The sequence below is a fragment of the Canis aureus genome, chromosome 38, assembly GCF_053574225.1.
Source record: "Canis aureus isolate CA01 chromosome 38, VMU_Caureus_v.1.0, whole genome shotgun sequence".
NCBI lineage: Eukaryota > Metazoa > Chordata > Mammalia > Carnivora > Canidae > Canis > Canis aureus.
The window spans coordinates 22,178,236-22,405,342 of NC_135648.1; the positions used below are offsets into that span (position 1 = coordinate 22,178,236).

The 227,107-nt window shown below is 48.0% G+C and overlaps 5 protein-coding genes, 1 long non-coding RNA gene and 1 other non-coding gene across 17 annotated transcripts; 3 read left to right on the forward strand and 4 right to left on the reverse strand.

The window, feature by feature from the left end:
• Positions 1-21,193: 21,193 nt before the first annotated feature.
• On the reverse strand, positions 21,194-62,557 carry TMCC2 (transmembrane and coiled-coil domain family 2). Of its 4 annotated transcripts, none has more exons than XM_077887094.1 (5): positions 61,890-62,557; positions 47,830-48,375; positions 24,810-25,750; positions 23,274-23,409; positions 21,194-22,760 (listed from the first exon to the last, which is right to left on the reverse strand). In XM_077887094.1, exons 1-5 carry the CDS (start codon positions 62,109-62,111, stop codon positions 22,449-22,451), a joined length of 2,157 nt encoding a protein of 718 aa, XP_077743220.1. In that variant the 5' UTR covers positions 62,112-62,557; the 3' UTR covers positions 21,194-22,448. The 4 variants fall into 4 exon arrangements, with proteins under 4 accessions (XP_077743220.1, XP_077743221.1, XP_077743223.1 ...); XM_077887095.1 differs by lacking the exon at positions 61,890-62,557 and adding an exon at positions 60,841-61,823; XM_077887097.1 differs by lacking the exons at positions 47,830-48,375; positions 61,890-62,557 and adding an exon at positions 34,851-35,052.
• A 6,811-nt stretch (positions 62,558-69,368) lies between these two features.
• On the reverse strand, positions 69,369-69,471 carry LOC144307469 (U6 spliceosomal RNA). The gene has a single exon (XR_013374348.1). It is a non-coding gene; the product is annotated as a U6 spliceosomal RNA (small nuclear RNA).
• Positions 69,472-79,775: 10,304 nt separating this feature from the next.
• Positions 79,776-130,062, forward strand: DSTYK (dual serine/threonine and tyrosine protein kinase). Of its 2 annotated transcripts, none has more exons than XM_077887098.1 (13): positions 79,776-80,082; positions 98,217-98,605; positions 110,516-111,185; positions 115,472-115,704; positions 116,107-116,190; positions 116,811-116,987; positions 117,786-117,915; positions 118,636-118,792; positions 119,211-119,343; positions 121,338-121,451; positions 122,812-122,926; positions 125,108-125,242; positions 125,672-130,062. In XM_077887098.1, exons 1-13 carry the CDS (start codon positions 79,791-79,793, stop codon positions 125,857-125,859), a joined length of 2,817 nt encoding a protein of 938 aa, XP_077743224.1. In that variant the 5' UTR covers positions 79,776-79,790; the 3' UTR covers positions 125,860-130,062. The 2 variants fall into 2 exon arrangements, with proteins under 2 accessions (XP_077743224.1, XP_077743225.1); XM_077887099.1 differs by lacking the exon at positions 79,776-80,082 and adding an exon at positions 87,209-87,332.
• LOC144307362 (uncharacterized) lies at positions 93,082-149,595 on the reverse strand. Of its 4 annotated transcripts, none has more exons than XR_013374254.1 (5): positions 149,312-149,582; positions 132,329-132,992; positions 131,089-131,234; positions 129,844-130,031; positions 93,082-93,415 (listed from the first exon to the last, which is right to left on the reverse strand). It is a non-coding gene; the product is annotated as an uncharacterized LOC144307362 (long non-coding RNA). The 4 variants fall into 4 exon arrangements; XR_013374253.1 differs by lacking the exon at positions 93,082-93,415 and adding an exon at positions 110,707-122,521; XR_013374252.1 differs by lacking the exon at positions 93,082-93,415 and adding an exon at positions 122,528-124,032.
• Positions 149,596-149,934: 339 nt separating this feature from the next.
• On the forward strand, positions 149,935-189,494 carry RBBP5 (RB binding protein 5, histone lysine methyltransferase complex subunit). 4 transcript variants are annotated; one of them, XM_077886582.1, is made up of 14 exons: positions 149,935-150,108; positions 161,832-161,857; positions 162,700-162,872; positions 172,087-172,227; positions 173,345-173,507; positions 175,901-176,010; positions 177,062-177,181; positions 177,270-177,423; positions 177,517-177,588; positions 178,195-178,312; positions 179,871-179,940; positions 180,341-180,570; positions 181,628-181,819; positions 187,442-189,494. In XM_077886582.1, the coding sequence occupies exons 1-14, from the start codon at positions 150,090-150,092 to the stop codon at positions 187,468-187,470; spliced, it is 1,617 nt and encodes a 538-aa protein (XP_077742708.1). In that variant the 5' UTR covers positions 149,935-150,089; the 3' UTR covers positions 187,471-189,494. The 4 variants fall into 4 exon arrangements, with proteins under 4 accessions (XP_077742708.1, XP_077742709.1, XP_077742710.1 ...); XM_077886583.1 differs by having other exon boundaries at positions 181,628-181,705; XM_077886584.1 differs by lacking the exons at positions 161,832-161,857; positions 162,700-162,872 and having other exon boundaries at positions 149,951-150,108.
• Positions 189,495-189,645: 151 nt separating this feature from the next.
• On the forward strand, positions 189,646-197,823 carry TMEM81 (transmembrane protein 81). Its single transcript, XM_077886586.1, has one exon. The coding sequence runs from the start codon at positions 190,974-190,976 to the stop codon at positions 191,820-191,822; it is 849 nt and encodes a 282-aa protein (XP_077742712.1). The 5' UTR covers positions 189,646-190,973; the 3' UTR covers positions 191,823-197,823.
• Positions 195,716-225,566, reverse strand: CNTN2 (contactin 2). Its single transcript, XM_077886581.1, is given in 24 exon segments — positions 195,716-199,858; positions 200,287-200,455; positions 200,866-200,978; positions 201,311-201,497; positions 202,438-202,550; positions 203,014-203,248; positions 204,309-204,340; positions 204,343-204,378; positions 206,440-206,589; positions 206,997-207,155; positions 207,652-207,772; positions 208,295-208,470; positions 208,998-209,125; positions 209,252-209,402; positions 210,789-210,918; positions 211,372-211,508; positions 211,930-212,105; positions 213,528-213,627; positions 213,915-214,124; positions 214,472-214,567; positions 214,733-214,908; positions 215,042-215,186; positions 219,349-219,504; positions 225,544-225,566. Coding segments are annotated over 23 exon segments (3,120 nt in total). The 5' UTR covers positions 219,419-219,504; positions 225,544-225,566; the 3' UTR covers positions 195,716-199,748.
• Between the last annotated feature and the right edge of the window lie 1,541 nt (positions 225,567-227,107).

Genomic DNA, 227,107 nt, shown 5'->3' on the forward strand with positions numbered 1-227,107 from the left:
ACTCAACGGAGTTCGGAGGAAGAATATCTGTGACTGGAACTACGAATACTTACTGAGCATCTATTGTGCACCAGGCTTTTTCCCAGGTGCAAGGAATCTAGCAATTCCCTTGGCCTGAAATGCCTTCCCCTGGTCTCCACAAGCCCCAAAAGGAACCAGAAAAAGAATGGGTGGGAGTGGGGAGGAGCTGAAGTTGGGGGGACAGGATGGAGGAGAGAGGGGGAGGCCACAGTGGAGGGAAACTGGCAATGTAGGGGCGGGAGAGGCCACAGCCCCTGCAGCCCCTGCAGCCCTGTCCTATCAGCAGATCTGGGAAGGGGGTGGGGTGCTTGGAATTTCTGGGAAGGAGAGGGAACAGAGGTGTTTGGTCCTGAGGTCTTTGTTCTTCATGGGGTCTGTTCACTTAGCATCTTCTAAGTCTGGGGAGGGAGCAGTAGGCAGGAGTAGGGGTGGGGTATGGGGGAAGCTTGCGGGGGAAGAACTAGGTGGGAAGAGAATGTCTGTTAGCCCAGCTCCAAAGAGACCCAGACTCGGGACTGCAGATTCCATGCAGCAGGGCCCTACTCCTCACCTGCCAGGGAGCTTCATACCAGAAACATTCCAGAAAGCAGGCTCAGAGAGATGATGCTGGGCCCCCGGGGCAGAAGGCTGGAACCCTAGGAATATTTAGTGCCACATCAGCGCTTCCGGAATGTGAATAACCCGGACGACAGACTGGGGGGGGAGGGGGCAGGGGGAGGGACGGAGCCTCGGGGGAAGGGGGGACCTTGGGTGGGGACAGGAAGGGCCTTCTGAAACCAAGGCAGGAACCATCTCCATCTCCGTCAGAATCCCGTTCCATTCTTCGCCCTTTCCTGGGGCAAGTCCATCCAGGCTGTCCTGTCTGGGAGTAGAAATCCCCTTGCTGGGGAGTACTGGGACTTCTCTGTGTGGAGGGAGGGGAACCCCCTTGGCACAGTGGCCTGTCCCCAGCATCAGGACAACCCCTTGGCTTCTCCTTCGGCCTATCCATCCAGTGGGACTGGCTTGAACCCTCCTGGGGGCTCACATGAAGGGGAAATGGCAACCAGGGTGGACTCAGGACAAAAGATTAGCTGAGAAACCTGGACATTTTTAGGCAAAAGAGGGCATTTCAAAAAAAAAAAAAAAGAGGGCATTTCTAGGCATTATGGGAAACCACATAATAGATGACAGTGGTGGTCCTCTGGAAATGTGAATTCACTTGTAGGCATAGCTCAGAAAGCAGGACCAAGACCAGTGCGTAGGGCCTACTGAGGCACAGGGTTCAGTTAGATCAGGCAATCACCTGCAGAATACGTTCATTCATTCCTTCAAGTATCTGCTTACAGAGTGCCTGTAGCGTGCACAGTTTCAGACTCTGGGAGATATGTCTGGAACAAAAGTGACAAAAATCTCTACTCTTGGGGGTGCCTGGGTGACTCAGTTGGTTAAGCATCTGCCCTCGGCTCAGGTCCAGGTCGTGATTCCAGGGTCCTGGAATGGAGCCCCCACACTGGGCCTCCTGCTCAGCAGGGTGTCGGCTTCCCCCCTCCCTCTGCCTCTGTCCCCTGCTCCTACTTGCTCTCTCTAGTGCTTTCTCACTCTTTCTCGCAAATAAACAAATAAAATCTTAAAAAAAAAAATCTCTACTCTTAAGGGACTTCCATTCTAGTGGAGAAAGACAAGGCAATAGGTATGATAAGTCAATCATACAATATGTTCACAAGTTCTATGTATTAGGAGAATAGAGATGGAGTGCAGGGATGGAGGGAACAGGAAATCAAATTTTAAATGATCAGAGAAAGCTTCACTGACAAGGTAGTCGTCGTTCAAAGACCTGAGGATGAGAAGGAGCTAACCATGTGGGTATCTGGGGGGACAGTGCTCCAGGTGTAGGGAACAGCCAGTACAAACACCTTCAAGTGAGAACAGATCAGGTAAATTCTAGAACTACCAGTGAAACTGGAGCAGAGTGAGCAAAGGAGAGAGTGGCAGAGACAGGTAAGGAGGAGTGAGGGCGTAGATCACAGAGGGCCTTGTGAGCCATGAGTCCAACTATGGCTTTTATCCTCAGTGAGATGGTAGGTTCTGAGCAAAGGGAGTGGCATGATCTGACATTTTTATTTTATTTTTTTATTTTTATTTTTTTAAAGATTTTATTTATTTTTCATAGACACACCCAGAGAGAGAGAGAGAGACAGAGACACAGGTAGAGGGAGAAGCAGGCTCCATGCAGGGAGCCTGATGTGGGACTCGATCCCGGGTCTCCAGGATCACACCCCAGGCTGCAGGCAGCGCCAAACCGCTGCACCACCAGGGCTGCCCATTTATTTTTATTTTTTAAAAGATTTTATTATTATTGATTTGAATGAGGCAGAGAGAACATGGGGAGGAGCAGAGGGAGAGGGAGAAGCAGGCTCCCTGCTGAGCAGGGAACCCTATGTGGGGCTCTGTGCAGGGCTCCATCCCAGAACCCCATGAACATGACCCGAGGCAAAGGCAGATGCTTAACCAACAAGCCGTCTGGGTGGCCCTCTGACATTTTTTTTTTAAAGTTCCTCTAGCTCCCTGTTGAGAATAGCTGGGGATGGGGTCAGGTTCAACATATTGATTTTTGGCCTAAAGGACTGAAAGGGTGACATATCCATTAGCTGAGACAGAGAAAGGTTACAAGTGGAGAGCTGTGGGGGAAGCCAGGGAGCACTTGGGCCTCAATGCAGGTAAGAGATATAAGGAGTCTGGAATTTGGGGAAGAGTTGTGAGTCGGGTGAGAGAGATTTAGGAGTTGGGTCAGCCCGGGTGGGTTGGTGGTTTAGCACCACCTTCGGCTCAGGGCCTGATCCTGGAGACCTGGGATCGAGTCCCATGTTGGGCTCCCTGCATGGAGCCTGCTTCTCCCTCTGCCTGTGTCTCTGCCTCTCTCTCTGTGTCTCTCATGAATAAATAAATAAAATCTTTAAAGAAAAGAGAGAGAGAAATTTAGGAGTTGTTCCTAGAAGAAATTTCAGCTTTGGGTGCAAATGAGACAATTTGTGGAGTCCCTGTGTTGTAAAGATGCTAGGATTTTATTGAATCGGAAGACAGGTGTTTCCATAGCTGACCAGTTGCTGGCAAGCTTGAAAGTGGGGGAAGTGGATGGTGCTGAGCTGGGGGGGTTAAAGTCTGGTTGGGATCGGCTTTCTTCTCCCAAAGAGGACCAAGGGCTTTCTCTCAGGGATGGGGGTGAAGGTTGGAGGGAAATGGTCCTTCATATAATTGAACCTTCCTGAGACTCGGTTTCCCCACCTGCACAATGAGAGGGCTGCACCTAAGACTTCTCAAGCCCCTCCAGCTCTGATACCTTGGGACTGCACGGCTTTCATGAGTTTTATGAGAACGTTGGAAATGTTGCTCTTGGGCTCTGCCTCTGACATTGGGAAAGGGGATGGAAGTCACCTTGTGCCATCAAGGCCAGGAGAAAGAATCTGCTCCCCAACTGCCAGCCCTCTTCCTGTGTTTTGGAATTTCCTGCTTCAGATCACGAGGTGGGGGGATGGGGGAGCTTGAGCACTACCCACTGAGGGCCAGAGAATCCGCATTTTAACAAGCCTGGCACATGCCTCCAATCACACCAAAGGCTGAGAACTTACTCCAGGTGAGGACCTTTAAGCTATGACTTATTGGTGTGATTGGAGCCTGGGACTCGATCCCAGGACCTTGGATCACAACCTGAGCCAAAGGCAGATGCTCCACCACTGAGCCACCCAGGTGCCCCCTTTAGAAGGATTTCACAACGCGGGGCATGCAGCTTCTTTATGGAATACAAACCTTTCTGTGTCATTCTGCCTCCTTCTGGCTGTAAAATTCTCCCCTCCCTGGAAACCCCCATCCTTTTCAGTTATCTCTTCCCAGGTCTCTCCAGCCTCCAGTCCTCTCCCTGAGCTAATCCACCTTGCATTGTCACCGCTTCCCCCTGTTGGGGGCATTTAGGTCAAGCTGGGGGAAATGAGTCATCCAAGGGCGGGGGAGGGGGGGCTTCAAGTCCATAAATGGGCAAAAGCTCTGATTTCAGCTTTCAGCCTCCAGGAAAGGGCCGGTCTCTCCCCTCTGTCCTCCTCCCTCCAGAAGAATTCCCCAAAGAAAAGGAAGGCGTGGGGTTGGGAGGCCGGCTTTGACCAGTGGAATTCAAGAAAGAGGGGAGCCTTTTAAGAGATAGGTTCCAGTCTGACTCAGCGACCCTGATAAACAGACACTGCCGGCCAGGATTTTCCCAGCCCTGGAGGCCAAAGCCCCATTTCCGGATGGAAGTGGTCAGCCCTGCCTTTTTGGGTTGAGGGCCCAGCCAGCACCCACCCCCTCCCTGACACATCACTGCTGTCTCCTCTTGACCAGAACCATTTCCTGGCTGCACCAGTGGGGGCTCTCACTGTGAGGCCTCTGGACTCAGCTTCTGCAGCAGGACTGGCCACATTCCTCACCTGGAAGCTTGCGGGAGAGGGTGCAGTGACCTCTCACAGCTCCCCTGCCAGACTCTGAATCACCCTCCTAGCTTGGCCAGCAGTGTCTCTCAGGCTTCCCCATCCCCAGCTGGGATTACTGCTGTGTCCACCGAGCAGGTGGGTGGATGGTTGGTAGCAGCTTCATATTGGAAGCAGGCCAGCCACTGGCATGGATCTTCCCTCTGGTAAGGGACACTGCTTGCTCTGCCTCCCAGCCCAGAGCCCAGTTCCCTGTGAATGGAAAAGCCATGAGAGGGGCCAGGTGGTGCCTCAGGGGAGCTGGCTGGCCCACCCACCGCCACAGGTGCTGGTCGAGTTTCTTGAGACCTTTTCAACCATTCAGGGTCTGGGTCACCTTTGCGGCAGAAATCTTGCTTGCAACAGGCTGCGGGGGCTCAGGGGAAGCCTCACAGAGCCCCGGGAGGGGAGGCGAACACACAGAACCAGAAGGCCAGTTCATTGATTTATAATGAAAAAGGTAACTGCGTTAAACCAACCAGATGCGGGATCCCTGGGTGGCGCAGCGGTTTGGCGCCTGCCTTTGGCCCAGGGCGCGATCCTGGAGACCCGGGATCGAATCCCACGTCGGGCTCCCGGTGCATGGAGCCTGCTTCTCCCTCTGCCTGTGTCTCTGCCTCATTCTCTCTCTCTCTCTCTGTGACTATCACAAATAAATAAAAATTAAAAAAAAAAAAAACAGAAAAAAAACAAAACCAACCAGATGCTTGGGAGGTGGGCCAGGAATGCTGACCGAATGGCCTTCAAGGACTGCCTGACAGTCCTGTGCAGGACGCCCTTCCCAGCGTAACTCTGGAGAGAACCCCGCACCCGTCTTTGGTGCCACAGAGACAATCTTGCCACTTAGCGCATCCTTCCTTGAGGCAGAGCGCACTGAAACTCTGCGGACAGTCACTGTGCTAGTTAGTTCCCCACAGTCATGTTGCTGCAGAGGCTGAATGAAACAACTCATCCGTCCGCCCTGTAGCCCTATAAGCGACACCTCATCAAACAAAACCGAAGGAGTGAGAGGAGGTGCTCAATAAATGTTTAATAAAAAAGGGTCTCCACCTGCTTTGCTGGCCCCAGCCCCTTATAAAGGGGAATTGGGTAGTTAAATCAGTGAAAACCCATCCCCTCATAAACCCATCAACACAGATTGAGAACTTACTATTGTTCTAGGTGTCATGGAAAATACAGAAGCAATAAAGGAATGGTCCCCTCCCTCAAGGAATTCCTGTATAACAAAGTTGAAGCTATAAACTAACACCCACGGGGTGACCATGAACAGCACAAAGTGGGCATGCTAGGGTGTGTGTCTGGTTACAGAAAATTTGTAAGATGCTCAAGTCCCACGGGACTTGGTGGTGATGGGACCGCTAGTGTGGACGAGGGATAGGTCACTGGCTGTTTGGGATCCTCACTCTTTGGTCACCAGATTCATCAGTAGAGGGGATAAGCCCTGCTGAGCCGGGGCTCCAGGCACCCAGGTCCTGAGGCAGGCTCTCACTTGAAGTCACCCAGCCTCAATGTGAGAAAGCTGCGGCCACTGTAAGACTCACTCCCACCCCAACTAGCTGTCACGGGAAAGAACAGGGCGGGTCAGAAGGTGCAGACACACAGCAGGTAGAGACAGGGGATAAAGTTGGTCACCTCCCTCCCTGGTTGGGGGGTAGGGTGGGGCAGCAAGCAGCAGACTCATCAACCCCGTTCCCAAGGAGCCACAGCTACCATCAGGCTCATCCATTCTTTTCTCCCTGCCTGGAGGGGTTTATCTTCTTTATTATTTATTTACTTATTTATTTAAAAGACCTATTTATTTTATTTTATTTATTTATTTTTAAAGATTTTACTTATTTATTCATGAGAGACAGAGAGAGGCAGAGACACAGGCAGAGGGAAAAGCAGGCTCCAGGCAGGGAGCCCCATGTGGGACTCCATCCTGGATCCCAGATCACCCCCTGAGCCAAAGGCAGACGCTCAACTGCTGAGCCTTCTCGGCTTCCCTATTTATTTATTTTAGAGAGAGTGTGAGCAGGGAGGAGGGGCAGAGGGAGTGGGAGCGAGAGATTCTCCAGCAGATTCCCCGCTATGTGCAGACCCGACACAGGGCTCAATTCCACAACCTTGACATCACAGCCTGAGCCAAAATCAAGAGTCAGATAACCAACCCACTGAGCCACCCAGGTGCCCCCAGTTTACTTTCTAGATGCCTCTCAGAACCTCAAGATGAGGCAGTTACATCTCTCACTCTCTCTCTCTCACCAGAGTCAGCTTGGTCCACTTGTGCCCTGTGCCCAAGCCCCTTGGGTCAGCATCTCATTAGACCTACTTTCCTTCCATTCCTACTGGGGTAGATCCAGCCTCAGCTTTCTCCCACCCCCACTACTTAGCTCAGAAAGCAGATCCAAACAAACAAACAAAAAAAGAAAGAAAGGGGATCCCTGGGTGGCGCAGCGGTTTGGCGCCTGCCTTTGGCCCAGGGCACGATCCTGGAGACCCAGGATCGAATCCCACGTCAGGCTCCCGGTGCATGGAGCCTGCTTCTCCCTCTGCCTGTGTCTCTGCCTCTCTCTCTCTGTGTGACTATCATAAATAAATAAAAATTTATTAAAAAAAAAAAAAAAAAAAAAGAAAGAAAACAGATCCAGCTTGGAATCACATTAAATGATGTATGCGGTGTCACCCCATTCCCACCCCAAATTAATTTCAGAGGCCAGAGAGGTGGTACTCTGGTACCTGGTACTCAATACACTGGTACTCAGTGATCATCACTAAAGTCTCTGGTGTTGTTCTAGAACCCTAGTTCCCAAAGCGTGGTCCAAGGAACCCCTAGGAGTATTCCCCAAATCCTTCCAGAGGATATGAGGATAGGTAAGGTCAAAACTGTTTTGCTAATAATATGACAATATCATTGACCTCTTCACTCTCATTCGCTAATAAGTGTACAGTGGAGTTTTCCAGAGACTTCATGATGTGTGGTGTTACAACAGACTGAATGCTGAAAGTGATGCAAAAATCCAATTCTGCACGACAATGTGAATGCACTTAACACTGTGAACTGTACACTTAAAAATTATTAAGATGGCAATTAAAAAAAAAAGATTTTATTTGGGGATGCCTGGGTGGCTCAGTGGTTGTCTGCCTTCAGCTCAGGGTGTGATCCGGGGTCTTGAGATGGAGTCCTGCATCAGGCTCCCTGCCTGGAGCCTATGTCTCTGCCTCTCTCTCTATGTCTCTCATGAATAAAAAAATAAAATCTTTAAAAAGAGAGAGACATCTACTGTCTTAAAAAAAAAAAAAAAAAAAAAGGGCAGCCCCGGTGGCTCAGCGGTTTCGGGTTGCCTTCAGCCCAGGATGTGATCCTGGAGACCCTGCATCGAGTCCCACGTTGGGCTCCCTGCATGGAGCCTGCTTCTCCCTCTGCCTGTATCTCTGCCTCTCTCTCTCTCTCTGTCTCTCTGAATAAATAAATAGAATCTTTAAAAAAAATTTTATTTGAAAGAATACAAGTGGAGGGTGGGGAGGGGCAGAAGGAGAGAGAAGCAGACTCCCTGCTGAGCAGACAGGGACTCTGGGCTCCATCCCAGGACCCTGAGATCATGACCTGTGCCCAAGGCAGTCGCTTAACCAACTGAGCCACCCAGGTACCCCTAACATGGTAAATTTTTTGTTATGTGTTTTTTATCACAATTTAATTTTTTTTAATTTTCAAAAAAATAATCTAGCTTTCTTTCATTAAGCCAGATATTAAAAACATTTGCAAAAATATACAATGCCTCTCTTCTTCTCACTATTTTTGCTGTTTTGAAAGAGTTTATTTTAGTAGAAATGTTTTGTTTATATGACATGTAATGAGTTATTACTATTTTTAACTCTTATTTGAAAATAAATTAATAAATATTATTAAAATATGTTTTGATTTCTAATCTGGCAAACATCAATTCACCCACATAAAGGCTCTTTGAGTGTCCTCAATAATTTTGAAAAGCGTAAAGTGATTCTGAGTCCGAAACCTCTGAAAACCACTGCTCTAGTGAGAAGGAATTCAGCCCGCAGTGTTGCCCTAAGAACTACAGGATGCCCAGGTGAATTTAAATTTCAGATAAACAAGTAATTTGTTAGTATAATATTGCCTGGAATGTGCTGAACTAAAACTTGTTGTTTTCCTGAAATTCAATTTATTTATTTATTTATTTATTTATTTATTTATTTAATGCAGGCTCCAGAGGCAGCGAGGAGCCCAATGCGGGGCTTGAACTCACAACCCTGAGATCAAGACCTGAGCTGAGATCAAGAGTCAGAAGCTCAACCAACAACCCCTCCAGGCATCCCTGAAATTCAATTTTTTTTTTTTTTGAAATTCAAATTTAAATGGGCGCTCTGTATTTTTATTTGTGAAATCTGGCAACCCTTGTGGCAGAAAAGGTTTAGGTTAGATTGAGAAGAATTTAAGTCAGACATTGCAATTTTGACCCAGGAAGCAGTGGAGATTTGCCTGCTCTGGGCTGCTTTATGAAAAAGTGAATGTGCCACTGGCTTCTAGGTGCGTGGGACTAAGGGTCACAGTCTGGGGGAACAAAGGACCTTCCATGAGCTGGGCCCCAAGACTGCCTCACCCACCCTCCTAGAAACATAGGAGGCAGGAGAGCCAAAGCTATAGAAAGTGAAACACCTCTGGGTTGCTGTTGTTTAAAGAGGGAAGTGACAGTGGGGGGTGGGAGTGACCAGTGGGTGGGGACTGGAGAGGATGTCAAAAACAGGAGGCGGCGGCCAGGTCATTCACCTCTTCTCCTGGAGAGCTCTGCTAAAAATAGCTGTGGTTGAGGTCGAGTCAAGGGCGGTCAGGAGGCTGGGGGGCGGGGGTGCCTGGGTGGGGCTGCGCGGAGGTACCGCTGGGTGGCTGGGCCCGGGCCAGGCGGCAGGAAAGCCTGAGAAGCACGTTTGGGTCTAGAATCCGAGACAAACAACTGGCCTCAGGAGCAGCCCAGAGAAAGGCCCTTGCCTCCCGCTGAGACAATGGAGGGAGGATGGGCCAGTGACCTTCCCTCTTCCCATCAGCCTGGGGGAGCTCTCCGAAGCCCTTTCATTTAAGAGAGGCAGGTGCAAAAAAAATTAAAAAATTAAAAAAAAAATAAGAGAGGCAGGTGCGCCTCAGAAAGAAGACTGGCAGGGAGGTGACGGTACTTTTATTTATTTTTTTAAAAGATTTTATTTATTTATTCATGAGAGACAGAGAGGCACAGACACAGGCAGAAGGAGAAGCAGGCCCCACTCAAGGAGCCCGATGTGGGACTCAATCCCTGGTCTCCAGAATCACACCCTGGACCGAAGGCGGCGCTCAGCCGCTGGGCCACCCGGGCTGCCCATGATGGTGCTTTTAAGTGTTCTTTACCATGTATTAGACATCTACGGCGTCCTTGACAAGATACCAGCCCTGGGGATCCAGGATTGAAGAAAATGTGGTTCCTGCCCTCCAGAGCCTGCCAGGCCAGTGGAGGAGACGGAAGCATAAAACCCATAGGAATCCATGAATTCATTGTGACAAGAGTTCATAATCCCAGGCCCAAGTGAACCAGAGCCCGACCCTGCAGAGCAACACTGCAAGCTTCAGACCCCTTCTCTCCCCAGACATCTTTGCCACCTGGAGCCAAGGGAAATCACCTGGTTTGGGAAAGAACATGAAAAGGACAGTTTTTCTCTCTGGAACCTTCTCCCTCATCTATCACAGCCTAGGAAAGGTAGTTAGGTGCTTCTTCAGTGGGTTGTAAGCATCATTACTGACTTTCAATTAGAGGGAAGTGGGCGGGGCGGGGGGGTGCGCAGGTACCTGGGTGGCTCAGTGGTTGAGGGTCTGCCTTTGGCTCAGGGTGGCTCAGGTCATGATCCTGGGGTCCTGGGATTGAGTCCCACATCAGGCTCCCCGTGAGGAGTCTCCTTCTTCCTCTGCCTAGGTCTCTGCCTCTCTCTCTGTGTCTCATGAATAAATAAATTTAAAATGTCAAAAAAAAAAAAAAAAAAAGAAGAAGAAGAAGAAGAAGGAAGCGGGTGGGAGGGGGCTAACCTACTTCGACTTTGGAGGTTTGGGACTCAGCCTGAAGTCATAGAACAAATGGAGGCAGAAGACCGTTCATCACAGCTTATTGAACCAACATGGACTGAGCCCCTCTTGCCAGAGCTCCAGCCTGCTGAGGGCACAGTGCTTAGAGGGCACAGACAGTGATCAGGCAGTGCCTGCATGGTTTGTTATTTTTAAACATTTTATCCATTTATTCATGAGAGACACACACAGAGAGAGGCAGAGACACAGGCAGAGGGAGAAGCAGGTTCCCTGAGGGAGCCTGATGCAGGACTCGATCCCAGGACCCCAGGATCACACCCTGAACCAAAGGCAGATGCTCAACCACTGAGCCACCCGGGTGCCCTTAGGGAAGAGTTTCCTGAAGGGAATAAGTTGGGCTTTGCCAGCTGAGGAGTTATCTGGGTCAAGTAAGGGGGTTTGGGGAGGCAAGAAATTCTTGGCAATTTAACACTGACCTCAAATAGTCAAGTCTGGTGTCTGTATGTAAACCCCTTCCACTCAGATACACTCTATCCTGAATCCTGCTTCCTCCCCCACCACACTTTATTCTCATGGGTGTTCACTCCTGCCAAGCCAGATGTCTGCACTTACCTGGAGGGAGAGGACGGGGCCGGGGCTTCTTTCTCTGTCCCTTGGGTTCCTGGGGTTCAGATTCCAGGCCTGGTTTTTTCTGCCCCTTGTCCCTCTCCTCCTACAAGTCACAGCCTGGCAGCCAGGCCCTTCTCTGCCTTTGCCAGGAGGGAGGCTTCTAGAACTACAGCTCACCGGGGCAGCAGGGCTGGGTGTGCATCTGCAGAGCAGCAGCAGGAGCCCGCTGGGCAAGGTCTGGACCTGTCTCCCAAGTGCAGCCCTTTCTCCTTTGTGTCTCCCCCACTGGCAGGCTGACTGTGTTGGGCTTCTCTGAGGCCTCATGGGGGGGGTCTCGTATGACTCTGTCCAGACTGGCTCTGTGACCTTGAGCAAGTCACTGGATCTCTATGGGCCTTGACCTCCTTACGTTATGTTCCATCATAATCCTTACTCCAGGTCTGTCCAAGGCAGCGTACATGAACATGCTCCGTGAGCGGTGAAGCGCAGCTCTTGGATGTGCCCTAGGCCCCACAGTGTGGACAGGGACAGGGACACTATCTCAGGGTTTTAATTTCTGAAAATTAAATCAGCTTCCAGATGGAGATTCCCGACCTGGAGTCCAGGGATGGTCTGTAGGAAGCCCTCGTGCCAATTTGCAGAATTTTTTAGTGGGTACGTTTTTCTGGGAAGAGAATGCAGAGTTTTCCATCAAGCCCTCAGGGGGAACCAGAACCACTGTCTGGGTGACGCCTGGGTGGCTCAGTGGTTGTGCATCTGCCTTTGGCTCAGGGCGTGATCCTGAGGTCCTGGAATCAAGTCCCGCATCAGGCTCCCTGTGAGGAGCCTGCTTCTCCCTCTGCCTGTGTCTCTACCTTTCTCTCCGTGGGTCTCTCATGAATAAATAAATATAATATTTTTAAAGAAGAACTACTGACTGAGCCTTGGGTTCCCTCCATAGGGCTCATCTGCCAAGACAGCCCCTCACAACCAGGCAGACAGAGAGGCCTGCAAGCCCCCGGGGACAGTGGTCATGCTGGCCGGTGTGACCGGTGCATGACCAGTGACCCATCCAACATCAACATGGCTATGCAGCCACATGGTTCCAAAAACCGCCAAGGAGGACTCTCAGGTTCAGAGCCAGCCAGCCAGACAGCAGAGCTCGTGAGAGTTTCCTGGTGCATCTGGAAGATGGTGTTTAGTACTGCTCTGTGCTGCCCTGGCTTTGGCTGCAGCGCCAGGCCCCTTTCTAGACACCATGTTCCAAGAAGAACTCAGATAAATGAAATGTTTCCAGAGGACACGGGCCTAACTGTCAAAAGGTTTTAAAACCAACCTGAGGAGGAATAACCGAGAAGTGAGAGTATTTGGCTCAGAGCGAAGAATTGGAGAATAGATGGGGATTGGGAGTGGACATTACATTCTTGAAGTGCTGCCTAGTGGATTCCACAGGAAGGCAGGTAGTAATTCAGCAAAAGAAAATACTTTCTAATAGTGAGCTCTGCCTCGCATGAAGCAGATGGACTGGGACTCCTCACCGCCCCACCTCTTTGGTCTGCTGGAAGAGAATAGACGGCAGGTAGGGTCTAAGCTCTCTCCCAGAAGAAGATGGAGAAATAACAATGGCCATGCAGGGACTCAGGGACAGTGGGTTATGCCCTGGGAAGGGGCAGGGCAGCAGAGGAGATGAGAACAGGCCCCTGTGACCTCTGCTGGCTCTCACAAATGTGTCTGCTCTAACTGCCTGGCGCTGCTGCGGTCAAAGCACCCCCTCCGTGGCCCCTGATGCGGGACATCACGCAGGGCGGGCAGCAGGCTGAGTAAGGAGAGAGGAAGGCTGGTCTCCAGCCCCCTGAGGACAACTTAGGCTGTCATAGGCTGGGCCAAGGGGGTGGGGATGGAAAGATGGCTCATTGGTGAGTCACCCATGGCCATTGTCTGCTCCTGCTCCCTCTGGGGGAGAGGGCTGGGGAGACCAAGCCTTTGGCCATCTGGGCCTGTGAGGACAGGTTCCCTGGTCCTGTCCTCACAGCTCTGGGGGCCATTGGAGCTTGGCCCCCTGGTCTTCCTTGCCCACCACCCAGGAAGGCAGGGCTGGTGAGCTGGCGTTGGATGCATATTGATGGGGGAGGATGTGCTCAGGGCTTGGGGTGGTCACGCAGGGGAGCCCAGAGGTGCGGCCTGTGGGAGAAGCCGCCCTGCCCTGTCTGGCGCAGCAGAGGAAGCTGGCAGGTGTGCCCCTGTCTAGCGATCACACCTGAGCCTGAAAGGCACACCCTCCCTGCCACACCTTTCCTAAAATCCTTCCAAACCTGCTCTCACCTAGCAGGCCTGTCGAGCACCCCACCCTACCTCGGGGCCCCTGGGGAGCCTGCGGAGAGTGAACGAGGGTAACTCAGGGTCGGTGCCTGCAGCCAGCACCCCTGCCCCTCTCCGGTGCCTGCTCAGGTCGGAGGTGCAGGGCTGGCCTTCAGCCCCCCATCAAGCCCAAGTCTGGGTGCCTGATGTCTTGTGGGGGCTGGAGGTCATGGAAGCGCAAATGACAGGGTTGTTATCTCTATGGGGAAACTGAGGTCTGCAGAGGCTGTGGGAAGGTGGCAGAGGGAGGAGCCTTTGGGGAGGTCTGTTGCCCTCCCAAGCCCTGGTGGGCCTCCAACTTGGGAAAAGTTGGAGGTTCCTGCTGCTGCCTCCCTGGCCTCTCGACCTGTCTGTGGGCCCGAACGAAGGTGCTCTGGGGCTTAGGGACAGGGTCAGACAGGGGCTGCCCTGTGGGGGCAGGAGCAACAGGGTGGGGAGGGAGGCTGTGGAGCCACCAGCCAGGGCTCAGAAGCCAGGTTCCCGCCACCTCCTGCCAACAGGAGCTGGAGAGGTGCCTAGACCTCACGGAGCCTCAGCTGCGAGACGACGATGCCATCCACCAGGCAATGCAAAGTGTTTACATCTGTCCTCTCACTCAGCTCTCGGAGCAACCCCAGGAAGGTGCTATCACATCTGTCCCGCAGAGGAGAAAAATGAGAATGCAGAGGGAGGGAGCTTGCCACCCCTTGCCCACCACCCCCAGGGAAGGGTCCTGGGATCCTGGCAGGCAGAAAGCCGGTAACTGGGCCCAGGGCCATGCCCTTGACCACTCTGCTACACTGCTGTCTCCAAGGATGGCTGGGAGAAATGAAGTAGGGCCGCGAGCTGCAAGGGTAGAGTATCTGGAGCAGGGAGCGGGACCACATTCCTGGGAGGCAGAAGGTGGCTGGGGGGCTTCCTGGGCAGAGCGTGCCAAGAGGGTCCAAAGCAGAGGCAACCAAGGGGGCAGCTCTGTGGGCAGGGAGCCTCTGTGAGGACCTTCAGCTGGGCCTGTGGCTTTGGGTTAGTGGAAGGGGAAGGACTGGAAGTCTTGAAGCAGAGGATGGCAGGAGACCGCGAACTGGGGATGGTGTGATTAAGCGGCCCCTTGGTGTCCATAAGGCAGTGGGGCTGAGGAACATATGCCGAGCTGCTGACAGCGCTGGAGCGAGGATCTTGAGGGATGTTTCTACTCTCTTCACCCCTATATTATTTGCAGTTTTCCAATGACTGTGCATGATTTGGATTTTCTTTTAAAAGAAGAGTAAGACTGGGATGCCATATGTCAAATGCTAATAGTGGGGAGACTGCTTGTGGTTTGAGTTACCTTGTTAAATTTTTTTTTCAAGATTGTATTTATTTATATATGAGAGACACAGAGAGAGGCAGAGACACAGGCAGAGGGAGAAGCAGGCTCCGTGCAGGGACCCCGATGCGGGACTCGATACCAGGACCCCGGGATCGCACCCTAAGCCGAAGGCAGATGCTCAACCACTGAGCCACCCAGGTGCCCCTAAATTTTTTTTAAGATTTTATTTATTTATTTGAGAGAGGGAGAGAGAGACAGAGAGAGACAGAGAGAGAACCAGGTGGGGGAGATGCAGAGGAAGAGGAAGAAGCCCACTGAGCAGGGATCCCGATGCAGGGCTAAATCCCAGGACCCTGGGGATCATGACCTGAGCCAAAGGCAGATGCAACCAACTGAGCCACCCAGGCATCCCAGAAAAATATTTTTAAATGAGATTATATCTGTAACATGTCTGGAGTCGCGCTGTCCCAGCTCATACTTCTGCCGCGATGGAAATGCTCCCCACTGTGTGTCCACTATGGCAGGTGCTGGCCACACGTGGCTACTGAGCACTGGAATTGTGGCTGGTGCAGCCGAGGAAATGCATTTCTAATTTTGTTTAATATTGACTCATTTAAATTTAAACAGCCCTGGCTGGTGAGGGCCCTGTAAAACTGAACAGCAGACGGTGTTGGGTCTTCGGAGTAAGCTTCCTGCCCTGCTACCATCTGAGCCCCTGCTAATGGGAGCTTTCTCCCCTCTGCTCCTCCCAGGCTTCAGAACTTCCTCTATTCGGGGTGGAGTCAGGGCCCTCCCGCCTCCCCTGCTCCACCTGCCTTCGCATCTTTGACCCTGTAGAGAGGACTGGGGTGCCCCCTGACCTACATGTGAGCCTCAGCGCAGCACCACCTCACTGTGGTGACCTTGGGCAGTGACCTGCTGTTTCTGGGTCTTGCTTCCCTAGGCTGTATAATGGAAGTGTTGCCAGAGATTCCATCAGGACCCCACAGCCCTTCACCTGGCTGATGAGGGTGGGATCCCGGGCATGGCCGGCGGTGCTGGCAAGAGGGACCTAAGGAAGGCAATGAAGAGACTTGCCAGCCAGAAGGCTTATGAGGCCCGGGGTTGGGTGAAAGCATGTGACAAAGGATGTGTCATTGAGCGAAGAGAATTTGCCAATCCAGCTCCCCTCTGGCAGTTACCTGCTCTTCCTTAGATCATAATTCCGTATTAGCAGTTAACAAGCTGTATTGGCATTGGTCTATTTTTACCTTTATTTTGGGGTAGATTTCAAGATGCTCGAAGAGGAAACGTTTGTGCAGCTCACCTCTGCATCCTCCATCTGTTACACGCAGCAGATATTCATATGGGTTTGATGAACAGGAAACGAATGTCTCCTTTGGACACCCCCAGCCTTTCCCCTCTGGGGCTGAGCATGACACTCTGGACTTGCAGGATGCTGCCTTGGGAAAATACAGAAAGTCAATGGAATTTGTCTGTCTTGTCTTCCATTTTTGGCTCTTTGAAAGTGTTTTGTTTTGGTGTTCTCAACTTCCCCCAACCCCCAGTTCTTTTTTTTTTTTTTTAAGATTTATTTATTCATTCAGAAAGAGAGAGAGAGAGAGAGAGAGGCAGAGACACAGGCAGAGGGAGAAGCAGACTCCTAGCAGGGAGCCCGACGTGGGACTCGATCCTGGGTCTCCAGGATCACACCCTGGGCTGCAGGCGGTGCTAAACCGCTGCGCCACCGGGGCTGCCCCCAACCCCCAATCCTAATCTTATCTTTCCCTGGCAGAGTGGAGGAGGCATTTAATGGGATAAACTAATTCATACTAAGAGGTGACTGGCTCAAGGTTTTACCCCTCCTCAGGCCATGTGCCTGGCACATGGAGAAGCAACACACACCCTAACTGCGGGCGTCAGGCTTCAGTTGCGAGCAGGGACGTTGTCAGCATGCCCAGGTCTGTCCCTGGCCTGGCATTGAGCAGCTGTGCTCACGAGTAAGTTTCCCTCACCTCTCTGAGACTCAGTTGGCTCATCTGTAGGGTTTGCCACACTCCAGGGTTGTGGTGAAGATATAATGAATCTGTGCACACAAAACGCATTTGTTAGGTATAAAGGTCCTCAATACAGAAAAAGGGATTGAAATTGCCCCGACTTTGGGCCAGGCTGGGGCTTTCCCACACCCTCAAATCATACCTGAATAGACCATGACTGTGTGCGGAAGCCACCTTCTTTTTAATCTCACAGCTGCCAAGCAGAGAAGAGAACCCTGGTAACTCTTTCATCTGTAGCCCCAGCCCTGGGGGAGGGAGAGAGGGAGGCCAGGATGCCCCCATGGAGCCTACCTGGCTCCTCTCACTCCACTGAGACATCTGGGCTCCCCCTCACCCCTCAGCCTGAGCATCCAGCAGTGAGGACCCCTGTGGTGCTTAGAACATGGGCTTCATGGTCATGAGTTCAAGCCCCACACTGGGTGTGGAGCCTACTTAAAAAAAAGAAGAAGAAGGAGAAGAAGAAGGAGAAGGAGAAGAAAAAAGAATATGGGTCCCAGACTTCTTGTTGCTCCCTCTGACTCCTCTGTCTGTATGTGTTCCTAAGGACAGATCTCGCCCAAGCCCAGCCTCCCCTCCACAATGTAGGGAGCCTGCCCTTGAGTTAGGTTCATGCGGGGACACCTTCTTTGGACTTCTCAGAGGCTCATTAGCCACATCAACCTCTATCCTAAGTTCTCCATTTGTGTAGCCTTGGGGACACTGAGGCCCCAGAGAGGGTACATGACCTGCTCAGTATCACATAGCATACCTGAGTGTTTGCAGGCCGGATAGAAGGCATCATTCCATGATGTGAAGGGATATGTGGTGCAGGCAGCAGGGCTGCAAACCCAGGACCTGACCCAAAGCACGTGTTGTACGACACTTACCCTTCTTGCCTCTTACCCATCCTGAGATGCTCTGAGAAACCTCCAAAGCTCTCCATCAGACTGACGCCCTCTCTACCGGGGCCTCCCACCACAGCCCCAGCTCCAGCATTTATCTCTGCCTGCCGTGTTTCAGAGGGGTGTGTGTGAGCGTGCATGCTGGTGTGTGCGCGTGCCTATGTGTGCATCCCTGTGTGTGTCCCCACTAGGCTGTAAGCTCCATGAGGGCATGAACCACGTCTTGCTTTACTTATTGCTCTCAATCGTGTTTCTTGAATTTAACTGAACCTAAAATGGGGTGGTTTGGAGGCCACCCGCCTGGACCCTCGGCCACCAAACTATGACGAGAGCTCCAAGACGAGTTGAGGAGGAAGAGGAAGGAGAGGAAGGAATGGGATTCCCCTTTCTCCTAAGCGACCATGTTGCATTTCTCAGATCTTCCCGTTCTCAGCCCAACCTGGCCCCACCTGGCTGAGAAGATGAGGAGGAATTTCCAGTTGGAGACACATAACAGGTCTGTGTTGGTGACTCTCTTGCATGAGTTCATTTAATGCCCAGTTTCATGGGAAACCCTCTCCTCCTCACCTCCACCCCATGTCTGGGCACTTGGGGCTGACCTCAACTAGAAAATGGGTGAGAGGATCCAACCCCAGGTCAAGTGGGTGGTTTTTTACACAGAGCTGGGGACCCAGGAGGTGGTACCAGCCAACTCAGCCTTCCTGCAAGAGACCAGAGAACAAAGCTCCCAGACCAGCCAAAGAGACCCAGATCTTTCTAAAGCATTTACTTCAGGCTCGTTGCCCATGAGCTGAAATTGCTACAAGAACAACCAAAGAAAGGCAACCAAAGAGTCTCTAGCTGGAAGGTGGTTGGGCAGCAGGGGCCAAGCACTTTGTGGAGGCTCCTCTGGGTGTTGTTTTTTTTTTTTTAAGATTTTATTTATTCGTGAGAGACATGCAGAGAGAGAGAGAGAGAGAGATACAGGCAGAGGGAGAAGCAGGCTCCATGCAGGGAGCCCAATGTGGGACTCGATCCTGGGACTCCAGGATCACACCCTGAGCTGAAGGCAGACACCCAACCACTGAGCCACCCAGGGATCCCTCCTCTGGGTGCTTTTGGAAGCAGAGCCGACTTGGTGAGTGGCTGCCTAGAGGCCAAGGCTCAGTGGAGGTGGCCTGTCCAGCACCCCCGTGGTCCAGGATGCCTCATCTGGACAGTTGGCCTCAGGAGAGCAGAATCAAAGGCAGGGATGGGTTGCCGGGGAGGGAGAGTCACTCCTGGGAGGAGCTGAGTGTGGGAGGCAATGCTGCCGTCACCAACCTGGACTGCCCTTCTGGCTGACTCAGGTCTTGCCTGCAGGTCTGGATGTGCTGGGGCAAGTCCCAGCCTCCCCTCCCTCCCCAAGTGCCATCCCAGCACAGTGGGCCAGGTGAGCTTCCTCCTGCCATTTGCATTTGGAGGGTGGCTATAACTCAGGCTAAGGGGTCATGGCCAGCCACTTTTTCAAGCCCTGCCCAGTGCTGCCTACAAGGAGGTCAGAGCCCTCCCCTGAGTCTCTTGCAGAGCCCAATGGCCCAGCAGCAGCCTTACAAGTATCTCCCCTGGGAGAGATCTGGGGGTGGCCTGGGGCAGACACTCACATCCGACATCTCTTCTGAGCCTCAGGAAAGTCCTACCACTTTGTAGCACAAACATCATCACATTTCAGATGAGGAAACTGAGGCCCACAATCTTATATCCAGGGAGGGTGAGTCTCCTCTCAAACCTGGGTGTCTTGATGCTGGTTCCCGAGCCCACACCTGGCCCCGTGGGGAGAGCCCCATGTACTCATACACTTAGTGGCCCGGGGTGTTGGCGGCAGCTGGCCTTGGCCAAGCAGGCCTCATCCCGTCCTCTCTCAAGCTGGGGCCTGACCCTTTGGGACTAGGGCTGGCTTCGGCCTTAAGACTTGGGGGAAAGGCCTCCAGAATAAGAAGGCCCTGGGACACAGCCTGCCCCTGGGGTCCTGCAGTCTGGAGGAGGCCGGTCCCCTGCAGAGTAGGCCACCCTGGGAGCCCGAGGTGGGACGAGCCAGGGCTGGAGTGGGAGCAATGGTCCCCTTCCCTTTTTACAGAGGGAGGAGAGGCTCAGACACAAACAAGGAAGTGTTGGTGGCCATCAGAGGAACGAAACCCAACGCCCAGTCAGGGTAGAGCAGGGCTTCACTGGATGCCTCCCTCGTCAAAACGAGGCCTGGACAGTTCCATCCTTTCTGCAGATGACTCTGTGGCTGGGGCTGATCTGTCATTTCTTGGACTTGTCACTCGCAGCTTTAGTTATCAGCTGAGAATGACCCCTGCCCTCCCTCGTTCCTCCCTCCTCCCTTTCAGTGTGGACTGGGACTGGCAGTGACATTTAAGAGCCAAGCAGGGAAGGCACCTGACCTTGGGGAGGAATGTGGGAAATGTCTGAAGCCTGGAGCAGCTACCCCCCACCTGGGGCCCAGGAATGCGGCCCCCAAGGGAGGTGTGTGTGTGTGTGTGTGTGTGTGTGTGTGTGTGTGGTTGAAGAGAAGGGGGGTGCGGGGGCCCAGCATTGCTCAAGTGTTGGGTGGCCCTGTAAGGTCACCTGCTGAAACTCCTATAGGGTTCCAGAGGGGGAGGATGAATTAAGTGCTCCTCTCCTGGAGGCGCCAGCATGGCACTCTCTCTGATCCAGGTGCAGAGTGGTCCCTGACTCCCAGGGCCCCCTGGAGCCCAAGGCCACAAATACAGCTGCAATTTGTGACTTCTCAGACCCACAGAACCACAGAATGTCAGAGCCCTTTGAAATGAGCAGCTGCCGCATCCATCTCCCATTACAGATGTGGGAACTGAGGCCAGAGAGGGAATAGGAAATTGGCCACAGGTGTGATTATGGGCCAGGACTCAGGAGTGAGTCCCTCCTCCTCTCACTAGGAACAGTCAGGAGGCACCCCCCCCCCAAGGTCCTACAGGGCTCCTGCTGGGAAGCCAGGGCCTTCTGTGAGTGCCTGTAATTGCCAGGGTGGGGAGTTGCAGCCACAGGGGGTAGATCGAGGGCCTCACTGAGGCTCCTGGCTCCTGGTGAGCTAGTGATCTGTGCTGGGGCTGATAAGGTCCAGGTAACTCCAGCAGACGCTCCTCTTGGGACTGAACCCTGAGAACTGGGGGAGTATGGACTCTGCTGCCCTCTCGTGGCCACACCGGGCCTGCCTGCTGCTGTCCTGGCTTCCAGCTGCTGGTCTTGAAGCTTCTGGCATCTCTCTCCCAATCCCCTCCCCCTGGAAAGTGCTCTGGTGGCTGGACAGGGTGGCATCATCTCACTTCCCTATCACAGAGGCCACAGCTTTGTCTGCACAAAGCAGGACGGGAAGAGTGCATGATGGTTTGTTTAGTGTGGGATCCTGGAAGAAGGTGGCCTCAGGCCAACAGGGGAGGCCCAGTCTGTTACCCAGAATCCCTGGATGCAAGGAGAGACCCGGTGGTTTCCACGGAGATGACCCCATCAACCAACACTAGACAGGATGCTTTGAAAATTTAGAGGATATTTATTTTTCAGGAAGGTCCACCATGGCTGACAGGCACGACCATTCACCGCTCTAGGGGATTTCTCTTTCATTCTGCGAGAAATGCCCTCTGTTCTTGGAAGTGCCCGTGGGAAGAAGGCTGGGATGTGAAGAGAAACCATACACAACACTCCAGAGCCTTAAAAAAATAAAGCAACAAACAACTTCCTCCACACAAATACACACATACAAAATAAATAGATGTATAAAAGAGAGGCTACGCTCCTCCCATCCTGGTTGAGGGGCTGCTTTGGGAGTGTGGGGCTGGGTGGCTTTGCCCCGTTTCCCCCAGCCAGGATTATCCAGAGGCGAAATGGTATGGAAGTGCCGGACAGCCAAGAATAAGCCCTGGCTTCCGGGAGAGGATGGGGGCAGGCCCTCTCCCTGGAGCTCAGTGGGGATCAGGTACAAAGGAACAAATAAATAAATAAATAGAATCCAACATGCTCCCAGAGGCCTAAGGGCTTAGGCTGAGGCTCAGGGGCCCCTGGGGCCTGTTTCCCTGAAAAGAGCAGATCCAGTGACAGGCAGAAAGAATCACAGGGAAAACACAAGTCCAAAAAGCCACACCCCACCTGGCCTCCAGAGCCCGCATCCTTCGTATCCTGGGAAAGGCCCAGCCCAGAAGTGAACCTCAAACCAGCTCTGGAAGGAGGGATGGACTGAGCAGGTGCCCGGAGGCTGGTGGGGGGGCCTACCCTCTGCCCCTGGCATTCTCTGAGGCCAGCAGAGCCTTGCCCCCACCGCTGCCCTCTGACTTCACCCTGACCCTCTCCGCAGGAGGGAACTGTAGAGCTTCCAGGTTGGGCTCTTCCCTAGAAGGGTCGAGGGCTGGGGCAGGGCCCTCTCCTGCGCCTATTCCTACTGGCTTTCCTGACTTGCCGCATCCTGAGTCAGCTGGGAGAAGTCCTTGTGTGACTGGAAGTAATCAGAACAGCTCATCCCAGTGTCCTTCTCTGCTCCGTTTGGCCACAGATGTCCCCACGGTCTCCGGGCAGGGCTGCACTCGAAGCTCCCCTCAGGCCAGCAGGGAGAAGGCGTCAGACAGAAGCAACAGAGAAGGGGGCAGGAGCCGCTGGAATGGACAGTTTGGGCAAGAGGCCAAACCAGACACATGAAGAAGTCCAAGGGACTTGGGAATCCCAGGGTCCCTCCTGGAGAAGCATAGCCACCTCAGGGCCAGGGAGAACACGGGGCAGGGGTGGGCTGGCCGCTCAGCTGGGCAGCAGCACGTGCTCCAGGAGGTAGGTGAGGGAGTCCCAGTGCTTCCAGAGGAGGAAGAGGACGAGGACCAGGAGGGCGGTGCTGGTGATGCGCAGGCGCGTCTTCATGAGGGGCGTGATGAAGTTGGCGATGGTGGACACGAACACCAGCAGCACGGCCATGAGCGCCAGGATCACGTTGATGAACTTGCCCAGCAGGGCCCGCGCATTGGCATTCTCCACACCTTCTAGCTGTACCACCTGCTGCTGCTGTTGCTGCAGCTCCAGCTTGGTGACCCGGGTCAGGCAGGACTCCACAGCCTCCTGCAGGGGTGGGCAAGCAGGAGCTCAGGGTGGGCCGGCTCCCCCAGGCCGTCCCTACCTGCCCCCCAGAGAAGGTGACAGTGCACAGGGGGCCCCTGACAAAGGTCAGGCAGGGACAGGCGGATCAGCCGTGGCTGGGGCCAGTCCTCTAATTACAACTATTTGGGGGATGGCAGGAAATCAGAGTGGCGAGGGGTGTGTGTGGTGTGCACAAGGAGATGGGGCGCAACTGGCTCAATCCCGGGAGCTTCCTTTCTGGGCAGTCTAGGCCCTGGAAATCCCAACGATTCGCTGGCAAGGCTGCCGTCAAAGAGCTTTGTGCAAAGGCTCGCACAAAGCCAGCCTGGGCCCACCTTGCTCCACTCTCCGCCCTGCCCCGCGCGTCCTCTCCATCCGCAGCCCATCCACCCAGCCTGTGTCCATCGGCCCCACTGGGTAAAGCCCTTGGTCTCCGGCTGCAGCCAGCTCTCTCAGCATGTCTGGGCACCCCCCAGGGTTGGTCTCTGGTCATACCTGGATGTCCCGTGCCCTCTCGTAGGACTGATAGGCCACCTTCTCCTCCATGCTGGCCAGCTCCTGCTTCAGGTTGGTCATCTCATTCTGGTGAAGCTCGGTCAGGTCATTGAGCTGCTCCTCTAGCCTCTCATACCTGGCAGGGGGCAATGAGTGGCACCAGTCTTGGCCCCCTCACCTCCCTTCTCTCCCCAGAATCAACTTCATTTCTCAACCCGCCCAACACACGTGTTCTGCCCCATGCCAGTTTTAACAGCAAGGACAACAAAAGTTACTATATACACAGCCCTGCCTCTGTGCTGGCACTGTGCCAAGACTCCACCCACATCATCTCGGAGATCTTTACCACCCTCAACTCCACGAGGTAAATCCTAGTGTCATCCCAGAGAAGACTGAGACAGCGAGAGGTTAAGGAACCTGCCTAAGATCACACAGCTCATGAATGGAGGAGTCAGGGATTCAGGGACTTCAACGTGAGCCTCTGAGCCCTGGACTGAGATGCTCTCCTGGGCACCAGGGATATGGTGATACAGAGACACGATTCCTATTGTGCAGGCACAACATCTCTTACACGGGGTAGTTAGTTTACAGGCAGGGTGTCCCCTTAAGTTCCCAAACCTTCTTCATGTATATAAGGAAGAAAAAGGAAAAGTGCTAATTAGGGAAAAGATCGCCAAGAATCCCGGAGAGCAAATGCCAAATCCCACGTGAGAGGCATCCAGCAAAAGGGCGGAGGGGGCAGAGGGGAAGGAGGGACCAGAGACTCCAGCTTCAGTCCAATGTGTGAACGGACTGTGCCAGCAGTTTATATACTTTGATGTTACAGATTTGGACTCATTTAGCCCTCATTAACCCTAGGAGGAAGGATTCGTGTTATTTCCAGTGTATAGACAAGGAGACCAAGTGTGGGGAGCATTAACTACTTTGCTCAACATAAATAGTAGAGCTAGGAGTGGGTGGGTGGGTGGTGGAGAGACACAACTGGTGTGGCTTAGCCAGTTAAGCACTTGCATTTGGTCAGGTCATGATCCCAGGGTTCTGGGTTTGAGCCCAGGACCTCTCTCTGCCTCTGCCCCTCCCCCTGCTCATGTGCTCTCTCTCTCTCTCTCTCTCTCTCTCTTCTCTCTCTCAAATAAATAAACAAAATCTTAAAGGAAAAAAATAGAGTCAGGGTTTGAACCCAGGTACTTGGCTCCAGAGTCTGTGCTCTTTAGTCTTTCCAGATGAGAGGCCACATAGCTGGTTCCTGCCTCAGTTTCCCCTGCTGTACACGGAGCCCATAACCATCAAGGAGGGATGCTGGAAGCTCCTGAGACAGGCCGCACCTTCTCTGCATAAGCAGGTCCCACAACCCTATCTTCCAGTTGCTCCTACCAGCCTGGAGGCAGGCGTCCTGGGGCCTCCCCTGGCTCTGTCCAGCAGCCTCAGGCCCTTCTGCGTGCACGTCCCTGTGCTTCCGCAGCCCAGAGTCTGACCAGGGTGCCGTGGCCTCAGGCCGGGCTGGCGGGGCAGCAGCGTGGCTGAGGGTGGGCCTACCTGTAGCGTTCCTCCTGCAGGCACTGGGTCATGTAGGTGTAGTCCCGCTGCAGCTGAGCCTTCAGGTCCTCCATCGAGTCCTCCAGGTGGGACTGCCCCTCCTTGATCTCGCGCAGCTCCTCTAGCAGAGCGTCCAGGTTTCCGGGGGCCCCGTACAGCGCGCTGGACTTGGGGCTTCCGAGCGCCCCAGCTGGTCCAGCGCCGGAGTTGCTGCCCGCCCCGGCCGAGCTGGCGCTGGCGCTGGAGCACTCGTCGTCGCTGCCGTACTTGGGGCTGGACACGAGGGTGGCGCTGCCACTCAGCGCCCGTGCCGCCTCCTCAGGGGGCCCGTCTTCCAGAGGGTCCTTCAAGTGGGCGATGTTGTCGGCGCTGCCAAACTTGTTGCGGATGAGGCTGGCAAACTCCCGGGGCTTGGACACCACGGCGGTGTGGGTGGCCTGCGAGAGGCCCGAGAGGCTGCCCTTGACACCCTCCACCACGCCACCCCCAAAGCCACTGATGCCCGCACGCACGTTGGCACCCACGTCCTTCAGCCCCTGCTGCATGTCCCGCAGCACGTCCTTGGGCTGCCGCGAGGGCCCATTCTGCTCAATCTCCTTCAGCCGCCGGCGGTAGTGCTCCAGCTTCTTATGCAGCTGCGCAATGGTCTGGGCTGACTTCTGGTTCTTCTTCTCGAACACTTGCTTGATGCGTGACACCTGCTGCTTGTCCGCATTGTTGGCCAGCTTCAGGTACTCGGCCACGTTGTCGTCCCTCGCCTCCTGCTCGATCTTGATCTGCTCGGTGATCTTCAGGATCTTCTGGTGCAGGTGGTCAATGGCAGCCTTGGTCCGCTGGGGGTCTGGGGCCCCATCTGGCACATCCAGGCTGATGGGACCATCAGTGTCACCGTGGCTAGGGCCTCCGGGGAGGCTCAGGGCTCCGAGGTCTCCCTTGTCGACCTGGGGAAGAAGGCAGGCATGGTTCAAACATGAAACCACGGGAGGGAACACAGCAGGATTCTCTCATGTGTCCGTGGACACCCCTGGACTTGGTTTCTCTGCCTGGAAGACAGTGCAGGATGAATAGGAAGCTTCAAGGCAAGAGTCCAAAATAACAACCACCACCACCATAGGATTCCTTTTACGAGTACCTTTTTTTAAAAAGCAAGATTTTATTTCTAAGTAATCTCTACACCCAACGTGGGGTTCGAACGCACAGTTCTGAGATCAAGAGTTCCATGCTCCAACAACGGAGCCGGCCGGGTGCCCCTACAGGTGCCATCTCGAAGGGCCCTCACGTCTGTGATCTACCTAAATCCTCACAACACCCCTGAAATGCAGTCAAGGTAGATCTATCCCTCCTTCGGCCCAGAGAGTTCAAATAGTTGCTCAGGGACATACAGCTATGAAAAATGGAACCTCTGGCCCAGAACTCTTGATGCTCCATCACACGGACCGAGCCGATCCGAGGCTTCAATGGAGTCATGAGATTGATTTCTTAGGGATGAGACAAGTTGTCCCTCTGGACTCAACCTCTCCAAAAGCCTCCTGCCTTGAGCAGGCCTCTCCCTCTGAAGCCCATACTTTAGCCCCATGCAGGCGCAGGAAGCCTCGCCACCCTCCCCACCCCGGCTTCCCTAATGCAGTTCAGCAGGTCACCTGCCTCTGCTGACACCCCACCCAGCCCGTCCATCACCTTCCAGCTGTCTCCAGTTGTTGGCAATCTCTTCCGCTTCATGATGGTGGGGGCACCCGGCCCTGCTTGGTCTCCCAGATGCAGGAGAAGAGCACGCCCCCACCAGCCCTGCTGACCAGGGCCCGAGGAAGCAGGGACTAGTCTGGGGGGCCTGAGGGTACCAGGGCCCAGCTCAGAGGGGGCAAGTGTGCAGGAAGGAGAGGATAGTCCCTTTGCACACCAGTAAGCAGGCGTCCCAAGTACATCAGGGTGGTACAGAGAAGAGAGGCTGAGAAAGGATGGGGCTGGTGGGGAGAAAGGAAAGAGAGGTCGCAGGAGATAGGAAAGATGGGAAACGGGGGTCAGATGAAAGCGGGTGGGCCCGAGTCCAGCTGTCCCACAGCCGGCTCCCCCTGAGCTGCTGAGGAGCTCTCTGTCCGCAGCTGGGTCCCCAGTGTCTTATCGCCATGCAAGAACGGAAGCAGCAGGAAATGGCTCAACCCCATGTATTTTTACACACAGCACACCCCAGTACGGCCGGTCGGATCATTCGCTCTCGGTGTGTGGGGGGCGGGATGAGGTATGTGTGGGGGAAGGGGTTCAACACAAAGAAAGAGCCCGATCACACACACCGGAACCGGAAGCAGCCTGTGCCAATTACAGGCAGAAGTCACTGGACTCCGCTTCTGCCGAGGTGCAGTTATTGGAAAACACTACTGAGAACAGAAGCCCTGCCAAAGCCAGGAGCCAGGGGACGGTGCTCCTCTGTGGGCTTCCTCTGGGGCCTTTTCAAGTCACAGCTCCTCTGGGGATACTGGGGACAACGCCAATCCCTTCTCCAATCTCTCCCCGCACGTCTGCCCTGGGTCTCCCTTGGTGTCCCCTGGCCCTCCCTCTAGGCGCTCATACCTTCAGGATCTGGCTCCTCCAATTTTCTGACGTTGTATACCAGAGGAGCCAATTCCACAGTCTACTTTAGATGGTCTGTCCTGGGACGTCTGGGTTGCTCAGCGGCTGAGCATCTGCCTTCAGCTCAGGGCATGATCCTGGGGTCCTGGGATTGAGTCCCCCATTGTGCTCCCTGCATGGAGCCTGCTACTCCTTCTGCCTGTGTCTCTGCCTCTTTCTGTGTGTCTCTCATGAATGAATGAATGAATAAATAAATGAATGAATGAATGAATAAATAAACTGTCCCGAAGTCTGTCACACTAGTTTGACTTATTTAAACCCCTTTCTTTTTTTTTTTTTTTTTTTTAAGATTTTATTTATTTATTCATGAGAGATGCAGAGAGAGAGGCAGAGACACAACATAGGTTGAGGGAGAAGCAGGCTCCATGCAGGGAGCTTGACATGGGACTCGATCCCGGGTCTCCAGGATCATGCACTGGGCTAAAGGCGGCACTAAACCGCTGGCCACCCAGGCTGCCCTAAACCCCTTTATCCTGTGCTATTCCTGTAGTGATGACAAGACAGCCTATCTCTCCATTGCCCTGACTCTCAGTATCCCCACCTGAGAAATGGGGAGATACTCTCAGGTCTTTGTGAGGATTACACATGATGTCTAGCAAGCACTTAGCCCAGGGACAGAGGGACATACAGAACGCACTCACAAATGCTGTCTGGATCTAGGCAGCACAATTTGGGGTGGGGAGGGTGGGAAATGAATTTTAATTAAGAGATTATACCAACCAATTCACTCAATATTGATACCACAGCATAGATATTGAACAAAAAATTAAATTCTCTAGGAACACGTGACTTTTTTTGAGAGGAGAGCACTTGTAAGCGAGCAGTGGGGGGTGGGGGGAGAGGGAGGGGCAGAGAGAATCTTAAGCAGGCTCCGTGCTCAGCACAGAGCCCAACACAGGGCTTGATCCCACGACCCTATGATCATGACCTGAGCTGAAATTAAGAGTCAGACACTCAACTGACTGAGCCCCCCAGGTGCCCAGACTTTTAAGATTAAATAATCTGGTCCTCTTTTAAGGCCACTGTGCTTCTAAAGAGGCTCAATTCTCTTTTGCCTTCTTTGTGGGAGACAAAACGTCCAAAAAGTGAATTTTTGGGTCTGGCTGAAAGCTGGCTTGATGCTTGGAGCTAGGCAGTTTGCTGTCTCTGTACAGAGACATCTGTTGCAAGGACTGGGAGGGGTGTGGGAGGAGCTAATGAGACAAGGGATGCCATGAAAAGTAGAAGTGCTTTAGGACTCCGAGGGTGTATAAAATAGCAACTCTCCCCCTATCTTGGCTTTCCTCTGGCAGCTTGGTGTGTCTCCTCCCGTGATTTAGAGTGTGTCTAGCTTACAAATGGGAAGGCAGAGTGGAAGCCAGCTATGAAATACCCATGAATGGGAGGACAACAGACATTCCTGGGAAAATGCACTGGGGCCTGATGAGCGGCTGGAGTGGCCCGCGACTGGGGTCCTGGCCCCCTCATCTGCCCTTTTTCCCTGTCCTGGGACCCAGACTCGAGCCTGAGGGTCCCATAGCAGGACACCAGCTCCTTCCTGCCACTCCACTGGCATCGATCACACCTAGATCCTGTTGGGCACCCCCAGTCACAGAACACCTCCACTCTCCCTCCTCCTCCACGGAGGAAGGCACATGTTGGAGGTGGAGGAAGGTGGAGAGTTCTCCATGCTCCCCATCCCCCCGACAGTAGGAGGGCCCTTTCAGGACTGGACAGAGACCGTTATTAAGGGACAGAAAATAAAGGAGGTGACTGACAGCAGGCAGAAGTATATAAAGAGGAAGAATACTTTGAGAAAGGAAGAAAAGTCAAGCATAAGATGAAAAAGTATGATGGATGGAAAAAGCAGAAGAGGAGAAACAGATTTGGGGGGGAAAAAAAGCACACACACACAAAACACAAAGCACAAAGAAAAGCAATAAGATTGCAGGATTATTTACAATAGCCAAGGATGAAAGCAGCCCCAGTGTCCACGGACCAACGGATGGATGAAGAAGCAGCGGTTTATGTACACAATGGAATATTGCTCAGCCATAAAGAAGAATGAAACCTTTGGCGTCTGGGTGGCTCAGTGGTTGAGTGTCTGCCTTTGGCTCAGGGCGTGATCCTGGGGTCCTGGGATCGAGTCCCACATTGGCCTTTTGTAGGGAGCCTGCTTCTCCCTCTGCCTCTGTCTCTGCCTCTGTCTCTGTGTCTCTCATGAATAAATAAATAAATAAAATCTTTAAAAAAAAAAAAAAGAAGAAGAGTGAAACCTTGCCATTTGCAATGCCACGGATGGATCTAGAGAGTATAATGCCAGGAGAAGTCAGTCAGTCAGAGAAAGACAGGTACTGTATGGGGCAGCCTTGGTGGCTCAGCGGTTTGGCGCCGTCTTCGGCCCAGGGCATGATCCTGGAGACCTGGGATCAAGTCCCACGTCGGGCTTCCTGCATGGAGCCTGCTTCTCCCTCTGCTTGTGTCTCTGCCTCTCTCTCTTTCTCTCTGTCTCTCATGAATAAATAAATAAAATCTTAAAAAAAAAAAAAAGACAGGTACTATATGATTTCACTCACACGTGGAATTTAAGAAACAAAACAAATAAAGCAAAAAAGAGACAAACAAAAACACAGACTCCTAAATACAGAGAACAGACTTGTGGTTGCCAGAGGGGGAGGGTGGAAGGGAATGGGGGACACAGGTGAAGGGGACAAAGAGTACACATATCATGATGAGCACTGAATCATGTATAGAGTTGAATCATTACTTTATACACCTGAAACTAATACAACACTGTGCGATCATCACACTTCAACCAAAAATAAAAAGAACAGCACAGAGACAGGGCAGAGGGCCTATGCAGGGTGATGGAAAGAGCACCAAATTTGGAGTCAGACATGGATTTAGACCCTAGCTCCATCCCTCCCAAGCTATGTGCCCTTGGGTAGGTCACTAAGTTTTCTGGGACTCCCTCTTCTCATCTGAAAAAGGGAGGTAACCCCACCTCCCTCCAAGGGTTGTCAGGAGGATAAAATCAGACTCTGAGAGTCTACTGGAGACTCTCTCTCTCCCTCTGCCTCTGTCCCTGCCCCCTACTCACACACTCTCTCTCTAAAATAAATAAATCTCAAAAAACATAAACACGTAAAAATTTTTTTTAAATGAGTGTGCCAGGGCAGCCTGGATGGCTCAGCGGTTTAGCGCCGCCTTCAGCCCAGGGCCTGATCCTGGAGACCCGGGATCGAGTCCCACGTCGGGCTCCCTGCATGGAGCCTGCTTCTCCCTCTGCCTGTGTCTCTCTCTCTCTCTCTCTCATGAATAAATAAAAATCTCAAAAAAAAAAAATGAGTGTTCCAACAAGTGCTTATATACAGATGCTCGTAGTAGCACTTCTCACAATAGCTGAAGGGTGGACACAACTCAGATGTCTATTAGCCAATGAACAGGCCAACAACACTGGTATATCCATACAGTGGAGTATCATTTGATCATGAAAGGAACGAAGTACAACGGTTACATACTACAGTGTGGATGAACTCTGAGAGTATCACACTAAGCAAAAGAAGCCAGGTACAAATGGTCACTTTCTGAAAGACTCCATTGATATGAAATGTCCAGAATGGTTATATCCATAGAGACAGAAGGCAGATTAGTGGTGGCCAGGGGCTGGGGGTGGGGGAGGAGTGGGGAGTGGCTGATAAACGGATCTGGGTTTCCTTTGGGGGTGATGACGATCTTCTGGAACTAGACAGAGGGGGTAGATTGTAAAACCTGGATGTGGAAGGTGAGGGGTCCTCCAACTGCCAGCTCTGGCCACAGCTCCAACTAAGGTGCTGTCGCAGGGTGGGTCTGTGAAAGGGTGTCTGGGTCCTCCATCTTACCCTCTCATTTTCTTTTTTTTTTCCTTTTTTTTTTTAAATTTACGATAGTCACAGAGAGAGAGAGAGAGGCAGAGACACAGGCAGAGGGAGAAGCAGGCTCCATGCAGAGAGCCCGACGTGGGATTCGATCCCGGGTCTCCAGGATCGCGCCCTGAGCCAAAGGCAGGCGCTAAACCGCTGCGCCACCCAGGGATCCCTCATTTCCAACAGAGTAAACGCTCTTTCTCACTCCCAACCTCCTGTCCTGGGACAGGGACGGATCACTCAACCCCTGGTCCCTAGTAGGCGGGAACTCCCTGGGTTCAGCTAGAGCACAGCAGCAAGTAGGCTGCAAAGGCACCACTGCTCCTCTCTCAGAACCATCACAGAGCTTCACTCGGCCCAGGCCACCCAGCCCTCTGCCCATGCCCAGCATCCAGCAACACACCTGGAGTTTGTGGCTTCTCCAGCCCCCTCTCCTGAAGTGCCTGCCCCAAGATTAACCTCTGTGCATGGACCAGGCAAGTTCTTACAAGAGGAGAACGCTGGAGGGAGAGCTGTGCTTCCTTCCATGATGCCATTCCCTCCCAGGGAAGGCATGTCATGCTCCCCGCTCACAGTCCCTACCAGCCAGGGCTGAGGTCACAGACCTCGTTCTAAACAGTGACTGAGGTCCAAGAAGTCCTGGTGAATGTTCTAGAAGAGCCAGAGATGGGATGTTGTCTAAAGTGTCCAGGGTCCAACTTTCTCTCTTCCTCTCCCTTGCTGCCTGAACCTGAGAGCTCCCCCTCCGCGTGGCCTCACGGAGCCTCAGACTCTCCTCCCTGCCCCCTTCTGGCAGTTATGAATGAAGCCGGATTAGGCACGTTGCCAGATTACAGGAGCTCCCGGCCCCCGGCTCCTGCGGGCCTCCCAGGCCTGAGCTCATGTCCTCTGTTAACCTGGGTCTGGACATGGGACAACGGCTCTCTCTTGCACACCAAGCAGCGTGGGGTCCGCGTGACTCAGTAGAGATGCTTCCATCTGCTGACTTCTGACCCCAGTGACTCTGATTTGAGCACCCCTCTCGGGATGGAGAACACTCAGGATCACTTCGCTACGAGTCCCCAGAGGGAAAGGGAGGCAAGCCAGGGCCAGGGTGGAAAGGAACATTGATGGCCGGCCTCCAATCCTTCTGCCTACAGAGGAAGTTTGACCTTATGGGGAAGCTGAGAGGGAGGGAACCTGACATTTCCCACACCAGCCTGATATTCCAGCCAGAGCTGGAGAGATGATCCCAACCGCTGGTCCTGGAGTCAGGGGCTACCCCAATTCTCCCAAACCAGCAGGCACAGCCTGTGGGGCTGCTGGCTCTTTCTCTTCCTGGTGGGGAAGTGAGGGCAAGTCTGAGTCTTGCTCAGTCTCAGCTCTGGACACACCATCACGGCTGACCCATGCACCCCCTGCCCCCATGCGGGAAAGGCTGGGGGGGCCAGAGGGGGGAGGTACTGGCCCACCCAGCGGTCCCACTGGTGCCTGGGAGCCTAAGCGGCTTTTCTCCAGAGGCAGGGAGGCAAATGCCGAGGCACTTACTGGAGTACACGTGGGGCGGTGTATACCCAGGTCTGTTCACTGGGGTACAGTGGGGTAAAAGACTCCTCCAGCAAGGCCCCAGCTACCACAAGGGGAACTCAAGGGGCAGGAGCCCGAGGGCCCCCGGCTCTTCTCACAGTGCCCCTTCCCCCCTGGCATGGCCTCAGAGGCTTTACAAGGAATTGCATGCTGCAACAAGGGATTCGAGGTGTGGAGCACAGACAGGGAAATGCACTCCTCATCCTTTCAGGCAGCACATGCAATCTCGAGGCAGCTGAGCCCTGGGGTGGAGGTTCCTCTAGGCCTCTGCCTGCAGCAGGCAGGTCCTCCCTCCCACCTGGCCCTCAGGCTTACCCTCTTCCCTCTATCGTCCCCTAGCCCTCCACTTTTCATCCCTTCTGACAGGCCCAGCCAATGGTTCTGGCCAAATCCATCCATTCCCCTCAGCTATTCATCCCCTGCCCTGCTGACAAAAATACCCTTTCCCACACAAATGTCCTGCACACTCCTATGCCTCCTCACATCCATGGGTTCCTGGGTGGGCCCAGAGCTACCCTCCAGCCTTGGAGCCTCCTCCGTTCTCCATCCTGCAAATTCTCCAAAAGCTCCAGGCACCCAGCACCTTGTTCCTTCTGAACTCTCTACTGTCCACCTGGGGTCAGTGCTCACCTGACCTTCATGCCCCTTCTGCCTGTCAATGTTTCTATGTAGACAGAAGCTCCTCTGGCTCCAAGAGAAGTGACACATGGCCACTGGTTTCCAGAGGCATCTGTGCCAGGGTTCACCCACGTTCCTGCACCGGACTTCCTGACCTAATCCCAGGGGCCCTCCTGCGACACTCCTCAGCCTAAGCCTGGAGGCCTGGTGTTTCCCTCCCTGCTCCCTGCTCCTGTCCACAGAGACTTCTCCGGAACAGAGACAGGGGGCCACACCTTGGGAAACCAGAGGGCAAGCCCAAGCCGCCTGGCTTTCTCCCAGCCCTGCCCAGTGAACTTCTCTCCTCCCGCCCACCAGTGGCCTCACCTGTGTGGATACCGTTTCCCAAAGCCGTGCTGGTGACAGGGTGCCAGGACCTCTGAGGCTCCAGCTTTCCACGGGCTGGGCCAGGCCGCCAGGGTCACAGTCCCTGGGCAGCACTGGGCTTGCCAAGGGAAGCCGGGGTCTGCGAGCAGGTGTGCCCAAGCTCCCAGGCTCTGCAGCCGCCATCTCCAGCCTGAGACCAGCCTGGGGATTAGGGGCGGATTGCTCTGGGAGATTTCCCCTCCCTGGGGCTCACGGGCTGCTCCTTCCCATCTGGGAGGAGACAGGCAGGATCACTGAGTAGACCCAGCTCAGATGAGTTGCCCCTCCCCCACCCTGCTCTGTCTCTCCCCATGTCCAGCTGTTGCCCCTGTGAGTTCAGTGTCTGTGAGGACACCCAGGTGTGATGGGCAGCAACTCCAGCCCCGGTGTGTATGGGGGTGCAGCACATGGGGACACATGTACCTGCACCACTCACCCAGCTGGCTGGGTACTCAGCTCATCCCCTCCCACCAGCAGAAGCCCTTCTCACAGAGCCACAGTCCCATGGACTCCCCTTCTTCACCTCCTAATGGAAGTAGGGCTCCCAGCCAGGCTTCCAGGATGGAGAGGTCTTGAAAGCCAAAACGGTTGGAGTCTGGAGGGTACTTCTTACCAGATCCTAACAGCCAGCTCAGCCTGAAGCCCATACCTCTCTCCCTGCTGCCCTGCTCACCGACTTACGGCACCATCACCCAAGGCACCCTCCCTATCCAAGCACTCCCTGGGGAGTCAGAACTCAGCTAGCCTAACCCGGCGGGTGGCGGGGGACCCTCCTCTGCCCTCAGATATTCTTCCACAAATCTACTTTCTGCTCGGACACCACCACAACTACTTCTCCACGGGCTTCTGCTCCCCATTCCCTGCTCTCCTCCCTGCCCCACGCCCATCCCCCTCAGCATGGCCCAGGCAAAAACACCCAAGATCAAACAGATGGCAAACTCACAGCAGTTCTGTCCTCCTTGGACTTCATCTGGACAATCCCAGCAGGAAATCCTGTGAGTGGCCAGTAGAGGGGGCCAGAGGGCCACAGTTGAGGAGAGCAAGCCGGGTGCAGGGGAATGGGATGCCCAGCAGGGTTCAGGGCCAGGCTGGGTCTCTCTGGGAGGCTTCCGAAGCAGAATCACCAGAGACCCGATCTTGCACCTACTTGAGCCAGGCAAGGGACTCAGGGCTTAAATACTGAGGGTTCACACGTGGTTAGGGTGGTCCCAAGAAGGTGCAAAGAGATAAGAAGGGCCCAGGGCTATCTCTGGGGCCCAACGCCAGGGCATGCAGCCCAAAATACCAAAAGCAGGAGTCCCCACACCCTGTGCTCATGGAAACCTTACAAACACTAATGGTGGCCGATGACTTGGAGTTTGTGACCAAAGGAACCTAGCAAAAGCACTTCAACAGGTCCCAATTGTGGGGGCCAGCTCAGCCACATGCAGTCAGGGATATGAGGGTCAGAGAATACTTCCAGCAGCTCCAACACCTGCAAATGATCTCCCTCCTAATGTACTTGATTTTTACTTTATGCTTTGGCATAAAGCATAACTCTTTATGCTTTGGCATAAAGCATAACTCATAAAGCATTTACTTTATGTTTTGGCATAAAGCATAACTTTGGCATAAACACTGACCCTCCCTCAATATTTAGAATGACCAAATGGCCTATCTCATTGAGCTGCCACAGAAACAGTCTATCAGGGATGCCTGGGTGACTCAGTGGTTGAGCATCTGCCTTTGACTCAGGTCGTGATCCCGGAATCCAGGATCGAGTCCCACATCGGGCTCCTCCCATGGAGTCTGCTTCTCCCTCTGCCAATGTCTCTGCCTGTCTGTGTGTGTGTGTCTCTCAGGAATAAATAAATAAAACCTTAAAAAGAAAGAAAGAAAGAAAAAGAAGAAAGAAAAGAAAGAAAAGAAAGAAAAGAAAGAAAAGAAAGAAAGAAAGAAAGAAAGAAAGAAAGAAAGAAAGAAAGAAAGAGAGAGAAAAGAAAGAGTCCATCTATTGCAGCTCCGTCCACAGACACAGCCGGATCTTTTCATACTAAGACATGCTTCCCCTCCCAGAACTAATGACAATCCTACAAAATAATATCTAAAGCATAAAAAGGTAAAGCATATCGGGACCAAAATGTTTTTGCACTCAGTCTCAATGCAGGTTAGATAATAACATTTCGGCTACTTCTAAATTATTGTCAAAAGACTTTACCTTAAAAAAAAAAAAAAGACTTTACCTTTTTCTAAATCCATAGCAGCTCTTACTGATTTTTTTTTTCAGTATTTTGACTGTAAAGGTTTTGTTTTTTTAGGATTTTATTTATTTGTTCATGAGAGACATGGAGAGAGAGGCAGAGACACAAGCAGAGGGAGAAGCAGGCTCCACGCAGAGAGCCCAACGTGGGGCTCGATCCTGGGATGCCAGGATCGTGCCCTGGGCCGAAGGCAGGTGCTAAACCGCTGAGCCACCCAGGCGTCCCAAGATTTTATTTTTAAGTCCTCTCTATACCCAACAAGGGGCTCAGAGTCATAACCCCAAGATCAAGAGTTGCACGCTCCACCAAGCCAGCCAGGTGCCCCTGCAATAGTGTTCTAGCTACTTCAGAAATTTTGGTTGGAAAACATCTACGATAGTGTTCTAGCTACTTCAGAAATTTTGGTTGGAAAACATCTACAAAAAATTTAAAAAGCCGTAATTTTAAAGGCCTCATTTTTTTTTTTTTTTTATGATAGTCACCGAGAGAGAGAGAGAGAGAGAGAGAGAGAGAGAGAGGCAGAGACATAGGCAGAGGGAGAAGCAGGCTCCATGCACTGGGAGCCCGACGTGGGATTCGATCCTGGGTCTCCAGGATAGCACCCTGGGCCAAAGGCAGGCGCTAAACCGCTGCGCCACCCAGGGATCCCCTCATTTTTTTATATTATAGGTCAAGTCAAATTCAGCATAATGCCTAAAATACTTCAAAAAATGTTCATTGAATAAATGAAACAATTAAAAAAAAATCTCTCCTTTGCCTCCCTCCTTTCCAGGCTCCACCAAGCTAAGCTCTTCCACCTTTCCTTACAAGCAGAACAAAAGGAGGCTGTGGCAGCAGGAGACAGAGGTGGGGAAGAGGCTGAGTCAGCTAAGCTCTGGGTCCTTCTCAGTGGGTCTCACTCCCTGGACTGCCCAGGATCACAAAGGCTCTAAAGCACCAGAAAGAGGTTGAAAAGCCACATTGCACCACCAAAATGACCCAGAGGTCACCATACACAGGCTTCCGGTGTCTCCCCAATGGGAGGGTTCAGCTCCTCTGCTCCACGGACAACCCACCCATTAGCACAAACTGACCAGCAGGAAAAAGGGGTAGAGCTCAGGGGTGAACCAAGAGAAGAAACAAATAGAAACCAGGGGTAGGTCTGCCAGGAAAGCCAGAGGAGGAGAGATCCCTTTTCCTCTGGAGTCTCATCTTGTCTTTACATATGAAATGCTCCCTGACCTGCCAAGGACACAGGACTTCCTGCCCTGGGGGTGGGGAGGCCAGAGCCCAGGGAGTCGTGCTGTGGTAGGAAAGGTGATGGGAGCCCTGGATTTGTGTCTGAGTTCCGTACCTGCCATGGGACCTTGGTCAAGTCTCCATGGGCCCTGAGGCTCTGTGTCCCCAAATGCAGTGGGAGGCACATGTGAAGAGCAGGGAAGCCTGGGAAGGCCTGGATGAAGGGGAATGCATCACAGGAACACTCACCAAGGCTGGGCTCCGTAAGGGATGGCCAAGCTTTTCCGGGGCACAGCAGAGGGCCTGGAGCCCGAGGCCTGCCATAAACCCTCACCCTTCTGCCCACTAACTCTGGCCTCCACGGGCCCTTCCTCATGGCAGTCTGGCAGAGGAGGCCCTCGGGAACAAGAGTGGTACCATCAGGAGGCAGGAGCACCCAGCCCTGGACACTCTCCATAGCCAAGCCTCAGTTTTCCTGGCTGCAGAATGGTACATATGATCATGAGCTCCCCGGGCTATAGTGAGGATATGATGGGAACACGTCTGACACGTAGGTGTTACCGAACAAGATGACTCGCACTGAGGCTCCCTTGCCACATGTGTATGTCCATGCACACGCATACACACACCACAGTCGCTCCACACGGTGCTCGGGAGACCAGGCCTGGGACAGAGAGCCAGGACAGCAGCTGCCATCTGAAGCCAAGTGGATAGCGGCAGGTGGATGTGGAAGGGCTACAGTGGACACTCAAGTACTGCACGTGGAAAGGACACAAGCCACACAGCAGCCTCCTTCTGCAGAGAGAAGGTGGCTGCTGAGTGAATGCCACCACGCGTACTTGCTGCTAAGTCCTGGTGGCCTGCTGCCCTGCTCCCCCACGGCCGCCGCTGCTTCCCGCTTCCCTGGCTGGCAGAGACACAGGTCCCAAGTCAGCTCAGGCAGGGTAGCCCTGTGGCTCCCACTCACTCATGGGTGCAGGCAGCTGGGCTGGGGCAGGTGTCTCTGGTGGTACTTGCTCTACTTTCCCAGGTAGCCTGAGTCTGGGGTGACAGATGGGCTGCCACTGTCCTAGGAGGGGACACTGGATGGAAGCCCCACTCCTGCATAGGGCCAGCAGGGCCCCAGCTTCTCCGTAGCTACACTCCCCTGGATTTACACTCACCTCAGAATTCTTAAGCCAGGCCCCTTCTTTCTCTAGGAACCATATTTTTCTTGTTTCTTTCTTTGTCCTTGTTATGGTTCCTTTGCCCCCTCCCCTTTTGTCTTCCTAGTTACTCTTCTTTCTCTTGGGGAAAAAAAAAAAAGCACAAACCACATATTTTGAAGGACAGGAAACCTGAGAAGCCATCGCTTTAGGAACTCAGGACAGCTAAATTTAGTAGCTCAGAATAGAAGGTGAGGCCTTCAAAATCTCAGGTTCCAGGTGCACTGTGAAAATCTCCCAGTTAGGATCCCTCTGTGGGCGGCTGCCCCTTCTCTACTGCTCACCTCTGAGAAATGGGGCTTGGGGAAGGGGTCAGCATTCAGAGTCCCTCCACTAACACTGGCTTGTTGACCCCACTAGAAGGTGAATTTACTTAGAAATCATGTTGCCAAAGAGCCCTGCTTCCCTCCCCCCTCCCCCACTGAAAGGCAGGAGGGCAGGAAGATTCCTAGCCTTCAGGATGAACTACAGCAACCAAGGTGGGGAGGTTTCCTAGGAGCGGGTGAACAGGCTTGTCCCCAAGAGCATGAAAAGCAGGAAGCAAAGGCCAGAGTGAGGAAGACTGGAGGGTGAACAGCATGCACACACCAGGCCACGTTTCAGCTGCTTCCAAGGAGGGAGGAGGCCATCTCTGCCACTTCCTGCTCCTTTGCCCAGCTGATGCTGTGGACACCTCCTACAGGAAGCCTTCCATAGGCACAGTCATGAGCCAGGTGCCAAGCAGTGGAGAGAACCATTCATTCTGGTCATTTTTAGAAAAATCAAAATTGGGGACACCTGCCTGGGTGGCTCAGCAGTTGAGCATCTGCCTTTGGCTCAGGACATGATCACAGGGTCCTGGGATCAAGTCCCACTTGCATGGGGTTCCCCAAGGGGAGCCTGCTTCTCCCTCTGCCTATGTCTCTGCCTCTCTCTCTGTGTCTCTCATGAATAAATAAAATCTTAAAAGAAAAAAGGGAAAAATCAAAATTGGTGTCAGGTGGGTAGAAAAAGATGACCATTTCATAGCCACCCTATTGCCTTGGTGGTAGGGATACTGCGGACAGTTCCAGGAGAAAGTGACCCAGAGAAGAAGTAACATTTCCTTTTTGGACAGTTTTTAGGAAGCAGAGCACCCCCAACCCCACACTATTTGCCAAGAAAAATCTAGAATGATTCCTTTCTAAAAGCACAGGATGAAAAGGGAGAACGTTTGGGCTATCCTGCTGACTCCAGGGCTCCTCCTCACTTTCCGTGAGCTGCCCTGATTAAATGAGAAATGGATGTGATAGCACTCTGCAAGCTGCGGCATGCTGTTCAACTGAGTGCCTGAGCCAGCAAGGCTCAAAGGGACACGACCGGCAAGTCCTAGGGGTGTGCCCACCGTGCCATCGAGCCCCTGAGAAGTCAGTACACGGGCATGGGGCCCAGATCATATTTGGGTCTGAAGCTGCCTACTCAGGCAGTAAAGAAACCTTATATAATGAAGTTAATATTACAGAGCACTTGTCTTTCCAGGGCAGGGTTCACCTTTCCAGCCACCCAAAGGAGGTCATGGTATCACTTTGGATCTAACTGAGCTTCTGCTGAATTATTCACTAGTTATGGATACTAGCCCAGCTCTGGGGTCCCAGCAGTGGGCTCTCTGGAGAGGTGGGAAAGGATGCAGTGAGAACTTCCCAAATGCAGACTGGGGTGAACGTCCAAGAGGACAAAAGAAGCAGAGGCATGAGAGTCAGACTCTGGAGGATGCAGCAAACGGGCTGGGGGGTGCCAAGAACAGTCGGACATCCCAATATCCATCAGAGAGACAGAGGAAGGTTGGACAAGGCTACTGTTCCCCAAAACTTCACTCATTGCCTCCAGCCCCCACACGGCAGGGCAGGGGAGCCCTTGGTTCCTGGAGCCTAGACGGAATGCAGTAGGGTGTGTTTATTCACTTCTTCTGTTTCGGAGCCCTCTGCCCTGCGGGGTAGAAACAGAGAAAGCCCAGACAGGCCAGGAGAAGACAAAAGAGGCAGAGGAGGTGATCAGGTTGACGATACTACATTTCCATTGCCTCATCTGGCACCAGAGGGGACAGGGGTCGCGTTTCACATCTCAGGGATGTGGTGGATCCAGGGAGGAAGGTGCAGCAGTGGTTGGGGAGACCTGTGCCAGCTCCCATGACCCAAGCCCACATCACCAGGGCTGGCTCCTCGCCGTCTGGAACAGGATGACAGAGAGCTCCTGTTGCTGCTGTTAGGGGCTCTGGCGTAGGGCTGACACCCAAATCTTGAGCACACCTTCCACTGGGGTGCATCTCAGGGGGCTAAGGATCCCAAGGGAGGAAGGTGGGGACCTGAATGGAGTTTCCCACCTGTGTCTGGGCTGGCATCCACTCAGTCCCTAGGGGCTGCAGATACAAGGTCTCCCACAAGTGTTTCACCCGAGCTAAGACACAAGAGGGTTGAAAGTGCAAGACACTGGGTCTTGTTAGGTAACTTGGACGTGATCTCCCTTCACCACCCACCCCTGGAATTCACTACTTCCAGAAGCCAGGGCTGATCTGGAAAACAGTGGGAACTTTCCATCTGGAAATTAATGAGGCTCCTGGGTGGCTCAATCGGTTAATCGTCTGCCTTCAGCTCAGGTCATAATCCCAGGGTTCTGGGATCAAGTCCTGCATCAACTGCCTGCTCATCAGGGAGTCTGCTTCTCCCTCTACACCTCCCTCCTGCTTGTTCTCTCTCTTTCATATTCTGTCTCTCAAATAAATAAATAAAATGTTTTAAAAAGAAAGAAAGAAAGAAAGAAAGAAAGAAAGAAAGAAAGAAAGAAAGAAAGAAAGAAAGAGAAAGAAAGAAAGAAAGAAAGAAAGAAAGAAAGAAAGAAAGAAAGAAAGAAAGAAAGAGAAAGGAAGGAAGAAAGAAAGAAAGGAAGGAAGGAAGGAAGGAAGAAAGAAAGGAAGGAAGGAAGGAAGGAAGGAAGGAAGGAAGGAAGGAAGGAAGGAAGGAAGAAAAGAAAGAAAGAAAGAAAGGAAGGAAGGAAGGAAGGAAGGAAGGAAGGAAGGAAGGAAGGAAGGAAGAAAGAAAGAAAGAAAGAAAGAAAGAAAGAAAGAAAGAAAGAAAGAAAGAAAGAAAGAAAGAAAGAAAGAAAGAAAGAAAGTCAGTCGTGGGAAAAAAGATGAATAAAGGCTAATTCTAGAAGTCAGTGCCTCCTGGGACAACTAAGCAAGCCCACAATCCTATTCTAAAAGAGAAGGCTGTTGCTCATGAGCTCTGGGGTCAGAGCTTTAGGTAAGGAGCAGAGTTCCCACCTTTTAGCCCCTCTCCTGATTGGAGAAGACCTTAAAAGGCAAGAGGTTTCACCTGAACAGGAGGAACACACACTAAAAGAAGAATTTCTTGATTCGCCAGGTACCACAACATATACTGCTATGAGGGTCCCGAAGGACCCTGGCAAATAGGGTCTTTTAATCACCAAGACAAGGAACAAAGGTTCATGGCAAATCCCAGAGGTGCCCTGCATTGGCCTGGCAAACAGCTGGCGGCATGGGCAGCCTCAGGAGTCTTTTCTGAGGTTGTTAGGGCTGGTTGCCTCTGGTTCTCCCTCCACCTGAGGAGCCTTTCCATGCAGAGAGGAAGAAAAGGGAAGAGGGGAGGATGGGATCGGGTGGTTGTCCTCTCCCGCAAACGGGTGTGAGTTCAGGCTGGCACAGACCTGAGTGTGGACCTGAATGACTGAGCATGCAGAGTGGCACATGGCTCTGAAGATGGATGCATTTGTGTGGAAGGGCCGAGCGACCCCACTGGACCCTGGAGCACGGCCCTCTGGCCTCCTGGGTGCCCTGGCCTACAAGCTCAGACATATGAGGAGGCCCCACAGATGAATGATCTGGCCTCCCCTAGCTGTGCAGGGGCCATGGTTTGCAAACATCTCTCAGCAGAGCAGCCCCGCCCCCCTCTGACCCAGCAGACTCTCAGGCAAGAGCCTAGGGCTGAGGGTGACCCCTCACTTGCCATCCCTTGGAGTAAACAGGGGTGCTTACTCATGCCAGGGCAGAGGAGAAATCTTGTTGTCGACTAAGACTGGTGGAGGAGTACACTGAGGAACAGGATGCCCAGAGGCTGCTCTGGTTTAGGTAATGAGCAGATGAACGGATGAACGGGTTTCCCCGTCTGGAGCCTGGAGATAAGACCTCCCTAAGGCCACAGGAAATATCCAGTCATGACGTGATATCTCCACCCTCTGCACCTGGCGGTGTGCACCTGGCCCTCTCCCACCCTGACTGCCCTGGTTCAGCAGAAGTCCTGCCACTGAGCACCTCCATACTGGTCTCCTACAGCTCCTTGACCTCTCCTGGGAGCTCCAGGCTCCCACGGCATAGCTCCCTGTGTCCTCAGAGGGCACCACCCATACCACACAGAAGGGGAAGGGCAACCAGAGCAAGGTCAGGCGCCATCCTGGCAGAGCTGGCCACAAACCCCGCCTTCCTGCACTATTCCTCTGCCAAGACCCTCCAGCCGGGTGTACCTTGCACAAGCCCAGAAGAGGTGTGGGAGCTGCGGCAACAGCTGGGGACAAGTTTTGAATAAGGCCAAGAGGGAAGTATTGACCAAATCAGATGTGGAAGAAATGAGGAAAAGGAAATAAAAGTCTCTGACCCTTGCAGGGGCTAATCCACTCCCTGAAAGGCTGGCAGCAGGAAATGAAGGCAGGACAGGAAGAGTTATTAGGTTTCTCTTAGAGTACACATTTTCTAGGAACTGCTGCTCAGCAAAAAGAGACAGAGAGAGAGGGAGAGAAGGAGAAGAGGAGGGGGAAGGGAGAGAGAGAGAAAGATGAGTGGGAGAGGGTGACAGGGGGAGAAGTCATATACTGGGGATCCAGGTGGCCCAACTGCATTGCACCTGCACTCAGTGGTTCTTGCCGCAGCCCCCGGGACCCAGGATTCCCAGAAGTTAAGGCTGCCTGACGCACAGATGAAACCTAGATGTCACCTGTGTTCTCTATGCACCTGCCACTGCTCCAGTGCACCGACAATTCGTGACCATTTTTTTCCGCTTTATAGCTGTCAGGCAGAGAGAGTAGCTACCTTTCCCCGTGCTCTACAAATAGTAGAAAGCAGGAGGTGGGGCAGACATTGGCACTTGTTTTTGCTTTTATGGGGAAATCATTTAAGGCACGATGTCTCAAACAGTCACTGGATCTGGAGGAAACAAGTGACAGCCAAAGGATGTCAGCAAGGCTGAGCTGCTTCCTAGGACTCAGTCCCAACTGTCCCTCTCCTGCACCCCTGCGTCCTCAGGGCGCCAGGTCCCCTGCTCTCTTCGGGTGGGGGCTGGGTGAGCCTCTCCATGACAGCTGAGGAACTAGAGCTGCCTCCAGGCTGTTCCAGTAACTCAACCCCCGCCAGGGCCGCTCTGGTCCGAAAGCCAGCTGGTGAGTTCCAAACAATGGCAAGGGGTGTGGGTAGTGGGGGAGGCTTATGAATTAAAAATAGATGCTAGTAATCACCAGGGAGCTTGCAGAGAGCATGTGGAGCTGTGTTTACTAGAGAGAAGAATACCTCCTATTCATGCCCAGAGACTGAGGTGGAACCACCAGAGCATCTCACAGCAACCAATGGCCTCTGGGTCTGGGGGAGTCAGCTGACAGAACAGGCTTTCCTGATGGCTAGAAGACCCCTTTTCTCCTCAGGAGCCCTGCAGGGCCTCGCCTATCCCTGGCGGGACAGTTACAGGACAGGAGAGCTGGGTAACCGAAGGGGAATGGCACCCAAGTGATAACATCACCCTCTGGGGCCGAGACAAACCCGCACCCTGTGGCTACTGCATAAAAGGGTCCCTAGTGCTTTTAGTGACTCCGCGTCCATTTGGCCTGGGGAGCACGCTAGAATGTAGGGTCTGGTCTCCTCTCGGTGGGATTTAGTCTTCTCTCTGTGGGAAGTGGCTGGGTGTCCTCAGGCAAGCAGTCTCCTGATTTCTCGAGGCCTGTCTCTTCAGCTGGAAAATAGAGATAGTGCCTGCTCTGGCAGCTTCAAGGGGATTTTTTTTTTTAAGATTTTATTTATTTATTCATGAGAGACACAGAGAGAGAGAGGCAGAGACACAGGCAGGGGGAGAAGCAGCCTCCATGCAGGGAGCCCGACGTGGGACTCAATCCCATGTCTCCAGGATCACGCCCTGGGCTGAGCCACCCGGACTGCCCCACAGGGTTGTTGTTAACCAGGCAATAACACGGCAGAGTTGGGGAAAGCTGAAAGTTCTGATACGGATATAAGACGACCAAAGGAGCCACCCCTGTCCCCTGATCACCCTGAACCCAGGGCACTGTCCTCCCCGGCAGCTGGCCCAAGAGCGTCCAGCCCTGGCCTCCCACCAGCAGCAAGAGAACCCCGACCATCCCGGGGGCAGTGTGAAAACCAAGCACCAGCCACAGGCAAAAGCCTGAGGGAAGTTCCCCAGCTGACGTGCCTGTCCCCATGCCCTGGGCCCCCTGCATTCCCCGTCAGCAAACATCAACAAGTTTCACCAGTTTCTAACGGTGCCCGCCGCCCACCCGCTCCGTCTGCTCAGCCGCCAGAGAATACAAGGTTCACATTCCCTCCTCATAAAGCAGCTGTGCTTCCAGGGACCCATGGTTGACAGAACTGTTCTAATTTGATTTCTAAAGTGTTTTCACTGACTCAGCATGGAAAGGTGGGCCTGGCTGCAGTTGTATACCAAGCACTTGCTCACTACAGGCTGATAACTCAGCTCATTCTGCTGGGCCCCTCTGGGTCTCCACTCCACAAGGCCTTTCAGCCGACATATGCAGATCTCACTCTTGGAAAACACTCCCCACAGCTGAAACTATGCTTGCAAATGGTCCAGTGCCATCATTTTAAATCCTATTATACACTGAAAATCCCCAAATATATGTCTCCAGCTTGGATCTCTCCCCAGGACTCCACACACACATCTGATTGCTTCTTTGGCATTTCCACAAGCATGTGACATAGCCATCTCAAACATAACCCGTCCAAAACCTAGCTCTGATTTCTACCCCCCATGACCCCTGCCGGGTATCTGTTCCATTTGCCTGTTTTCCCAACTCAGTTAATGGCAATTTCTTCTTTCCAGCTGCCAGGCCAAAAGCCTGTGTGCCATCTTTGCCTGCTTCCTTTCTGTTATGCTCCACATCCATCAGAGATGGATGTAGCTCAAGCTCTGAAGTGAATCCAGGATCCAGCCCCTTCTCCCTACCTCTTGCTGCTCCCACCCAGCTGCAAGCCACCACCACCTCATGCCTGGAGGATTTCAACAGCTTCTTAGCTGGACTCCAGGTTCACACCCTGGCTCATAGCCTGTTCTCCACACAGCAGCCACAGTCATCTTAAAAGGTGTCACGCATCTGTACAAAAGCCTTCAAATGACTTCCTGTCTCAGTTGGGAAAAAAGTCAGAAGTCTTATTCCTGGCTGGTGAGGCCCTATGTGGTCCGCAGCTCTCCTCACCCACCCTTAAAAAACTGACAAAACCCAAAATCCCTCAGGCCAGTATGTGCTGTCCTTTCTCCCCAGATGAGCAACACATGCTGCTCCCACTGCCATCTCCTTGATCCACTGAAACCGGTTTCTTGCTGGTTACCAATGATCCCCACTGTTTGACACCACCTGCGTACATTTCTGATCCCTGATGGGACTGTCACTCCTGCTACACTTCACTCTGTTGATTACTTCCCTCCTCCTGAAAACTCCTTCCTCCTTTTGCTTCAGCGTCATCTCTCTCCAGGACAACTCCTACATGTCTGGCTCCTCTGTCCCTTATATGTTGGATCTGTCCTTGGCCTCCTGTTCACTCCATGTACGCCCTTCAAGGGTCTCTTCCATACCCTTGAGTTCAAGCTCAGTACTGATTCTCAGAGTGCCAGCCCAATCCAGATCTCTCCCCTGTGAACCTGACTGCCAGCTGGGGGTCTTCAGTCGGACAGCTCCCAAGGCACGTGGAACTCAATGTGTCCAAAAGTGAACTCATCACTTGTCTTCCAAAACCTGCTCCCACTCCTGTATTTCCTCAACTAGAGGATGTCCCGTCCCTCAAATTGGTGAGCCAGAAACCCTGGAATCATCCTCTACTCTTTCCCTCCCTTTAGCTTCCTCTTCGCTTTCTCGCTGGTCTATTGATTCCAACTTCTGAAAGCCTTCTGAATTTGTCTCCTTTCCATCCTCACTACAGCCTAGATGACTCCAGGAGCTCCAAAAACAGTTTCCTTGACTTCACTCTTGCTCCCTTTCCTAGTCTATCTTCCCAGTCCTACAGTGAGATCCAGAGGGACTGCCTCCCTCTGCTTCCTACCTAACACCCATGGCTTCACACTACCCTTGTGATCTGGGCTCTGCCTACCTGTCCATCAGTTCCCCACAGAGCTGTCACAGTGAAGCCCAGCAGCCCCTTGCACCAGCTCACCAGCTTCTGTACCTGCTACACCTTCTCTCCTCTCTCCCCTAGTTCTTCCCTGGCTAAATCAGACTCCAAGATTCAACTCCATGGCTTCCTCTACAAGGTCTTTGCCAATTCTTTCTCCTCTCCCTGTCCCCCAAAGCCTCTATCACAACCTTATCACCCTATTCTATCCATCTGCCCATCCCCCTCCCTCCTACTCAGTAAGCTGTGTGAACACTGCACCTCCAGCCTATTTACTGTTACAAATGTTCAGTAAGTACCTGTTACGTGAACAAAGGAATGAAGACAGAAATTCAGGAAGTACCACACTAGATTTTCTCCTTACCAAACAACCCTTAACAGATTCCTCTCCTATCTTCTTTGGTTGGTAATAACAATAAAAACAATACTGTGCCATGCTCCATGCCAAGTATTTTATACAAATATGAACCCATCCAATCCCACAGCAACTCTACTGTTATTATCTTCGTTTTTCAATCAGGGAAACTGAGGTACACGGAGGTTAAGTGACCGGTGCAGCTAGCAAGTGGCAGAGCCAGGGTTGGTGCTAGCCTGTGCTCTTAACCAACCGCATTTATTGCTTCTCGATAGCACGTTTAAGGTGAACGAGCTAGGATTGACATTGGCCTGAGCAAAATATTATTTTGAAAAACCCAGAGACACACAGAAATGAACCATTTGGGGACCATCTCTTGCTTGGGGCTCGGGCCTACCTCTGACTCCTGCAACAGGGCAGAGAGCTCTGTGGGCAGCAGGTCTGGGGAAGCGCCAGGCAGGGCCCCCAGCTCAGCCCCCACCTCACCCCGCCTCCAGGGTCCAGAGGCCCCACCGAGCCCCCCTGAGCCCCCTCACCTTGTCACCGCTGCCCTCGGCCTCCTCGGCCAGGAGATACACGTTGCCCCCGTCGGCCAGCAGCAGGGCCGTGTCAGTGGTGGAGGAGGAGCGGGGGCGGCACTGGTGCTGGTGCAGGATGGCGGCCAGGCTGCTGTCCTGGGGGGCCTTGCGCAGCAGGTGGGGGCTGCCGCGCTGGGGCTCCAGGGAGCTACTCTTGCTGCGCCTGCTGCCGCCCCCGCCGCCCCCGCCGCTGTGCAGGCTGGCGCCCCGCTTGATGGAGGGCCGGGAGCGGATCTGCTGCAGCACGCGGTTGAAGGCCGTGGGCCGCGCGGGCAGGTCGTGCAGGGACACGGCGTAGGAGACGCGGTGCATCTCCGGGGAGCGCTCCTTCTCGTCCGGGGAGTCATGGTCCGACATGCCCTGCTGCTGCTGCTGCTGCTGCTGCTGCTGCTGCTGGGAATCCTGAGACGTCTGGTGCTCCCTCTCCCGGGACCGGCGCCGGCTGTGGAACAGGTGCTTCAGGCCGTGGCCAAACATGGAGCCCTCTGAGAGCTGCTGGATTTTCTTAAGGAGGAAAGATGAAGAACCCTGGTGAGTGGAAAGCTCTGAAATGCCCAGGTGGTGGGGATAGAGCTGGGGGCGGGGTGGTGGGGCGGTGGTGGGGGTGAGTCTGTTCTTGGGAGACTGGTGGAGCTAAACTCTAAGTGTCTGAATCCCTAAGATCCTCGTAAATGGCCCATCATGCCTAAAAGGGTACCTTGCACCCCACCCCACCCCACCCAATGGCCCCCCAGTTAACACATGGTTCAGGGTTGCCAGTCATGGTATCTCATGGCTAGTCCAGGGCTCAGTGGCACACGCCAATAGCACTCGGCTCCCAGGGTTGTATCCCTCTGGGTTGACCCAGCCTACCCTCTGGTCTCTCCCTCCTTCTACGTAAGCTCCTCTTTCAAGCTGCACTGGCTCTTTCAGACCACCAGGCAGCCATTTCCAGAGATGCCTCACTGCAACGCTCTCCGAGAAAATCGGGGTCATACTGCTGCAGTAGACACCACTAAGTGCCTAGTGCATATATATTCCTTTCTTACGAACCAAACTGCCTGGCCTTGGGATCCCTGGGTGGCGCAGTGGTTTAGCGCCTGCCTTTGGCCCAGGGCGTGATCCTGGAGACCCGGGATCGAATCCCACGTCAGGCTCCCGGTGCATGGAGCCTGCTTCTCCCTCTGCCTATGTCTCTGCCTCTCTCTCTCTCTCTCTGTGTGACTATCATAAATAAATAAAAATTAAAAAAAAAAAAAAAAAAAAAACAAACTGCCTGGCCTTCATGCACCTGGCTGAAAATTCTTCCTCCATCACACTCCCTTACAGCGAGGAGTAGCTACATGATAGCTTAACCCAATGAAAAGCAAGGTTGAGAGTTTCTAGCAACACTTGCTTTCCTAATAAAGATCCTCACCCTTCCTACTTCTTCCCATCTGGAATGTAGACGTAATGTCTGGCCATGCAGCAGCCATCCTGCAATTATAAGATGACTGGCTTGATGATGGAGGGCGTCACACACATGGTAGAGCTGCAAGCAACAGGCTTGGAAACTTGATGGTCCTATGCTGCCACCAAAGCAGTTGTGAATGCCTATCTTGGGATTCTGGCTGCATGAAATAAACAAACCTATCTTTGTCTACAGAACTCTAGTATGATTTTCTTTTTTTCTTTAATTTTTATTTATTTATGATAGTCACAGAGAGAGAGAGAGAGAGAGAGAGAGAGAGAGAGGCAGAGACATAGGCAGAGGGAGAAGCAGGCTCCATGCACTGGGAGCCCGATGTGGGATTCAATCCCGGGTCGACAGGATCGCGCCCTGGGCCAAAGGCAGGCACCAAACCGCTGAGCCACCCAGGGATCCCTGATTTTCTGTTATTTATAGCAAATCTGATTCCTTTTTTTAAATTTTATTATTTTCAAATAATCTCTATACCCAATGTGGGGCTCAAACTCACAACCCTGAGACTGAGTCACATGCTCCACCAACAGAGTCTCGTTCCTGATATGGTTGGCAATAAAATAAACTTTACTTGACCTTCCAGGTTGCTGAACACATCCATGTGCCAGGAGGGTGGCACACCCTAATTCCATCAGGACAGAAGCTCCTGTACTCAGGACCTTTCCAGACTGACCTCATCCCATGTATTTCTCCATCCTACTAGTCATCTGTATCCTTTATAATACCTTTATAATAAACTGGTAAACATAAAAAATGAATAATAAAGGTCACGTCTTACCGTGTAGTCAATAATGTGACCACTTCTTTAGAATGAGGTATCTAAACAAGTGTCTTTCCCCTGAGATTGGAACAAACCACATAGGCCCCACAGCCCAGCACTGCCCTGGTCCCAGTCTTTCCTCTCAGCTCTCCTGTTCCCCAGGCAGGACTGCTCAGGCCAGGGCCAGACAGCCTGTGGTCAGGGCGCTGGCTTATTTGGCCAGGCCGAGCCTCAGGCAGAGAGCTTTGGAGCCAAAGCGAGGCTTGGGATGTGCAGGACCAGGTAAGAACCCACACTCTGTGACTCCTAAGAGGGAAACTCAGAACCAGGCCATTTGGGGCTCAGTGAGGCACTGCATGTCTCCATCTGTGAGGAGCAACCCATAATCTCATGAGACAGACTCATTTTTAAAAAACAGTCCAAAGGAAAAAAAAAAAAAAAGTCCAAAGAGTCACATGGCCTGAATTTTCTTTTTTTCTAGAAACAAACTCACAGAGCAGAAAGCCTTAGACACAGAAACCAAGAAAAAAAAATCATGTTTAGATCTGAATTAACTGACCCACCTCTTATTGTTTCTTTACACCTCTGGATGGTTTGTGGAGACAGCTGCATGGACCTCTGGATGTCAGTAACTATACTACTGTGTATTTGTGTAAACATTTAGGATTTTCATTTTTGGCCTCATTTGAGTCTCTCTACAATCCTCAAAGTAGGCAGGGCCCTTCCATTACCCATTTTACAGACCCAATATGTGACATCAGTACAATCCACCAGAGACACCAGGGACACATGGTTTACAGTGAGGTTTTTTTGTTTATTTTTTTTAAGATTTTATTTATTCATGAGAGACACACAGAGAGAGGCAGAGACATAGGCAGAGGGAGAAGCAGGCTCCATGCAGGAAGCCCAATGTGGGATTCAATCCAGGGACTCCAGGATCACACTCCAAGCCAAAGGCAGATGCTCAACTGCTGAACCACCCAGGTGTCTCTTGTTTTTTCTTTTAAAGATTTTTTAGGGACGCCTGGGTGGCTGGCTTAGTGGTTGAGCACCTGCCTTTGGCTCAGGGCATGATCCCCGGGTCCTGGGATTGAGTCCCACATCGGGCTCCCTGCACAGAGCCTGCTTCTCCCTCTGCCTATGTCTCTGCCTCTCTCTGTAGGTCTCTGTGAATAAATAATTAAAATCTTAAAAAAAAAAAGATTAAAAAAAATTTATTTGACAGAGAGAGAGAATGAGCACAGCAGGGGGAGCAGCAAGCAGAGGGAGAAGGAGAAGGAGGCTCCTCGCTGAGCAGAGAGCCTGATGTGGGGCTCGATCCCAGGACCCTGGGATCATGACCTGACCCAATGGCAGGTGCTTAACTGACTAAGCCACACAATTGCCCCACAGTTTACAGTTTTCAAGATGTTTTTCCTTTTACATTATCTTACTTAATTTTCCCAGACACTAATAAAAGCAATAGTAATAACATTTCCACTTTTCAATGAGGAAATGAAGGCTACCACCATTCCTTCTCAAGAATTTAATTTTGGGGCAGCCCTGGCAACATTAGGTTGCTCAGTCCCATGGGAGTTACCATCCCTACAGGGCCAGCCTGAGGCAGGGCCAACATGTCCAGGGCAGACAGACCAGGGAGCACACTCTGCCATCAATTTGGAAATGGCCAGATCCGTGGCCTCCAGACCAGGAACAGCCAGGATACTCCTTCTTCCTCAGGCCCAAGCTGATACCAGACCCCCCTCCAGGCATCACGGATGGGGCCAGCTGGCTCTGGCATTTGCCCAGCTGCTTCTGCCAAACAGTCACATTACATATTACAAATTGTCCTTCAAGCATTCCTTCCAGGTCTTTGTGTCCTTTCCCTACCATTTCTGACCCAGCTTCTCCAACTCCAAGGTCCATCTTCTATATCTGCTCAGGTCCCCTCAAAAGTCTTCACCAGAGGTCCCAGAGCTCTGAGCCATTTCCTCCCCCTAAGCCCTGGGAAACGGATGGAGGAAACGGAGGTGCTGTGGCCAACAGCCACCACTGTCTGCTCTGTTGCCTCAAATCCTAAAGTCCTTCGCCAATTTATTTTAAAATCATATGGCATTTTTCAAAAGTGCTTCCCAATTTATGCTATCATTCCTTTTTTTTTTTTTTTTTAAGATTTTATTTACTTCTTCATGAGAGAGACAGAGAGAGGCAGAGACACAGGCAGAGGGAGAAGCAGGCTCCATGCAGGGAGCCCAACGTGGGACTCGATCCCGGGTCTCCAAGATCATACCCTGGGCTGAAGGTGGCGCTAAACCGCTGAGCCACCCAGACTGCCCTATGCTATCATTCTAAGCTGATGCTAGCTTAGCCTCAGGAGGGAGGATGGGACTGGTATCAGCATCTCCGTTTTGCAGATTAAAAAAACTGAGGTACAGCACAGTGCAGTGGCTCATCCAAGTTACACAGACAAGCCTCCAACCTCCAGTCTGATTTATCTTTGATGGCTCATACACTGACTGCAAGACTAAAGCAGATGCAGTATTTACAGACATCTCAGAACAGTCTCACGGGCAGGATTAAAACAAACCAAAAATGCCTGGGCCAGGGGAAGATGGGTCCCCTGAACTGTGGTGGTCAATCTGCCTGTGCTACATTGTGGGATGAGGGTAAGGGCTTCAACCACTGTGGGCCTTCAGTTCACACCTTCCTCATCTGTTCTGCAGGTAAAGGAAAGCCAAAGATAGTGGCTAGATAACTGTAGGACATTTGCCCCAGCAGCACCAAGGAGCCTGCTAAAGTCTGCAGGAAGCACGAGGGGAAAGAACAATGGGAAGGGGGGTGTTGCTTCAAATGAAGGGCTTGTCCCCCACTTACAAAGTGCAAGGCCAGAAAGCTGGGGGTGCTTCTGCATGCAAGTGTCAGAGAGGAAATGGTTGAGGAGTTTTGACATAATGTGGTAAGTGTTAAAAAAAAAAAAAAAAAAAAAAAAACCCAAACACACAAAATCAACAACTCAGCAGATAACCAGCCACAAGTTTTGGAAATGAGGAAAACCATGGTGACTAGCTTCAGGGAACTTGGCCACCAACGCAGCAGAAAGCACCACCTGCTCTGACTAACAGGTTCCAGCTACTAAATGTCACTTGCTTTTCCACACTGACTTTTGCTTTTCCCCAGCTGCCAGAAACCATTTTGGTGGCCAAACGAAGCCATGTATTAGAAGAGAGCTGAGATGTTTCAGAGTTAGGGGTGAGATGTAAACAGAGCTCTCCCGATTGATTAGACCGCGAGAGAACTGTCCCGGAGCTGGAGGCTGGGAGCTAGCCAGAAAGGACGGCTTCCCAGGACAGGTGCTGAAGCCCGGGGGAGGTGAAGGCTGAGGCATCTGCTCTCCCCTCCTCTGGAACTGATTTTCAGGGCAGAAAGGACCCCCGTCCTTGGGCTGCCACTGGATGATTTCTGAAAGATCCTTCCTGAGTAGGCTGTGGTCTCTAAACAGGCTTTATCCGTTTTCCTCTCTGGGTGTGGGTCCCCCCAAAGAGGAAGTTTGCTCCAAAATCTGCAAACGCAGCTGCACGAGACCAAAAAGTAAAATGCTTTGGGGTACAGTGTCGTTGGCACCATCTGGTTAAAAATAGCCAAAAGTGGCTTCTGATTCCTACAGGTCCCCATGTTCTTAACTCCCAGAAAAGCTAGGAGGATCCTAACAAGTCACGCTAACCTATAGCTAATTACCCCAACCTGACAGCTCACCTGTCAGCTACCTGACAGTAGCCCTTCCTCCTACCTGGGTTTGGAACTCCCTCTGCCCCACCATCGCGTCGGCTGGGAGGGTTCAATGGGGTGACTGGGTCACCGTGAGCCTTAGCAAGCCTAGGTCGCCAACGTTCCTCTATTTATAGGGTCTCTATGGAAACAGGGCCAGCATTAGAGAGCTAATCGCTGTAAAAACCCACAGAGTCCTACTCTTGGGATACAAAGTGGGTTGCGGAAGTCTCCAATGGCCCTTAAGAAGCTTTGGGTGGGGAGCCTGGGGCTGGAGCTGGCGAGGAACCCTGGCCCCAGGTCTGCCACCCACCAGGATGATGATGGAGAGGAGGGAGTAGCAGTGTTCAGGCCTGTGTGGGGTTTCTGTGAGAAACATAGTGATGGGGGATGCCTGGGTGGCTCAATCGGTTAAGCAGCTACCTTTGACTCAAGTCATGATCTCAGGGTCCTGGGGTCGAGCCCCACATTGGACTCCCTGCTCAGCGGGGAGTCTGCTTTTCCCTCTTTATCTGCCCCCCCCACCCACTGCTGGTGTGTTCTCTCTCTGTCTTGTGTGTGCTCTTTCTCAAATAAATAAAATCCTTAAAAACAACAATGACAAAAAGAAACACAGTGATGAAAGATTTTTCTAATCATTTTTTCTTCCCCAGAATCCCAGCTGACACTTAAACGTCTCAACACGGGAAAACGACATCCCCCTTCTCAATTGTACTTTCATGCTTCCTTCCTTCATCACTTAGAGAATTCTGCCAGGCCCCAAGGAAGGCTGGGAAGGTGGCTGCATCCCCCCCACAGAAGCGGCTCAACATATACCAGCACCAGAGATTTAAAAGGTGACCTGTGGGCAGCCCCTGTGGCGCAGCGGTTTAGAGCTGCCTGCAGCCTGGGGTGTGATCCTGGGGACCGCGGATCGAGTCCCACGTCAGGCTCCCTGCATGGAGCCTGCTTCTCCCTCTGCCTGTGTCTCTGCCTCTCTCTCTCTCTCTCTCTCTGTGTCTCTATGAATAAATAAATAAAATATTTAGAAAAAATAAAAAGTGACCTGTGTGCTGTGTCCTCTCTGCCCCTCATCATCCTCCCCACCCTTCACCGGCTGCCCCTCCATGCAGCCAGGTCAGGTCTCATCACCCTGCTCTGAACTCCAGAGAGCTCATTATCTGCACCACTCACCTTGCAATGAATCATGTGCCTTGTCACAGGGCTTTTAGAGCTCTCTCAAACTGTTGTCCAACTTTTCACCTGCTTATGGACAGACTCCTCAACGAGAATATGAGCAAATGGAGGGCAGGAGTGAGTTATATCATCTCTATCTTTGTGTCCCTAATATTACCTGGCAGTTGCTGCATAATTATTTATTTGCTGAGCAGAAACTATCCAAGCCTACAAAACCCTCTTAGAAAGGATTTAATCCTTAGACAACGACCTTTTCCAAAGACATAAAATGCTCAGTCAGGCAGCTTTTTTCTTGTGTCTAACCCAGATCCCTCCTGCTACAGTTCAAAACCTTATCTTAAGTCTATGTCATCCCAGTAACTGCCAAAACTGAGCTGGCTTGGAAGGAGATGAACAGAGGCCCAGGAGCCTGAGTGTGTACGCTGTCTTTTCACGCACGGCTTGGGTCAGGACTCATGTGCTCACAGCCGGCTTCGTTCTCCAGCGTGGACATGACTCAGTTAACTTGGCTGGAAAAAAGAAGCCTTTATAGCCACTTGATTTGAAAAGTCAAATATTGCTTTTCTCGCACAACCACAAAACATACCTGCCATTTCTCAATAACTATGCTCTAACTTCTTAACGTGGAGAGAGGCTTAGGTGTTTGGGTGATAGAGGGAGACTGTGTCCAGTCTTGGCCTCATTCTAAGAACATACCTTCCTGGTCTGTGAGGATTTCAAAGGGAGATGCCATTCCTTAGAGAAGAGATGAAAACAGAGAAGAATTTTGGGTTGGCTTCCCAAACTACCACTGAGAAGCCACCTGAGCCTTTTTCCCCCCAGCTCCTAACATTTATGCTTTAAAAAAAGCTTCCACCCAGGACACTGGGTGGCTCAGTCAGTTAAGTGTCTGCCTTCAGCTCAGGTCATGATCCCAGGGTGCTGGGATCGAGCCCTACATGGGGCTCCCTTCTCAGCAGAGAGCCTGCTTCTCCCTCTGCCTCTGCCTGCAGCTCTGCCTGCTTGTGCTCTCTTTCTGTCAAATAAATGAATAAAATCTTAAAAAAAATAATAAATAAAACTTCCACCCAAAATTCAGATCTTATCCGATGTTTTAATTCCTTTTTGAGGGAGAGGGAGATGATGTTGCTAATGGGATTGGCAGCTAAGGACAATCAGATACATAAAAAGAAGCACATTCTGTAAAAACTGAGCCTGCAAGACAGTTCCCACTAGCACTATGAGGGCAGCTGTGAATTCATCTAGAACCCGATATGTGGCAGGAGAACAGAGAGCTTCCTTTGCCACATGCTTTTCCATCGGTCAATTCCTCCAGAGCCCATATGCAAGGCTGCTCCGAATATTATCAAAGGCAGAGGGGGTGGGACTAGAGCAATCTTGGGTCTCAGGACCCCTGCCCTCTGCGCATCAGGTGCTGGTGGGGTAAAAACCAGGCAACTCAGCATTCTTCCCACCCCTATACTATCCCTATTTACAAGGCTGAAAGCACAACTGCATTCTAATCAAAAAGGACCCTTGGCTCCACAAAGCCCCTGGCACTTGCTATTCGACTTCCCCATTTAGAAAGTCCCTCTTCTCTTATTTAGTCCTTAAATTCTACTCTCTCTTTAATAGCTCCCTGTAGGGGCACCTGGGTGGCTCAGTCAGTTAAGTCTCCAGCTCTTGATTTCATTTCAGGTCATGATCTCAGGGTTGTGGGGCCCAGAGCCCCACATCTGGCTCCACAATCGGCACAGAGTCTACTCGTCCTTCTCCATCTCTCTTTCTCCCCCCACACGAGTGTTCTCTTTTAAATAAATAAATAAAATCTTTTAAAAAAATATCTTGCTCTCAGCCCATCTCTTCTGATCAACCCCCATGTGTTTCTGACTCCGTCGAATGATGATCAAAGTACCCTTAAATATATGTGTCCTCTGATGGATGATTTTCAAAAACTTTCTTTTTTTTTTTAAGATTTTATTTGTTTATTTAATTAAGAGATAGAGAGAGAATGGCTGGGACATAGGCAGAGGGAGAAGCAGGCTCCATGCAGGGAACCTGACGTAGAACTTGATCCCGGATCTCCAGGATCACACTCCAGGCTGCAGGCGGCACTAAACCGCTAGGCCACCGGGGCTGCCCTGATGGATGATTTTCTTGCAAGCATTTCACCCTGTTTGACTGGGAGCTTATCTGGAAGGCCAAGGTAGTGCTGTTGCCAAAGAATGAATTTCCCCTTCCCCTGATCCTAGGTCTACAGCAATCCTACCTCACTGATGAAATCTATCCTGGCCTATCAGCAAACCTGAACACATTACCTCCACAGCTGAACTAGAACTCTACCACCAGAAGCCTCCACTAGAGTCCCTGAGCACATGCACTCCTTCATCCCACCCACATTCTTCTCCTTCACTGAGGAAGTGGGGAAACTGAAACCCATAAATGTGATCAAGAGCTATGGCCTTAAAATAAATAAAATAAAAAAACAAAAATAAAAAACAAATAAGGGGTGCCTGGCTGGCTCAGTCAGTAGAGCATGCAACTCTTGATCTTGGGGTCATGAGTTCAAGCCCCATGTCAATTGTAGAGCTTACTTAAAAAAAGAAATAGTCAGGGATCCCTGGGTGGCGCAGCGGTTTGGCGCCTGCCTTTGGCCCAGGGCGCAATCCTGGAGACCCGGGATCGAATCCCACATCAGGCTCCCGGTGCATGGAGCCTGCTTCTCCCTCTGCCTGTGTCTCTGCCTCTCTCTCTCTCTGTGACTATCATAAATAAATAAAAATTTAAAAAAAAAGAAAAAAGAAAAAGTCAGACAAAAGAACAGAGAAACAAGCAGGGGCTTTTGGGAAGGTCAATGTTCTCCATCTTGACTAGGGTGGGAGGTAGATGGGGTGTCTGTTTTGCTGTTGTAAACTGTACATATATGTTTTCAGACACTTTTCTGTACAGGTGCTATTTCACAATTTAGCACAGTGCCTTTCCACTAAAGTTGTTCAGTGTCTGTTGACTCACCATCCCTTCCCCAGAGGACTCTCTACAGGAGTATTGAAGGAACACAGGCCATTCTAGAGGTGCTCACGCACCCATGTAGGCCAGGAAAGGTGGTGAACCAGCAAGGAGAACCACACAGTCCCAGCCTGGGGCTTTCCTCCAGCTCTTTGGCTTCTACTTGCTTTTTCTCATCTTCACGTGAATAGGCAGGAAGGCCAGTGCATGGTGTAAATGGAAGGACAGGAGCTGGAACTCACATGAGTCTTCAGTTAAAAGCACTTCAAACCAGGACTGTAATAACGGACCTCAGCGTACCCCCCACTTTTTCCTTCTGGGTAAAATATTAATAGTGCCCAGAAATCCCTGGGGAAAGTACTCACAGGGGCTTTTGGGAAAGAAAAAGAGTATCAGGGGAAAGCCTCTGGCCAGCACACCCAGAGTCTTCCTTCCTCATGGCTGAAGGGATGAAAGAGTTGGTGATTTCCTCCTTGCCTTGAAGCTTCTAGGACTCAGGACAGAACCAGCTGACTCTTGGGCTTAGCCACTCATCCCAGGCCTCAGCAACAGCTACCACATGCTGTATTTTGAATAGGAATGTGTGCTCCATGTTCCTTTCCCGTGAGTTCCTCCCCACTCTCATTCTTACTGGAGCTGGGTTTTCTTGCTAGAGAATTCCACTGTACTTTTGGTCAGTCTACTCTCTCTGTTACCAGCTGTCCGGGCCTGTCCTCCCAACCAGCAGGGAATCTGGTAGCCACAAAGGACTGGATGATGATGATGACAAATGAATTAATACATGAACTAGGACCTAGCCAGGCCACAAGCAGCTGGGCAGTGGGACTCTGGATTGTGGGCTCCTGTTGCAGGGGTGTCACTCACATCAAGTGTGTGGAGCAGCTAAGAAGGCCCCCAAAGTAACTGCATGAGCCTCCTATGGGGCAATGTCCCTTTTCAGGTGATTTTTTTTTTTTAAGATTTTATTTACTTATTCATGAGAGACACATAGAGAGAGGCAGAGACATAGGCAGAGGGAGAAGCAGACTCCCTGTGGGGAGCCTGATGCAGGACTCAATCCCAGGACCCCGTGATCACGACCTGAGCCGAAGGCAGACACTCACTACTGAGCCACCCAGGTGCCCCTTCAGGTGATTTTTCAGTAACAATGATATCATTGCTCCTTTAAGATTGCTCTGTAACTATGTTTCCTTCTTTTCACTGGCCCTCTTGCGCCATAATCACAAATCCCAGACCACTGTAGCAGAAATTTACAGCGCAGGGTAATATGCTCCATGACACCAAAGGAGAGGGGAGGGAGACGAAAGGAGTGCCCGAAACTTGTGGTTGCCACTAGTTTGGGCGCTCAGATCCCATTGGCAAAGACTAAACTCCCTCCTGCCCCCCCCGTTGCCATGGAGGTACTTCTGACAAAGCCTCTTATTTGTTTGCCCCTTTCACAAGATGACTCCCTCCAATGTGCTCAATCTATCCCAATGCTGGAGCTGTCACAAGAAAACAGAAGTGGGACTAAGAGACCAAAAGTCCCTATCTCCAAAGTTTAAAATGAAAACAAAACCAGAGCTGCTGATGGTCTTAGGCCAAACACAGGTGTGGGGCAGGAGGGGTTTTACACAAAAATTAAACTTGCCCCTTTCTGGTACCACCACCATCTCCAAAACAAGTCTGCCTCCACCCAGTGCTAGAGCCAGTTGTGGAACTTCTCTGTCACTGGAAAACTGCCACCACTGGTAAACAACTTTTCCAGCACTGGAAACCAAGTCTGGACACATTTCAATATTCCTATTTTTTTTTCCCCAGAAAAAAAGGTTCAGAAAAGTTGAGTGATTTGCCTGAGTTCACCCAGCAAATCAAATTCCAATGGCTCCCAAGTTCAGATCTGGTTCCAAATCCCTACCCTGTAAACATGTTTTGATAAAGCAGACAGAGATAAACAGGAAAAGGCCCTTGCGTGTCTCCCCACACTCCCACCAAGCTGGCAGTGGCTACAATCTCTCCTCCTTGTTGCCAGCCTGGGTCCACATGGCTGTGTTCTACCCTGGTGATGTATTTGGGTAGGGGGTGGGAGGGTGAGGCTCTTTTTCTCACATGGAATCTTAATTCTGCTTCGGAGAAGTTCAGCAGTTAATATCAGGTGTAGGGTTGCTGCTGTGTCTGCCCTGACCCCAAAATGGTGTCACCAAAAAAAAAAAAAGAAAGAAAGAAAGATGAAGAAGAGAGAGAGATGATATAGGAGGGTAGAGATGAACGAGCTTCTTAAGGCAGCAATATCTAGAGACAAAGACACCGCAGCCCCCACACCACAACCAGCCCACCTTCGCTCATGTAGGCAACCGAGGGAAATGAGTGGAGCTGGCGGTTTCCACTGCTGGCCCAGGCTGGAAAGTGGGGGAGTTTCCACAGGCAGCTTCTCAGAAACTCAGGGCCAGGGTCCCAGCTGGCCATAGATTCGGGGTTTGCTGGCTCGGAATCAGGCTGAAGTCTGCAGCAGAAGGCTCACCTCCTTCCAACATCAACATGAAGGGCACCCGTTTCTCTTCAACATCTCACTTAAGATAGGAACCACACCTCCTGACCACACAGGGTGGGCTCAGAGGTGACAGCTAGGACAGACACCAAGGATTTCTTGGGCCTGATGGAAGCAAGACTCTCCTGTGCAGAGCCTAACCAGCAGAGCTCATCTTTCGATATAAGGCTTGCCCTCAACCTCTGAAAAGGGCAGCAGTGGAACCAGGGGTCACATTCACATAACTACCACAGTTCCACAGCTTTCTGAAGTACACACAAGGAGCTAGCTGTCTCCCTTCCTATCCCTCCCCAAGGCACACAGACAGGTAACACACACAGGTAAGAGCACACTCACCTGCGCTCTGACTTCCTGACTCTGAGCCGCTCAGGCCAAACGAGGAATGTCATTGGCTTATTCTGGTAAGCTCCTTAGTGGCTGCTGCCATAGGATACAGGCTTTATTTAACATAATGGAGTCCTTTTGCTCCCCTAGCCCAGACCTTGCACCCCCTCTGGAGAGTATCTCCCCCGAGGCATCAATCTCCAAGGCATCTAAGTTCCTTCCTTGGGCTGACATCTCTTTCAGCCCGGTGGTGAGCCGGCTTGCAAATCCTGAGCCTGCAGTCCCTGTGGCAGCTCCTGCAAAGGTGCATTATTTATTCCCGCTGCTGTCTTAATTAATATAGAGACATATTCGACATGGCTCGATAATTGTCTCGGCAACCGCAGGCGGAAAATAAAAGACTCCCAGCTGCACGTGATCGGCTCTTTCCGATTCTGGTTCTAACTGCCGGCTCAGCATGTGTGCCCCAAACCAGCCCAAGCACCGCTTGGCCACCTGTCAGTTCTCCACCCTGGGGGTTGGTTCAGCAGGCAGGCGGGGATCTCCAAGCACTAGCTTAACCTCTGGCTCCACCTAACGGCAAGAAATCCACACTCCCCTTTCACAGATGGACAAACTGAGCTTCATCCAGGAAGGTCCCAAAAGGAGGAAAACTAATTCAGCAAAGGAAATGAATGGTCCTCTGCTTGGCCTCCCACGCGGCAATTTTCTTCCCCTGCCATCCTACCGGAGGGAAAGTGATGTCAACTTTTTAGTTAGCATCTTGGATTTCTCCAGCCCTTTGTCTGCGAACAGCACTTCACACACATAATTCAAACAATCTCGGGTGGGTGAGTCACTAGAGCGTCTGCGGAAAAATGAGGAACAGACACAGAGGCCTGAAATGGAGCTGCAAGACGGAGGCACAAATGGTACCTGACGTCCAGCCCAGGCTTCTGGCCGAACATCCTCTCTGACCTTTGCCTGGCTTCCCCATCACTTTCATCCCGCGAAAGCGCTTCCGCTGGGGCGGGGAAAGCTAAGTCGCGGGCTGGGCTCGCCGGGGCAAGGTCTGCGCTCACCTTTAGGTCAGGAGGCTTGCTTCGGGGCCCCGGGTTGGGCGCCGCGGCAGCGCCCATGTCCGAGGTTGGCCCGCCAGCGGAGTTGGCACCCGCGGCCTCCCCGGGCCGGAGGTCCGCGCCCGGCAGGTGGCCCGCGGCATCCTCCAGCCCAGCTCCATCCTCCTCGCCCTGCTGCTGCTGCTGCTGCTGCTGCTGCAGCTCATCCGATTTGCACCTCTTCATGGTGTATGTGGGTCGGCAAGGGGAATCTGTCCTTCCGCGCGCGGTCTTGGGGAGACCGCACCCCCTCTTACACTCGGAAGACCAGGCCCTGCGGCCCAGGAGTCGGCGGGTCACGATCTCTTGAATTAAGAAACAGATCTTTCAAAAGGAGGGTGAGGGAGGGGCGAGGACAGGGAGCCTTGGCTGCAGCCTGGAATGGTTCATCACGACCCGGGGAGCGGAGGCAGGTCACAGTCGAGGCCGGGCGGCAGGAGTCCTTGGGCAGTCACTGGAGCGGGAGGAGGAAGACGGCCCCGGCCCCGGCCCCCGCCCCCGCCCCCCCCAAACTTTCTGCTCCGGGGCGCGGGCAGGGCGGAGGGATGCTGGGCGGCACAGCGCATCCCCCCCGGCTGGCCGCGCTGCTGGGCGAGGGCGAGGGCGAGGGCGAGGGCGAGGGCGAGGGCGAGGCAGGGCACCGGGCAGCCGGCCGGGCAGGTCTTCGGCGGCCGCCCTCGGCGCGGGCTGCGGCCCCCCGGCCCCGCCGCCGGCCCCCGCCCCGCCCGCGCGCCCCGCTCCCGGCTCCCAGCCCGCCGCGCCGCCTGCTGCAAAGCCGCGGCCGCGGCCCCAGCCCGCGGCGAGCGCGCAACCTACCCCGCCCGCGAGGGGAAAGGCGGGAGTGACAGCGGCAACGAGCCAATGGGAAGCGCGGAGGGCCGAGGGGGGCGTCGCGCGGCCGCGTCTCTAGGGTTGGTTGCACCGCGCGGCCCCCGGGAGCGGTCCGGAGGGCTCTGCCGCGCGTTCCCGCGGTGCGGAGAGCGGGCTGCGGAGCCGAGGGGAGGGGAGGGGAGGGGAGGCGGGGCGGGGCGGGGCGGCGCGGGGCGGGCGCGGTCTGAGCGGAAAGGCTCAGACCAGAAAAGGCTCTCTCGGGATCACCTCCACCCACTCGTGTTATGTGGCAGGGAGGGGGCGACATAGGGATGTTGACCATCAGTGCATCTTGCTCTAACTTGGCACGTTACGTGGATGCATCCCTTCAGGGAGGGAGATACTGATCCCCCCTGGGATACAGGGTCTGAAACACAAACCTGTGCCTGCATTCAGAGCAGCAAATGCAGAGGGCCGGGGGTGAGTGACCTTTTGTGCCATCACCCCTTCTCCCACTTTAAAGCAACTATCTTAGATGAGGTTTAGACTCCTGCTCAGAAATTAGAAAGTATTGGATTATTTAACACAATAATCCAAACTGTGAAAAGGCTTTTAAATAAGAAGGCGTGTTAATGGCAGGAGGTTGATACATATGGAAGAGAAGAAAAGGAATACAATCTCTCTCTCTCTCTCTTTTTTTTTTTTTTTTAACATAAATCTCAGCCAAACTGTGCTAGTAATCTGGAGGCAGACAACTGTAAATAATGGGGCCACCAAGATATGGAGCAGAGTAAACTCCATCTGAGTGTCTACTGTATGCTTACTACGGACAGGATGCTTTTTGCCCATCCAGCAGCCTAGACCATTGGTTCGCAAAGAATGGTCCTGGAACCCAGCAGCATCAGTATCACCTGGAAACTTAACAGAAATACAAATTCTTGGACCCCAGTAAGACCTACAGAATCAGAAATAGAGAGCCCAGAAGTCTGGGGGTTTTAGTTTTTTTTAAAAGATTGATTGATTGATTGATTGATTTGAGAGAGCAGGGAGGAGGGGCAGAGGGAGAGAGAGAACCCCCTAGGCAGGGCTGAATCTCAGGACTCTGAGGTCACAATCTGACTGGAAATGGAGAGGCCAAAGCTTAACCACCTGAGCCACCCAGGTGACCCCAGAAGCCTGTTTTAATAAGCCCTCCAGGTAATTCTGATGCAAGCCATCATCTGAGTCACATTCATTGGCTCAGGCTCTAGTGAAGGGGCCACTCAGTCTGTGAGTCACAGTGATGATCCCTAAAGTGTTTTACAGTTTACCAATCGCTTTTACGCCTATCATGCCATGCTACCTAGCCTCGCTTCGGTCCTAACCAGGCTATGCGTTTCCTGACTCTGTTCTGTCCTTTTTCCCATTCCAACCACTCATTTTAATGTGTATCCTAGAAGAGCCTAAATTGTTAAGAATTTACTTCAGTCAGGCAGCTACTTTCTAAACTAGGCAGCTCCATTTTTAGAAGATAGGAATTTAGGATGGGCTGGGAACGCGGAACCACCCCCTACATCCACTACACAGTATCAGGCACAACGCGGAAACACAAAGCTCCCCTGGCGCTCCCTGTTAGTATTTTCAATGATGAGGGAAAGACAGAATGCCAGTGGAGACCGTGGTAGGACTAGGCAGAACCAGTGGGAGCAGATTCCCGTGTGCGGAATGTCAGGCAGGATAGTCTGCTGCCCCCTACTTGACTCCTGACTCACCCTAGAGAAGCATAGGGACCCCTACGGATCCTCAGCAAGTCTTAGGCTGGGAGGTAAGTGGTAGCCTTGCACACATGGTGAGCACAAGTTCATGACCTGACTGGAAGCAAGAAAAAAAAAGTGGAGGGAATCATTGTAAGGTTTTAAGAAAGCAGAGACCATTATCATTTGAATTATGCCCCATTTCTATGTGAAGTTGGCCTTAAATTTAATTTTTATATTATCATATATACATAGCATGAGTGTCAAATTTCCTATTTTAGCCATATTTAGCAAGATATAATGCAGGTCAACAAAAAAAGCCTGTGGTACATTTCATGAAATCAGCTAATGCTATATATTACGATTTGGAGAGGCCGTGTAGCATAGCAGTTTTAAGAGCTCAGACTCTGGGCAGCCCAGGTGGCTCAGCAGTTTAGCGCCGCCTTCAGCCCAGCACCTGATCTTGGAGACCAGGGTCGATTCCCACGTCGGGCTCCTTGCATGGAGCCTGCTTCTCCCTGCCTGTGTCTCTGCCTCTCTGTATGTGTGTGTGTCTCTCATGAATGAATAAATAAAATCTTTAAAAAAATAAATTAAAAAAAAAGAGCTCAGACTCTATGGCCAGACTGCTTGAGGACAAATCCTGGCTCAGCTCTCCACTCACCATGTGACTGGGGCCAAGTTATCTAGCCTCTTTATGCCCCAGTTTCCTAATTTGGAAGTGAGGATAATGACAGTACCTATTTTATACAGGGTTGGGTAGTAAATGTAAAGCATTTAGACATTGTCTGGCACAGACTGAGGGCCATAGCTATTATCAGAGATGTCATCCAGTTTCAAAAGTGCTACACACACACACACACAAAAGAAGTGCTACACATTACACTTCAAGGATTCTAACCTTGAGAATTCAAATGTTTCTCATCCATCTCATCTTTCTCTGAGGTCATATTATAGAATGAATACACTACTGCCAAAGAAGTTTGGGTGGGAAGTCTAAAAAGAGACCTGTGTGACTTACAGCTGCCAGTTTGAAGTTGATGGCAAATTTTCCTTACCCATAGGGCAGCCCTGGTGGCTCAGTGGTTTAGCACCCTCTTCAGCCTGGGGTATGATCCTGGAGACCCAGCATCAAGTCCCACGTCGGGCTCCCTGCAGGGAGCCTGCCTCTCCCACTACCTGTGTCTCTGCCTCTCTCTGTGTGTCTCTCATGAATAAATAAACGAAAAATCTTAAAAAAAATTTTTTTTTCCTTAACCACAGTAAATTCTTGAGTACCTAAGATAAATAGAACCTGAAAGGACTTTGATTAAATCCTGTTTAAAAGGTGGATCATTTTATCGTTCTAGGCTTCTTTGGAAAAACACAGGCACATAGTATGTTCTGATGCTCAAGATAAGACAAAAATGTACAGATTTGCAATGCAAGAGATTATATTTGGTATGTAAGAGTAGCATTTTCCATTCTGCTTTGACACCGCCAGTTAATTACAAATAAATGACATGGTATTGTCAGAAGAAGAAGGGTGTTAGACCATCCATGTGAGAATTTCATTTCAATTACTCCCTGTATGTTCTCAGGCAACCAAATCACTTAACTTCCCTCATCCTTGGTTTTCTCATCTATGAACAGGCACTAATAATATCTAAGTTATCCTAAGGATAAAAGTATATAATGTGTGTGAAAATATTTGACACATACATGTGCTCAGTAAACCTGAATGAAACAAAAATAATTAATGAACATATTTAAGCCCCTAGTCTGCCACATGAAAAAAGTAGAATTGTGCCACTAAGCTTATTGCTTTTTTGTGAAAGGAAATCCCAGTTAGGATAATGAAAGGGGGGCATTCCTGGTAGTATCAAATTTACTAAACCAGTAAGTGTACAAGCAAGAATGATAAAGATCAGGGTTATGGAATCCTGTTCCCCGTCAACAGCCAGTTCAATTAGCTTGATAAACTGAAGAGGCTTTGATTATAGAGGATAAAGTGCCAAGATCAACAGGTAAGCATAGGGTTTTTTTCTTTTTTTCAAAAGGCTTCTCTTTATGCCATTAGCAAGAAATTTGCAGATTATCCAAGAAAATTGTTTCCTACTCTGTAGAAATTCCTTAAAAACCATTTTAAACATCAAATGGGTAATAGTGGTCAGCTATTGTAAAATTTAACATACTAAGAAAGGTGATTTGCTTAGAAGGTAAAAGAACTCTCTACTGAGATCAGATGTAATAATTTCCATCCCTGTATTTTGATACCAACATCATTATAAATATTCCTATGTTAATGTGATTTTCCTCCCTTTCTTTTAGAGATTTCCACTTCCACTCAATGCTCTCCTTAAAAATAAAAAAAAAATAAAATAAAAATTGAGTTCTGTTGGATTAGGAGAAGTAAACTATGCAAATAATCATCAGGGAGATTGGCCGGATTGTCGATGACATCACCATCCCACCACCTAAATACCGGCTTCTTATTGGCTCTCCTAAGAGGCAGACAGGACTGGGAAGGCTCTGTCTGCATCACTTGTCAGTTGGAGAAAGCTCTGAGTCTATACTAAATTTTATTGTTTCTTACTTAAAATGTATTCAGAATCATTATCCATATATTATTAATTACATCTTCCATGTTATTCCATATGGAAATATGTCTAAGTAAATATTTTAAGTGACTACTTACCATTCTATCAAGTGAATATATCATGGTTTATTTACCCACTATCTACCTTATTCTTAGAGATTTAGTTGTTTCAATTTTTTGCCTTTATGAATAAAATGGTAATTACTATTTTTATTCAAAATTGTGTGTGTTAGTTCCTCCATAGCACAGAATCTGATACCTAAATGGCAATGTTTAAAAAGAGTAAAACCAAAGAGATGGCCATTCTTGTGTCCCTTTTTCTCACAGTATCCCTGAGACCTGCATAGGAGAGCCCAATGTCTGGCTCCTTCCTGGGTCTGGTAAATCTCCTCTCTGTAGCAGAAAAAGCTGGAAGTTTCTGCATTTCATTTCAGGTAGGATGCATATTCTTCCTTCTGGGTACTTGTTGTTCCTTAGTATGGGAGAAAAGTTGCAATAATCATGGCTTATGAACAGAGGAGGTTTGTGGAGTGTAAACTTAAACCCTGATTGTACTGCTCTGTGTGAAAGCCTAGGACTGGTAAAATGGCTGCTTTGTGTCCTTTTCCATCTCTATAGGGAATCCATAGAAAACCTCTGGACAGTCTGTTACTTAAAGCTGAAAAGGCTAGACCTTAAAAAAAAAAAATAAATGAAAGAAGAGAAAAAAGAAAATATCAGCTCAGCTCAGAGAGAATCAGTTGTTTATTATTTTACATCTGAAGTCAGATATATATGGCATTTGTATCTATTATTCTGTGATATGATAATAAGAGCAAGCAGTTACCATTGAAGGAGAACGCAGGTGTTGTGCATTTTTCTGGGAACCTTGTGAACACTCTCTTAATCCCCACAACAGCTCTGCAAGGTAAATGTTATTCCCACTGTACAAATGAGAAAACAGGCTCAGAGGGATTCTAGCACTTTCTTTCATAGGCCTAAGATCTGCTCTGACTCTAAACATGAAAATAGCCTAATAGTTTACCCTTCACAAGAACTATTATTCTGCACCACTCCTGTGGTAGAGAACTTATCAATGAGTACTTGTCTATGGTTAAGTATATCTGCGTTCATTCAAACATACTTATGAAACACATATCATGTACAAAGGCTTTACAAGATGCCTATGGGAGATAGAGAACCAGAAAAGACATTGGTCCCTACCTTTGGACTTAAGGCCCAGGTGGGGAAATAAAAGGCACAAACGGGTATCTGGGTGGCTCAGTGGGTTAAGTATCTGCCTTCCGCTTGGGTCATGATCCCGGGGTTCTGAGATTGAGTCCCAAATTGAGCCTTGAATCAAGACCTGAATTGGGTTCCCTGCTCGTTGAGGAGCCTGCTTCTCAGCCTGCTTCTCCGCTTGCCTCTGTTCCCATCCCCACCCCCACTCCCTGCTCATGCTCTCTTTCTCCCTCAAATAAATAAATAAAATATTTAAAAATAAATAAATAAATAAATAAATAAATAAATAGCGCAAACAAAATATAAAATAACAAAAGATTGAAATGGTAATGTGTGTCAACATTCCAAGGGGGAGATGATTAAGTCCCCCAGTACAGAGGGGAGAGAGGTATCTACAAGGGACTGAAATGACTCTGAGAAGGAAGTGTTTACACACATTCATCTATATCATGAGTGTTAAAAGAATAAAATGTTGCTTTAGGATGATTCAGAAGCCTTTAAGTAGGCAAGAACTATATGTCATCTTTTTTTTCTAAGATTTTTTTATTTATTTGGGAGAAAACACATACAAGTGGGGGGAGAGAAGGGGGTCAGAGAGAGAAGGAGAAACTGATTCTCCACTGAGCAGGGAGCCTGTCACAGAGGCTCCATCCCAGGATCCTGAGATAGGGACCTGAGCCACCCATTCTTGAAAATAGAATCAAAAAAAAAAGAAAATAGAATCAGTCAGTATTCTGATCTCTTTAATTTCACATCTGCATATTATAGAGTTTTAATGGTGTATTCATGATGGGAAAAAAAATTTTCTTTTTATTCTCTGAGACCATAGGACAGTGTTTCTCAAAAAGTATGATTCATGGATCACCCACAACATAAATCACCTTGGAATTTAGTTATAGATTCAGATCCCCAGCTATACCAAAGGGATGGAAACAGAATTTCTGGGGGGAGCCTGAAAACCTGCATTTAAAACAAGGATCCTAGGTGATTCTTATACACATCGAAGTTTGAGAACCACCCTCAATGTAGGGGAAGACTTAATTGATCACTTTTATTATTTGTTTTTAAATTTACTAAACATGTAGATTTATTTTAAATCAGAGAAATATAGGACGCTTCATAAATTTGCATGTCACTCTTGGGTGGAGGCCGTGCTGATCCTCTCTGTATCGTTCCAGTATTAATTAGTATATGTGCTGCAGAAATGAGTACTGTTGATCACATTTATTGATAGATTTGTGAATTAATAATATAATATCTCCAGGGCTCCTGGGAGGCTCAGTTGGTTAAGCATCCAACTCTCCCATCTCAGCTCAGGTTTTGATCTCAGGATCATGAGTTCAAGTCCTACATTGGACTCCACCCTGGGTGTGGAATCTACTTAAAAAACAAACAAAAAAACTGTAACAGGGTTAAACAAAATAATATCTCCTGTTTATTGAGCACTTACTATTTGCCTGCCACAAACTCCCATCTGGGCTATAAGACAAACTTTGTAGGTAAGTTCATAACCTCCTTTTCACAGAGGGGAAACTGAGCCTCAAAGAGGATTAAAACTTGCCTGAGGTCACCTGAACTAGGAAGAGCTAGCCCAACCAGTTCTGCTTGTCTTCAGTGCCTTCTCCCACAATGCCAACTGCACTGTTGCTCAGGCTAGGCTAGGCTGTGGCTACATGCCTACTACTACTACTAATAACAACAGCTGTCATCTGAGTACCTTTTATGTGCCATATAATTTCAGCTTAAACCTTTCAATAAGTTCAAATGGTACTTTGCCACAGAAGATAAGTAAGATGCAGAGATATTGGTATATCTCTCAAAATTACCTTCTACCAGTTGAAAAAGGGCTTTCTTTTTCTGGTAGGACTTTCCTGATTTTACTTCCTCTTGACTGCCTTCTAAAGCCTTTTTCGGCTCCATCAGGACTTCCTTTCCTGGTGGAATATATTCTGACCCTTTTGCACCTAGTTTGGAACAGTAAACCCAAGAGGTGGAGTGTAGGCTTTTCTCACAGCTGCTACACCTTTTCCCAACACAGGAATGGAGAGCTACAGTCTAAAACAAGAAGGAAGTGTCAGTTGCTTGAAAAACCTGCTGATCTTGTGACTGCAAAAAGAAAAAGATAATTAATTAAGGGAGCCTTTCCTGGGAAGGAGGGGATCACACTATCCCATGTGAAATCTTGTTCTGGATTATGTCATAAATCATTTTCAGGGAGTCTCATATGGCCCCAGGACATCCCCAAGCAGATAGAGGCACAAAGGGCTGTTTTCACTGGTGAATCCACCCAGGCTTGCCTTATGCCTCTCACAGGGTACTGGTGAAAGTACAAAATATTCTCTTTCAAGATGCAATGACTTAGTACAATTCAGTAATATAAATAGCTAGAAATATATAAATGTCTATACCCTTTTACCCAGTGATACCCTCCTGAGAAATAATTCAAAAGAAGAAAACAAAGCAGCAACACAACAAAAAATATATAAAGCAGCATTGTTCACAGCAGTGGAAAACCTGAAACGACCTACATGCCCAAGAATAGGAAGTGGGTGAGTAACAATGGTTTAAGAATGCAATGGAATGTTAGCTGCTATTGAAGAGATCCGTATGATAAGTATATGGAAACAAAAAAAGCCCTCTTTAAGTAACAAAATGAAAGCAATGGAATGCAAAATTGTCTTGAGCTAGAATAAGGAGTCAGACAAACATGTGTTATTAGCTGCAATCACTTAACCTGAGTCTTGATTTCCACATTTATAAAACAAAGATGAAATACCCATCTTTCCAGGGTCATTTCGAGAACTACGGATGATATAAACCATGGATAAAGATGGGAAGGGAGAACTAAGCAATAATTGTAGGTTTTATGCTGGGATATAGGCCCACTGAAAATTTTATTTGGAAAATACTTATTTTTATGATGTTTTATTTTTTTAATTAATTATTTATTCATTCATGTGCAACACAGAGAGAGACAGAGAGAGGCAGAGACACAGGCAGAGGGAGAAGCAGGCTCCATGCAGGTAGCCTGACATGGGACTCGATCCCGGGACTCCAGGATCTCGCCCTGGGCTGCAGGCGGCGCCAAACCACTGCACCACCGGGGCTGCCCTGATGTTTTAAATGTAATACTATTTTCCTCCTTTCTTCCTCCACGCCGTTAAAAAATTGCATCCTTCCTATGTAGGAAGTGCGTGCACATGTCATCAGGAAACTTGCTTACATGGATCACTAAGCCAAGCCCTATTCAGAGAAGGGTCTTATATCCATGCATGTGGAATCAGCTCTAGGAAAGTGATAGGAACCCCAAACACTGACATACAGAAAGTTGGCTCAGCTAAGTTCCAGGGCTTGCTTTCCAAGCATTTGGATGTTTATGTGATGCTTATTAGAGAGAGGTCTCTCTCTCTACAATTTGGGGGTGGGGAAAGTTCTCATGACCAGGATGCCTTCCATCCACCTTTGCTTCAGAATGCTACCCCTTGCTCCATTAATTCCCTGCAGAGCTAAATTCATGAACAAGGGGTTAGCAACAGGGTAGTATGAAAGAAATATTTTCTTTTGGCTAATATATAGCACGCGCCCTCTTCGTATCAGACATTGTGTATGGCACATATTGATACATACTAAGGTGGAATATGTTTAGAACACAACCTTCAAAATCTTCTAGGAAACCTCTACCAGGATAATGTTGACATAGAAAAGGGTATTTTTGGTAGATTTTCATCTATCCATCTTCAACCAAGATCAGCAGAGAGATACGAGAATATAACTTGGAAGGTTTTATTCTGGGCAAGTAAGGAAATGGATTCTTCTGAAGTGTCAGGCAACATGGTGTGGAAAGGATGGAAACCACTTAGACTTGAAAAAGCAGGAGCAATCCTCTCTTACTAATGATAAATGAATTGTGGCCCAAAAGTATGTTTAGGACTTCTTCTGGAAAGCTTTGGGTCAGTTAGTTTAGTTACCCTGAAAAATTTCTGGAAACTTTGTTCTACTTGGCAGTAAAACAAAGATGATCTCTATTTAGGGTTATACCAAATTCTTTTTAATTGATTGTTTTCCCTCCCAAATGCTCTGCCTTCCAACAGCAGGGATGCTACTGATGAAATATTCAGCATTGGAATGGTATTTGATGTATAATTAAATAGAATACATTTAGAAGTTCAGTTTTATAGACCTTTAATCTTCAGGTTAATAAATCTTCATGGAAGAATCTCACAAACAAAACCAAAATATTTTTGGAAATACTATCCTCTTTGGAAAAATACATAATCTTGAACATAATTACTATACATGGAATAGGAAACATTTATCAAGTACTTTTATATACCAGGCAAGGTACTAAATGCTCTCCACAGTATTTCATTTAATCCTCATGACCCTGTGAGGCGTATTATTAGCCCCACTATACAGATAAAATAACTGAGGCTCCAAGTAGTTTAGTCATTTGCTTAAGATCACAAAGTAACATATTTGCACATCCAGGGCTGGAACTCAGGGAAGATTCTGACCCTCATGCTTTTCCTTAAATTTCTACAAGAGTTCATTTCCAAAACACTCTCATTTACTATAATTCATTCCACCCTCCCACCAACACAGTGATATTGAACAGAATCTTAGGATTCTCTCTTTTATCAGAAGTCACAGAGCCGGGGCAGAACCAAGGCTTATAGCAATTGTAACTTCAGTGGCTTTCTATTGAGTGGTATGCTTCTATGTGGTACGCTCTGTGCTAAGTTGTTTTTTTTTTTTTTTTTTACTTTTTTTCCATTTTAATCTTCACAATAACATTTTGAGGTGGGCACTATTATTATCCCATTTGATGGATGAGAAAACCAAGACACAGAAGGGCCAACCTCTTGCCTTACTTTATACAGTAGCAAGTAAGAACTAGAATTCAAGTTTGTAATAATGATAACATAATTGATAAAAGCAGTTGCCACTCATTGAGCTTTTGTCATGTGTTAGATATTGCTTCAATTTTTTTCCCCAATATCCTTTGAGGTTTACAACTGGCATCACTCTTCTCTTAAATATTTTATTTATGTATTTATGTATTTATTTATGTATTTACTTATTTAAAAAATTTTATTTATTCATTTGACAGAAAGAGAGAGAGCAAGAGAGCAAGCACAAGCAGGGAGAGTGGCAGAGCAAGAGGGAGAAGCAGGGTCCCCACCCAGCAGGGAGCCCCATGCAGGACTCAATCCCAGGACCCCTGGATCATGACCTGAGCTGAAGGCAGACACTTAACCAACTGAGCCACCCAGGCACCCCATTAGAGATTTTATTTTTAAGTAATCTCTACACCCAATGTGGGGCTCGAACTTACAATCCTGAGAGCAAGAATTGCATGCTGTATCGACTAAGCCAGCCAGGCCTCTGGCATTGCTCTTTTAATGCTCCCAACTTTTCAGATAAGAGGTAAGATTTATAGAAAATAGATTAATGTCTCCAAGGCATACAAATGGGAAAGGGTAGAGTTAGGATTTGAATGCAGGTCTCCCAGGAGCCTGGTTGGCTCAGTCAGTGAGCATGCAATGCTTGCTCTTGATCTTGGGGTTGTGAGTTTGAGCTCTATGTCAGGTGTAGAGATTACTTAAAAATAAAATCTTAAAAAAAAAACAATAAAATAAAATAAAATAAAATCTTAAAAAATGAGTGCAGGTCTCTGATTCTAAGACCTATGTCCTTAACCATGAGGCTTTGCTCATTCCTGTTCTGTCTCTGTACCCTCTTGCTACCCAAAGCGTGGTCCCATCACATGGGAACTTGTTAAACATGTAGAACTCCAAGCCATGCCCCATACCTACTGAATCCGAAGTGTATTTTGACAATTCCTGCATGATTCTTGTGTCCATTAAATTTTGAGAAGCACTGCTCTGCAGTACCACCAGCAATACACAAAATAAACAGAGAAGAGAAGCCAGATTGTCAGATATGGAGATTCTTAAGCATATCCCCTTGGAAATCAGTTTTGAGCTGGAGGAAGCTATGTTCTGCTGCTAAACCTGATAACGGTAAACTTTTCCAAATTCGTAGATCAAATTAAATCAATGAATCATATTTTCTTGTCTTTTATTCCATCATTTTCTCTCCTTTGGAGCTGAATATCATTTGCCTGTTAGTAACTTCAGAAGATGACAACAAGGGCAGCCCCGGGGCGCAGCGGTTTGGCGCTGCCTGCGGCCGGGGTGTGATCCTGGGGACCCGGGATCGAGTTCCATATCGGGTTCCCTGCATGGAGCCTGCTTCTCCCTCTGCCTGTGTCTCTGCCTCTCTCTCTCTCTCTCTCTCTCTCTCTGTGTCTCTATGAATAAATACATAAAATCTTAAAAAAAAAAGGAAATCTTAAAAAAAAAAGATGACAACAATTGAACAGTACTAAAGAAATACCTATGGAAAACTAGAAATGTTGTTCGTTGTATTTTTTCCTTTAAGGTGTAGGTTTTTAAATTCTCAGATTTTTTTTCTTTAAAGATTTGATTTTTAAGAAAGCTCTATACCCAATGTGGAGCTCATACTCACAACCCCAAGATCAAGAGTCACTTGCCCTACCAAGTAAACCAGACAGGCCCCCCCCCCAAATTCTTGGATTTGTGATTGTGATTTTATGTTGCATAACAGAGAACAGTTATTCTTTGTCTTAGTAAACTAGTTCCTAATTCACACTACAGAAACAAATGTTCCTGTCTTTTGGGATTCCACAAAAAGCACCTGATTTCCACCTATAGGAACATGAGGCTCAAAATTCCAGAATTCTGGGGAACCTGGCTGGCTCAGTTGCTGGAGCTGATCTCTTGGTCTCAGAGTCATAATTTCAAGCCCTGCATTGGATTTGGAGCCTACTTAAGAAAAATGAAAAGTAGGGCACCGGAGTGACTCAAGTGGTTGAGCGTCTGCCCTTGGCTCAGGGTGTGACCCGGGGTCCTGGGATAGCGTCTCAAATCAGGCTCCCCACAGGGAGCCTGCTTCACCCTCTGCCTATGTCTTTGCTTCTCTCTCTGTGTCTCTCATGAATAAATAGCTACAATATTAAACAAAAAAGAAAGAAAAATTAAAACTATAAAAATAAATAAACTTAAAAGACCAGAATTTCTCTAGAAATCAAATCATCTAACTAAGAGGAACTTGTCATAGTTCCAAGAGGAACTTGTTCTTACTGGATAGTAAAAATATGAGTAGTTTTTATGTTCTCCTTTGTGCTTTCCTGAATATTTAAAAATATCTACAGTAAAAAAAAAATATCTACAGTGAACATTCATTCATTCAACAAGTATCTAAGGAACACCTACTGACAGGCACTGTTCTAGGTGCTGAAGAGAGAACAGTGAACAAGCCAGAAAAAAAATCCAGGCACCCCTAACCTGGAGATTTTAAACAGCTTTCAAAATTCTTATTTTAGGGATCCCTGGGTGGCGCAGCGGTTTGGCGCCTGCCTTTGGCCCAGGGCGCGATCCTGGAGACCCGGGATCGAATCCCACATCGGGCTCCCGGTGCATGGAGCCTGCTTCTCCCTCTGCCTATGTCTCTGCCTCTCTCTCTCTCTCTGTGACTATCATAAATAAATAAAAATTAAAAAAAAATTCTTATTTTAATCCTTGCCCAGGATGCAACCTGTATGTGGTAGCCCTGTTGTCCTATATCTCCATGGTGGGCAGCAGGGAGGGAATTACTGCCACCAACTCTGGAGACTTGAGGTATTCAGCAGGTATAAATCAGGTTGGGGACTGCCTCAGTGGCTCAGTCGGTTAAGCGTCTGCCTTCTACTCAGGTCATGATCCCAGAGTCCTGGGATTGGGCCCCACATCGAGCCCCACATAGGGCTCCCTGCTCAGTGGGGAATCTGCTTCTCCCTCTCTCTCTGCCCCTACCCCCAGACTTGTCCCTCTCTTTTTCTTAAATAAAATCAATCAATCAATCAATCCAGGTTGGGCCTCAGCTTTTTCCACTTTTTTAGGGTTCAGTTTTCTCCAGATTAACTTAGTTAACACTTGTCTGTTTGCTTTCCGGCTTCTACTTTTTTACTTTTTTTTTTTTTTTTTTTTTCCGGGGATTTTTTACTTTTGTTTTTCCTACTGGCTTCTCTCATTATTGTGGGTTTGTGCTTAAAAAAAATCCCATTACAGTCATATTCGTAGTGTCATAGGAGGGAACAAACGTAGATCTGTGTATTTATCCTCATTAACTGCTTAACTCTCATCATTTTTGAGGAACATTTTCCTACCCTAGTTTATTTTTTATTTTTTTTAAGATTTTATTTATTTATTAGAGACAGAGAGGCAGAGACACAAGCAGAGGGAGAAGCAGGCTCCGTGCAGGGAGCCTGACATGGGACTCGATCCTAGATCTCCAGGATCACGCCCTGGGCTGAAGGCGGCTCTAAACCACTAAGCCACCGGGGCTGCCCCTACCCTAGTTTAAATTCTCTCTTGATGCTATTCAAATCCTTATTCTCCTCCATTTGTCCTTAGGTACTTGAAAAAATATTTATTCTTATGTGTAGGGGATTGTGATTTAGGAAGAATTCACTGTCATTTACATATTTAAGATTTTAAGTAGCAGTAATTATCTGCTAAGATACGTAATTATCTGATAAGAGGAAATTATCTCTTTCCTCAGCAAAGCATTAATAGAGATGAGACATACACATATTCAATTTTTTTTTCAAATTTTTAAATTATGTGTGTAGAGGGATCCTTATGGCAGCATTGTTTGTAACGGCAAAGGACTGCAAAAAACCTACAGGCCCATCAGTAGAGGACTTGTTAAATAAAACATACCAATCCACGTGGTAGCATATTATACAGTTAAAAAGAATGAGGCGGATCTTTATGCTCTGGTATGAAAGAGTCTGTAAGGCAGAATTGAGTAACTAAGGTATGCGCTATCATCTCCATTGAAAGATACGTATCTATTTCTGCAACAGGGTTACCTCCTGGGAGGGGTACTAGGTGACTGGGAGACAGGAAGTAGAAGACTTAGTTTTTCCCTTGTATAACCTTTGTAGCACGTGCATTTTATACTACAGTTTTATATTACTTCTTTTATTATTTTTTAAAAAGATTTAATATACTTATTCATGAGAGACACAGAGAGAGGCGAGACATAGGCAGAGGGAGAAGCGGGTTCCTCGCAGGGAGCCTGATCCGGGACACAATCCCCAGACCCGGGATCATGCCCTGAGCCGAAAGCAGAGCTTAACTTCTGAGCCATCCAGGTGTCCCTATATCACTTTTTTTTTTTTTAAGATTTTATTTATTTATTCATGAGAGACAGAGAGAGAGAGAGAGAGAGAGACAGAGAGAGAGGCAGAGACACAAAGGGAGAAGCAGGCTCCATGCAGGGAGCTCCACATGGGACTCGATCCCTGGTCTCCAGGATCAGGACCTGGACTAAAGTTGGCGCTAAACCGCTGAGCCACCCAGGCTGCCCCCCTATATCACTTTTTAAGAAAATAAAGTACTAGCAAATAGTTTTTTAAAGAGTGAGCAGGAGCGCCTGGTTGGCTCAGTGAGTTGAGTGTCTGACTCTTTCTCAGCTCAGGTCTGAATCTCCTGAGTTCTGGCCCCACGTGGGGCTCTGTGCTGGGCATGGAGCCTACTTAAAAAATAATAATAAATAAAAGAATGAGCTCCGTGGCCTTTATCTGACATAATGCTCTCTCTTGATGACATCCACCTTTCCAAATGTGTTACTTCTTCAAGATGGATGTTAATTCCCAAATCCCTTTCTGGACAGCTCCAGCTCAAGTACTCCCTCACCTGATCTCCTTTGTTAGAAATGATTGTGTGTGGTAAAATTGCCACACACTAATTTGCTACCATACTGCTGCTGCTTTTCTTTGTCTTTTGTAAGATTTGAGAGAGAGAGAGAGAGAACACAAGTGGGAAGGGCAGAGGGGCAGGGAGAGAGAGAATCTCAAGCAGGCTCTGTAGAGTGCGGAGCCAGATGTGGGGCTAAATTCCAGGACCCTAAGATCATGACCGGAGTCGAAACCAAGAGTTGGATGCTCAACCGACTATGCCACCTAGGTGCCCCTGCTGCTTGCTGCTTCTTTTAAATACAACCATCTTGTATTAAACTTTCCATCTTATATTTTTGTTTGTGTTTTACTGAGCCTTTAAGGGGTTGCATGGGGGTCTTGCAAAATGAGGAGTGGCCAGTGGAGAATATGTGAGCCAGTAAAAGGGAGAGAGTAGATGAGAAAGAGTTTGAGGCTCCCCTCCTGACATATAGTCTTTCACAGGCACACACTGAGCGGAGATTCTTGTGAATCAGGGACCCCTTTTATAAACTCCTGCAAGTCCTTGTAAACATAAAGCCTTCACGTTTTACATTGAATCCACCCAATTATCGTGACATCACTTTGCTAAAAGCACTTGCGTTCAAGGGGTGAGAGGCTGGGAAACAGAAGCAAACATTTTGAAGCAAGACTCACAACATTTTAGATCCAAAAGGGCTTGAAGGTCAACTAGTCCAGACCCTTACTTCCTATGTCCAAGACAAGACATTGGAGGAATTCAGGCTCAAACTCAATGTCTCTTCTTGAATTCGGTTGCAGGACACAATGCAGCCTGTTGGAGCAGAGGTCTGGCCCGGGTGAAAGATGGGGTCTTTCCATAGCTAGAAAGACAGGAGGGAAGAGGAGCAAGCAGGAGGCGGGAAAGAGGTGGTTATTTTGTCTCCTCCATAATTGTGTCCAGGCTCCGTGGCAGTCTGTGTCCATAAGATTCTCTATTAGCAGAAGCCAAGTCAAGATAATCAGAACTGGTTTGGAAAGCTGAAAACCTCAACTTCCCCTAACCCAGCCCAGTCTGTTGACTTCCAGAAACCAATGACCTTCAGGTTCCAGCTCTTTAACGACCCTTTCACATCCCCCCCCTTTTCCACACCTGGAGAAGGAATGTCAAGGAAAAAAAAAAAAAGAAAGAAAAAAGAGGACGCAATACAAACGGGGGCGGCTTCCCTATGTCTGGGGCATTTTCAGCAGATTCCCCAGTATCTCCTGTATCCGGAAAGTGAGACCCATTTAGCCATAGAGATGCTACTGGCCTCGGACTTTGTTTCCTTCCTTTTCTTGGCTATTGAAATCTTTGCTCTGATTTCAGGAAGACAGCTCACTCTCTTTCTCTCTCGTCTCTCTGCAGGGCGCGGGAGCGCGTTTTAAAACAGAGAGAGCGCGAGCACCCGAGCCGGTGAGGTTCATACGGGGAAACGGCCCCAGCCCTCGGTCTCCCCGGGTCGGAGCCGGCCCCGCGCAGACTACAAGTCCCAGGAGACCCCGCAAGGGACGGCGCGCTCTAGTGATCCTTCCGTCACTCTCCGGGGGACGGAGACAAAGGTTCCGTTGGCGGCGCGCTGCGGGTTGGTTTGCTTTCAGCGGCGGTGACGGAGGCTGCCGCCCGGCGGACTGAGGCGGGGGCGTCGGGAGCGTCGGGAGCGTCGGGGGGCGGGGGCGGGCGGGCGGCGGGGCCGGCGGCCCGGGGACCCAGCCGCGCGCACGGAGGCGGCCGCGAGATGGAGGGCGACGCGCCGCAGCGGGGGAGCGAGCGCGTGTCGGGTCCCGGCCCCGGCGGCGGCGGCGGAATGATCCGCGAGCTGTGCCGGGGCTTCGGCCGCCACCGCCGCTACCTGGGCCGCCTGCGACAGAACCTGCGCGAGACCCAGAAGTTCTTCCGCGACATCAAGTGCTCGCACGGCCACGGTTGTCCCTCCCCCCCCACGGGCGGCGGCGGCGGCGGCGGCGGGGACGGGGACGGGGACGGGCGCGGCCCTGCCGGCGACGTCGCCGAGACCGGGCTGCAGGCGGGTAAGGAGGGCGGCGGCGGCGGGGACGGGCCGGAGGGTCGGCGGGGGCCAGGCCGCGCCGCTGTCCCTGCAGAGCGAGCGGCGAAGGGACACGGAGCGGGGCGGGCATCCCTCGGGCCGGGCGAGGGGCGGGCGAGGGGCGCCCCGGGTCAGAGGGCGGTGCCCAGGCCCCCCCCCCCCCCGGGGAGCAGCGGGAGTCCCTGGGGGGAGGGGGGCGCTGGGGTCGGCCGAGAGCGGCAGGCGGGGGCGCCCGCGTGGGTCGTGCGTGCGGCGCGCGTGGGGGCCGGTGCGATGCGGTTGGGGCGGCCTCCGGGTGGGGCTGGGGTCGCCCAGGCACGTCTCTGGATGCCGGGGAGTCGCCTGAGCGGTTGCTTGTGCTTATGCTGAAACAGGGAACATACAGTAGGGGAGACTCTGGGGCTGTTTTTATTTATTTTATTTTATTTTTTTTTTTGGTGCTGACACTTCTTGCCTTGAATCTCTCTGGGATGTGCTGGAGTCTCTAAAGCACTTAAAGTTCTTTTAAAATTTTTTTTAATTTTTTATTTATTTATGATAGTTAGAGAGAGAGGCAGAGACACAGGCCGAGGGAGAAGCAGGCTCCATGCACCGGGAGCCCGACGTGGGATTCGACCCCGGGTCCCTCCAGGATCGCGCCCTGGGCCAAAGGCAGGCCCCAAACCGCTGCGCCACCCTGGGATCCCTCTAAAGCACTTAAAGTCGCGCGGGGGCTTCGATCTTCCCTAATTTCTTGCTGCTTCTTCAACTGCTATTGGCGGGGAACGCGAGGGTTTGTTAAGTACTGCGTCTAATTAGGAAATAACTTAGATTGGAAGGGGGAGGGGACCGGCATCCCGTGTAGACAGGTGCCCTGGGGCCAACATAGCAAACAGGTCGGTGGGTTTAATTTAGTGACTCTCAAACGCAAGTGTGCACTAGAATGAAATTAGCATTAAAAGTGTCTTTTAGCTCTACAGATAGAGTAGGTTTTGTGGGTGGATCCTGAGAATCTACACATAAAACGCTGCTGCTGGGGATTCTCTCGCAAGTGGTCTGCAGACACGCTCCGGGAAACAAATTTAGATGCTAATAGCACATTTGAACGTGAAGCTCAGAACAGAATGAATGGTTGGACTGTTCCACGTTTTATGTTGGGTCCCCGTGTTTCCAAAGTTGCATGTCTGATATCCTAAATTTGTCCGAGACACCAGAAACGGTGATAAACATAAGATAGTAAGATTCTGATATTATCTTAAATTACATTATCCCAGTTAGTTGGGTTGGGTGTAATAAACATGGGAAGAAAGGCCTGATAGCTTTTGTGGAGCTGTGGTTTTGACATCATATGCGCAGAGATTTGCTGCTCTGAAAATGGAACTATGGAGGCTGTCAGAGAACTGGCAAGAAGGGCTAATGTTTTCAGAGATGATCCTCAGAATGTGTACTTTCACCCTCCCCCTTAGCAAAGCTTTCCAGCAGCTTCCCTGCTCCCAAGTTTTTCTTATAACTTACCTGAAAGAGTCTTTTTATTGCTGTTACTCTATAACAACTCTTTATTTTAGAATCACTACTGAAAAAAAAAGCAAAAACAAAAACAAGAGATGGAGGTTATCAAGGCACCTGGACACGCTCTTGTTTTTTATTCCTTAAAAGCCAAGTTAAGAAAGACAAAGGTACCCTTTGTATTTTGCCTCATTGGCTTTTCTAGTTGACTGCATCATGAACTAATCTTTGCATATTGTATTTAACTCTTTTCACCCTCTGGAGCCTGTCCATCTGAAATAAAAACTAGGGTAGAGTGCAGATGACTGAACTAGGAACAATTTGATTTTTTCCCATAAAATGCTTCCATTCCTTTCAGTATGGAGAGTTTTGTCTTTGGAGGTGAAAATGAGCATTAGGGAAAATTAGTGAGGTTCGCTTACTGTGTATATTTTGGGAATGCCATGTTTCCAGTTGTTTAGGTAACTGTTAGAAAGTGGAAGCCACTCCTTAACTGACAACTAGCTCTTGTTTTACCATTTTACAGGCTGTATGTGCAAAGTCAAGTTCACTCAGAGCCTGTCTCAACTTTCTTTTGTGAATGTTTTTTTCTGAATAAGAACTCTAAGAGAACACTCAAAAAGTTTTTTAATTCCCTTTATCTAAAAAAAAAAAAAAATAATAATAATAATAATTCCCTTTATCTATTTCACCCCAACCCCCCCACCTGCCTCCTCTCTGGCAAACACTAGTTCTGTTTTGTCTCTTTTTTTCTTTTGTTTCTTCAGTTCCACATGAGTAAAAGGAACAGTCAATTCCTAACCTAACAAACCTCTAGAAAGTTCTGTGTTTTTTTAAAAAAGATTTTATTTTTTTTAAGAGAGAGAGACAGAGATAGTGAAAGACAACATGAGCAGAGAGGAGAGGGAGAAACAGGCTCCTGGCTGAGCAGGGAGCCAGAAGATAAGACACAAATGAACATACGGGGCTTGGGATCCCAGAACCCTGGGATCATGACCTGAGCCAAAAGCAGATGCTTAACTAACGGAACCACCGAAGTGTCTCAAGAAAGTTTTAATCGTCATTTCAGAGTGGAAGTGTGCTTCTAGTTTGGATGTAGTGTATTTGAGCAACTGAAAATCATTAACTCCAGATTTTTATTATTTTACTTTTAACCACAAAGGAGATGGGAAGGGCCCCCAAATAATGTTTTCTTCTTAATTTTGACAGTTTCGTGTTGGAGGCAGTTTAGAGAGTATATAATGTATATGATGTTTTAGGAGCTAAAAAGTAGATTTGTAATCAAACTCTTAAAATAAGAGCAGCCTGGCCTGTACAAAGCAGAATGAATTACAAATGAAATTTCTTTAATTCCATTTCTCCTCTGCTGCCCAAATCATTGGCCTTTTCACTAGTTTAACTACAGGGTATGAGAGCCCCTTTATCTGTTAATTTTCCTCTCAGAAGCTTCAGAAGTAATGAGATAAAGGCTTTGAAAACTATTTTGAAAAAACGCAGAATGGAGTGCTACAAAGTAGCAAAGGGAAAAGTATTTTTCTTGTTTTGTGATCCAACAGATCCTTATTTGTTGCAAGGCATCATAAACATTTGAAATGAAGACATTGGAATGATCAAATGCGTCTAGTTGGAATGCTCTCTGCTGTGCTGCATTCCTTCCATCCTGTTTCCACTCCTTAGTAACTAGATGACCTTGGGCACAACTGTGCTGTGCCAGTTTCCTCATCTGGAACCCGGGATTATAACAGTAGTCTTGCCCCTAGGGTTGTTGGGAGTTGATATACTTTAACGTGTGTGCTTTAGTGTAATGCCTGCTACCGCGCTGTGTAGGTATTACAGGTAGGTCGTGTAATTCCATAGTTATTCAGTAAACATTTAAGTATCTGGTGTAGGGAACAGAGAGTCAAAAAAGACATTGGCCTTTGGTTAGTGGGAATCGGTCTTTCCCTTCTATACTTTTCTCCTAGGAAAGCAAAAAGAATTACAATTATCATCATTCCGAATGATGCACGAATGAGTGCACGAATGAGTTGTTTCTGTTGGAGAAGGGATCCAAAGACTAGGAAGACCTGAAGTCAGTCCTCTAGAAAGGTCCAGTCTAACTGCAGCCCTATATGTAGGCAGCACCTAAAGCAGAAAAATGGCAGAGAGCTAAGTAAGGTATGGTAGGTTATAGGCATTTCATGGGAGTTACAGTTCTTAGGTTTTTATAGCCCTTTGCCTTTGGTTAGTGAACAGATTTGTGTCTCTAACATTCTTTACCCTTTTTCACACCCTTATATACTGGCTGCCAGAATTTAAAAGAAGAGGAAAAGCACTAGTGCAGCTATTGGAAGTAGACACTTTTCTTGGACTCCTTAGATGGAAATCGGAATAGGGAGTTAAGTGGCAGAGTGACATCTGGGGAAGAGACAGAAAATTGGGAGAGCGGAGATTATTTACAGCCCTGTTCCATGTGGCTGCCTTCTTTGGGGGCTCTGTGGTGGGAAGTCGGTGTGCAGGGCGAAACAGCAGGAGCCTGCAACCAGCGTGCTCTCCAGTAGTTCATCCTGGTCTGTTCTTGCCCTTCAATATAATCTCTGCAGGGATGGTGCTATAACTGGTTCTTATTATTATCTCAAGCATATTGAAAACTTTTGCTTTCTCTCTCATTTTCTTCATATATGGAAGCAACAACAGTGGTCGAAAAGCGAGCACAAGCTTTGGAATCAAACCTGGGTTTCCTGTTGTAGTTTAGCCTCTTATTCACCGTGTGACTTGGGCAAGTTGCTCAATCTAGTTGAGCCTTGGGTTTCTCCTATGTGAAATGGTAGTGATATGACATGCTGTATATTGTATGATTCCATCTGTGTGAAATACCCAGAATAGGCAAGTTCATAAAGATAGAAGGCATGTTAGTGATTGCCAGCAGATGAGGAGAGAGGAAAATGCGGAGTGACTGCTAATGGGTGTGGGATTTCTTTTCGGAGAATAAAAATGTTCCAGAACTAGTTGTGATGGGTGCACCACTTTGTGAATATTCTAAAAAAGACTGAATTACACACTTAAAAAGGGTGAATTGTATCTAAATACATACATACATACATAAAATGAGAGTGCTAATGTCTATCTCCCAAAGTTGTTGTGACATTTAGGGATGATCTACTTTAAAGCACTTAACGCAGCCATGTAGTGAGTGCTCAGTATATGCAGCTGTTACTGTGTATGTATGTAGTTGGTGAGCACTAGATTAGGAGGTTGGAGCATGTTGGGTTGGTGGAAGAATAAGGGGATCAGAAAGAGGGAATGTGGGACAGAACAGTTTTGAGCTGGAGCCAGATTCAGTCCCACGTCTCTAAACTCCCCATCTAGTCCTGCTTTTGTGACTCCTTCCTTGTTCATTTCTGACCTGGCCATGAGAATATAAAATGCACCCTGGCAGTGAAGAGATTTTGTTACGAATGAGTTGTAGCCCAGGCTCCATAGCTTGCCATGGAGCCGTAATTGACTTAAGTGGGAGACGTTATCTGATTGAATTGAGTATAATGTGACACTACCTACCCTAGCCTCCTATTCCAATTTCCAGTCCCTGACATTTAAGGTACCCGGCCCCTCTTTGCAGATTTTGCTACCTCCCCTTCCCTGCTAAGAGCCTGGGAGGAAGTAGCCTCCCCCAAACACCGTGGCTCTTTGCACCTTTCCCCTTTATAGCCTCTCCCTTCCTAATCATCCCTTCTAGGGATAATCTGTTTCCGTGGCCCAGGGCAGCCCACTATGAAAAGGCTTGGATAATTCTGCATGCCTTTAAAAGAAAAGACATACAGAAGCCTGGGTGGCTCAGCACCTGCCTTCGCCCCCGGGCGTGAGAAAAAAAATAGGAAAGAAAAGACATAATTACCTTTAAGATTTGCCATATATGAAAAAAAAAACAGATTTGCCATATATGGGTGGCCCCGGGTGGCTCAGCAGTTGTGCCACCTTCAGCCCAGGGCCTGATCCTGGAGTCCCAGGATCGAGTCCCACGTCGGGCTCCATGCATGGAGCCTGCTTCTCCCTCTGCCTGTGTCTCTGCCTCTCTCTGTATGTATCTCCTTAATAAATAAATAAAATCTAAAAAAAAAAAAAAGATTTGCCATATGTGTAGTTTAGTCTGAAATGTCATCACTGATTTCAATACTTAGTTTTTCAGCCTTCAAGTGGTTTTAAGGAAAGCATGGATTTTTTTTTTAAAAGATTTTATTTATTTATTCATGAGAGGCAGAGAGAGAGAGAGAGAGAGAAAAAGGCAGAGACACAGGCAGAGGGAGAAGCAGGCTCCATGCTGGAAACCTGACGTGGGACCAGATCCTGGGTCTCCAGGATCACACCCTGGGCTGAAGGCAGCGCTAAACTGCTGAGCCACCCGGGCTGCCCAAAAGCATGGATTTAAACAAAAAACCACTCTGGTATGTATGTATGTATGTATGTATGTATTTATTTATTTTTTAAGACTTTTATTTATGCATGAGAGCCATAGCGAGAGAGAGAGAGAGAGAGAGAGAGAGAGAGAGAGGCAGAGACACAAGCAGAGGGAGAAGCAGGCTCCATGCAGGGAAGCCCGATGTGGGACTCGATCCCAGGTCTCCAGGATCAGGCCCTGGGCTGAAGGTGGCGCTAAACCACTGAGCCACTGGGGCTGCCCCACTCTGGTCTTTACATTTTGTTTTGCTCTGTCCACTTTCCAACACCTCTTTTTATTTCTGTATGCTTCTGTTCTCCATCTCACTTCCTACATTAAATGTACTTCTCAAAAACAGTCTCTTGAAAATAAAACCTCAAAAAAATATGCCATCAAGGTAAAGGGAGATATGAATTTCACCTTGAACCTTTTGTTCAATTTCTGTAGGTTCTGTATGTTGTTTCGTTTGTATGAATGCTATGCATGTATTTGTTTTATCCTGCCTACTAGATTGTGAACCCCTAAGAGTAAAGACTCTTTTATTCATCTTTGTATCCCCTGCAATGCCTGCCTACATAGAGCTTTATATTTAGTAGGTAAATAAATACCTGTTAAATTATTTCCATGGCCGGTAGATCTTGGGGTGATGTTTTTTTCCACTTCAGAAGGACATTTCCTCCCCATATAAGATAGGGATTTTTGTAGATTTACCTGCCTTTTACTAGCTGGACCTCTAAAAAAGAAGAGTGATGCATTTGAGAGATGACTGATTAGGCTGGGTTGCATTCTGTGCAGATACCCAAATGATTTTCATGCCCCAAAGAGTAAGTTGCATGTGATCCCAGTGTGCCAGAGCTTCTCTATGATATGGGAAGTTAAATCCTTAATATTCATTCACTCAACAGATCTTTATTAATGCCTAATTCAGTACTGGGTCCAGGATACACAGTGGTGAACCACTGTCCTACTAAGTGATAATATTCCAAGTTGATGTTACAGAAGGAAGGATTAGTGTTTTGTCATGTTCCCTCTAGAGGATTTTTTTTACAAATTGATTATTTACTTAACTATTAGCTGTCTTTGAGGGCATGAGATAGGCATATGGGAAATTGTCAGATGAAATGACATTGACAGGAAAAGGAGTTGAGTACTAACTTTCTGACAGAGTTCAGGAAAATTAGCCCCCATCTGTCTTTGATGGAGTAATTGTAATTGTCTTGTTTGTATGGCTCAAAAGCAGAAAGCATTCACGAAGGTTAGAGCGGCTTCCATCTTCATATCTTTTCTCAGAGCTTACTCAGAGGGAAGCTGGCATGAAGAACATGAGTGTGTGGGTATGTATGGTTTTCTCCCTAACAGTCTTAAGACCTAAGGTGAGTTTGCTTCTTATGTTTTGTAGGAAAATAGTTCACCTCTAGGGATGAAGGGTTTTGCTTCCTGCACCATGCAGGGAGTCTGGTGGTGGTATACCTAGCAAGGGTGGAGAGGGTGAGTCCACGTGGGAGATGCAGGTTTTCTTTCTTGGCTCTCCAAAAGGTCTGCCTGGAGTCCCTCATAGGACTTAGTCCAGTCTAAGTCTAGGCTACTCCTTGCTTGAAAACAGATTCAGTTCTTTCCCAGAGGAGGATCGTGGAATCTAATACCTGAACAGAGAATAGCTGAAGCCGTGGTGGAGATCCGTGCCCCTTGCTCAGAGCCATCAGCCAGCCTCTCTGAGAAAGTCCCCTTAGAAGTGCTACTCCTCCAAAGCCTAAACCAGAACTCTCTAAAAGAAAGTTGATCAGAGCATGGAGACTCCTTAGTATCGCCTGTGGGCCCCTGGTTGGAGTGCCCATCACGTGCAGTGCCTTTCTGTGTCTTCTTTAGGGGTTGGCTGTATTCCCCAGCCTTGTGCCATGCTGCTGTGGGAACCTTTTGACCACGATTCTCTTTGGAGTTGGGCTTTGTAATGTGCTTCCGTTCCCTGGGGTGGTGTTCTCTGGGCAGGAAGATGGGAAGTAGGACTTGAGGATTGTTTTGCTTTTCACTTGTCTAACTAATAATGCCTCAAAACTATCCCAAAGAATGATGATAGGTTATGTATTCATAAAAGCTTTTGATTAAAAACACATACACAAAACTCACACTTGTTTTTTAAAAATGCTTTTATCCCATTCTTTATTTAGATGTAAAAAAAACCCCAGACAAACCCAAGTCCAACTTTAGCTTCATCAGATTAAGAACTTTAGTGCCTTATTTATGCTGGACATATTTCATGGTGTTTTTTACCCTTTCCAGTTGATGTGATAGGGAGAGAATTACATTTCCCAGGATTTTTTTTTTTTTTTTTTAATCACGCCAAACTTTCCAAAGCAAAGACTAAAGGCCTGTCATAAATGCAGCTAGATTCAAGACTGATTTGAATAAAAGCTCACAGGCACCTGGGTGGCTCAGTGGTTGAGCCATCTGCCTTCGGCTCAGGTCATAATCCTGGGGTCCTGGGATCAAGTCCTGCATTGGGCTCCCCTTGGGGAACCCTGCTTCTCCCCCTGCCTATGTCTCTGCCTCTCTCCTTGTCTCTCATGAATGAATACATAAAATATTTTTAAAAATATTTTTAAAAATGAATAAAAGCTCACTATTTAAATTAGAGGGACAGTGTCTGAGCCAATATGGAGTGTATTTTTAAAAATATTCTGTACAACATACTGTAGCCTTAACTTTTTAAAGATTAATTTATTTGAAAAAAAAAGATTAATTTATTTGAGAGAGAATCCTCAGCAGGCTCCCCCACTGAGGCACAGACCTGAAGGAACTGGATCCTAGGACTCTTGAGAGCATGACCTGACCAGAAACTGAGAGTAGGAGGTTCAACTGGTTGAGTCACTCAGGCCCCCCACCCAACCTTTTTTAAAGGTTTATTTACTTAGAGAGCCAGGGGGAAAGGAAGAGAGAATCTCTAGCAGAGACTCCCTGCTGAGAATGAAGCCCTATGGGAGGGCTCAATCCTATGACCCTGAGATCATGACCTGACCCAAAACCAAGGGCCAGGTGTGCAACCTCTTGAGCGACCCAGGCAGCCCTAGCCTTAACTTATAATATGGAGATATATATGTGCAAGGGGGAATGTAGAGGGGAAACAGCCAGTAGGAGAAAAGTAATTTACTCTTTGGGCATATGAGACCCCCCTGGGGGAACCTGTTTCAGTTTCTCCTGAGGGAGTGATTGGCTTGTTCTGTTGCCTCTTATTCCATGGAAAGAAATGGAGGAGTTCTGCTACCTCAACTTGGAAACATGTTTTCCTTTCCATCCTTGGAAACTATAGGATACAAGTAGTTAGATAGTAAGGAGGCTTGTCCTTCAGAAGAGGTGGAGATATGTTTCCTACTGCTGAGTGATCAGAAGGGACCTCTGCAAGCAGTGTGAAGTCATGCTGCTTCTGGTGGTTTCTTGTTCAAGGAACTGGATGGTTATAGGTAACTTTTAGCATTGGAGCTAAGAGTTCGTCTGTATCGCTTAGCCCTTGAAGATTTAACATCCCTGGAGGTGTTAAGCTTGATCACTGGTTGTGTTAGTGTCCTCTAGGTCTCTCCACCTTAAAGTCACCTTTTTTTTTTCCCCTTTGCAGTTGATTAGTCTTTTGTGGGAGGTGTTCTAAGATTTCACTGAGAATCCTGTTCCTGAAAACAACTCCTTCCACTAGACCTTAGCACCCATTGACAACTCCCACTTGGCTTAGTGAGGTTTTCATATCCGTTGTCCCTTCTGTATTTCTTAATTGGTATTCTATGGTAAGGAAGGGTTTTCCTTTTCCCTTTTTTGTTTTTAAAGATTTTATTTATTTATTTGAAAAAGCACACAAGTGGTGGGGGGAGGGGCAGAGGGCGAGGGAGAAGCAGACTCTCCGTTGAGCAGGGAGCCTGATGGATACATGGGTTGATCCCAGGACCCTGAGATCATGACCTGAATTGAAGCAGATGCTTTACCAACTGAGCAACCCAGGTGCCTCTTCCCACCCTTTCCTTTTTTGCTTAGCAGTTTATACCAGTGTGGACTTGTGAATTTTTTCAGTGAATTATAATCCCTTGCTATCATTTAAGAGAATGTTATGCCTGATTGTCCCTGATTTGGTCAGTGAGCTCCACTCTGAGCTGGTTCCTGTGTCCTTTTGACCCATTCCCATCATGGAATCATTCGTAATGGTTACTAGGTATCAGAGGCTACCTCCCAAATGACAGACGCTAAGCCCTCTGTGAAGCTTGGGGTTGGCTTCCTTGGAGGAGCTGCTTCCATCTCTGCATCCCATAAGCTACAGCTGCCCGCTGCCTTTCTGTTCCCTCTGTAGCATGACCAGCTGAGTTTTGCCCAGAAGGGAACTTGTCAGCAGGCTGCTGAGTGTGGGCTCTTCATTTCAGGGCTCCCATGGTATATAAGCTTCTGGGGGCGGTGGCCATCTCTCTCTTCAGATTCCAGGACAATCTACTTCTTAAAAACTCTTAGAGACCTTTACATGGCCTCCAGGTAGGAAAACTTACATTTCTGCCAGCTTGACTTTTCAGCTTTCACCAAGAGTTTAGGCTACTTGAGAACATCTCAATCTCTAACCTCCAAAAACCATTCCCTTCTACCACAATGTCCTTGTACTGCTTGGATCTGAGGATCCTGAAAACCAGACTATTTGGGTATGTTTTCCTTAAATTCTCCTGGGCTCCTAATGTCTCCTCCGTAATTCAGAATCTTGTAAATTGGGCTGACGGTCAGAGCTTGCTTGGGAATGATAAGTAAATGTTTCATGGCAGAGTCCGTTCTCGCAGCTCCTGGGATTTTTGTAGCTCAGTACTTTGAAGCTTGTAATAGAATTGATGGTAGTAGAAAAACTGTGACATTCATTTCTCAATTTAGGAGTTTGTCCTTTTCTTTACTCTTGGCACATGTAGTTTGTAAGAAATAAAAATGTCTCACTGCTTATTTGTGGAAATGCATATTTGTGTCACTGATAACTTGAGCGAGTTATTAAATTCTCCCATAAAATCCTGTATATGTTACTCCCTTTCCGAGAGGACTACAAGTTCACTGTTAAAAGCAAGCTAAACAAACTGGACCCAGTGGAGGGAAATCTTCAGGTGCCAGGAACAAGGCTGGCAGAAGTAACTATTGGGACCCGAACTGCCTGTGAGTGATCATAGTATGAGAAGACCAAGGTAGAGTCCCATTCACCTACTCCATGTCAGGCCTTCCCAACCTTGGCCATGGATTGCACCCACCCTGGCCCTCACCTCTCCAGTGTGTATTAGTGATGGGAATGGAAAACAGGCAAGGAGCATGCATGGACATGGATCCATTGCCATTACTCCGAAAACAATTTATTTTATTTAAATATTTTATTTATTCATGAGAGACACACAGAGAGAGGCAGAGACACAGGCAGAGGGAGAAGCAGGCTCCATGCAGGGAGCCCAATGTGGGACTTGATCCTGGAACTCCAGGATCATGCTCTGAGCTGAAGGCAGACATTCAACCACTGAGCCATCCAGGTGTCCCCACTCCAGAAACAATTTAAATAAAGTACCTATCCAAATGGGTCACTAGAGACATCAAAAGGTCATTAGCATTTCTTCCCTCCAGTTCTTCCTGTTTATAATAGTCTTAACCTCAAATGCAAAGGATAAAGAGAAGCATGAAAAATGTATCTCTGAAAATATATTTTTATTTTTATTTTTTTAGAGATTTACTATTATTTTAGGGATACCTGGGTGGCTCAGTGGTTGAGCATCTGCCTTCGGCTCAGGGAGTGATCCTGGAGTTCCAGGATCGAGTCCCACATCAGGCTCCTTGCATGGAGCCTGCTTCTCCCTCTGCCTGTGTCTCTGCCTGTCTCTGTGTGTCTCTCATGGATAAATAAATAAAATCTTTAAAAAAAATAAAGATTTACTATTATTTTAGAGCAAGTATACAGTGATGGGGGGGGAGGGGCAAAGGGAGCCTGAGAAGGGGAATCTCAAGCAGACCCTGTGTTGAGTGTGGAGCCCAAAATGTGGCTTGATCCCATGACCCTGAGATCATGACCTAAGCTGAAATCAAGAAATTGATGCTCAACTGACCAAACCACCCAGGTGCCCCACCCCCCTCCTTTTTTTTTATTTTTTAATTTTTTTAGAAAAGGGACTCTAGAGATCTTAGGCAGAATAACAACTTTGTTTAAAAATGTGCACCAGCTAGTGTGCTTTTTCCCCCCAGGCTTTATTTATTCCTCGTGATTTTAAGAGCTTTTTTTTTTTTTCTTTTGAGATTTTATTTATTTATTTATGAGAGACACACAGAGAGAGGGTGCAGAAACACAGGCAGAGGGAGAAGCAGTCTCCCCGTGGGGAGCCTCATGCTGGACTCAATCCCAGGACCTTAGGATCGTGTCCTGAGCCGAAGGCAGACGCTCAACCACTGAGCCACCCAGTGCCCTTGAGAGGGTCTGTATGAAACTTGACCGTTTTAATAGAGACTGCCAGTCTGCTTTATTTATTTATTTATTTTAAAGGTTTCATATACTTGTTTGAGAGAGAGATAGCAGAGCAAGAGAGAACGCGAGGGAAGGACAGGGGGAGAGGAAGAGGCAGACTCCCTGCCCAGCTCAATCCCAGGACCCCAAGATTACAGCCCAGGCGGAAGACATGACATATACTTAACCAACTGAGCCACCCAGGCACCTCTATCAGTCTGCTTTAGATTGGGTTCCTGGGGCACCTGGGTGGCAGTACACACTCTCAAGTAAATAAATCTCTAAAAAAATAAAAATAAATTGGGGTCCTGCAATCACCAAATTATATTTGTTTCCTAATTAGGAAAAATGTGGTAGTGAGTGTAGGGGAGGAAAAGTTTCTCTGTCTTTTTGGAGTCTCCAGCCGGGCCTAAGAATTAAACTGGTGTAAGCAGGTACACAAGAGAAAAGCATTTGTGTTTTATTACGTTTTACATGTACATGGAGTCCCCACAAGAGATGAAGACTCAAAGAAGCAGAGCTGAACATTTACATAATGAATTTTTTTTTAGATTTTATTTTATTTTTTTTTAGATTTTGTTTATTTATTCATCAGAGACACAGAGAGAGGCAGAGACACAGGCAGAGGGAGAAGCGGGCTCCCTGCAGGAGAGACTGGATTTCAGGACCCAAGGATCACACCCTGAGCCAGAGGCAGATGCTCAACCACCCAGGGGCCCCTGCAAACTGAATTGGACAAAGAGAAGTAAATTATGAAAATGTGACAAGACACAGTGGGTTGGGCTAGGGCAGTTAGTGGTGGAAAAGTAACTAGGAAGATAAGGGTTAGTTTAACAAGACTTATTTGTTCTGATTTTTCTTGGCCTCGACTCCAGGTCTCTGTAGATAAGAATGTTGCTTTCCTTCTGGTGTAGGGAGTTCATCATCCGATGGGGGTTTTATCTCCTGCTTTCAGGAAGAAAAAGGGGAAGTCAGAGAGCTCTTCTTACAATGCTGTGTGTCAAGTGAGCCTTTGGGCCACCCTTCATGGCCGCTGTTGACCACCACGTATTTTTATTTTTAAAATATTTTATTTATTTATTCATGAGAGACGCAGAGAGAGAGGCAGAGGCAGAGGGAGAAGCAAGCTCCACGCTGGGAGCCCAATGTGGGACTTGATGTCAGGTCTCCAGGATCACGCCCTGGGCTGAAGGCGGTGCTAAACCGCTGAGCCATCCGGGCTGCCCGACCACCACGTATTGAGCTGGCCCCTGACACCTAGGTCCAGTGCTTATACCGTCCTGTGCTCCAGTCTCTTATCTGCTTAGATAAATGAGAAACATGGGCTCTGTGTCGTTTTGTTTTTTAAACTACTGGCTCCTCATCTGTAAATGGGGATAATAATAGTCCTTGTCTGGTAGAATTGCATTAAATGAGATGAGGCAAATAGAGACTGTTACTTAGAAATGACTTAGTAAATGTTACCGGGGGGAGGGCAGTACGTTTTCCTTTGCCCTTCTTGGTTCTTGGCCAAGACACCCCTGTGATAAAAAGACACATTCACAGGAGAAAAACAAACAAGTTTAATAATGTGTATACCTCCTGTATGCCTGTTTTTCCTCCGGGAGAAATTCCAAAAAGACCCTATGCCACCACCTTAAACATTTCCAGCTAAAGACAAAGATATTGGGGCTGGGCGGGGGGTCAGTTATGGGAGGTTACCAGGAGGAACACTGTGAAAAGGGTAAACGTTATGAGTTAAGATAAGGGTCTCTAGAGATTTAGACTGGTCTTTCTCTTCCTGGTACAGAAAGGGAGACACTCTTGCAATGGAGAGTCCTCAGTTTACTACTATAAGTGTAAAAGGGTAACTTGTGCTCAGTTTTCAGAGTTTCATCTGTGTCTGCTGTTCGTTTAAAAACAACCAGCTTAAAATGACCTGCCAAAGAGACTTATCTTGGGTTGGTATATATTGCTCCCCTTTGTGATTAAAAAGAAATAAAACGGGTTGCTGCTATAGTTGATTTTCTCCTCCCCCTTCTAGTTAGAAACCTCTGTTTAGAAGTAACCCTGATCAAAATGATCTGTATTTAAGAAGCATCAAGGGAAAAAAAAAACAGAGCCTTGGCTTGCACGTTAGACAACTTGAGTTGAATTTTCCTGCAGCTAGAGCTGGCAGGGTTAATGTGCTCCAGCTGAGAAGCCCTGCTGGTCCCTTCTGGCAGCCCCAGATGCAGATACTGTTATATTAATTACAAAAGAAAACCCGATTAACTCGGAAGTCCTTAAACTATCTGTGAGGCAGCTGCTCCAGCTCTGAAGCAGGTTTTCTTCCTCCCTCCTACTGTCAGGCCACAGTTTGGAATCTCTTCTTTATAGAGCTGCTGAAACTGCACTTCTCCGTAGGTCCTCAGAGCCCCTGGTTAGTTCAGTCAACTTTTTGATCTGTTGTTATAGTAGTCCAGGGAGAGCTAGCATGATTAAATTCACAGATAATTTAAGATAAAAACAACCAGCCCAACCATCCGTCCCCCTCAATGGTTTTTCTTGCACCAGTTAAAACCTGATGGCGTCCTGGAATTTTAGAACTGGAAAGGATGTTAAAGATGATGTCATGCACCTCCCTGAGTTCACGGATGAGAAAATCCAAGGCCAAGAAAATTCGAATGAATTGGCAAAGTCACAGAGCTAGTGAGCAGTGGAGCCTGGGATTCACAATCTGCCCTTTTCTTCCTCATGCTTTTTCTCTTGCATGCTTTGCTCCTCCCTCCTGGACCATTTGCCTGGGAGAGGCAGGGAGGGAAACGATCTAGTGTTGACTATTTCTGTTTGTGCCCTTATTCAAATCTGGTAGACCTATGCCAGAGATCTAAAAGTGGAAAAGCTAACGATTAGTGGTGGAAGCGAAGAGCTTGAATAGTGACATACTGAAAAATGATGGCAATACCCATATTGCAGATTTTCTTCAGTCCACTATTTGCATGAAGAACCCCAGTGGAATGCATGGAAATGAAAATTAAAACTGGGCTCAGCACCAGCCCCCTCTCCCATGGTCCTGGTCTATGGTGGTTTATTTGTAGTAGCTGTTTTTGTCACGACAGATGGCGGGGGAGGGTGATCATTTGGGTCAGATGATTAATGGGGTGTGTCTCCTGTGGTTTTGGCTGATGCAGCATGTTTTACTAGCTTTCCTATAGTTGACATTTTGTCCCAGAGGTTTTGTGATCTCACCCTCCGGTCCTGTAAAATGATGAGCTGGTGTTAGTTCTATGTGACCCACTCTTCACGTTCATTTTAGCTTCTTTTAAAAATTATATATCAACTTATGTTGTAGGAGTTATGAAGGTCGTCAGTGTGGGCTTATTATACCTGGGCACCTCTCTGAGCATCTGAGCGGCACTGGAAAAAGAGGAAGGGATAAGAAAGGATGGCTGAAAGTGATTCTATCTGGTGAATCTACCTTGCTCACAGCTCACGCTGACACCATTGTAGTTAAATTCTTTGAGGTGAACGGAGAGGTCCTATTCTGTTGTCCACGTCCATTCTGTGTTGAGATGAAGGTTTTTGGGAATGACCATTGCCCCTGGACCTTTCTGAGTACTTAGTGGAACTACTTATAGCTTTCAATAGATAATTCTCCACAGTAAATGGGTTCTTACATAGAACAAACAAGTGCATAACTTGAGTACTTACTAAGTGTCAGTCACTGTGTTAGGTGTTGAGGATACAGAGAAAAGTATGATGGTTCTTCCTGCTTTCGATCATTATAAATGGATAACTAGAATAGACTCTGGTAAGTGTTGTTTAGTTGTGAACAAGATATGAAGGGACTCAGGACTAGCCCATTGCTACTTGCTCAGTGGCCACACAAGCAATTGGCTACATCCCCTTGCTTTTATTTATTTATTTTAGAGATTTTATTTAAATAAACTATGCACTGAATATAGGGTTTGAACTCACAACCCCAAGATCAAGAGTTGCATGCTCTGCTGACTGAGCCAGCCAGACACCCCTGTCCCCTTGGTTTTATTTTATTTTATTTTTTTTATTTAGAGAGAGAGAGAGGCAGAGACACAGGAGGGGGGAGAAGCAGGCTCCATGCCAGGAGCCTGATGCAGGACTTGTTCCTGGGACTCCAGGATCGCGCCCCGGGCCAAAGGAAGGCGCCAAACCGCCGAGCCATCCGGGGATCCCTGTCCCCTTGGTTTTAGATTGTGGGTCAAAGATTAGACCAGTGGTCCGGTGTGTTACTCTTGTGGTTGGTAAATGCCTTGAATACAATTAGGCACTCTGTTACCATTCCTTGCCTTTTCAAAGGAACTGGTCTCTTTCCCAGAAGAGTCGATTTCCTTGTCTTGGTATCCTGATGTACATAAGCAGGCCAGGTGATGGACTTACAGACAGGCATGAAAGGACAGGCTTAATGTAATGCATGGAGGGGTTTGGGTGAAAGCAAAACCTTCTTGAAACCTTTTGGTGGTGCCATTTGTGGAAAAGAAGGAGGTGTTTGAGGATTTGTAACAGGATAGATAGATACAAACTGGAGTAGAAGAGCCTCTTAATTAAATCAGACCTCCCTTTCACAAATAGGGTATGGATAGTTTAACAGCTCAGGGCAAAGTGATGAAAATGAATACTTTTCATTTGGTGCTACACCAAGTTTCTTTCTTTTCTTTTTTTTTTTTTTTTACACCAAGTTTCAGTAAGGTTCTATTTGGCCCAGAGATAGGCTTCTTACAGCCTAAGAATCCTGTGTCTGTGTCTTCATGAATAAACACAGGGGTTGCCTGAATCACACACAGGAGTGGCCCCTGAACCAAATAAGTGCCTCTGAACCAAATGATTGCATTCAGAATCTGACACTTTCAGGTCAATGCGTTCCTGGTTCCTTTTCCCAGACAGCAGTTTCTCCTACTTTAGGAGGCTTTGTCTTCTCTCTTGAACACCATTTAATGTGTTTGTGGAAGCTCGCCATTTAGATGAGCGTGGTTACCCTAAGTGGATGTTTCTGAGCTAGATCATGTTCTTCCTCGATTTACCTGGATTTTCCCCTAACAGGCAGTTCCTCCCTTTGTCTTAACTCAGTAGGACATGGCAGCTGGGATGCTGTCACCAGCTATTAGAGATATGAACTGGAAAAGATTCTGGAAATAATGCAAACTCAAGTAACATTGTATCTTGATGTATGTATATGTAAAGATTTGTTCTCACACACATACCTAGGAAAGATTAGCTCACACATTTAGTTATAAAAGATGTCATAAATGAGGAAAGTAACCAGCTAAAACTGCAGATGGTAGAGACATATAAAGGAGCCTTCTATGTTCAAGTGTTAGGTCTTCTGTCACGAAGGTTTTCATTTTGACATCTTTAGATATGGTTTCTCCTTGGATTCACGTCCTAGTTAGTGGAGTCTTTAGTGGCCCTGTCTGTTTAAGGACCTCATGATTGTAATGGAGTCCTTGTGTACGTGGGCTGGTCATTCACTGGATGAAAAAGGAGCGGGGAGGGATCAGGTCACTGACAACTTTCTAGGTAGAGACAGTTGCTCTGGGGACAAGTCAGGAAGGGGACTTCTTTTTGATATTTGAGGAGTCTTTCTGACCAAGATGTTTTCCTGATGTCTCCTCCAACCAAGAGCTCTCTAGAAATTTCTAACCTGGGGCCCTGCCATCCTGACTGGGTCTCTGGAAGAGTCTCTGTCTACCCCTCCTCACTGTCTCTCTGTACTCCTTTTTCCTTCTCCATCCTCCCCTTCCCCAACCAGGCCAGCTGAGCTGCATTGCCTTCCCACCTAAGGAAGAGAAGTACCTCCAGCAGATTGTGGACTGCCTTCCCTGCATCTTGATCCTCGGCCAGGATTGTAATGTCAAGTGCCAGCTGTTGAACCTGCTGTTGGGGGTGCAGGTGCTTCCCACCACCAGGCTGGGCAGTGAGGAGAACTGTAAGCTTCGACGCCTCCGCTTCACCTATGGGACTCAGACTCGGGTCAGCCTGGCACTCCCCGGCCAGTATGAACTAGTTCACACGTTAGTTGCTCACCAGGGCAACTGGGACACCATCCCTGAGGAGGATTTGGAGGTCCAAGAGGACAGTGAGGACGCTGCCCATGTTTTAGCTGAACTGGAGGTGACGATGCACCACGCTCTCTTACAGGTACCAGTCTCGGATTTATACAACAATTGCTCACATATGTACCAGCTTTTCCTGATTTGAGCTTTCTCACAGAGTGATTTGGCAATATATAGTCTGGGCTCTGAGCATTAGCTGATGGAGCACATAATCTAGGAAGTTGAAAAACAGACAAGGCCGAACGCAGCAGGACTCTAAGCTATTCACTTATCTCCTTGCCCCCTTATCTCCCTTTCTACAATAGAAGGAATGTGCTGCTTGCATCTTGACAGGCTTTTACAGAGTAATTATGATCAGAACCAGAAATCTTTTTTCATTTCTCAGCAGGAAGGCATTGCTAGAATTGTCTACAGCCATCCCTGTCTGAAAGGAATGGTAAGATGGTGGATTATTCATGCTCCTAATCAAGTTGAGACCAAGTAAAGAATTCTGTGAGTTTTTCCTTAGATCTAGCCATTATTTACTAAGTGGGACAGATCATATCTCCTACTTCCTAAGGAATTGGAGAACCTGGGGACAGATCTGGCTCAGTGTAAGGAGATAGGGAGATCCTATCATCTTAAAGGATATCTTCTTGACTTCTCTCTTGAAGTAAACTCCTAAGAGAGAGCACAGCTCTTGTGGTGTCTTCTAAGAGATCATATCGACTATCTAGTATTCATATCTCCGCTTACGAAGGATTCAACTCTTGTGCTAGGCTTCCTCTCCTCTACAGCTGGGGTCGGGCTATGTGATTAGACTGAGTGGGGATCAGCAAAGAATGTGACTATATCAGGGGTCAGGAGTGGGTAAGATGAAAAGAATGCAGACTTGCTCAGAACAGAGTCCCATCACCTTGATTAGCTGTGCCAGGAAGGAAGGGCTAGGTTAACAGGACTAGGAAATTTTGTTTCTTCTTTCTTACAACCTCTGCACCTACCCCTGTTCTAAAAAGCCTGATCTCCCAGTCAATGAATGAGTCCTTTGGTTGTGGCCACGGCCTCTGACACTCTAGAACTAGAAACTGTCATCTCATTTCCTTCCAGAGACCAGATTTCTTTTATCTTGATAAATGCTAGAGGGGCTATGTACACAAGCCAGCATTTTCTTGGAGCAGAGTTTCAGTGGTACTTTCCTCCGTTTTCAGAGTGAGAGCTCATACTCCTGAAGTCCAGGATGCTGAGAGGGTTCTTGCATAACGCTGACAAATAGCTCTGACAGTAATCCTTGTTTTTTGACTGAGGCTGCTGGGTTCGCTATGAACTTCTTTGTAGTTAGTAAGTATTTAAGCCATACACAATCTCTCTGACATACTGGTCCAATCTGGTTCCTTCAGGTTCCAATGGCTTTCAGACTTTTCTAGAGTTTCTTTCCCTGGGGTCACCTGGCTGGCTCAGTTGGGAGAGCATGATCTTGATCTTGGAGTTGTAAGTTTGAGCCCCACATTGGGTGTAGAGGTTACTTTAAAAAATTTATATATATATGTGTGTGTGTGTGTGGTGTGTGTATTTATATATATATATATGTATATATGTATATGTACATATGATTTTATTCAGTGTAAGAAATAATATTTTCTAACAGGATCTAGTACGTATATACAATATACATTAAAATAACATTTCAGGGATCCCTGGGTGGCGCAGTGGTTTGGTGCCTGCCTTTGGCCCAGGGCGCGATCCTGGAGACCTGGGATCGAATCCCACGTCAGGCTCCCGGTGCATGGAGCCTGCTTCTCCCTCTGCCTATGTCTCTGCCTCTCTCTCTCTCTCTCTCTCTCTGTGTGACTATCATAAATAAATAAAAATTTAAAAAAGTAACATTTCATGAAATGATACTTTTACTTTTTATAAAACACACTATTGTCTGTTTTATTTGATTTCATTTTTACTAAATGATCGTAGCTGCTACATTCTGTGTTACTGCTTAAAAAACACTGTTAGTAGCTTTCCTGACTGCTTGCTATAGGTTGGGTGGTGGTTCTTCCTGTTCTTGCCTTTTAAAAAACAATCTTGGAATGTGAACAAAGCCATGTGCAGGAGAAGCACATCACTTGATTGATTTCTTTGGGTCCCTTCATTTTATTGGTTTTAATTTTTAATGCTCATTTACTTTTGTTCCATGAATTGAGGCAATTGGAGCAAGTGCAAGGCAGGAGAAGGAGAGCCGTTCCCCAGGCGCACATCTGAGCACACAGCTCACCGGGGAGAGCTCCCCTGGCCTGCTCCTGATGTGTGTGAAGCACTGCACTGAGCTCCTGGTTGAGGAGGCTACTTGGTTGGGAAGTCAGTATACCAGATCAGCTTTCTCTCTGTACAGCTGAAATACATATTTTCTTTCTTGAGGAATATTCTTCTCTTGTTTTGAGGAATTCTCTAGCCTCTTATGTTCTGTTTCATGTGGTTTTTGAGACTTCCTTAGCCAGTATTTCTCCGCATCTGCTTTATTCTCCAGTGGTTTTGATGTAGAAATAGCAACGGGCCCCAACGGTTCTAAGTTTGGAACCCCTTGATGCCAGGCCTCAGGGAAGCCTGAGTAGCCTTTGTGGAGCTCAGGCCCTGCTCTCCCACTACAGTCGGGCTCCTGTCTTCATTACACTCATGGACCTCAGTGCTGGGGGCTCACAGCCGGGGGCTCTTCCTAGCTAATCTTGAAGATTTTTGTGTCAGTGAAAAAGATCTTTTTGTTTAATTCCAGCTATATTTAGGACCAGTGAGATAGCTCTAAACAGACATTGCATTTGGTTTGCAAAGAGGGTGGTAAAGAAAGGAAAACTTAGCTCAAGGAAACCAAGACTGAATTAGGGGAAATGAGATGTTCATTTTCAACTGTCAGATTATCAAAGCAGAGTTTCCCACTACCCCCTTATACAATGGTCATTCTTTTGATACGGTGCTTTAAAGTCCTCATAAATTAGCCAGTTTCAGTGTGTTCCAGAATAGTCTAACCCATGTGGACCCACAGTGCTCGGTATTCCCAGCTTTTTAGCTCTGGGTCTCCTGAGATTTTCAGTTCATAATTCAACAGCAGAGGAACACCATCACACTGTTAGTTTCTGTAACCTCATTTCATGTGGAAACATAGTAATTTTCCAACTGGCAGCACATTTCACCATTGACCAGACTTACTAGGTGTGTCTCCACATATATACTTCCCCTACCCCCTTCCTGGCATGTTTACTACCACCCCTTCTTAAGAGTCCAGTGGAACACGAGTGTCTGCTTTAAGTTGCCTCAGTCTGATATGTGTGTGTGTGTGTGTGTGTATTTTTCCCATGAACACCCATAAGAAAAGGGAGTATCAAGGAGCTGAGATGATGAAACGTTCGCAGTGTGAGGGGGCACTCCTGTAGCCTGCTTGTGGTGTTTCACTTGTGTTAACTTACAGAGCTGTCAGTTGTTCTGCTGGCCTGTTTATCTCCACCCTTTGGACAGATGTACATGTCACCTGGCAGCCAGACTGCCACATGCTGACATGATTCTTTGCTCAGAATGATGTCTGATGGGGTATCTTTGAGGAAACTGAGGTAGACTGTCATGTTTGCAAGTAAGTCTGATGACTTGCAAGTAAATTTTATTTTTAACTCTAACTAGTTGAAATAGTAAAGTTTTCTCTTTATAACCCTCAGTACTGGGTAGCCCAGGTGGCTCAGCGGTTTAGCGCCACCTTTAGCCAGGGGCATGATCCTGGAGACCTGGGATCGAGTACCGTGTCAGGCTCCCTGCATGGAGCCTGCTTCTCTCTCTGCCTGTGTCTCTGCCTCTCTCTCTCTGTGTCTCTCATGAATAAATAAAATCTTAAAAAAAAATAATAATTACATTATAACCCTAGTACCCTCTGTCTCAGTCAATAACTGGCAATGGAAATAATCTATTTTTAATATCATACAGACATTGGTACTTCTAAGTTCTCAGCCATTAATACTTTCACAACCCAAAATTGTTATAAAGGATTTTACTTAAAAATGACAAAGGTTTATGCAAGACTTTAACCTCCAAATTTACTCAACATTGTTGCTAGAAAACTAGCCTCTCTCAATTTTTATCTATTCATTGGCATTTATGATGGTGCCTATAAAACTAAATCTGTTGTGTGTTGTTCACCTTTAGTTAGATACCATATCTTATCTTGAGTGTCTCTAGATTGAAAGATAACAGTTGATTGGTAAAAAAGGCGGAAAGAAGGCTGTGTGAAGGTCCTTGGGGCAAGAAGGTAACCTTTAAGAGGAGATAATATATGGAATTGGGTAAAAAAAACGGCCCTTCCAAGGGAAAAGACCCAGAGTTGGGGTAATATGTATATGATGGAGAATGGCACTCTCGAAATACAATTACAGTAAAGAAACTGTGATTATACGGGGCAAAGAGAAAGGGGAGCTAAAGTGTTATGTTAAAAAAGGGTATTGGAAGTTCAGGCAAATGCGAAATTATAAATTCCTTCTAGGCAGTGAGCCTGTACCCTTCATATTTAACATCTCTCTTGGCTCTCCCCGAACACATACTAACAGATGTAGTAGAATATAAGCATCCTGCATATCTGCGTATGTTGCAGGTTAATTTCTCTATTAAGGAGGTTGGTGGTTTAGAGGCAAGTTTTGTTGTTTTAAATCCCTCTGCTCACTAAAATAAAAGTAAAAAAGAACAGCTTGGGGCAGCCTGGGTGGCTCAGTGGTTTAGCTGGTTTAGCACCGCCTTCAGCCCAGGGCGTGAACCTGGAGACCTGGGATCCAGTCCCATGTCAGCTCCCTGCATCTCCCTCTGCCTATGTCTCTGCCTTTCGCTGTCTCTCATGAATAAAAAAATATATAATCTTTAAAAAAAAAAAAAAGGACAGCTTGAATCTGAGGCTGTGTGTTTTTTCAGTTTACCACCAGTGATTCATTTGTGGCCTCCCAAGGTTAGCTCTTGGGGAGAAAATCTGGCAGAGGTTATAGTCTTAATCTTCCTCTCTTGTGTTGTTTCTGGGGTCCCATCTATCTCTTTCTTACACCCAGAGGCTTCCCTGTTTTCACCACTTCAAAGATCTGTGTGTGTTTCACCTTGAATCAAGGATGGTAGGGGTAGGGAATTCAGAGACTCAGGGGCTGAAAATACTGTCAACAGGCAGAAACTGTTGTTTGGGCTATTGTTCTCTTTTGGACTTCTTTCATGGTATCTCAATCAGTCCCTGCAGGATTGCCTCATGGCAGAGCCTTTCCTTTGTAGGATATATTTCTTCATCTAGAACACTAGGATCGTCAGGATCCCTAAAGTCATCTTGTCCTTCCTTTATTCATCTTTCAGAACCTGCCTAACATCAACCCAGACAATTCTTGACTGTTAAAACATCTCTTTATAGTCTAGTGGACCTGGATGTACATCCTGGCTTGTCATTTAACTGACGGTGTGACTGGGCTGGTTCCCTCTTTTGCAAGGTGGGGGAGCAATCCATATCTTCTAGGACTGGTGTGAGGCCACAATATGAGGGTGTGTGTGAGGATGTAGCACAGTGTCTGTCACAGAATAAGTCAGCTTCCTCCTCACCCTCTCCCCCTTTTTAAAAAAGATTTTATTTGAGACATAGAGAGTACACAAGCAGGGGGAGCTGTAGGCAAAGGGAGAGGGAGAAACAGACTTCCTGCTGAGTCAGGAGCCCGATGCGGGACTCGATTCCAGGACCCTTGGATCATGACCTGAGCAGAAGGCAGACTCTTAAATGACTGAGCCACCCAGGTGCCACTCCCTCCACCCTTTGAATGTATTAATCAGCATCCTTGAGAAGAGAATTTATCCCTCTCTCAGTCACCCATCCCTTCCCTAACAGCCATGGGGGTTAGGATGGTTAGCCATCCCTTCCTTTTGTCAGTCCAAAGTCCTTCTGGTTCCAACTTAGCTATCATTACTGTTCTGCTCTAGTTAGAGTCAAAGTTCTTCGTCATTCATTATGAAGTTCTTTGTAATGAAAGAAGAGAAAGATGTTATTAAAAGGTAAATAAGACAAAAGTCATAAGGTTAAAAGGTAAAGTTTTCCCTTCCTCCTTCTCTCTTTTCCATTAACCACTTTGTCTCTGCTTTGATGAATCTAGTAAGTGACAAGAATAAAGCTTCAGATTCCTGCTTTCATCTGTATCTCTGGGTACTGGATGTTCGAATACCCACAAGGTAGATCACATAGAGGCTATTCGATATGTATTCAGCCAAGTATTTTCTACAGTGTAACAAGAACAGAGACATATTTTCCTTCATATGTAATTAGTACTTAAGAGTAATCCTTCTGGGAACCATGTAAAAATGAAGAAAAATCAACCTGTGTAAAAACAAACAGGAAAAACATCTCAACTGCCCCATGAGAATGGCACGGGAGGAGAATGGACAGTAAAGGTAGGTAGACTAGAGGACAGGGATTGAGGCCATGCGCGACGTGGTCAGTTGCTGAGCAAGGGCACGGCTATATTATGTAGTTGTGTACTTCTTTTCTGTGTGTTGTCAACCCAAGGCTTCAGAACTGTAGAGGAAGTAAAGACCTTTGTGACCTGCCTGATCTCCTGGCAGTCTTATGTTTAACCATCAGTTTATATACTTGTCCTTGGCCAGAACTGAATTTCAGGGACGTGCTATGAGCCATAAGAGCCAGTGTTTTTAGGAAGTGGTCAGGCTTCTTCAGCAATCAAGCGATTTTTCTTGGCATTTGAGGTAATGTCATTTTATATCAAAGACAAAACCTAAGAGGGCAGTTCTAGTGTTTGCAGAGTAACAATCTCTGAGAAAATTGATGATTGACACACCAACCTCTGTAGATTCCATAGATTTGTGCAGAATGCATTCTATGAGAGAAATCTCTTTAGGAGTTCACTGTGACTCCCACTGGGAATTCTGGGGATACTCTTATTCCCTGAGATTCTTTTTCCCTGAGTCAGTTAGGAGCAAAATGCTTATTCACCACTTTATTCTTGGAGGAGGAGGCAAACAGCAGTTGTAGCTAAGTGTGTGGGATATGGGTTGAAAGATAGGAAGTTTTACATATGAGTATTGAAAATGGTTTTGAGCAGGTAGTGAAGGTGTTATTTATTCATCCATTCATTCCACACGTATTTTTTGGATGCTTACACAGTGCCAAGCACCATTCTAGGTGCTACGATGGCCAATAGCCTTTTACAAAACCGTCCAAGGTCAGGCCTCCCTCTCAGGTGGCCATAATAGGGCCCAGAACAGGCCTGGCTCATCCTCTCTATATTAATTGTTACTTTTTCACTCCTTGTCTCCAGGAGACAGTGCTGGCTTCCCTTTTTGTTTATAACTGTCAGGGATGAGTCATCCTTCACCCCAAGTGTCACCGAATCACATAGCACATTCCAGTCTGGTTTGTACCGCTGCCAGGATGTCAGGCAGGAGGCTCTTTCTGCCTGGCTCCCAGTGCTCATGGTCATCAGCACGGTGAGACCAACTGCACACATTAATTCACTGGGGAATGGAGAAGAACAAGTGTGGTATTGTTTTCTATCCATTTTTGTTTAGTACAAGATACATTTAGGAGTGGACAAGTTCTTTCTAGGTGCCAGTATATCGAACAGTACCTACCATTAGAAAGCCCTGAATCCATTTTTGTTAATTTATTTATTTTAAAGATTTTAATTTACTTATTTGACAGAGGGAGCAAGGGAGCACAAATGGGGAGCAGTAGAGGAAGAGGGAGAAGCAGACTCCCCACTGAGCAGGGAGCCCAGTGCGAGGCTGGCGCCCAGTGCAAGGCTTGATCCCAGGACCCCAGGATCATAATCTGATCCAAAAGCAGACGCTTAACTGGCTGAGCCACCCAGGCGCTTCCTGTTCCTTTCTTAAGTGAATTTGTACCTGTGAGCAAATAAAGTCAGCAGTCTCCTAGGGAGGATATTGGTTCTGCAAGTGGACCCCACAGCTTTTGGTGTTTGTGCACACAAAATGGTTCTTTGAAAAAAACCTAGAAATTTATTTTAGAATTTTAAGAAAATTGAGGTGCCTGGGTGGTTCAGTTGATTGTCTGTCTTCAGCTCAGGTCGTGATCCCGAGGTCCTGAGATTGAGCCTCACTTCAGACTGTGATCAGTGAGGAGCCTGCTTCTCCTTCTCCTTCTGCCCCCTGGCTCCTGCTTTTTCTCTCTCACTCTCTATTTCAAATAAATAAATAAATAAAACATTAAAAAAAGAATTTTAAGAAAATCTGTTATAAACAAGCAAACAAAATTATTCCTGACAAAAAACAAAACAAAACAAAAAAAATTATTCCTGACAATTTTCTATTTAGAAAATACCTCTTATTTTGGTTTGCTTATTTAGGCTTTCTTCTCTTGATATTCCTGTAATAAATTAGATTGATTTATATATATATTTTTTAAGTTTTTCTTTATTCATGAGAGACACACAGAGGCAGAGACATAGGCAAAGGGAGAAGCAGGCTCCTCACTGGGAGGCCGATGGGGACTCAATCCCTGGACCCCTGGGATCATGCCCTGAGCCAAAGGCAGACGTTCAACCACTGAGCCACCCAGGCGTCCCGGTTTATATCTTTAAAAATGGTTTGCAACTTTACTTATTTATTTTTGTTTTTAAAGATTTTATTTGAGAGAGAGAGAGCTTGCGCGCATGAGTTGTGAGGAGGAGGCAGAGGGAAAGAAAGAAGCAGACTTACATTGAACAGGGAGCCCCAGTGCAGGGCTTGATCCCAGGACCCTGAGATTATGAACTAAACTGAAGGCAGAGGCTTAATCAACTGAGCCATCCAAGTGCCCTGGTTTGCAACTTTAAAATAAGTATTTTAAATTTTTTTTTTAATTTTTATTTATTTATGATAGTCACACACACACAGAGAGAGAGAGAGAGAGGCAGAGGGAGAAGCAGGTTCCATGCACCGGGAGCCTGATGTGGGATTCGATCCCGGGTCTCCAGGATCACGCCCTGGGCCAAAGGCAGGCGCCAAACCACTGCGCCACCCAGGGATCCCTAAAATAAGTATTTTAAAAAACATTTTCACCTATAGTTCTCTACCTTACTGTAATGTTTCATTTTTTAGGATTCTCTCCTAGTCTTTATCAAATTATTATATGTATTGTAACATTGGCATTTAGGCAATTGTGTGTTTTACTCTAAGCCTTAAAAGTTCTTACCCACTTTTTGAATATGCCTCATGAAGTGATTCATACTCTAGCAGTGTGACTCAGGGTAGTGAAAGGAGGTTTGTTTTGAACAGTGGGATGAGTGTCAGACTAGTCTACCAACCAGAAAACATTTCATGCAATTCAAGGCTTAGATGAAACAGCAGATTTCTTCTTGGCCTAGTCTTGGATGGAAAGTAGCTGGATCTTTAGCTCAAATTAGAGATGATGAGATGCTAAAAGCACTTTTAGCTTTGGGAAGTTCAGAGTGGCCAGCCAAATAACAAGTGATCTACCTTAGAATTAAACTTACTGGTTCTTTATTGGGGAAAATGATGAGATCTTTGTAAAGCTTTTTTGGGGATGGGAGATCTCTCTCTCTCTCTCTCACACACACAAACACACACACACGGTACATGAAACAATAGGCTGACATTTCCCAGCCTTTCTTACTTATCTAGGGAAGGAGATCAAAAAGGAAAAGGTCCTAGGTTTTTATTTAAATTTTTTTTTTTCGGGGGATCCCTGGGTGGCTCAGTGGTTTAGTGCCTGCCTTTGGCCCGGGGCGCGATCCTGGAGTCCCGGGATCGAGTCCCGCGTCGGGCTCCCGGCATGGAGCCTGCTTCTCCCTCCTCCTGTGTCTCTGCCTTTCTCTCTCTCTGTCTATGTCTATCATAAATAAAAAAATAAATAAATAAATCTTTAAAAAAATAAAATAAAATAAAATAAAAATTTTTTTCATCAAAAATACTAAATAAAGAATGAAAAGAGAATATGAGTCTGAAAGAAGAAATAATTGCATATGTTTTACATTTTAAATAAGTACATTTTCAACATCTGATAAATGTTAAGGACACAATTTTGACAGTTTGTGTTAAATTCTTTTATAGCTCTGTAGAATGTGCTTGAATTCTGTGGAGGATTGATTTTGAGTTTGTAGATCCCTAAAGACATCCCACTTGGTGTGCATGCAATGGTGATACAGGCATGAGTTTCCAAGTTGACCTTTAGGTCTGGAATACCAGGCAGAGTAGACATAGATATAGATGAGCAACCTATGCAGTGGATAGAACCATATGCTCTTTAAGTGCCTCAAGATCCTCAGGAAAGAAGAAGAACACAAAGTAAAAACTATTGGCTATAAAATGACCTGTAGAGGTTTGTTTCTAAACCAAAAATCATACTTGAAACTCACTTTAGGATCTTGGCTATAACAGTCATGATTGGGTTCGGTCATATGTAACAGACGATCAGAAAAGTGGGCTTGCTTAAACAAGATAGAAGTTAATTCCACCCCCCCAGCCCCACACCCCCCCGCACATGAAAGAAGTCTGAAGCTAGGATAGTGAAGTAGCTCTGGGGGTCCACTGATCAAGCCCTGCAGTCAGGCTCCTTGCTCGGCCAGGAGCCTTCTTTCTTCTCCCTCTCCCTCTGGCTCTACCCACTACCCCCAGCTTGTGCATGCTCTCTCTGTCTGTCAAATAAATAAATACAATCTTAAAAAAAAGAAAAAGAAAGAAAAGAGAAAAGGCTTTCCTGAAAGCCCACCCACTTATTTTCAGCCTTGTCTGTAAAGGCCATTGCCTTCCCGATAATGCAGAGGCTAAGTATTGGATGGGCAATCCTTAGTCTCTGTCATACCAAGTGATCATGAAAATAAAGGTATTATATTACCAAGACTTAGGTGGCTAAGACTTTGGGATACCTTCAAACCTTTAGAATAGGACAGTAATAATGTTTGGCAAACCTGGCTTAGTTTGTTGCTTGATTGATTCAACAATATTGAGGACTGTGTGTTAAGCACTGGAGTTTACCACAGTTAATAAGGTAGACATGGTCCCTGCCCTCAAAAGCATTGACAGGGTATTGGGGGAAAAATGACTTTTTATTTATTGTTTGTTCATTTATTAAAGATTTTATTTATTTGACAGAGAATGAGAGGGAAAGAGAGACAGCACAAGCAGGCAGAGGGAGAGGGAGAAGCAGGCTCCCCGCCAAGCAGGGAACCCAACCTGGGACTCCGTCCCAGGACCCTGGGATCATGACCTGAGCCAAAGGCAGACACTTAACCAGTGTCTGGTTAACTGAGCTGCCTAGGCGCCCTGAAAAATGGGTTTTAAATAATTTTATAAATGTGTTGAACATTTTTAAAAAAGTTTTTATTTATTTATTCATGAGAGACCGAGAGAGAGAGAGAGAGAAAGAGAGAGACAGGCTCCATGCAGGGAGCCCGACGTGGGATTCAATCCAGGGACTCCAGGATCATGCCCTGAGCTGAAGGCGGATGCTCAACCGCTGAGCCACCCAGGCATCCCTAAATGTGTTGAACAAGTGCTTGGGATTGTGTACTAGGAAAGACTAAGGGTGTGACAAGCGTACACAGGGAGATTGGAAGATTGCTTGGGAATTAGCCACCTTAGAAATGTGGCTGGGAGTATGAGCAAAGATGAGAATGGGAGGAATGTTCCAGGCAGCCTCAATCCCGATCTGATCATTCCCACATCCATTCTTTCTCATTCCATTGTTTGTCTTACCCCTTCATCTGAGGGCATCAGTGCGTTCCCAAACACAAAGGAAGCCAGGGACTCAAGTCTTTTTATCTGAAATGACTAAAGAGACTGCCATCCTTTCTACGGACTTTTTTCTCACTCTCTCTAGATGAGTGTCTGCCTCTTAGGCTGCAGCAGGGAGTGTTGGGAACCCAGGAAGGAGGCAACAAGTGATTGGGGCAAACCGAAGCCCCACTGCCTAGTCACAGATCTGGATTTTGGTCTCAGTGTGGGACTTTGGGGAGGCCCTGGATTGGTTCTGACCTGGAAGTGCTGATATGAACCTCCCTTCCCCTTCCAGGATGTGGACATTGTGGTAGCACCGTGCCAAGGCCTCCGGCCTGCAGTGGATGTTCTGGGTGACTTGGTGAATGATTTCTTGCCTGTGATAACCTATGCACTCCACAAAGACGAACTGTCTGAGAGAGATGAGCAAGAACTTCAGGAAATCCGAAAGTATTTCTCCTTTCCCATATTCTTTTTCAAAGTGCCGAAGCTGGGCTCGGAGATCATTGCCTCATCTACCAGAAGAACAGAGAATGAAAGATCACCCCTCCATCACCAGCTGATGGACCTGGGCTATCTGAGCAGCAGTCACTGCAACTGTGGGGTCCCTGGCCAAGACACTAAAGCTCAGAGCATGTTGGTGGAGCAGAGTGAGAAACTGAGACACTTGAGCACATTTTCTCACCAGGTGCTACAGACTCACCTGGTGGACGCAGCCAAGGCCCTGAACCGGGTGCACTGCCACTGCCTCGACATCTTTATTAACCAGGCCTTTGACATGCAGCGGGACCTGCAGATCACTCCCAAACGTCTGGAGTATACTCGAAAAAAGGAAAATGAATTGTATGAATCATTGATGAATATTGCCAACCGAAAGCAGGAGGAAATGAAGGACATGATTGTTGAGACGCTTAACACCATGAAGGAGGAACTTCTGGATGATGCTGCCAACATGGAATTTAAAGGTAGGTCCCAGAGAGCTTGATGTGGGCTGCTCGGACCACAGGATTCTTTAACCCTTTTCTAGCTGGAAATCGAGTCTCATTAATTCTGAAGGAAACTCAGGAGAATCTCATAAACCTAACTGTCATTAGTAGGAGCCCACCTTAAATCACTTAGCCAGAGGCCTTCCTGGAAGATTCCACTGTTGTTCCTTCCCGGGGTTGGTAGTCCAACTTCTGATAAGTTCATCCTAATAGCGGTCTTTAATCTCTAGTTTGTATCTGTATCCCCTTGAACTTGATGGAGCTGGAAAATGTTACTAAGTCATGCTTTAACCTTGGCTTTAACCTTGGCATGGCCCATGCTTCCTTATTGGTTCTTTTTGTGTGTGTGTGATGGTTCTTCTTTCTAGGCTGCTCCTGAAACCCAGCTTAGGAGTATTTCCCAAAGTCATCTTTTCAGTCCCATTCTTCATGAATGGCTGTTTTTTTGTTTTTGTTTTTAAGATCTTATTCATTTGATTAGAGAGAGAGCACAAGCAGGCAGAGTGGTAGGCAAAGGCAGAGGGAGAAGCAGGCTCCCCACAGAGCAGGGAGCCCGACACAAGGTTCGATCCCAGGACCATGGGATCATGACCTGAGATGAAGGCAGGTGCCCAACTGACTGAGCCATCCAGGCACCCCTTATGAATGGCTATTAACAAAACTGGGCCAAAATGATTAGTCGGGTCTTTTAGGGCTGAAGTTTAGATGCGGCTGACTTTGTATACTGATTGCTCTATAAACCTCCCTGCAGGAACATTAGCCCTACCACCTATTAATTAAAGTGATGTGGTTTGCAAGTTACCCTTGAGGTTCTCACTCATGGCTGTACATCCAAATCTCCTGGGAGGCTTTGAAAATTGAGATATTTGCATCACCCCCCAAAGCACTCCAGACCGATTAGTCACAATTTCTCACATGGGATCTAGCATCAGTTTTTTCTTCAGTCCCCTATGTGGATTCTGCATATTGCCGTCTTCTTGATGAGAGAACTGAGGCTTAGGCAGGTTAAGTAATTTGCTCAAGGTCACAGCTACTGAAAAGTAAAGGAGAGTTTGAAACTAACGGTCTGATCCTGAGCCCAGACTCTGAATTTCCGTGCTTTATTGCCTCTGACTGTGTTCCCAGGCACTGCCACTACCATCCTCCTGGTAACCAGTTTCAGCACTTCGGTGTGGTCTCCGACTCTTAGCTGTCCCTTGTGCCCACATCCTGTCAGCAGCCGAGTCCCGATGCACTGTCTTTCATATTTCATATCTGCCTTTGCTATTCTGGTCCCCTCTCCTCTTTGGTCAGCCTGAACTGCTATTACGTATTGCTCTCCCAGACATCTTTCTCTCCTTTCTCCACCTCCTCTGCATTGGCTCCCTGTTCCTGTAGACGAAGTTAGGACTTCTTAGCCTAGTGTTACAGATCTTCCAAAGCCTAGCCCTGCTCAGCTTTCCCAGTCCTGTTTCCCCCTGGGCACCTTCCGCAAATTCCGATTTCAGTAGCTCTGGACTGCTTGCTGTCCTCCAGCTGCTTGCTCCTGTCCTGCTCTAAACCCAAAAGGTCTTTTATTTGTGAATTTCTAAATTCTCCTACCCTTCACGGCCTCTTCTAAATAGCATTTTTCCTGAAGGTGTCTTTAGTTTTCTTAGCTAATAGTGATCGCATCCGTCTGAACTCCCACCACATTTCATGCATACCTGAAATTTCTTGGCGTATTTCATTTTCTTTTATTACAATTTTTTATGTTCTTCTGACTGGCATCTAAAATTCTGGAGATCAGGATCCCTGGGTGGCTCAGCGGTTTAGCGCCTGCCTTTGGCCCAGTGCGCCATCCTGGAGTCCCGGGATTGAGTTCCAAGTTGGGCTCCCAACATGGAGCCTGCTTCTCCCTCTGCCTGTGTCTCTGCCTCTCTCTCTCTCTCTATCATAAATAAATAAATAAATAAATAAATAAATAAATAAATAAATAAATAAAATCTTAAAAAAATAAAATAAAATCCCGGAGATGTAGGAGAACAGGATCTGGTTTATCATCTTCTCAGAACAGGTAACAGAGAGTTTCTGTACACCACCTCTTTGGAGTGTGAATGAGCATGTGAATGATGGTGTATGGCAGCGTCACAGAGGAAGCAGAGTCCACTTGAGCAGGCACAGGATGCCTTATTTCTTAGAGGTCTTTCAAAAGATGAGCGGAGAGAACTCTTTGGTGAATTCCCACTGTGGGGAAGACTTGCAGTGAAGATCTAAGAAGCCTTCTGACCAACTTAAGATGCTGGAGCACCAGCGCCGGCATCACAGTGCATGTGATAAAGGGTGGGCCAGCAGGTAGGTTGGACAGACTGTGAAATATTTGGTAGTTTATTATGTACCAGGTGTACCATGTCTGGGGCCTGGGATGCAGTAGTTAGTTTCACAGATGTGGGGGGAGCTGAGAACAAATAGATCAAACGTCTGGCCCGGTTAACTACATGGTGGATTTGCGAAGTCACTTTCCTACTTAGCTGTGTATTAGGACTTCCATGTCTGCTTCTTCACCTTGTTCTAAGTTCTCTCTGGGGATCCTTGAGGCAATGATAAGTAGATTTAGAAGAGAGCTACCACATAGCCTAAGAAGCCAGATTTCTGGTACTGGTTTTTGTTTTACTATTTTTTAAAAGATTGTATTTATTTGAGGGGGAGAAAGAGAGAGAGAGAGAGCAGGAGTCAGGTGAGGAGCAGAGGGAGAAGCAGACTCCCCGTTAAACAGGGAGCCCAATATGGGTCTTCATCCCAGGACTCCAGGATCATGACCTGAGCCAAAGGCAGATGCTTAGCCTACTGAGCCACACAGGTGTCCCTGGTTTTTGTTTTAAAATAAAGGTAATGTTGGGGGCTCCTGCGTGTCTCAATTGGTTAAGTGTCTGACTTCAGTTCAGGTCGTGATCTCAGGGTTCTGGGATAGAGCCCCATGGCAGGTTCCCCGCTTGGCAGGGAGTCTGGTTATCCCTCTCCCTCTGCCCCTCCCCCTGTTCCTGTGCTTGCATGCATGTGTGTGCACATTCCCTCTCTCTCTCTCTCTCTCAAATAAATAAATACAAATCTTAAAGGTAATGTGTGCATGCCAGCTATATTACATATATACTCTAGAAAATGCATTTTTTAAAAGGTAATATCTACATACATAGTACTTCACTTAGAGGTATAAAGATACTGTCCTCCAGCCACTTAGTTTTCCTTCATATGCTCATCTGCCCTTTGCTTTTTCACTGAACTCATAGGTTAGAAATCTTCCCAAAAATGTACATATGGATTTATCTTCTAATAGATGCACCTGGTTTTATTTAACTATACCCCTATTGATGTACATTTAGGCTCTTTCTTTCTTTTTTCTTTTTTGTTATTACAAACTCTACTGCATTATCATTTACATACATATCTTTGGGACTTGTGTAGGTATATTTCTAGAAAAACAATTCTTAGAAGCAGAATAGTTAGGTCAAAGGGTATGTAGATATTTTTGTTAGTTAGATTAAACAAAATTTTTTTGATAGATATTATGAGATTTCCTACAAAGAGGCAGCACTGATTTAAATTCCCACAGTAGACATGAGAGTGCCTTTCTCGAAGTGGGGTTTTTGCAGGTAATTGGTCTTCCCTTAGTTCTGTCCTTTGACTTGCAGAATTTCTAATTCTTGGAGGTAGCAGGGTGGTAATGACATTTCAGTTTTACTTTTTATTTAGTAATTGATTGGCATTGAATCCCTGACTCTTGAATTTTTCCATAGTGTGAAATGTTACAAAGATCCAAGGCTCTGCAGTCCATGGCTTTGGGTTCAAATGCTAGTTGTATTACTTCCTAACTATACCATCTCCTTCCCAGTGCCCCCTCTGTCCTCTCTTTGAGGCTGTTTCCTGACCTATGAAATACGACCAGTAACCCCCATCTGACAATGTTGTGAGGATTAAATTTGATTACATACATGAAATTATTATGGTGCCTTTCTAATAGTCTGCACACAATAAATGTTCCTACTGTGCTATAAATGTGACATAAAAGCTGACAAAATCAATAGGCTCATTCTAGATGCAGCTGTTCCTTCTCAGTACTCTTAGATGCCCTGAGTAGTAGAGGACCATGTGGCCCCCGATCACGCTGAGGGTCAGCATTTGTCAGCCAGCTCTGTGTTTATAGCCATCATCATGGTGGCTCCTTGGCTTTGATTGGGAGAGGCCTTTATTCTGAGTGCCTGCCCTTCCTTCCCCTCACAGCCCACTGGCTTCTTTCTTTGCCCCCGTAGATGTCATCGTCCCTGAGAACGGAGAGGCAGTGGGCACCAGAGAACTCAAGTGCTGCATCCGGCAGATCCAGGAGCTCATCATCTCTCGGCTCAATCAGGCTGTGGCCAACAAGCTGATCAGTTCGGTGGATTACCTGCGCGAGAGCTTCGTGGGCACCCTGGAACGCTGTCTGCAGAGCCTGGAGAAGTCCCAGGATGTCTCCATTCACATCACCAGTAATTATCTCAAACAGGTACTGGAAGACTGGCTAAGACACCATGTCACAGATAGCACGTGAAATAGAACCCGCATGTACGTCCAACCCCAGTTTAGCCAGGAATTTCCCTTCTACCTTTTTGCCCACTGAGTTTGAATTTTATTTGGTTTTTCCATCGCATGACGACTGTCTGTCACAGGTGCTGGTGAACTGCAAAATTGCAGTTAAGGCAATATGCAGGATGGTGCAGATCGAATAAAGGGGCCCAAAGAGACAAAATGGATGATCAACCTGCATTGACTCTGCACATTTATGGAAGGATGTATTTGGCAACCTTGAAACTGGGCTCTGTGCTTTAAGTAAATATTCTTTATCAGATTTTTTAATCGGCCACTCTACCCAGGGCATACTGATTTTCTTTTGTATGTTGTCTTTCAGATCTTAAATGCCGCCTATCACGTTGAAGTTACATTTCACTCAGGGTCCTCGGTTACAAGGATGCTGTGGGAGCAAATCAAACAGGTGGAGCTTATTAGACATTTTCTGCCCCCACTTGGCTTACATGAACCTTGGTCACTCCAATAACGACTGGTGTGTAGGGCATTCGGTTGGTGTAGGGTGGCCATTTGTCTTGGTTTTGCTTCTTAGGAGAGTTCTGGTTATGCCTGTTCTGAAATAATTAGGAACACTGCCCCTTTAATGATTAAAGTGATGCATTTAAATGAAATTTTATGCAGCCATAAGACCCTCCTTCACTAGCTTCTTCATAGTCTTTCTTTTCCCCAACCTAAATGTTTTCTCAGAACCAGGCGTTGTTGCCAGAGGCCATTTGTGTGGTTTCTTTTCTGGAATTTGATGTGACTCTTATTCCATGCTGAGTTCAGAAAGGGAATTATCAGCACTCCCCCCCGCCCCCGGCACTGACCATAGTCATGAGGGTTTGTGAGCATGTAGACTAGGCCTAGTGTTCTTTGATGCTTTCCCTTGGTCTGAGCCCTGAATGATGAGTCTTGGCCTTCACGTGGCTTCTTTCTTAATGGCCTACTCCTAATGCATGGCTAGCCCCTCAAGGAAGGGTGTTGGTTCTTTTTGGTGGCTCCTATCTCGCACCCATGAGTGTTTTCCCTGACTTCATCCTGCAGATCATCCAGCGCATCACGTGGGTAAGCCCACCTGCCATCACGCTGGAGTGGAAGAGGAAGGTAGCCCAAGAAGCCATCGAGAGCCTTAGTGCCTCCAAGTTAGCCAAGAGCATCTGCAGCCAGTTCCGAACTCGGCTCAACAGTTCTCACGAGGCTTTTGCAGCCTCCTTGAGGCAGGTGGGTATGTGGGAAGAGAGAGAACCTATCCGGTGGGGAATATTTTGCCCACTGCTCTTGATAATTTCTATAAAATCATCACTATATTTTCTTCCTGTCTGTTAAATGATAATATTATGTTACAAGAAGTTTCATCAGTACATTTTTCAGGGCACCTGGGTGGCTCAGTCGATTAAGCATCTGCCTTCAGCTCAGGTCATGATCCCAGGGTCCTGGGATACAGCCCTGCATTGGGTTCCCTGCTCCACAGAGAGCCTGCTTTTCCCTCTCCTTCTGCCTGCTGCTCCTGCTGCTTATGTGCACATGCTCTCTCTCTCTCTCCAATAAATAAATAAAATCTTTAAAGAAAAATAAATTTTCATGTGGAGATTTTCTACCTCCAGGGAACATGGAGGGAAACTCAGTTAATTTGTCCCCATTTCACTGAGTGTGGAATGAAAATAAAGGGGTAGGAATTTTATTTAAGTTACTTAGTATTTTAAGAATGAGTCAAAGGAAGGGGGATGACTTTGTAACTTTCATACTGATTAGCAACTATGTGACATCTGCTTGTCCCCTCGGTGTATGTGTGTACATATGTAGAGGGGAGGGTGTGGAGATATGGTTCTACATCCAGGAGAAACAGCTATTATTTCCTGAGACCTCAACTGTGTACCAGTCTCTGAGCCATGTTAGGACATCTTGTGTAACTCTCACGGTTGCCCTTAGGAAGCAGCTGTTATTACCTCATATAATAGGTGAGGAAGCCAAACTGGGGACTTGATAAATCACATGACTTTTTTTTTGTTTCCCTCCCAGCTAGAAGCTGGCCACTCAGGTCGGTTGGAGAAAACAGAAGATCTGTGGTTGAAGGTTCGAAAAGATCACGCCCCACGCCTGGCTCGCCTTTCTCTGGAAAGCCGTTCTTTACAGGATGTCTTGCTACATCGTGAGTCCTTGTTTTTCCCAAGTAAATGGGAAGAAGGTTCTAGATTCCTGACATTCTCATGTTCACCTTGGAGAATCCCAGTGGCTAAAGCTGCTTCCTTGCAAACCTGCCTCAGCATCCCCTGATGTGTTTTTGAATCCCTAAAGTCTATTTGGTCCTGTTATTTACACAGTTCAGACAACATGACTGATGTTTATTTAAATCAGATCAGTTAGGTTAATTTTTTTAAAGATTTTTTTAGTTATTCATGAGAGACACAGAAAGAGAGGCAGAGACATAGACAGAGGGAGAAGCAGGCTCCTCACAGGGAGCCTGATTGGGACTCAATCCCAGGACCCTGGGATCATGCCCTGAACCAAAGGCAGACGCTCAACTACTGAGCCACCCAGGCGTCCCAGTTAGGTTACTTCCTACTCCTTTCCAGTAGCATCAGAATTTCTGCCCCTTGCGTAATATGACTTTCTACTCCTAGGTCCACGTCTAAGAATCTTTTTTTTTTAAACAAGATATTTTATGTATATTTTTCAATGCGGTCTTCAAGATTTTATTTTTAAGTCATCTCTACACCCAACATGGGGCTCGAACCCACAACCCCAAGATAAAGAGTCACGTGCTCCACTGACCAAGGCAGCCAGGCTCCCCACGTGTCTGAGAATCTTAGGGAGGTTGCCCAGCAAGTTCGCATTCCTCCTGCCTTATCTCTGTCTTCATACTTTATAGGTAAACCGAAACTAGGGCAGGAGCTGGGCCGGGGCCAGTATGGTGTGGTATACCTGTGTGACAACTGGGGAGGACACTTCCCTTGTGCCCTCAAGTCAGTCGTCCCCCCAGATGAGAAGCACTGGAATGACCTGGCTTTGGAGTTTCACTACATGAGGTAGGTTCTCTTGTTCTTCATCTCTGTGGGAAAAGATCCAGAGAAGAAGCCAGAAGCCTGGTAGGAATTTTTACAGAGAGCTAGCACACCTCATGTCTCCATTCCTGTGTCCCAAGATGTCGTAGACAATCCTTCTGTGTTGGTCCCAGGAATGTGCTCTCCTGCAGGCCTTGTCTGTGCTGTCCTCTCCCCTCTCCTCATTTCTCGGACTCTAACTTCCATGGGACTTCTTCCTTAGCCCAGAAGGCCTGTCAAGTTCTAGATTCCGTAATTCTCGGTCCTTGCTGGGGAGGCCATTCTCTTTGCCCTCCCTCTGGGCCTGGGCCAAGTGTGCTCCAGGTAACTGCCGCCCACATGGTGGCGCGCTGTGCACGCTGGAGCCAGAGTGTTGCAGCTGGGCCTCTCTGGTTGCCACCAGGTCTCTGCCGAAGCACGAGCGCTTGGTGGATCTGCACGGCTCGGTCATAGACTACAACTATGGCGGCGGCTCAAGCATCGCCGTGCTGCTCATCATGGAGCGGCTACACCGGGACCTCTACACGGGGCTGAAGGTGAGGTGGGGCAAGGGGCCGAGGCGCAGCCAGCAACTGGATCCGCAGGCTCCTCACTGGCCTGTCATCCTTTCTTGTTTATCCAGACCTTCTAGCTTTCACAAGACCGTGTTGGAAAAAATCAAGCCTTATTACTCTACTTTCCAAAAAACCCTTAAAAATTTCTCAGAATCTATTTTTAGCTCCAGTTTACATCCAGAATACTGCCAGTTCACCACTTACACAAATCCTTGTGGTGGTAGTAAAAATCTAGACACTCAGAAGAGCAGAAATGCGTTCTGTAACTTTGCTATTCTTTCTTTTTTTGCTCTTGATGGATAAAGCCAGTTTTTGTTTAGTCGATAAATATTTATTAGTGACTACTTTGTATAAGACCCTGTGTAAAGCACTGTAAGGGGATATCAAAAAGTGTGATTGCCAGAGGTCCCTGGCTGGCTTGGTTTGTAGAGCATGCAACCCTTGATCTCGGGGTCATGAGTTCAGGCCCCACGTTGTGCATAGAGCTTACTTTAAAGAAAATGTATTCACCAGAAACTTTTAAGAGACATGCAGTCAGTGACTATTTTGTGAAGATTTGGTATTTGAGTTTGATAAATCCACCTTGATGGGTAAAATTTGGGCAAGTAGAAGGAAGAGACCATAGCAGGGGGGGAAGGAATAGCATAATGCCCAGTGCATTTGAAGAATACTAGTCCTGTTGGAGCAGCTGTCTGGGAATAGGGGGGCATGATGTGCAGGGAAATGTTGAGAACAAATTCCAGAACACCAAAATGAAGAATTTCCATATTCAGATTTTGTTGTAGACCATGAAATGCTGAAATGCATGAAAGATTTTGAGTGAAGTACCCTCAGTAGGATGTTGAGTTTCCCTTACCCATAGCAGCCACCACTAGGGACATGGAGATGTTCCTTTGTCTGGTCCCTCCACTGCAGCTGATTGGGGCTGGGGAAACTAACCCCAGAGTATCTGGGTAGGCCCCTTCTCACTGATGTGTCTTGTACCAGTTTACATGGAAGCTTCCTGATATAAGACAGGAACCCGGGCAGCCCCAGTGGCGCAGTGGTTTAGCGCTGCCTGCAGCCCGAGGTGTGATCCTGGAGAGCCAGGATCGAGTCCCACGTCGGGTTCCCTGCATGGGAGCCTGCTTCTCCCTCTGCCTGTGTCTCTTATGAATAAATAAATAAAATCTTTATTTAAAAAAAAAAAGGCAGGAACCCTAGAAATGATTGCAAGAACCATGAGAAATTAATAGGTTGGAGGAAATTACTCTCCCAGTAGCTCTTCATCTCAGAAGAGTTAAGCTCAGCACCTTCTGATGTTTTCCCATGAGTGGGCTAAGCTTTGGATGAGTGAAGTAGTTTTCTCTGGAATTCAAGAGGACCTAAGTTGGAGGCATGGTGAAAGTAAGATGAGTGACTTTGATATTTGAATCTGTAAAACCACACCTTGGCTAACCAGGCTTAAAAAGCAGCGGAAGTCAATCTGCTCAAGACCTAGAATCCTTTTTTTTTTTAATTAAAAAAAAATTTTTTTAAGTAATCTCTACACCCAACATGGGGCTCAAACTCACAACCCTGAGATCAAGAGTCACATGCTTTACTGACTGATCCAGCCAGACAACCCAAGACCTAGAACTACTTTGAGCCTCAAGGGTAGTTCCAGGGTTTATTCCAGGATTGGAAATGAGCTCATGCCTTCAGTTGTTGGACTGCAGCTCTTCTAGTCATGTTTGGGTGTCATCGGCTGTCCTGAGTGCAACACTGAAGAGGCGTTATCTGGCCTCACAGCTTGTCCTTCCTCACTTTACCTCTGCTTCCTTCTCCTAACTGCTGTCCTCTTCCCTTCTTCCCTCTGCTTCTCTGTCTTTGTCCTCTGAGTGCCCTAGTGCAGACTGTCCCTCGGTGCCCTGCAGAAGGAACTCTTAGCTGCTTTAAGCACGTTGGACGGAGGAGTTGTCCTGTTAGTGATGAGTGAGCCCTTTTTTCTCCCTAAGGCTGGGCTGACGCTGGAGACCCGTCTGCAGATAGCTCTAGATGTGGTGGAGGGGATCCGCTTCCTGCACAGCCAGGGACTTGTCCACCGTGATATCAAGCTAAAAAATGTCCTGGTAAGTAGAGCTGTTTCCCTGAGATAACACCCTGCCCCTGTGGGTTAAGTGGCCTTTGCAGGGTCTGCCAAATGTGAGCTGGATCACAGGAAGTACCTGCCAGGAACGCAGCAGAGTTGATAGTGGAGTGGATTGATGGCGTCTTGGATGTAAAGCTTGGGGAGTATCCAGCCATGTCATAGACTGAGCTTATGTTGCTTAAAGGTTTTTTTCCCAACAGTGTTGGGAAAATGTAAACTTATGGAACAGAGTAGTCCAATGGACCCATATACTTATCATTCATCCAGATTCACGTTCTCTTTCTCCTGGGTTTGTCCCTCTCTCTCTCTCTCTCTATCTATCTCTATCTTACATACACACACATTCTTTTACTCAACTATAGAAAGTAAGTTACAGTTAGCACATTAAATACTTGAGCTTGTATTTCCTAAAAACGGCATTTTTCTGGGTAATTAAATACTATTATCGCACCAAAGAAATATAACATTGATAATGATGCTATTAATTAATATACAGTTTATATTAACATTTTCAGGTTACCCAGACACAGCTCATGTGTTTGCTTTTTCGATCCAGGGTTCACTCCAGGGATCAGAGAGTGTACTTTGTTGTCATGTTTACCTGTCCTTTAGAATAGTCCTTCCACCCTTTCTTTGCTTTTGTGACGTTGATATTTTTGGGGATTCCAGGTCAGGTTGTTGTTTAGGGTTTGATCAGAGGTGCTGGATGAGGGCTGTGATGGGTAAGTGCACAATAAAGGGGAAAGTAGTCATGAACCTACCAGCCCTGGTATCTCAATTCTGAAGAACCTTCCGATGTACTCCTCTTGGAACTGTATTGGATTATCATCGAGGTGTCTCTGGCAGCAATTCCCTGACAACGGTGTGGGGGAAGGGGAAGATGGTCCTAAAATCATAGGCTGAAACCTGAGAGGCTTATCAGTCGTCAAATGAGGCACAAATTTATTCTCTTGGTCCTTTAGGAAAGGAGACTGCAGGAAATTCAGGCAGCTTCCTTCAGCTGACTGGAGGTCCTCAGTTTTTTCCTTAGCAACTTTCTGCCCCTGGGTTCTGGAGGTCAGAGGAGAATAATCAGGAACTGAAATTCTTTCCTCTATGTCCTTCACATTCATTCTTCCAAGACTTACTAAGCTTCTGTGATGTGCCAGGCACTACGCTAAGTGTGAGGTATACAAAGATGAAAAAGACAGCCCCTGCCATCAGGTTGCTTACAGTCTGGGGAGAAGATAGGTAGTGGGAATGAATCCGGAGACAGGGAGGCCTGCTTCTGAGCTTGTGTATGCAACTGAGTGCTGTGTGTAGGATCAGATGCAGGTTGACTCACCCTGCTTTGTTGGCAGCTGGACAAGCAGAACCGTGCCAAGATCACCGACTTGGGATTCTGCAAGCCAGAGGCCATGATGTCAGGCAGCATTGTGGGGACGCCAATCCATATGGCCCCTGAACTTTTCACAGGTAAGCTCAGGGCAGGGAGTGGGCTTCAGTGGGGCTCCGTACTTTAACCCTGAGTGCTACCCTTTGGGCTAAGTTGTATCCACAAGTACTACCAACAGGTCTGGGGCAGGTAGGGGACAAGCAGAGGAAGGAAACCTAAGGTAGGTGTAGAGGGAAAAGTAAAAAAGGGAGAGTGGGGAGAAGGAAGAGCACACACGGGAGTCACCAGGTCTTCTTTTGGATGTTTCTCTGAGCTGTTTGTACCATAATTGCCATAATCAACCAATTGATTGATCATAAAGTACTGATTGAATGATTTCCATATGCAGGGAGTTGGCCCTGATCATTAAGGAACCTGTAGATGACAGATACATTGAGAGAGGTAAAGTAATCAGGAAGCAGCCATTAAGGCAGCCTGTGACGAGGTGCTAGGACAGGCGTCACCTAACATGATGTCGGTATTCAGACAAGCGATACATGAAGGCTGAAACGTTTGACAGTTTTGTGGTAGAAGTGAGATGTTGGGTAGAGCCTGAGTCAGGTCTGGAAAAATTGGTCTTTGGGAAAGGAACTCACATGAAGTGTGGTCTTTGAACTGGGCAGTATGAGCATGCTTTTTCACAGCACTTCTGTCGTGATGGTGATGCATTCGTATGCCTACGTCACAGTGTAATGTCAAGTCCAGATTGGTGAATGTCAGAAAACCACCCCCCCCCAAAAAAAAGAAAAAAGAAAACCACCCCAAAACCCTGAGCTAGAGATGATGGAGCTGGGATTGGAATCTAGGTTTTTCTGGCTCTAGAATCTAACCATGTGTCATGAAGGAGAGAACATTCTGGAGGGTGGGGAAAGGGAAATATGAGGAAAATTGCAGCATAAAAATAAGCGCAACAGGAAAGAAATCTACATTGGGAATAACAGCAAACAAGTTTGTAGATGAAATCCGCCCAGAGGAGTGAAGGCTTGATGTGGAAGCAGTAAGGAACTTGAACTTTTGCGCAGGTGAGGGATGAAAACATCTTCACGGAAGGTTCACTTAGCAGCAGAAGGTGGAGGGGGTTCAAGTGGCAGGAACCAAGGTAGGCGGAGCAGTGGTACTTGTCTCCAGGGTCAGGCTGCTAGTAGCACTGAAACAAAACAAGTGTGCCAGGTGCAAGATCAGCTCAGGGGAGGAGTGGGCGGGATCCCGTGACTAACTGGATTGAGGACAGACAGCAAAGAAGGTCTGGACAAGGACTGGAGGGCTTGAGCCTGAGAGGGCGGGGGATGAGGGGGCATTGCTGAGGCAGATCTGAAGGCCTTAGTGGACCCCTCGTCAGCGTGGGGAAAAGTTAGAATCAGCGATCTGTGCAACCTCCTCTCACTAGCCTCACGCACAAGTCTGCCCCCAGCCCTTCTCGGAGCTGGGCATGTGAGGGTTAGGGGTTAGTTGGACCCACACAGCTAAGCACATGCTCGTTGTTTTTCTTTGTCTAGATTTACTTCTTAAAGAATTTCTATTCCTACTGCTGTTGTTTTGTTTTGGCTACTTCATATTTCACTTCCCTTGATTGTTTCTCTGCAGTCCTATTGCTGTCAGAAGAATCTTTCTCAGGGTGCCTGGGTGGCTTAGTTAGTTAAGCATCTGCCTTCAGCTCAGGTCATGATCCTGGGGACCTTGGATCGAGTCCTGTGTCAGGCTCCCAGCTCACTGGGGAGTCTGCTTCTCCCTCTCCTCCCTGCTCATCCTTTCTCTGCCAAATAAATAAAATCTTTAAAAAATAAAATAGAATACGTTCTTTGTGTCACCTCTTGCCTTAAAACATAAAGGACTTCTTGCTGTCCATTGACTCCAGACTTTTCTAACTTTTAAAGATCTTTATATTCCAGTTCTAGTCTCCCCACCCACCTGTTTCCTAACCTTATTTCCCAATCCGACCTTTCAGGATGAATCTTCTTGGCTGTTCTATCAAAATCAAAGGCTTGTCCTCCTCCTTTGTCAGGCTCTAGCCTTGGCTGTCCTGCCATCTAGCACTGCTTTCTCAGGGCTATGGTTTTGGGTATAATAAAAAAGGCATTATAAACAGTCCTGCCTGCCTGGGTTGTTAGGGGAGACAGTGGATGTTAAAAGCTCTAGAAAACACATGGAGGCCCCTGCAGATGGGGGATGGATGTAGCCACTCCCTGTCCCTGGCTCACTACTGTCACCCTTTCTCACTGCAGGAAAGTACGATAATTCGGTCGATGTCTATGCCTTCGGCATTCTCTTCTGGTATATCTGCTCAGGCTCTGTCAAGCTCCCTGAAGCGTTTGAGAGGTGTGCCAGCAAAGACCATCTCTGGAACAACGTGCGGAGAGGTAAGAGCCACGAGCCCTACCTTGTCCTGACCCCCCCTGTTGAGAGCAGGCACTGGAGGGGGCTTTGTGTCACCTGCTCCGGCCACCCCACTGCAGGACCACACACCATCATGGAAACCAGGAAGGGCACTGAAATCCAGCCTTTGCTTTCAGGCAGCATTGTACTCAATGGTTTCAAGAAAGCTTTTTTTCTTTTTTTCCTTTTTTTTAAGAAAGCTTTTTTTCTTGAAAATTTCCAGTTTTTCAACTTCCTATGCTAGTGCATTCCAATTTTTGTCAACGTTATTCTTAGGTTCTAATTGAGGTGTTTGCCGTTGAAGCCAGAACTCCTGAGCCCCGCCTGGGTGATCAGTCTGTGAGCTGGCCAGGCCTCATAGTTGCACGGGCCCTCTCACTGACTCTGACCTTGTTTCCTTGTGCCTTTTTCAGGGGCCCGGCCAGAACGTCTTCCTGTGTTTGACGAGGAATGCTGGCAGTTGATGGAAGCCTGCTGGGACGGTGACCCGTCTCAGAGACCTCTCTTGGGCATCGTCCAGCCCATGCTCCAGGGCATCATGGAGCGGCTATGCAAGTCAAATTCTGAGCGGCCAAACAGAGGACTAGATGATTCTACTTGAAAGCAGAGACCTTTCTCTTTTACTATTTCTTTCCTTCCCCTCACCTTTTGGTCATGGGAAGAATTTGACATTTATTCAGAGAGCTCCCGAGGGAACTGATGCTTGTTGAGCAGCTTGAGACCTTTCCAGGCAGAGTTGCCTCCCGGATAGTGAAGAGTTGGCTGGCTGTTGGGGCACATTCAGCAGCTCACTGATGTCCCAAGCCATCCCATTAGTAAAAGATTGTCTAGGATGTGTAAATGCTGAAGAACGCAATGTTCCAGGCTCAGAACTGAAAAGGAGGCAAATGTACCATTGTCTGTTCACTGTATGTTGCTAAGACAGGTGGGGCACTGCAGTGGCAATAGTATTAAAAACTATATTTTCATAATTTTGTCTCTAGCTAGAAGCAGTTTGGTTCTATCCAGTCATCAGGACCCTTAGAAAATTTGAACTTAGTTCTGGGATTGTGAGAACATAGGAGCAAAAAAAATAACTTCCTGCTACCTGCAACCAGAGATCTCAGGTTGTAACAGCAGAGGCCCCAGTGAGGGAGCTAGAAACAGAGCTGTCAGTTCCTTACGGTGCCAGCGTGTTTACATTTATAGGACTGAATATCCCTGACTTCTGGGGAAGGGTTTCATGGTTACATCACCAAGAGGCCACAAAAAGAAAAAAAATGTGTACGTACACGTATGTATATATATACATATGCGATTGGATTCTGAGTTACTGCTAACTCCAAGATAGAATCTCTTCTTCCCTTTGTCTTGATTTTTTATTTTCTCCTTTTTAGTCTCAAGATGGGAAAACTCCAGTTAACATGGTATCTGGGGATGAGTGTCTGAGTAAAAGTGATGGGTGTGGAGTATCTGGTGAGGTCTGAGAAGTGGGCAGTGATCTGGAAGCATGGGCTTCCATGCAACCTACGAGAAAGATACCAGGCTGTTTCTAAACTTAGAAGAATCAAAAATTCCTGTTTTTGTGTTTGAATCTAACACACTGATGTTTTTAAACTCTGTCCATGAGCTTTTTAACCAAAATTTCTTTTCCAACTTCTCCCTTTTTACTTAGAATGTAGCGTAAGAAGAAAAGCACCAGATGAAAGAGAAGAAATGCTTTTCATAGCTCTGTTTGTGTGCCTCTCACCTCTGCGTGTTAGCATCTGGGATGGTTCTCCCTTGCAGTTGGGAGGTGTGGGGGTGGGCTTTTAGAGAGTTTGTCAGGAAGGGTGCATAATAAGGGGAATTCTGAAGGGGAATGATTTAAACATCAGTGCATCTCAGATGTTGACTTAAAGCCTCACTCAACCAAAATGGTCCATTAGATTTAGAATACCAGGTGGGTGAAGGAGTAGACAGTGGAGGTGAACAGCCTCCATCCATCTGCCTAACTCCAAGCACTGTGGTCCCTGCCCTGTGCGTGGCCCCATTTCTGTGAAGCAGGTCCCTGAGTAGGTGTGTAAGAAAAAGGGCAGATTTGCTGCTGGAATTTTGTAGCGTTGTTTCTGAGAGAGTGACCATCTCTTAAACATTGACAGGGTATAAATGGCGTCTGCAAGAAATTTCTCATAAAACTTTTAAAGTTGAGTTTTAACCCTTTGGATGCACTGGGCTCTGATTATGATACTTTTGAGCATAATAAGCCTCCAAGCACTTGGAGCCCTTCAGAAACTTCATATAGTGCTTTTCACTTGCAAACAATGAAAGTGACTGAACCAGTGTCTTTGGGTTCTATGGGTTCCAGGCTTGTTTTGGTAGAATGTTCAGTAAATCTCTTAAAATTGTTAATACCCATTTATAGATTTACTTTTTCAAGTCACTCTGTTCTTGTCTGCATTAACTCGTTTGTCCTCCAGAGAACTATGATGAGGCTTCCAAGGAAGCCAGATTTTCAAGTTTAAAAAGAAGACGTGAGTAGTGTCTACTGGCCAGAAAATCAGTCTAAGTGTCTGTTCTGTATGAAATTTCAAGAAAGGTCTTCTGTAATTCCCTTTTCCAGAGAGTCTTCCTTGACTCCAGCTGGAATCAGGAGCCTGGCTTCCGGCGTGGAAGCCACATTCCTAACATTCTTCCAGAGCCTTAGCAGCGACCCCTATTCACACAGGGGCGGGGCCGGTAGGTTTTCCTGTACCTAGGGTTCTCTTTCCCTGCAGCTTAGCTGCTCCTCAGACACCAGTTTCCTAGCAGATTCCCATTTGTTTGCCTGACTGAGGAGGGCCTAGATGCTAAGTAAGACAGGAGCTGTGTTAACAATTCATTACAAAAAAGGTATTTTGAGAAAAGGTGCAAGATACTCCTGAAGCTTGCCAGGCCAGCCAAAGTCCATGTAGAGATATTTGGAAGTGTTATTTGAACACTCAGCGGGCTGAGTGCAGGAATACATATATATAACATGCACATACTTTGCTTTTGTTTGATAACATTGTCAGCTAATTTTGGATTCTTTGTTCCTTGGCACCCATTATTATTAAAGTGATGGAATGCCATGAAATGTACTGTACTGTATATTACTTGGGAAGACACTAGGTATTCAAAGAAGTCTGGGGGCACTTGGGCTGTAGTAGGCTCAACAAGACCAAAGCCCTAAAGATTTTACCTCCTAGCTTTGGTTGTACGTGCTCCCAAGTGGTGAGGTGAGATTGTGGCTGGGGGAGGAGGAAGGACGGAATGGATTACCCTTACTGCATTCTATCCTTCTAATCAACTTCATTAGGGCAGTTTATCCCAGCCTGAAAATGATCGCCTGGCCATTTTTAACATGCTTGAAGTCCAGTCACTTATGTGACTTCAGAACTGAGTGAGGGACCTTCTTGCAGAGCAATCAAGAAATGGAGCCTGGGGCCCCAGAGGGGCTGACCCTGTGCCTAGGAAGCTGGCAGCCTGGCGTGAGTCAAGGAGTGCTCGTTTGGGTGAGGCTTCCACAGGCATACGCTACCCTGCTTCCTTGATCCTCTGTAGAGAGTGGCTCATGGAGCAAGTCTTCCACTTCTCTAGGAAGGAGGGCTGTGCTGGTTCTTCCCAGACCAAAGAGAATCACTTGTGACTCCCATCAGTTTCAAGGGGACAGAGCCTAGGCAGCAGCTTCTCCTCATTCTTAACACTAAAACTCAAGGAAATGGTGAAGGAAAGGATATATTGCTACCACAGATGGAAACGGGGAATGGTAGGACTCCCCACTAGTACCTGTCAGCTCTCCTGTGCATTTTGAAGCATCTTTGCTGAGCTGCCAAAGAGGGGTTGGAAGTTTTTTCCTGATGAGAGAAGGGGTTTGAGGATGGCAGGGCCCCAAAATAATAACTGCACTGAATGACACTTTATTTTTTTTTTTAATTTTTGGCTTAAAATTTAGCACTGAGAAGCCAAGAGGGATTGGTGATTACAGTAGCCCTCGAGGCTCAGAGGCTCCCTCTGGCCTTGCTTTGGAGAGAAGGCATGGTTGGTATTCCATCTGGCTGAAATCAGGGAAACTCCAAAGTCCAAACTGCCTCAGAGCGGGATAAATGGTCCTTCGCCAAAAGAGTAGTCACTTTCTTTGAGTTTTCAAAGTTTGATTTTTGGATTTGCTGGATCAAATGACCCACTTTTTCTTTAAAAGAAAAAAAAAAAGGTGGATTTTTCCTTCTAAATAATGAGGGGAGTAGTTAGGGCTAGTGCCGGGTTAAAGTGGGTAAGGAGGGAGTAACCTTCAGAAACTTGTATTGCAAACTCCTTTGGGTGTTGCAAGTAGCACTACTGTTCTTAAAAGGGTTTTATTTTTAACTTCATCTGCTCTGTTAACAGCCAGGCCAGTCGAGATGTGCACAGAGACTATGCAAACACTCGGCATTGGGGGAGGCCACCTGACTCAGAGGGTTGAAGAGAAAATTGGTCTGGACAGCTTGTTGTCTTTTATCTTAATGTAATATTTTTGTTTGTTTTAAAGGACTAATGTCTATTACGGTGTTAATAAAGGTGTAACATACTAAGTGTGTAGAATAAAAGTGCAATGACAAGAGGAAGTTACCTTGGCACGAACCTCAGTCTTCGCTTTCCCTCCTTGTGCTCTTTCCATAATATGGCAACCAGGACCGTGTTGTGTTTTCAAGAGACAGGACTATGGGTTCAGCCCTCATCTAGTGTCCTTTCGAATGGTTGGCTTTGGTTTTATAGAATATTCTGTATCCTTGTGGGGATGCACACATACCACATATGCTGTAGAATAAAGATCACATTAACATTTGAAGTTTACCTCTCTTTGACTTTGTTTCCCTCCCCTCCCTGGGTTGGAAGAATGCCTCCCGCTTCTGTGGGACCTCTGCAGTCAGAAGTCTTTCAGCTTGCCTTGGAGAATGCTGGAACGTCCTACTCCCCCCATACACTACTCTGATTTCTGGGTATTTGACGTTACCGCTGCCAAAGGGTGGGAAAGAGAATGGGAGGAAGGCAAAGTAGGGTGATAGCAGTTTATCCTGGGGTCACGCCTTTTGCTGCACCTTCTCTCCAGCACGGACTTGCATGAGCCTGGCTACTCTATTTCATTTTGAGAGAATCCGAGGATGGAATCTACATGCTGGCCTGTCTGCATTTGGGATGTCTGCATTTTCTATTTGGGTTCACCCCCACTGTTTGGATCTGCTTGCTTGGCATTGCCTGATGGGCACCACCATCTGCCCTCAAGGCAGCCCCCACTGCGTAGTCCCCAGGGAATGTCAGCAGGCAGCTCACGGCATCACTTTTTGTTACTTGGCTTGTGCTGACTGCAACACAAGCTTGGCCAGGGGGTGGCAGCACACCTCAAGCAGTTGACGTGTTTGTGACAATCTTTCAGAAAAAAAGCTGCAGGGAACCTGAGTGGTTCTTAGCCCCTACACGTAGACGTTTCCTGCAGATAAGCCTCTTACCCTGGAGAAACTTTGACCGGCTCCAGCGACCCTTCACAGCTAAATGTACCCCATCTTAGACGCACATACTCTGTTCTAGTGTAAAGTTCAGCATGACAGTTTGCTTCACTTCCTCTCTTACCAGGATTACTTTGGAAAAAATAGCTGGTGGTAACACATTTTTAGACTGGGCATGCTTTCCCAAGAACACCTCCCTCAGGAGGCTTTCCCTTGAGTAGCAAGGGATCTGGGGCAACTGTGGTGGCCTTCTTGGTCCTGTGTTTGGGTGGGGCTCAGATGGGAGAGCCACCGAGTTTCTGAACATTATTAAATTCAATTTCAAAATGTGTGCCTTTAGCAGGATTCCAAGGAGGCCACAAAGTACTGACCGAATAGCCTTCTTTCCAATGTGGGTACCAGGGGTGGCTGTTCACTGGCTGAGCCTCCCAGGGCCCTCCTAGGGATGGCCTGCTCCTCAGTCTTTTATTAGAGTAGCTTTTTCAAGTCAGACTATTTTATGAAACTGGTTATCCACCTGAGGAGAAGATCATGCAAAAGAGAAGGTAGAAATCTAAATGTAAAGAAAATGAAACGAAGGAGTTTTCTTTATGTTAGGCACTATTCGAAATGCTTTACATTTATTAACTCAATCCCCACCACCACAACCCCATGTTACCTATGAGAAAAGGCATAGAGAGGTGAACCAGGGTCCTGCAACTGACAAATGCCAGAGCTAGGATTTGAACCTAAGAAGTGCAGCTCCAGAATTTCTGCTTCTACAACTAACCATTACACCATGCTGCCTCTGGGGGAAAATGTACGTAAATATGTTCATGTATAGTTTAGGGGCAGGGAGAACTTTCTTGAGGGTGGTTAGGAACCCAAAAGCCATAAAGAAAAAAATTATAGAACTTACAAAGAATGTAGGGGCACCTGGGTGGCGCAGTTGGCTGAGTGTTTGACTCTTGGTTTCAGCTCAGGTTGTGAGATCGAGCCCCGTGTTGGGCTCTGCACTCACCGCAGAGTCTGCTTAGGACTCTCTCCCTCTGCCCCTTTCCCCTGCTCTCTCTCTATCTTTCTAAAATAAATCTTGAAAAAAATGAAATTATAAAGAATGTATGTGCAGCCAAAGACACTGAAAATTTAAGACAAGTCAGTAATTTGGAGAGAATAATTGCAATATATAACTGATAAAATGTTCAGATTTCTAATACATGAAGAAATCAAGCAATAAGAAAAAATCTACAAGCAAATTATATAATACATTTTTGAAAAAGATGTGCATCCTCATCAATAGGGAAATCCATATGAGAAAGATATTTCCATCTATCAAATTACTAAAAACCTTTAAAAACTATTCATAACTGTGGGGGATGAACACTTCCCTGTTGTTGGGAAGTGGGTGTAGCTGCAGAAGGGCAATTTGGCAGTACCTATTATAAAAATTTTAAATGTATATGTCCTTTGCTCCAGAAGTGATTTCTATGTAGTCATTACCTACAAAAATATTTTCACTGGTATGCAAAACCATGTAAGTATAAGGGTATTCACGGCATCATTATTTGTAATACTAGAAAGTTGGAGGCGATGTTCATGTCTGGCAATAGATTAGGATTAAATTGTGCTCACCCGGTGGAATTCTATGCAGCCATTAAAAGGAATGACACAGCTCTCTATGCGCTGACAAGGATGTTTATCCTAGGTCATTGAGTGGAAAAGTATGTAAGTGTATATTTCATATGGTCCCTTTTTTGAATAATAATCCCATCTCCCTAACCCCAATTTCTCTAGAAATCTAGTTCCTCTCTCTCTGTATATGGCTAGAAAAAGGTTTGTAATATGTGTCAATTTGATACATATCATACTTAACAGTGGTTTTCCTAGGGAGAGAACTCTAACTCCAGTGGATCGCATTTCTGTTATTCTATTGTTATCTACTGTGAATATCTATTTTTCTTGCCACTTAAGAAAATGAATGGAATGGCTAATTCAAGAGGAAGGAAGTAGGTATTGGAAAGATATTACAGGCCCACAGAATCACTGGGTAGGAACCACAGTAGACCTGCAGGCGACTGCCGAGTGCCTGGCTAGGGCTGTGAGGAGCCACCTTCACTCCCTCATGAGGCGGCAGCCGAAGAATCTTCTCACTTGACTCGGCACAGGCCCCAGACCCATCTTGCAGCTGTATCGGCTCACAGCTGGAAGGTTCTGTGCCCTCCAGGTTCCGTGCAGGTGGCAGGGACCTCCATCTGTCTGCCCATCAAAACTGTGTTCAGTGGAGAAGATGGAATTCCTGAAAGGTAATCAAAGACTTGTTAGAAAAGGGATCCACATTTAGGACAGGCTCAGAAGACGTATGTCCAGTGCACTTCACGTGTTGGGCTGCTCCGCATCCGGCCCCACCCTCTGGCACTACTGAGAGGCAAGGTGGTGAAGGTAGATTTGCAGATTGAAGCCCAGGCATGGAGGAGTCGCAGCTGGGTCTCTGGGAAGGACATTCAAAAGAAGACCCTCTTGAGTCTCTTTCCTTTCTGTCTTCCTTGTTGTCTCAGCAGGGCATCCTAATGACATCAAAGAGGGTCAAGCATCTAAGAATGTGCTAAATGACAGCCTTTCTATGTGTAGAATTCAGGAGTCGAAAAGGTAGAAGGATGGGGCAAAACCAGCCTCCAAGTGAAGCCACAGGCTCTGAGATTAAGTTAAGCTTCCCAGGGTTCCAGGCTGGGAACATGCAGAAACGGTGGCTAGTCTGAGACCTCTTACTGAGCAGGATTTGCTCACAGTTTCTAAAAACTGCTACTTCTATCTGATACCTGCTAAAAATATATATGTATCATTCTTGAAAATTATGCAACACGATAAATTTTAAAACTGTGAACTTACCATATAATTTGTGGATCAGAACATTCCCACCGAGTTGATGCCCCTGCGTGCTCTTCCAGATGACAGTCCCGTGTTTCTCTCCCACCCCGGGTTACTATTGCGCTTGTCATTCTCTTGCTTTAAAAGCAAAAAGCTTTTCCAAATATACATGTGTTTTAAATGGTATATAGTTTGGGTTTGCATGTTCTTGAGCTTTAAAAATGGTATTACCAGGGCACTGGGTGGCTGAGTCAGGTAAGCATCTGCCTTCGGCTCAGGTCATGGTCCCAGGGTCCTGGCACGGAGCCCCCACATTGGGCTCCCCGCTCAGTGGGGTGTCTGCGTCTCCTGCACCCCCCCACTCCCCGCTCGTGCTCTCCCAAATAAATAAAACCTTTAAGAAAATGGTATTATTTGTATTTCATCTTCTATAACTGTTTCCTCTTCACTCATCACGTCTGCTTTTTCTCCAAGCTAACTGGCTGTCACTGCAGTACACTTCCTCTCAACGCGAGAGATTATTCTCAGGTGTGAATGTACTGCGACGTGGCCAGCGACGTGGCCATCCTCTTCTTTCTCAGAGAACCAACTTTTGGTTTGCTTCTTTCTCTCACTGCACCTCTGTTTCCTAGCTCACAAATTCCTTCTCTTATTTATCATCTTGGTTCTCTCTTTAAGGGTGAGTCCATGGCCCACTGTTTTTCTTCTCCTTTTTAAAAGTTTTTATTTATTTATTAATGTATTTATTTGTGAGAAAGATAGAAACATCATGATCTGGGGGTGGGGGTGGGGCAGAGGGAGAGGGAGAAGCAGGCTCCCCACTGAGCAGGGAGCCCAAGGCAGGGCTGGATCCCAGGACCGCGGGATCATGACCTGACCCAAAGGGAGACACTTAACCACTGAGCCACCCAGGACCCCTGCCCCATCTTCCTAAGCTGGATGCTTAGCTCATGAATTTTCAAGTTGCTTCCTTCCTCACACAAACAATTACGTTTAGGATTTCCCTTGGATTACAACTGTTGCTGCATCCTACAAGTTTTTGTTTTTAAAGATTTTATTCATTTATTCAAAAGAGACACAGAGAGGGAGGCAGACACAGGCAGAGGGAGGAGCAGGCTCCATGCAGGGACTCGATCTCAGGTCTCCAGGATCAAGCCCTGGGCTGAAGGTGGCGCTACACCGCTGAGCCACCCAGGCTGCTTGCACCCTACAAGTTTTACTATGAAACATGCTTATTATAGTTCAGTTTCAGTATTTTCTATTTGCTGTTATAATGTTTTCTCTGCCCTAAGTTTTACATGGGTATGTTTTTAAATTTCCAAATGTGAGGAAGAATTTCTTGGTGTTTTTGTCAGTGATTTATAACAAGACATTGTGGGCAGAGAATGCGGTTTGTAGGATGCCTGTTTTTTATAAATCTGTTGGAACTTGCTCTGCGGGCTAGCTCGTGGTAAATCTTTATAAGCATTTTATGTGTTCCTGAAAATAATGGGTATATTCATTACTTTTTTTATGGTTCATTGCTGAAAGTCCAGTGTCCTCTTTGAGATTGTGAACAGCATGATGGCAAATGCTCTTCTGTTTTGCTCAGTGTCTGGCACACAGCAGGGATCGTGCTGAATGCTCTCTGCCCCTCCGCCTCCACTCTTTCCCCTCTCCACACAGCCCCTTGGCCCCTGTGCACCCCATCTTTTGCTCTGTGCTTCCAGTGGGGTTCAGCTGCATGCGTGGGAGTTTGGAGAGTGGTGGGAGAAAGGTTGGGGAATCTTTCACCCTAGCTCACCTTCCCCTGAAGGTCATAGAGCTCTGTCTGATGGCTATCCTGCAACTACAGTTGTTTTTTTTTTTAAGATTTTATTTCTGGGGCATCTGGCTCAGTCGGTTAAGCATCTGCCTTCAGCTCGCTCAGGTCGTGATTCCTGAGTCCTGGGATTAAGCCCTGCCTCGGGCTCCCTGCTCAGTGGGGAAGAGGAATCTGGCCAATGTGTTTCTTCATTTCCCTTCCAGCCATGGGGTCTGGCAGTCTCTGTATGGCATCCCCATCCAATTTCAGGAATTAAGGAGGAGTGTATAGCCCTGAAATGCAAGAACAACTTTGGAAAAAGAGCTTTCTGTGCCAGAAATGGAGGTGAGGGGTGATAGTCTGGGCAGGTGAGCAGAGAGGCAGCCTGCGGATGATGCCAAGGGCCCACCAGTTGTAGAGTTGAGGGAGGTCACCAACTGGCCTGGGGTTTCTTTAAGGGGTAACTGCTCTATCCCCAGATACAGAGGAGGAGGGCCTTTGGCTGGAACACCCCATACACTGGATCCAGAAGAGCCACCACAGCAGGAAAAGGAGGGTCTGGTAGAGCAGAGAATGAGGGCTCTGGGCAGCTTAAGAAAGTTTCCATTGGTGCGGGAGCTAAGAGATTAAATCTTAGAAGGTAAGGCCTGGCCCAAGGAGGTAGAAGATTTGTGCCACTTGTGGCTTTCAATTGTCAGCTGATGGTGGCAAGGTCTGGATTTCTCAAGCTTGTGTTCAGCAGACCTCTTTGTGCTGCCCCTCGGGTGTGGCCCTAGAAGTTGTTTCTAAGTAATACAGAAGGATCAGTAAGTCACAGGCCTGTCCCATTGGCCAAGCTACTGGAGGAGAGGGACAAAGATTTTCACATCGGCATTCAGATAGAGAAGTCAAAATGGAGTGTCGGTGGATGCTGTCCCTGGTGCTGGATCCCTGTGGGGAAAGGGTTTGGGGGAGGTGTGAACCTGCTGGTCAAGCCGGACTGCCTTTCCATCCTTCCCTCTTGGACATGTGCTCTGCCCAGACTTGTATGCCTGACCATGAAGCATACCATTCTGTCCTTTGAAAACAGGAACCCAGATCCTCATGTTCAAGGACAAGGTAGGGGGAGAGGAGAGTGACTGAGGTACTGCCAAGATTAAGGGGCAAGTTTGAGTGGTCACTACCTCTGCCCCTCCCTAGACTGTGAACCTGGTAGGCAGAGAGGTCAGATCACTCACACCGTGGAAGGCCAAGAGCACAGGGGACAGAGGGCTGACAAGGTGGGCAGGAGCAGACAGGCAGGGGAGGAGTGGTGTTAAGTAGAGAGATCAAGAAGCTAATTCTCAGGAGGCTTGGTGGGACAAGAAGGTGGAGGCACACAGAGATGCTCCACCCTGTGCCTAACCCAGTCCTGGCCACAGGTGACAAAGAACTCAAGCACTAATGCTGTATTCTTTCCCCTGGACCAGGAGGGAGATCCACCAAGCTTGTGGCTGGTCCTCCTCACCTTTTACCCTCCTCACTCTTCCCTTCTTCACTCTCTTCCTTTTGTTCACCTCTCTTCTCTCACTCCTTCTGCTTCAAGTGATCTTCAGGAAGCCAAAGTAGAGGGAGAAGAAAAATCACAAGAAGGAAGGGTGGTGTAGGTTGACAATCTGCTGCATTTTGAGGCCTACACCCAAGAAGGGGTTGGCTTCAAGGAGCCGAAACCCTATAATGATGGACCTGTTAAAAAAAAAAATCACTGACATTTGTGGAAGATGGTCTGGTCCAGCAGACTTTATTCTGGACCATTGTGAAAGGCAGAGGGAACACTGCAGGGAGATTTTACAGTGGAGAAGATAGAATGAGCTCAACTTTAAGCACAACAAGGGCAAGTGGGAATTTACGGCCAAGGAGTATGGTCAGTGGATAGAATGTTAGTAAGAGAAAACCAGGAGGTCAGAGGGATTCAGGCTAACAGGACTCTTGCTGAAGACGAACGGGGGTGATCCAACATCACCTGGGTGTAGTGGAGGATGAGGAACCTGATCAGATATTGAAGCTGGGGGTTCTGGTTAAACTGACTTAGCAGAGTTCCTGCTAAAACTAGGTTTCACAAGGAAGTACACAGATGGGCCTAGGATGGGGTTCAGGAGTCTGACTAATTTCTGATCAGGCAAAGAATCTTTATCAGGCCCCACTCCAATACATTTAAAGACTGTGTCTGTTGAGGGATGGCAGGCTTCCTGAGCCTGGGGGGGGGGGGGGGTGGGCAGTGGTGGTGGTGGTGCTCTGTCCATACTGTGGGCTGGGGCCATCAGTGAGCCTTTGAGGCTGGTGTTTCAGGAACAGATTAGCATTTGAATTGGTGAATTGAGTAAAGCAGTCATCCCTTAGTGTAGGCAAGTATCATGAATCCATGGAGAGCAGAGGAAGGGTGAATTTACTCTCTCTGGGGCAGCCCAGGTGGCTCAGCGGTTTGGCGCCACCTTCAGCCAAGGGTGTGATCCTGGAGACCTGGGATTGAGTCCCATGTCGGGCTCCCTGTGTGGAGCCTGCTTCTCCCTCTGCCTGTGTCTCTGGTTCTCTCTCTCTCTCTCTCTCTGTGTCTCTCATGAAGAAATAAAATCTTAAAAAAAAAAAATTTACTCTATTTGGGCTGGGCCATCCATTTCTCCTGCCCTGGGATTGGAACTTCTGGTTCTCAGGCTTTTGGACTCAGACTGAATTACATCACCAGTTTTCCTGGTCCTCCAGCTTGCAGAAGGCATATCATGGGACTTCTTAGTGTTTATAATCATGTGAGACAATACATAGAATCTCTCATATATATTAAACACACACACACACACACACACACACACACACTCCATTTCTCCGGAGAACCCTGACTAAGCAGCACTTAGAGGGAAATTCATAGCACTGAATGTATATATTATTTTTATTTATTTATTTATTATTTATTTATTTATTTATTTATTGAGAGAGGGAGAGAGAATCTTTTTTTAAAAAGATTTTATTTATTTATTCATGAGAATACACAGAGAGGAGAGAGAGGCAGAGACACAGGCAGAGGGAGAAGCAGGCTCCATGCACCGGGAGCCCGACGTGGGACTCGATCCCGGGACTCCAGGATCAGGCCCTGGGCTGTAGGTGGCGCTAAACCGCTGAGCCACCAGGGCTGCCCAGGAGAGAGAATCTTAAGCAGACTCCATGCCCAGCTCAGAGCCCACGACTGAGATCATGACCTGAGTGGCAATCAACGGTTGGATGCTTCCCAGACACCTTTGAACGCATATATTAGAAAAAAAGAAAGCTCTAAAACCAATCATCTAAGTTTCCACCTTAAAAAACTAGAAAAAGAAGAGATTAAATCCAAAGTAAGCAGAAGAAAAGAAATAATAAAAAGTCATACTACATCACAAATCAATTACATTGAAACCAAGAAATCAACAAATCCAAAAGCTGGTTCTTTGAAAACATCAATAAAATTGATAAGCTTCCAGCTAAGCTAACTAAGAGAGATTAGTAATATAGAAGTATATTACAAACATCAGAAATGGAAGTAGGGACATGACTGGAGGACATGTGGACATTAAAAGGATAATAAAAGAATATTATGAACAACTCTGTTCCCACAAATTTGATAACCTAGATGAAATGAAACAATTATTTAAAAGATATACTTTGCCAAAACTCACACAAGAAAAAACAGACAATCTGAATTGGCCTACACATATTAAAGAAATCAAATCAATAATAACCTTTCAAAATAGAAAGCACCAAGCCCAGTTGGTTCACTGGTGAATTCTATACAGTTAAGGAAGAAATCATACCAGTTATCTATAATCTTTCTAAAACAAACAGAGAGATACTTCCCAACTCGCTTTACCGGGGCAGCATTTCGCGGATACCAAAACCAGACAAAGACATTACAGAAAAAGAACTGCAGATTAATATTTCTCATGAACCAGATGTAAAAATCCTCAACAAAGTACTAGCAAATTAAATCCAGCAATATAGGGCAGCCCTGGTGGCGCAGCGGTTTAGCACCGCCTGTAGTCCAGAGTGTAATCCTGGAGACCTGAGATTGAGTCCCACGTCGGGCTCCCTGTGTGGGGCCTGCTTCTCCCTCCTCCTGTGTCTCTGCCTTTCTCTCTGTCTATCATAAATAAATAAATAAATAAATAAATAAATAAATCTAAAACAAAACAAAACAAAACAAAAAAAACAGAAGAGCCAGCACAGTATTAAAGGAAAAGAACGAAGTCAGAGGATTGACACTTATGTGACTTGCTATAAAGCTACTCTAATCAACACAGTGGAGAAAGACTTTCTTTCTTTTCAGCAAATGGTACTACAGTAGCTGGACATCCACGTGTAAAAAAAAAAAAAAAAAAAAAAGGAATCCAGGAGCACCTGGGTGGCTAAGTCAGTAGAGCATGCAACTCTTGATCTTCAGTTTGTGAGTCCAAGCCCCACAATGGGCATAGAGCTTATTGAAATGAAAATGAATCTAGACACAAACACCTTATACCTTTTTCAAAAGTTAACCCAAAATGGATCACAAAACTAAATGTGGAGCGCCTGGGTGGCTCAGCTGGTTCAGCAGCTGGTTCTTGATTTTGGCTCAGGTCATGATCTCAGGGTCGTGGGATTGAGCCCCACACTGGGCTCCGTGCTCAGCACAGTCTGCTGTTCCCTCTCCCTGCCCTTTCCCCCACTCTCCCTCTCAAATAAATAAATAAAATAAATGTAAAATGCAGAAATACAAAGTTTCTAGAAGTTAAAATAGGACAAATGTAGAAGACCTTGCACATTGGAGTAACTTTTAGATACAACACTAGGCAGGATCTATGAAAGAAAGAATTGATAAACGGGACTTCATCAAAATTATAATGCTCTGTTCTGTGAAAGATGCTGTTAAGAGAATGAAGATAGAAGTCACAGACTAGGAGGAAATGTTTGCAAAAGACACATTTGATAAAGGACAGTTATCCAAAATATACAAAGAATTCTTAATACTCAACAAATAGAAAATGACCTGATTTAACAATGGGCAGAAGATCTAAACAGACAACTCACCAGAGAAGATATATAGATGGCAAATAAGCATATGAAAAGATGCCCCACACCACATGTCACCAGCAAAGTGCAAATTAAAATGAGCGAAACCACTACACACCTACTAGAATGGCCAAAATCCAGAAAACGGACAACACCTTATGTTGATGAGGATGTAGCAACTTGTCATTGTTGGTGGGAATGCAGACTGGTAGTCACTTTGGAAGACAGTTTGGTGGTTTCTTAGAAAACTAAACATATTCTTACCACACAAACCAGTGATCATACTTATTGGTATTTATCCAAAGGGAGTGAAAAGTGTGTCCACACAAAACCTACACATGAATGTTTTTGGCAGCTTTATTCCTAAGTGCCAAACTTAAAAGCAACCAAGATATCCTTCAGTAGATGAATGGATAAAATAAACATTGGTACATCCAGACAATGGAATATTATTTGATACTAAAAAAAAAAGCCATCAAGCCATGGAAAGACATCGAGGAAATTTAAATGGATATTGCTAAGTAAAAGAAGCCAATCTGAAGAGGCTACATATTGTATGACTCCAACTATATGATGTTCTCTAAAAGGCAAAAAACAAAACAAAAAAACAAACCTATGGAGATCGCAAAAGGATCACTGGATGCCAGGGGGTGTGGGTACGGCAGAGTAAGGTGGCAGAGCCTGGAAGGATTTTTAGGGCAGTAAAATTACACTGTATGACGCTATAATGGTGGATACATGTCATATCTTTGTCAAAACCCATAGAATATACAACAGCAACAGTGAACCCTAATGTAAACTAAGGACTTAGGGTGATAATGATGTGTCATTTGTTGTATGTTCATCAAATGTAACAAAAGTACCACTCTGGTGGGGGATGTTGATAATGGGGGGGGGGGGCTATGTATGTGTGGGGGTAGGTGGTGTATGGGAAATCTCTGCATCTTCTGCTCAGTATTGCTGACTACCTAAAACTGCTCTAAAAAAATAAAATGTATTAAAAAATAAAGACATCTGAGGTGTGCCTGGGTGGCCCAATCAGTCAAGCATCTTCCTTCAGCTTGAGTCACGATACTGGGTCCTAGGATGGAGCCCTGTGTCAGGCTCTCTGCTCAGTGGGGAATCTGCTTCTCCCTCTCCCTGCCCCCTACTCATGCTCTCTCTCTCTTTCTCTCTCTCTCTCTCTCTGAAATAAATAAATAAATCTTAAAAAAAAAGATATTCACTTTTGACTAAAAAAAAACTATTTGAACTAGGAATAAAAAAAATGCTAACTTTTCAACTCATTTGATGATGCTAATGTGGTATCAATAGCAAAATCTGATAAAGATACTAGAAAAACTATATAGACCTATCTCAAGACCCAGAAATCATGACCTGAGCCAAAATCAAGAGTTGGACGCCGAACTGACTGAAGCCACCACCCTAGCACCCCTGTGTTTCTTTATATATTCTGTATATTTTCTGGTTGAATAAGCCTCTCCAAGAGAACCTTCCAGTTTCTGGGAGAACCGCATCAGAAGTCTCTGCGCCTCCTAGCAGATGAACACTGTCAGTACTTGGATTCTGGCCTGGGATGAGACAGACTTCAGATTCTGGTTATAGATCACTGAAGGTGAGGGACACTTCCTTCCTCCTCTACGGACTTATTGCCAAACATGACAGTTGTTCTCTTTCCTTGAAGTGCCTGTAGCTTGAAGTCTGACTTGTATAACAAGTTACATAAGCTTTCTTTAAAAAAAAAAAAAAAAAAAAGAAAAGAAAAAGGTAAGGGGCATCCGGGTGGCTCAGTGGTTGAGCGTCTGCTTTTGGCTCAGGTCGTGATCCCGGGGTCCTGGGATCGAGTTCCACATCGGGCTCCCTGCATGGAGCCTGCTTCTCCCTCTGCCTGTGTCTCTGCCTCTCTCTGTGTGTCTCTCAGGAATAAATAAATAAAATCCTAAAAAAAATATTTTTAGAAAAAGGGCAAAAATAGGGAGTATAGAAGGAAAAATAGGTAAATGGGAAAAAAAAAAACTACACTGAAAACTGTATATCAGGGGTTTTATCTAATGTTTTTTTAAAGGTTTTGAATTTCACCAAGTATATTAATTAGCATCCAGTGCAGTAAAGATGATTGAAATGATTACATTGGATTGGAGACTCAGAGAATTGAGAGAAAAACAATGTGCTGTCTTCATATAATGTTTTTGTCGTTGTTGCTTTTTCCTTTATGCAATGTTTTCCTTTGTTTTTGGAAAGGAGCAACTGTGGGTTTTCTTTACTTAAAGCAACTTCGGGGGCACCTGGTGGCTCAGTTGGTTAAGCGTCTGCCTTTGGCTCAGGTCATGATTTCAGGGTCCTGGGATTGAGCCCTGCATTGGACTCCCTGCTCAGCAGAGAGTCTGCTTCTCCCTCTCTTTCTGCTGCTCCCTCTGCTTGTGCAGTCTTCTATCAAATAAATAAATACAATCTTAAAAAAAAAATAAAGCAACTTTGAATGGTTGTTTTGGTTTTAGAAATGGTTTTGTAAATCTTTTCAGTTTGAAATGATACTCCCTTCCCTCTTCCCTCCCAACAGAAGTGGGGTTTGAGCATTCTGCATCGTTGGGGAGCAGAATGAGTTAAGACTTTTGTAATCAACAAAACAGGTTTTGTACTAGCACAAGCAAAATGTTATCTGTTATAAAGGTCCAAGGATATTTATTTATTTTTTATTTTTTTAAAAAGATTTTTATTTATTTATTCATGGAAGACACAGAGAGAGAATGAGAGACAGAGGCAGAGACACAGGCAGAGGGAGAAGCAGGCTCCACGTAGGGAGCCCGACGTGGGGCTTGATCCCGGGAATCCAGGATCGCGCCCTGGGCCAAAGGCAGGTGCCAAACCGCTGCGCCACCCAGGGATCCCCGGTCCAAGGATATTTAACAGAATGAGAGGATGTTCTTGGGAACAGATTGGATACAGAAAGTATTACTTTGATTTGCTTCTGAATCTCTGCTTTATTGCTCAATCAGAAACCAACTACCATGGCTTCCATCTGTTAGACGCCAGTAGCCCTGTCATTCATATCCGTTCTCTTCAACAGACATGCCAGATGATGGGGGCCTCTCAGTCCACATTCCAAATTCTTGGAAAGGAATCTAATTGGGTTCAGCTTGGGTCAGAGGCTTATCCACAGAGCAATCAACTGTAGCCTGGCGGGACAGGGTGCACCATGTGAATGAAGCTTCTCTTTCTGCTAAATTATGGTTGGCAAGTGAAGGCAGACTGAATTAACTACCTAATTTTTGGGGCCCTATGCAAAATGAAAACCAGGGCTCCCTTGTTCAAAAATTATCAAAGATTTCAAGATTGCAACAGCAGAACATTAAACCAAGGGTGGGGGCCCTTCTAAGTGTAGGGCCCTGGATGACCACACAGGTCTCGCCCAAGAGGCTGCTCCAATGCTCTGCACCTGGAGGAAGAGCCCCCAAAATAAATTTCTAGACCTCATATGTCAAAACTTGGAACTAGTGACTCTTGTTTTTGAAATTTGTAACTTTGAGCGTTATGCTTTCTACCTTCCCCCGTTCACTTCCTTATGTCCTCCTCAGATTCAGTAACTTTATGTGGAATTGCTTGAGTGTGAATAAGTTGTATTTTTAAGTCTTCTGTCTCTTCCTATTTTTTTTTAGTGTTAAATCTTTTTTTTTTATTTTATTTATTTGTGATACTCACAGAGAGAGAGAGAGAATGAGGCAGAGACACAGGCAGAGGGAGAAGCAGGCTCCATGCACCGGGAGCCCGACGCGGGATTCGATCCCGGGTCTCCAGGATTGCACCCTGGGCCAAAGGCAGGCGCCAAACCGCTGCGCCACCCAGGGATCCCTCTTCCTTTCTATTATTAGGCAATGATCTTCTGGAAGGTTGTACAAAGTATGCATTTGGCTTGGGTCAGTTGTCCACATAAGAGTTGATGAAGAAGCAGTTAATGTCCTTTTTACTGTTTTTTTTTTTTTTTTAGATTTTATTTATTTATTCATGAGAGACACAGAGAGAGAGAGAGGCAGAGACACAGGCAGAGGGAGAAGCAGGCTCCCTCTGGGGAGCCTGATGTGGGACTGGATCCCAGGACCCTGGGATCATGACCTGAACCAAAGGCAGACGCTCAACCACTGAGCCACCCAGGTGCCCCAGTTAATGCCCTTAAAAAAAACTTTTACCTGGAATTATTTTAGACTTATAGAAAAGTTGCAAAAATAGTTTTCATATATTCGTCTCAAATCTTCTCTTAATGTTAACATCTTTTTTTTTTTTTTTTTTTAGATTTTATTTATTTATTGAGAGACACAGAGAGACAGAGAGGCAGAGACACAGGCAGAAGGAGAAGCAGGCTCCATGCAGGGAGCCCGATGTGGGACTCGATCCCGGGACTCCAGGATCACACCCTGGGCCGAAGGCAGGCGCTACACTGCTGAGCCACCCAGGGATCCCCTTAATGTTAACATCTTACAGAACTCTAGTACAATTGTCAGAACCAAAAAGATTAATGTTACAAAACTACTAACTAAACACTTCTCTTGAATTTTACCAGCTTTTTTGCTAGTGTCGTTTTCTTATTCTAGGCTCTTGACTGGATCCCACACAGCATGTAGTTATTTCTCTTAGTATCATGCAGTCTGTAAAAACTCCTGTGACATTGTCTTTCCAGACTGACTTTTTTGAAGAGTACTGACCAGTTATTTTGTCAAATGTCCTTCAATTTGGGTTTGTCTGACATTTTCTTATGATTAGGCTTAATATTACGGGTGACACTGTGTCCTCCGTGTATCCTATCAGGTTCATGATGTTACTTTGTCTTGTTACTGGTGATGTTGACCTTTATCGCCTGATCAAGGTGGCTTCTGCCAGATTTCCCACTGTAAAACTACCCTTTTCCTTTGTAGTTAATAGGTATATTGCAGCAGATATCTACTCAAATTCTGCTTCTCTTCACACTTCTGTCCACTTATTTTTTGCACTCATCAGTGGAGCTTGTGTGCAACAAGTACTAGTGTCTAGCTAATGGAGGTATTTTCTGCAGTTCTGTTTTTGTCTCTAGGCTTGTGGTATCCAACCTACGGCTCATGTTAGTTCTTCCCATCCTTTTTAGTGTAGCTTTTTTTTTTTTTACTTACAGTAGGTTCGCTTTTTAGTATTTTTTATTCCATTTGGGCTCTCTCCATGTCCCAGTTGGTTTTAGTTATTTATTTTGGGGGCATGGGAAACATTACCATTGTTCAGAGTCAAAACTACACAAATATGTACTCTGAGCATCACTACCCCCTCACGCCTGCTACCCTATTCTCATTTACCCCACTTTCCCATCTTTTTCCCACCTATCCCCTACAGGAAACAAATCTCCTTATTTTCTGACTTATCTTTCTTGCACAGCAGGTCTCTTGCGCAAACGGACAAATACAGCGTATTTTCTTATATTCCCTTCTTTCTTAGGGTGGCATTCGTGCTTTGCTTTTTTCACTTAGAAATGTGTCTTGGCAACACTTTACATCAGTTCACAGAGTTCTTCCTCATTTTTTTTAACAGCTGCTGAGTGCCATTGTATAATTTATCATAAATGTGCACTTAGATTGTTTCTAAAATATTGCAGTTACAAATACTACTGCAATGAATAACCTTATGTATGAGCCTTTTTCCCATTGTTGGAGTGTATCTTCAAGTGAATGTCACAGATACATATATACACACATATCTTTCTTTCCTTCCAATCCTTCTCAACAGAACTGAGAACGGTGTTGATGTTACGGTCTCTTTCATGCTTTCTTTCTTAGCTCTAACTGCTTTGAAGTCTGTAATCTCTGACAGTAAGCATGAGTGGTGGTCATGAGTACATTTTTACAGAAAGTCTTTGCTCCCTCACAAGGCCAATAATTTGAGTGACACCCCCAGTCTTGTACTACAGTAGTGGTTCTCAACCTTGACTGAACATGACAATCACTAAGAACTTTTTAAATATATCAATGTTTAGGAATGCTCTCGGTAGATTCTGCAGTTAACGCAGAGTCTTTGGGTGTGGGACTCAGGCACCTGTATTATTCTAAGGTGCTGTAGAAATTCCAACGTACAGATAAGGTTGAGAATCACTGGGTTAAATCCTTGAAATGTGACAAAAATCTCCTGGCCCTTACTATATTCCCTGTGATTTGAACCAGCTGCCAGACTGTATACTGGGTGACTGGGACATATTCCACTAAGAGAATTCCTGACTTTTACCTGGAGGAGAGGTAAGTACCAGTGGCTTAATTTAGGGAGAGGTAAAGGTCTTTAATGAGGGGCACCTGGGTGGTTCAGTGGTTGGGCAGCTGCCTTCGGCTCAGGTTGTGATCCCAGGATCCAGGATCGAGTCCCGCATCAGGCTCCTGAGAGGAGCCTGCTTCTCCCTCTGCCTGTGTCTCTGCCCCTCTCTCTCTGTTTCTCATGAATGAATGAATGAATGAATGAATGAAGTCTTTAATGAGATGTAAGTTCAACCCAGACAAGAAATAAGTTTTTTTCTCTCACAGAATCTGAATAACAGTGACAAGTTGCTTCAGGCCAGGAAGAAAGGATGTTCAAAATTTCCTTTTCTCCCCTTCAACACACAGATTGGGGAACCTTAGTTTGTAGTGGCAGTATTAACAAGCTCCAACTAACACTTGTAAAGCAGACTCCACTAATTATACTATTTTTCATCAAATCAAAGATAGTATGACTTATAAGACAGTTATCTTATGCAACACTAAGAAAAAAAACCTCACTGCTAAATAATTGAGATACAATTAAATATAAGAGATTTAAAAAACTTGTTTTATTTATTTATGATAGTCAGAGAGAGAGAGAGAGAGGCAGAGACACAGGCAGAGGGAGAAGCAGGCTCCATGCACCGGGAGCCCGACGTGGGATTTGATCCCGGGTCTCCAGGATCGCGCCCTGGGCCAAAGGCAGGCGCCAAACCACTGCGCCACCCAGGGATCCCCAATATAACAGATTTTTAAATGTAGGAAAATGTACATATTAGAATCGAAGTATAGTAGATCTTTACACTAAACCTCTTCTTTGAACCCCAGGTTAGTATGGTCACTTGAATTTCTCAGACTCTTTAAATCTAACATGTCCCATGCAGTGTCTGGGTGGCTCAGTCGGTTAAGTGTCTGCCTTTGGCTCAGGTCATGATTCCAGGGTCTTGGCATGGAGTCCCGCATCAGGCTTCTTGCTCATCAGGGAGCCTGCTTCTCCTTCTCCCCCTCCCGTCCCCCTGCTTGTGCTCTCTCTCTCTCTCAAATTAAAAAAAAAAAAAAAATTTTAATAGAAAAAGAGGCATAGTTGAAAAGAAAGAAAAGAAAAGAAAAGAAAAGAAAAGAAGGAAAGAAAGGAAGGAAGAAAGAAAGGAAGAAAGAAAGGAAAGAAAGGAAAGAAGAAAGGAAGAAAGTTAGAAAAGGAAGAAAAGGAAGAAAGAAAGGAAGAAAGGAAGAAAAGAAAGAAAGAAAGGAAAGAAAGGGAAGAAAGGGAAGAAAGGAAGAAAGGAAGGAAGAAAGGAAGAAAGAAAGGAAGAAAAGAAAGGAAGAAAAGGAAGAAAAGGAAGAAAAGAAAGGAAGAAAGGAAGAAAGGAAGAAAGGAAGGAAAAAAGGAAGAAAGGAAGAAAGGAAGAAAGGAAGGAAGAAAGAAAGAAAGAGAAAGAAAAAAAGAAAGAAAGAAAGAGAAACCTGACAGGTCCCACTCTGGACTCTCCACCTGCCTTGCCAAAGCTGTTCCTTTTCCTGCATTCTCTGCCCTATCAAACCGAGTCCCCTGTCAAAGCAGAAGCATGGAAGTTGAGCCAGTCTCCTGACCTTCTTTGCTTTCCACATGCAAGAGGCCTCTCCCACTGTATCAGTTCTGTCTCCTCCCCCTCTCCTGAATGCATTGCCTTCCTCTTCCCCTCTGCCCCGACTTTGGGTCAGGTCTCCCTCCTCTCCTCACAGAATTACTGCAGTGTTTTCCTACCTGTTTTCCACTCCTCTCATCAATCCTACTCCACACTGTCCTTGTTTTCCTTCCTAAACATGGATCTGATCTTATTCCTCCCTTAAGTATCCTACAAGGCAAACACCGCATGATCCAAAATACAGGCAAAGTGCTCCAACAGGCCACCTCCCAGAAGAGAAAAAGGCTCAACCTCTGAGCCACGCAGGCGTCCTCAGGACAAAAATTTTGGATGAAATCCTCCCCACGTTGTGGTCATGCGGACGAACGCACTTGTTCACATGGGGCGGAGAGCCACCTCCGCGGCCTCAAGGGAATGGAATAATTCTGGGTAAAATAATTCGTAAATAATAATAGCTGAGGTTTAGGGGGAGCACCTGGGGGGCTCAGTGGTTGAGCGTCTGCCTTTGGCTCAGGTCGTGATCCCGGAGTCCCGGGATCAAGTCCCGCATCAGGATCCCCATCTCCCTCTGCCTGTGTCTCTGTGTTTCATGAATAAATAAAATCTTTTGAAAAACGTAAAAAACACCAGCTAAGCTTCTACGGGACGCTTGCTGTTCCAAGCACTTCCTACGTGTCAGCTCATCGACCCTGCACAATAATCCTGCAGGTACTCTTATCAACACCCTCATTTTCACCTGCAAGACCCTCCCCCCCGCAACAGGTCGGGTTGGTCAGGGACGGAGCTGGGATTGCAGGCTTTAAATCTGCATACAGGGATCTAGCTCCAGCCCCCCCCCCCCTTTTTTTTAATAGAAAGCCTATGCCATTCTTTTTTCCTTTTTCCTTAACGATTTTACTTATCTATTCATGAGACACCCAGGCAGAGGGAGAGGAGGCTCCCTGCGGGGAGCCGGATGCGGGACTCGATCCCGGGACCCCGCGGTCACGCCCTGGGCCGACGGCGGGCGCTGCAGCTCCACATGAGCCACCCCAAGCCCGGCCCACTCTTTTCCTCCGTCTGACAGCCCACAGACCTCACAGCGCAATCCAGTTTCTAGGGAATCCGCTCCTGGCGCGCGCCAGCTCCGTGTCCCATCGCAGTCCCGCCCGCCCGAGCCGCGGGGCGCTCCGCCGTCCTTCCGCTGGGTCCTCGGCGTCCGGTCCGTCAGGCTCCGAGGCCCGACTAGGGCTCGTGCGCGCTGCGTGCGCCCAGTGGCCTATCTGTACGCGAAAGGGGTGACGGCCCCGAGACCGAAACAGACACGGCGAGCGCAGCCTGCAGGGCGGAGAATGGGCGCCCCGCCCCCCGCCCCAGCCCCGCGGCCGCCCCCTCCCGCTCTCCCCGGGCCGTCGGCGCCGCGCGGAACCTTTCCTGCAGCCCCGCGCGCAGCCGCGGGGACGTCGCCGCGAGGCGCACCGCACGGCGAGGCCTGGGAGCTAGTAGTCTAGCCACATGCCTGAAACTTCCGGCTCGCGTCCACGATTCGGGAGAACGCGGCCTCCGATGTTCGCCCCTTCTCCAGTACCAGGCGACGATTACGTTTTTGTGCCTTAGTCAGTGGCGTCCTCCAGCGGCTCCGCGCGAGTTTGTTCGCCTTTTTGATCAGGCATCTCTGCGGACGGCCCATCCGAAACGAACAAGGAAGGCGGGGGAAGAAAGCGGAAGCCGCGGGGTCCTGGAAGCCAGAAAGTGTCCGGAGCCTGCGCCGAGCTCTCGGCGGCGCCCCCCGCTCTTGCGCGCAGGTCTCGGGAGCAGGCGGGGGAGAAGGCGTCGTTCCTGGAGCGGAGACCCGGCGGCCGGAGTCCTCAGGGATGAACCTCGAGTTGCTGGGTGAGGAGCGCTGCGCTTGGTGCGGGAGGCGAGGGCACCCGGGCGGGCGGGCGGGCGGGCCCGAGGCTGCACCCGTAGGGCCCCCGCCGGGCTGCGGGTCACTGGGCGCTGCTGTTAGGGAGCAGCAGCGGGGGGACGAGCCTGGCCGCTGCCGGAGCTGCATGCATGGTTCCCCGGCGCCGCTTCCAGACCAGTTGTGGGGCGGGGGGGACCGACACTTTGTGACCTGGATTTGATTAAAGGTGCTCAAGTCCCCCAGAGCAGCGGGATGGAGGAATCTGAGGATGCGAGGCTTGAGGTGAAGCTCTGCAGGCTTGGCAGGGGCTTGGGGACCTGGAAAGCTTGGATCGTTCTGTAGAAACACGGGATGCCTAAGGAGGGGAACGTGCGGATGTGAGCTGAAATTCCTCCTTGGGCGGATGAAAAAGGTCTCCGTGGGCAGGGACGGGGAGGCGCTAAGCGAGTTAATGGCATCGTTGACGCTGGAATCCAGGTACCTCGAGCTCCTGTTTAAGCTCCTTAACCACCAGGGACGGCGTGTAAGACACTGGGAACTGAGTCATTTCCTCCCTCTTACCCAAGTTGTTCAAAACAAAACAAAACAAAACAAAACAAAACAAAGAAACTGTAGATCCCTTCTTTTAGGTTTTCATTAGGTGTTGATCAGGATAGCCTAGGGAATGGCTGAGGTTTTCCAGAATTCCTAAATGACTTGCTGTAAAGTTTCCTCTAAAAACAAACAACCACGAACAACAACAACAACAACAGCAAAAAACAACTCAGAAGTCGTGCTGAGGGATCCCTGGGGGGCGCAGCGGTTGGGCGCCTGCCTTCAGCCCAGGGCATAATCCTGGAGACCCGGGATCGAGCCCCAAGTCAGGCTCCCGTGCATGGAGCCTGCTTCTCCCTCTGCCTGCGTCTCTGCCCCTCTCTCTCTCTCTCTGTGACTATCATAAATAAAATTTTTTAAAAAATTTAAAAAAATTAAAAAAAAAAAAAAAGAAGTCGTGCTGAATGTTTAAAGGGTTTCGAAGATTTTGAAGAAATGGTCCTTAACTGTAAGGAGCTTTCTGTTAAGCAAGGAGGTTAAGGTGGTTATCTAAACAGTCCTACTATATTGCAGAACATAGGCCTTTAAGGGTCATGACCAAATGCTAAGAACCTTGAGAAGGGGGAGTGGAATGTCTTTGAGGTGGGGGAGGAAGGATAACCAGGAACAACAACAACAACAACAACAAAAACCTATGGAGGAGTTGAAGTTTTGAGTGGGCGTTGAGGATTGGTGAAAAAGAGATGGACGCGTGAAGATACCAGGAGAAAGAGGCTTATTAGGAATATTTGAGCTGAGACGTCAGTGAGAAAGAATGTTCCCGCTTGGCCAGGTTGTGGGTACTGAGTAAAGAGAAGGCCAAGAGATGAGGTTGCTGCCATCTGTTCTGTGGAGGCTCTTGAATGCCCAGCTGAAAAGTTTGTGCTTTTTTTTAAGGAAGGTAGGGCAGATCCAGTGAAGGGTTTTGACCTGGTGAGTGACTTCATCACAGCTCTGGTTTTAAGATTTATCCGCCAGCAGCATGTTGTTGAGTCTTGGGTGGTGTGAGACCACTTTGGAGGGCTAGAGTAAATGAGTGATAGAGAAGGCCCGAGCTAGGAAATGGAACGAAGAGGCACCGAGGAGGTAAGAGTTGAGACAGAATTTGAGAATTGGTTGCATGTGGTGGGGGTGGGGAGGAACAGCGAAATGAAAAGGATGGGAGCCAATGGTGATATTACTGGTGACCATTTAAGGAGATTGGTCAGAGACCGCTTTGGACATGTTGAGTGTGGATCTGGGATTCAGGGGATAGCTTTAGATTTGTGAGAGTGATGGGTACTTTTCCTGCAGGTGGGCTTGTTGAAACATTGCTGAGTGGATGACAAGGCCAAGGGAGAGAGTGGGTGGGGCAGAAAGGGAAGACTGCTGAGGGCAGAATCTTGGACAGTTAGTTACGTATATTTAGGGGTTAAGAGGAGGAATAAATGATAATAAATTTTTTTAATTTTTTTTTAATTCATTTATGATAGTCACAGTGAGAGAGAGAGAGGCAGAGACATAGGCAGAGGGAGAAGCAGGCTCCATGCACCGGGAGCCCGACGTGGGATTCGATCCCGGGTCTCCAGGATCGCGCCCTGGGCCAAAGGCAGGCGCCAAACCGCTGCGCCACCCAGGGATCCCATGATAATAAATTAAGAGTTACATAGTACTTATGAGCTAGGCATATTTTTGAAAGGTTCCATTTATTTACCTACATAGAAGTGGAGGAGGATACACGACGTGCTCTCAGAAGCCAGTTGTAGAGCACTGGAGGCTGAGAACTGACAAAGGGCTGCTCTGTATAGTCCTTAGGCAGCTTGGCACCCCCCTTGGTGACTTGAGCGGAAGCTAGAGGCAGAGTGGAGGCCAAAGGTCCACCCTTCAGGATGGAGGAAAGGTGATAGGCTAGTACATTGAAAGAAATAGTTATGGGAAAGGTTTTTCTTGAATGACACAGAAGATTCTTGAGGGTGAAACTTACTAATATTTATCATTGGAAAGTTAGACAACTTATATATATATTTAAAGATATTATTTATTTGAGAGCGCGCGCAAGCGTGTGTGCCCCTGTGAGTGGGGGAGGAGCAGAGGGAGGAAGAACACACAGACTACACTGAGTATGGAGCCTGACTTGGGGGCTTGATCCCTCCATCCTGAGATCATGACCTGAACCAAAATCAAGAGTCAGATGCTTTTTTTTTTTAAGAGTTTATTTATTTATTCATGAGAGAGACAGAGAGAGGCAGAGACACAGGCAGAGGGAGAAGCTGGCTCCTCACAGGGAGCCTGATGTGGGACTCCATCCTGGAACCGGGATCACGCCCTGAGCCAAAGGCAGAGGTTTAACCACTGAGCCCCCCAGGCATCCCAGATTTGAACTTATTTTATTTTTAAAGATTTTATTTATTTATTCATAGACACACAGAGAGAGGGGCAGAGACACAGACAGAGGGAGAAGCAGGCTCTATGCAGGGAGCCCGATGTGGGACTCCATCCCGGGTCTCCAGGATCACACCCCAGGCTGCAGGCGGCCCCAAACCGCTGAGCCACCGGGGCTGCCCAAGAGTCAGATACTTAACTGACTGAACCACCGAGGTGTGCCCCAGGAAAGTTAGACAATTTAAAAGAAGGCTGGACCCAGTAGATCTGCATTTCTATGGAAGTGACTGAGTTTTAAAGGAGAAGGTTAATTGCAGATAAAAAGCATGAAGGAACAGAAATGATGTGATTGTGGGAGCATGCCCAGGAAAGGATATCTGGCTGGATAAAGGAAAGGAATGATAATGTGTTCTTAATGTGAACACTCAAGATCCTAATCTTCTGCAGTCACCTTTAAGCCCTTGCTGTGTATCTGACAGTATGCATCTGAGATACAAAGTTAAGGAAGTTTTTCAAAACTATTTTTACTACAACTCACAGTAAGAAATCTTTTTTATTTTCCTTTTTCTTTAGAGAGGGAGAGAGACAGAAGGAGAGGGGAGGGAGGGGCAGAGAGAATCTTAGGCTCCTTTGCCCAGTGCTGAGCCCAGCCAAGATTGTAAAAATGAGTCCACTAGAAAGTGTTTGTAACACTGTGTGGAATGTGAAGAGTAAAAAAGTTTCCTGCTTCCTTGGATTGTGAGCCCAGCCCACAAGCTCACCATGAGATTGTGATCTGAACTGAAATCAGGAATTGGATGCTCAGCTGACTGAGCCACCCAAGTTGCCTAAGAAATCTATTTTCTTTCTTTTTAAAGATTTATTTATTTACTCAACGAGAGACACAGAGAGAGGGGCAGAGACACAGGCAAAGGGAGAGGCAGGCTTCTTGCAGGGAACCCGATGTGGGACTCCGTGGTCACGCTCTGAGCGCATGACCCCTGAGCCGAAAGCAGACAGTCAACTGCTGAGCCACCCAGGCATCCCAAGAAATCTATTTTCAATCACAACCCATCATATATACAAATATATATAACTAAGTTTTTCAAAATTATACTTAATCCCTGTTATGCTCAGTGTCCTCTGATGTCTTCTAATCTTTTAAAAAACTTGTGGCTCACTAAATTGATTTATCTATTTATGGTGGATTGGACCCTACTGTTTGAAAAACACCGAAATAAGATACAGCCTTTGCCCTGAATAAATACGTAGAACTAAGAGGAGTGAGGCATAAATAATTGTGTATAATACGGACCCATAATAAGTGAATACATTATGGGAGTTCAGCTGAAAGCAATTTATTCTGCATCATTGAGGTTGGCAGTAGAATTTAGGGATAATTTTACAGAGGAAGCGTCGTTTAACCCAGACAGTACAGTTAAAGTAGGGTTTTTCCAGAGGGTCAAGTCAGGGGAGGTACTTAGCAGTGCAGAGAATAGTTGGGACAAATGTTCTGAGGCATGACAGTGTGGTATGTTCAAGAAATGGTTAGTAGTCTACAGCTGGTGCTCAGGGTGGGTTATGTGAGGTTCTAAAGTAGGTGCTGATGGGAAGTTAGCCAAACATGCAGTGGAAAACACTGCTTGGGGCCAGAATGAAATCACTTTATAAAATTATACTTAGAAGTTTGGTATATTGTTGGGTGAGGAAGATTTTTAAGCAGTTAAGTGAGAGGTGACAGTCCGGTCTTAGAAAGTTGGCTGTGGCAGTTTTGTGAGGGAAGCGAGACCGGAGCCCAGGACCTGTAGTAATTATGATAGTGAAGGCATTGGATGAGGGTGGGATCTATCATCTGGACACCTGCAAGTTGCATTTCTCTAAAAGAAAAGCCACCGACTGTGTCCTCACTTGTTAGATTGAGGAAACAGAATGGAAACTGCTGCTGTGCACCTAACCATTACAACAGGGAAGAGTTGGTTGGAATCGAAAGTAACAGGGCCATTGGGGAAAAGATCTGTGCTGTGGTTTGAGAGCTTATGATGATCAGGTCTTCAAGGAGGTGGATGTTCAGCAGTGTAGAGAATAGACATTATTCCAGGTCATGAGAGCAGGAGGAAGAAGGCTAGAAAAGGCTTGGATGGCTGTGGGGGTGGGGCACAGTGTTTTAAGAACGGGGTCAGGAAAGCTAATGTAATGAAATATGTAATAAAGCCAAGATTGTAAAGATGAGTCCACTAGAAAGTGTTTGTAACACTATGTGGAATGTGAAGAGTAAAAAAGTTTCCTGCTTGATTGGACTGAATGGTGCAATACCAAATTTATTCATTTAGCACTCAGCAAATACCTTTTGTGGGCCTACGGTAGGCTTTATAGGCAAAGAGGCGGCGGGATGCTTGACTTCTAATTTTTCTTTTATCTTCTCTGAGAGAAGGGATGGTTTTTTTGGAACAAATAAAGTGAACACTGGTTGTTGCCAAGAAAACCCCTCAGTAGGTAGAGATTCTAGGTCACTTACTCCTTTTTATTTTATTTATTTTATTTTATTTTATTTTATTTTATTTATTTTATTTATTTATTTATTTATTTATTTATTTATTTTCTTACTTCTTTTGATTGACTTATATTTCTTGGCCTTGAGATTCGGAGAGAGAAAGGAAGATGTACTGAAGGAAAACAGATGGACACATTTTGATTTTCAGTAAAGGGTGTGTGATGTTTTACAGATAACCTTGAGGTCAAATTCCAGCAAGATTCTGGAGGCTTTTTAGTGTAGTTATAGTTAAGAGTGTGGTATCTGGATCAGGTTCCAGTTTTGCCACTTTTTAACTGTGTGAGCAGTTCCCTCCTTGGGAAGTGACTTTGTAGCCTAACTTTGTTCATCTGTGAAATGGGTTGTAATAGTGTCACTGAGCCAATGGGTGTTTGCCCCTTGATGAGTTACAGATCCACCAGGTAGTTGGTGCACAAAGGAAACTTTATTTGCAGCAAGTAAGATCATGGGAAGTAACTTCCAAAGCTGTCTCTCTGAGTGAGTGTGAATGGATTCCTTCTGTTTAGGGTTAGGATGAATATTTAGTTGGGAGGCCTTGTCCTCACAGGTATAGGTGAGCTCCAGGCCACACATGCGCCTTAAGGAAACATGCTTTTATCCATATATTGTTATGTAAATGAGGTTTGTGCTCCTCCTTAGGCAGGAGATTTTAGTATTATAATGAGGTAAAGGTATTAGGAGGTCCCTCTGAGGTCCCTGTGCACAAGCTGGAGTCCAGGGTTACGCTCAAACTGGTCCAGGTTGGGTGGTCTGGACCCTGTTGTTTGAGGGGTGGTTTCAGTATCCATTTGTCTGAGTGAAGAGATCAAAGGGGAAAGAAAAGAGCTTAAGGAAAAATGTGGGACAAAGGTTGGTGAGTACAAGCAGGTGGGCAGTAGAGATCAGGTCTTGGGGTCTAGCGGGTGACAGCAGTGGTCACTGAATAGTGAAGTGAGAGGACTGAATGAGAATTCTATAGAAAAGACCTTCGTACAGAGTCTGACACATAAACTCTCAGTAAGTAGCTAATCATAAATGCAGGTTTGCGCACTTCAGAGAAATGGTGAGCCCACTTGAGATTGAGTCTGGAAAGCTCATTGTGGTTCTTTCATTTCTTTTCAAAGAACAAATATAGCACGTATTTATCACAGCAGTGCAAACAGTTCACATGCATACAGATAAAAACTTTCTCCTGTTCCCCAAAAGGTACTGTCTAGAGTTTATCCTTTTTATTCCTTGCTCACGCAAACATTTAAACCGGTTTATTAGGGCTTTGTTTTTGCTTTTTTCCAGAAATAGAACCTTTTTATACACATTACTTGAAACTTGCTTTCTTCACTTAACACTATAGGATGCTATTCCTACACATTAGGAGATAATAGATGGTAGATTTTTTTTTTAATTTTTATTTATTTATGATAGTCACACACACACACACACACACAGAGAGAGAGAGAGGCAGAGACACAGGCAGAGGGAGAAGCAGGCTCCATGCACTGGGAGCCCGACGTGGGATTTGATCACGGGTCTCCAGGATCACGCCCTGGGCCAAAGGCAGGCGCCAAACCGCTGCGCCACCCAGGGATCCCTAGATGGTAGATTTTAATGCATTCATGTAGATACACATTCATTATATATAATTTTAACATTTTTAAAATGTATATGCTTTTTTAAAAAAAGTGATCTTTTCTTCTTCTCCTCCCTTTTGTTGATAATCCCGCATATTTCCTCCCATATTTTTCTCTATGCTTATATATACTTGTGTGTGTATGTGTGTGCAGATCAAGTTTTCCCATCTCAGAATGTAGATTGTCTTTTCATTTGTTTAGATTTTATGGCCTTAGCTAAGATTTTATAGTTTTTTTCATACATGTCTTTTGTCCTCCTTATTAGCTTTTTCCTTAAATATTTTATATGTTTGTAGCCATTGTGAATGGAGTTTTTCCTTGTATTTCTATTTTTGGATACTAATTGCTAAAGTAATCCCTGCACCCAACATGTGGCTGGAACTCATGACACTGAGATCAAGAGTTGCACGCTCTCCTGACTGAGCCAGCCAGGAGCCGCTTTCCTATTTTCTTATTAATTTAAATAATTTTCTTATTAGAGCCTCTTGTGTTTTCTGGGTATTCAGTGATAGCAAAAGAGTAATTGGTTTATCTCCTTATATTCAGTGGTTAAACCAGCTATCATTTTATTATTCCATTGGCTGGAGCCACCAAGATGGTATTAACTAATATTTATTGGCTTATATATATTATATATGACATATATAAAGTCTTCCTCATTGCTTAATATTAAAACCATTAATTAATGGTTTTAATTGAAATGGTTTTAAAGGACAGCCCACGTGGCTCAGAGGTTTAGCGCCGCCTTCAGCCCAGGGTATGATCCTGGAGACCTGGGAGTCCCACATCTTGCTCCCTGCATGGAGCCTGCTTCTCCCTCTGCCTGTGTTTCTCTCTGCCTGTCTGTCTCTGTGTCTCTCATGAATAAATATATAAAATCTTAAAAAAAAAGTAATGGTTTTAATATTTCACCTTTTGGAATGATAATCGTGTTTTTGTTAGAATGTATCATTTATTGTAGTCTTCTGTTCCTTTTATTAGAAATGATTATGGAGTTTTAGTAAATGTGTTTTTAGCATCTGCTGATAGGATTGTGGCTGTTACAAACATTCTTGACTAAGGATGTACATTGTGCCATGAAGGTATGTTAGGAGTGCCCTTGCCATAACCATGTTCTTTGTTTTTTCTGCTATACTGTAATGCCTTCTTACATGGTACAATAACAAAATCCAGATGCTTTGTGTTTAGAAATTGGGTATAATTGTATATATTGTTAGAAGTTACTTTTCAGGGCAGCCCTGGTGGTGCAGCGGTTTGGCGCCGCCTGCAGCCCGGGGTGTGATCCTGGAGACCTGGGATCGAGTCCCACATCGGGCTTCCTGCATGGAGCTCGCTTCTCCCTCTGCCTGTGTTTCTGCCTCTCTCTCACTCTCTCTGAATGAATAAATAAATAAAAATCTAAAAAAAAAAAAGTTACTTTTCAAGTCTGTAGAATGTAAGGGTAAAATATCATGTACAGTTTATGTTAAGAAAATTCTTATTTTCTTTTTTGTGTTGTCTCTGATGTTTTGGTGTCAGTTATTTTGGCTTTGTAAGAAACTATATTTTTTTCTGCTCAGAATAGCTTGAATAACATAGTAATTGCTGCTTGAATCTCAAGGAGATTGAGTCTTAGGAGAAACTGCTCACAAAATCTTTATGGGCCTATTCCTTTCCCCCTCTTTTAATGGTTTGTCTTTAACAACCATTCAGTGTGTTTTTTACTGATTGATCCAGTCAAGGATTTTTCTTCTATAATCCATTTTGGAAATGTTGTTTTGCTATAGAAGTCACTCATGTTTTTTGTATCAGGTGTATCATGAAGTGAAATTTCTGACCAGGGTTTTATTTCTCTTTGGCATCCACATCTTTGGGTATCTTTTCTTTCCCCCTATATGGTTTTTAAAATCTCAGAAATCTAATTGTCACATAAAATGGTAGATGGTAGCAAGATGGAGAATATAAATGATTTTGAACATTTTCTGAGGAAAGGGCCTTGTGGTTTTGTAATCCTGCTTGACGGCAATCTTGCTCAGGCCCTCCAACAAAACTGTTCTAGATTAGCCTAGTCTGTTTTTTTTTTTTTTTTTTTTAAGATTTTATTTATTTATTCATCACACAGACACACACACACAGAGGCAGAGGGAGAAGCAGGCTCCATGCAGGGAGCCAGACGCGGGACTCGATCCTGGCCAGGATCACGCCCTGGGCAGAAAGCAGGTGCTAAACCGCTGAGCCACCCAGGCATGCCCTAATCTAGTCTTTTTTATATTTCACTTTCTCTTTATTCTCATTTAAGCACCTTATTGTAATTCTATTAACTAGCATGATTAACTCGCAAAAAAGAAAAGCCCATCATAAAAAACATAAATCAGAAATACAAGGGATAGTCTGTGTTGAGAGGTAGTCATACATTTAAATGGTCCATAGATTCTGGACTAGCTCAGAATCTTCTACGTGGCTTTACTTACCTCAACACAGCATATCACACTGTGCTCCTTTCCCAGTATTTTATATTTTCACATTGTGGTTTTTTGTTTGTTTTTTAAATTTTTGGATAAATGCTTTTTTTTTGTTTGTTCCTTAATCGTGTGAATATAGATCTGTCTTACTGATTTGGAAAGATGTATAAGCCAAATTACTGATAATACAAGTCACATTGTATGCGTAATGTGGCTTAGTGGTGTAGCGCCACCTTCAGCCCTGGGCGTGATCCTGGAGACCGGGATGGAGCCTGCTTCTCCCTCTGCCTGTCTGTCTGTCTCTCTAATAAATAAATAAAATCTTTAAAAAAATACAACTGTAAATATATGAATGCTTATATAAATACATGCTTCTATATTTGCTTATATAAATAGGCATATAGAAATATATGGAATATTTAACCTTGGTGAGTGGGTTGCACAGAGGAAACGATTTTTTAATTACACATTTCTGTATTACATGTATTACTTCAGTAACTTGACAAAAGTTCTTTCAAAAACCTTTTTTTTTTTTTTTTTTAAGATTTTATTTATTCATAAGAGACACAGGGAGAGGTGCAGAGACCCAGGCAGAGGGAAAAGCAGGCTCCTTGCGGGGGAGCCCGAAGCCGAACTCCATCCCAGGACCCTGGGATCACGCCCTGAGCCAAAGGCAGACACTCAACCGCTGAGCCATCCAAGCGTCCCCAAAAACCTTTCTTGATCTGGTTTCAGCATTTCAGGTCCTTCTTTCATAATTGAATGCAGTCAGCCACTCTAAGTCTGGTTCACATTAGATAAATCAAGATAATTACCTTTTGGGGACATTTACCTTTAGTGTTCTTTACTGTAGGGCTGGTGCTTTTTGATTACTTCTAATGTTTTCACTGTGGTTTTTTTTTTTTCTTCCTTTCGTTTTAAGTAATCTCTACACCCAACAAGGGGCTCAAACTCCCAACCCAGAGATCAGGAGTTGCCTGCTCTTCCAAGTGAGTCAGCCAGGGATCCTTCACTCTTTAGTTTTCAATCAATTTTTATAAAGGACAGAATAGAATGTCACATAAAACTGGTTTTCAGACTTTTTTTTTCTTTTAAGTAGACTTTTTTTTTTTTTTTTAAGATTTAATTTATTTATTCATGAGAGAGAGAGAGGCAGTCAGAGAGACAGGCAGAGGGAGAAACAGTCTCCATGCAGGGAGCCTGATGCAGGACTCCATCCCGAAACTCCAGGATCACACCCTGGGCCAAAGGCAGGTGCTAAACTGCTGAGCCACCCAGAGATCCCTAGACTTCTTTTTTATTTTAAATGAAATCTGATTTGGGTGCCTTATGTGTGAAACAGCTTTCATGGACCTGTAGTTTTCAGTATAAAGACCACTGTAGTAAAATACTTAGGTAATGTTATAAGTAAATCCTGACAAAGATAGTGTTGCTGCTGATGTGACAGTTCTGAGAAGTGGGCGGTATCATCATGCCATCATCTGCAGCTTGAAATGTTTTTGACTTGTGTGTGAACACCACATTTCATATAGGAAAAGCATTTAGGCGTGTTGACCCCCAACTGTCATTTGCTTAAGAAATTAATCTAGAGAATTGCATCAGTAATCAACTACCAGATGATGTGACAATGCACATGTCATTAATAGGAAGGTAGATGACCACGGCTGGTTGGCTGCTGCTAATGAAGGTTTCAGAGAGTTCATCTGACTTAAGATAGTTTGACAGATTGGGTTTTTAAAAGTTTGTAATTCAGAATAACCAGCATAGCCCCGTTACCTGTTTATGTAAGTAACATTTTTATGAAAAATAACTTCTCTAAAACAGAGTGGGAAGAAGAGCATTGTTTTATGAGTTGTCTTTTTAATGCATTGCCTAAGTAGAAGTTGGCAGAGTTCTTGCATCTACTTTTGCATGAATTCTGTTACAATATCACTGCTGATGTGGCCTCAGGAGAACTCATCTGTAAACTTAGGAGGTAGGAGAGTAAAGAGGCAGATGCCATCTTGAAATGATAATGAAAATAGGTGTGTCCCCCCCTCCCCCCCCCCCCCCCGCCCCCAAGTCCCAGAGCTACCCCCTGCTACCAAGCAGTTCCCCATCCACACTTTGCAGACCACTGCATCCACCAATTATGAGTTGGAGGATCCTTGGTATGTTGCACATGCTCCATGAATTCTTTCTTTGCTTTGTTGCAGAGTCCTTTGGGCAGAATTATCCAGAGGTAAGAGTATAGTATTATTGTGAATTTAGGAGTATGGTAACTTGATAGCTTTTGTGTTTGAATGGAAAATGTTGTTTGATCCCCCCCCCTCCTTTGACAACAGGAGCTTTAAGTATAATGATACCTCTTTTGCTATAATATGGAATTCAGTATTGAATTTTGAGGAGAGAAGATATAGATAGACAATATTGGTGGAAAATCTCACCATAAGGTTGTAAATCTTAAAAAAAAAGGTGAAGAATCTTTCACAAACAGTACCATCACCTGTACATAGATTTTTTTTCCTGTGTGTTTTTCTAGCTTTAGTCAGTGTTTTTGCATAGTAATAATGTGTATGCCCTAAATGTGCTTTACTTTTTTAAATGTAAAAATATCTTGTAATACTTTAAATATTTGTTGGTGTAACCATTATGGTTATTTTAAATGGGTTGACATGAATATAAAATAATGTATTTAACTTTTCCTGATGTTGCACATACAAGTTGTTCTAGGGGTTTTGTTATAAATTATTTTTCTCATAATAAATCCCAAGACTATGATTACTGGGTCAGTGGGATGACTCTTAATGAATTTTGTTATATTTTGCCTAATTGCCCTCTACATTAAGTACAGTTATACTAGTAATGTATGGGATTAATCACATCTGTTTCCAGAAATTAGCTTTTATAACTATTTCCTCGTTTTGGCTAGTTTAATAGGTGTAAAAACACAATAGAGTTTCTTTTGGTACACCTCATAATTTAAATTAAACAAAAGTGTCATAGATGATAGAGAACCTTTGAGAAATAATTTGGATATCTTGGTATTATTGTCTATATCCTCGTATTCATTTTAATTTTTAGGAGGCCGATGGAACTTTGGATTGTATCAGCATGGCCCTGACTTGCACCTTTAACAGGTGGGGCACGCTGCTTGCAGTTGGCTGTAATGATGGCCGAATTGTCATCTGGGATTTCTTGACAAGAGGCATTGCTAAAATAATTAGTGCACACATCCATCCAGTTTGTTCTTTATGGTAAGGAATTTTAACATTAATATGTTTAATATGAGTTGAATCAGGGGGATGAATGGTGACTCTATAATTGCCAATCTCATTGTACTAGATTTTAATACTTAGAGTTTTTAAGTGTTCAGTCTTTAGTAGTACAATTTCTCATAGCATATGTAGACCTGGAATCCATGTTATCCTTGAAGTACCTTTGTGGGGGAGAAATTGAGTGTACTTGTAGATTTATATCAGGCTCTGAGAATATTGCAGTACTGAAATGAGATATTTACAGATTGCTGCTGTAGTAGTATTTGTGATATTGACTTTTCATTTAGAAAAGAAAATCTTGATTAGGGAAGCTAATCCCTAATTAGCTTGGAAGGGAAGCTTGGAAGTCTTCTACTTCAGCTTTGTCCAGGTTCCTGAATTCCAGCAGTTTTAATGATCATGAGCATGTCTGTTCCTTCACTGAATTATAGTTGAGGCTTTTTATCAAATAAATTGAGCTAAAATCTAGTTTAACATAAATTCCCATTGATTTCTTTCTTCCTCTCTGGGACTGCTGTATTTACTTCAGAAATTTTAGGACACCTTTTCTTCTAAATGAACTTGGGGCCAAAAAAAGGACCTAATCAAATTTAGGTTAAAAAGAAAAAAAGAGGGGATCCCTGGGTGGCTCAGCGGTTTAGCGCCTGCCTTTGGCCCAGGGTGTGATCGTGGAGTCCTGGGATCGAGTCCCACATCGGGCTCCCTGCAAGGAGCCTGCTTCTCCCTCTGCCTGTCTCTGCCTCTCTCTCTCTCTCTCATGACTAAATAAATAAAATCTTCAAAAAAAAAAAAAAAGATTTTATTTATATGTTTATTTTAGAGTGAGCGAGCAAGTGTGCAAGTGTGCGAACTGGGGAAGGAGCACTGTAGGGAGAGAGGGACAAGCAGACTCTGCAGACTTGGGACGAGCATGAATCTGATGTAGGGCTTGATTTCATGACCTCGAGATCATGACCTGAGCCGAAATCAAGAGTAAGATGCTCAACTGACTGAGTCACCCAGGCGCCCCATAATCTGATCTGGATTTATGAAACTAACTTCAGCTATATTGTAATGGCAGCTATTGTAGATTGGGAGGAGGCCTGAATCCCAGTAGGTTTGGCTGCTAATGAACTCTCTTTGGCCAAAACTTGTCCCTAATATGAGAGAGTACCAGCCTGGAAGATCCCTTAGGGTTTTTCCATCTCCTTTGCTTTTTTTTTTTTTTTTTTTTTTAACTGTTCTTGCAGTAAAGATTTAAATAAACCTGTATGTTTTTAATAGCTTTATTAAAATATATGTAATTCACATACTATACAATTGACTCAGTGTATAGTTCACTGGTTTTTATATATTTAGAGTTGTGCAACCTCATCACAATCTTAACATTTCCTACCTGTTAAAAATACACAATTTATTTTTATTGTTAAATAATATGTAATCATTTAGAATATTATGGAAAATACACCAAAGCAGAAAGAACAACTGGTATCTCCCATAATCCCAACCCAAGTATTATTACTGTAAAGATTTTAGTATGTTTCTATATATAGTTTTTAAAGAGCAGAATTTGTAATTGTGCTCTATTTTATTTTTTTAAAGATTTTATTCATTGAGAGAGAGAGCAAAGGGAGGGGAAGAGGTAGAGGGAGAAGCACACTCTCTGCTGAGCAGGGAGGCCAACTCAGGGTTTGATCCCAGGACCCCAAGACCGCAACCCAAGCCGGAGGCAGACGCTTAACCAACTGAGCCACCCAGGTGCCCCTTTATTCTGTTTTACTTTATTTTTTTATTAAAAAAAGTTTTTTTTTAAATTTATTTATTTATGATAGTCACAGAGAGAGAGAGAGAGAGGCAGAGATACAGGCAGAGGGAGAAGCAGGCTCCATGCACTGGGAGCCCGATATGGGATTCGATCCTAGGTGTCCAGGATCGCGCCCTGGGCCAAAGGCAGGCGCCAAACCGCTGCGCCACCCAGGGATCCCTTTTCTGTTTTATAGTTTGCTTTTTTTCTCCCTAACACTGGATAGTTTCCTGTTTACATAGCGTCTTTTTTTTTTTTTTTTTTTTTTTAAGATTTTATTTATTTGAGAGAACAGAGAGTGAGAGAGAGAGCACGAATGCTGAGCAGGGAGCCTGAATTGGGGCTCGATCCCAGGATCATGACCTGAGCCAAAGGCAGACACCTAACTGAGCCACTAGACACCCTCTGCTTGCATAACCTCTAAAACTTTATGGCTCTTTATCTTCTCATAGATGAACCATCGTTTACTTAACAGTTTATGCTAGTTTCCCTGCTACATGTTTAATGAATATCTTTGTGCATAAACTTATATATTCATTCATTTCAGCAAACATGAATTACATAGTAGTTGCAAGTACTGAAGCTTTATGGTTCCTGTACAAGAACTGTGTTTTTAGATTTAGTGGAGGTGATGATTCATGTACTGGAGAACAGTAGTACGGAAAGGCTTTGTAGGTGAGATGATTTCTAACCTCAAATGTGTATGTAGATGTTTACCAATTGTATTCTACACAGAGGACACTGCACAGGCACAAAGGTACATCAGCTTTAAGACCAGCACGATCAGATGGGGAACTGCAGGTAGTTCAAGATAGATGGATTGTGGTGTAGGAGATGTGATATGGCAAGAGTCAGTGAACTGAGATCCTCATGGAAGGTGATGAGCTTTTAATTAAAAAAAAAAAAAAAAAAAAAAAAAAAAACCTTTAGAACAGCATGTGGAAAAGAGATTGAAGGAGACGGAATGAAGATAAGGGAAATGCAGAGATCTCCGCTAGAGATGATGAGCACAGTTGCAGCAGGAATGGGGCTGAGCAGTACAGATAGGAGAGAGGGTAGAGAAGTAGAGAAATAAGAGTCCTGGTCATTAGTCAGATAAGGAGTCTGAGCAAAGTGCAGAAGTTATGATGACCCTCAGATTTCTGGGTTGGATGAAGATACTGATATAAACTTGAGGGGGGGGGATCCCTGGGTGGTGCAGTGGTTTGGCGCCTGCCTTTGGCCCAGGGCGCGATCCTGGAGACCTGGGATCGAATCCCACGTCGGGCTCCCAGTGCATGGAGCCTGCTTCTCCCTCTTCCTGTGTCTCTGCCTCTCTCTCTCTCTCTCTCTCTCTGTGACTATCATAAATAAATAAAAATTTAAAAAAATAAAAAATAAAAAATAAACTTGAGGGGGAAATGGTAAGTTTGAGATCATGGTTGCATCTTTCTTATTCTGTTGCAAAAATTTGTTTTATGAGTATCTTCCTTGTGAGACGGTAAGTGCTGATTTATGAACCTTGTCTGCCGCTTTCCTGCTATATTCTCAGCCTCTAGTTTTTGTATTTGTGTTTGTTTTTTCCCCAGCTTCTAATTTGTGCCTGCTCATTTAGTTTGGAATTGTTGGGTATATTGTTACTATATTCTATTATTATATATTTTTTCAGTGGGAGAACCCCTCTTACTTTTCATTTATTTCACTTAAAAAATTAGATTCCTTTTTTTTTTTTTTTTTTTTTTTTTTTAAGGATTTTGTTTATTTTGGGGGGTCCCTGGGTGGCTCAGTGGTTTCACCTGCTTTCAGCCTAGGGCATAATTCTGGAGACCAGGGATCAAGTCCCACATCGGGCTCCCTACATGGAGCCTGCTTCTCCCTCTGCCTGTGTCTCTGCCTCTCTCTCTCTCTCTCTCTCTTTCTCTCTATGTCTCTCATGAATAAGTAAATAAAATCTTAAAAAATTTTTTTATTTATTTGAGAGAGAGAACCAGAGAGAGAGCATGAGTGAAGGGAGGGGCAGAGGCAGAAGCCGACTCCTCACTAAGCAGGGAGCCGGATCCAGCTTTAACTGATTGAGCCACCCAGGCACCCCATAGATTCTCTTCTATTTTAACAGAAATGCAAGCTTGCTATGGGAAAAAGAGAAAAGGATATTATAGCACAAGACGGTTCAAAGAACAAAATGGAATGATAGTTAACATTCTGTTCAGTTGAAAGAACAAAATGGAATGATAGGTAACATTCTGTTCAGTAGTCAGATGCTTCTCCCTCTGCTCCTCTACCCATCCCTTCTTATGCACACTCAGCAGCCTCTTTTTCTCTCTCTCTCTCTCAAATAAATAAAATATTAAAAAAAAGAAAAAAGCTCTCCCTTGTTTGTCCCCACTCCCAGTATGGTCTGGTTCCCTGTGTGCTTTCATTTTTTTTGTCCTTCTGATAATTATTTTCATATATCTAAACAACATGTATATGTTACTTTTTTGGTTTGTTAATTTTGCTACTTATGATACATACTGTTACAGTGTATGCAAGTGTTAGCTCACCCTGTTACTCTCCTATCATTTGCTGAAATAGGTGGATCGCTGGCCTTTTGTTGTGAATCCTAACAGAAGGGCATCTTTATGCCTCATCTCTTATTAGATTCACATTCTCTAGAAGGATCCTGTAATTGCCTTTCTGAGGGGTAAGCATGACTGCAAGTGTTCTTGCAGTATGAGAGAGGTTCCAAAGTTCTTTGGTATGCAGACTTGAACTTCATCCCTTTATATTCGCTTCCTTATTTTACTCTTGCTTTTGCTCCTTGAATTCCAAGTCTGGAAATACATTCATCTTGTCTCTGATACAAATAATTGTTAATGATTTTTGAGCACTCATGATGTATCAGGCATTGACTAGGAGTTTTATATATACTGATCTTAATTCTGTCAATAGTCTTCTGCTGGGTAGGTAATATTATTGCTCCTATGTTGTAGGTGAGGAAATTGAAGCTCAGAAGGGTGTATAACTTGCCCAGGATCTCACAGATAAAAGGTGGTAATGTCTAGGCTTCAGCATAAGTCTGACTCTTGATCCTACCTTCTTAACCATGGAGATATACTACCAGCTAAATTCCTCAGTAGCAATTTCTCTTCATTGTAAAATTTGGGTAAATACTGGTTGTGGGTTTCCTCCTCCCTTCTGTTTTTCTTTTTTTTTTTTTAATATTTTATTTATTTATTCATAGAGACACGAGAGAGAGAGAGAGAGAGAGAGGCAGAGACACAGGCAGAGGGAGAAGCAGGCCCTATGCAGGGAGCCTGATGTGGGACTTGATCCTGGGTCTCTAGGATCACACCCTGGGCTGCAGGCGACGCTAAACCGCTGCGCCACCGGAGCTGCCCCATGTTTTTCTTTTTTCTTTTTAAAATTTTATTTATTTTTGTCCCTCCCCCCCCCCCCCCCGCCTTCATGTGGCTTTCTTGAACATTTTTTAGAATTTCACTTTATATGTAATAGTCCCCCTTATCTGTGGTTTCCCTTTTTGTGGTTTCAGTTACCTGTGGTCAACCACAGTTAGGCAGCAGATGATTCTGACATACTGTCAGAAGGCCAGTAGTAGCCTAATGCTGTGTCATGATACCTACGTCTTTCCCCATGCTTCTTGTCCTCAACATAGGGATTTTATCATCTTGTACTATCATAAGAGGAGTGAGTGCACTGAAAGATTTTGAGAGGGAGACCACATTCACATAACTTTGATTACAGTATTTGTTATAATTCTGTTTTATTACCACTCGTTGTTAATTTATGCCTAACATAAATCAAACTTTATAATAGGTATGTTAGCTACAGGAAAACACAGTCTACATGGCATTTGATACTATGGTGGCTTTAGGAATCCATTGGGGGGGGTCTTAGTATCCCCCATGGCTAAGAGAGCTACTGTATTGTATTTTTGAGGGTATTTGTATAACTTTTCAGTGGTTACTAGGTATTATATTCTATAACACCTAACTAATTGCAGTCTACAAGTGTTGACATCTTACCAATTCAAGTGAAGTGTAGAAACCTTACCTCCATTTATTCTCCTTCGTATATAATCGTCTTAGATATTTCCTCTGTATACACTCAGACCCACCATGTAAGACAGTGTTCTAATTTTTGGTAAGTGTCAAAACTAAAGGGAAAAAAACCCTGATCTTATCTTCCTATGTTTTTATTCTTTTCATTGTTCTTTTTCCCTCATATTCTAAGATTCTTCCTTTTATCATTTCCTTTCCATTTAGAGAACTTCCTTGAATCAGTTTTTGAGGGTAGATCTTCTGGCCAAATGTCTTGATTCACTTTTTTATACCTGAAGGATATTTTTGCTGATCATAGAATTTGAGTTATTCCATCTTCCAGTTCACTGATTCTTTCCTCTTTTTTCTTCATTGGCTGCTGAAACTGTCTATTGGGTTTCTTATTTTAGTTCTGTGTTTCATTTCTAAAATTCCCATTTCTGGTCTTCTCTGTATCTTTTATTTCTTTGCTAAGACTTTTTGTTTATTTTATTTTATTTTTCACTTATTTCAAGCATTTTCATAATTGCTTATGGAAACATATTTATGATGACTGCATTAAAATCCTTGTCAAATAATTCTAACATCAATGTTATCTCGGTGTCTTTTCTCTTTCAAGTTGCGATGATTTTTGTTCTTGAATTTTTTTTTAATATAAACTCAGTTTGCCAACATACACTGTAACACCCAGTGTTCATCTCATTTGCCGCCCTTAATGCCTATTACTCAGTTACCCCATCCCCCATCCACCTCCCCTTCAGCAACCCTTTGTTTCCCAAAGTTAGGAGTCTCTCATGGTTTGTCTTCTAGTTTTGGATTGATAGTGATTTTCTTTTGAAACTTCTCTTTTGGGATACCTGAGTGGCTCAGCGGTTGGGCGCCTGCCTTCAGCTTGGGGCATGATCCTGGAGTCCCGGGATTGAGTCCCGCATCAGGCTTCCTGAATGGAGCCTGCTTCTCCCTCTGCCTGTGTCTCTGCCTCTCTGTCTGTCTCTCTCATTACTAAATAAATAAAATCTTTTTTGTGGTTGTTGTTTTAAGATTTTATTCATTTATTCATGAGAGACCCGCACACAGAGAGAGAGGCAGAGGGAGAAGCAGGCTCCACGCAGGGAGCCCGACGTGGGACTCGATCCTAGGTCTCCAGGATCAGGCCCTGACCGAAGGCGGCGCTAAACCGCTGAGCCACCCAGGCTGCCCAATAAATAAAATCTTTAAAAAAAAATACAACACTTGTTTTGGATTGACAGTGATTTTCTTTTGAAAACTAACATTTTGGGTGTTGTGCTATGAGACTGTGGGGCTTTTTTAAATCTTGTGTTCTAGGGATCCCTGGGTGGTGCAGCGGTTTGGCGCCTGCCTTTGGCCCAGGGCGCGATCCTGGAGACCTGGGATCAGATCCCACATTGGGCTCCCGGTGCATGGAGCCTGCTTCTCCCTCTGCCTGTGTCTCTGCGCCTCTCTCTCTCTCTCTCTCTCTCTCTCCCTGTGTGACAATCATAAATAAATAAAAATTAAAAAAAAAAAAATAAATCTTGTGTTTTAGCTGGCCTCCTCTGACACTTGCCAGCAAAGAAGAGAGAGTGCCATCTTGTTAATTGCCAGATGGGTGGAAAGTCCAGGCTTCTTACTTGGCTTCATTTTTTTTTTTCAATATTTGTTCTTTTTGTTTTTTTTTTTTGTTTGTTTTTTTTTTAAGATTTTATTTATTTATTCATAGACACAGAGGGAGAGAGGCAGAGACACAGGGAGAGGGAGAAGCAGGCTCCATGCAGGGAGCCCGACGTGGGACTCGATCCTGGGTCTCCAGGATCACACCCCAGGCTGCAGGCGGCGCCAAACCGCTGTGCCACCAGGGCTGCCCCTTACTTGGCTTCATTATGTTAGGTGGGGTTGGAAGTTCAGGCTCCCCACTGACCGCCTAGGCTGATACCATCCTGGCTGGAAGGGTAGAAGTGCCTTGTTCCTGTTCTCCATGTGGGCTCCACTAACACTGCAGTGGGAGTCCTCATTACAGACTGGTGGGTATGAACATCTGGCTGCCCACTGAGCTTTCTTTGACAGTAGTGCAGTTAGTGGGGAAAGGTGCCTTTCTATAAATAGGCAATAGTGAAGTTCTAGACTCTATTTAGATTTTGTTGATTGGGATGAAGGTGGAACTACGCTATTTTCCACATTGGTTGCTAGAGTATAGTAATTCTTGCCTAAAAGTTTTCTGTCTCTGTGAGCTGTCCTTTCCTGATCCTGTGGCCAGTGAAAGCAGGCTTGTCTTGAGGCTTTATTTGTGTGAGCCTGTTGGTGTAACAGGACTGTTGGCTTCTCCATCATTCAGTCTGGGATGTATAAGGCAAAAAGAAAATCCTGTGTCATTCCTCATATCCTGTAGTCTCTAGCCAGTCTGTCCTTGCTCTGCCCTCCAGAGTTTTTTTTTTGTGTTTATGTATGTTGTCCAGAGTCTTTAGCTGTACTTAGCAGGAGGAATTAATTCCTTTCTTAGTTATTTTATTTTGTTTTGCTTTGTTTTTAAAGATTTTATTTATTTATTCATGAGAGACACACACAGAGAGAGGCACAGGCAGAGGGAGAAAAGCAGGCTCCATGCAGGGATCCTGATGTGGGACTCGATCCCGGGACTCCAGGATCATGCTCTGAGCTGAAGGCAGGCACTAAGCCGCTGAACCACCCAGGGATTCCCCCCTCCCCTTTTTTAGTTATTTTAAATAACAGGTACTAATTTTTATTGTTTTATTTACACTGTGATGGTGCTATTTCTGGGACAACCTTCAGAAAGCTCAGATACTGCCTGCCGACCCCAGTTGTTACATCAACATTTAAGGGCTAGCAGATTGTAGACTTTTTTTTTTTTGGATTGTAGACTCTTCTTAATGTTTGAATCTTTTATTCCTGGGGCCACTTGTAGTATTATCTTGAACTATTAAGAGCTTTTATTACTACATACAAAAATGTCATGAAAACATTCTATTATTTACTGTTTAGTTGGAAAAGCTTGTGGATTTGAGTATATGTAAAAAAAAAAAAAAAAAAAAAAGAAGAAGGGATCCCTGGGTGGCGCAGCGGTTTGGCGCCTGCCTTTGGCCCAGGGCGCGATCCTGGAGACCCGGGATCGAATCCCACGTCGGGCTCCCGGTGCATGGAGCCTGCTTCTCTCCCTCCCTCCCTCCCTCCCTCCCTCTCTCTCTCTCTCTCTCTCTCTCTCTCTCTCTCTGTGATTATCATAAATAAATAAAAAATTAAAAAGAAAAAGAAAAAAATAGTGTTGATACCTGCACCAAGGGCAGGATGTGCAACTCATGTATTTTTATCCATAAGAGTGGTACAGTGTACTTTAACTTAGGATATGTACTAATTTACTTCTTTTTTTTTTTTTCAGCTGGAGTCGAGATGGTCATAAGCTCGTGAGTGCTTCCACTGATAACATAGTGTCACAGTGGGATGTTCTTTCAGGCGACTGCGACCAGAGGTTTCGGTTCCCTTCACCCATCCTAAAAGTCCAGTACCATCCACGAGATCAGTATGTTTCACTGGCACTGTTCTTTCCTGGGGCAGGGTCTGATTCTTTGTGGCCTAGCTCCAGGCTCATGACAAGTTCAGTTTAAGGTTTAGGAGGCAAAAGCACACATCTATTCAAATCTTCTACATAAAATAATGTTTCTCTTTAGGTTGGCTTTACTGAATAGATTTTAAGGAGAGTGTTATTGTATTATATAATTAAAAACTGGGCAATATTAAGACTTTGGAAGTGGGCAGAGATAGGAATGAGAATAATAACTGGTCCTTGACCTGGAGCTTTTTGCCTGCTCCACCTCCCCAGTTATTTGAATTTCTTTAGAGGGAAATAGTTCAATATTAAAACTCATATAAATAAATAAATAGATAGATAGATAGATAGATGGAAAGGGGAAAGGGAAAAGAAGAAAAGGAAAAAGAAAGAAAGAAAAAGAAAGAAAGAAAGAAAGAAAGAAAAGAGAAAGAAAGAAAAAGAAAGAAAGAAAGAAAGCAAGCAAGCAAGCTACATTTAAAACAACATTTAAGAGAAAGAGTTATACACCATTCCATTACCCAGACATAACTGTCTTCATTTCTCTTGGCTCTTTAGTAGTCACCCTCTCTTTAAGCATAATGTTTATTATCTAGTGCTTTATAGTTCATAAAGCACATTATATACATATGAGATGTACATAAGTAATGTATTTTTGCATCATTTTATTTTATTTTAAAGATTTTATTTATTCATGAGAGACAGAGCGAGGCAGAGACATAGGCATGCTGGGAGCCTAATGTGGGACTCGATCCCGGGATGCACAACCACTGAGCCACCCAGGCATCCCTTTACATCATTTTAGTTAGCATTTTGCCTTTTTACTTTATTGCATACATATTTCTACTGGCTTGCTACTTCTTCGTATTTATTTTTTATGATTACATTTTGTTTTGTTAAGCTAGGATCTGGTAGCTATATTCAGTCGTTTCCCTGTTATTAGACATTTGGATTTTAGGCTTTCTACTGTTTTAAATTTGCTTGGGCCGGGATAGGTGATGGAGATAGCAAGAGATCAGGGAAAAGGGCAAGAGAATCAGCCTTTTGATACCAAAGCAACAGCCAATGTATTATTCATATTTTTAAACAGGAACAAGGTTCTCGTGTGTCCCATGAAATCTGCTCCTGTCATGTTGACCCTTTCAGATTCCAAGCATGTTGTTCTGCCGGTAGATGACGACTCCGATTTGAACGTGGTTGCATCTTTTGATAGAAGAGGGGAATATATCTATACAGGAAATGCAAAAGGCAAGGTAAGCCTGCAAGCAGAGCAATGGGCATCAGTCATCCTGTGCAGTGGCTTATTTTGTGTTTACTTGTTCTGCTTTCTTTGAAATATCTTTTATCCCTGGACTAAGCCTGTCTCCTACCTGTGGCAAATGTGACCTATTTTTTCTCACATGCCTTCATAATAGTTTTTTGGATTGATTTATTAAAAAAATTTTTTTTAAAGATTTTATTTGACAGCATGCACAAGCAATGGGAGAGGGAGAGGGAGAAGCAGGCTCCCCCCGCCAAGCAGTGAGCCAGCCATGGGACTCTGGGATCATGACCTGAGCTAAAGACAGATGCTTAACCGACTGAGCCACCCAGGCGCCCTGTTCTTTTTTTTTTTTTTTTTAAAGATTTAATTTATTCATGAGAGAGACAGCGAGAGACAGGCAGACATACAGGCTCCCCGCAAGGAGCCTGATGCAGGACTTGATCCCAGACCCCAGGATCACTCCCTGAACCGAAGGCAGATGCTCACCCACTGAGCCACCCTGTTGTTTTTATTTAGAGTGATCAGAGACTACTTGGCTTAGAAAGGGTGGAGGGGCCTTTTGCTAATAAGGAAGGCCATTACTCATTTATAAAATTTAAAAGTCATAGTATAAAATGGAACACATCTGATCAGAATGTCTTAATGCCTAGTTCTGTAAATATTTAAAATTCAGGCCAGCTTAACCTGTAGTTTTATAGAGTAAGAAGTTAGGTTAGCTGAGCTCTCAGGTCCCTATTTTGCTTTGATTTTTTTAAAGATTTACTTACTTATTTTAGGGAGAGTATATGTGCATGTGCAAGCCAAGGGGTCAGGTGGGGTGGTAGGGCCAGAGGGAGAAGGAGAGCATGAGAAAGGGAGTAAAGCAGACTCTGCTGAGTGTGGGAATCGACGCTGGGCTTTATCTCAGGACCTTGAGATCATGACCTGAGCTGAAACCAAGAGTTGTACACTTAGCCAGCTGAGCCACCCAGGTACTCTTCTAAGGTCCCTTTTAAGCTTAGAGTTTGTAGTTCCATTAGGCAGTTTGATTTTTTTTTTTTTTTTTTTTAATGGTGATTGGAGCATATAGGCTAGTATAATTGTATGGCTATCTTAGAAAGTGGCCATTTTTGGAAATTGTGGTAAAATGCACAACAAAAAGTCTATGATCTTAACCATCTTTTTCTTTTTCTTTTTTTTTTTAAGATTTTATTTATTTATTCATGAGAGACACAGAGAGGCAGAGACACAGGCAGAGGGAGAAGCAGGCTCCATGCAGGGAGCTCGATGCGGTACTCGATCCTGGGACTCCAGGATCACGCCCTGGGCCGAAGGCAGGTGCTAAACCACTGAGCCACCCAGGGATCCCCCATCTTTTTCTTTTTAAGATTTTATTTACTGGAGAGAGAGTGAGGGAGACCGTGAGAGAGCGAGAGAGAGAGAGGACAAGCAGGGGGAGGGACAGAGGCAGCCTTCCCATGGAGCAGGGAGCCTGATGCCGGGCTCCATCCCAGGTCCCTGGGATCATGATCTGAGCCAAAAGCAGATGCTTAACCAACTGAGCCACCCAGGCACCCCGTCTTAAGCATTCTTAAGTGCATAGTTTAGTAGTATTGAGTACATTCACATTGTGTACCTATCACTACCATGTGTCTCCAGAATTGTTTTCATCTTATGAAACTAAAACTCTGTACTTGTTAAGAGGGAACCTCCTATTCCTTGCTCCTTCCCACCTCTTGGTGGCAAACAGCATTCTTTCTGTGTGTATAAATTTGGCTACCCTAGGTACTTCATGTAAGTGGACTCATACAATATCTATCTTTTTGTCACTGGTTTATGTCATTTAGCCTGATGTCCTGAAGATTCCTTCATGCACAGCATGTGCCAGAATTTCCTCCTTTTCACAGCTGAATATATTCCACTGTAGTCATTTACCCCCTTTTATCCACTCATCTGTTGATGGTACTTGGGTTGCTTCCACCTTTTGACTATTGTGAATAACACTAAACGTTGTAGTTTTTTTAGGATTTTATTTATTTGAGAGAGCGATAGAGTGCACAAGTGAGCATAAGCAGGGGCTGAGGACAGCTGGAAAGAAGACTCCCCTCTGAGTGGGGAGCCTGATGCAGGGCTTTGGGATCATGACCTGAGCCAAAGGCAGACGCTTAACTGACTGAGCTACCCAAGCACTCCTAAACATTGTATTTTTAGAATAGATTAAAGAGATGGTCCTTTATTTGAAGAATTAAAAGGTAATTAATCAGGTTGAATCAATTAATCAGGTTGAATATATGAGGTGTTTATATTTTTACCTAGTCTCTGCTCAGCTTTAGAAATGGAAGCCAGATCTAATTACTGTAAGTTATCAAAATACTTAATTTTTTTTTTTCCTTTGAACTTTAGATTTTGGTCCTAAAAACAGATTCTCAGGATCTTGTTGCTTCCTTCAGAGTAACAACTGGAACGAGCAATACCACAGCTATTAAGTCCATAGAATTTGCCCGGAAGGGGAGGTGAGACCTTGTCTTTTTAGGGACAGTTTTAAAAGTGAGTAGAATGCAAAAATACATTGAGATTCACAGTTTTTGTGTATATTATACTTAAATCTTTAAGAAAGTTTACTTGAAAATAACTAGAAACTGTCAGTATTTGATTCTTAAGTTCATACAATTTTATTGCATTGAACCAGCAGTTACATCCTCTTTTCTGGCAATTACTAGGCAGTTCCTTTACAGAAAAGATATCTGGGTGGTATGTGCTTAGAAATAAAATGTCTGGCATATATATGTACTGGGTAAAGATGAGCTATTTTAGTAATCAGAACTGAGGTCACAGAATTCACATAATTAAACATACACTCTATTTACACAAAACGTATGTACTCTCTTGCTTTCAGATGTTTTTCTGATAAGTATGGTTGCCCAGCTAGAAGTAGATAGGTCAACAGAAATGAGAAGAGTTAGGTTGTCAGTGTCAGGAGGGCAGGTAACAGTCCTCTTATCTTGTATAGGAGCACCCACGTGTACTTAGAGGACACTCATGTTCAAAGTTCTCTTGAATTAAGAAAAGCCTAGTGAAGTCTGTAGGAAGGTAGTGAAATAACTTAACATTTTGGACAGATTTCCAATGTAACAGTAGAAAGTTTAACATTTTAAAATGACATATTTAGTTTATCAACTCGTTAGAAAGAATATGTCACGTATAAAATGGGCCAAAGAAATGAAGTACTCACTGTACGTCTTACTACGTAAGTTTGTGAATTCAGCAAGCTGGTTTCATTTTGGAGATCTTGAATTTCAATCAAATACTAAAGATTAAAAAAATACTGAAGATCAGTTTGTGTATATAGGGTTCAGGGATACACAGAAAGTATAGAACATGTTTTCACTTCAGCTTCTATTTCGCTTTGGAAGGTGACAAGTAAATACATAAGTAAGCTAGCCTGTCACTGAGTCTTCTCAATGGAGTAGTTAGTTCTGTGGTACTGTTCTAAATAACAGGTAGAAAATGTTAACAGAAACTGATTTCTGACCTCTTGTGTTAATGTCTTTATCCCTTCTCTAGTTGCTTTTTAATTAACACAGCAGATCGAATAATCCGAGTTTATGATGGCAGAGAAATCTTAACTTGTGGAAGAGATGGAGAGCCTGAACCCATGCAGAAGTTACAGGACTTGGTAAATAGGTATGTATCACCACCTAGGATAATGCAGGGGAGTTCATGAGCTGAACTCAGCTTCTGGTTCTCCTTGGGTCCTCTCTTTGTCTTTTAGGACCCCGTGGAAGAAATGTTGTTTCTCTGGGGATGGGGAATATATCGTGGCTGGTTCAGCTCGGCAGCATGCCTTGTACATCTGGGAGAAGAGCATTGGCAACCTGGTGAAGATTCTCCATGGGACAAGAGGAGAACTCCTCTTGGATGTAGCTGTAAGTAGGAGAGGTTGCCCTTGTGACTGATGTGAAACATGTAATCTCGGATCCATTCTTAGAGCTGATTTTTCTTTCCTTCCTTGCATTTAGTGGCATCCTGTTCGACCCATCATAGCATCCATTTCAAGTGGAGTGGTATCTATCTGGGCACAAAATCAAGTAGTAAGTATTTTTCTGGTTTAATTGGCTTAGAAGGTAAATATCCTCTGTTTATAGCAGAGAGCCTTATAGATAGTAAGCTAAAAACGATCTGTTTAATTTCTTTTGCATGTGATTCTTGTAACCTAATTAAATTGATTCAGTTTTGCTTTATTTTGATGGGAAGATCTTGGTCCAAAGCGTGATTTGCTACCTCTGTCTTCAGGGAGAAAGTCTGGGGTACTTTGTTATATTTTTCTGTTCCCTGAGTTTTCTTTTGCTTTCTTATTTTCAGCTCAGTCTCTGTTTTAGATCTTATTTTTATTTTGAACACCTTTAATCATGTTCATAATCGTGTACTCCTAAGAAAAGGTAACATTTTACCTGATAAGTACATCTTAAAAAGATTAAAGATGGCAGTTCTCATGAAACAACTATAGTTAATAACTTGGAACATTAAATATCTAAATACTTTAAACCAGTAAAACCTATAGGTACCTGATTTTTATGATTTGCCAAATAAAACCTCAGAGTTGAGTCTTCAGTGCTCTGTCATTTAAATCAGTAATGGCTAGCTTACACACTGTTGTTTCTCATATGGTTAAGTAGTATATTTCATTTGTGGCATAGGAAAATTGGAGTGCGTTTGCACCAGATTTCAAGGAGCTGGATGAAAATGTGGAATATGAGGAAAGGGAATCAGAGTTTGATATTGAAGATGAAGATAAGAGTGAGCCTGAGCAGACAGGTAATATTTCTGGACTGCAGTTTCTTTTCTTCAAGCCTACACGGTTTTGACAGTGTTCTGAGAGTCTCTGCATACAGTGGGCATTTTTACTAGGGTTCAGCAGCTCTTTTGCCATTTCTCCGTGTTTCCTGATGAATTGTAGATGGTCAGCTGGTCGTGCTGGGTGCTCAGTCTATATCAGGTATGGCAGTACAATGAAGGTAAACAGCACAGCTCTGGAGTTCGACTGCCTTGGGCAAAATGCTTATTCTCCAAACCTGATTTTCCTTATCTGTAAAATAGTGTTGTGGGGAATAAATGAGAGAATTCCTGTAAGGCTCTCAGTGTAGTGCCTAGGCCAGGGTAAGCATTCAAATGTTATTTTTGATTATGAGTGTGATAATGATCATTGTTTATTTGATTTTTAAGTAAACTCTGTGCCCATTGTGCAGCTTGAACTCATGACCCCAAGATCAAGAGTCACCTGCTCTACCAACTAGGCCATCCAGGTGCCCCTCATTGTTATTTTTAAATCTTGTTTTCTGAACGACTTAGATAGGAAGCTCCTTTAGAATAAAGATTTGGCTTTTCAATCCCCATGGTTGTCTAACACAGGGCTTTAGTTATTTATTTTTTTAAAAAATTTTTTATTTATTTATGATAGTCAAACAGAGAGAAAGAGAGGCAGAGACACAGGCAGAGGGAGAAGCAGGCTCCATGCACCGGGAGCCCGACGTGGGATTCGGTCCCGGGTCTCCAGGATCGCGCCCTGGGCCAAAGGCAGGCGCCAAACCGCTGTGCCACCCAGGGATCCCTAGTTATTTATTTTTAATGATTTTATTTATTTATTCATAGAGACACAGAGAGAGAGAGAGAGGCAGAGACACAGGCAGAGGGAAAAGCAGGTACCATACAGAGAGCCTGAATGTGGGACTTGATCCAGGGTCTCCAGGATCACACCCTGGGCTGCCCTAACACAGGGCTTTATATCTAAAGGGGTTCATGTGGATGAATCCTTAGTATTCCTGGTTATGAATTAATTACTCGCTAAGTAATTAATGCCACAGGTCATGGCCTGCTGGACCATGGGACGGTGCCAGGAATTAGGGAATTGGGATTGAGGTTGGTTCTTCCAGATTGAAAGTGCTGGTCCTCACGTGTGTGATGTTAGATAACATATATGCCACCTGTGTTCTAGGCAGGTCATCAGGGAAGCAGCCTGTTCTGGATTATATTGATGTTGCTGGATTGTGTTGTGTGAAACCTTTCTAAACTCACCTAAGTTATTTCTCCTCCTTAGCACATCACAGCGTATGGAATTGAAATTACTTGTTGATATCTGTCTTCCTGGTTAGGGTGTGGAGTTTTTACTGAAGAACTGCATGTGGCTTTCTGGGTTGTCGCTGTATCCCCAGTGCCCAGCATGGGGTGGAGAGTCAGCACAGACTTGTGCAATGATTGAGTTTGGTTTTCCTCCTTTGTTTCTCTGGAATTTCAGTTTAGAGAAATCATTAGGCTGCAAGTAAAAAAAGCTGTCTTTTCCTTCATCTCACACCTGTGCCGCGTTTCTGCCCTGCAGGGGCTGATGCTGCAGAGGATGAGGAAGTGGATGTCACCAGTGTGGACCCTATTGCTGCCTTCTGTAGCAGGTGAGTCCTCTGTAGGCATGGCTGTGGGGTGCTGCTGCTGCTGCTACACCTCCTCCTCCTCCTCCAGCTGTGGTGTACTGCTCACCTCCCCTGGCTGTCCTCCATTCATTAGGTCAAAGTGATAAATAACTCCTTTGGTATACCAGATGTCCCTTCTCTTTTCCCCTGATAGAAAATCTTAAGAAAAACTGAAATAATTCATTTATACCATTTATTTTTACTATGGCTTTGTTATTCATTGTCTGATTTCTTTTTACTCATTTTGGCTTTCTTAAAGTTCTAGATCCATACTTGTTGCTTATGGGTTAATATAGGTGATTCTGCCCTAGAGGAAGGGTTCATGGTTTAAGCAACTGTCTCCTCTTTTTTCCAATCCCTTGCCTGATCCTGATCCAAATAGTGATGAAGAGCTGGAAGATTCAAAGGCTCTATTATATTTACCCATTGCCCCTGAGGTAGAAGATCCAGAAGAAAATCCTTATGGCCCCCCACCGGATGCGGTCCAAACCTCCCTGATGGATGAAGGGGCTAGTTCAGAGAAGAAGAGGCAGTCTTCAGCAGATGGGTCCCAGCCACCGAAGAAGAAGCCCAAAACAACCAATATAGAACTTCAAGGAGTACCTAATGATGGTAAGGGCTCTGTCTTTTCCCTGTTGCCTGATAGATACCACTTTTTACTCTCTGGCACTGTCTGGTAATTTCCCATTTGAGTGATTTTACCTTGAAGGAAATTTCCTGGGGTTTTTTTTTTTTTTTTTTTTTTTTTTAATAGTGCCTTACAAGTTTGTAATGATTTCATCTGCTTTCTCTTTTAAATTGGAGAAATTGTGCCTTCTAGTACTTGCCTAAATGACAACGTGACACCCTCTGACTTCTGGCTCAGAGTGTGTTTCATTATACCATTCTTTTTTTTTCTGTAGAGTGGAGTGGTTTTATCAAGTGGTGAAGTACCAGTCAGACCTGGATAATCTTTTGATTCTTCCTACTTGCTTTTACAGTCTGACTCTGGAAGCCTTTATCATTCATTACTTCTTGGGGATAAGTCTGGGCGTGTATGTATGTGTGTATATTTACTGTTGAACATCCTTCTCTCCCTTTAGCTGACCATAGTTACTTAATTATGCGTTTCCTTGATGTCACTTGATAGTGTGCTGTATTGTTTCAGGCACTGTTGTTTATGTGTCACTGGTGAGTTTTACATCAGCTCCACAGTTGTTTTATTATCTCTGCTTTACAAAGGAGAAAATTTAGGCTTTGAGAGGTCCAGTGACTTGCCCAAGGTCTCAGGAAGTGGGGGAGTCAGGATTGTTACCCTGGTTGTCTTGGATGCAAAGCCCCATTTCCTTTCTACTCTCACCCACCAGTGCGCGTGTGTGCATTCCTGGTCTGGCTTGGTGTGATAGGTTGCCAGTGTGTCTCTCAGCTTCTGTTTTGGTTTAGAGCTGCTATAATATGAACCATACAGGCCACTCTTGCCCTTTGACCAAGTAACTATTTCTCATTCAAGGGCCATTCTTTTCAAGTTTTATAATTAGTAAGCGCACACTTTTCTCCTGGTTTTAATGAGTCTGGGACATGAGGGCAGCACTATGCTCCCAGGGAGTAATGGTATGTGGCCTGTGCCTAGTTGGTGTGCTGGGGTGGGCGGTATGTGGATCCCTTCCCGTGCCTCTCTATCCTTTTACAGAAGTCCATCCACTACTGGGTGTGAAGGGGGATGGCAAATCCAAGAAGAAGCAAGCAGGCCGGCCTAAAGGATCAAAAGGTAAAGAGAAAGATTCTCCATTTAAACCGAAACTCTACAAAGGGGACAGAGGTTTACCTCTGGAAGGATCAGCGAAGGGTAAAGTGCAGGCGGAGCTCAGCCAGCCGTTGGCAGGTAAGGACACATTGGGAGCACTGTCTGGCTTGCTTCGCGGCCTTGCTCTGTACAGCCCCTGACTCCATGTAACTGCAGCACCCTTTCCTTCCTTCCCTCCTTTTCCCACTGGCCGATTTTCTCAGTGTTAGGCTGCTGCCATGGGCTAGCTACACCAGATTTGGCTTAATTCGGTGGCTTTTAACGTTGGACCCATGAAGAGGTTTCAGGGAATCTATGTATATGCAAAATACTATATGAATGTTTTTGTGGGGAGGATGCCCATAGCTTTCAGCAGATTCATGTAGAGGTCTGTGATCTCCAAAAAGGACAAGAACCCCTGGTTTAATTAATTTCTTTGCCTATATTTGCTTCTAGGTTTGTTTTATTTTGCCTCAAATTAGAGAGTCAGACAGATGACCAGAAATACAAGCTTGCTTTATACAGTCCTGTTTGTAGCGTCTTGTCTTTATTTGTTCTAATTCCAGAGGTGGTGGTTCTCCCCCTGTCAGTCAGTAGTCAGTAGTCTAGAAGTAATAATTAAAAAATTGTCAGTAGTACCGTCATGTTAAGGAAGAAGGTGAGATGTTTTTCCAGATAGGAGATTATTTGTCACGTTTTTACGATTGAGGGAGTTTATTGGGGGACAGAACAGTTTTAATTTCCTGTCAAATACTTGTGGGTATAGGCCAGATGGTCTCTTGTTTGGAAAATAGTGATCAAATTGAGTCCAATTCTATTCATTGTTGACTTTTGGAAAATGGTCTATATGTGAGCACTGCTTTAGTGAATACAGTGCTCTGGATTTCCTGCAGCTAGGTCAATAGACTCAGAGACATGACTGATCAGACACCAGTGGTTGTTTGCAGGTTTTTTTCCCTCTTGCTTTAAAATTTCAACTTGAGTGTGTGACCCCATCTGTGCTGATGGGGACACATGACTGCGGTGTGTGACAGATCCTTGTTGGAGGTTGACCTGCTGTCATTCGTATGAACCTGAATTCCCTTCCATAGGAAAGCTAAAGCAGACTAATTCACATCCCACCTCATACATGTTAGACTTAGATTGTAGGTTTTTACAGCCAACACAGAACACTGAGCACCAATGTTTTTTCCCCAACAGCAGTATTTATGGTGTTCCAGTGAGAATCAGCACTTCCACATTCAATCCACTTAAGGCTTCACTTTCTATATATATTTTTAAATAGCTGGGAAAAGTTACATGGCCATTGCCAGCAAAGATGGCAGGTCGGTAATTGATTAATGTAAATAAAAGCGATCCCTCTATAACCTACTTCTTGTATAAGCTGATGCCACAGAGAAAAGCACGGCTTAAGTTTAAATAGATTTTTCTGGCTTGAAGAGCTGAAATGCTTCAGGGTGATTTAAAATGTGGCCACAGGGGTGCCTGGGTGGCTCAGTTGGTTAAGCGTCTGACTCCTGATCTCAGCTCAGGTCTTGTCTCAGGGTGGGGAGTTCAAGCCCTGCATCAGGCTCCACACTGGGTGTGAGGCCTACTTAAGATAAAGATAAATAAAATGTGGCCAGAAAAAAAATTTAAAAATTAAGTATGGCCAGACATATTGAATTAATTGAAATACTCTAGGACATAGTCCACTAGCTTCTTCAGAACCTGCCAGTAATTAATCATTTGCTTTTTAATAGTATGTGTATGCCATGTAAATCATTTAAAAGTTTTTGAAAATGAACGTTTCTCTCTTTAATCAACTTTTAGTTATAGTTGATGTGATCACTAGCAGTAAATAATTATCTCTGGCCTTTCCCACTTGGGTTTCTGTCAGAGACACCATGAACTGCTGTTAGATTTTACAGTAGCAGTGATGTCTCTCAGCTGTACTTCAAACTTGTCTAAATGAGAGTCAAAATCAAATGTCAGAAAGTCTACTCAGTCATTTTTATTTCCTAAAATTCTCAAAATACTGAATAGTTTGCAGTGAGATTTTGAACTGTATGTAAAAATAGATACGTCAGTATTAGAAGTCAGTGTTTCAAGCTCTTAGCAAGAGTGGATACGAGTCTCTAGGTCCTGTTAGGAGTTTATTTCTACTCACTTTGCTGACAAGGTTAAATGAGGTACTGACCTCAGTAAAGCTAGAACCTCTATCTTGGAAGAGCAGGGTGCTGTAAACTGGACTTTTATTTTCTGCTTTGTTTTTATTAGGTGTGTGAGTTGATGAGCCTTAGAGGGAGGCAGCTGTTTTAACAGCTTCATCCTTTAAAGGGTCTAGAGACTTCAGTGTATCAGACCGGGGGGAATGGTACCTTTTCTGACAACACACACACATAGAACAACTGCAGATAATGCACACATCTCACCAGCCTGTCATGACTGTGCAGTGCAAACTTCCCCACGTAAATTATAGTTCCTTCCTCCCATTTTCTCCTCTGGCCCTGTTAGTTAACCTTTTCCTGAATGGAAATCTCCATAACTGCAATGGCCAGATTAAACCAGAGGGTGCAGAGGAGCAGAATCTTAAAAAAAAAAAAAAAAAATCAAAGGGTGGGAGGTGCATTGTGGTTTGCTTCCACAACTTCCTCAGAAGGGCTGCATCGAGTTTCATGGGCTGGCTGCTGTGTGGTTTGGAGCTTGTGGAGGAGGCTGTACATCGCATAGGGTGAAACTGGGTGTCTGAGAACTCCTCAGATGTCTGAATTTCAGGACAACCGATCACAGCTTTTATGTGGGATTTTTTGGGCAAAACTGGGACCTCCTCCAATACCATGGTCAGCCTGGAGGGTCTGGGGCAGGTGAAGGCTGGCTGGCACATGCTGTTGAATTCCCTTGGTTCTCCCGCCACACTTCACTGCAGAGGCCGCTGAGGTGAAATCTCTTTGGCATTTGAATTTTGTACTCTTCCATACCTCAGATTTTCTATAAAAAGCATTATGTGCGCTCATTGTAGATTTTCCAGGGGATATTAAGAAACGAAACTTGATCCAAAGTGCCTGAGTTTGAAGTGTCTTCAAAAATCGATGGTCTGTAGGTTGTGTTGATAGATTCAAGGCTTTGTGGACCTCGCCTCTGCCCCAGTGCCCTACTTTTCCATTAGACCCAAACTGTTTGACGGGATCATAGGTGTGCAGCCTGTGTCGCTGCTCAGGTTAGATAACTGTGGTGACTGTTGGTTGAAATCTGCTGCTGAGCAGTTATGGAAGGAGCTAGTGAGTAAGGCCTCACTGGCCCCCCGACAAAGCTGATGGGGTCTGTTGCGTGTTGCCACAGGAGATGATGGCAGTCTTCACGGGAAGATTGGAAGACACCTGACCTCTGTAGAAATAATCTGGCCATCTGGAGTCTGGGGCTACAGAAGATTCTTCTTGATCATCAGTGTTAGCTAGCCTTATTGGACCTACATCCACGAAGACACACTTTCTCTGATGAACGAGGACCCGTCAGTGAAGCTTACTTAGTGAGGGTAGCCCTGAGCTTAGGACTTTACGAAAGGCCAGATCAACATCATTGGCACCATCTGTGGGATTCCCCTCAATTTTCTTACTAGATTCTCTCCAGAGTACAGTCCTCAGAACAGAGACTTGAGATTGGGCCGAACCACCACGGTCCTCATTGTCCTGGGATGGCTCAGGGATTCCCCAGGGACTTGGGCTTCTAGCAAGTGTGGCAAAGTTGTGGCACATTACACACATGGTCTGAAGAGCTCTTGGGGTGGCGGGCATGAAGAAGTTGGTATATACCTGGGTCTCTTGCAGGTGACAAAGGGCAGAGGCAGCAGAGGCGCAACTTCTGGGGGCACATGGACACCAGGCGAGTTTCCCTGAGTGGGGCCACGTCATTGATGTCCTGGTGCCAGCCTGCCACCCCAGGCCTCTGAGCCACCTCCTGAATCCCTTTGTTCTGAATACTTGGTGGGGACTGAATACTTTCTCCACCTCTTCTCTCTTTTTTTTTTTTTTTAAATGAGCAATCTTTCAAAGACTAATTTATGAACTCCTGCTAAAAATCAGCTAGTTGAGATCTTCTTTTTCATTCTTTGTGATCTAATTAGTGGACTAAGGTAATATTTGAAAGTTAATATCCATTGTTTCCTTGGGCCTCCTTCACTTTGGCTGCCGTCTGGAGGTACCAGTAACAGCTCTTCATCATGAGCTCAGTTTTTCTTATGTTACTGGTGATTTTTTTTATGTTGCAGCAAAATAATACAGATCCTTGGGGCAGATTTTTAAGTAGCCTGGAGCTCTTCTCATGTTGCTGTTGCTCTGTATTTTATCTTGCTCATAGTGTTACTGCTTGCTGTGGGTTTTGGTTTGTTACCTGATGCCTGGACAAGGCTCTTTTTTTTTTTTTTTCCAGCTGTCCACATGAATGAGGACAATACAGAAACATTAAGTGACCGCAAATAATCAGTATAATGTACCTCCTGAGTCATCTTGAGTGCTTATTATTACTATTGATTTGTGATCAAACCAGTTTTTCCTTTTGTGATTTGGGCTCAAAACTTTAATGGTGTGCTCATTTTTAAACGGCTAAAAGAAGATTGGTCAGGGTACCTGTGGGGAACAGCCAGTGAGACCAGCCCTAATGCAATAAAGGCATGGTATCGCAGCAGTGGAGGAGATTCCTCTACCTCAAGGATTTTTTTAAAAAATCAATTCAAGATATTGTTATGTTTTATGTTGACAGATCTGAAAAATGGCTAAAGAAATTTCTTCTCTTACTTAACTGTATAAAGTTTAAAATTGATTTTTAACAGTGTAGCATCCAGAAGAATTTGTATCTCATAACTTCTCATCTGTTCTCAGGCAAATGGAAATCTATTTTTATTGCCAGTTTTCATCTGTGCTTGAACTTTTTAAAAATCAGGTTAAAAGCAAAGTTTATAAATGGGGTACTTTTCTTTCATAACTTGGGACAGTTATTTTTTAACCATTTTATACCTTCAAGTGGCATGTGCCCTCCCGCCCCCCCCCCCCCCATTCCAGATGACATCTGGGAGGATTTTCTTCACCTTGTTCTCTTCTTACACTTCCTAGTTAATATTTCACAGCAGCCCATTTAAGGATGTCCCTCAGAGGTTTGAACAGCTTCTATGGAATAATCAGGGAAGTGTTCATTTGACTTTACCATTTAGGTTTTTTTTAAATGATCGGTTGTTGGCGCATAGAAATGCCAGCAGTAGATTTCATTAACATTTCATCATATTGGGACACTAAAGTGAGGAGAATGTCAGTTAAGGCACAGGGGTGCTTGGAAAGGGGTCTGTTGCTCATTGTTAATTATTTAGTAACTAATTAATATATGAAAGATTTTCCTTTCCTCTACTTAATGCATTTTTTTTTTATTAAGCATTTGTTAACATGTCAGGGAATGGCTAACAGCTTAGAAAATGTGTAGAACTCCGATCATTTTGCCTCCCTCCCCCCCCCTCCCCTCCCCCCTTTTGGGGCAGTACTAAGGAAAGTATTAGGGTAGAGGTTGGGGATTTGGATTATTTGTTGCTTCAGTGAAGAGTAAATGGGAGTTAGAGTTGGTTTTAATTGAAAGGGGGAATTCTTAACCCATGTGCGCTCTTCAGGTATCATCCAGCATCCGTCAGTATTTCTTTTCTTGCAAGCTACCGGTATAAGTTGATGCTAAAAGATGTCTTTTTGTGTTTGATCTCTTTAGCAGGGGGAGCAATCTCAGAACTTTTATGAAGACACTTGAAGTCCTTCGTTCTTTCTCACTTTGCCATCATGTGGCCTCTGGACACTGGTCAGTCACTTGAGATTGACTTTAATTTAAAACAAAGGCCTTTGCCTCCGACCCAGAGGCGGAAGGAGTGAATCATATGTTTGAATGAAGAATTGAATTATGGAAGAAGAGTATACAGCCCTTTCCTTTCAAGCATAAGTCCAAATAGGCTCTCAGGAATGAGGATTTGTGAAGACATCAAACAGAAGTTTTGACTCATTCAAACTTCAGTGCTTAGTTATATTGCTGGAGAAAAGAGACCAGTTTTGCTCATCTGTTGTACCCAGGATCATTTTCACCTGACATTTCCTATCCTATTTGCCTTCCATCCTCAGTGCATGTCCTCGAGTGACTTACTCTTATCTGAAATTTTGCTGCCGGTAACCTAGAAAAACTTGTTGCATATTCTGTCTTCCATTTTAAAACTTAATTCTTCTCACCAGATACCTCCTGTATTTCCATAGTGTGTACAACAGAGGATGGGCAGGAAAGAAAGTGCTCGAAAGCTTTCAAGTTTTCAGAAAGGGAAGAAAGATAAAGGCCCCCTCTTCTTAACATACCCCATTTTGCTCCAGAAGCTGGGCTGTAAGAGCGTCAAGGTTTTTCCTTGTTTTCCTTTCATTGCATGTTTTCCTCCGGTACTGGTACATTCTCATTAATCATGGTTTTTGAAGATAGCTCGTTTTATCCATCTTCAGCAAAGAATCATCAGTAGTACGTATTGCTTCACCCGTGCTGGCGTCCAGAGAGGGAAACAAACACGGTGTCTCTTTTTGATTGGGGTGGGGGAATCTATGCAAAGGACTAATGTAAAACCATCCGAAATCAAAGCAGCAGCAACACAGTTCAAATCAAAGATCAAGGAAAAATTTGTTTTTTTATCATTGCATGTGGATCTCTGTCTCTCCCCTTCAGTCACAACATTGTTCCCTTCCCGTAGCCCGCACCTCCTCCATCCGGCGTGTTCTCAGTCTCTTCCTTTCTGTGAAAGGTTGCTTAGCTTTTAAAAAAATTTTTTTTTACTTTCTGCTTCTTGCATTTTTTGTTCTTTATATAAAAAGTAGCAGATTGGATGGATCTGTACACAAGGTGTTTGAGATTCTCTGAGAACCCAGAGTCCCCGGGTATGGCAAGCCTTTGGCTGACTGGAAGTGCTTGACCTGGGTTGTCCTGGTCCTCACGGTATTCTCAAAGCAGAGTTTCAGCGCTGTGCTTATTGTGAGTTCTATCAGCAGCTGGGTTGCTCCTGCGGGCAGCCACACAGGTTGATTATCTTTGGGATTTTAGGATAGCAATCAAAGTAGACTTACGTCAGGAAGAGCCTCTTTCTCCTGCTCCATCTTTTGGAACCAAAACACTCAGTAGTTGAAGTAAGAGCTCCCCCTGAGTCAGTTCCAAAATGCCTGTATTTTTAGATGCCACCACTTTTTTCCTCAAATGCTCACTTTGTGAATTTCATTTCCTGTTTCATGTCAGACCAGTGGTTGAAATTGGCAGGTGGCTCACTGGGCTTGTGTTTTGTTTTGCCAACATTGTTTCCATTCCATTTCTCTGTGTACCTGCACCTTGGTCTGGATCTTGCAACAAACTGTGTGATGCCCAAGGTCTCTGCCTTATTTCAGTGGGCAAGGTAGCTTGATGTCCTCTGCCTGTGCATTGGGATGTTTAGGTTATGCCTGCCTCCTAAACTGGCTACTGAGAAAATTGGCTTCAGCCCTGTCAATTGGTCTCTGGCAGCAGTTCCTAATAATTATTTATGCTTTTGGGATTTTTTTTCAGCTCCTGAAACTCTCTATCCAGTTTGGTTTTCTCAATCTGTACAGCATATGCACATTCTCTTCTCTTTTGTCATTCCTTTCCCCCACCTCACCCCTGCCATTTCGTTTTTTAATGTTCCATAGTTTTGTACAAGATGAGACTTAGCCTTGGGTTACTTCTTGCTGAAGCTTTAATGCTTTGTAAATAAAATTGGATGTTTATTAAAGAACAGGTGTGGATGTTTGTGGACACTGCTTCTGAAACTCACTAGCCCCTTTGATTTGTATGACAGGAAATACAGTTTACTATACTGATGTTAGCTCTTTCTGTGTGGAGATGTGGACCTGGGAGGAGTAGGGCGTGGTTGGGGAGTTTAGAGTTCAGCCTCCAGGGAAGATTATAAATAAATGACTGAAGAAAAGAGTTGGTGTTAAATCAGAAAGATCATCTAGGAATCATCTCTCTTCAAATTCTTTAACTCCGTAAGTGTAAGTACTTGGTAGAGGCCATGGTGCAGGGGGATATTCTGGATGTTATAAAACACATATGAGGGACATTCGTCCCTTCCAAGGATCTTTCTCAAAGTGTAAGTATTGTTAAATTCCTCTTTGACCTTTTCCCCCCTAGGCTAAATTGCTTTCAAACTCACTGAAACAGCTTTCAAACTCCAGTCTGTTTATGTCTTTGGTTTTAATCATTGTCAGATCTGGGGGTCTACCGCTAATTTTTTTTTGTTGTTGTTCTGGGACTTAGAATCCATCTTTGACGTCATAGCTGTTTCATAGCAACCCTGACCTAAGTGAATGATGCATACTCCTCTGTTCTGTAGACTTAAGGGAATAGGCCAAGGGGTAGGCAGGAAGATGTATGTATCCTTCGCCCCGTACATACGTTCACTGCCCTTGGGAAGAAAGAGTGTCTAGAATGGGGAGAGGGGCTGTATTGAGTATCGCCCTTCTTGCTGATAAACATTTGGATCCTAAAAGGGCGGCTCAGCCCTTGTCTTCATGAATTTTCATTTCTATTTAAAATTCCTTACCCATGAACAGTGTTACACACTTGGCAAAGTGTTTTCATGTACTGCTTATCATTTGATGTCCAAAGTAACCCTCCTGAAGTAGGCAAGGAGGTCTTAATTTACAAAGGAGAAAATAGAAATTCAAGAATGATCAGTCCCTTTCCTCCCGGTCCAAGAATTCTTAATCCTTTTCTACAGAAGATTTAGGAGACTTTAAAGAATAACAATTTAATGCAATGTAATCCCTCTTATTTTTTTAAATGTGGTATTTGCTTTCTTACTTGGTCACATTTAACTGGGATTTCGAAGCCCTGTAATTTGGATCCCACAATTTGGACAGGAGGGGCAGGAGAGAGGAAGAGTAGTTTCCTGCTATGCCTTTGAAGTAACTTGGAAATTCACCTCAGAAGCTGAAGTCTCTTCATCTTTGTCTTCCCCAGAGGGTGGGTTTACATTCATTACAAGGGCGTGGACAGAACAAAGACAGGAGAGGTAGTCCCCAACAAGAGCTAGTAAAGCAGCAACGTGGTGACTTTTCTCCTGCTTTGTGGACAGGACTTGTGTTTCATTGACAACAGGTGCGTCCTATCTTTTCATGTTGAAGGCTCTCTTGTGTGAAAAGAATGAAGTGATGATACCGTAGAGGATTCGCCTGGGATGCCTGGGGGTTCCGGCTGCCTGTGGTGAGACATGAGGAATTCGGCCACTGGCTTCCTCCTTGGGAGCCTGGCCTTGGCCTTCTGTCTGCCTTTGGTGGTGGCGTCCCTGGAAACACTAGCCATCCCAAAGAGACTGCAGCAAGCCGTGGGGAGGGTTATTGTCCATACCACAACCTGCACGGTCACCTGTGGCCTTGGCTATAAGGAAGAGACCGTCTGCGAGGTGGGCCCTGACGGTGTGAGGAGGAAGTGTACGTTTCAGCGCTTGGAATGTCTCACCAACTGGATCTGTGGGATGCTCCATTTCACCGTTGTCCTAGGGAGGAGATTCCAGCTGAGCTGTCTGAGCTCAGACATCCTGGCGGTGGGAAAGGAGGCTTTCCGGTTCACCTGGAGATTTGCCCGTGGTATCATCTCAACTGATGATGAAATCTTCAAACCCTTCCAAGTTGATTCCCACTTCGTGAGGTTTGAGTCTGTTCAGGAGTATGACGCTGGGACATACCGGTGTGACGTACAAATGTTAAAAAACTTCAGATTTGTCAAGAGGCTCTATTTTGGGCTGCGGGTCCTTCCCTCTAACTTGGTGAACCTGAATTTTCATCAGTCCCTCACCGAGAACCAGAAGTTAGTAGATAAGGGTCTGGAAGTGAATCTGGACAACGGTTCTAAGCCTTACCACCCGTGGAAGAAGACGGTGGCTGTAGCTGTGGGAATAGGGATGGCCAGTGGAATGGTCGGTGCTGTGCTGGTGATCATCGCCCTGGGCAGTGGGCTGAGGAAGATCAACAGTGGTGCCGGCCTTGAGTCCTTAAAAGCCCTCCTCCTGAAAGGCTGGCTGCCCCGGACCCTGGACCGGCTGTTCAGGAAGCCGAGCTAACTTTCTAAGAGTATCTGGCTGGCTGGCTGTGGCCTGACCAGGAGGGAGGGCTCCCCCCGCCGAAGGAGTGAATGGGGCACATGGAGAGGGGCAACATCGAGGTGGATCTCTTTTCTAATCTTCCCTGCCAGAGGCACCCAGGAAGCTCCTAACTTGGAGGTACTGTCCCTGCGCCTGAGAAGAGTTCTGTCTTCCAAGCTTGCATTCCCTATCTCTTAGAACTTGTTGCCTCTCCAGACCTCTGTCTCTTCTGAGCAGTATAAACAAGTAGAAGGGTATGTTAGTAACTTTTCTAGTGGAAACCTTTTTTCCCTCTTCAATAAAAATAATTCATAGTAGCTGCATGGACACCTTCTCTGCTCTTTAGATAAAAGTCTCTTGCATTTGTATAAATTGTCCCATAATAAGTCCAGCTTTCCTTTTTCTCCAATTTCTTAGAATAGACAACACATGCTTTGTAGGAGGCATATGCCCACGTGTGGCAGGGCCGAGGGTGTTAGTAATGACATCTGACCTGGTATGTTAACAGTCACTAAATGTTAATAAATTGCCCCTTCTGTGCTCCCTGGGCAAACTCTCTGTGATCACTGTTAAAGTGATGCCTTTGAAACACTAGATTCTTCGTCTGGTAGGTTTCCTTGGCTTGCTCTCTCTTCCTGTCCTCCTCACTCTTTCAGTGCCCCGAAGTGTGTGTTCCTGGGAAGGTCATGTGTGTGGGTTTCTTGCAGCAGCCAAGGCCACCCAAGGAAGGACTAAGATTTTCCTACCTCCGTAGGGAATCAATCCTAAGATCCTCAGGCGATTCAGACTGTGTGAGATAATTGGCTTGCAGGAATGGTCGGGGAAAAGGCTCTTGGCCGCTAGCTGAGCTAATCCAGAGAGAGTAGGAGTCTTCCCCTCATTTTTTCCAGCTGCACACGTGATAGCAGATATGAAGACTTAGACTAGTGGTTCTCTTCTCTAGCTGTGTATCTGAATCACCCAGATGAGCTTTTGAAGGAGATTCCTGAGCCCCAACCCTGAGAATGCTAATAGCTCCTTAAATTTTGGCTAAACTTAAGTTTTGGCTATTATTTTGCTGTTAAAAGTAATTTCAGGGGCGCCTGGCTGGCTCAATCAGTGGAGTGTGTGACTCAGTCTCAGGTTGTGAGTTCAAGCCCAATGTTGGACACAGAGCTTACTTTAAAAAGTTAAAATAGTTTCAACCCCATAGAAAGTAAAAAGGAAAATTTGAGGACAACCATAGGTCCTCTACTTAGACTCACCAATTGTGAATGTTTTTCTACATTTATGTTTCTAAATCGATGCTGATTCTACTGAACCACTTGTGAGTTAGTCACAGATATTGTGACCCTTTACTCCTAAATCATGTATGCATCTGCTAATAAAGGCGTTCTGTATGACTACAAGGTCTTCATCACACCTGAGAAAATTAACAGTTCCCTAATCTTACATATGGCTGATACTTTGTCTTCCTGGCTTCTAAAATATTAGAGCCTTGTAATATTTGATCTGGGATCAAGTGAAGGTTCACATGCTACATTTGTTTCTCATAAGTCTTACTTTATGACATTTTTGTTGTGTATCATGACATCGATTTTATTGATGAGTCAAGCTGGTTGTCTTGGATAGTGACCCACCATCCAGGTTTGTCATGATCGCCTCATGATTACATACCTGAGGAAGAGATCTGCCTCATTTTGACCACCACACCCTACACAAACCATGTGTGCTCCCTTGCTCACTGCATCGCCTGAGGAACACCGTGTCAGGGTGACTCACTACTGGTAAGTGTGGTAATTTGGTTGTGGTGATTGCCAGGTCTCTCCAAAGATGTATATTTTTTCTTCTTGTAATTAGTAATTTGTGGGGGGAGGGCGGGTACTCTGTGATTTTCTAATAACTATTAATGCCTTAAAATGCGTTAGAATTCATGATCCTTGCTTATTACCTGCCAGGGACTGCAGAATGGTGACTCTGTATGTGCCCTTGCTATATTTATTAGCTTGCATCTTTCTATAAAGAAGAGCTACTCTTTTTTATTTTTGAGGTCTCTGTGGATTCTGTTTTTCAGTGAATTATATATAATCCATGACTGTTGTCCTATTTTTGATGTTTAAGTTGTCCCCAGTTTTGGCCAGTAGGAGTCTCTTCAAGCCCCGTCTTTTCATCCTTCTGTTGCGGTCCCATTTGACTTAGAGCATGTCCTTGCGTTCTCGAACAAGATGCCTCAGATCCACTTTTGGACTTTGTTTTTTCCAAAACCGAACCTACCGTTTCTCCAAGGAATCCTAGTTCCCTTTCAGACTGGGGAATAGTATTTAGAAGCCAACGTCTGGGTGCTAAACGTGCTCACTGCCACAGGGGAGTCCTTGCTCTTAGGCCCTTCTAATGTCCCAGATACACATCAGTCATGAGTTTAAAGTGTCTCTGGTTTTCAGAAGTTTTATAGGTAATTCTGCTATCAAGCAAAGATTGAGGACCCCTGGCCTCAGCCCACATAGTTTGCAGTTTGCTCCTATTTTGAAAAGATCTTAAATTTCCACACTCTTCCCACCCCGTTCAGCATTTTCTGTACCTCAGAGGGGATGGGTTTCAGAAGGGGTTTCTGGTCCCGGTTCTGCTGCTGACTGTAGTGGAGCAAGCAGGCTGGCCTGCGGAGTGGGAGGGCCGGGTGAGTGCCGTCCTGCGTGTGGCTGGCACTGTGTTGGGAACGACTGCAGGGGAGCAAGAGAAGGTCCCCGAGGAAACATAGATTGTGTGCTTGAGCACTCAGAGGAGGGCGCTTGCTAGTCTTGGAAAGACCCTAAAACAGCATCTCAGGTCTGATGAACTCAGTGTGTTGCAGCCCAGGAGGGAGGAGGCTTGAAGGGGGCAGTTCCCCATCTCAGGGCGGGAGCACCAGACCCAGGGAGAGCCCAGTGGCTTGTCCAGCATCTAGTGCCAGCCAGTGGTGAAGCCTGGGGTGGGGTACTGGGCAGCTCTAGGCTCCCAGCCTCTGGGCTTTGGGCTCTTAAGTTTGGACACTTAGGATGTGGAGGGATTGAACAGGGAAGAGAACACGCACCCCCCCCTCCCCAAGCCCTCCTACAGGAACTCAGTTCAATGCATGTAATCTGCCCCTGCAGGGAGGGTCAAGGACATGTTCACTGACTGAAATTTGGGTTCTGGACTGGCCAGTGCTCCCAGCAGCCCCATCAGGTGCCAGGTGGTGGGGATCAGCCCACTGTACTGTCCGCCTCCTGGGGACTCGCTATCTGCCAGCGGCTGCTGAGCACAAGGGGCAGCGCTTCTGCTTGCGTTGGCCCCCTCCCCCGACAGGCCGTGCAGCCCAGTTGGCACGGAGCCCTGCCTGCGTTGCGCCAAAAGGCTGGACCATTTGCAGGGCTGTGCAGGTGTGTCACTCAGATGCAAGGGAAGCTTGAGTGCATGCAGGAGAGAACCCTGCAGCTGCCGAATGCCAGCAGGAATTCACATCCTCTTGGCTGCAGAGAAGCGCCTTCTTGCTAGGTGGGGGTCATTGTGTCCCTGCAGGGGGAAGGCTTCCTTTGGGTACCGCTCACTCACTGCTGTCACATACCTTAAAAACCAGGGAAGCCCAGAGCAGTCCCATGGCAGGAGCACTGTTGACACCGCTGTGTTGGGTAAAGCCCGCGCAGGATAGTAAGCTGCCTGCTTGTGCTCTGCTTAGGCCTGCCTTAAAGTCTCTCAGCCTCATCCTTCCCCCTCCCAGACCTGCACCAGGCAGTAAGGACTGTGTGCTGTGCCTTCTTTCTAGCTGACTGCATGGAGGGGGGCTGGGAACATTGGTGACAAGCTTGGGTTAAGGAACAGGACAGGACGTGCGATCTAGCCTGAAGAAAACACCCACAGCAGGTGCCAGCTGCCCCAGCTTGTCGAGAAATCAACTTTATTTAAGAACTGCCTGCTACCAGAGTCAATAAATAACTACCATTACAAGAAGTACAAGAGAGACGAACAATAGGCCAGTGGGAGTGGTTCCATTTCAACAAAAAGAGGGTCAAGTCAGGGGTTTGATGGAGCCCTAGCCCTTGCCCAGCCGCCAGCCTGAGCTCTGCAGACCCTGGATGGGGTTGGGTAAGTAGGAGTCTGGGGCCCAAGGAAGGGTGCACCCCATCGAAGGGTGCTAGGCTATCTGGGGCTCTGGGCAAAGTTACCTGGCCTATTTCCCCCCCTTTCCACTTTCATTATCCTGCCTTCCCAAAGCCTAGGACCATATATACAGCTACCAGGCACCTCTTTCCATGGAGCTTTTAGAAGTCCCTTAAAAATGCCACCCAATCCCTCACACCGCTCCAGGAGCCTCTCGGGCCACCTCTTTCATCCCAGGACGAAGCCCAGCTTGGGTCTGAGCTGGGGAAATAGGTTTGAGGATACCACTAGCCCTCCTGTTGGCAGTCACATTCTGAGCCAGGAAGAGAAAAGAGCCCTCCGGGGGGGGAGGAGTTGAAAAGAGTGAAACATCCTTAGCCATCCTTGGGTTCTGGCCCAGAGGAGCCTCCGTGGCTCCTGGTGCTGCCCAGAGGCAGTGCCTGCCACGGAAGAATGCCTGAGGCGAGCCTTCCCCTTTGTGACAGTGACTGTGGTCACTACCCCTGCAGGAAAGGGCCACAGTGGAAAGAGCTCCAAGACTCTTCCGTGCCGATCACAGTCGCAGCCCTGGAAGGACACTCCACGGTGTCTCCGCACCCCTCCAGACTTCCCCGAGCCTAGACCCCAGACCAACAGCTTGAGTCAGAATTCCCCAGAGGTCCCTAGAAAAGCAGCCTCTCTCAGTCACTCGTCCTGGGCTCTCATCGCAGTTCTTCCTGATGTCTGACCTCAGGTTCTGTTATTTTATCCAAAGAAAAAGGGCCTCTCCTCACAGCCTTTCTGTTCCCTGGCCCATCTCTTTCGACAGCCTGGATGGAAGTGGATAACCTGACCTTGCTGGACCCCGAGAGACCCCCGTCTGGAGGGCACTCCTGTCTCCCTGAGGGCGAGGTATACATTGAGACTGTTAGAGTGACTAGGACCAAGTAGCCAAGCCCGGGGGGTGGGGGGTGGGGGTAGGGGGGTGGGCAGAGGGCCCTGTAGGCCGAGCCCAACTGTACCCAAATGAACACAGCCATGGTGGCTCTTGGCCCTGAGGCGGTGTCTGCGGGCTGTCTCCCTACCTAGCCCTCAAGGCACTTGCTGGCCACTAAGCTGTGGGTGTTTCCCTTGTCACCTCCCCGGGGGCTCGGTGTATGAGAGAGGAGAGCTGCAGAATTGAGTACTGGCCACAGCAGGGGTGAAAATCAGAGGCCCCGGGAAGGGGGTCTCCGGCCTGCAGGCAAGCTCCTGCACAAGCCACCTCGACCAGAAGCTACTCTGTTCTCTGTTGCAGATGCCTGCGTGTCCTCCAGTCGCCCACTGTCTCGCTAAACCTTAATCGGCCCTCTGCCCGAGGTCGTAGGCTGCAGGAGCATGAGTTTTCCTATAGCTCTGCGTCCCCCAGACAAGTTCTGGTTAGGTTTTCCCGGGCTGAGTGCTCCTGGTTGAAAGCCCTTGTAGGTTTTCCAGAGGGTCTGCCTGCCTCCCCTTTGCCAAGGGGCCTCATTGGAACTAAGATCCTTAGTCATGAGCACCTTTCGCCTCAAGCTTAGATTCCTCAGCCTCCAGCTGCACGGGTTAGGTCCCCACCAGTTAGGTCCTGCGCCGCACCGGGTCATCCTTCGAGCCCCAGCACCCAGACACCCGTCCTCTTGCCTCCCCTGCTGCAGCCCAAAGCAATGAAGAAAGACTCAGCTAACCCTTGGAAGAAGGGGTTTTTCCTTGTTTTGTTTTTCCCCTCAGCATCCCCTTTCTGATAGAGGTGGGGACTGGCCGGATCCCAGCCACGGGGCGTGCCAGGAAAGGTGCTAGACCCTTTGGGAGTCTCTGTGTCCACAGGGTGGTCACTTAGCTGAGCCCCCAGCACCTCGCACGGAGGGACGGCTAGGAACAGGTGAGGAGGGGGTGGTCAGTGGTCCCAGGGAGGCAGTCCCGGGACAGGAGCGGAGTGGTGGGTGCAGCAGTGGCCCAGAGAAGTGGTGTGAGCTGACATTTTAAAAAAATTGTAGCGGGTAAACATCAACGTAAACCTGCCCAGGAAAACAGAGCAGGACTGAAAAGTTAAAAACCTGTAACAAAATAGAGCTCTAACTGTAAACTACAGAAGCCAGGCTCTGGGATCCTCCGCGGGCCTGTCCCTTACAAGATGCCTGTCCAGCTGCTCCCATCTGTGAAGGGCCCCACGTCAGAGCACAGGCTTTGGGGTGTCCTGGTTGTGCCACCACTGCTGCCTGGATTTGGGGAATCCCTGTCCCTGTGTTAGCTCCTTATCTTGGAGCAAGGGTAGAGGCGGCAGGGGCCTTCAAGCCAGCCCCGCGTTTAGAGGGCCCGGCAGAAGCTGTAGGCTTAGAAGGCCAAGGCCCAGCGTCTCCTGGCATTGGCTCACGTCTTGGGCTGGGACCCAGCCACACCCATCACCCCATGACCACCCACCTGGACTTCTTAAAGCAGAGTTTTCATGGCCCACTGCCCTTCTTAAGACCTTCTTAACCAGGCTGCGGCCATTTCAGCACCTCCCCCTTCCTCTGGACACAGCCCGGAATAGGAAGGTAGGACGGGCTGTGCAGTCCCTCACCCCTCCATTTCCTCATCCGTCAAGTGAGGGGCTGGGGCGAGTTGAGCTCGGAAGCCTCCTCTAGCTCTCAGGCCCCGGGACTGGTGATGGGCCCAGAGCGCGTGGTTTGTTAATGCCTTTTTCTCCTGGGGAAATGCAAAATGGCCAGGGCAGCCGGGGGTCAGGTCTTGCCCGGCGGCCCAGGGTATTCCTGGGAGCAGGCAGGGCCACACAGAGCCCTTCGAGGAAGACTCCCGACCCCAGAACGCACAGAACTGATGCCGCCTTATGTCCCCGGCTTGAGCGCGTTCGTGCTGGATGGCGGTCCGGGGCCTGCAGGCTGAGCTGCAGCAAGAGCGTGGGCCCGTGAGCCTCGCCTCCTGTCTCCTGCCCACACCCTGGAGGGACCGTGCAGGAGGGATCTTGGTGGGGTGGGGGGCCTCCCCAAGATAAGCCCTTTAGTCATGCAGCCACCGATGGTGGCTTCTGTCACTCTGGGGGCGACAGGGTCAGGTTGGCAGTGTTGGCTAAGAGGGCGGCGTCCCCCCATTGGGACTGTGCCTCAGGCCAAGTCTGGTGCCCCTTCCTAGTAGGGGTCCCAGCTTCGCAACCCCTTTGAGTTCCTGCCCTCAGCAGTCTGGGGTTATCATCCCCCAAAGTTGGAGGGGCTCAGGCTCCTGACCTCGGACTTAGGGGCACCAGTTTTCAGCCACCTGGGTCGGTGGCAGGGGCCTTGGGGAGTTATGGAGGACAGTGTCAGGGTGCAGCTGTGCGGAGGGGAGTTCTTGCTCTTGGGTGTGGCCCTATCCTCAGACTGAGGGATGCTGACGTGTCTGCTTTGTCCTGCTGCAGCCCACTGGTGCCCGTGTTCCCACGGGGCCGGGCACTCTGCTCTTGGGCCAGAGGCCGTCCGCAGTCCCGGAGCGCCACCTCCTCCGTGCAGACACGGGTCACATCCCCTCTTCCCACGGGCCTGTTTCCTCCCGTCCAGGCGGCCTAGAGGCCCCAGGCACAGGGTTCAGTATCATCATGGAAGTTACCGCCTGGCGTCCTTTGATTTAAAGAAGAAAAAAATATCCTTGCGTGGGTTCTATCCTGTGGCAGAATAGGAAATATCCTACCTCCTACAAAAGGGCACTGTTTGCAACAGGTACTGGAAGCCAGCCATTCCCAGGCAGGTGTGGGGCCACCTTGGCGTCAGGAAGGGACCAGGGCCAGCTGGCTGTGTCCATTAGAGGCGGGTGTCTGGTGGCGGCAGGGAGGGAGGGGCGCCGAGGTCAGAGCCCCAGGTAGCCCGCGAGGAGCAGCATCACCACCGGCGGGGAGAGGATGGCGCTGGGGTGCGGGGCCGGGCTGACTGCCGAGTTCTCCACCATCATGCTCGTGCCTGAAGGCGGCAGGTGTAAAAGTGAGGCTGTGTCCGCTGGGCGTGGGGCCTGCCACCACCCCACCCTCAGGACAGGACCCAGACCTTGGCCGAGGAGACCTGGGAGCGCGGCTTCAGGGCTGGGAGGTATTCTCCGCCCTGCTCCTATAGCATTTTGTAAGACCTTTGCTTCCGTGGTCTTGAGACTGACCTTGCACCCCGTGAAAGGAGCAGCCCCCTCTGCCCGGCCCTCGAGGACGTTTGGGGGCTGTGCAGTGGGTGGCGGCAAGGGCAGTCCCAGGACTAGTTACACGTGGTTCCTGCCTACCTTCCCCTTCCCCCTGGGGGTCTGGCTCAGTTGGGGTTGGTTTGGGTGGGAATAGCTCCTCCAGGCAGCATCTGGATGGACCCTGATGCTCCTGGGGGATAAGGTAGGGGAGAGACAGCACCTCCATTCCTCACGATGTGGACTTCTGCTGGGATGCCGTCCCCTCCAGGCCCCGTGGTCCGGATCTGCACCAGGGCATGGCCAATGTCTTCAGGAACTGCGATGTCTATCCAGTTCCTGCTGGTCAGGTGCAGTGTGGGGGTCGGGTGTAAGTCATTCTGGTAGAGCATCTGTGGGGAGGAGGTTGGCCGAGGTCGAGTCCACTTACACCTGCTGGTTGTTCTCCTTCCCCAGCTCTGGGTGCTGGTAGGTGTGCATCTGCTGCGGGTCCTTACCTTTCCTGTCGCCTGCTGCCCAGGGCCAGGCTCTTGAACAAGCTCCTCATTGATGGGAGGAAAGCTTGCAAGCAGCTGGACCGTCTCTGCAGACTCCTTAGGCTGCAAGGACCCTCAGACTACCACCTAGTCCCACACCGCCCCCTCGAGCCCCGCCTCCCCGCACCCCTACCTTCTGCCCCCATTCTCGTGTCTCTTTTACGTCTGACTCAGAGCACTCTTGCTCTGCACGGCAGCTCCCTGTGTCCACTGGCAAGAGATCAGCTGTGCCCTACCCTTCACTGCCTCGGGGATCCCTTCCTCACCTTATAGCCAGTGACTGCAGACTCATTTCGGAAAGGAACCACAGGATCCCACTTGATACTAAGTGTGGAGCTTGAGAAAGTCCAGGAGATGTTGTCAGGAGGTCGCTGTGGAGCTGCGGGAGAAGGGAGAAAATCGGGAAATATTTCAAATGTTCCTCACCAGCCACCCCCCTTGCCTTAGCTGGTCTTTATCAAGGTGTCCGCCTACAGCGTTACACCCAGAGCGTCCTAACACAGCTGCCTAAGAAACAAAGCACATGAAAATCCAAAGGCTGGAGAAGGGGGAGGTGCTCCAGAGGCCACGACTCCTACTCACTCCCCATTTTCATTAGCCTGGCTGCCCTGCTTCGGTCCAGCCCGGGCCTTGTGGGCTAGGATGTCTGTCTCATCGCCGGGGGGGAAGGGTGGTCCCAGAGTTGCTCCCACCCCCGGCAGACAGACTCACGGGGCTTCATGGTGGTGGCATTGGCAGAAGGGCTGGTAGGCCCAGTGCCCGCCCGGTTGTAGGCCCGGATGGTCACATGGTACTTAGTGTCGGGGTGCAGGCCAGTGACTCGGGCACTGGTGTCTAGCCCTGCTGTCCTCACTCGGTCAGCGGCTGCTTCTTTGTCCCCAGCTTTCCAGTAGCGGATCTGAAGGGGGCAGGGGGGAGCCTAGGGTCAGCAGCCAAGGTCACACCTCAGGGTGGCCCTGGCCCCCCACGTTCTGTCCCTCTCTTGCTCGCTCTGGTCTTCGTGACTCCCTGTCTGGTCTCAGAACCCAGACACCAGGTCACAGGCTCCCAGAGGGGACAGAGTGAGCTGCTGCTGCTTTATTGGCGTCTAGCAGCAAGCCCCATCTGAGGGGCGCGCTCAGGACTTGAGTGGAATGAGGTAGTGTGTGGGCAGGGTTGGGCACGGACCCCAGGACCCCAGGACCCCAACCCGGTTTAATCCTGTCAGGGAATCCGGGCGAGGAGTGAGGGCGGTGCTGAAGGATGTGAGCCACGCTCATGCCGGCAGCCCGATAAATACACAAACCATCGTCCCACTAAGGCCTGTTAACTATGCGTCCAGCTCAAGGGCAGCTTGGTGTTATCCGGCAGCGGGGCTTGGCTGCCCCCCCTCCCCCCGGCTCAGCCCCAGAGCTAACGATCCTGGAATGGAACGCACCACGTCACCTGCACGCCCCCCGATGCTTCTCCCTTACCAGTGACCTCTCTTGCTCTCCGGTCGTGCCCTTCCTACGGCTCTCTGCCCACTCCATCTGGAATGCCTGGGGGCTCAGAGCTCAGCCCCGAAACCCCTGGGCCCGCGTTCCCAGGGTAGGATGACCAACAAGTGCAAAGAGGGGGCCCTGCTTTCCTCTGGGGGCTCAGGCTGCCAGGCTGCCTGCACTTTGGCCTGAAAGGGGCAGGCCGTGTCCCTTCCGGACCCCGCTCCTCCTGCCCCGGGGCTCCCACAGCATCCAGGGCTGGCTCTAGGCGGACGGCGGGAGTTGCCATGTCAGTGAATGATCCCAGGAGGAATGACGAGTGAGCTGTCAGGTGTCCCCTGCCCCCCTTCCTTGCCCAGGTCCCAGGGCAGTGCTCACCTCATACCCCAGGAGGATGCCATTCATGTCCTGCTGCACGGGTTCCCAGGTCACGTTCATCTCTGAGGATGACACCCCCTTGGCCCAGACCTTGGTAGGGGCCACCCTGGGCTCTGGGGACCGATAACAGAATGGGTTTGGGTTCCCTGGGCCTCCCTGTGTCCTGCAGAGAAGCCACCAACTGGGACCTCCCTTCCTTAGGATTTTTCTTTTCTTTTCTCTCTTTTAAAGATTTTACTTATTTGAGAGCGAGCGAGAGAGAACGCAAGTGGGGGGAGGAGCACACCCCCGCTGAGCGGGGAGCCCTGAGAGTGACCCTGGCGAGGCAGACAAGGGACTGAGCCTCGCAGGCACCCCATGCTTAGGAATTTCAAGAGCCCAGGGCCCAGGATGAGGGTCCTTTGGGGCTCCCACAACATCCCCAGGCTCCCTTCTTTTCTCTCCCCAGAGCCTCCCTCCGGCCTGCCCCGGGGAGCCAGGGCCAGGGACAAGGCCGGTGCCCTCTCGGCCCCCTCGAGGCCCTGCGCACCCCCACCCCCGCCCCCGCCCCCGCCCCGGGGCGCCGCGGCCGCCCACCTTCCTCCGCCGAGTGCACCAGCGCCGTGAGGCTCTCGGGCCCGTCCCCGCGGCGGTTGTAGCTGCGGATCTTGACCTCGAAGGGCGTGTAGGGCCGCACGCTGTCGTTGCTGTAGACGAAGTGCTGGGCGTCGGCGCCGGGCACCCGGGCGGTCTGCCAGCCGGAGCCGCCCTGCCTGCGGAAGGACAGCAGGTAGCCGAAGCCGTCTCCGTTCTGGTACTCCCGGGGCACGGGCTGCGGGCGAGAGCGGGGCGTGGGCGGGCGGCCGAGCCCTGCCCGCCCCGCCTGGGCCTCCCCCAGCCCCACCCCCCCTCCCCCCCCCCCGGGAGCTGGGGGGGAGGGCAGCCCGGGGGGGGGGGGGGAGCTGGGGGAGGGCAGCCTGGGGGGAGGGGCGCTGGGGGAGGAGGGGGCGCTGGGGGAGGGCAGCCTGGGGGGAGGGCAGCCGGAGGGGGGGAGCTGGGGGGGAGGGGGCGCTGGGGGAGGGCAGCCTGGGGGGAGGGGGCGCTGGGGGAGGGCAGCGGGGGGGAGCTGGGGGAGGAGGGGGCGCTGGGGGAGGGCAGCCCGGGGGGAGGAGAGCTGGGGGGAGGGGGCGCTGGGGGAGGGCAGCCCCGTGGGGGTGGAACAGGGGGAGGAGGGGGTGCTGGGGAGGGCAGCCGGAGGGGGGGAGCTGGGGGGGGAGGGGGCGCTGGGGGAGGGCAGCCTGGGGGGAGGGCAGCCGGGGGGGGGAGCTGGGGGGGAGGGGCGCTGGGGGAGGGGAGCTGGGGGGGAGGGGGCGCTGGGGGAGGGCAGCGGGGGGGAGCTGGGGGAGGAGGGGGCGCTGGGGGAGGGCAGCCCGGGGGGAGGAGAGCTGGGGGGAGGGGGCGCTGGGGGAGGGCAGCCCCGTGGGGGTGGGAACAGGGGGAGGAGGGGGTGCTGGGGAGGGCAGCCGGAGGGGGGGAGCTGGGGGGGAGGGGGCGCTGGGGGAGGGCAGCCTGGGGGGAGGGCAGCCCGGGGGGGGGGAGCTGGGGGGGAGGGGCGCTGGGGGACGGCAGGGGGGGGAGGGGAGCTGGGGGAGGAGGGGGCGCTGGGGGAGGGGGGCGCTGGGGGAGGGCAGCCCGGGGGGTCGGGGGGGTGGGGGGGTGCCTCGGCTGCTTTCACCCTGCAGTGGGGGAGGAGTGAATGCCGCCCCCACCCTGCCCCGCAGTCAGCCCGCAGCTGCTCTCTCTGGGTCCTCTCTAGCGCTGGGCAAACCTGGAGGTGAGCCTGGACATGTGGGGCCAGGACTGGTCCCTCCGGAGACCTAGAGGCAGCTTACCGTCCAGTTGAGGATGAGCTCTCCAGGGGCTCACCCCCTCCGCTGAGTCCTGAGGGCGCCACTGAGGGGGCTGTCAGGGCCAAGGGACACAGATGTGGCTTGTGACCGGCGTGGCGGGGCAGCAGCCTGTTCCCGGGCAACAGACTAGGCCGGGGACACCCTTCAAACTGGTCCTACTTCTGTCCTCCAGCCGCCCTCCGGATGTGGGCTCTGGAGTCCAGATCTGAGTGGAGCCCACCTCTGCCACTTACTAGCTGTGTGTCCCTGGGCAAGTCGCGTCACCTCTCTGAGCCTAATTCCCCTCTCTGTAAGAGGAGCCTGATAATGTTTCTCTCAAAGGGTTGCAAGAATAAGGTCAAACACGGCGGTGCCTGGCTCATGTGCCGGTCCCTGCTCTGTGATCATACATGGTCCCTACATGGTCCCTACATGATCTTTGTCTTCTTCTCTCCTGTCAGTTTAAATAACACAGACCAACTCCAGTTTGCTCTAAAATGAGGGGAATAAGTAATCTGGAATTGCAGTTAATGCAAAAAACATTTCTTTTAGGTTGCAGGGGGTTTATTATTATTTTTCTTATTGTAGCAGATTTAATTTCCTAATTATCTCTATGTTCAGCAAGGCTGATATTAAAACAAGACTATTTAATTAGATCATGAATCTGGCAGGGGGTAACTTGGCTGAAGATCAAAATAGTTCTACAGAGAATCCAGCAAGGGGAAACTCACCACGTGATACTGATGCCAGTAGTTGAGGGCCTCGTAGTGCGAGGGGTGCTATTGCCCATGTGATCCCGAGAGGTGGGCATTCCTATCACCCTTGTCAAGTGGAAAGACCAAGGCCCAGAGCAGTTAATTGACTTGCCTAAGGTCACACAGCTGGTAAATGATACCGTTCAAATTTGAACTCAACTCTTCCGATTTCAAAGCCCGTCATCTTTCTTCTGCATCACAGCTCTTTTGCTCACCAACTCCACGGACACCAGAATGAAAGAGGCTGCTCCCCACCCCTCATTTGTCTCTCCTAAGAAGTTCAACCACAGAAGCTGCTCTTTCTGGAATTCCTTACCCAGGAGAGGTACTGGTTAAAAATATTGACTGACTGGAGAGTTGGCCTGGAGCATATGGGAAACCATGTTTAAGGGGCATGGGAAGGCGGCCCTTGACTACACATCCAGAGGGGCAAGCCCATGGGCAGGGAAGGGGAGATGGGGGTCCTGAGTCCATCCAGTTGCCCTTCTCAGGACCCCACAGCTCCCGTTCTGGACCTTCAGCTGTGAATCTCCCAGGGTGAGCAGGTGCCTCTCCTGGCTTCTGTCCCCATCCTTCCCCACTCAGGGTGTGTGACACCTACCTGCCCAGTCCACCTGCTCTCAGAGAAACTATCTTGGGCAGCCCGGGTGGCCCTGCGGTTTAGCGCCGCCTTCACCCCAGGGTGTGATCCTGGAGTCCCGGGATCGAGTCCCACATTGGCTCCCTGCACGGGGCTTGCTTCTCCCTCTGCCTGTGTCTCTGCCTCTCTCTCTCTCTCTCTCTCTCTCTCTCTCTCTCTGTGTCTCTCATGAATAAATAAAATCTTAAAAAAAAAAAAAGGCAGGAAAAGTGTTATTAAAAAAAAAAAAAGAAACTATCTTGGATTTAGAGACACTGTTTCCCTGCACAAACTCACCCCTTCCTCATTAACTGATTTCAGGAGCTCAGGCACTACCAGGGAGGACATCTGCCCATCACCCACGGTCCTGGGTTCAAGGCCAGGCTCTGCCAATATGACCCTTCTCTTCTCCAGACTTTGATTTTTCCATTAAAAAAATAAAAAAAGAAGTTTTATTTTGGGATAATCATACAGTCACGTGCAGTTGTAAAGTTAGCCCATTTTTCTTTAAATGCGGCATTTGGACTAGAGGGTTCTTCCAGCCTTGACAGGCCCAAGCTGTGGCCCAGCGCAGTGTGTTGTGTGGTGCAGTGGCCCTGCCCTGCCTCTGTCCCTTTCTCATCTGTTTTGTTAGAGTCCGAAACCTGGTGGGCAGGGTTGGGACTCCCATAATTGGGGTTCCTCCTCTGGGGTTCCCTTTCAGGATGGCTGGGGTCTGTGCCCTGATAGTTATTCTCTGTGGGACTCCCAGGACTCTGACCTGCTTCCTTGGTCCGGATTTTGCTAGAGGGCCCGCTGGGCTCCCCGGTGCCCAGGATGTTGCTGGCTACGACCCGGAACTCGTAGTCCATCCAGGGCGTGAGGCCCAGCACCTGGGCAGTCTCGGCGTTGCCCTCGATGTTGGCGGGATCTGCAAGGGACCTGGAGTGGGTGCGCTGGCACGCGTTAGTGTAGATACGGGCGGGGCTGGGCCTGACTCACCTCGGTGCATCCAGCCCTCAGGGCGGTACCTGCTACATACTCGGTGCTCAACAACACCTTTTAGAATGACGGGGAAACTAGTAGACTTTCCTGCCCGGGGGCCTCTGTTGATGCTCAGTGCATCAGTGGGGGCCCCAGAAATGGTCTGTCAATCTCCCAGGGCACGGACTGAGTGCTTCTTCTCCAGCTCTTTTTCTACTCTCGTTGTCCATGTGACCACCTTCCCCGATGGCCGGGGAGCTCCCTGCAGGCAGAGGACCTAAACTTGCCCCTCTTTGAAGCTCCAGGCTCAGCCAGGCCTTATCAGCACTGACCTGGGTGGAGCCTCACACTTACTGGTCCGAACCTGCTTCCACTTCCCTGCAGGTGGAGTGCGGGCTTGCAGGGTGTACTTGGCAATGGGGCTGTGGTTGTCGAAGCCTCGGCTCCAGCTGAGCTGGACGGTGGTGTCGCCAATGTTCCTCACCACTACGCCTCCTGGGGGACCTGGGGGACCTGCACCAGGGGGTCAGAGCACAGTGAGTCAGAATGGGGCAGCTGAAATTTGAGCCAATCTCCTCCAGGCTGGCATGGGCTGCTGCAGTACCCAGAGGGCAGCTGAGGGCGCAGTAAACACTCATGGGGTGGGAGGCCAGGCATGGGGCAGGTGGGTTGGGAGGTCGGGGAGATGTGTCCAAGGTTGGAGGGGCTCACAGAGGCCTTCACGTAGAGATGTGTATAGATTTCCCAGCACCAGGCTTTGAAACCTTCTGGCCCCAGCAGAGTTCTCCCGTCTTGGGAGGTAGATTTTTAAAATTATGGCTTTGGGGGAGGAATATTCTATTCATTTAGGACCTTCAAAAAACCACAGGATAAGTTGGGCTCTGGTACTTAGAGGCCCTTCTCTCTCAGAAGTCCTTCCCCAGAAGGGAGTTAGGGAGCAAAGGCCAGATTAGGGGCCAGCTGGCCTCTGATGGAGTTGGGGCAGGGGTGGGGTGGGAAACCCCATCACCTCGGACCAGGACTGTGGCCTCCTTGGATGCACTGTCCACCACTGTCTGGGCCATGCACGTGTACTTCCCGCCGTGGCGCAGCTGGGCATTCAGGATGGTTAGATCCCCAACTGTCTCCTTCTGCACATGGGGACAGGAGGTGGGGGGCAGGTCAGTGGAAGGGGCCCTGGCTGGTGCAGCGAGCCATGAGACACGAGGCAGGGCCCGGAGTCCCCTGCTCCATTATGTCCATGGAGCCCTCAACATCTTGGTGCTTCTATCTGTTTAGTGGGGGGAATCAGCTCCCCCCCCAACTTAGTACCGTGGGACTTTGTCATGGAAGACAGTCCCCATGGTACGAGTTGGTGATATCATTTGCACTGAGGTCAGGACGGCAAGAACAGCAGTGGGGAGGGAGTCTTCCTGGGCACCTGGCATTCGGGGTTTGTCCCTAACCCTCTCCTAAATGCGTGGTCTTCAGGGGGAAGCCAGGGAGCTGCCTGTCTAAGGGAGGGTGTTCTAAATCCAAGGATGCGCTTGGCATATGTGGCATTCCTGAGGGATGGGGAAGGGCTCTGGGGTGGTAATGGTTAAGGATGTCTTGGGTCCCCTGTCTGTCCAGAAGAAGGGAGGGGCCATGGGTTGTCTGGCTTTAGGCCTTACCGCGCTGGCCCTTCGGTAGTGACCCCCAGGCTTATCAAAGTCGATGGGGAAGTCATCCAGGGTCCAGATGAAGGTGAGGTCCATGGTGGGGTCGTGGGAGGCGTGGCACTGCAGGGTCAGGCTATCTCCCAAGTTGATGTCCGCACTGGAGGGGGCTAGAGTGATCTTGGTTGCATCTGCCAAGCAAAACAACATCCCTGGGTGGATGGGGGAGGAGAGAGGCCCAGGCAGGGGCAGCGGGGCAGGGTGAGAGGGTTTGTCCTAAGCCCCAGGAAAGAGAATAAGGTGGATGGCCAACAGGATCTCGACCTCCCAGCAGCCTCACGAGTGTGTGAGAGGGAGGCAGGAGTAGATTCTGGAGGGTGGTAAGGAGGTGGTCCCAAACAAAGTCCGGTCCTGGAGTAGCCTCAAAGCCAGACTAGGAGGGATGCCTGGGTGGCTCAGGGGTTGAGCGTCTGCTTTCAGCTGAAGGCGTGATCCCCGAGTTCCGGGATCAAGTCCCACAGCGGGCTCCACCCAGGGAGCCTGCTTCTCCCTCTGCCTGTGTCTCTGCCTCTCTGTGTGTCTCTCATGAATAAATAAAAATCTTTAGGAAAAAAAACCAGACTAGGGGGAAAGTGGGAACAAAGAACAGGGGGACAAGGACGGATCGGCACCCTGTGGTGGCTGAGCCCCCTGCCCTCCACCAAGCCAAGCCCCTCACCTCGCACAGACAGGATGCCCGTGCTATTGGCTTTCCCCATGAAATTCTCAGCAAAGCAGGTGTATTTGCCTTCATCTGACCGACTGATGTTTCTTATGATCAAGGTGCCATCTGGAGTTACAGTCACTCTGCAGCAAGGAGAAAGCAGGTCTGGCCAACCGAGGGTCACACTGTTGTCATCAGGGGAAGGGGACTCGCCTTCATGGTGGATGAGGAGGAGTGGGGACCGCTCCGGGTGGAGTCGGGGTTTGTACCTGCTGCTGTTGACCAAAATCTCAGTGCCTTTGCTCCAGAGCACCACGGCCTTCGGAGCTGCCCGGGGCTGGCAGGGGATGGCGATCTCTCCCCCGCGGGCCGCAGGGATCAGGCGCTTTACAGGGTTCAGCCTGAAGTCGGGGGCCAGTGCTGGAAGGAAAGGGGAGTGCCCTGCTGTCACCCAGGGAGTCCTAACGGTGCCCCTTGCCCTTAGTGAAGATAGCACCTGGCTCCATGCCACACACTCGACGCACCCTCCCAGGCCAGTCTGTGAGTGCCGCCCGGCAGCACCACTGCCACCACACACCCAGAGCCCAGCCCCTTCCCACCACCCCCGACCCAGCTGCCACCATGGTGGTCTAGGCCACCAAATCTCCTGCAGAACACTGGAAAAAGCACCCTACTCAGTCTTTCTGTTTTTGCACTTTCTACAATCTCCTCCACCCAGCAGCCTGGCATAACTTTTAAGAACCTTAACCACACACTCAGGACGAAGTCCAACTCTTCACAAACGCTCGCAAATACAACCCCACCTCTCCACTCCCCACTCATGCCACTCTTCTTCATTTATTATGCTCCAATCACTTGAGCCATTTTCTGTCCTTTGAGAATGCCAAGGTTTTTCCTGCCTCAGGGCCTTTGCACCTGCCATACATTTCGCTTAAAAAATCCCTCAGATCTTTACATGGCTGGCTCCTTGTTAACACTCAGGTCACACTCCTGATGTGACTTCCTCAAAGAGATCTCCCCTGCCCCCCTTCCTACCACTCTGCTGGATCTTCTTTATATTTTCTTATTGTTGTCCAAAATTATTTAATTACTGTTTTTGTGATTGTCCCTCTTCCCCCACCCTGGATTGTAAGATACTTGAAGACAGAGACCTTATCTGTCATGTTCACTCTGTAGGAGGTGCTGAGTAAATACCGTTTGAATGGATGAATAAATGAGTCGTAGTTAAGCTCACTACAACTTGATGAGGTAGGTGCCAATACAGCCATTTTACAGATGAGAAAACCAAGGCCCCATGAGCTCAAGCCACATAACTAAGAACAGTAGCATCAGCTCACATTTACTGGGCACCTGTTCAGTGATGAGCAGGTCCTCCATGCTTTACCTCCACCTCATTTATTCTTCCAAACAGCAGCACAAGGGCAGGACTATTGTTGCCCACATTTTATAAATCAAGAAACTGAGACACAAGGAGATCAAATTGCCAAAGGTCACATAGCTGAAGGGGCTGGTTTAAACACAAATCTAGTTGATTTGGTTTCCAATGACACTAGCCCCGTCGTGTTCACTGCAGCAAACACTTTAATCATGCCAGACTTGGTACAAGCCAGAGACCCCGTCTTCTAGAAGCTCTCAATCTAGTGTCTCCTCTCCTTTCTGAAATCCCTCTGTTCTACTCAGAAGCCACTGGAAAACTAAGGGAAGCCATCCGTGTGCATGTGCATGTTTGGAAACGCTGCAGTTCAGAACTCTTAAAGCCCCTCACTGCGTGTTCTTGCGGATGCCCCTGCCTCCCTGGGCCCGTACCTTGCACGGCCAGCTCAGCGCTGGCGTAGATGGTGCCGTGTTTGTTCTCTGCCACGCACTGGTACATGCCGGAGTCCTCCAGGCTCAGCTTAGAGAACCGCAGATCCCCAGCCAGCACCTCTACGCGAGACTGTGCAGAAGAGAGCAGGGGAGGGGCGCAAGGAGTGCTGGAAGGGTGGGGGCAGTGGAGATTCCGGGGTGCCTTTCCTCCACGGAGGGTGCTCATGTGCCCAGTCCCTTCTCTGACCTCCCGGAATCCTAGGACTCAAGTTCCCCAGGCCCCTGCGTCTCAGCACACTGAAGCCCGAGGAACAAGGTCCCTACTCAGGACCACACAGTGGTTTTGTGACTGAGTTGTGCCTGGACCCAGGCCTCTGGAATCTCCAGCCGGAACGTATCCAGGCGACCAGCCTGTGGCCAGGAGAATCTGGGGTGGAAAGATGCACCTAGAACCTACCACCCCATGGAGCCCTCATGGTCCCAGAGAGGCTGCCGATGGTACGGCGTCGTGAGGAAGTCTGGAAGGTGAGGGAACCAGGTGAGCAGAGGACAGGTGATGTGTGGGAAGCCCCAGATCTCCTACCTGGGAGGTCAGAGGCTCCCCGTTCCGCAGCCAGCGCACTGTGGGCCGGGGCTTGCCCGCTGCTGCGCAGCCCCAGCGCAGGTTGGAACCGATGTCAGCCTCCATGTCTGAGATCACCTTGAGCCACTCGGGCTGAGCTGGGGGAGCAAGGGAGAGAAGGCGGGGGATGAGCTGGGGGGAGCCGCCCGCTGCCCACGCCCCAGGCTTGCAGGGCTACCGTTCCTGCGGCGGCCAGCAGAGGGCGCCCTCGGCATCCCGGGAAAGGGTCGGGTCGGGGTGGGGGGAGGGGGGCAGCAGGCTGGAGAGAGTTGGCACTTTGTGCGGCTGTGCCAGCGGCTGTTTTAGCAAATTAAATCATCCCAAGGCCTTCCACGTGCTTTCTGCAGCCCCGAGGGAAGCCCCAAGCTGGCCACGGCGCTCGCCTCCTCTGTTCCCATCCCCAGTGCAATCCTGAGCAAGAAATCCTAAGCAAGGGGCCACCCAGTGCCCTCCCTGACTTCTGGATCTGCTTCCTCAGGGACCAGGGTGAAGCAGGGTGAGGGGTGTCCCAGCTCATACCCTGCACGATGATGCGGCCCTGGACAGTGTCGCGGCCCTTGGAGTTCTCTGCCTCACACTCATAGGTGCCTTCGTCCTCGAAGCTGATGCTGGGTATCTGCAGGGTGGGCTCCGCTGTGGCCCACTGGGGGGACAAGGAGCCGTCCACTTTGCGCCACTTGATCTGGGGGACGGGGCTGGCAGAGGAAACAAAGCCAGAGCAGGTGGGCTGCGCTAGGCAGACACCCCTGCACCTGCGGCACCCCTGCACCCCTGCACGCAGAATCATGCCATTCCGCCCTCCAGACTTGTGGGGCAGGTGGGATGGGGAGGAGGGCGGGGACTCTGACTCAGGGTCTGGGAGGGGACAGAGGGAGAGAGGAAAGAGAGGAGGGCAGGTCTCTCCCAAGTAGGCTCAGAGCACGGGCAGGGAAGAGGCAAGAGGTAGGGTCCTCCACTTCCCTCTCCCTGCAATACCTGTGACACCAGTGAACTTCCTGGTGTCTGTACCCTGAAGCTGGCTGGCCCTGTACCCCCACCCTGCACTGGCCACCATGCCTCTTCTGGGACTGCACTCCCCAGCAGTGGCCTGTGACCTGGGGCTGTATGGGTTCCCCTCTCCCTCTTCCCCGTCAGGGCCTCCTCGCCTTTACTTTGCAAAAGGGCTCTGGTTATTAGTAATTTGTGTGCTAAAATGGACTAAGTTATCAGTGAGTCTGAAAGGGTTACATATTAACTTTCCATGTGCTTTCATTTAAAAAAAAAAAAATAGACTCTATGCCCAGCATGGAGCCCAACATGGGACTCAAACCCAGGACCCCAAGATCAAGACCTGAGCTGAGATCAAGAGTTGGGCGCTTAATAGACTGAGCTACCCAGGCAACCCCCCACCATATGGTTTAAATATGAATTTTCTGGAAGCCCAATAACTTTTCACAGAGCAGAGGGATCTCCTGGGTAACTGCAGGAGAAATGAGGGAAGAGGGGACTGATGTACAAATCATATTGTCCTACAGACATTTGCTGAGCACCTGCTAGTTGCTTAGCCCCTGTTCCAACGAGTCTTTCTCTGGAGAGCAGGATTTCAATGGAGTTTTTTTTTTTTTAAAAAAGAACTGTTAGTATGCATAGAACACTTCATAAATGCCAGGCACCATTCTAGGCACATCACATGTATTAACCCACTTAATCCTCATAACAATCCTATGATGCAGGTACTATGTATGGTTATTACCATGTACAAATCAGACGCAGAGCCACACAGAGGTTACGTAGTTCACCCATGGCTTCACCATGGCAGGCAGCCAGTGACAGAACTGGGATTTGAACCAGGCAGGCCTGGTTGGGGCTCGTGCATGGCACTACCTGCCTCCAGCCTGAGGTGTTGCATAAATTGCCTGAGCCCGTCCCGCATTGCTGGGAGCACCCAGTATGTGTCAGGCCGCTGGCGTGCACGATGCTTCACTCAGAGAGACAATGCTCAGTGAGCAGTGCTCACTACCCTCTGTGGGGCCAACACTCTGCTAGACCCTGCCTGCCCTCTCCCTGGGGTCACCTGTGCCCCCGAGAGGCTCTGACAGGCTGTGCCCTGGCCTGCCCCTCCCACCTCCACCACTCACTTCCCAAAGGCGAAGCACTCCAGGGTGACCTGCTGCCCTACCAGCGCATAGGTCTCTGCTGGGAACCGAGCCTTGATGCTGGGTGCGAAGAGCCTGGTATCTGGGGAGAGGGATTTTGAAGATCAGATGCAAATGGTTGCAGGCCGGGTGCTCCAGTGCTTAGGATCTGGGCACAGCTCAGAGCAGACTCTCTCCGGATCCCTGTTCCCCCGGGGGACCTGGGCGAGCTTCTGGGGCCCTGCGGCCAGAGGATCCAGGGGTCCAAGCCCCAGAGCCTGGGCTCCACAAGTCGCTCTTCACAACCTCCAGGGGGAACCGTCTTTTCCCAGTGTCCTGTGACCCTCTCAACTCTCTCCTCCCCTCTGCGTCCCCAGAGCAGACCCTGACCTTCGGCAGCCAGGTTGAGCTGAGCGAACTTGCTGAAGACGCTTTTGGTGGAGAAGTCCATGTGGCTGGTGGCCAGGCAGGAGTAGTTGCCCAGGTCCGAGGCGTTGGTCCGGGCGATGTACAGGTTCCCTGTGGTCTGCGACACGAAGTGACGCCCGTCCGTCGGGATGAAGTTGGGGAACTCGTTGAGGAGCCAGCGGTAGGACAGGCCTAGGAGATGTGGGGCGTCTGAGGGAACCACGGGGTGCTGGGCCCACAGGGCGACTGCGCGGGCCCCTCAGGGTGCTGGGGGGTCTCTAGACCTGGTCCCCGGAGTCCCGGGCTCTGATCTGGTGCTGAGGGGAGACTGAGAAGAGAGACGTGGCTTTCCTTCCGCCCTCGGGTGTGGGTGGGGGACAAGCTCCGGGCCTGAAGGCGGAGCAGGGCACAGCCACAGAATGACAGGCCCACCAAGGAAACACAAACCTAGCTGGGGACCTGGGGATCCGTGCTTCCAAGGCTCGCCCGCTGCCCTTGACTCCATCCCCCAGGGACCGGCCGGCCTGTGCCCTGTGTACCTGGGTAGTGCGCGGGCGGGTTACAGGGCAACATCACGCCCCAGCCTTCGTGGGTTTTCACGGGGTCTCGCTCCTCCTTGGAGAACTCCTGCAGAACTGGAGGGAAGGACGAGGGCTCGGGCACAGCCCTCCAAGCTGGGGGGCGCTCCCCAGTTGAGCCGCCACGGGAGTGATCCCCTGCCCTTGCCGGACACCCTTCCCAGGCCCTGTCCCCTCCCTGAAGCATCCTGACCCCCCCCCCCGCCCCTCCATGGGTCTCACAGCCGAAGCGGAGGACAGCCTCCCTGCTGACAACGGTGCCCACGGGGTTGGAGGCCAGGCACTGGTAGACGCCGGCGTCCTGCGCCTTGCTGGGGTTCAGGATGACCAGGTTGCCCCCCACCAGCTGGTGGCGAGAACCCGGTGCCAGCTTCATCTCGGTGCCGTTCATTTTCCACCTGCAGCGGGGGGTGGAGGAGGGGAACCTCCTGAGTCCCGCTTGGCTGCACCCGGCCTGGGGACGGGCCGCTGTGACGAGGGGCTGCCCAGGGCCTCCGGCACCCACCACGGCACCCGTCACGGGGCTCTCACCTGTAGGTAGCTGGAGGGCTGGCCCGGGCGCGGCATGCCAGTGTCACCTTCTCCTCGGTGGATTCCTCTGGGAACAGCAGACCAAGGGGCTGATCTTCAAAGACCGGCCCGAAGGTGGCTGGGGATCCCCGGGGTGAACTGCGAGCTGTGGATGGGGGCAAGAGCAGAGGCCTCAGGGTCTAGGCCCCAGGAGGGCCGTGCCGTCGACACGAATGCTCTGCCCTGATGGAAAGACGCCGTTCTCGGCGCTGACCAATACTGTAGCCGCGAGCCACGTGCTCTCAAGGCCTTGAAGTGTGGCGAGTGCAACTGAGGAACCCAAGTTTAAATTTTATCTAATTTTTATTGATTAGAACTTGAATTTCAGCAGGTGGGGTAGACCCCGGGTGGCCAAGGTTAGTTGAGTCAATCACCCATCCTACACTCAGGTACTGAGCACCTGAGCACCCAGCGCAGTACACCTGGCACTGGGCTAGACTGGGTTGCAAAAATGAATGAGACACGGTCCTTCTTCCTCAAGGGGCCTGCAGTCCAGGGAGGGACAGGACAAGGTGGTGAGAGCTGTAAAAGCAGCTGAAGTTATAGAGGCAGGGGCCCTCGGGGTGGAAGCAGCCCATCTGCAGGGTGTGAGAGGCCTGGGAAGTCAGGGGCTAAAGAGGCAGAGAGAGGATGTGTGTCCCGGGGACCTGATGCTCCTTCTGGGCTGACAGCAAGCGCTTCAGCCTTTGGCCCTTTAATAGCTGTTACAGAGCCCTTCTGAGCCTCAACATCTTCACCTGTGAAATGGAAAGACTATGAGCTCATCTCCCAGGCTCTGTAGGAGGGTTCAGTCTGGCACAGGGCGTATGATCTGAGAATCTCTGTGGGACCCAAGCATGGGGTGGGGTGGAGGCTAGGGGAAGAGGGAAGGCTTGATGGTGGGGGGAGGATGTGCAAGTTGCTTTAGGGGCATTTGTGTACGATTCCAGTGTGACAGGTTGAGAAAGAGAGGCCCAGGAAATGGAATGACATCGCTCGTGGTCACCAGGCAAGTCTGTGGCACACGCAGGCCTAGACCAAGATCTCCTAAGTTTGCTGAGCAAATGGGTATTACTTGCGCAAATGGAGTTTTCATGTCAGGCCCCCTCCCAGGGTGGAAGCCTCTTCCTCCATGCACCATTGTTCAGTCTCACCAGGGCAGGGGACACTGAGGCACAGAGGGAAGTGTTTCACACCTGGCTTTCCCACGGGGGTAGGGAGCAGTCTCTGTTCACTGATGCACAGGGCCGGTCAGGTTTTGCCTTTGTGGTGGCAGTCGGGAGCAGGGCCACCCCTAATTGGCTCCTACCCCTCAATGCAGCTGATTTCAGGCCCTCCTTGGTGGGTTGTGGGAGGTGGGGTCCCCATTAACCAGTTTGTGCCTCCTCTCCCAACGCATCCAGCTGTCAGCCCTGTTCCAGCTGAGGCCCAGCCCTGGACCCCGGGGAACGAGGGCAGCTGTTAAGCATCTCTCAGAATGAGGAAGGAGGCAGGGCTCCCTGAAATGGCATCCCCCATCGCCCTCCCCACTACCCATCACTAGCCCTCGCTGCCGCCCCAGGCCTCAGAGGTGGCGATGGATGGCGCCAGCATCATCTCGGCTGGAGAGCCCTGCTTAATCCCAAGTTAATGATAGTGGTGGAGGGTAGGGACTCCTGCCCCAGCTGGGACTGCCAGGACTGGAGGGGGGTGGGGTGGGGGCAGCCAGCCTGCTGGGAACCACCTTATATAATAGCCGCTTCCAGTAACTCTGTGGGGACGGTGGGGGGCAGGGGAGTGGGCCTGGGGCACACAGAGCCTCTAGGACTGGACTGGTTTGCTTCCTGCAGAAGCTTTGTCCTCTGCTCTCAGCCACGTAGGCGCCCTCAGTGCAATGTCCATACCCTCACCTACACATGCTTCCTTTACGCACACCCCCCCCATAAGCTACTCCTGTAGTCAGATACACGTTTATGCACGCAGCTGTTCCCATGCACATTCAGCTACAAATGTCCGCATGTGCTTATTTATACACTTTCACGCAGTCATCCTAATGAAACAGGTGCTATTTATTGAGCACTTACTCTTTGTCGGATGCCAGGCTCCATACCTCTTCTCCTAACCCCTTTACAGGAAGGCACCGCCATTCCCTCATTTCCCTAATGTGGAAACTGAGATGTAGGAAAGTTCAATAACTTGCCTCAAATCACACGGTGGGGAGAAGCAGATCGAAGGATCTGGACCCTGGCCAGCCTCACCCATAGCCAGTGTCCTCAGCCACAGTGGCCACGATTCTTCGCCTGGGTTCCCGCCAGAGCCACCAGAGGCCCCCACCGCACCCTAGAGGTGGTGCATCAGGATGCCGCGGGGGCACCCCCAAGGGCAGCTGGGGCCAGGAGCCATCGCTCTTGCTGGAAGGCTTTCCGTGCACATCTGTCATCCCCCCGCATGTAGCACCCGGTCCACGCAACAACTCGCTGGCATTGCCACCCTCTTAAACATCCACAAACACACTCACATTCACCCCACACCTTCCTCTGAGGCTGCAGTCATACCCACTGAACACACACACACACACTCGCATGAGCTCCTGAGCAAGGCCACCCCCCTTGCTGCCCCTGTCCTACATCCTCTCTGATTCTGACCCCCTGTTCTGGCAACTCTGCTCCCCTAACCACGGGGCGGGGGGGCAGCTGGAGGCTTCAGAGGAAGGGGCTAGAGACGAGAATGTGGAGGAGCACCCTCGCTGCCTTTCCTTGCCTGGGTGCCAGGGACCCTAGGCTGCTTCTCCAGGGTAGGTTAGTGAGGTGAGCCCAGAGCTGAAACACCTTTCTGGGAGTGGGGGGTGCGGGGATAAGAACAAGTGGTGGGCGGTTCCACTTGTGTCTCTGGAACTCAGGGATGTGGCCAACCAGGTCCCCTCTCCCTGGGCCTTCCTGCATCTCGGGGTCTAAGAGCCCTGCTCCTGCCCATACCGCCTGCCTCGGATGATGTGGTCCTGGTCTGAGGTCCTGCGGAGGTGCCTCTGCATGCTCTCTGTGGGGCGGCCGGGGCTCTGCTGGCCTGCCGGGCCCTGACACAGGTAGCCAGGCCTGGGGGTGGGGGAGCCAGGAGGCTCGGGCAGGCCTCTGGGTCAGCCCCGTTTCCCGGCAGCCTCACTGATTTGGGTGCAGGATGGAGAGGCAGTTAGGAGGTAATGAGAGCATCGGAAAGCATGCCCGTGGAGTCCTCCCCGGGTGAGACGGTTAGACGGATGGAGAACCTAAAATGTGCCCAGCGGGCTGCGGCCTTGCAGGGGGTGGGTGGAGGGGAGGTGGAGGAGAGGTGGCTAGAACTCGGGAAGGGTGGTGGTGGATGGGTGCTCTTTCTCCCATGGAGATCTTTAAGGAGAAAAGAAGTGTCTATTGGTCTGGGCTGGGGGTCAGGGCAGAGAGGCCACGCTGTGGTCCCAAGGGGCCCCTCAGAGCAGCAGCAGGCAGGGCGGGGGGGGGGGGGGGGGGGGGGGGGGAACCTCCCGCAGCGCTTGAGCGGGCTGGGGCTCCAGGCACCTCCTTCCTGGCCCGCTCTGCAGAGGCCTGGGCTGCTCCCCACCCCCGTTCTGCCTCCCTCCTCCGCTCTCCCTACCTCGAGGCACTCCTGGCATGAGAACTTTTGCTTGGTCCCTCTGGCCTTCTGCCTCAGCCACCTGCCTCTTTCTCGTCTCTTCTCAGGTCCTGCACTTGGTCTGTTTGCCAGGCCGCAGCATGGCCCCTGGGAGCCCTGGAGTTTTGTGGTACTGACCTCTGTCTCCTCATGTCGGAGGTTGCTACAGCAGTATGATCCAATAGAACTTTCTGTGGTGACGGAAATGTCCTGTAATCTGTGCTACCCAATGTAGTGATTAGCCCTTGAAATGTGGCTTTTACAACTGAAGAATTAATTTTAAAATTCAATTTAATCTCAGTTTTAAGCATCCCATGTGGCCATTGGGTGCCGGACCGGACAGCACAGCTCCAGGGGCTGCAGCTCAAGGCCAGCATCACGGACATTCGATTGTGCCATAATCTTGCTGTGTGACCCAAGGCAAGCCACACACCCTCTCTGGATCATGCTTCTTTCATGTGATAGTATGGTGGAGCCTCCTTCCTTCTAACCCCGAAGGGAAGGTATGATCCACAAATGGGGAAATTTTAGCAAGGAAATGGCCTCAGAAATCTAAGTGCCACAGCAACGCAGAGTCCATGATTTCTGAAGTCATCACTAAAATAATAGCAGTGATAGAGCAATATAATCATCCTGCTGGGCTTCGGGGCCCAGACGAACCGCCTTACCTGGAGAGGAGACAAGGACCACGGCGACCAGCAGAAGCAGGTGTGCCTTCCTCCTGGTGGGTGTCCCCATGGTGGGCGTTCTGGGCAGCGATGGGGAGCAGAGGAGAGGAGGCTCAGCCCAGCGTGGTGAGAGTCCAGCTGGAGGCTGAGAAGGACCTAGGGAAGCGGAGGATGGGGAAGACTCTGAGCCGAGGAGTGAGGAGCGCCCCTCCCTACTCCCTCCCGGCTCCCTCCCGGCTCCCTCCCGGGCAGGCAGTGCTTTTACTCCAGCCTGGGGAGAGGCCAGAATTGCTCCTCGCTCTGCACTCACCCTGCCCAGGGGAAGGGGCTTGGCTGTTACCGAGGAGCTCTTCCCGGCTGAGTGCCTACTAGGGGCCCCCTGGGAGTCTGGCTCTCCCCTGCACCGGCTGCCCCCCCCTCCCCTGCAGCCAGCAGGGGTTTGCTCAGGAAGTGAGAGCAGTGGCTAATTGGGAGGCAAGAACCCACCTGCCCCTCACTGGGTAATAGCTCTTGCTGTGGGGTTCAGAAGAGAGCAGGGCCATACTTGCCAGCAGGAACATCTTCCTCCACCAGTGCTTGGGGCCCAATGTCCCCTGCCCCTCCCCCGCAGCGGCCTGGGTGGGGCACTGTAAGCCCCTCTGGGAGCCCATTAAGTGTCTCAGTGTCTTCCTCGGTTTTCTAGCAGTGAGGAGGAGTCTCACTGGTTCATTCATACCCTCTCACCTGGGTCCCCAGGTGAGGCCCTTATGTGCTGTGCATTGTGAAGCCATAGCCTTGGCCCCATCAGCAATGCTCCCCAGCTGGGAGGACCTTCTAGGATCAAAGGGTTAACATGGCTCCCAGAGGAGCCTTCCTCTCATACAGAGACATGGTTAAACCCTGGAGCTCTGGACAATCTGTTCCCTGGGTGGGGGTGCCCAGAGCAATCAGAGCTCCCCCCCACCAGGAGGAGGGATGGGCCTCATCCTGAGAGGGGCGAGCAGGGCCAGGAAGAGTTCTGGGGGTAGTGTGGAATCTCAGAGGTCTGCTTTGGGGTTTTAGAGGGAGCCTGGGTCACTAGGTCTCCTAAGGCTTCCTGTCAGAGCTGCCAACCCAGATGCAGATTCTGCTTCTCTGCCCTGCACCTTTCCAGAGGCCTGAAAAGGGGGAAGGGGCCGAGACTGGGGAAAGAGCCTGGCTGGGGGCTCTTCAACTACCTGGTGGCAAGACCCACACCATCTCCCGGTCCGAGTCTCCTCATTTGTAAAATGGGTGCTCTAAGGTCCCTTCCAGCTCTAAGACTGCCAGTGCTCCCAGAAAGTGCCAGGTGGCTGAGGGCCTGGGAATGCTGTCGCCTGGATAGGGGGAGTGGGGGGTGGCAGGCTGCGGATGACTTAAGAGTCTGCCATCAGGGCCAGGGCAGGGTTTGAAGACCAATGCCAGCCCAAGATCTCCCCATCTCCCTTGGTGCTCTATTCCTTTGGAAAGAAAGGGCTCCCAAACCCTTTTAGACCTCAACATCTGGCCACCCACAACCTTTCTCTGCCTCCTAAACAGCCACGCTGGCACCTGAAGGAGGTGCGGGAGGGAGGGGGAGGACTGGCTCCAGGGTGGTCATGGAGGCTGTGGGCTGAGAAGCTGGGTGTCAGTGGGGGTGAGGGGGGGAGTGGTGTTGACCACATGGCACTCCCTCCCCTGGCTTTACCCTGGCCTCATAGCCACTTCCCTTTGTCAGGAAGGGGCCCGGGTGCTGCCTCTCCACGACCGTGCATCCCTCTCTATCCTTGCCACTTTCTAGACTTGAATCCAGAAATTCCACACTTGCCAGGAAGCCCCTCAGATGCCCCCACAGCACAAAGTTAGACTTTAGCTCTGTTCTTGAGTAGACCCCTGGCACCTGCCCCGGGGGTGCATCTGCCTCCCCTGGAAGCTTGTGAGCTCCCGAGGGCAGAGACTGGCTCCTTAATCTTGGCATCACGGTGCCTCGCAAAGTGCCCTGGGACCAACAGGTGTGACTCATGTGTCACATTTAACTGCTGGAGAGCAGCTGTGGCCGGATCCTCCAGCAGCCAGTGGACACACATGTCACACTCCCCCACTCACTGTAGAGCTGATTCAGGGGCTCCAGACTTCAGTGCTGCCCAAGGGCTGCCCCAGGGCCAACTGGAGCACACTCTGACACACTCTCATATCTCACAGGCACAAACTCTCTTGTACACACTCTCACATGCATGTACACTGACCCTCTGCCTCCAGCTCACATGCTTTCTCAGCCACTTTTACACACTTTCACACATATTCCCACTCTCCTCCCCACACGCCTTCACATGCACACTCACACACACACACACACACACACACACACTCAGGTCTCAGGGTGGTTAGTCATGGAAGAATCTAGAAGGATGGTCCTGGATGCTCTACAAACGCAGGGAGCCATCCTCCTGATAGGAGCCACAGAGACCCTGCTACCGTGCAGGCTTGGGAATCCACAGACAGGAGGCGGTGACGCACCTGGACACTTACGCCTCCCGGTGAAGCTCGGTTTTCCCTCTACGAGGTGGACATGGTCACACTTACTTCACAGAGCAGTTCTGACTGGGAAATGAGGTCATGGAGCGCCCTTCGGGAAGTCCGGGGCTGCTTGAACTTGCCTGCAGGTCACGGTTCGGTTCGGGTGGGGGAATGGAGAGAGGATGGGGGCCCTGATCCCCTCCCCACTCAGCCAGAGCGGGTCCTCGTGTATCTGCTCTACCTCCACAAGTTCCCTTTGAACAAAGGGTGTCGCAGCTCCAGAAAGTTTGCAAACGCCCCTGGGGGCTGGTGCAGCCCTGGAGTCGGGCACAGAGAAGGTTCTGGATCTCCGTTTGCTTCCTGCCCTTTGTCTGCCGTCCTGGGAGCTCAGCGAGGGAGCAGGAGTGTGCCAGAGCAAAGCAGAAACAGGTGACCAAGGGGGCTGGGGCCGGCCTCGGGGCAGACTGCGGCTGCCCACTCAGCGGTGCTGGCGAGAGCGGGGGTGTGCGTGTGTGTGAACCGGCCTGTGCGTGCACACACAGGTATGCAGTGTTTATTTGCCTCTATGTGCTGTGTCCGTGTGTCCCTGTGTATACGTGTGCTCTGGTCTTTGTACCTCTGTGGACACGCATATGTTTATGTCTGTGTGGGGGTATGTCTGGTGTTTGTGTGTGAGTCTGCATGTGTGTGTGTGTGTGTGTGTGTCCCCGCACAGGGCATGACAACCCAGTTCCTGCCTTGCTTCTCTGCGGTCCACCAGGAGGATCATTCACCCTGGAGCCCTTCTCACCACTGTGGTCAGAACAACCTGTAGCTCTTGCCGTCGACAAACCATTTTACCAGGACATACCACGTGTCATGAATGATACGATCCCACATCACTGGGCCCAGGGGCCCCGGGCACCCCCTGGGGGCTGAGACTTGCCTCAGAAGGGACACGGATTGGGGCGGGGCTGGAGTCGAGGAGCTCCTGGGGTTGCCTTTGGAGAGTACAGAGACCAGTCAGCCCAATCAGATGCACATGGACTCCACTGTGTGCCAAAGCCTTGTGTGAACACATACACACACACACTCACACACGCTGCCTGGGTCATAGTTTGAGCTCATCATCTCCCTGAAGGTGAGGGGGGCAACTGGCATCCAGTGTTGCCCCACATCCCTCTCCCTTGCAGTGCTTATCACCAGGTGCCAGGCATTGTGCTGAGCCCTGGGGAGATGGCGATGAAAGCACCGCCCTTGCAGAGCTTCCCGACCAGCTAAGTGTGGCCCGGTCATTTCCCATGCCATCTGCTCCATGACACATTCTAGAATATCCAGGACAGAGGGGGCCTTTTTGTTGGGAGCAAGGCAAGAGTGGAGCGAGGCCAGGCCCAGAGCTGGCCCTCCGAGCCCTGAGCCAGCCAAGCCTGGCCCAGGCCAGCTGCCCTGGTGCAGGGGTGCAGGCTGGCACGGGCGGCTGCAGGCTGGCACTGGTGGCTGCAGGCTGGCACCATCAGGGGCTGGTCCTGTGCAGCACCAGCACGTGGGGGGATGGGCTGCCTGGGGGTTCAGGGGTGCCAGGGGTAGTGGGCTGAATCGTTGGGCATAGGAAACAAAGGGCCTGGGGGACAGCTGCCGAGTGGAAAGCTGTGAGCCGGGCTCCAGCACACGGGAGGGGTTTCTGGGCTGAGCCCCCCCCCCCCCCCAGAACCAGGCAGGAAAGGACAGATGCACTCTCCCTGGGTGCTGCCACTTGGGACACCCAGCTCCCGGCCCTGACTCAGTCACTCTTTCCTCTGGATAACAGAGATTTGAGTATTGAGGGCTTTGGCGACTTGCAGATGGGTGGTGGTAGGACAAGGGGGAGTTTGGAGCCCAGTTGAGGGCAGAGACCAAGTGGCTTATTATAAGCCCAGAAGCCTTGCAGGAGCCTTTGAGGTATCCGCCATCCTCCCTCCTGCAGCGCGGCACAGTGGTTAACAGTGGGCTCTGTGCCAACCAGCCTGGCCCTTACTGACTAGAGTAACGCTAGTGCTAGTCCGTGACTAACTAGCATAACCCTCGCTTTTACATTCCTTACTCACCCTCCCGGAGCCTCAGTCTTCCACCTGCAAAACGGGGAGGAGAACGGACCCTTGAAAGGTCAGCAGCATGCCTGGCCCATGCTGTGCACTCAGAAAAGATCAGATCTTACTATTGAGAGGCCTTGCAGAGGCTCCAGCACACCGAGGGACTCACACACACGTGTGTCCACAGGCATTGCCCGAGTCGGACCCACTGTCACACAGTCATGGCATTCAGGCTGCACTTACAGATGGTTAGGACCCTGAGATTCCCACAGTCTCCCTGAGCAGGTGCCTTCCTCCCCCATGCCCCACATGCACAGCAGGCCCAGGGCAGCACCAGCAAGCACGCCACCCCGGACAAGGGCGCAGGAACACGCAGAGTCACACCCAGAAGCCATGTGTTCAGGACACCTGGGGGGCTCAGTGTTTGAGTGTCTGCCTTTAGCTCAGGGCGTGACCCCAGTGTTCTTGGATTGAGTCCCACATCGGGCTCCCTGCAGGGAGCCTGCTTCTCCCTCTGCCTGTGTCTCTCCCTCTCTCTGTGTCTTTCATGAATAAATAAATAAACAAATCTTAAAAAAAAAAAAAAAAAAAGGAGAGACTCTGGTGAGGATGAGCACATGGGTGCTCCCATCAGGCCCCTCTCCTTCATGCACCCCCACTTCATGCCCGCAGGGTCCAGGATAGGAGGGAGACCTTGCCTAGGAAGGGAATTGCCACCTGGGATAGGATCACTGTCCTTCAGGAAGGTCTGAGTCACTCCACCCTCTCTGGAAGGATAGGGGTCTGCAGTGGCCTGGTGGGGCCCGAGGCCAGGCAGGGTAGGAGCTGGTGGGGGAAGGGAGCTGTGGTGGAAGGGCCTCAGTGGGAAAAGCTGGTGCCCTGAGATGGAGGAGGTCATTAGGACAGACTTGGGTGGCATAGGGACCTTGTGAGTCCCCAGTGGGGGACAGGGACTGGGTCGGGACAGGGGCGGGGGTGCTGCACAGCTGGGTCTCTCCCCAGCCTGCTCTGTATGCTCCCTCCCTTCCCACCCTCCAATGTTCTCTGCAGGTTCTTTGTACTGGCAGCTGATTCTGAGGCACCACCCATGGTACTGCTGTGGCCTGTGGGGAGAGCTGTGACCCCCACACTCACACATTTGTCTGAGCTTTTAGCACCAGAGGCGTCTGGCCCATCATCTGCAGCCTGGAGTCTCTGACTTTCCTGCCCTGGCCTTCTCCCCTGGAAAGACCCCTCAAAGTGGGGAGTGGGAGAAGAGGGAGCCTTGTGTCCTCCTGGGAGGAGCTCGGGATAAGGGGCAGCCTCCACCCCAACCCAAATTTTCCCTACTCGACTGTCAGTATGGAGCGGGACAGGTTGAGTGAGGGCTTTGGAGGGACCGTGTCTTTTTGAGAGGCCAGGAGTAAGGACGATTGTTTTAACTCAGCTCTGAAGAACCACATTAGGATAAAGTTAATGGACCAATATCTATATGTCCCCTAATCTCTGCAGAGGGGAGACTCCCCTCACCTCCCGGATGGTTTCCTGTAGGCTGGTTCAGAGCCAAGCCTGGGGGTGGGTGTTGAACCTGTTCCTCCCCTCAGGCCAGTCTCTGCTTGGGGGCCCAGATCAACTGTGTCTCTTGGACTGCACTGCAGGAGGGCTGTCCTCTCACCAAACACAGGATGGGGGCCTCTTGGTCTAGGAGGCCAGCAGACATTGAGAGGATGTGGGCCAGGTCTGGAGGAGATCCAGCATGTTCTCTGGATGGCTGCAGGGCAGGGGTGAGGCTCCTTAGATGCGAAGGGTGCTGAGGTACACTTGGGTCTGCACCTGTCCTGGGGCAGAGGGCGCTCGGTTTGGGTGAGAGATTACTTCGCATCTTCTTCTAGTAAACATGGAAACATGGGTTCATTTCATAGCAAGAGAACTGGTTAAACCAAAGAAAGGACTTCTCTACTCCAAGATGGTCACCACCAGGGCACAGACCCCCTGGAAGTTCCCGTGAATGTTCCAGGTTAGCAAAACCCCCTGTGAGGCAAGTCAGGGAGGCTGGCCTAGATTAGAGGGTTCAGAAAAATGAGAGGTGGCCGGCCTGCAGGAGGGAATGAAAAGAATGTCTTCTTGTGAGTCACCCCCTTTTGAAAGAGCATAACCTGAGGCTAAAAGGAATTTACTGGGCGGTCCACCCCACCTCTGCCTCCAGACAGGGCTGTCTGGCCATGGACCAGATCCCAGTTCTCAGACCCTCTTAACAGTCACTGGAGAGACTGGAGAGGGTGTTATCCTGAGTCTGGGGATCGAGTCCCACATCGGGCTCCCTGTGAGGAGCCTGCTTCTCCCTCTGTGTCTCTCATGAATAAATAAACGAATAAAATCTTAAAAAAAAAAAAAAAAAAGAGTCACTGGAGAGAGGTGCCTGGGTGGCTCAGTTGGTTTAGCACCTGCCTTCAGCTCAGGACATGATCCTGGAGTCCCAGAATGGAGCCCCACACCAGGCTCCCTACTCAGCGGGGAGCCTGCCTCTCCCTCTCCCTCTGCCTCTCCCCCTGCTCCTGCTCTATCTCTCAAATAAATTAATTAAATCTTAAAAAAAAAAAAAAAAAAAAAAGAAGAGTCACCAGAGAGGAGATTGCCCCACCTCCTCATGGCTCGTCTTCCGGGTTAGGAGGTGTCTGTAACTTCAATCCCTCCTGCTTCCCTGGGATTTCCTTTGCTCTGGTTCTTCTTTCCTTGTGTATTGCCCGCCTCTTGCTCAGCCCCCTGGTTCTGCCCTAGGAATCTCCCCCAGATTACAATTACCACCCACTCTCATGTTGGAGAGACGCTTTCTCACAAGCATTTGGCTTGAGGGTGCAGGGGGTGGGGATAGGACCCATACATCCTCCAGCGCACCCCCAACGTGTCACTCCCCTCCTGGCCTGAGGGTCCGAGAGGGTGCCCTGGGGATACCCCCTTCTGTGAGCTCTCTCCTGAGAACTGAATTCAGTCAGTCGGAGACAATATGTACCAACATCCCGTTGAACACAGAGGCCCATCCTACATGTGTGTCTATTTGAACAACTGCTGGCAGAGAAGGTGCTGGAATGGAGTTGCATAAGGAGTGAAATCTGGCAGGGGCGAGGGTGTGGAGGGAGGTTGAGGGCTAAGGCTGGTGGGGCAGGGAGTGTGAGGGCAGAGCTTGGCCAGATGGGGAGTAGAAGATAAACGAGAAGGGAGGGAGAGTAAGAGAGTCAAGA

Coding starts and splice junctions, on each gene's coding strand:
- TMEM81 (XM_077886586.1), top strand. CDS start 190,974: ATGAGGAATTCGGCCACTGGCTTCCTCCTTGGGAGCCTGGCCTTGGCC.
- TMCC2 (XM_077887094.1), bottom strand. CDS start 62,111: ATGAAGAGGTGCAAATCGGATGAGCTGCAGCAGCAGCAGCAGCAGCAG. Junction 48,376..61,889: donor GCAAGCCTCCTGACCTAAAG/GTGAGCGCAGAC, acceptor TTCCTCCTTAAG/AAAATCCAGCAGCTCTCAGA. Junction 23,410..24,809: donor CTGCAGGAGGAACGCTACAG/GTAGGCCCACCC, acceptor GCCCCCTGCCAG/GTATGAGAGGCTAGAGGAGC.
- DSTYK (XM_077887098.1), top strand. CDS start 79,791: ATGGAGGGCGACGCGCCGCAGCGGGGGAGCGAGCGCGTGTCGGGTCCC. Junction 111,186..115,471: donor TGCCAACATGGAATTTAAAG/GTAGGTCCCAGA, acceptor TTGCCCCCGTAG/ATGTCATCGTCCCTGAGAAC. Junction 121,452..122,811: donor TCAAGCTAAAAAATGTCCTG/GTAAGTAGAGCT, acceptor CTTTGTTGGCAG/CTGGACAAGCAGAACCGTGC.
- RBBP5 (XM_077886582.1), top strand. Junction 173,508..175,900: donor CAGGAAATGCAAAAGGCAAG/GTAAGCCTGCAA, acceptor TTTGAACTTTAG/ATTTTGGTCCTAAAAACAGA. Junction 180,571..181,627: donor TCAAGGAGTACCTAATGATG/GTAAGGGCTCTG, acceptor ATCCTTTTACAG/AAGTCCATCCACTACTGGGT.